The sequence below is a fragment of the Aphelocoma coerulescens genome, chromosome 11 (assembly GCF_041296385.1).
Source record: "Aphelocoma coerulescens isolate FSJ_1873_10779 chromosome 11, UR_Acoe_1.0, whole genome shotgun sequence".
NCBI classification, from domain to species: Eukaryota; Metazoa; Chordata; class Aves; order Passeriformes; family Corvidae; genus Aphelocoma; species Aphelocoma coerulescens.
The window spans coordinates 1,915,165-2,151,308 of record NC_091025.1 but is presented as its reverse complement, the minus strand read 5'-3'; the positions used below and the strand labels follow the sequence as shown (position 1 = coordinate 2,151,308).

General features: G+C 47.1%; 3 protein-coding genes across 6 annotated transcripts; 1 reads left to right on the top strand and 2 right to left on the bottom strand.

Annotated features, from left to right (window-relative positions):
• Window positions 1–19,489: 19,489 nt before the first annotated feature.
• On the bottom strand, window positions 19,490–49,089 carry SLC7A5 (solute carrier family 7 member 5). Its single transcript, XM_069026520.1, has 10 exons — window positions 48,466–49,089; window positions 36,988–37,113; window positions 27,195–27,300; window positions 26,809–26,853; window positions 25,241–25,364; window positions 23,974–24,077; window positions 23,261–23,357; window positions 22,658–22,807; window positions 21,616–21,793; window positions 19,490–19,932 (listed from the first exon to the last, which is right to left on the bottom strand). The coding sequence occupies exons 1-10, from the start codon at window positions 49,046–49,048 to the stop codon at window positions 19,877–19,879; spliced, it is 1,569 nt and encodes a 522-aa protein (XP_068882621.1). The 5' UTR covers window positions 49,049–49,089; the 3' UTR covers window positions 19,490–19,876.
• A 16,586-nt stretch (window positions 49,090–65,675) lies between these two features.
• Window positions 65,676–83,441, bottom strand: CA5A (carbonic anhydrase 5A). 4 transcript variants are annotated; one of them, XM_069026655.1, is made up of 9 exons: window positions 83,361–83,424; window positions 83,036–83,147; window positions 82,063–82,927; window positions 74,173–74,370; window positions 70,252–70,370; window positions 69,144–69,239; window positions 68,621–68,683; window positions 67,155–67,310; window positions 65,676–66,201 (listed from the first exon to the last, which is right to left on the bottom strand). In XM_069026655.1, exons 3-9 carry the CDS (start codon window positions 82,184–82,186, stop codon window positions 66,058–66,060), a joined length of 900 nt encoding a protein of 299 aa, XP_068882756.1. In that variant the 5' UTR covers window positions 82,187–82,927; window positions 83,036–83,147; window positions 83,361–83,424; the 3' UTR covers window positions 65,676–66,057. The 4 variants fall into 4 exon arrangements, with proteins under 4 accessions (XP_068882756.1, XP_068882753.1, XP_068882755.1 ...); XM_069026652.1 differs by having other exon boundaries at window positions 83,036–83,441; XM_069026654.1 differs by having other exon boundaries at window positions 82,063–82,244; window positions 83,036–83,441.
• A 5,690-nt stretch (window positions 83,442–89,131) lies between these two features.
• On the top strand, window positions 89,132–203,676 carry BANP (BTG3 associated nuclear protein). The gene is made up of 13 exons (XM_069026552.1): window positions 89,132–89,392; window positions 100,379–100,522; window positions 101,370–101,464; window positions 102,674–102,873; window positions 115,580–115,702; window positions 116,406–116,581; window positions 125,179–125,418; window positions 139,248–139,415; window positions 146,807–146,937; window positions 148,975–149,037; window positions 150,913–150,957; window positions 199,770–199,913; window positions 203,338–203,676. The coding sequence occupies exons 2-13, from the start codon at window positions 100,453–100,455 to the stop codon at window positions 203,407–203,409; spliced, it is 1,527 nt and encodes a 508-aa protein (XP_068882653.1). The 5' UTR covers window positions 89,132–89,392; window positions 100,379–100,452; the 3' UTR covers window positions 203,410–203,676.
• Window positions 203,677–236,144: the final 32,468 nt, after the last annotated feature.

The following is a 236,144-nucleotide window of genomic DNA, read 5'->3' as shown; positions in this document are numbered from 1 at the left end:
TACAGCTCAACGCCCACCGAGTTATCCCAAACATCCAGCATGTGCCGTGGAATCGCAGGATGGATCCTTTGCTGTGAACATCCACTTACTCTTGAACCTGGGATCAGGGAAACACAGCCCTGGAGCATGGAGGGAAGAGCTGGGAAAGTTATTTTGAGGTTGCAGACAATGCACACCCTGAGCAGCACTGTGTTTTTCTGTTCGTTCTGAAAACATTGTGGTTCCAGCTCAAGCTGCAGCATGTCCGTGTTTATGTGCAGGAAGGGGAACAGAAACTACGGAGGCACCGGGTCAAGTGAATGGGACAATTGCAATTCCCAGATGTGGGAGCTCTGCCGAGTTCCCTGACACTACAAATGGGCTCGGAAGTTCCCCTGCTGCTCTTGGGCTTGATCCTCAAAAAGACACCAGTGTGTGAAAACATCCCCTCCTGATGTCTACAGGTCAACAATTCCTCTGGGTCCAGATCTTCCAGCACTTTTTAGGGAAGCTTTGAAATGAAAAAAACTGCATTTTTAGGAAATTAACCCTCAAAGTCTTCACCTGCGAGAAGTATTTCACTTCCTGCGCGCCCAGCTCCACTCACCCCTTTTTGGTGCTTCATCATTCGTGGTTATTTCCATAAGTGCAGAGATTCTCCAAGCTCCGATTGCTTTCTCACCCCTTTATTTTCCATGTTTCTGGTGCAGTTTCGGACGTGCGGGGTCATTCGGAGCTGGCTCCCACATGGGGCAGGACGTTGCTGGTGTGAGTTCTCTGATCTCTTGAACTCCCCAGTCTGGTTTCTCACAGGGGATGTGAGAAAGGAGGATGGAGAGACAGCCACAGCTTTGCACTGCACTTTGAAAATGCAAAGCACGACATGAGCGTGAAACAGGGCAGGAATTCCTCAGGGATAAACACAGCCCTGCTCCACTGTTGAAGAGTTGCTGTGTCCACAATGGTGACTTAAGGGATGAGCCTGCCTCAAAAGGATGAGGGTAAAGATGAGACTAAAGACCTGAGAGCACCAACATGCCCTAAAACATCAGTTTAGGACTCCAACACTGACGTAGGTGAGTTCTTTCCACAAGCTTCCCATCACCCAGGATGGGAAAGGCCACTCCACATTCCCACAGTCCCACCAACATCTGCTCACAGCTGGCAGACAGCTGCAGCTCCGAGCTGGGGCACACACACACACACAGAGCTCCCACGCCCTGATGTCCCACACTCCTTTCTGTTGTGTCTCAGGTTTGGTCCCTGCTTTGTTTGGAGGAACATAAGCTGGACTTTGGCTGTGTTTGCACATTTCGTGCTCTGAAGTCGTCCTGTGCTGTTGTCTCTGGCAGCCCCTCTCCAGCTCTGACCTATACAAAGCCCACGTGGTTCGACTTTGTTATTTTTTTATAGTCTGGAATATGCTCATTCAACAGGATGGTAAATCCAGCTGTATCAGCAAAGTAAAGAATAACAGGCATGAAAGCCTCAGAAAAGGCTCAAAAGCTTTTTCCCACAAGTCTTCTTTGTGCTCTAACACTTGATTTATTTTTCCCTTGTTAATGCTTTCTGAAGCCAGTAGCAAGAAAGGAATTAATGCCACAGATTAAGCAGGAGGACATGCTGACAGCACAGGAACTAAATCAACCAAAAAGGCATTGCAGTGGTTGGAATTGCTGGTGTTGGAGAGTTCTGACTCTGTCTGTATGGAAGGAGGAGGATAAAGATAAGCCCTGCAAACAGAGAGAGCTGTGGGGCTGCTGATAGGGAGTGTTTCATAGAATGATGGAATGGTTTCGTTGGAAGGCATCTTAAAAACCATCTCATCCCACCCCCTGCCATGGGCAGGGACACCTTCCACTATCCCAGCTTGCTCCAAACCCCATCCAGCTTGGCCTTGGACACTGCCAGGGATGGGGAGTGTGGGACACACCACAGTGGGAATTTGGAGCACTGCCAGGGAACACAACACGGCAGTGTCAGAGAAGTTCAGCAGGGCCAGGGTCCGAGTGTCCTGGGACATGTCAGGATACCCAGGAAAAATTATTTTCTTTAACTGCTGTGTGGTAAAAAACCCAGAAAATCATGGAATTGTTAAGGTTGGAGCAGACCTTTAAAATCATCAAGTCCCAGCACCATGTTCCTCACTAACCATGTCCCCAAGTGCCACATCCACATGGCTTTTACACACTTCCAGCTATGAGGACTCCACCACTGCCCAGGGCAGCCTGTGCCAGGGCTTGACAACCCTTTCCATGAAAAAATGTCCCCAGTATCCAATCTAAACCTCCCCTGGCAAATTCTGAGGCCATTTCCTCTCGTCCTGTCACTGGAAGCAGCTTCATGCAGGAAAACCTCACATGATGAATCAAAACAACCCTTGGTCTCTGGGCTAAGGCTGCAATTTTCTCCTCCACACAGATAAAATCGAGAGAAATCCACCCAAAATGTGCCCTCCAGGCTCTGGTGACAGCCAGAGTCGTTCATCTCCAAAGGCAAATCCAGCTGAGGGACAAAGGGACAAAGGGATGTCCATAGCCAAGGCTCACTTTGAAAAAAGTTGGGAACTCTTGGTTTTTATCCTGGCTGTGCTGACAGTCCAGCAGAGGCCCCTCAGTCCCTGCTTATGCCCGGAGCACCTGGAGCTGGATCGGGAGCAGGCAGGCAGCTGCTGCTCCATTCAAGGCTCATTTATAACCAGGAGCTGATAAAATCTCCCAGCCATTAAATTGGCTTCCTGGATTTTCTGTTTGGAAATCGGTGCTTTAATATCTTGAGAACAGAGGAAGCCAAGGAAGGCAGAGGCTTCCCTTGAGGAAAATACAAAGTGTGGCTGTATCCAGAAACACGTCCCAAGGGACATCCATTTAAATCCATCAGCAATGTGCCAGGCCTGAGGCCAAAAATTCCCCATGAAGCTGTGAAAGCCCTTACTTTTGCCATTCCAGCAGGATTTCCTTGGGGTTTCTGCAGTTTTTGAGAGGAAAATTGGAGCAAATAAAGAAGAATGTCAGAGCAAAGGAGCTTGAGTCTCCCCCCTCTCTGATCTCTGGTTTTAACGGGTTATGGATTGGGAGAAATAAAGAATTTCTGATGTGTGTAAAGCTGACCCTGCCTGTGAGGGTGCTGAGGGAACGCTGACTGGGATCCACCTTCTGTGCCAGAGCTGGGAGATTGTGGAATTATTTCAGCTGTTCACCAGGAGCAGCTGCCACATGACAGGGGTCTGCTCCCACTGTTCACTGGCTTTCTAGCTTATCCCCCCCCTCAAAAGCACCAGAATCCCAAAATTCCCTTCAGGGAAACGTTCTGATGACTCAATCCCAGCACAGGTGTGTGCTCACAGCTCTGAGTAAGCACAGGACAGGGCCCTTGGGGGAATGGCTGTTTCCATGCTATTCCAGCCAGACTTCCACCCAAATTTCTCTGCAAGTGTCACTGCTCACCTTTGCTTGTCCTTTATCAGACACACCAGGATTGCAGCAGGGACTGGGCCATTGTTTCATCAGAGCAGCTTTGGTGGGGGTATTTTGGGTGTGTCAAACACACACATGTCATCACAGTGTCACTGAGCTGTGATGGGATTTACCAGCCCAGAACCGAAGCTGCTCCTGGTGGAAATGCTCCAGCAGCTGCTCCAAAAGGCTCTGTCCAGCTCTTGTCACATTTTCTGGGACACTGACCCCCATCAATCTGCTCCTGCTGTGTGCCAGCACCAAAACGGCGATGACAAAGCAGTAATCTTAGACCGTCTTTATGTCTGTCCTGGATCTTCATTAATTAGGCTGGTGAACCATTAATTAGGCTACCTAAGCTTCTTTAGAGATGCTTAATCTTCCTGGGCAAGCAGGGCTCACAGTATCAGGGATGGATCCAGCTGACACCAGCTAAAACTGCTTTTCCTTACCTGTTACCAACCTGATTTTGCTCTATTCCAAATTTGCTAATGAAGAGGTTTTGATATTTTTCCACTCATTTATGTCCCAAGCTGACCCAGAAGCACTTCAAATGCTTTGTCATTGCACAGGTCCCTGGCTCACCTGGGCTCAGGGGTTTGTAGGTCCAGGAGCACAATTTGGGCCTCAACCCCATATCTTTGAACCCACTTTGAAATTTCTAAAGAAACAACTGGATGAACCTGAGAAAAATAAAGTGAGTAAAAGGAAACCCCAGAAAATCAGGGGTGAGAGTGGGAAGCGAGTCCTGGACAGTGATGTCGTATTGCTCAGAGAGCAAAGCAGCCAAAAAATATCTTAAAATCCCCTGCTCTTACGCAAAGGAACATTTTTTTCCCCCTATTATTCAAATTCGGAGTCTGATGCAACCCGGGCTGGAGTGGAGTCAGGCTGCAGTGGCTGCGGAGCCCCACGAGGTGTCAGCGCCAGTGCAGCCCCGCTGCTGCTGCTGCTGCTGCTGCAACACCCGCCCCGGCCTTGCATCAGCTCCGAGCACAGCCCTGGATTCAGGGATGCGGATGTCCCGGCTCCGAGTGCAGCCCTGGATTCAGGGATGCGGATGTCCCGGCTCCGAGCGCAGCCCTGGATTCAGGGATGCGGATGTCCCGGCTCCGAGCACAGCCCTGGATTCAGGGATGCGGATGTCCCGGCTCCGAGCGCAGCCCTGGATTCAGGGATGCGGATGTCCCGGCTCCGAGCGCAGCCCTGGATTCAGGGATGCGGATGTCCCGGCTCCGAGCGCAGCCCTGGATTCAGGGATGCGGATGTCCCGGCTCCAGGAGGCCGGCAAGGAAGCGACACAATGTTCTCCAGTGAGCAGAGGGTGTTGAAATGTATCTGTATTGATTGTTGAAACCCTCTGTATTTCGGTTTCTCCAGCTTCAGGACATCCTCAGGAATTTGGTGCTGGAGAAAGTATTTTCACTCTTAATCCTATGTTTTTGCTGAAGAACGAGTCCCAGCATGTTCAAGGACATGTCCTCTGCCATGAGGTGCCTGCACAGCCCACGGTTGGTTTTTGGGATACACAATCTCCAGAGCAGAGCCTGTGGTGGTGCTGCAGAGGACTGGCCACAGTTCTCAGCACTGTTTGCCCTCAAAAAGCAGATACAAATTCACTTAAAAATAACCCTAAGTGCTGTATTAGCCTCCAGTTATCTTACAGCCAGTGCTCAGTTCCCAGCACAAACCGTTCCTCACAGGGCTCAGAACATTTTAGAGATGATTCCCTTTGATGGGGAAGGAAGTGCTGGGGACAGATGAAATCGGCAGTGAGATACAGCCAGGCTGTGGCAGGGCAGTGTTTAGTGTCCCGCTGGCTTTTGTTGCAATCCAGGGGACAATGCCCTCATTCAGGTGATCTCCTGCACCAATCTTCTCCTGTGACTTCCTAAGGGAGCCTTAGGAACCTGGGCTCAGTGGCTCACCTGTGTTCAGGGGGACTGATCTGGTGGCAGGGAGGGTGAGGAGGATTCCATATATATTGCCAGAAAAAGGTTGAATTGAAACATCAGAGAAAAAATGACTGAGTTCCAGAAGAGTGAGACGTGAGAAGAGACTGGCTGGGGTGGCTGTGGAATTTCCAGAGCCGTGTCTAAGCCCCTGTGAGGCCAATTTCTGTCGAAGAGAGTAGGAGGGAGTCAACCTGTTCAGTAGAAAGAGTGTATCTGAAACTTTCCTCCCTGTCCTCCCATGCCCAGCCTTCACAGACGAGGAGGTAAAGGACAGGGACTGGCCCTCAGTGTTTGATTTTTACCCACCTGAGCCCTGACAACAGTGACATTGATGACACTAATTCTGGTTTATCTCCACAAAAACCCACTGACCCTGGCCTGATAGGTGAGTAGGTTTTTCCACAGCTGACTGGCATTGCTTTTCCTGGTGGTGCTGTGACAGCCTTTGGGATCAGATTATGGATTTACTGCCCTACCTGCTGCTGTCAAGGCACTTGACAAGGCTTTACCAGTCGGAGCAAGGCACTGGGGAGGATTTGGTGTGTTCTGCTCCAGTTCAGTCTGGTTTCCTGAGCCCCTCGGCAGAGATAACTCCTTACATCTCTTATCTTGCTCAGCGTTTACCCTCAGGAAACGATGACCCTGGCAAGATTCCTTGTGATTTTGCAAAAGGAAAGAAAATATTTGTTCATTCTCGGAGGCTTGAAAAGGTACAAAGGGGTGTGTTAACCACTCTCGTGAGCAGGAATGTTCTGCTAAAGCATTGACCTGCAGCAGGAGGAGCTGCTCTGGTGGGGTCAGTGCAGGAGACATGGGAGAGTTCTGCTCTCTGTGGTTGAAATTAAATTGAATTTCCTCTTTCTCACTCTTCCCTGTGAACCCCCAAAGTCTCAGCAGACCCTTGAGGAATGGCTGGCAATTTAGGGACCATGAATTGTAAATAAAACTTTTCCTTCCAGCAGAACATGGAGTGTCATCTACAGAGCCCACCTGTGCTCCTGCATGGCTGCTTGGACGAATTCAGACTCCGGCAATTTAGATTTTAAAAGATGACCTCACATCCACTCCTGAACACGTCTCAGGGTGTTTTTACAGATGTGATGTAACAGGGGATTGTCCCATATCTCTTTATCACTGACTCAGTTTTTGAAAAGATCTAATTTTAGCCTGCAATGTCAGTTAAGTATTTCCACCCTGTCTCATGAACTGTTCTCTCTGAAAATAACCACCTTGGTTTCCTGGCGTGGGGTGTCATTTCTGTTTCCTAGAAAAGACAGAGCTACACCAGAAGGCCAACCCCAGGTGTCGGGGACACATCACAGCTGTGGTTTTCTGTGCTGCCTGAATGGAAAGCAGGAGTTTCATTGTCACCAGGTGAACAACAAGCTGACATACCACACTGCTGGTGAGGCAGGTGAGAATTAGATCCCACTGGAAAACCAATATTTACTCAGCTCCCTGCTGGGCAGCTCTGTCTGGCATTGCTTGGAGTGCAGACGGGGTTTCTATGGTGGCTCCTGGCACCTGGCACAGCTTCTCTCTTCTCACAGGATAAATTAGCACATTTTGGGGAGGAGAAGCCCAGGAGGGATTTGGATTGGAATGGTGGCCGAGTCACTGGGGCTGGTGGGCTACAAGGTGTCCACGAGGGGTTATTCCTCTTTTCCAGGCTGTCCCCACACCAGCCAGCAGGAGTGGTGGGCTATACTCCCCTGGAAGAGAGTCCCAGAATATCCTGAGTTGGAGGGAATCCATAAGGATCATTGAAATCCTGCCCCTGGATTTTATACAGTTGCTTTTCCCTGCTCCCCAGGTACAAGGTGAGAGACCAGGACAGGCCCCTGGAAGAGGAGGACACAGGGAATGTGTTTGTGCAATGCCAGCTGCCCGTTCCTCTTTGCCTTCATGGACAGGCACCTCCTGCTCACTTATGGCACTGGGGGATGCCACAAAAAAGTTTGGATATTTCAGGACACCATGAAATCAAGAAGCTGCACAGCCCACACAGGACAATGAGTCCTTCCACGTGGCACTGCTGTCATGGGACATCCATTGGAGAGTCTCCAGGAAGGTTCAATCAGTGGGAATTCGTGAGTATCACACAAATACATGAACCAGTGATGCTCTGAAGTGCAGAGCAGCTGTGAGGAGAGGCTGCAGCTGTGCCCAGGCACAGACTTGCCTGGAGGAGGGCTCATCTGGAGGCAGGCATGGGCTGGTGCTGGGCTCATTCCTCCCAAATCCTCACCTTTATCCCCTGCAGCCGGAGGGCAGCGGGGTTTGAGCAGGCCAGTGGGTATTTGCTGGGGAGAGGCAGTGAGTCAGGCACAGTCAGTGCTCTGCCTGCATCCTCACAAATTCCTTCAGCCCCAGGTAAAAACATGAGGAACTTCACCCAGGTGCTGCAGGGAGTCTGGGCTGGCCCTTGAGCAGCTGTATCTAGAGCCCTCCACTTCCCAAGGTGCTGCAATCCAAAGGTTGTGGCTGTGGCCCAGTTCCTCCCATCACCCCTTTGAGGTTCTGTGTACAGGGATTTCTTCCTCCTGCCCACCACCAAACCACACACCCAGCAGGGACTCTCCTCCTGACCTTCCTTTTCCTGTTTGTAGGATCAAGATCCCTTTTGCATTCCAGGTCAGTTTTCCTCTTTGTCTCCAATTCCCCATCTCTTCCCAAGCCCTGTTCCTGTCACACCTGGCTGGAGCCAACCACCCCAGAGATCCATTTTGTCCTTGTTGTGTTCTCAGAGAGGGGTGGAAGAGGAGTGTCCCCCCTATCCGTGGGTTGCCAGTTGCAGCCCCCTATCCCAACAGGATTTTGGGAATGAGGGTGGAGCAGATCAGCCTTCAGTGATCCTTGGAGGATCAAGCCTGGTGCCTGGGAGGCTGTGGCACACAAAGCAGGGTGTGCAGCTCCACAGAAAAGCTGGAATTCATTTAATAAGGCCAAGGAAAACCAAATGAAAGCATCCTTGCCTGCCTAATCCCCTGCATGAATCAACAGAGCTGCAGCATCCAAAGGCTCCAGGCTGAAGCCTTTTTCCCAGCGGGGAGCGGGCCACAACAGGCAGTTGGGGGAATCCAGGAGTTGCCATAAATTGTGCTCCTGAGGGAATCTCGTTCTGCAGCACAACTTCCCATTGCTGAGACACGGGCACAGCTCTGCACTCAGCAGCCTCGTGGCTCTAAGTCCCTTTCCTCCAAAAAAATAAAAAGGAAGGAAGGAGAATCTGCAATTTTGGGGGAAAACAGGGCAGAGCCAACTGATTCCTGCTGGTTTTTTTCTGATGCAACAGCCCTTGGCAGGATCTTGCATCAGTCCCTGAGGATGCTGCAAGCCCATGGCCAGAACGAGCAGGGTGTCAAAGTGCTTTTTCAGGCTGATTCTTCTGTGTGGAGGGCAGGGAAGAAATCCAGATGGTATTTGGCCCCCACAGCAAGAAGCAAATCCCAGAGAGAATATTTTGCAGGATTTATGGGTTTATCTTGTTTGCCTTGGATACAGGAGCTTCTCTCAGATTTGGTTTAATGAATAAGAGACAAAAACCTGTTTAACCTTTGCTCAGCAGTGATAACACCTGCTCAGAAATTCCAGGGGGTACTAGGAAAAAGGCTAATTTTGCTTCAATTTCTATTAATTTTAATTAAATGTGAAAGATAAAGAGAGAATGGTTTGAGGCTTGCAGGATTTCTGACTAGGTAATACCAGGATTCTGTTTTTTCTAGAAAATATTAGAGGTACATGAAGAAAACAAATATAAACAAGGGACAAAAGGATTTTTCCATCCCCAAATGTTCCTCCTCAAGAAAACACTGTGACCAGCAATAGTAATTTTGGATTATTCAGAGGGTCTGACGTACTCTGGGATTATTGTGGCTTTAAATTACTTTCTTCTGGGAGCTGGGATTTTTATTTTTGAAACCATGATTTCCTCTACCTGTGCAAGGACTCCCCAATTAACAGCCCAGACTTTTCTGTGCAGCTGCTTTCCCAGGATCCTGCTCTCCCCTGGGAATGGGCTGTCCGGAGCTGATTTCTGCAGTCATTGCACAACCTGAGCCGTCATGTGAGAGCTTAAACTCTTTACATTGTGGGAAGCCAGTGCCTCTTTGAAAAGCCTATTTCAGGAAACTTTGTCAATGTGGATTATGATTTTTTTCCCCCCTGTGCAAACCCAGTGCTGGCACAGTGATAAATCCCATTGGGCAGGAGCAAGGCTGTGGACAGACAGACAGACAGGAGGCTGCAGCCACCAGCAGGGAGCTCAGCCCAGCATTCCCAGCCCTGCCATTCCTGCAGTTCACCGGAAATATCATTTAAAGATCCAGCTGCCTCCAAACATGCAGGAAAAGGTGGCACTGCCCAGCGTGTGGGGCAGTTTCAGTCACCACAGCACATTCCTTCGTGTCCCTGGAAGATTTTTCCTTGATCCAGCTCTGCCCAGCAGTGCCCACATCCCAGAGACTTGCAGGCAGCCCCCAGTGCCTGGCAGAGGGGCTGGCAGGGTGTTGTGCCAGGCCTGGCCGTGCAGGATGTGTGGGAGCCGAGCCCTGGGCACGCCCTTGGCTGCTCGGATCCCCCATGGCCACAGCAGCGCTGCCCAGCCTCTGCTGGGACAACCCCAAAACCTTCAGCTTCATCTTCCCCGGAAAGATTCCCTGGGCTGGTGGTTTTATGGCCATGGGCAACTGCACTGCTGCCTTTGGGCTGCTGGAAGCCGGGGCCAGCAGGAATCTCACTCAGGTCCTCCCAGGCCCCAGGTGTGTTTGGAATATTCCCCATCACACGGGGCCTGGCGGGACTGAAATCCCAGAGACTGGGCGGGAGCTTCACCCCCACCCTGCTCCTGGCACAGGCACCACGTCCCCTCCAGACATTTGATTTGACTTTTAGCTGAGCCGGTGCCTTTTTGCTCCCAGATCCAACATGCAGCAGCAGCAGCTCATTGCACCACAAACCTCCCAAATTCCTGAGGTGCCCAGACCTGATTTCTGAGCTCTGTGGAGCCTAAAGGACAACGCTCCCGCCCTTGCAGCTCCCTCTGGTTACACAAGGCCAGGAGCTGCGTGTGGAGAGGGGGAGCCCCTGCTTTTCCCAGGCAAGTCAGAGCAGAAATGACCTCACTGAAATCCAAAGCCAGGCTCCTGGAGATGTTGACCAAACCAGCCAGGAAACTGATCCAAATTGGAGCACACCACACTCCTGGAATATTGCAACATCCTGAGGATTTGCTTATGGCACAGGGCTCTGTGCCTTTGATTCCTATCACTCATTTTTGGGATAATTCTGGGCTGCTCTGGAGGCTACAGGATTTATCACCAGATGCTGTTACACACAGTCCCTGGTGGTGCTCCAAGCACCTGGCAGGACGCAGACACATGGAGTGAGAGCTGCCCATGGAATTGGATGAGCTTTAACCTCCAACCCAAACAGTTCCATGATTGTGTGAGAAAAGGAAGGCAGGCAGCCACGGCCGAACGCATCCCCACCCTCCGAGGTGGCTGTGTGACCTGAGTGTGTCCCTGTGTGTGTCCCTGTGTGTGTCCCTGTGTGTGTCCCTGTCACAAGGAGGGACACAGTGACGAGTGATGCCAGCTCAGGCAGAAAAACTGGAAGAGCAGGGTAGGATCCTGGAGCTGGACATTGCAGTGTTACTGCCCTGGCTGCAGAGGGAGGCAGGGAATCGCTTCCAAAAGGAGGTGTTGGAAAGAGCTCTCCATACAAAAAAGGAATTCTTTTCCAAACATAATGTGTCACCCTGCCTGTTTCCATGTCTTGGGCACTGTCCCTCACTCCCGGTGCCTTCCCACCTCCATCCCAACTCTTTGCTGGCTGCCACGGCTCCACGTGCACACATGGATAATTGGATTCAGCTCTCCCAAATCCGGGAACAGGCCCTCCAAGGCTTGGATTGCACAGGCCTGAGGCAACAGGGACATTTTCTGCTCCAGCAAACCTTGACTGCAGACTGGTTTTGGGGACAGGGTCCTGCATGGTGGCCCCAGGCCAGCGGCTGAGGGACACATTAATTAAATCAGGAAAGAGGCTCAGGCAACAGGAATTGCCGTTTCTTGCTTCACTGGTCTCTAATTCCATGGAGGGATCCAAACGTGGATTTGTCTTTCCCGTTGTGCAGCTTGGATGAAGAGCAGGGGAATTTCCAGCACTTATTGCCCCAACTGATGGAGACAGAGCTTTAAATCTGTTCTGGGAAGATGAGCAGGACCTTTCTCAGCTGGGGAAACTGAGGCACAGCCAGGAACAACGGTGGTTTCCATGGATTTCCAGGTCCTCCCTGCCCACCCTGCTGTTTCCAGGGGTGTTTCCAGGGTATTTTTTGTTAAAGCCCAAGAGTGCCGTGGCCTTGGCTGAAGGCACAGGTACCTTCCCAGACCGAGTGGAAACATTCCCTGGGATCCCCTGCAGCCAGCTGTCCATTCCCAGCTGGGAGAATTGCAGTCCAAGACAGGCAGGAAATTTGCACCTCCAGGAATTATGCAGAGAGAAAAAAACCTTACAGGGATCTGTAAAAAATCCCTGTTACATTTCAAGGTCTGGAATTGGGGGGGTTGGAAACATCCTTTTGTTAAAGATCTTTAACACCCACTTTTCCAAAAATCCTGTGCTGCTGAGCTCTGACACCTAAAATAGATCTCCAGCAAAATCAGCTGGAGAGACACCTTTATTTCATGGCTTTTCAGGTTAAAATCAGCAACTCCTTTAAAAAAAATGACAAAAAAACCTCTTCCAGGAGGAACTTCCCTTGCCTCAATATTCAGGGAACAATTTTGTTGCTGGGTGTTATTTTGCTGCAAGGAAGTCAGTCAACATCAAGTCTCGTTTTATCCAATTTCCCTCATACCTGGAGCTCGTTTTCACTGTATTAATTTATTTCCCTCCGAGGATCCCTTTATTTGTTCCAGCCACAATTCCCTGTCAGCTCCTTCTTTTGATTTATCCGTGCACCCTTGAAGCTGCTCCAGGTCCGTGTCACACCCCACCCTTCAGTGGCTTCTTCCCAACCCAAACAGATTTAGGGCTTTTCATCTTCCACACAAATCTTCAAAGAAACAACAGTTTTATGGCTTTTGCAATTCCCTCCAGTCCTGGGACATTCCCACCTGCTGCTCCAAGGGCTCACCCTTCCTTGGTGGCATTCCCACACAGGAGGAGAAGAAAAATTTGAGGAGAAAAATGTCCTAGTTTTGGTCAGAGGGTGGGAAAATGTCAGCCTTGCTCCATGTGTGTTTTCCAGAGGGATGTGCTCCCACGCCTGCCCTCTCCCACCACCTCCAGCCCCCAGGACAAAGCCCAGCAGCCACAAGAGCGGAGCTGGGGACGTCTCTAGACAGTGCTGCGGCCACATGTGGCTCCCATTCCAGGAGTCCTTCCCAGGAAAAGCCCACCAGGAGGCTCCCTCGGCCACGGTGGCACCGTTGTGAATCGATGTCCATTCTCTGGAGGAGTTTCCCAGAGAAGATGTGGCTGCCCCATCCCTGGGAATGTTTAAGGCCAGTTTGGACGGGACTTGGAGCAACCTGGGATAGCTGGAAGGAGATGAGCTTTAAGGTCACTTCCAACCCAAAGCATTCCACGATTCTGTTGCGGGCACAGTGGCACCAAGGAAAGGTCAGCTGGGGGGGAGCCAAGAGCCAGAAGGCCCCGGCTGCAGCAGCCAACAATGGTGATCTTTAGGGAATGCATGGAACAGGAGGTGAGATCCCTTCCCAGCTTTGCCCTGGGCTCACAGAGTGTCCTCGGGGCTCCTGCAGTCAGCAACAAACCCTTTTATCTGCGCTGTTTGAACTCTAACGCACAAAGCAAAGCGGTCTGAGCCCCTCCCGTGCCCCAGCCCCTGATCAGCCCCAGGGCGTGCAGACACTTCCTGCCTTTGTTGGGTGTCCAGCTCCTCTCCTGCTTCCCTCCCAGAGCCCTGCAGGGGCCACTGGCCGGGCTGGGGCAGGCACACAGAGCAGCATTGCACAGATCCATGGGGATTTCCCTCGCTGGCTTTGTGTTCATGGGCCTGCTCTCCAGCCTTTGCCACCCCATCCAACTCCTCTTCCAGGCCCTGTGTGCTCAAGTGGCCCGAAGCAGGAGATAACGCCCAGGAGAGCTCTTCTGACCACCTCCCTGTGTCATTAACTACTTCTATCAGTGTCCTTATCACCTCCCTCTCTCCCAGACAATAAAACTGTGGCCAAAGAAGGAAACCAGGGGAAAGAATAAACTGGCAAATTAAATATAAATAAATATAAAACTTCACTAAGACAATCCATTGGGACATCGACCAGTGGGACGTGGAGGAGCAGGGCTGGGATGCTCCAGGATGCCTGGAAGGGGCACAGAGGCTGCAAACTCCAGGCAGGTAAGGCAGGAGCACAGAGATGAGTTATTCACATCCCTATGTACTCCAGGCTTGCTTGGAAAAGTTCCCATGCTGAAGCATTTCTTCCCAAGGAGAAAGCCCCAGGAATTGCTGCCACACAAAGCATCGTGTTTGGGAGCTCCAGCTGTGGGATTTGAGGCCTCCAGAAAAATAACAACCTCAGGAAAATTAACTACAATTTAAAGGAGGAGGATGGACCTGGAGGCATGGATGCCATCATTGCTCTTAAACCCAGCTGCAACAGGAATACTTGGAAACCAAAGGCCCAGGTCCTGATGGATGTGAGATCATGACAGAGAAATTTCCAAGGCAAAGACCAGCAACGAGAGTGTTGTAATTCAGCTTTCTTTGTTAAAAAAACAAAACAAAACAAAACAAAACAACCCAAAACATGGAACAACCCAAACATTGAACAGATCTGTTAAACCACAGACATAAAAGAATCGAGAAATACTACCAAAAAAAAAAAAAATACATTGCAAGAGACATCTTGTTGTCCAAGGCCATTGGATTCAGGAGCTACTGGCTGACCAGCCCTCAGTCAGTGGAATTCTGTGCTGCCAGGAACACAAACGTTGGGAATACACAGCGCTTACTGGAGAAGAATTAAGACTAAAAGGTATTTACCCCTTTCAAATAAATAGTGTAATCTACAGCAATATTTAAATTAGTAAAATAGGTTTTTTTAAAGCAACCAAATATAACAAAATTGTAACTCAGGTCTAGGTTTTCTTGTGTGTGTTAAGAGGATTTTTTTTCTGTGTTTTTAAAATAAAAAACAACAAAAATACAAAGTGAAGTGTTTCTGAAAAGTCAGATTCTTCACCAGGAGTGAAGGTCACCCTCCCTTTGTTCTGAGGGTTGGAGTGAGGTCTGGGAACCACTCAAGATCCTCCCTCTCCAAGGATTTTGGTGGGACGTGGACCTCCCCCTGTCCCCTGAACAAATAGGGAATTCTTTCCCTGTGTTTGACGTTGATCCCAGCACAGCCAGAGCCTGGCACATCCCACAGGCCGGGATGAGGGAGAGCCCCTGCGCCGGGCTGAACGTCAGCCCTCGGGAAGAACTCAGGTGTAGCTATAAAGTCTCTTTTAGGCAGTTCAGAAATTAATTCAGTGTTTAAAAAAATACTTTTGTTTTTACTCATTACCACTCCCACAGCTGGAGGAAGCAACACTCCTGCTCAGGCAAGGAATGGGGGGCGAAAAGCATGAAATTATCCTCTGGGTATCGGATCCTTTGGGATCACCAACCCCGAGCCACCATTCCTACCCTGCATCATCAAACTGGGAGCTCTTGGTTGCACCAGCAGCATCCCCCACACGTTCCCAAGCCAGCTCCAGTTCCAACTGGGAAGAACTTGAGCCCAGGCAAACCCAGCACAATCCTGGCTGTAACTCCTCAAGGAGCCACCTGGAATGAGGAGCCCCTGGAACATCCCTCAGCACTGAGCTCCCCTGGGATGTCCTGGCAGGGATGAGGGAGCAGATTCCCATCTCTGCAGGATCTCCCTGCTTGGCAGCCAAGCATGGCTGGCTCTGGCTCATCCTGGAGCCAGGGATGCTCCCAGGGCCGGCACAAGGCTGGGATTCAATCCCTGGGGTCACGGCCAGAGCTCGGCACCAGCCCGGAGCTGCCTCACCCGAGGGCTGCCCTTTCCCAAGCTCCAGGAGCTGCCTTGTTCCAGCCCTTTCCCAATCGCCCTCCCCTTTCATGTCATGAGCACTGGGGTTGCACAATGGATGCTGGAAAAGCTGGCATCCCATGGGAACAACCCCAAGCAGCCGGAGCGTTGTGCAATGACGTTTGGCAGTTTCCTTACGGATTTGGTTTGGAATTTTACTTTTTGTTAAAGCCCAAGAGTGCCGTGGCCTTGGCTGAAGGTACAGGTACCGGCCCAGACCGAGTGGAAACATTCCCTGGGATCCCCTGCAGCCAGCCCAGGACTCTGCCACTGGGCACATCTCTCCAGGGTTGGGAAGGCACAGCTCAGGGAGCAGCTCTGCTGCAACCCCACTGCTCCTGCCCAGACCCACCATGGAGCAGCCCCTGCAGAAGCCCAACTGATTCCCATGCCTGAGACACCCACTGGGAGAGGACTTGGAGAACAGCAAAGCCACTTCCCAGGAGTTTCAATCCAGCTGAAGGGCCTTCAAAGTTTGTTCAACTGTGACAGAGTCCCTTTGAACTCCGTGGCCACCGAGGGGGCTGTTCCAAACAAAAGCCTGTTTACCAGAACACGGTGTCTGAGATGGGAAACACTACAAATTCGGCAGGAAGTTAAAAAAAAAAAAACCTAAAAATCCACCAAGATGACATAGATTCCCCCTGATTTTTGCAGGGCTGAGCAGGGCTGGCTCCCCTCCCAGCTGGAGGAAGGGTTCATTTAGAAAGAGGAACCCAACGGGCACGGAAGTGCCTGGCCAGCAGCTCCTGCTCTGTTTAGCAATCCCTGCAGGATGCAACTCTGTGAACACCCCAAACAACTGCCTGCCTGGGAGCCTGAACTCGAAAACAACTGGAGAGGAGCAATAATTGAAAGCTGGGGTCAGTCAAGGAGCACGGGATCGCTGCGGCACAGCCACGGCGCCGCCCATGGGCTCTGTGACCTTCAAGGTCTTTTCCAACCTGAATTCCATGGACACAACAGCCTGAGCCATACTTGCAGGAAGCTGCCAATGCAAAAGATTCCCGTGGAACCTCGTTTAGGTCACTGTGGTTGCAGGGTCCTTGTGGGGAAGGTTCATCTCCCTCCATGGGTGCAGGAGCCGTGACCGACCACGGGCTCCAAAGACAACGGAGAAACAACAGGAAAAATCCCACCTCCAGTGCTGGGAACGATGGCAAACTCTGGGAACTCTCTGTTGCTCTCCCTGCCCTCCCTGCCACAACTCACTCCAGGGTTGAAGAAAACAAGCAGCAAGGAGATCTTTCCCAGGGATGCATTCTCCCTTTTCCATACCCAAATCCATGGGAACAGCACAAGCCGAGGGCGGATGGCTGCTGATCCAAGGGAAAGCTGCCACGCTGGACAGCAGAGGCTGTGGCAGCCGTTTCCCTGATGGCAGAAACGACTTCACTGTCTTTTCTACATTAAATGAAATTCAGTTGTACCCCCTCCCTCATCATCTCCCAAACCTCCAGGGAAAACCAACCCAAGCTCTTCCAGTCGTGTCACCAAGCTCTGGTGGAGGGCAGCTATGGAGGATCAGCGACTCCAGGGTGAAAGAAATCAGCTTTCTGGCAGATAAATTTGAGATGTGAGCTGTGGCTGACCAAACTCAGCCTTTTTGTGGCTCTGTGCTGGTACCTGGTTCAGTTTCTTCCTAAACCTCTATTGCTAAGGAGATGCTGGCGAGATCCCCACAAACATGGGATCAGTGCCAGAGCCTCAGGTTAGTACAAGAGGAAGATCTTCAGCAGCAAGTGAGGAATCATGAAAATCCACAAAAAGCAAAGCGAGCGAGTTAAGGATTTAATTCAAATCTGTTAATTGATAAAAAAATATTTTTTAGTGTGACAGCTCCTCTTTCAAACCAGCGTCAAAGGGTCACCAGGAGGACACTGTGATGGCCAGCACCTGATGGACAAAGTGGCCATTCTTTGGGAGCTCTGGCCCCAATCCTGAGCTCTCTGTGGAGGGCCCTTGGTGCCAACTGACTTTGGGTTGAGGTGGCTGAGATTCCAATGCCTTTGCTTTGCATCCCAAGGGATGCTGCTGGTGGGTTTTGGTACTGAGCCCCCACACTGAACCCAGGCCCTGCAGGAGCTACCCTGAGACCCTCACAGTCAAAAAACCTGCAGCCTGAGTGGCAGGTGACAGACTGAGGTCCCCTCTCCATGGAACAGCTCCAGCAGGAGCTGTGATTTCCCATCACTGCTCAAAACCATCTCAGCCTTCAGCTGGAAGAAGCCAAAAATCCAGTTCAGGTTTTGTGATTCATGACCTTATTTATGCCAAAGCCTCTCCATGGGCATCGGATCCGAAATGCTCCAGTTCATTGCATGTAGGTCCCTGCACAGCCAGGCACTGGCCAAAAGCTTTGGGTTCTGCCCTCTGGATATTCCCAAACCAGCTGCAAATCCTCATGGATTAACTCAGCTCCCGGAGAGCTGGATTGGGAATCTCCACGCTGTCACTGAGCTGGTTTGGGAATCTCCACCCCAGCTGCCATGGAATAAAGAGCTGATTGTCTCCCCTATTCCTGCCTCAGAGCAGGACATGGGGCTGGCAAAGCTGGAGCGTGGAGCTGCACCTGGACACGGCCACACAGCTGGGCAGGAGCTGCCCCTCCCCTGACACCCCTGGGGTGCTGCAGAACTTCCCAGGACAAGGCCTGAGCGAGTACCATGGTGTCCTTAATGCCCCTTCATCCCAAAGAACTCTACGCTGCGAGGAGAATCCAGTGGGAAGCGACAGCTCCCGGAGCATCCCGGCTTCCCAACGGCCAAGTTTACAAAAAAAAATGGGAAATAGTTCACCAAGCCACCTGCACAAAGCACGAGCACAAAGATCTGCAACACAGACAGCAAAGCAGCTCCAGTGGGGAAAAGATCAGAATTCCAAGTATTGTCGGAGCGCAGAGGCACAAGGAGCAAATGGTTCAGGAACTGCAGCTTTCCCAAAGGTGACACTTTGGACCAGAGGAAGCAACGTGTCCCTAAGGGGACAGTGCTGACTACTCGGGAACTACAGGAATTCTGGGAGTGCTCAGGGATGGGACAGCACCACCCACGACAGCAAACCAGGATTTCACATGCGGATTATGGATTGTGCTCCAGGATCGCTCCTGAACGGGAGGGTGGTGCTGGGATCTTGTCAGGCCAGACCTGATGCACGAGGGAGGATCAGGCCCAGGCCCTGCTCCTAAGAGCAGAACTCACTTTTATTTCTCACAGGTGGGCAGGCCCTGGCACAGGGTGCCCAGAGCAGCTGTGGCTGCCCCTGGATCCCTGGCAGTGTCCAAGGCCAGGTTGGATGGGGCTTGGAGCAACCTGGGATGGTGGAAGGTGTCCCTGCCCAAGAGCTTTAAGGTCCCTTTCCACCCCATTCCATGATCTCCATCAGCCCGAGGTGGCTTCAGCCAGCCAGGACATCTGCCCTTCTCCCCACTCCAGAGCGGTTGGTCCCATCTCCATGGCACATTCCAGAGGAGACACACACAGCAGGACAAAGGGAACAGTGCCAGGCAGAGACCCCAGGGAATGTGCCAGGGGAATCCCACCCTTTATTGCTCTCTGCAGATGGTTTAGGGGCAAACACAGCTCCCTGAGCAGGGCTGTGAGGAGAGCACGGGGCTGCTCATCGCACACTGGATGAAAGCCTGGCACAGAAAAGCAGGGAATGAGCAAGCCAAGGACTTGGCCTTCTGCTGAGTGCAGTTCCTGGGCTTCTCAGCAGGAACTCCCCCCTCAGTGCTCATTCCCAGGGCCATGCGATGGGCATTGTGGGGAAGAGCATCCCGGAGGACTGGCTCAGCAGCAGGGAGCTGGCTTGGATCTGGGAGAGGTGATCCAAATCCAAAGGGTGGCAGGGCTCTAGGGAGGAACACAGTGACACTCGGATGAGGCCCCCCCACATCACTGGTCCTGCTCTGCCTTGTCCTGCTGCCACGTGGGGGTTTTAGTCTGGGGGGGATGAGGCAACATCAGCCAACCTCTGCTTCCCAACCCCACCCCTGGGCCAGGCCAAGGTCCCCCCCAGGGCTCTGTGGCAGCCCCAGCCCCCCCCAGGCACTCAGAACACTCCAACCAGGCTCCAGCAGATCCCAGAGGCAAAGCAAAGGAGCCCCCCAGAGCCAAGCACAGACCTCACACACACAGAGGGCACAGGCAGCACCCCTCTGGAATTGCCCTTTGGAATTCATCCTCCTGGCTCGTGCTCGTACCAAGAACTTCTCCTCACGGGGCTGCAGGGCTGGGTGGGGCTGGAGGGGCTGCAGGAGGAGAAGCAGAGCCTTGGGGCCGTGGCGGCAGCGGGAAGCGGCTCCCATGGGGTGCTCCGGTGCCTGGGATTCGGGAGTGAGGGGTCGGACTCTTGTGTCATCTCAAAATCACGTTGTGCGTTTCCTCGAGCTCAATGTCCCTGCTTTTCCTGCCTAGGATTCCTGAGGAACCACTTCCATCAGTTTCTGGCACAGGACCGTGGCGGAGACTGCGGAGAAAGCAAAGGAAAGGTCAGGGATTACCAACAGAAATCTGGGTCCATGAGGGAAGGGCTGAGCCCTCTGCCTCCCCACCCCAAGTCCAAGTACAACTTAAGGCGTGGAATATTCCATGGATACTCCCTACTCCATTCCCAAAATGTAAACCTCACACCAGGAGCTCTGCTCCGGCAGCGAGGACTCCGCACTGCCCCACGGCTCCTGGGCACAGCTTCTCCCTGTCTGCTACGGGACCTAATTCTGGATGCTCTGAGTGTGAGCAGCCAAAACTGAGTCAGGAACAGGCATGGAAAATCCAGGGTGAAGCTTTTGCTTCTGTTTCTGAAAGCCATGTGAGCCCACAGCCTCTTCTGAAGGACAAACCCACCCAAAGCCCCCTGGCCTGCACACAGGGCAGAGGCCACTGCCTGGCCCAGGGCAGGTGGGAACCAAGGGGACATTCCAGGTGCAGACTTCCCAGGAAAAGGTGCTCAACTGAAGTCATTTTATTATCCCACCCACCCAAACCCTCCTCTGCTCCCTGCTGCTCCACTCTGGTTGGAGATCACAAAATATTCCTGCCTGGCCAAACTAATTCTAAGCACAACCAAGTGAGGCTCAGATCAGTGGGAGGTGATCAAATTATCTGCAGTAGATCAATAAATCACATTTAAAGTTCCTGTGCTTCTCAGTGGATGTTTGCAGGATTATCATTGTCTGTTCCCAGAATATTTTCAATATTCTCCTTACAATCCTTTGGTGGAAGAAAACAATGAATATGGTAATTTTCCACCCAGGCATTGCAAAAATGGCTTTTCCAGGAACTGAGCCTAAACTCAGGATAAAAAAGTGAGTGTGGGAGAGAGGGAGAGGGAGACAGGGGAGAAAGAAGAACAACGAGTGCTGAGTACTGCTGAAAGCCTTTTTCTTCCTCATGAAACACCCAGCTAAGGCTGGGCACTTCTCCTTGTCTGCTTTACTAGGTCAGCCCCTTGCAGGAGAGTGGGGAGGAGCCGCTGGGTTCAGTTGCTTGGACAGCAGGGATTGACTTTGTGGGCTCAGTGGTTGAGGCAGAGGTTCCGTGTGCCAAGCACGGCCTCTCCATCCCTCCAAACGCACCCTGGCCTTGTGGCAGCTGGTGGGAAACCTTGGAGCAGATCCCTGAAAAATAAACCTGAGAGAACACATCGAGGGACCTTCCCTTCCCTCTGCTCCACTGCCACAGGGGGATGCCAAGGCAAGCTTTGCCTGGATCCCAAAATGTTAGCACTGGCTAAGCCATGGATCGGGAGTAATTGTGGATTTTCAGCAGTCAAATGGAGGCCAGCTGTGCTCAATCCTTCCTCCACCACTGGGAAGGGATTCTCTGCTGAGCAAAGGCTTGGCCCTGGGCTTTCCCAGGAGCAGGGAATTATGCTCTGCTCCTAACAACCTGTTTGCCAGGATTAAAAACCCCAAAAAACATGGTATTGGTACCAAACTTTGCCATAATTGCAAATCAGGATGCATTTTGGGTGCTTGGTACACATGGCAATCATCAGGATAAACTTGTTACCGTAAAAGAAAAATGGATCAGAGCCAGGAGTTTGGAAGCTCCTCCACTTCCACAGGGAGGAGAGCCAGCACTGCCAGCTGCAGCACAGCACTGGGAAACTTCTTGGGAGCCAAAGCTGCTCCTCACTGCAGATACTCACAGATGCCTTGGAGAACCCACTTGGGCTTGTTCTGCCACCAGACCCCGAAGAAGTAAATGGGGATGCCACTGAGGATGATGGCAAAGCCGATCCCGCATTCCTTGGGCGTCATCCAGAAGGAAACGGCGATGAGGAACAGGCAGGCCAGGATGAAGAAGATGGGCAGGCAGATGTTCACCTGAGCAGGGAGCAAGGGACAGGTCAGGAGATGTGTCAGGGGAGCAGGGGAGGCTCTCCAGGAGTTTATCCAGCCTGGGGAGGGATGGAATGATTGTTCCACCATGGCCAAGAGCCTTTCTCAGCACCGTTTTGGACCACAGTTCCCTAATCCCGGAATTCCTTATCCAAGTCATCTGCACCAACAGCACCAAACCCCACAGAGGCACAGCACAAGTTTCCCAGGGGGCTCCAAGCAGGGCACTCACCAGAGCAGCCCAGCTTTGAGAAGAAAACCCCAAAACCTAAGGGAACACCCACCAAAGATTCCCTTTGGGATGGCGTCAGTCCTGGCCCGTGGATTTGCTTCCCTGTGGGTGCTGCCGCCTGGCACGGACCCGAGTGTGCTGTGGGATGAGGGAAAAGCAGCCTCTGGGGGAGAAGCATGGGGGGCTGCCAGGATCTTGGCCTCCCCCCAGATGGGACATGGGGCTGCCAAGCTGGCCAAGGACACCGGGGACAGAGCTTGGCACGGGGCCGGCTGCTTTAGCAGGAAACTATTTTAGGGGAATTCCACGGGGGTACAGTGTTACACTGAGAGCCACAGCCTGGGATCAGCCCTGGGGAGGGTGTTACTCATGGAGAGCGATGTCACCACAGCACCCTGGCCCTGTCACCCAGAGCTCCCTCACTGTGCTGTCCCCAAGGCAGCTCTTTGTGCTCCTGCAGGGGTTCAGCAGCAGGGACACCTCCTTTAGCGACACACAGCACTTCCCTGCAATCCCAGCCCCTTTTCCATGCAGGGCCAGCAGCTGGGCCTGCCCTGGTGCTGGGAGGGGATCTGGGGAGGACCCACCCACCCTGGCAGTGCCCACCCTGCTCTCACCTTGATGGGCCTCTCCAGCTCTGGCTTCTTGTACCGCAGCCACATCATCCCGATGATGGCCAGGGCCACGCACAGCCAGTTGAAGAAGCTGAAGAAGTTGATGACTGAGAAGATGTTGTTGGAGAAGGCATAGAGCAGGGTCATGACACACTGAATCCAGGGAAAAGGCCATTAGGAAAGGAAGCAGGCAAAACCACCTATGTTACAGCACTAAACAGGGGGATTTAGAGGAAACAGCTGCCAGGAGAGGGATCCCATTGACTTATTTTTTAGTTATTTAACTCATTTTTAATTGGTGCCTGGAACCATTTCATAGGATCATGGAATGGTTTGGGTTGGAAGGACCTCAAAGCTTAAGGGACCTCTAGTTCCAACCCCCTGCCACAGGCAGGGACACCTTCCACTATCCCAGGGTGCTCCAAGCCCCATTCAACCTGGCCTTGGACACTTCCAGGGATGGGGAGAATTCGAGATGGAAGTGGACAATGAGGGCATGAAGAGGAGGGTCCATCTCCTGCAGGCACATGCAGGAATGGCTGTGGCTCCATTCCAATGGGATCCCAGCCCTGATCCATTCCCCCCAGCCCGGCCCCAGGGCCTCACCGTGAACACGAGGGACGGGACGGGGGTGAGGAGCCGGGGGTGGATCATGGACAGGATGGAAGGCAGGTGCCCCTCTCGGGATCCCACGAAGAACAGCCTGGGAGGGGACACAGAGCAGTCACACCCCTGCAGGGCTCTGTGCAGCACAGAACAAGTGGGGCCAGCCCGAGCTCAGCCCTGGCAGCCTCGAGGCAGGACTGGAACGCCAGGACTGGAACTCTGGCCCCTGACTCACAGGGGAGGCTGGAGATGGCCAAGGAATGCAGGAAGGATGGATTTACATCCTGCTCTCCAGGGACAGCAATTCAGTGACTCTCCCCAAACGCAAGGATGTGTCAGAGCCGGAACCATCTCAGTCCTGCCCAGCCTTTCTCCCCTTCCTGAGGGATTCTCATCCCATCCCTGAAGTTTCCCAACTTTCTGCTTTTCATTAAAGCCACTTTCTCACCAGCCCCGAGCCCTGAGCCTGTGTCTGGTTCTGGTTTATTGACCTCACTAGAACTTTGCCTGAGGAACAGCAGATTAAGAGCACTGAAAGGTTGCCTTTAATCTGGTTTTAAAGCCTGACTTTGTCTTCTTGCATTCCTCACATGGCCTCCAGGCCCTCCAGACTTTGTGTCTGCCCACGGCCACTCTCTGGAGGAGAACTCCAAAGGAAGAGGAACTAAGCACAGCTCGTAAACAAAACCCACAGGATTGAGCAAGGAACCTACCGGGAAGAAGTGAAGAGAGATCCATTGACAGACCCAAAGCATGAGAGGCCAACAAAGACAGGGATGATCCAGGACATGACACCGAGGTGGTAGTTCCCAAAATCCTAAATGGGGGACAACGAGACACATTTCACACCCACAATGTCCCAAAAAACTCAGAGCTACCTACAAAGAATATCTGGAGAAATCTCAACAAATGAGATTCCAAACAGCTCAGTGCTGAAGCTGTGACAGAGTTTCCCACATTCCCATGTGCTGCTCCTCTTTCCTGAAAAAGCAGATTGTGGAATTGCTAAAACCCATCAGCAGCCAGCCCTTCCCTCGGGGCCAGGACACAACATTTGTCCAACAGCTATCAGAAAGTTCAAGACCAGACGGAAACTGTGAGGAAACTCAGACAGCAGCTGCTGCCAAGTGCTGAGTCAGGAGCTGGGACACAGCCCTGGGGACACGCAGGGACCTGGCCCTGCAGCTTTTTGTCGCAGGCTGAGCCTGTGCTGCTCCACTGCGGCGTTGCACCAACAAGATGGGATTGATTTCCAGCCTCTGCTGTTCCAGGCCAGGAGGGACAGGCCTTGGAGCAACATGGCATAGTGGAAGGTGTCCCTGCCCACAGCAGGGGATGGAATGGGATGGGCTTTCAGGTCGCTTCCCACCCAAACCATTGCAGGATTCCCTGCAGCACAGACTGAGGCTGGAGCCGGGCCTCGGTCCCAACCCAAAGGATGGAGCAGTGTCACCTGAGGGGCTCAGCTCATCCTGGGCTGGCAGATTCCCCCCGAAGCCCTGAACAATCCTGGTCAGGCTCAGTCTGCAAGGTCTGCTCCCTTCTGAAGCTATCAGGGTTCCTGACCCCACTGGCATTTTAATTAATAGAAGTATTATTTTTCTCTCTTAATTAAAACAAGGGAGACACAGAGAGAGAACAATCCAGTTCAGTGTCGACTGAGTGACCTTTCCCCATAAATATCGAGCTCTGGTAAGCGATGGGCAGTCACTGGGAAGTCACAAGGCCTGCAGCAACCTTCCCTAGCTCAGAATGAAGAGAAGCACCGAGTGCCACCCTCCCTGCTGCCCGGGATAATCCCCTCGGGATCACGCTGTTCTTCCCTGCTCCCGTCACGGCTGCTCTTTATCTCCAGCTCAGCATCAGAGTTTCTGTAACAGCCCTGACCAGTCTGGAACAAAGCAGGAGATGTGTGCAGTGATTCCAAGGCTGATTTCACCTGCCCTGGGATGAGTCAGGCTGGAGCAGCGAGGATCTTACCACGGCCACAGCCTCGGACATCAGCATCTGCTCCGTGCTCAGCGTGGTGAAGTAAGCCAAGTTGGTCAGCACATACACCAGAGTGACAACAGGCAGGGAGATGATGATAGCCAGAGGCAGGTTTCTAGGAAAAAAACATCCATTGTCCTGGAGCAGCTGGGAGCAGGGAGCTGCTGATCCCAGGGATCGCCACCCCCTGCGCTCGCTCGCTTTGTTCGAGCTGCTCTGTTCTCCGGCTTTTCCGTGTGTCCGGTGGCCCAGGCACACACTGCTCCCGTGGGAGAGGGGATATCCACACAGGAACAGGCTACCCAAGGCGTGGTGGAGTCCCCATCCCTCAGACAACACGAGGATGTGGCACCTGAGGACATGGTTCACAGTGCCCATGCTGGTGGTGCTGGTTCATGGTCTCAAGGTCTTTTCCAACCTTAACGACTCCATGATTCTCTGAACAGCCTGGAGGCTGCAGATGGAAAGGGAAGGATTAGGGCAGAAGGGACTTTTTGCATGGAGAGGTTCCATGCAGGAGCACGAATCCAGGATCCCTGCAGAGGCAATTAATTAAAATACCCAGTGGCACCAGCACAGGGATTCTCTCTGGGCAAAGGAGCTCCCTTGTGCTGGGGGGATTCCTGTGGTAGATGGGAACCTCAGGGGTGCAGGGGGCAGTTTTAGGCTCTAACTCTGTGCAGCTGGCTGGGCTGAGGAACTCAAAGAAAAGGGGTTCAGGCACAGCTGAGTGGGTCTGTGACCAGCCTGCGTTGGTACAAATTTGCCTTTTCCAACAGTTTAACTTCATTTGAGAACGGAACGTGAAAAAGGAAACCCTGCTTGGTGCCACTCTAATTGGTCCAGCAGAGCTCCAAGCTGCAGGAGCAGAGTCAAATACCACAACTGCATCCAGCAGACATGAAAATAATTGCAAAATGCAGTCCCCCTTTTGATGTTTCTCTGGGAAGGGGCAGATCCAACCCTGTGCTTCCCAGCAGGCACAAAGCACCCCCAGGGTCAGCCAGGACGGGCTCTTGCACAAGTGGCCCCAAGCCTCAGCTCTCAGCAGCTCCCAGGCACCTTCCCTGGAGCAGAAGGGATTTCTCAGCACTGTCCTGCTCTGCTGAGGGCTCCAAATAACCCTGAGAGGCACGAGCAGAGCAGGAAGCAGCTCTTACTCAACAGGATGGGAAGAGCACGGGACAAACACACGGAGAGCAGCACAAACACACGGAGAGCAGCACAAATGCTCAGTGGGAGTTTAACCAAGGCAGCAATAAAGCCCTGAGTGCTCTTTCCTGGCCCATAACTCACAGAGGTGTCAGGCCAAGGAAGCAGAGATCTCTCCCAGCGCTGATAACACGTCACGGGAGAGCAGGGAAAACAACAGCTCTGCTCCTACAGGCATTAATGTTCCCTTTCCCTGATTCCAGGGAGGTGGAAGGTCATTAATCCATCTTGTTTTCTCTTTTTCCAGATAAAGACCTTGGCTACCTCCTCTGTTAAACACACGAGGAAGGGGCTTCCCCAAAACAGCAGCTTTTCCCCAGGGAAATCATCCCAGGACTCACACCTACCTGTAGGGATTTATCATCTCTTCTGTCACAAAATTCAAGTAATTCCTGCAATTTCAAAAGGACAGGGGTTAATTCTGGTTAGTCCATAGCATAAATAAGTGCCATTCAGTTAAACTCATCTGCACAGGGATTCCAGGAGGGGCACAGGGACTGATCCTGTGGGGAAAATTAGGATGGCTGATGTCCAAGGCCAGGCTGGACAGGGCTTGGAGCAACTTGGGATAGCGGGAGGTGTCCTTGCCCATTGGACTGGATGATCCTGAAGGTCCCTTCCAACCCAAAGCATCCCGTGATTGCATGATCAGGAGCCCTTGCAGGAGCTCCAGTTTGGAATTGGAGTTGGAACTGAGTTCAGTGTGGAAGGAGGAGAGAGGGCTGTGCCTTACCATCCTCCATAGGCAAAGAGGCCGCTGTACAGAGCCAGCACGATGTTCCCAACGCCCACCTTGGTGCCCTCGAAGGATTTCTCAGGGGTCAGGTTTTCCACATCACCTGCAGAACACAAACCCTGCTCAGTGCCATGGGCTCTGAGCCCCAAAGTCATCCAGAGAAACCTGGAGGCAAGAGTTGCTTTAGGATTAATTATCTTAATTATCACCCTGCTGCTCTTCGGGTTATGCTGAGCACGGGCACGTTTTCCCTCCAGTTTTCCAGGGATCAGTCCAGCTGGGTTCATCCCCACAGGATGACCCCCAAAAACACATCTCAAGCAAGGACTGACTCCTCCAAACTTTCTCACACTGCAACGTGCTGTCACCAAGGTGATGTCCCAGAGACATCCTGGGGACCTTCCTGCTGGAAGATGCTTTGCAAACAGAGATTGTCACATTGTCCTCTCAACTCGAGGCTGCTGGCCTTCGATAAAGCCCCAGGATTTCCTGCACTTCCACCAGCCACCCAAACCCCCAGAAACCCAGGATTTCCTCCAGTCCCACCAGCCACCTGATAAAGCAGAGGCCCGTGGCAATCCCTTTGATTGAGGGAAGTCAGGTTCTGGGGGTTTGGATATCAGAAGTCACCTTCTTTAGGGCCTGATGATCAAAAGTTCCTGTTGTGGATCTGCTTTTGAAAGAAAACGCCCGAAATAGAAGATTTGATTGTGCCTCTTGTCCCAGCTCTCCCCAAGCAGCCCCAGGTTTATTTATTTTGCTTTCAAGTGCTCTGCAGTTGTTTTGTTCCCTGTCTTTGATGCAGGGGTCTGGCTGTGGGACAGGGATGGCAGAGCCACGGCTGGGAGTGCAGGGAATGTGGTGGGATGCAGAGGGGTACCTCTGCACCCAGGGAGCCCTGGGGGAGCCATGTGATTCCTCTTAGGGCACAGATCTCTCCTAATCACCCCAGCAGCTGCATCACAAGGCAGTCAGCAGGGGCTGGAGCTTAACCCTTCATCCCTCGGCACAGGGCACCCAGGAGGTGCTGCTGGAAAAGCACAGGGATGCTCCAGCAGCAGGAATTTTCCCTCTGGATGGCCTTTCTTCCCGCCTCACTCTGGAAATTCTCCCTCCCCTGTGCCACTGCTGCAGAGGCTGGGTGACAAATGTGGATGCACCGGCCCTGGAACACCTCCCACTCATCTTCCCAGTGCTGGGAAAGAGGGATTTTTCCCAGCAGCACCATCGGCCTCCCGGAGCATCTGTCACTCATGGGGCTGCTCCAGACCTCTGCCAGTGCCATGGAGCTGCCCTGTGTGTGTGGGAGAGCCCCATCTCCTCTTTCGTCCTCCTTCCCTGACCCATCCTCATCCTTTCCTTGCAGGGGGATGCTGTGGCTGTGAGCAGCAGGCCCATGGCAGCAGCACATCCACAGCCTGGGAATCCATCCAGAGTGGGAAACCCAAAGCTCCTCCTGCTCAGATCCCGATCGCAATCCCAACTGCTGTTCTCTGCTGGAGTCACCTCTTTCCCAGCAGCTCCTTGCACCAGGAAGGTCTTTCCTGCATCTCCCTTGGGATGTGCTCGATGTTTTTGATGCCCTGGAGCCCGTGATCCTCCTCAGCAAAATGCACCAATCCTTTGTAAAAACACATCCCAAAATGCACCAATCCTTTGTAAGAACACACCCGAGTGCAACAGGAGAGCCAGGAAATGCAGAGACTGATAACAGGCTGAGTTTAACCTCAATTTCTGCCTTGCAGCTTCTGCCCAGAATCCCAATTTAGCCCAGGTGAATCAAAGGGCTGAGCAGGAGGGGCATGCAGGGGATCACATTCCGCTGCATCCCTCGGGCTCAGCTTTCCCCACCTCATTCTCTGCCCTTCCTGAATAATTATCAGCCTGGTTCTTTCCAGGCCTTTTGTTCTGGGAATAAGAGACACTTTTCGTTCACAGTGCCTGTAATTAGCTACTGGAACAGCACAGTATGGGATGGACTGGGAGAGCAGGAGGCTCTCCAGGCATTTCAAACACCCCTGGGGATGTCTCTTCTCAAAGGTCTCAGGCTCTCCATGCTCCCACCCCGATCCATGGATCATCACCTTCACCACCCAGGAGGATGCTCCCATGTGGGAGTAGCACAAGCACCACTCCATTTTTTGTCCACAGCTGGACACCAGCTCTCCCAAAATCCTCCTTCCGTCTGTCACAGGCAAAATCCTCTCAAGCCAAACGTTCCTTTCCCTGAGGCAGCCAACACCTCACTGCCCTTCCCACCTCACCTTCAGAAAGTTGGATCTCCCCAAAACCTCTCAGTGAGTTGTTGAACTTCCCATTTCTGTGCCCCAGGGTAAAATGGATTTTGCAGCATGTCAGAACACAATTGAATAACCAGGAGTGTCCGTATCTCACCATCGTCATCATAAAAAAAGTCTTCCTTATATCTCATCTAAACCTACCCTCTTCCAGTTTAAAACCATTACCCCTCAAGCCATCAACAGGCCCTGCTAAAAAATCCCAGAATTATTTCGGTTTAATCCTAATTTGGATCTTTGATCCAACCCCACCTTGTCAACCAGACCAGGGTGTGCTGGACCATCTGCAAAACTTTCCAGACACTCCATCCTTCAAGCCTCAACAATTCCAGCCCCCAGGCTTTTGGATCTGCAGCCTTTGGATCTAACCAAGGGTTACAAATGTGCAGGTGAGGCTGCCAAGCACGGCCTCCGGGGCATCCCAAGCTCATCCCGAGCTCTGCCCGCCCTGGCTCCCACCCTCTCTCCCCAGGCCCTGCCCGTGCCCGGCACCCCGGAGAGCCCAAGCCTGGTTTGAACCGGCTGTTCCACCGCACTCTGCTCTACAATTAACCAAATTAAGGTAACGAGCTGTGACACAAAGCCCATTTGCTGCTCCTCCAGCTGCCAAGACTTCGGTAATTGTGCCGGGTCAGCCGGGGCCCTGCTGCGGGAGGGACCCGTGTGAGGCGCTGCGTGTTCAGGCCCTTCCTTCAAAAATGTTCATTTGCTCCCCAGTCATGCCTGGTCTGGTTTTAATAGCACAGCAATCTTCTCCTGCACAAAGCATTGCAGGGTAATTAAATATTTTCAACTTGCCCCAACAGCGAGGAGAGGGAACACAGCCATGGAGAGATGGGGCCCTCAGCACGGGGCGTCTGCACCCAGAACCCCAGAGGAGGAGATGCACTCGGCTGCTGAGCCATTTCCTGGGAAAAGCAGCGAGAATTCAGGGGGCTGAGTCAGGAAAAGAAGAGAGAGATGGGCCAGGGTTGGGAGAGCATCCATGGGGACTCGGAGCTCCTGGAAAGCACAGCTGGGCACCCACAGGAGCTGCTGGGCTCCTCCTTTCCGGCTGCTCCTCTCCGGGACCAGCCCAGCTTGGGGCAGCCCTGAGCAGCAGCCCCTGAGCAGCAGCCCCTGAGCAGCCGAGGTGTTCCTGGGCTGTAACCCTGGAGCAGGGAGGGCATCCAAGGAGCAGCCGCAGCTCCCGGGTCACGGCCCGGCTCTGAACACTGGCTGTGGACAGGCTGTATCCCTTCTCCTGTTCCATGGAAAAGATCCTCTGCTTCCAGGGGTGGGGAGCTCTGCCAGAGACATTTGTGACATTTTTCTCCTCAGGGTGACCCCAAGGCTCCTGGGCTCACCCCTCATGACTCCAATTTCACAATTGAGTTTCCAAGGCTCCCCCAGGACACTACTCAGGCCACACAACGTGCTGTCACCTTTCCCACCGTCCTCTGCATCCTGATGAGCCACCAAAAAACCTCCCAAACAAACACCTCCTGATTTTCACACCCTCTGTGCTGGCAGAACATCTACTGATGGGAAATAAGGCAGCAGAGCCAGAAGCAGCATTGGGAGCTCTGGAGTGAGGCCTCTCCAGGAGCCTCTCCAGTCACTGCAGAACCCCTGGATGGGCAAAAAGGGTCCTTTTGATCCTTGGAACAAAATGGAAAAGGCAGTTCCAAAATGCCCCCTTGTGTATCCCCATCCAGGCAGAGGAACAGCAAGGTGCAGGCCCTGAACAAAGCACCCAGGGGTTTCCAACCACTTCCATAAGTTTGTTTTTCCTTTTCAAGTCTGCACAAGAGGTTCAGTCCACATCCATAAAAACCTGTGATGGATCTGAATGAGCCACCAGAGGGGCTAATGGAGGCACCCAGCTGGATGTGCAGGAATATTTGGGGAGGGCAGATGCTCCTGCCTGTCCCTCCAGCACCACAGGCACACTAATCCCAACCCAGCAGCCAACAGCAGTGGGAAAGGGTGGATTTAAAGTGCCAGGACAAGTCCATGTGTACACAGAGCCATGGAGATAACAACTGCCTGGATCCACCTCTGGCACAACGAGTGCTCCTGCTGCCACCAGAGACTGGAAGGACACACAGAGGCAAAGGGACAAATACCAAAGCATTAACTGCTCTCCCTTAAATCTGTCTGCATTGCTGGGATAGCTGCACCCAGAAAAATGAGCAGCCAACAGAGCCTCCTGGGTCAGCTGCCTTAAAACCCACCCTGGGCAAGCAGGGTCCTCTGTGCCCCCTCACCCTGATCCAGCTCAGCACCTGGAATTTCACCCAGGATCCCCAAAATGAACACACTACAACTCACAACTCCTTGGCTTAAACAGCTTTGGGAATGTCCAGGCACATTCCCACCCTGAGGAGTTAAGGCAGAGCTGAGCCTCCATCCCCAATGTCCAACAAACAACAGCTCCCACCATCCTTAACACCGGTATTAAACAAACAACAGCTCCCACCATCCTTAACACCGGTATTAAACAAACAACAGCTCCCACTATCCTTAAAGGCCAAGCCTCCAGGTCAGAGTTATCAAAACAGGCAGTGCAGGTCACTGCCCCACAGCTTCTGTATTTTTTGGGCTGGTGTTTTTTCAGTTTGGTTCTTTGCTTGGTTTGGGGTTTTCTGTTGTTTTTTCTTTTTGGACAGCAGCTCCACACTTGTCCAAAGCAAAAGCCCAAACAGGCTCAGCTCTGCCCTTGAACCTGCAATTGCCAAAACTTTTCTGGGCAGAGAGGGAAAGGAAACAATTGTGTGAGCAGAACTGAGCTCTGCTCCCGCAGAGCTCCTCCATCCCCTCAGGCTGGAGAACTCCAGGATTAGGGAGTGAGCCCCATAAAACACAATTGTGTGGGATCAGCCCCGCAGCGTTTGACACCTGACGAATCTGCAGCAGGAGGCTGCTGTGAGTTGGAGGGGCAGGGTGTGGCAGTTGTCCCAGCTGCCCTGTCCCTTCCCTGTCCCTGCTGCCACGCTCCGGGAACGGGAGGAGGAGGAAGGAGCCTCCCTGCAAAGCTCCCCGCTGGAGAAGCACTCCCGGTGGTGGCATTTGGGATGGCAGGGGGCCAGGCAGCTGCAGGGAGTGCTGTCCCTGCAATCCCTTGTGCCTCAGGGACACACCGGCAGGGATGCTCCCTATCCGCTGGGCTGGGCTCCAGCTGCCAGGGAGGATCCAGGGTGGGAGTCAGGCATGGGCTGGGTGGGGAACACCCCCCTGCTCTGGGCTCCGGACTCCTCTCACAGCTCCAGCCCCGTGTCCCAGGCTGTGGCCAGGCCCTTGGCTGACCATGGAATCTTGGAATGGCTTGGGTGGGAAGGGACCTCCAATTTCATCCCATCCCACCCCCTGCCATGGGCAGGGACACCTTCCACCATCCCAGGGTACTCCAAGCCCCATCCAACCTGGCCTTGGACACTTCCAGGGATCCAGGGGCAGCCACAGCTTCCCTGGACACCCCTGTCCAGCGTCTGTCCCAGGGCACAACCCCAGCCAGCTCTGCCGCCCCCACCCCAACACTGTTTGTAAAAAGCTGTTTAAAGCTGATGTTGTGGCTGGAAATCCTGAACTCTGCTGGGAGGGGTCTGGAAGTACCAGAAGGAAGATTCAGACCTTCAGAGTGCAGAGTTTGGCTCTTAAAATGCCATTTTTAGAACTCCAGGTGCAAGACAACGTCTGGCACTGTGGGATTGAGACATCTGGGTGCTGCTTTCATTTATCAGATCCCTTTTGCTAGAAAGTGCCCCTTTAGCCTCTGGCTTTCTCCCTGGTGGTTATTTTGGTAGTTTCCTGTCCACATTTTTTCCCCCTGCCTTTTTTTTTTTTTTTTTTTGTGAAGAATCCCATTATTGAGAAAGAAGGAGGGAAAATTGACTCCTTCTTCCTTTCCTCCCAGGCTTGGAGCAGCCTGGAATAGTGGAAGGTGTCCCTCCCCATGGCAGGGGTGGCACTGGATGGGTTTTAAGTCCCTTCCCACCCAAACAATTTCATGATTCTATGGAAAAAAAAAATCCCAAATTAAACCCAAACCTCCTGCCCAGTCTAAGCTCTGCTCTGGAGTTAAACCTGCCTGCTCTGTCCTTAATTGACCTCACACTGCTCTGGCAGATGCAGCTCTGCATCCCTGACAGCCCAAAGGAGTCAGGGAGAAAAATGCTGCTGCCACCAGACAGCTGCTGGAGGCACCACACACCAGGAATTTCACATCAGGGATCAGCCAGGGAAAGGGACAATAAATTCAGTAAAAGCAATTCAATAAAATCAGTGTTAAATTCTATTTCTCTAAATCCCAAAGGCCCAATTGCAGGTTTTCAAGCAGAGCTGCTGGTGAGGGATCACAGCAAGGGCTGGAGCTGCACCTCCCTGCTCCAGCTGCACAAGGACAGAAACACTCCAGAAACCCCAAGGCATCATTCACAGGGGAAAAAAAAAAATACATGTAAAACACGTCTGTGATATGCTTTTTTCTAATTCTTTGGCATCAAAACCTTTCCTGAACTTCCTCACCTGTAAAAAGCATGAGGCTGTCCTTAATACCTGAATTTTTTGACCATTCCACACCTCAGTCAGTTTTTAAGGGAAGGTTTTAAGGGGCAGGTGTGGAGAGGACATACCCACAGACCTCTGTGTCACATCCAGGGCAGAAATACCCCTCAGACCTGCTGGCCAACCCTTCTCCATGATCCAGTCCCACATATCCCAGGAATATGGCCAAAAAATACCCAGTTGGACAGAAAGCAAATTGAGAGAGCTGGTAAAGTAAGAAAATCAAAATAAACTTTGTTTTTATAATACTGGAGTAAAAAATCTCTGATCCTCTCTATGTTTTAAGTTATTTCTATTATGCAAGTTATTTCTATAAGTATTTAATTAAGTTATTTATTATTTATTTAAGTTTAATTGATTTATTTCTATTATTTCCAAGCTGTTATCTGGGGGCCACATAGAAGGTTTTACACACCAACACCCAAATCCAGGACTTTTCAAACCACACATCTCCAGCCCCATAAAGGCTTTTAAAAGTTTCATTTTTGTATTAATAAAATAACTGCACCCCAAGCAGCTCAGTTCCACTGAGCCAACCTTCAAGCACTTAAAAAGGCTGAGTAGGAAAGCAGCTTCCAGCCTCCTCCTTTGGAAAGGGCATGGAAGGAGTGATGGGAAGCAGCTGCTGACAGGGAAATGCTCTTTCCTGTGGGGTGAAATTGCCACAGAGCCCTTTGGCCTTGAGAGATTCCTGCTCTTCTGCAAATCAGGAAAAGAGCCAAGGAAAGGATAAAAAGAGAAAAAGCCAAGAGCTGAAGGTGGGAGGTCAATGCAGAGGGATTTCTGTGAAATCACAGAAATTTCCCCATTTCAGCAAGAAATGTGGTGTTGCTCCTCTGGTCTGTTTATGGATACTGGGAACACAAACCAGCAGTGGGACAGGAACCAGTAAAACCAGTTCACTGTCCAGAACATCCTGGGAATATACAGCCCGATCCCCCCTGAAAGGGCAGCCCCAGACAAACCAGCTGGGCACAGATATCACCCCAAAACCAGCTGCCAGCTTGGCTGGATTCACTGTGGTGGGAAGAGTCCTCTTTGTCCAAAAACAACATTGGAATGGGCACAGCAGAACACAAGGGCATGGAAATGTGGCTCCGTGTGGGACAAAGCAGCGTTTTCCCATTGTCAACGAAAATGGAAGCTTTTGTGCTTTCCTTGAATTTAAAAAAAAAGAAGAAAAGAGACAATTTCTTGCTGTATCCCTGCTAAAAGCATGGAGTCACCTGGAATGACTGAAAGGAAAATGGAGCAAGGTGCAAACTGCAGGTGGGAGCTGAGGAAGGGCCAGGAAAGGAGCTTGCATGTTCTTAGGGACTTAGCAGAGAGCCTGGAACTTCCCTAAGGAGATTAAGGAAATCCATGTTGGAGGCCAGGCAGAATCCCAGCTGTGGCACAGGGACCCAGACAAGCAGGAATGCAACCAGGATCTGCTCTGGATCCCAAGGATCCCACTGTGATCCACTGTGGTTTGAGTGTTGGGTGCTCAGACAGGGAGAAAAGGTCTTTGCCTACAGGTGTAACTGTCCAGGAACTGTTTTCCATCTCCCTGCCAGGTGGTTCAGCAGGAAAATAAATCCCATGGAATTCCCTGCCCTGCAAGGTCTGCACAGCCACAAACACCTGAAACTGCAACAAACTTCAAGGGAAGTAAAACAACTCCTGGGACACGGGAGGGGAGGAGGGATTTTTATTGTACACGGGGCAGAAATCCCTTCTCAGTTACAGAGAGGAGTCAAGGGAAATCTTGTGGATTTCCACCTGAAGAAGCAGGGCAGAAAGAGGCTCAGCCTCCCCCAAAAAGGCCAAAAGAACAGCACATTCTGAAGATGCAAATTAAGATTATATCTGCAAACAAAGCCCAGTTGTAAAGATCTTCATGGTAAAATGTTAACCAACTAAAAGAGATTTACAGTGATTTATCCTTCTCCTGGGAGAGAATCAAAAGGTTCAGCAGAGCAGGCTGGGGAGCTGGGCAGAGGGAGGAGGTGTATTTTGTGATAAGCCTCAAACAATGTCCCTGTTGAGTGTCTGCACTGAGCTGGAAGAAAATAAAATCTCTGACAAAGCAAGAAATTCTGCAAAGACAGCACTGGCTCCCAGAGCTGGGACAGGAATTAGAGACCCACGAGCACACACAGACACACCCCCTGTGCAGGGACAGGATTCCCTGGAGATTTTATCCCCTTTTGAGCAAAAAATAAGGACTGGACTGTTCCCCAAGAAATGCTTATTTCCACAAAACTTGCATGAAAAAGCCACACTTTGGTTTAACTGTGAGTTAATCAGGTTTGGAACAGACTCAAATGGGTTTGGAACAAACCATCTCCCTGCTTTGAGAGGATTTTATGTGCTCATGAAGCAAACCAGCGGAACCACCAGAAAATCTGCTTTATCTTCCCATTTTTATCTCCTTTTCCAGGTGCCAGCGCCAGCTGAGAGCTCCAGTCTCTCTGCTCCTCGTGGGCTCTGCAGCCCTGCCTGACCCAGGTGTCCCTGGATGACCCAGAGCTGGCCTGAGCCACTCCACACCTGGAACAGGATGAAGGGAAATGTGCAGGGGGAGTTTGTGGAAGGATTAGGATGACTGGGAGGGGTTTGCACATGCAGATAATTCTCTGTGAGCAAAGAGATTTCCCAGTGCAGCAGCACCAACATTTTCACTCCCTGCAATCCCAAAGGGAGAAGCCACAGTCTCTGTGCAAGTGAGAAAGACTTTAAGTGGTTTCAGTAGCATGAAATGAAGCCTGACAGTGACAGAAATATAAAATCCCACAAATAAAATGCAAAACCTCAGCCCTTGGCAAAGCTGGAAGCATCCCCCAAGCACCTGAGAGAACAGAGGAGGTTTGCAAAGCTCTGAAACACCTGGGGTTGGATTCCTGGGCTTTGTCCCTCATCCTGCTTTACCTGCACGGTCCCAAAAGGAGAAAAGGAACAGCACTCACCCTTTGCCAGCTGCACGAAGCCCAGGATGATGATGAGAGCCAGCGCCAGCAGCTTGGCCGCAGCAAAGGCGTCCTGCACACGGGTGGCAGCCTTGACACTGTAGCAGTTCACAGCTGTGAGCAGCACTGAGGGGACACACAGGGACAACGTCAGCACCCAGGGAGACACTCCAGATGCACCAAAAATCACAAGGAATCTTTAGATGGGATATTGGGAAGGAATTCCTCCCCGTGAGGGTGGGGAGGGCCTGGCACAGGGTGCCCAGAGAAGCTGTGGCTTTCCTTTCCCCTTTCCTTTCCTGGATCCCAGGTTGGATGGGACTTGGAGCATCCTGGGCTTTGGAAGGTGTCCCTGCCCATGGCAGAGGATGGAATGAGATGATCTCCAAGGTCCCTTCCAACCCAAACCATTCTGTGATTCCTTTTTGCTAAAGCAACCAACCAGAGCCTCTTCCCAGAAGAGAAACTCATGGAAAGCTCTGCAGCCCCACACGTCTCAGTTCCACCCTTTATTTTGGCAGTAAGTGGTGGGAACAGTGCCTGCGGTCCTCGGGACATGGAATGGCACTGCTGCATTGGAAAACACTTCTGAGGGCTTGGAAATAACAGCCCTGACTGCACCCCCAGCACCAATGGCCACAGCCCCTGTCCCATCGATGCCATTTAGTGCTGCTGGTGTGTGGAAACACTCCAGGGATGTCAGACCGAGCCTCCAGGACTGATCCATGGGGATTTTTTAACAACAGCACCCCAAAGGCTCTCGAGGCCACACCACATGACCCTGCTGAAGGGAAAGGAGCCAGCCCTGCCCTGACCCCGGGCTGGACACAAGCAACACCTGCAGGTCACTGGGGCAGGGGGGAAGGGAAGGTGGAGCTGCAGAAAGCCCCATCCTCTGCTTGGCCAGCGATGCCAGGGACAGCTGTGGGGCTGTGCCAGGGCTCCTGGGGACGGAGGAGGGGATTTCCCAGCATGGCACTGCCTCCCCAGCAGTATTTGTTTGCTGAGAAGCTCCCGCTGCCCACAAGTTACCCTTTGGTTAATGCAGCTACTGGGGTTTATCTCTGACCTTTTTTTTGCCATATCCCTCCCCCTTTCTCCTCTGTATCTCTCTCCTGCCAGCATGCCATTCCTGCCAGGCAGGGCACAGCCTGAACCAGGCCTTGTCTGAAGCCCCAGAGATGCTCCTGGCTGAGCTTCACCTGCTGCAGAGCAAATAATGGCCAAGCTCTGCTGCCCTCACGAATCATTGACTATTTTGGTGCCTTGCTTCCCCCCACACCCTGCTGCTTGTTATGGACACAGGCAAATGTCACACCGAGGGTGACTGCCCACGTGCTGGATGCCCCCTCTCCAGCCCAGTGACCCCCTGGCCAGCCCCAGCCCTGAGCACTCACCAGCACCTCAGGGAGGAGTAGATCCCAAATCTCCTCCCGGAGCTGGAGGCTTTGCCCCGCAGGATTCTTTCCCCATTGGCCTCTACCCCCACACAAAGGCTGTTTCCCAGAGCCTGCAGCTCTTTTTCACAGGAGCCCAAGGCCTCGACCAGAACCAAACAGCTGCTCCCCAGAACATTCCAATCCCACTCTCCTGAGGGTGAGCTGGATGTGCACTCCCAGCTTAGAGCCCAGAGCATCTGATCCCAGAATCACAGAAGAGTTTGGGTTGGAAGGACCTTAAAGATCCAGTGCCACCCCTGCCATGGGCAGGGACACCTTCCACTATCCCAGGGTGCTCCAAGCCCCATCCAAGCAGGCCTTGGGCACTTCCAGGAATGGGGCAGCCTGCACCAGTGTCCCAGGACCCGATGGCTTTCAGGATCACTGGCTCCTTCCCCCACCCTGCCATCTCCAGGATCCACTGCCATTTCAACACGAGAGCATTTAAAGTGCGGAGAAGCGAGAGTTGGATGTGTCGGGAAGGAAAGCGCATGACCCGATCCATCCCACAAGAGCGACAGCCACAAGTAAACAAGGATTGGAGATGGATTTTGTATCGTGCCCTTGGAGCCCCTTTGGGAGTGTGCCTGAGACTGAAATGACCCTGAGCTGTTTTTGAGGAAGCAGAGCCGTGCTGGAGTTACAGGACAGCACGAGCTGGGCTCTGGCCAGCAGCAGGGGTGAGCGATTGTGGTGACAGTTGTGCCACACCACTGTCCCAGTGCCAGGGCCCTGCGCTGCTCTGGGAGATAAGGGACAGGGACAGACACACCAGGGCCAGGCCTGAGGGTTCTCAGCCCCTGGAGCAGCCCTGTGCTTGTGGGGTCACAGCTCTGTCACCACACAGGGACACATCTGCCTCCGGGGACAGGGCAAGGGACAGGGTCAGACAGCAGGGAGGAGGAAACACAGCTTAACCAAGTGACCTTACAGTGCTACAGGGGACAAGGAAACACAGGGAATGTCACCCAGCAGAACTCCCACCTCATCCCTGAAGGCACCTCCAGTGAATCCTCATGGGCAGGGAGCCTTGGGGCCAGGATTCCCTTTGACCAGCAATTATGCTAAAAATAAATCTGCCCTTGTTTACAGAGGGATATTTAAAGGATGTGCTCACACGTCTAAAACCACGCTGCTGCTGCTCCTGTGGTGAGGACAGCCCTGAGAGGTGTGACAGTGACATTCCCTGCCCCATTTAGGCATTCTGGGTCTGTGACAGTAACTGCTTCACCCCCACTTCAACACTGATTCTTAGGGGCTGTTTGCCATGTCCTGGTTCTGTACAGAGTCCCCTGGAGCGTGGCGGTGAAAATAAAAGGAAAAACTTTCTTACACTGTCCAAGTATCCATGTTCAGCCCCAAAACCCCATCAGTGCCAGCTAAACAGGCTCCCTAAAAATGAGAAAACACTTTGGGATCACAGAGTAAACAGGGCTGGAAGTTTCTGCCATGGTTGTGAGTCAGAGCCCTTGCAGTCACATTCCCTCTGCTTTGCTTTTCCCACTTTACAATAATATTTGTCTTTCCTAAAGGAGCACGGTGGAGTTACTCCACTTCAATACTTCCAACATAGGAATGGCCAAAAATCCCCCAGTGTCGCCCATCAGGAAGAATCCTGCAGACAGCAAACAGGATGAGAGCCTTCTCCATAAAACTCCAGGATAAATTCCAGTGGCTGCTGAGCTTCTCAGGAGGCTGGGATTTCTGAAAGCAGCGAGTTTGGATGCTTTGATCCCAGATGCTGCCCCACCACGCAGGGGCTGCGGGATCCTCCTGGCAGAGCTCCCTCACCTCGGCTGAACTGCTCCAGGAAAAACACGGCAAAGCTGCACAGCTCCACCATAAATCAGGGCAGTGATACAGAGATCAGGCTGTGCTGCCCTAATTCCTGCAGTGTTTTCCTAAGGCTCCAGCCCTGTCAGACAGCAGCCAGGCAGAGCTTTGGAGTAACCCATCAGGAATCATTCTAGGAACAGGGATTTCAGCATGACCTGACGTGCCATGGCCGTGCTGAGCCAGCAGCCCCTCTCCAAAGCTTTACATAATTGGGATAATAAGTGTTAGAAAGCTGAAGGGATGGCAGATAGACGGGGGGGACTTTTCATAGAATCCCAGACTGGTTTGGGTTGGAAGGAACATTAAAGCTCATCTTGTTCCAGTCCCATGGGCAGGGACACCTTCCACTCTCCCAGGGTGCTCCAAGTCCATTCCAGCCTGGCCTTGGGCACTTCCAAGGATCCAGAGGCAGCCACAGCTGCTCTGGGCACCCTGTGCCAGGGCCTGCCCACCCTCACAATAACAAATGTTTCCCTTACATCTCATCTAGCTTGACTTACTTATCACTTACCACTCTGGCAGTGGTTTTTGCTCTCCAGGGGCATCCCTTCACCCCTCCGAGGACTGCTCCAGCCCAGCCTCATTCCAAGATTAACTCAAGCCACAAGGGAAGCCAGAGGCTTTCAGAGGGAAATCTGGCTTTCTAAAGGCAACAAGCTTCAATATTTCCTCTGTCCTGCACTGGCTTCAGGCATCTCACTGAACCTGCTCCACTGGCACTCACCTGCACAGCCAGGGAATTCCCCATTCCGGACAGGAACAAGGACAAACATCAGACCCAGGACTTTACCCCCCCCAGTTCTCATTTTATGGCTGTATCCCTTTGAAGTTGCCTCCCAAGTTCCTTCCCAGACACCATTCCTAGATGACAACAGGAAAAAATGCCTGCAAAGCAGCCAGAGAAACTGCTCAATCCCACCTAGAACACATCCAAGACAAATGCATGGAACAACAGCTCCAGGGGAAAGGCAGGATGGGGGAGAGCTGAGGCTATGCCCAGAGCAAACAGTGGGAATGGAGCCGGGCACAGGAAAACCTGGGCCTGCCACTTCTGATGCAACAGCCTTGGCAAGATTCCTGTCAAACAGGCAGGGCTGCAGCCTTCCCGGGATAACCGAGGGGAGATGGAGCAAAGGTCCAATCCCAGCCCCACATGGAACTGCCTGGGGGTGACAGGAGCTTGCTCAACCCAAGATCCTCAGCAGCTCTGCAGGTGAAATGCTCCTGGAATGAGCACAGGAATTCCTGAGGTGCTGCCTGTGGGGTCACACACACTTGCACAATGTCCCCCCTGTCCTTAATTTCACCTCCTGTAGGGTTCCCTGGGCCTGACCTGTGGGGCTGCCTGTGTAATTCCACAAACACCTCTGGAACAGGGATAAATGTCTGGAAGTAGCTGCCTTTAGAGGACTAAACTCATTAACTTGCTCTGAATTCCCCAGAGACTCCTGTCTGTGGTACTACAGGACCCAGTGAAAACGCACAGCAGGTTGGGAAGTTGTGGAAAATAAAGGGAAAATGAAGGGAAACCCCCTCCATCAGCTTTCCTGCCAGGAAAACAAGGAATGTGAACTGTTCTACCATGCATAACTGTGTCTGTAACTCACATTTCCCAAGTGCCTGGCCCTTGCCACTGTAAGATGATGCTCTCCCATTTACCACCTGCCACTGGCTGATGTTGATTTTCCCTCACAATTACTCCCAGAATCCAGCTCCTTTCCCTTCCTCATCCCACAGCAAAGGCTGCTCCTTTCCCTTCCCATGAAGGGCAGGTGACAGACCAGCAGTTTTCTCTCCTACCAACCATGCTGAAAGCAGGTTTCAGGCAGAGACAGGACAAGCTGAGCCTGTGGGACCAAGGAACAAATCCCAGGGATGGCAGAGCACATGGAACAGGCACAGAACACCCCATGGCTTTTAGGGAATTGCTGCCTGAGCCCACCAGAGGTTGGAAAAGAGTTAATCCACATAGGACAAAGGAAAAATTAAGTTATACTGACTAGAGTGGGTTAAAACCATGGGAAAATCAATTCACCAAGGCAAGAAACCCATACCAATTTTATATTCCAGTGGCTGGGATGCCACAGTGCCTCCCTAAAGTCTCAGGTGTTTCCAGCTGCACAGTCCAACATGAGACAGGCAAGGTCACAGGCAGAAAATGCATCAGGAATTTCAAGCTGACAGGTATTGATTGAAGACTTTTGTGCCCTGCAAGGTGGGGAAGGGTAAAAGCAGAGGGAAAAACTTTGCAGATATTTCTGCAGGGACAAATCTCTGGAGAAACTTAACACCCAGGGCAATCAGTCAGGAAAGGCAGAGGCCTGGGGGCACACGAGGCAGTTGGAAAGCACTTGGCCCCAGAACAAACGTGTCTATATTAAAATCTCCTTATAATAATCAACACAGCTGGCAACGCTTTCCAATTCCCTTTTTGTTCCTCTTCCCAAAACAGCAATCAGGGAATGGTGCATCAACAAAGAAGAAAGCAAAGGAGAAGGCAAACTGCCCTACCAAGGAGTTTAAAAAAAGGGATCAGCTCCAAATCTACCCTGAGACCAGGAGCTCTGGATGTCCCAACAAACAACCCCAGACACCTTGAACAGGTCAAATCTGTACAACACCCCTATTCCTGCGGTACCAACATCCCATAATGAATTCTGTGGAGTTTTCCTGTGTCGGAGTATCCCACTGTCATTATGGGACAGGTGGCTCCTACCTAGAGGCAGGAGTTGCTATTTTGTCTCCTTAGGAAGAAGCTTGTGATTTCCTGCCAAGGTTTCCAGAGGACATGACACAGCAGTTCCACAAACAGGACATTTTACAACAGGAAGACAAACAAAATATAGAGAGAAAAGATATGGAAAAGCTCTTTCTCCCTATTTCTTCCATTCCCAGCAAATTACCCATCCCAAGCTAAACATCTCCTCCATGCTCACCTCACCTTCCCAACACTGAGCAGCACTTGCTGGTATTTTATGTGCACAGAATTCAGCTCTGCATCCTGGCTGGAAAAAGTGGCTTTCCCACCCCTTGGATTGGCCATCTCTGGACCTTGGGACTATGAGACTCTTGGAATACTCCAAACAAGTGATGCTGCTTTGAATGAGGCTGACCCTGGAGGGGTTTTCCACACAAACCTTCCCAATTTGTTCATGCCGGAGGAGAAAGGTTCTGAATGATCTCAGTGATAACATAAATCATCCAAACACAGGAACATTTAATGGGATAATTGTTGTGAGAGCCAGGAGAGGGGTGCTGGAATTGCAGTGGCTGCTCACTGTGTGTTTCAAGAGCCCTCCAAGCCCTCACTGATTTCTGGAGAGTCCTGCGAGTGTCAGAGCCTGTTTTCATTAATGCTGCTCTAATTAAACACAGATTAAAAAAGCAACCTCAGCCTTGCAGCCCTTGCCATCCAGCAGGGATTCCACAGACCCCTTCCTTCCACTCCACTCCAACGAGGGCAATTTGCTGATGGAGCTTTAGTCTCTTAATCCCCCCTTTCTGGAAGAGAAGCAATAAATCTTCAAAGCTTCACACCCAGCTTGTCCCGACTGATGAATTAAAAGCAGCAATGCTGCAGCATGAACCCATCTCAGACAGACAGGCCCTGGGTGTGTTTTGGCTTTGCTTTTCACCAGTTAACACCTGATGAGGTGAAAATCCACCTCCTCTGCCCTGCACACACCTGGACAAAGAGCTGAGCCTGGCAAGCCTGGAAGCAAAACCTTAATGTCAAATAAAGACATTCCTGCTTCCCACGGAATCTGTGATTCCTGGGTGGAATGCTGCCACTGGATATTCCCTTCCAGACAACTTGGCAGCTACCCTGGACTGGATTCCTTCTCCTCCCGACTCCCAGGTTCCTCAGAGGAGTGTCAGGCACTTCCACAGGACAAGGGCTCTTAGACCTGGCTCAGCTCTGCCCTGGCTGCTGCTCACTCTTCCACTCTCCAGCTGCTCAAAACAAAAGAGACAAATGAGGAATTCATCAGCATTCCCCTGGAATTCCACGCCTGCAGGAGGAGTGCCCAACAGTAGAGTTCAGAAGCAGGGAAGGAAGTTCAGATAAATTTTGAGGAAGATTAAAATTCTCTGGCTTTGGAAGTAGCAAATATTGCTGTGGTGGGGTGATTAGAGCCAGATTTGCATACCTAATTAACACGTGAGACAAGAATTCAGAAGCAAACTCAAAACTGCTGACTTGACACTGAAGAGCAAGAATAAAATGATACACAACAGAATATCCTGCTGGAAGGGATCCACAGGCATTATCGAGCCCAATCCCAGTTTTCCACTGCGGGGCAGATCTTACTGTCAGGAAATCAGGGAATTCTGGAAGCTGTGTGGGGCACTCGGGGTGTGAGGATGTGTGGGATGAACAGCTCAGGCACTTGTGCAACACCAAGAACCAGCTCAGGGCTGGGAGCAGCTTCATCCCTTGTCTCCCTGATCCAACTTACTGTGCCACAGCCCAAACAGCTGGGAAGGTGCCTCTGTGCAAGCAGGAAATCTGCAAATTACCAGGGGGAAATGAGGAATAGCCAGGGTATCTTTAATAGATCAGTTTAACCCTTTCCATCCCTGAGCCCTCTCTGGAACACACACGGTGCCTTGGTGAGTTTTAATGATTTTTGTTAGGGTTTATCAGTTTGAATTGAAGAATGTTCACATCCTGGCAGCAGGATGGGAAAGAAAGCCTGATCCCCTCACACCTGAGACAGAGCATGGAATCCATGGTTTAATGCTTTGCCACGTCCAGTACCGACACTGTAATATAGATCATCAAATATGCAAATTCAAGATCTAATAACTGTCCCTCCACCCACTATAGGAGGGGAAAACTGGTTTAGATGAGTTCAGAAGTGAGAGAATTCAAATTATTGCTGGGTTTTCACACAAATGCACAAATTCTGCTTCCCAAACTTTCAATCCTTGTGTTCCAAACACTTGGATGGATTTTGTGTTTGCTGTCCCTTGGCATTTGCTGCTCTGACTGATCAGTTTTAAAGTACCAACCATCCAATCTCACAGGTAAAAAACACGTTCCAGTTTCTGAATCACCCAAGTAACCTGCAGCCTGGAAAGCCTTCAGCCAAATCTTTGGGGAACATAAAATGAGCCAGGCTAAGGATGAACAGCCTGACCCATCCTGCTCCAGGAACACTTCCCTGTAGTGGATTCCCAGCCTTTATTTGGCAAACACCACAGGCACTCCCAGTGCCCATGAAAGAAGCCCTGCATACCAACTGTGTGTAGATTACAATCTCCAGAGCAAAAAAATACTTATTTGTAGTTAAATTCTCCTTACCACCCACCTTGTTTTCCTCAGCACCTTTCAGGGGAACTAAATTCCCTCTTCCAACCGTTTTTTCCTTTCACTCAAGCCTGTGATTTAGATTCTCTTAATGCACTAATTCCGTCTCTAAAGTTCATGGTGGCAAATACTGAACAACACATGATTTATTCAACTGTTCAACAGCAGCAAAGTGGAAACAAATAACTTGTTATTCCTCCTCTTACTACAAAAAACTGTGCAGCCAAGTGCATTTGGTGTGGAGATACAAACTGTGCAAGGAATAGAGCTGGGACTGTTCTGCAAGGCTGGATTTTGGCTACTGTATTCCAGCCCCAGGTCCCAAATTCCTCTGCTGCTTCCCAAGCTGCTCTCCCCCGTCCTGAGGTAACTCATTAATGTATGTGCTACAGCCTAGGCACAAATAGGTCATTTTTTTCTACTCTAGAGCTTTTGAAAGGAATAAAAAGTCTCTCCCTGGGCAGTTGGTGTTTGAACAAAGCTGTTTGTTAGTCCCCACAAGTGTTGTGTGACTCCCTGAGCCCTTGGAGCAGATTTACTTCATTTATTGTTCCTGGGCCACGGTGTGGTTTTGGCACCGGCGAGATGAAAAGCTGATTCCAAAAATCCAGGTTCCAAAAATCAAAGTTCCAGAGAGCTGCCTTGCTGAAGGCGCTGCAGGATGAACAAACCTCTTGGAGCAAAGGAGACAACCCCAAATTTAACCCAAAGCATAAACAAAGCAAGTGCCAGCAGTGCAGGGGGGAGCAGAGTTTAAAGGAGAAACACATGGGAATGATGCAGATCTGGAGAACTCCAAACTCTTGCCTTGGCATTTCAGGATAAAGGTTCAAGAACAAATTCTGCCACAGGCAAACTCCTAATTGCTACCAAAGGAAGGCTGGAGACACTTCTTGGAGAAGGATAAATGGGAATGAGACCTGGCTTCAAAGAGTTTCATGCTGCAAATCCCCCATCAGTGCACAGATCCCAACACGGGCAGGTCTGTTTAACCCTGCACTGGGTTTTGATCAGTAAAATGGGCACAGAGACCAGTTTTGGGAATGATCCTGCAGACAAAAAGTCACGGCTAGGAACACGTCCTCAAAGGCTTTGCCAGCTCCAATCTGTGCTTGCACAGCAAAACTTTGAAAATCCTAAATTATGCCCCAATTCCTTGGTTTTTCAGCAAGGAACACAAATGCCACATGAATCCATGCCCCTCTCCTGTGTGTCCCTGAGGAAACCACAGTGCACGCTGGCAGGAAAGCTCGAAAATCAGATTTCCAAAAGGCAAGACACCCATCAGCAGCACTATTCCCTGACCACGTTACAGCTTTCTTAGTTAAATGACCACATTTCCCTAATAAACACCCTCCACGCTGTAAGAAACTTGGATGGAAATGCACGTGCCCACCTAGGTACCTTTATATTCCTAAAAATTCAGCTGAGGACTGAGAAATTTCAATCTTTGCCTGAAGAAAGCACAACCCACTGCCCTGCCTGTTATCAATCCTATAATTAGCCATATAATTTACCTCCCAAAGCCTGGGTCAGGTCGGCTATGAGACATTTCCAGACAATATATCTTCCCATAACGACCATGTGCTGCAGCTTTGGGATGCCTGAGATCCTCAGAGAGGGAAGGAATCTCACACAATCCCCTGGGAAAGAGCAGCACGAGCGAGCAGCCTCCTCTTCATCACCCAAAATGCAAAAGTACGGAGATCACCTGGCTGTGGTTTTGCACAGTGAATAAATGCTTTATAAATCCCACACGAAATTATATCCTCTCCCAATGAACATCTTTATAAAGGCATTACATTCCAGCGGAGCAGAACGGATTGAACGGGAAACGAGGAGGGAAAGGCAGGACACAGTCCTGTATTTAAAGGATTGAGAATTTCAACGGGGTGACTTCGCAGTCACCACAGGAACGAAAAATAGGAGTTGAGTGACAAAACTGCAGAGCCCAAACTACCAGTGATAAAAACTGCAGCAGGAGAGAGAGCTGTGTGCCCTGGCAGGGCTCTGTGTGCCCAGGTTGGCACCCTTGCTCCTGAATTCATCCCACCGTGACTGAACTTGTCTGCACGGCAACGCCTCAGAGACAGAACGTTTGCTAGAGAAAAGAAACCCCACCAAAGCGAGTTTTGAGCTCGGTGTCAGTGCACACACGGCCGGGAAATATCTCCTCTCGCAAGTGGTGCTGAAAGCAGCTCAGGGGCGTGTTCAGCACCGGCTGCTGGTGAAGAGATAATTGTTCCCCTCGCCCAAACCCGCACATCAACGCCCATCCCGGCCCTGCAGAGCCTCGGCACAAGGGGCTTTTACCCTGCCCGGGCACAGTCCTGATGGAGAGCACAAGAAATCCTATCCCAGCTCCCAGGAAAAAAGCACGCTGCATTTACCACACGCTGCTCGCTGCGCTGTCGGGAATCAGAGAGCCTCACTAGCTCACAGCTGGCATTTGGGGATTTTTTTGCTCAATTTTTTACGGATGGGGCCATATTTTCTGCTGTGGCTATTCAAAACAGCCAAAAAAATGGAGGCAGCATGCAGCCACAGTATCACAGGAGAGATGGTGCATATCTGCTGGGGAGATGATGGTGAATGAGGAACCACGTGGAGCAGGGCAGCAGGAACCTGCAGAGGGTCATCAGATCACGGAATGACTTGGGCAGGAAGGGAATTTAGAGCCCATCCCGTTCCATGGGGCAGGGTCACCTTCCACCAGACCAGGATGCTCCAAGCCCTGCCCAAGCTGGACACTTCCAGGGGTGCAGGGGCAGCCACAGCTCCTCAGAGAAACATGTGCCAGGCCCTCCCCACCCTCACAGGGAGGAATTTCCTTCCAATATCCCATCTAACCCATCCCCTGTCAGCTGAAAGCCACGAGCGGCTACTTACGGACACACAGACAGGCCACCAGCTTGGCAGCCTCATCGGGCACGGGGCACGTGGGGAAGATGGGCTTGAGCAGGTACGTGGCGAACACCAGAGCCACGATGTACTGCGAGGAGGGCCGGATGATGAGCAGCTCTATCCAGAGCTTCAGGAAGGCGGGCAGGGAGCCGTACACCTCCAGCATGTAGGCGTAGTCTCCGCCGGACTTGGTGATGGTGGTGCCGAGCTCGGCGTAGCACAGCGCGCCCACGATGGAGAAGGCTCCGCACACGGCCCAGACCACGAGCGACAGCCCCGGCGAGCCGGCCTCCCGCAGCACGCCCGTGGGGGTGACGAAGATGCCGGAGCCGATGATGGTGCCCACGATGATGGCCACGCCGTTCAGCAGGGTGATGTTCCGCTGCAGGGTCACCCCCTCCGCCGAGCCGCAGGGCGACGGCGAGCGGGCACAGCCGTTTTCCTGCGCCCCTTCCAGCATCTTCTCCATCGCCTGCTTCTCATCTTCCTGCGCCAGCGAGGCGGCCGAGCCGGCGGGGCTCCGCTTCTTCACGGCGTTGCCGGGGGAGCTGCCTCCGCTGGCAGACATGGTGGCGGAGCCGAGGAGCGGCGGAGCGGCCACGCCGCCACCTTCGGCCGCCCCTTTTGTTCCGGCGGCGGTGGGCCGGGCTCCGTTCCGGGGGGAGGAGGAGGAGGAGGGCAGGAGCTCGGGGGGGATGGTGCAGCCCCCGGCTTACGCCCGGCCCCCTCCGACCGTCCCCGCGCCCCAAAAGGGGACGGCAGGAGCCCAGGGGCCGCCCCGCGGCTCTGCCCCAGCGCCGGGTGCGGCGTGCTCGCTCCCCGCCGCGGCCCTTCTGCTCCCTGCATGAGCGCTGTGCTCTCACCGGCAAGGGCGGTGTGTTCTCTGTGATCCTGTAAAGGAGAACGGATCCCTCTGCGTGTGTCCAAACCCGCAGATCCTGCCTCTCCCAGCCCCCCCCCCAGCCCCATCCTGCTGGGCTTTTCCATCCAAGTACACAAGCACAGGGCAAGGCCCCGGCGCTGCATCACCTGCACCTCTGCAGAGGTGCTGCAGGAATCAGCCCCTCCTGTCAGACACCAAAATCGCCAAAAGGGCTTGTCTGCAAAATAAATAATTCACCAATCTCAAATCTGACAGATGCCAAAGTCACCAAAAACGCTTGTTTGCAAAACGAAAATACAAAATAATTCACCAATCTGGCAGTCGTGCAGGCAAAAAGGGCAGCGCCTGCCTCGCTCAAGGCAGAGGTGCATCCACGGAGAATCACTTGGATGCTACAATAATGCCCAAGGAGCCAATCCTTCAGCAAATTCATACTCCCTCTAGGAGAGAAGCTCGGAGGCTCCAGCCTGGCAGCTCCGATTCCAAACGTTCCCTCTGAGAGTGGAAGTGGTACCTGTGAGGAGCTGCTTCCCAGCGAGTGCTGACACACGAGGAGCGGAGCCCAAGCTCCAAACCCCAAGGTTGGTGTCCCTCCTCCCGGAGCACCCTCCTCTGTGCACGTTTCAGACAGGCAGGAGGTGGGGTGGAAGGTTTTATCCAAGAGAACGCCAGGGAAACGTGAGATCGACATTCTGGGGGGAAAGGGCACATTTCAGTTACATTTCATTTCCATCACGACCGCTTCCCGCCATTCCAGGAATCCCAACCAGCCCAAGCCTCGGAGCACTAATCCGAACCTGACATCTAGTGGCTGCTCAGGGGCTCAAAAACCTGCGGCTGACTTTATGTAAACATCCAGGTTTAGGAAGAGAGCAAAGACAGAAATTCCCTTGGCACCGAGCACGTTCTTCCAGTTTTCAAGGAGAAATGGGACCTGAAGAGACTGGAAAGACTCTGACAATTAATTAAAAACAAACAACAAAACATTTATCATGGTTTTTCTGTAGCCCCAAAAGCCTTTCTTTTACCTTACCGGTTTACCATTACAGGCAATTTTTAGAACTGCGTTTCATGATTTATCCCAGGTAAAATGTTCACAGGACCACAAAGTCAGGAAAAGAAGCATGTACTTACAACATTTGGGATTATCCCTGTGTCAGCCTTGTTACATCAGGATCCAGCACACATGATTGGGATTGAAATTAAGTACTTGCTTCAGGTGTTTTCAGAGGAATGCTCAAACTCAGTTATGTATTGGGGGAATAAAATCATTCATCAAGGGATTCACTTCAGAGCTCCAGGCCAAGCTCCTCAAGGCCAATAATGACCTAGAACCAGGATCTCCCGAGTTGGAAGAGCCCCACAGGGATCAAGTCCAACTCCTGGCCCCAAGAATCCCACCATGGGCATTTCACACCTGACATGAACCCACACAGGCATTTCCATGAACTCTCACAAGCATGGGACAGACTTATCCTGTTCTTATTCTTCCAAAAGGGAATTTCTTACTGGACTCACAGCCAAGAACCCAGAAATCCCAGGCTCCAGAGGCAGTGGAACAGCAGCCACTGAACTGCCCTGTTCCAAGCCCAGCACATACTTGACTCTCTTGCAACTTAATCCATGGAAGTTAATTCTGCAATTGTTTTTCCATTTGTACTCCTGAGAAAACACCAGCCTGGCACTGGGGTGTGTTCCCAGAGTGCTTGATATCTTCAAAGCACTTCCCAAATGCCGAGTGTTGTTATCAACCCGGCCATGAACATTACCTCTCCTCAGGCCCCCAAGTTATTCCGCAGGATCTTTGAAGACTATTTGATTATCCAATCAGTTCTCCATGTGCTAACACTCAGGCACTCGGAGTTTGGCACATCAAAAAGGAGGAGGGAAGGAATGATTTGTCAGGAGGACAAACAATGAGCAGGAGCAGGAGCAAATTGGTCATTTGTGAGGAGCGATGGGGATGTTTTTAACCAGTTCTTTGGAAAAGCTGCCTTGATCCAGCCACCCTGCTGGCAGCAAATCCCCCATTTCTTCAGCAAACACCTCGGCTGTGCTGATAAAGAGCTCAGAGCTGGTTTTCCTGGGTAAATGGAAGTGGTGGCAGCTTCTAGAACCATTAAATGGTCACAAGAGCAGACCTGGCCTCACTCCTGACCTGTGCCACTCTTTCTCCAGAAGAAAATGGGCTGCCCACCCCACACCTCCCCAGAGTTGGGGAGCCTTCCGTAAACATCATCTACAATTATTTTAGGGGGATTCCTTAACCAGGAATAGAATCTCCTGGTTTTCCCTATCAAAAGAAACTTCTTTGGATTAATCCAGCTAAACAAAACCTGTCTGTGTGACAGTTGGACTCCAAGTGTGGCTCAGCTGGGAGACAGAGAAATTAATGCTTATTTCACTCAATTTTCATAGAACCATGGAATGGTTTGGGATGAAGGGACATTAAAGCTCATCCAGTTACAACCCTGACACCTTCCACTGTCCCAGGTTGCTCCAAACCCTGTCCAACCTGGCCTTGGACGCTTCCAGGGATGGGGAATCCACAGCTTCTCTGGGCACCCTGTGCCAGGACCTCCCCACCCTCACAGTGAAGGATTCCTTCCCAATATCTAAACTAAATTCACTCTTACATTAACTTTTAATTGATATCAGTAATTTAATTTATTTAAAGGGGTATTTTAGGGTTATTTGAGAGCATTTTTGTAGCCACAAGCACTGAGTCACACCACACATGGGCTCAAGGCTCAGTTTTGCCAAGGCCTTTGACAGGACAGAGGAAGGAGCTCAGCTGACAGGTCCAGTTTAGTGGGCAGTGTCCAGTGAAGGAGTTCAGCAGAGATCCTGAAACCCTGGGATCCTGCTGGAGATGGCCTGTGGCATCTAGCTGGATGTGGTCAATCATGAGATGCCCTTCAGCAGCACAGCAGCACAGAGAGCTCATTGTGCTTTCATTCTAACACAGTTCAGCAGAGTCTTTCAGAGCTTGGAAGTATCACAGAACATCTGAGAGCTGATCAGACTCCACTCCTAATGAACTGGGGCATTCCCAAAGAGGAATTTGAGTATATTCTTTGACAGGAGATCTGATTTTTTTTTTTTACTTGAAAAGCTTAATTACACAACGAGATACAGGCACGGGTTTCTCTGTTCCTTTATTGTAGTTGCACACGAATGTAACAGTGTAAAATGCAGCAGCTGAAAGGTTCTATACATCAGGGGAAAACTCGGGGAAAGGGCCTGTACCCCAGGAAAATAAAGCATTCCCTGATCCAGGTGTTGTCTGCAGAGACAGGGATTTCAGTCACTTATGATCAGGCAGGTACCAGACATTAAATACACAATGTAATAAAGGCCACAGAAACGAGATGCACCAAGGAAAAAAAGCCAAGATGTGCCAGGAAATACAAGTTAAAACATCCCAGATAAAGGCATGAAGGGAGCCTTCCTCCAAAGCTGAATTCCAGTCCTCTAAAAACCTGTGGAGATCAAAGCAAACTCCAAATCTAGAGCTTTCAAAACGAGGGGAGACCCCTCTGTGCTGACAGAAGGCAGCACAAAAGTGGTCAGGAACAGCTGAAGAGTGAAAGTTCTGGAATGTAGGAACAGGGCTCAAACATTCCAACACCAGAGGAAGTTGTCCCAACTATGAAGTCACCAAGGACAAGGTAAGAGCAGCATTTCAGAGAAACATTGAAAGGCAGCTGGAAGTCAGGCCAGCACAGACACAGCTCTGTGCTCCAAACCTTCTCCTCCCTTTCCAGGGAGTTGTCCCAGAATTATCCCTGTAACAGCCTTTCATTCCTGGGATTTGCTGCCCCAGGAACGCCTCCCAGGGCAGTATTTAGTAATAAAGTGACTCTTCTGCAAGGAAAACACAAATATATGCTTTGACCCTTTTGTATTGTGCCACTCAAAAGAGCCCAAAAATTCCTCTTTAATTTAGTTGTGCAAAATCATCACAAAAATCAGCTCTAACCCAACCATCAAATCATTTTTCCACACAGAAATTCCTGAGAATTCCTGAGAGAATAAGGCACAGGGATTCCATCCCATCTCTTGCCTTACACACATGTGCAGGCACACAATTATTTTCCCCAAGTTAACATTCACAAGGTCAATAAAATCATTGTAACAGAAAAGTTAAAACTGAAAAAAAAAACCCCACCCCAGAAAACCCTTTGTGTTCATTTCCAGATTAATTCCAAAATCTGTCCTGCAGCTGAGCTCAGCCTGCCTTAAGGAGATGCTAAACCACTACACATAAATGCAGGACTCAAGAAACAGCAAAATAAATGTAACAAAAAAACCCTGTAAACTTCTTTTTGTAGCACAGCAGTTTTTTTTTTTTTTTATCTACATTAAGCCTGTTTCCAAGTATTTGAAATGATCAGTGCTGAAACTGGAATTTATTCATTTTATGTCAGTACAAATAGGTGTGATGTGATGTAAATATGGATACAGCTTAACTGTGAGTGGATAATTCACTGTTCTCTAACAAAGCTTCCATGGCAATACTTGAACAAAGTAAATCTCTGTGAGAACTTTAAATAAAGTCTATGAGAACTTTAACTGGATTGCTGGGAAGGGAATATCCCACTTCCCTTTTGGTGGATACAGGGCGGTGAGTGTGTTCAAAAGGGATTTACATATCCAGGAACAAAATCTGATTGAATGGAGCAAAGCATGGAGAACTCAGTGGGTGTGAGACTGCTACAGAGCAGCTGAAGTTGAACAGTTACACCCTGGCAGTTCCCTAAGAAAAGCTGAATTTTGGGTTTGTTGGGAAAGCTGGATTAACTGGTGATTCTTCCCATCGCAGTGGGAATTGCAAAGGCAATTAAAAAACGGAGAAGTTACAAAAGCTTTCTTAAAGATCCATTCATAAATGATAAGGAGATTGATGCACCTACAGCCCAGTGCTGCTGAGGCAGTTCTATTTTTAATTAAAAGGCAACCTTAAGATGTCTTTGTATTACATTTTTTTTCTTTTAATGAGTAGAAAATATCTGAGCTGCTGCCGTCTTTCTCCAGGGTCCTCCTCAGAAAAGTGTCTGCAAGAACAGCACTGAACAAAAATCTCAAACTTGATGACTGGACCATTTTTATTATTATTATATATTCAAGCAAAAGGTAAAAGAATCCTTTTCCTGTTGCCAGAACTGTAGGTATTCCTTCCAGCTTTATTTTGGAATGTATCATTCTGCAGCAAAATCATCACTGATGTGTTTTTGTGGCTAGAAGTCTGTGTGATGACGGCAAAGACTGCAGAGTTCAACTGAGATCATGGAATCATAAAATCATGGAATGGTTTGGGTGGGAAAGGACCTTAAAGCTCATCCAGTCCCACCCCTGCCATGGCAGGGACACCTTCCAGTATCCCAGGCTGCTCCCAGCCCCATGCAAAGAGAGATGGCACAACCGAGATGGAAATGTTCCCCCAGGCAGGGAGGGCTTGGGGCAAATGGTGAAACCAAAGAGCTGCACTGCCACACTGAACTCCCTACAGGAAAATTATCCTACCCTGGGATAAAAGGAGATTTCCTTCCTTTTACCGCCCAGGGTCACTCCAATTAAGTGGCCACAGTTTCAGGGGACAAAGGCACAACTGTTGCACCATAACAACAGCCTGAGGTAGAGCAATTGAGGAAGGAAGGGCAGGATCTGGGCACTTAACTGGTTCAAAAAGATTATCTCAAACCCTGAAAATAATCAGGGTCACACTAAAAAGTGTTAAGGTGCTTCGAAACAGAACACTTGGACTTTAAAAAAACAAATGTACCCATTGGAAAGATCTGGATTTAGCATTGCCAAGCCAGGTCATGGCTTTATTAGTGCTGAATCCCACCAGGAATCAAACAGAGGGAGGAAAGATTCCTCAAAAGACTCCTCAAACACAACCATGGAGATCACACCAGGAGTTCAGAGCCAGAGCTGCTCCTCGTCAGAAATCTGGTGCGAGAATTTCATTTGCTAAATACAGCAGAGCATGAAGAGCCAGAGAGAAAGGGGCTTGAGAGAAAATTAGTAGCAGTAGGATGTGAGAGGCAGAATCCTCGGGGCAGCTGGAGCGTAACGCCTGGAAAAGGCTCGGAGCTGGCAGCTCACACAGCAGCTCTGCTTGGTCCACAAATCAATTCCAACCCCCCCTGGACCTCGTTACCGGGAGGTGCAATAAAAACAAACTGCTCCCCGCTTGCCCTGAAGCTGGGTGTGTCTTTTTATAGGAACGTGCAGCTCAAGGCAAAACTTCGAAGAGAGCACCCTGAGTTACTGACATAAAACTCCTTTCTGGGTGCTGCATTTTGTCCACACTCTCCTAGCACACGTTTCAGGAATTGGTTCGGATTTTTTTCTCCCCTAATCCCACTGGGAGGGTCAGGTGAGCCTTATCTAATCTTGCTTTCCTTTGACGTGATCAGTTTCCTGGGATCAATTGGACATTTTCACCTAATTTGCTGCTCTTGCCAGCCTTGAGATACTGGTGAATTCTCTTCTCCCTTCTCCTGATATATTATTAACACAGGACAACAAAAGCAGCCAAAGCCAAAAGCTTCTACATTTGTTAAAAGGTTTTAGAAGAAGCCTTCTGGCTCATGGTGTAGTTACAGTGGCACCCACATCAAACACGGAATGTGCAGCCAACAGAATGGAAAGAGATCCTGGAACTCATTTTTGTCCTCTTGTCGTCCAAGGAAAAAGGAAGAAGGTAAAATGTCTGAGACAAGCTAGTTCCCTTCCAGCTCTCTTCTCAGACATCAAACAATTCCCCAAAAGGATCTGATCAGTACGAATAGTTTTCATTTCTTCTCACTTCCTCCTTCCCATTTTTACCCGGGACTATTAATTCATGCAAGATGTTACAAATGTACTGTGGTGTTGGCTTCTCGCATGTTATGCAATTGTTATTTTTTAGATAAAAAGGCGCGCCTTTGGCTCTCTGCGAAGCCCCCGGCCGTAGCGCCCTTTGTGCTGCTGTCTCCTAATTTTATTAAGCTTTTATTAAACTGTCCCTTTTCTTCAACTTTCCTTCGAATTCTACAAAGTGCAGCGCGTTTTCGCAGCCGCGCGGGCGCGGATCCTTGCGCGTGCGCAGATCTGGGGGGCGCTGCTCAGTGCGCATGCGCGGGCGGGGACGCATCACCGGCGATCCCTCCGCGAGCGGGACCGCATCACAAATAGTCCCTCCTGGCGGATCACTCCGCGTCGGGACGCATCACCCGTGATCCCTCCGCGGGCAGGACCGCATCACAAATAGTCCCTCCAGGCGGATCACTCCGCCTGCGCATGCGCAGAACCGCTGAGCCCTCCGCGGGCGGGCCGCAGCACCGCTGATACAAGTATTTATAAATTCCAAAGAACTCGTTAACGCAGAAGAAAGCAAGTACGCTTCATGCTGGGTGGGAAACAGATTTTAAAGTTGTCCGAGACCCAAGGAAAGGAGCAAAGGGGAAACAAGAACGAGAAGGGCTGGGACCCCTGGAAGCATCGCCCCCTCCATTGCCGCCTGCCCCCCCCAAGCCCAGGCTCCTGTGGCGCCGCTCGCAGCTGCAGCGCCGCTCCTGAGCCCGAGGTCCCGCCTGTCCCGGCCCTCAGGCCCCGCCCGCGGCTCCACCGCTTGTCCCAGCGGGGCGGCTCCGCCGGTAGCGCCGGTGTTCCCGCCGCCCCCTCCAGCCCCTGCGGGTCCAGCGGTAGCCCAGCCGCCGCTTTCGGTGTCCCTGTGCCCGTGCCCAGCCCGGCTCTCCGCCCCACAGCTCCCAGCCCGCCGCTTTCGGTGTCCCTGTGCCCGTTCCTAGCCCGGCTCTCCGCCCCACAGCTCCCAGCCGCCGCTTTCGGTGTCCCTGTGCCCGTTCCTATCCCGATCCCGGCTCTCCGCCCCACAGCTCCCAGCCGCCGCTTTCGGTGTCCCTGTGCCCGTTCCTATCCCGGCTCTCCGCCCCACAGCTCCCAGCCCGCCGCTTTCGGTGTCCCTGTGCCCGTTCCTATCCCGGCTCTCCGCCCCACAGCTCCCAGCCCGCCGCTTTCGGTGTCCCTGTGCCCGTTCCTATCCCGGCTCTCCGCCCCACAGCTCCCAGCCCGCCGCTTTCGGTGTCCCTGTGCCCGTTCCTATCCCGGCTCTCCGCCCCACAGCTCCCAGCCCGCCGCTTTCGGTGTCCCTGTGCCCGTTCCTATCCCGGCTCTCCGCCCCACAGCTCCCAGCCCCGCTGGCGGCCCCAGTCCCGGCTCCGGCCCCGCTCCCGGTGTCCGCGGCCGTTCCAGCAGCCGCTGTCCCCGCTGCGTTCTCTGCCGCGGCTCCATCGAACCCGGCTTTGGGCCCGCGGGCAGCTCGGAGTCCTGCGGCCGTGGCTGCTGCGTGCCCGTGCCGAGGCTCCAGGCCGGGCTCCGGTAGCGGCCCGAAGAGCTCGTCCCCTGGGCGGCTCCGGCAGCAGCCTCCGCCTCTGCTCCCCCGCTCCTGGAGGAATCGGCCTCCGACAGGATTCCCACCTCCTACCCCCCTCCCTCCCTCGCCTGCCCCGTTCCCCTGGCAGCGACCGCTTCTGCTGCTCCTCTGGAAGGAGAAGCAAAACACCAACGTTCCATCTCGGAACGAGCCCTTTCCGAAGGAAATAATAGATGTAGTCGGTTCTTCCAGATGTGTACAAGGAAAAAGAATGTCAGGGTATGCTTTAGTTGATGGGGGGACTATGCACACTGGAATATTTAGCACACAAGAAGGGAAATAGATCTACTGATTCAAGGTATGCTTTTGGAGGGGTGCAGGCCTTTGGGAAAATGTGGGAAAGAAGGGGATTGCTTGGTTCAGAGGGAAAGGGGCTGATGCATGGGAGACTTGTTTTGGAGGTTTTAGAGGCATTGGAATTGCTGAAGAGAGAGCTGTGGTACAGATGGGGGGTCACGGGGGGGATGGCCTCAGAGATGGGAGGAGGCAGTTTGGCAGATCGGGGGGGCTGAGGATGCTGCAGAGAATGGGATAAAAAGGGTTGTGTTCATTTTGACCTCCAAGAGTGAAAAATTGGAGACTCCAAAATTCAGTGAAACAGAGGAAAAAGAATGAAGTAAGAATGGGGGGAAAGCCAGATGAATGTGGAAAATGGAAACTTCCTGACGGAACGCAGTTAACTTCATAAGTCACTCACCAGGAAAATACTAGAAAACATGCATCAAAAACTCCTTGGGGTACTAAGGCTTTGTGTGATCAGTTTCTAAGGAATTATGGGTGCATTGGAATTTATGGGTTGGCTAAACAAATAACTGAAAGATGTATGGTTTGCCAAAAAGTAAATAAGAAGGTGATGAGAAAAACAACTTCAGGAGGTCTGAGTTGGCTCTCCGACCATTTCAAAGTATCCAAGTGGACTTTACTGAACTCTCCCAAGTGCAGAGGTGGAAATTCTTGTTAGTAATAACAGACCATCTTCCCCATTGCGTGGAAGCTGTTCCCACTGTCAGAGCTACAGCCAATGCAGTATGTAAAACCCTCTTAGAACACATTATTCCTAGGTATGGAATGATTAAGAAGATAGACACACTGTACATCAAAAGTTTTACAGCAACTAACTCAAGCCTTAAGAATAAAATGAGAACGACATAGCCCATGGCACCCACAGAGCTCAGGACGGGTAGAGAGGATGAAACAAACTTTAAAGAGAACCTTAACTGCATGAATAATTGAAACTCAAATGTCATGGGTAAAATGCCAACCTCTGGCTTTATGGAGAGCTCACACACAACCAGGTCAGACCTGAGAGTGTCACCTTACGAAATGATGGTTGGTGTTGGAGATGAAAGTTTGGTAAGAAAGTTTTGCAGATGTGTGGGCTCAGCGGAGAGATCTCTGAGTGGGGAGCCTGAGCATGGGACAGAAATGAAAGCAGGTTTTGATGTAGAGTGGGAGATGTTTGCTGAAACATTGATCACTGAATGGGTGAGAGGACAAAGGGTGGAGATGGGTTGGAAGGAGAGTTTTGTGCTCAGGACTGAGGTCTGTGACTGCAGACAAGGACATGTTTTTCACCGGGTGGGTGGGTCTCAGGAAGAGCAGAAGTAAACAGAAAACGTGTTTTTGCCAGGAAGAGAGCTATGGCAGGAAGACAAGGAATGTTGATGTGGCAGGAAGCAGAGAGGTCTGAGAGTGTTCCACTGTGAGCTTGAATTGTAGCTTGCTTGCTCTTGTGAGTGCATGGTGGTGACTCCGGGGTTCTATAGGATGTGTATGCTATGGTGGTGGTAGGAGCTAAAACAGGTTACAGGCAGATGTAAAGGTGTTGTGAATGGTGCTTGTTGGTTGTTTTGTCTCGGGATGCTCAGCAAAGAAAGGTGTACAATGCTCTCTTGAACAGAAAGGTTCAGGTGTGCCTACAAGCTGTGGCTGGCAGCTGTGGGGCGGGCTCTGGATACCCCCTCCCTGAAATGCTGTGACTTGGCCTGTGCAATAAACAGCTTTCAAGAGAGCTGCCTGAAGTCCAGACATCCTTTGTGAGCCCTTTTCCTATAGCTTGGGTTACCCTTTTTGAACACCCAACATGAAACTGCTACCTATGAATTAGGGCAATGAGTGTTACAGAATATGTCAACACAATTGCAAGGAGCCTTGAAGATTTGCGGTTCCAAGGGATAATCCCTCAAACCACACCTTTAAACTTTAAAATCCATAACATCCATAATCCCTGGGTGTTAGTACAAACATGGAAAGAGCAATCTTTAGCTGCACAAGGGGAAGGTCCTGTTCAGGTGCTGCTGACGGCTGAGGCAGCGATCCGGGCCGAGGAGCCAGGGTGGATCCACGGCAGCGGAATCAAAGGGCCCGTGCAGGAACCCGAGGAGTGGACTATGGACTAGAACATCTAAGCCTGGGGATACCAAGGGAACTCTGAAGAGGGAACTGGGGGTTAATGCACTGGGAAAACCCAAATGATCCAAGGGATACACCAAGAACCACACCTGATTGGGAAATAAGGCCAAGCTTATAGCAGTGGTTTCAAGTGTTGCCTGGACAAGTCCTGAGACCCCTCTGATACCCTCCTTGGGGAGGAATCCTTCCACTGCAAACAGGAGGATCAGGACTATTTCGGGCTGAGGGTTCTCATATTCTGGCCTTAGCCTGTGATTTGTTCAAAAAGGAGGAGGAATTGCTACCTCCACCAGTGCCATACCACATACCCTGTCTGATTCATCCCAGTACTGGACATGCTGGCTGGGTTAAATGTAAATGACTGGCCTGTAAAAAATATTGGTACTGTAGTTCACTAAAACGACGCTCTCACTGCATGAAGTGTCGAACACCAAATGTATTCCCCATCCAGGAAGAACAAAGAACAGCTGAAATAGTAACCTTGCTTTGTGGATGGGAATTCCTGGTGCCTGGTGAATGGGAGATCCCTGAGGAACGGTGGGAAGCTACAATTAAGAAGTGTCCAAAGCAATTTGCCTGGAAATCAGCGAAGAGGAAGTGCCGAGGAAATAGAGGGCAAGGCCGAATGCCCACTGTAGCTGCCACCAAGAAGGTCACACACCTCTGCTGTGGGCAGCAGCCCCATAGGCACGGGGGTGGAGGTATCAGCCATATCTGTTATTCCTTTATCAGCTCTGTTATTCCTTTATCCCTCACTCCTCTTTTGTCTCTTCCCTCTGGGGATACCGACACAGCCACGCCGTGGGTGTTACCCAAAGCTGGACATGGAAAACACCCAGGCTCCTTTTTCATTGCACGTACCCATGTCAGCAGTCACAACCCATCCAAAGTAGGAAACTGTATGCAAAATGGGAAAAAGCACTGGATTGTAGAAAAGCTAGGAATGAGTGGTAGCAGGTTGGGAAGTAAATGTCCAAAAGGAGGAAGATGGGTTTGTTTCACATCTATTGTTGGGAATGAAGTCTCAAGCTTAGTAAAAGAACTAGTAGTAAATAAAGAGGCAAAGCCAGCACAACAATATAACTCTGTATCCACCCCAATTCAAGACATGTATGTGAAACTCAAACAACAATTTAAAAAATGAAATCTCAAAATTGAGGAAAAAAAATCTGCTTGTGGAATTAGGGGAACGGATAGGTAAGGAGCTGAATGCAACCAACTGCTGGGTCTGTGGAGGGCCTCTGATGGCAGAGGAATGGCCTTGGAAAGGCAGGAGCTGGAGCCCAACAGAACTCCGTAAGTGTTTTCCACACCTCCGCGGCCGAACCTCCAGCTCCAGGACACGGACAGGATCGCAGCCGCCTCTCCCACATCCCTCAACCAGATCCAGCCTGGAACACTCACCCGGCACCAGCACAGCGCCAGCCTCTTCCACGGGGTGTCCCTCAACGGAGATTTTTCGCTCACAACCGGAGACTCTTTCCTTTGACCCTCCTAAAGGCCACCAAAGGCACCGCGTGGCCCCCGGGACCCCCCCGGTCCAAGTCCCAACCCCAAAAGCGCTCCCGGACCCCAAAAGCGCTCCCGGTTCCCGCGGCTGCTCGGCCCGGACCGAGGCCCCCCTCACAGCTCCTGTGACGTCACCGCCGCGCCGCCGCCTGCAATTGGTCGCTTCCGTCCTCGCGCCTGCGCACTGCGGCGGCTGGGGGAGCGCTGCTTCCGGGTTGCGGGGGCAGCGGCTGCTGGAACGGCCGCGGACACCGGGAGCGGGGCCGGAGCCGGGACTGGGGCCGCCAGCGAGGCCGGGCCGGGCACGGGCACAGGGACACCGAAAGCGGCGGCTGGGCTACCGCTGGACCCGCAGGGGCTGGAGGGGGCGGCGGGAACACCGGCGCTACCGGCGGAGCCGCCCCGCTGGGCCAAGCGGTGGAGCCGCGGGCGGTGCCTGAGGGCCGGGACAGGCGGGACCTCGGGCTCAGGAGCGGCGCTGCAGCTGCGAGCGGCGCCACAGGAGCCTGGGCTTGGGGGGGGCAGGCGGCAATGGAGGGGGCGATGCTTCCAGGGGTCCCAGCCCTTCTCGTTCTTGTTTCCCCTTTGCTCCTTTCCTTGGGTCTCGGACAACTTTAAAATTCTTATCCCCTTAGACTCTGTTTCCCACCCAGCATGAAGCGTACTTGCTTTCTTCTGCGTTAACGAGTTCTTTGGAATTTATAAATACTTGTATCAGCGGTGCTGCGGCCCGCCCGCGGAGGGCTCAGCGGTTCTGCGCATGCGGAGTGATCCGCCTGGAGGGACTATTTGTGATGCGGTCCCGCCCGCGGAGGGATCACGGGTGATGCGTCCCGACGCGGAGTGATCCGCCAGGAGGGACTATTTGTGATGCGGCCCTGCCCGCGGAGGGATCGCCGGTGATGCGTCCCCGCCCGCGCATGCGCACTGAGCAGCGCCCCGCAGCGATCTGCGCACGCGCAAGGATCCGCGCCCGCGCGGCTGCGAAAACGCGCTGCACTTTGTAGAATTCGAAGGAAAGTTGAAGAAAAGGGACAGTTTAATAAAAGCTTAATAAAATTAGGAGACTGCAGCACAAAGGGCGCTACGGCCGGGGGCTTCGTTTTTTTTTTTTTTCCTGATAAAATTTTCCAGGAATGTGAAGAGCCCCCCCCATCCTTCCCAAACTGAGCACCCACACCGCAGCCATTCTACAGCGTTACATTACAGAACCCAGGCAAAGCTTTTCTCACATTAAGGAACAAGAAAAAAACCAACATCACAATCCATTCATAACAATTCCGGAACCTGCGAAAAGCCAACATCACAGTACCGTTCAGAAGAGGGCTCAGCGGTTCTGCGCATGCGCAGGCGGAGTGATCCGCCTGGAGGGACTATTTGTGATGCGGTCCTGCCCGCGGAGGGATCACGGGTGATGCGTCCCGACGCGGAGTGATCCGCCAGGAGGGACTATTTGTGATGCGGTCCCGCTCGCGGAGGGATCACCGGTGATGCGTCCCCTCCCGCGCATGCGCACTGAGCAGCGCCCCCCAGCGATCTGCGCACGCGCAAGGATCCGCGCCCGCGCGGCTGCGAAAACGCGCTGCACTTTGTAGAATTCGAAGGAAAGTTGAAGAAAATGGACAGTTTAATAAAAGTTTAATAAAATCAGCAGACAGCAGCACAAAGGGCGCTACGGCCGGGGGCTTCGTTTTTTTTTTTTCTTCTGATAAAATTTTCCAGGAATGTGAAGAGCCCCCCCCATCCTTCCCAAACTGAGCACCCAAACTGCAGCCATTCTACAGCGTTACATTACAGAGCCCAGGCAAAGCTTTTCTCACATTAAAAAAATTTTCCCACATGAAAAAAACCAACATCACAATCCATTCATAACAATTCTGGAACCTGCGAAAAGCCAACATCGTTCAGAACAGGGGCCCAGCGCTTCTGCGCATGCGCAGGCGGAGTGATCCGCCTAGAGGGACTATTTGTGATGCGGTCCGGCCCGCGGAGGGATCACGGGTGATGCGTCCCGACGCGGAGTGATCCGCCAGGAGGGACTATTTGTGATGCGGCCCTGCCCGCGGAGGGATCGCCGGTGATGCGTCCCCGCCCGCGCATGCGCACTGAGCAGCGCCCCGCAGCGATCTGCGCACGCGCAAGGATCCGCGCCCGCGCGGCTGCGAAAACGCGCTGCACTTTGTAGAATTCGAAGGAAAGTTGAAGAAAAGGGACAGTTTAATAAAAGCTTAATAAAATTAGGAGACAGCAGCACAAAGGGCGCTACGGCCGGGGGCTTCGCAGAGAGCCAAAGGCGCGCCTTGACAGCCAAAAGATCGGCTTTAAAAGTACAGCGCTTATTTTTCTTCATCACCATCATGCATCATTCATTCATTCTTTGGAGTTGCTCAGTATCATCTTATCAGTCTTATCTTTTTCCTTGCCTCCATTCTGTCTGGTTTCAGGTTTTTTTAATTCTTCTGATAAAATTTTCCAGGAATGCGAATAGCCCCCCCCCCCCCCATCCTTCCCAAACTGAGCACCCGAACTGCAGCCATTCTACAGCGTTACATTACAGAACCCCGGCAAAGCTTTTCTCACATTAAGGAACAAGAAAAAAACCAACATCACAATCCATTCACAACAATTCTGGAACCTGCGAAAAGCCAACATCGCAATACCGCTTGGAATAGAGGGATCCGCGGTGATCCGCCCGAGGGACTATTTGTGATGCGGACTTGGCCGCGGAGGGATCAGCGGTGATAGCCTTTCTATTTCCCCAAAATTCTGAGATGTCTGGCATCCCAAAAGAAGGATTTTTGTTTGGATCGTTACTGAAAGAGTTCGACATTATTATTGGACTTACAATTCTTTGCTTTTGTTTTTTCCTCAGTCCAATACAGAGCTGGTTTCTCGGGGACCCACCGGGTCAAAGTTCCAGACCGCCGAAGCGGTCGCTGCCAGGGGAACGGGGCAGGCGAGGGAGGGAGGGGGGGTAGGAGGTGGGAGTCCTGTCGGAGGCCGATTCCTGCAGGAGCGGGGGAGCAGAGGCGGAGGCTGCTGCCGGAGCCGCCCAGGGGACGAGCTCTTCGGGCCGCTACCGGAGCCCGGCCTGGAGCCTCGGCACGGGCACGCAGCAGCCACGGCCACAGGACTCCGAGCTGCCCGCGGGCCCAAAGCCGGGTTCGATGGAGCCGCGGCAGAGAACGCAGCGGGGACAGCGGCTGCTGGAACGGCCGCGGACACCGGGAGCGGGGCCGGGACTGGGGCCGCCAGCGGGGCTGGGAGCTGTGGGGCGGAGAGCCGGGATAGGAACGGGCACAGGGACACCGAAAGCGGCGGGCTGGGAGCTGTGGGGCGGAGAGCCGGGATAGGAACGGGCACAGGGACACCGAAAGCGGCGGGCTGGGAGCTGTGGGGCGGAGAGCCGGGATAGGAACGGGCACAGGGACACCGAAAGCGGCGGGCTGGGAGCTGTGGGGCGGAGAGCCGGGCTGGGCACGGCACAGGGACACCGAAAGCGCATCACCGCTGACCCCTCCGCCGCCAGGACCGCGGGTCCCTCTGTTACCAACGGTATTGCGATGTTGGCTTTTCGCAGGTTCCAGAATTGTTATGAATGGATTGTGATGTTGGTTTTTTTCTTGTTCCTTAATGTGAGAAAAGCTTTGCCTGGGTTCTGTAATGTAACGCTGTAGAATGGCTGCAGTTTGGGTGCTCAGTTTGGGAAGGATGGGGGGGGGCTCTTCACGTTCCTGGAAAATCTTATCAGAAGAAAAGAACCCGAATCCAGACGGAATGGAGCCAAGGAAAAAGATATGACTGATAAGATGATACTGAGCAACTCCAAAGAATTAATGAATTCTGCATGATGGTGATGAATACAAAATAAACGATGTACTTTTTAAGACGCTTTTGGATGTAGAGGTGCACCTTTGGATCTCTGCCAAACACCCGGCCATAACGCCCTTTTTGCTGTTGTCTCCTAATTGTCTCTTTTATTAAACTTTCCTTCAAATGTTACAAAAAGTGAAGCTCATTTTTCACAAAGGCACTGAAAGAGCATTTGAAGAGACACAGAACAATTCACAGAAGGGGCAGGGGAGAAACTCTCCTATCCTTATATTACCTCTAACTGTCAAAACATTTCCTTATATCAATCCCTGCCTTAGAGCAAGTCAACTTGTTACGGGTTAATATCATTTACTTCTTAAAAAAAAAAGCACAACTAAAATACCCCGCAGCTTCTCTAGCGAAGGTCAAGGGGCACTGCCTGTGAGGGGGGCTGCAGAGAAAGGACAAATCCTCCAGGCTGCCGTGCAGTGCAGCTGCACTGAGGGTGCTGGGCCATCTACGGCCCGAGGAGCTGAGCGTGGGGCCGGAAGGACGAGCGCACCGTGCGGTTCATCAGCGGCTGCAGCGGGCGGAAGTTATCCACCATCCGCTTCTCCTCCTCGCCATCCGACGTGAACAGCAGCATCCGAAAGGCCTCCAGCTGGGAACCAGAAAGGGCCACTTGAGTCACTTCCCAGTAATTCCCCAGGCTGGGAATTCATGGCAAAAGGCAAGCGTTTATTCTTGGAGAAGAAAATAGAAGCAAAGGTAGCGCTGCGTTTGTATTCGGAGGGATTTTAGCACCAACACCTTTGGCACCTGCTGGTAAAGACTATCCCATTATCCACGCCAGCATGGGAGAATTATCAGTCATCTGCCATCCTTAGGGAAATTAAACCCCAAATGTGGCACACTTGAGAGCCATTTCCATTCAAATACTTCATCCAACCTCTGTTTACACCCTCCCTGGCACCCAGAAAAGAGGGAACCCCCAAAAGCACCAATCCCCAGAGTTGTTCTCTCACTGGGATTAAAATAAAGTATGCAGCAGATCAGCTTTTAGTGCTCACAAGGCCGTGCCAATGGTAAGTCACTGCTATGTCATGAAAAAAGGAGAGTAAACAGCCAAGAAAAAAAGAAAAACTGAGAAAAGTTTCAATTTAAAAGAATGCCACACTATGCCTGCAGTTCTCTGTTAACCATCTCCATTTCACAAGTTTTTCCCTTCCCTCCACAAAAAAAAAAGCTGCATCACGCTAAGGAGAGCAAACTTAAGCAGTATTCCAGTAAATTCCTAAAACCTCCCAAGTTTGCAAGGGGCAGCTTCCAGAATTGTGTATCACAGATCAAGATAAAACTCTTGAGAATAGTCAGAAAAGTTCAATAAAGCTGCAAAAACATCTTGGAGAGGTCTTAGGTCTTTCAGTATTAGTGGCTGTTAATGCCAGGATTCCATTCCTCCCCAGATCCTGGGCTGAAGCAGTCATAAATCTCTGTGAAAACAACAGCGAATTTTTGTGTTTTCACAGAGAATTGCTGGTAAAGAACTGGGTCTGTGCATCTTCCCCTCTGTGGCAGGAAGAGGGGTGTTCTGAAAGGAAAATTGAGATTTACCTGGTCCTCATCCACCTCTATTGGCTTCTTCTTAATGATCCACGTGACTGATTCAGTGAGGGGGGGAGTGGTCAAAGAGCCGGCGTAGGTCCAGTAATCAGGGCAGGAAGGGATCAAACAGGAGGGATCAAAGACATCAAACTCGATCACAGTGTCCTAAACAGCAGGAAAAAGCATCTTTAAGGATGGTGTTTAGAGAAAAAAATGACAAAGTTGAAAAAGATCCTGACCATGAGATTAAAAACTCTGTTATGTGTGTGCATGGGAAATGAGGTGTTGGGAATATTAATAATTTTAAATCACATAAACTTGTATAAAACTGGGTTTGAGGAGTAAGGGGCAGCTGCTGAGCAGACAAAATTTAAGTATTTCTGCTGTCCCCACAAGCCATGAGGAATTCAGTGGAGGAGAAACAAGGAGTGAGAAGGATCCACGGCCTAAGGCTTTGTGGGAGCTGGATGCAGCCAGGAAAAAGAGGGAGTAAGCGGTGGAATAAGTTCAAGGTAGCTGTGCCAGATCTTTAAAAGACTGCAAAGTGTTTTACTTTTTACCACGTGATTTGGGGCAGCAGGAAGAGGACTAAAATTTTATTTAGATTAAATATTCCTGTCTCCAAAATGTTCAATCCCACAAGTGGGGTATCAGACAGAATGTAGGAGCTTCAGAACCCAGGACTTCCCACACAAACATTGCTCCTGGGGGATTTTCAGGATACACTGGCAGCTCTTGGCTTAGTTTCTTTTAAATTCACATGCTGTAAATTATTATCGTTTCATAAGAGAGGTATATTCAGATTTGGGGAGGTCTTCTGGCACTGAACTGCCGTGTTTGGTGTTTATCTGGCAGAAGTGTCACTGCTCTGACATAAAAACTCGTTCTATTTGGATTTTAAAAACTCCTTCCTGTGAGAAACAGTGGCACAGCGACTTCAGCTGGAATGTGAGTAGCAGTTGAAAAGGTAGATGTGGTTTTTTTTGTGGTTTTTTCAGAAGTGGTTTGTTCAGTCGATGTGGTTTTTCAGAAGGGAACTGGCACGGGGAGGAGCTGCTCCTGAGCACTGTCAGAGACTCAGCGCTCCCTCTCCTGGCAGGAGTCTGCTAGGAAAGATCCCATTCACCCAGCAGAAACCCAGCAGTGGTTATTAAAAAAGCAAACATCTCCTCCTCAAAGAGCAGACAAAAATCAAAACGCCTTAATCCCACAGTAAATAAACTCCCACTTCAAGCATGTCCTTGTAAGGGGAAACAATCTCAAGAGTAGCATTTCTTCAAGTGGTTTGAAAAGCTTAAAGTATCCAATTCCTCCTGAAAAATCAGCTTTCCCTCCCACTTCCCCTGTAATCAACAAGGTGTCAATCAGCCCTCCCCCGGTAAAATTTAAGGAAGAAAGCTTTTCTCGGTGTTTTGTTGTTCTCCAAGCGTTCTTTCTGTTGGGTGACAATGGGTGGCACACCTCAGAGCACTGACCTTGTGTCTGACTGCTGGCAGGGCATCCACCAGGGTCTGCAGCCCTTCGTGCCGTGCTCCCAGCTGCAGGGACAGGGAGGAGTTGGACAGTCAATAAGCTGATCAATAATCAATCCGTTCTACTTATCAGCATTAGTGTTTTTTGATAACAAGAATCACAGGATATTTAGGGTTTAGAAGGGAGCTCTGGAGATCATCTGGTCTAAGGCAGGGGACCTGGAGCACGTGACACAGGAACACATCCAGGTGGGCTTGGAGTGTCACCAGACAAGGAGACTCCAGGTCCTTCCTGGGCAGCTGTTCCACTCTCAACATAAAGTTCTTCATACTGAGGTGAAACTGGTTTTAGTTTCTGGCCACTGCTCCTCATCCTGTCACTGTCACCATCCTCTGACACCCCTTGCAGACATTTGTATGGATTGATGGGATCTCCTCCCAGCCTTCCCTTAATTGCCCTAAATTGGCTTTAACAGATTGCAAACAGAAAGGCATCATTACAGCTGGTCATGCAGAACACAATTACCTTTAAGAACACTCCAATAACAGCCAAGCCATTCCCTTCCATCACAGCGTCCTCAAAACTCGGGTACTCCACAGCATTCCAGTGCACCAAATGCAGCTGAAAACGGAATGAGGGAGAGATCAACCCCTGCTCAGAGCACAAACAGCACACCTGACTTCTAACCTTGGCTGCATTTGCTCCTTGGCACTGTGAGGCACTGCAGTGAGCTGCCTCAGAAACCACACACCACAAAAACAAGGAACAAAGTGCTGTTGGTAAATAATGGTCCTTCCCTTACTTTTTTTTCCTTGAACAATAGCTAAAGACCCATCCACTGCATTTCCCACATGTAAAAGGGATTTAGTCTGTGGGAATCTGTCTGCAGGAATGCTGGACAAAGGCACAGACAAAGCTCAGTATTGCTGGAGCTAAAGGGCTGTTCCATCTCTTCCCAGGAAGAGCAGAGCACACTGTCCTGAGGAACACCCTCCTGCATGTAGCAGTCTTCCTCTGCACTGCTGACAGCCAACTCACTAAAGAGTTTTGTGTGGTAAATAAATACCCCAGCCCAAAAACTTAGTCACAGTCTCCTGTTAATGAGGATCTTGCCAAGCTGGCAGCACCACTATGAACACACCAACAGGAGATAAACGTCTCCCTAAAAATAACGCATCATCACTTGACAAATTCTCCTCCTTTGGCAAAGAACTGTGGTCAAAGCTGTCACACTTTCACATTTCCCCCCACTGACTCCATCCTTTTCATTGACATTTTCTTCCTTAGCAGTTACCTAAGCATCAAAGTTTTGCTATTTTAGTAACTGTTCAAGAGCTGCAAACAGCAAATGAAGTGATGGTTTTTTAGAGTACTTAGTGGATGCTTTGTTTCTCTGAAAGATTTAGTAACAATAAACAAAGTGATCTTTAACTTCCAGTAATGGGGCCAATGTCCAACTTTCAGGCTGTTCTTCTCCAGAAAACACAGTGAATTTTTATAGAATAAAACAGCAGATGAGCTGCAGCAGCCACCAGGTCTGATCCTTAAAAACAAACTGCAATTCCTCAATTTGGGAGTTTTCACAGACACACCTGAGACAAGTATTTGCATTGTTCAGCATTTCATCTCATACCTCTGCTGGGTAAAATTTACTGTCAACGGTGTGCTCTGAGCCCCAGTCGTTTATAGCTCCCCAGTGGAAGTGGAACTGCTTTAGCCTGTACTGGTTTTCCAAGGGCCCTCCAATGATGACTAGAAAACAAAACAAGACACACATGTTGATAAATATGAGTTAGAATCAGCCAGACAAGTAAATCCTTGGAAAAATTTTGCCCAGGAAAAAAGTATCAGGTGGGGCAACTCAAGGTTGCCCAGGAAAAAATTATCAGGTGGAGCCCTATTGCTTGGCTACTTCTACACTTTGCCATGACCAAATTCTTCATGCAAACAACATTCCTGGTCTTCCCTGCATCAAACTGGAGATGAGCTGAAGAGTCTCCTCATCCATCTCCCCTCAAGGGAATGTTTTCCCAGTTGACACCAAGTTTGGCACGGTCATGAGTTCCACACTCTCATCCCTCTGTCAGAGCAGCAGTGTGAGGACTGCCTGACCAGGAGACACTTGGCAGGTGACACAGCAGTGACACATCCATTAAATGGGTTAAATGACATCCCTACAAGCCTCAGGATCTATGAAAAATATTGACATTTCTCATGACAAGACTTCAAAAAGCAAATTTTGCCAGACAAATCAGTATATTGAGTCAAATGTCCAACTCTCCTCCAAGCTACAAAAATCCAAACATCTAACATAGCTTTCAGACTGCACAACCAAAGGTCAGCCAGAAATATGTTTTATTGTGCCTACAAGCTGTGCATGAAGTATTTAACATCCAGTCTGCCTCTGGGCAAGTTTCTGGAAGCTTTAATGCCCTTTTTATCAACGAGTAAAGGTAAACCTCCAGTCTGTTCTCCTGGTTCCAGAAGGCCTCCCATCCTTTTGCAAACACACAAATGAAGAAGTCCATGGCCAGCTTTCTGCTTCCACTCATTCCCTCCTACCTGCACCATAAACATCCTGCAAAGTCATCCTGCTAATTATTATATCAGAGCATCTGGTAAACGAGAAGCCATAATTACTTCCCAAGGGCTAATAACACTTATGGAATCAGAGAATCATTTAGGCTGGAAAAGAGCTTTAAGATCCTCGAGTTCCACTGTTCATCCAGCACTAAACCATCAGCATCTGCTGGTTTTTACTGAACTGCAGGACATGGTGAAGTTTTACAGCAAGCCATGGTATAAAGCACCTAATCCCAACACTGCTTCTGAAAATAAGTTAATCACTTTCTTGCTAAGGAGAAAACAATGAGAGGAATTAAAAGATTTTCTTGTATTATTTTTTTTTCCTGAAAGCCAGCCAGCAGGTTTGAAATTCTAACCAGACAGGCCTGGCTGTTGATAAAGGAATAAATTAAAACAAGCTGTGCAAAGTGACATTGAATTCATTTCATCCCCTGCTGCTGAGCTCTGGGCATGAATGCAATACCAACCATCACTGGAGAATCACAATGCCCCATCCCTGGAAGTGCCCGAGGCCGGGTTGGACGGGGCTTGGAGCAAGCTGGGATAGTGGAAGGTGTCCCTGCTCATGGCAGGGGGTGGGATGAGATGGGCTTTAACGTCCCTTCCCACCCAAACCATCCTGGGATTCTGTGATGGAGAAGGGGTGGGATGAAGTTGTGGTTCACCCAGCCAAGCCTTTCAGAACTGAAGTTTCTGTGCTCCAACACGATCCACTCCTGATTATGTGATGATGCAAACCCTCAAGTGACTACATTTGTGTTAATAGCCACATCCACTTAAATATTTGCCTCACAAGTAACTTCAGGCACAGACACACATATGGAGAGACTCAGGTTCCCTTAATGGCCACCAGAAAGTGACAGAAAATAAGTAGGAACTTCAGTCCCTTTAGAAGCATTTCTTCTCCAATTACAATCTGGATAATTTCAAAACAAAATAGAAGAGGCTCTAACAACAAGAATCACTGCACTGTTTATTGCAGCCCTGGCTCTGTTTCAGCCTCGTTTCTGATGACACCACACACAGACAGACCACATGCTGTACATACCTTTCCCTCACCCTCTTCCTCCTCTCCTCCTGCTCTACCTTCAGCTTTAGCCCAAGTCTTGCAAACCCCATCTCAGGATTCAGGCCTTTTTGTCTATCCTGGGTGTCTTTCTCATCTTCTGTTTCAACTGTGGTGCTTTTGTTTGTTCCCAGGCTTTCTTCTCTGGATTTCTATGATTGTTAGACAGAAGCTGGCAGGGAGAAAAACCAGAAATAGCAAGAGTAAAGAAAGAAAGGTGGAGGAAAAAGGCAGGCACCTGAAAACTGGGTTATACAGCAACACCTCACTACCTGTTGTTCCTCTGTCATTTTTCAGCCCTGTCACTGATAGTTTGATGCCATCCCATCCCTTCATGGACTTAAATTCATTTGAGGAAGATGAGGATGATGGAAAGCCAGCAAATGCTCACAGAGAAAGATCTACCTTGAGGAAAGTCTTATAGACAAAGCAGGTAAGATCTTTCAGAGGTGAGCACCTGAGTCCTGGTGATTCCAGCCTACCCTGTCCCTGTGCAGTTAATTATTGCATATTTCTGAGCCCCCTAAAGGCAATTCCCCTTTGCTACATCAATTCTTGCAGAAAAAAATCCAGCTTTGTTATCCACTAAACACTTTTCAGCATCATATCCTCAACAGATAGTGGGGTGTGGCTTATAAAGCAAGAGACTGTTAAATTAAAAGCAAAGCCAATCTAAAGTCAGTAAATTAAAATCACTGATGAGGTAACAAGTGATGTCTCTCCTCTAACCCAACCTCACTAAAAAAACCAGAAACAGAAATGGGTCTTCCCTCTTGGAAATGGATATTCCGAGTGAACAGCTAGAAACAAGAAAAACAAAACAAGCCCCAAACATCACACAAGCTCCCTGCATTCCACCACTACCATTTCTGCTGCACTGTTTTATCAGCCTCTTTCCAAGCATCAACCAAAAATATTGGTGTTGTGAGGACAAAGTGTTTGTTTGTGTGCTGGAGGCTCCCTTCCCAAGGGCATTGCTACATCCCTCAGGAAGCTGGAGGATCTCTCAGGGTGAGCAGCCACCTTAAATATCAATGACTCCAATCCAACAGGTTCCAACTTGCTCAGGGTCCCTCAGTTTTTCCCTGCAGGAGAAGCTGGGCAATCATGTGCTTCACAACAGCCCTGACCAATTGCTACCAGCTCACCTGCCCTTATGAAGTATCTTTAAATTCTGTAATATCCTTTGGTAAAGGCAGCTTTTAGCAGGAACAATGAACAGAAAATCTGGAATTTGGGAGCAAGATCTTGATTTTAAGTCAAATTTTTTACTCTATTAAGCATTTAAAAAGGCTGAGCTGCTCAGGTCAGAGGCTCGTTCACATGAAATTGCTGGAATGGTCGGATTTTCCCTAAAACAACAGGGACACACACACAGACACACCTGCAGAGCTCAGTGCTATTTCATTCCCTAAAACCCCATGGAGATAAGCATGTGTGCCTTCCAACTGCAACTCATGTGGCTGCTGATTACTTCAAGTGCATTAAATATCTCTATTAACACCACAGAAGATAAGTGGCAGATTACTTCAGTAAAGAGCAGCCATGGAATCAGGTTTCAAATTGAGTAGGTACACATATAAATGACTGAGGATTGACTCATGTGGTCAAAGCTTATTACAAAACCTACAAGACAGGGCACCGAGGCTTGTGAAATGAGTTTCAACATCCAGCAGGGGATTTGTGCACAATGCCCATGGTAACAAAAACACTGTAAATGTGAAGTCTTTATAGAATTTCTTCTTTATGATTCCCACCACTGTAAACCCACGTTTAACTCCAGCATTTTTTTTACTGTACATTCATTTTCAACATGAGGACTTACATCACACGAGTATTTCTCCTCTCTAAGCATTAATGAGACGATAAATAGATTTTTTTTTTACCCTGAGTTTTGCTTACTTGATCTGTCAGTAGAATCATCAAACTCCACCAGGAAGGAGTAGCCATTGTTCCAGATGTGAAGACAGGTGGTTGGGTCATAGCTGATTTTCAGAGGCTTCAGGAAGGGATCATAAACACTGTCCCTCCACTGGATGTTGATGGGAGACTGCCGGGTGCCTCCAGGAATTGTCAGCGGGCTCTGCCACAGCGGATGCACTGGAAGATGAGGAGGAGAGTCAAGCTCTGAGGCAGGATACAGAACTTTCTGGCAAGGGAAGGTACTGTGTCACCAAAGGCTAATTCAAGTCAGCTGGTGCCCAGGAAAGTAGAAGAAAAATAAGACATTCCAGTTGCATGACTCAAAGCCATACAGGGAAGCACAGTAATTTGACTTAGAACCAAGTCAGTACCTTCCTACCTTTGCAGAATGCTCTGAAAAGAAGCTGTTCCCCCATTTCCCAGAAAAAGAGAGTGTTTTCCTATTATTGCCAGATTTTAAGGCGGCTTTGTTTTAGAGCTTTCATGACACACCAGTGCCATGAGCTGAGCTGGGAGCACTCCAGACATGGGATAATTCCCACTGGGAAGCAAAACATTCTCTAGAAGGCAACACAAGCACAGGGGTTACCCCACAAAGGAGGGTTCAGAGCTCCTGCAGCAGCCACACCAATCCTGACCAAAACTGCTTTGTGCAGACACGTCCTGCTGATCCCACACCTGTAAAACCCAAACCCAGCAATTTTGGGGGCAGCTTGGGCACCTCAAACTGGCACATAGTTTCCACAGAAGTTTATTCTGCTTAAAACCAGAACAGACACCTGTGTGAACCTGTTCACCTGGTGACCCACACACAGGTTTTGGTGTCCTATGCTGAATCCCAAATCGTGATGCTTCGAGCATCACCTTGAAGGCTACTTCACTAGATACGACCGTTCAGGGCCTTTTACAACGAGGAATTAAAAATAAATTAAACCTTCAAACCACTCACGTGAGGGGTGGCTGAACAACTTTTCCCCCCGTTTTCCCTCAGCGAGGAGCAAACTTTACGGAGCTCCATAAGGTCAACTCAGGCAAAGGCGCTGCAAAAACACTCCCTACATTTAAAGCACTGTCATTTCCTGCTGTTTCATCCGAGGACAAAGGCAGGCTGAGCTCGGCGTCCCTGCAGCTCTCACACAGACTTTGGCAGCGCGGGGGGCTGCAAGCGATGGCGGGACAGGGGCACGGCGGGGAGAGCCCGGGCGAGCGAGCCCCGCTCTGCTCGGGCTGAGGGGGAGCGGCACTCACGGGCGTCTCGCAGGCGGTAGGAGCAGCAGGCGCCGAGGCTGCACCGGCGGCTGCCCCGCTGTGAGGAGCAGGAGGAGGAAGAGGCGGCGGCGGCCGCCCAAGCGCGGCGGAGCAGCGGCAGCATCGCGGCGGAGATCGCGGAGCCGCCGCCGCCCACCCCGGCCCGGCCCCTTCCGGCACGGCCCTCCCCGCCATGGCCCCGCCGCAGCGGCCTCGGGGGCGGGCCGGGTGTGCCCTCATGCTGGGACATGCGGCTCCTCATGCTGTGACCGCCGTGGAGCAGCGGCAGCAGCTCTGTGCGGGTGGAAGTTCGCCATTTCCCGTGCTCAGGGTGGTCCCCTCACACCCAAAGGGATTGCTTCGTACCGAGTACCTCACCTCATAAAAGTATCGCCTCACGCAAAAAAGTGTCCCCTCACACCAAAATAGCACTTATTCCCTCACACCGAAGCGTTTCTCCTCATATCAAGTATTTTCCCCTCACATCAAGAGAGTATTTACTGCATCATGTCAAAAGGGATTCCTTCGCCTCAAGTACATCCCCTCACAACAAATGAGTGTCCCCTCACATCAAAAGTGCATCCCCTTACGCCAAAAAATGTATTCTCTCACACCAAAAGTGATTTCTTTGCACTGAATACATCCTCTGACCCCAAAAGAGTATTGCCTCACCCCAAAAAGTGTCTCCTCACACCAAAAGTGATCCCCTTGCACCAAAAAATGCACAGAGATGGGTGATCCTGGCACAGCGTGATCCCCGCTCCAAGCCACATTTGGAAAAGTTATGAAAAGTTAATATGATGTTTGCTTTTCTTGGCTATCACAAAGGCAGGAGGCCAAAATAGTCCCACCTTGGATGATTAAAGGCTCAACTCAACTCAGCTGAACTTGGTATTCACCTGCCACTGCTTGAGGTGGTGAAACCTTGATGAAACTGGTTAAAAACCTTGGTCACTCCTCACACTTTTTGCTGTTCCAGCTGCCAGTGAAGAACACAGCAAAAAAAAAAATTTTTTTAAAAAGGAAGGAAAGCCTGTAGAAAGCTGAAAGTGTCAGTGAAAGCACAGAGATAAAGCAAGATTTCTAATTTTTGCCAGTTCTCTTGGGCAGCCGGGAGAAGAACACCACCCTCAGCTCCTGACCTTCATCTTACGACCATGAACCATTAGTTACTCTCTTAAAATCCTTTTTCAAATCTGCATTTCTCTTTTGGGGATTTTTTAATCTTGTTAGGATGACTTTTGCATTTTCACAAGGAACCTGACGTAACATTGAGAATGTTTCACTGAAATGGAGACAGGAGCAGATACTCAACCAGCATCAACCAAGAAGTGTTTGTTCTGTTTTACCAACATTGTGTAAGAAGTTTCCATTGCATTCACGGTATAACATGTTTAAAGTACTCCTGAGTTGAGTTAGAGCAGGTTGAATTCTGGCAAACGATTTGCTTTGAGTGGCTACACGATCACAAGCAGATCATCAGGAGATGTTCAAACAGCTTGTGATGTGAGGATGTTAGACTGGGTTTAAATTTCATTTTACTTCATCCCTTCAGTCTTTTTTTGTGTACTGAAATTCAACTGCAAGCAAAATGAACTCTTGGTTTGACGCCCAGCATGTTTTAGGATAACTAATTTACTATTCTCAACACAATTCTTTCTGTAGCTTAAAAAGAAGAGGTGAATAATCAATGAAATTGAAAAGACCTGCTGCCCATGAACATCATGATTCAGTCAGGCTTAATCACAGTTTAACAGCCTGTTGATCATGGTTAGGCAACTCTTTAGCACAGACCTGTCTTGCTGAAGCTACTGATGAACAACAGGGAGCTCCTGGTCATCAGGACAGCCCAGACAGGCTTCAGGTGTTTTATATTCAGCATAAACAAGAGATCCTGGGGGTTATTCTCATCTACAAACAAATTACTGGCATCCCTTCACCGTTCATCCTTGTTCCATTCTTCCAGGATGTGTCCTCTAAGTACAACTGGTAACCTCGAGCAGCTTAGAAATTACACCTACACCTGGTTCTGCAATTACAGAAAATCACAGAAAATTACAACTATTTCTTTTCTGTACATTAAATGGATGAAATAAAAAGCCTCAAACTCCACTGCTTTACACAGTGGCATTAAGACAACCCAACTCCAGGAAGCTTTTTGGAGGTTTGATCCTGCAAGGTTGTGAGAAATATGAAGTTTTTTACAGAGTCACTATGCTGAACAGAGTGAGTCACTTCTTGTGGGCTGAGCAGCAAAACCCAAAGGAAAGCTTATGGCACACTCTCAGAAATGATGGGCTGGTGAGGCACAAAACTAAAGAGAAATAACTTAGACCTGCAGTACTTTCATTTCTCTCCTGAATCATTCATGGCACCTCCATCCAGTTTTTTATGTGCACATGCTACTTCTTCCTGAGCATAAAGTTCAGTAAAACTCCAGCATTTAATTCAAAAAAACCTTCAAAGAAAACCCTTCAAAATAGGAACTCAGTGGCAGGGAGATAGTTTGGTTTGGAAACTGCAGACAGAAAGACAAGAACTACCTGTACAAAAAGGAAACCTAAGCCCTAAACCTTGTTCCCAGCACTTCACCAATGTAGCCAAAATCTTCTTTTCTGGACCATTCCAGAAACAAAATTTTCTCTTGGCCACGCCCCAGCTCGGAATGGTGATTTATACAAGAGAGACGTGGCTCTCATGCAGCAAGATCCAGAGAGAACAGCAGCAGCCAGAATCACAATATCCCTGTTGTTTCCCCCAAATTGTTACATTTCTGGGCCATCAGGGAGGTTCCAGCTGGGCTCTCGCTTATTGCTGAACCCAGAGTGGTTTCCTCAACCAGAAAGAGAAAAGCCCAAGGGATGCAGAATCTGTGTGGAAAGAGAAACAGAAACCTCACCTACAAGTTTCGCAATGTCCAAAGTGAATTTTAAAAAAAAGGGTGAGCATTGAGAAATAAATGTGCAGTTTGCACCCTTGGCTCACTGAGGAAGGGCCTGGTCTGGTGTTTGCCTTTGTCACACACCCATCTCTAGTACTGTCAGAGCAGTTAAACTAAATTTTGTCATACAAAAAGCATCACCAACATGTGAATCGCCTGTGAAAAGGGATCTGCCACAAACAGCCCTAATCTGTGCCTGATTTATTTGATTTTTTTTTTTTAAAACCTCCCCGACAGACACAGTGATGCTCCATTTAATTTTGTAGTGTTTGGGGGCTTCTTACATTTGCACAATGGTTTTTTCCCCCCACTTTTCCCAGATATATACAGCCATCCAAATAGTCCAAATATTCAGAATTATTTTCTGTAATTAATTGGATCCTTTAAAGTATTTATTAAGAAGTCCATTTAGGATTGACACAAGTATCAAAATCTTCAGGGTGGGAGTTCAAGATCCAGATGAAACTACAGGTTTTAATCTTTGAAAAGAAAAAGACCTGTTGAATCAAATGCTTTGATTTCTTTACACAGGGATTTTGCAATGAGATAAACCAGGACAGACACTGTGGTGGGAAGAGCTGAGAAACCGCACCCAGGGGAAGGAAATAAGGCCCTGCTTGCCATAGCAACACATTCTGAATGAGAAAATAAAATATGCTTATTCCTGAAACTCAGTAAAAAGACGTTTTAAATTTAAAGGACCACGGCTCTGCTTCAGCCACTGGGATTGAATAGTGCAGAGGAAATCCAAGATAGGTCGATTTCCTTGAAGCTTTTTTTGTCTGAATCAAGATTTTGGGGGATAACAGTGCTGGTTGGCTCAGGCCCATAGTGACAAGGTGCTGAAAGTTGTGCTGAATTGATGTCAGATGGGGACTGTGATTTAGGCCAGTTTATTGATAAACGGCCCAGTGTTTTTTATCAAACAGATGTAGCTGACAGGGTGCTCCCAGCTCGACAGGGGAGCAGCAGCAGATTGTGAAATGCTCAGCTTTTCTCTGCCTCCACAGTGTTTGGCTGAGATAGGAGCCTGGCTGAGGAGGCAGTGGCTGAGCCCAGATAAGGGGGAGGTAATTCCAGCTGGCAAGGTAAAGCAAACACAGGCTTTATCTTCTTCTGTATGAAAACATTTGCTGAAATTATGCATGCAGGCTTAGGAACTCAGCATGGAAGGGGCTTGAATGAGAACTCCTGGACAATTTAGGGAGGCACTGCAGTTGTATGTGCAGGCCTGGAGATGGCACACCTGGATTGTGTGCCGCTGCTGGACTCATACAATTCTTTGGGAAAAAAAACCAAAAACTTGACAGATTCTGCTTTTCTTGTAACTGCTTCTAAAAGGGCAAGAAAGGAAAAAGCCATTTAGGTCCGCTCTGGTAATTAGGCTTAAAAATCCCCATGGAGAGCATTTCTAGCAATTATTCTAAAAAATTTATGTCTGAAACCTCCACCTCCATGTGTTGTCACAAGGTACCTCAGAGCTTGGCACAGACACCCCCTGGGAACTTTGACATCCATGCCACAATTCTCACCAATGTTTCTACAGTGCTTTTCCAGTGAAGTGCAGGAAAAGCCCTTTGTCCTTGCAGGGTCACAAGGGGAAGCCAAAAAGCTCTAGAAATTGTCAGCCTTTGAGTTGTTTAACCTTGGTCTGAGTAACTGTGGAGTAACCCACTGGCTGCCTCACTCAGAGCTCCTGTCCACTCCCTGCCTGCCAAAAACAGCCATTCCAAAGACAAGGTTTTCCTGATTCAGTTTGTTTTGGCATTTCCTGCATGAATGGCACAGAGAAGAGAAAGATTTAAGGAATAAACAGTATCTGTCTTAAATTGAAAAGGGGAATGTGAGTAAAAATAGATAGCAATTGTAGTTCATTTAATCAGCAGCGGTCCTTGGATGAAACTACCTGGTCTGATCTCTTCTTGGAATGGGATCCCTTCTTACCCTGGGTAACCATAAAACAATTCCTGTTCTCCATCCCACATGGAAATTCAGAGCTCAGCTCTTCTCCAGTTTAACTTCTCACTCCACTGAACAACTTCAAATCATTTTCCCAGAGTGACACCTCCTCTGATAAAACAGAAACAGAGCACTCAATTCCAACACATTCTATCCCAGAAGTTTCTGATTCTATGGACCATAAATTTTGGTGGTGCATTAACACTGAACAAGCAGAAAAATTGGGATTGCCTGGAAGGATTCTGTGCTGCTGTTCCATGGATTTCATTACTTTGTAACAACTTAGATTGTGCCTTCCAAACTGGAAGTTGTTGGACTCGCCATAAATATTCCCTTGCAATCCTGGTTCATGTTTTCAGACAGAAATTAATAAAAATACAGACTAATGGCAGAGCTTTTTAACCACAATTCCAGTGGATTCTCTGGATTTCCCCTTGGAAGCAGTAACTCCTGTCAGTGCTCACCATGAGCAGTTGGTGTGATCCCAGTGCTGCTCTTCCTGGCACAGGGTTGGGGTTTAGCTGTTCAACCTCTCCTGAGTTGCAAAAGTTTGCTGATAAAATGGAGAAAAAGGAGTGATTTAGGCAGTGCTTGGGAATAAATCCTCTCTCGTGTGCACCCACCCATCTGTGGAGTGGGTGTACACACAGTTGGACAGATTAATTAACATATCTAATTAATACAAATTCACTAGGAAAGCTACTATTACATGCACCTAATTAGTACTAATTTAATAGAAAGGCTATTATTTCATAAGGCTGAATCATTGTTTTTCTAAATGTTACGGTAGTGCTTTTCTTTGAAGTACAAGGTCTTTTTCCTTGTTTTAATGGGAAAAATGAAGTTTCTGAGAGTGCCTGTAGAGGACAAACTGGGAGCTAATGAATATTTCTTGGAGTTTCCATATAAAAGCCTTGTGCTCATCTCCACTCTGCCTTGGTTTATATCACAAAATGATCTGTTTTTCATAATTAAGTAAATACAAAATTTGCCATTTGCTAATTTAAATAGAAGGGAATCACACCTCACTGTTCATGGAAGAACCTGGCTCTGTTCTTTGGGAGAAATTATTATGCTGAAGAAATTTACAGAGGAAAAAATAGGAAACAAAAGGTTTTTCTAGCTATAAAAATTACTATTCTCCAGCTGACATTATCTGCACAGCAGTGAGTAGACAATCTCTGGCTGGACCCATCTTATCTGTAAGTAAATTAATCAGTATTTTTAATAACTAAATCTTTAACATCTTCCAGGAGTATCTTGCACCTCAAAGTGATTTATTGGAGGTGATTTATGGAGCACATTTGGAGGGGGTTGTGGCTTGTACTAGGCCTCATTTTCCAAATCAAACATTGCAGTGGCTACGAAATTCTGAGTCAGAGTCAATTTGTGCTAAATACGTTTTGAATTATGCTCATAAATGCAGTTTTTATTGAAAGCCTCCCAAGTAACGATTGCATTTTGTTACAGGTTGGAGACACAAACGACCCAGTGCCACTGGCAAAGCAGAAATAAAGAACAAGGTTGAACCCAGACATTCCACAAAGTATTTCCATTTCTTTCATTCTATTCACTCATTTCTTCAATCTCTCAGCCACCTTCTCCAGCTCCCTCATTATTTAATTTGCTAATAAATAAGAACAACACTCAACCGCACCAGCTCTCTTCCCACCTCAGCATCTCCCGTTTTCCACCTATTTGGATGAAATGAAGTGACTTACAGGCAGCATTCCTGGCTTTTTTCCGGGAGCAGGCAGCCAGGCTGCAGGGCTGTGCTGGCACAGCTCGGAGGCTTTGCAGCTGCTTGGAGAGACGCACCAGGGCTGGTACCTTCACACCATTCATCACTGCCACCCGGGCACTCCAAACCTTCACTGCCTCCCTCAGCAGAGCCTTCCACAGCCTAACAACCCATCAACGTAATGGAGAACACAAAATCCTGTGGATATAGAGCTCCACGGGAACTGAGGGGTCACCAGGCTTATTTATAAATAATTTTGAGAGCACCCTTTGCTGGTTAAGAGGTGGAGCCAACCCAGGAGTTAATTTTCAACTCGGCCCTGCTCTGTCTTCCTCATTGGCTCTCCATTCCCAACGAGGGGCTGGCTGGTTGATAATTATTCCACATGTGCTTTCCAGAGGGGTTTTTTTCCCCCCTCATCTGGCTCCAAGAACACCAAAGGTTTGCAGAAAACTCCTCTTTGGTATGCAAGGAGAGAGTTCCTATCACTCCTTTGTGCATGCACACTTTGAATTTGAAGAGTTGCATATCTGAATACTGATAGCCAAGAGGTGCTATCAGAACACTTGAATTGCCCCGAGCTGGGGCTCAAACGGAGAAATTCCCAGAAATCCAGGAGCTATGCAGGGCTGGGCGCAGGGGAACACAGAGAGAAGCATTTCAGCTCTGAGCAGTGACTTCAGCAGCATTGCAGCCTCCAGGTGGGTGAGGAACTACAGAACAAGGCATGTCAGCAACAAATTTTCTGACAAAAACATCCCCTAATTTTGTATAGGCTAAAATTAGTAACATAAGGACCATTAATTATTCCACTGCTCACACTTGGAGCCAGCTGAAGTTTTTGTCTAGGAGAAAACAGATAGAGATATTTTCCTGACCCACATTTCTCAGAGATGAAAGCAAGAATGTTACTCTCTTGCTGTTTCCAGGGGCACCTCCCATAACTTAGTTACCTTATGTGAAAATGCTGTAGAGAAATCCCACGCTTTCGTTTTCTCTGGGATGCTTGCTCTTCCTCCAGTGGGCAAAATCCACATCAATGGTACGGACACATCTGAGTCAGAGCTGCAGTGTCTCAGGCCAAGCACAGAAACACAGGAAAGGAATTACTCCTATAAATTTTTCCCAATGTTTCAGATTATTACAGGCCAAATAGGAAGGCAAATGGAAAGCCATTGAAGATGGAATTGCCCTTCCCAAGGACAAACCAGCCCAGCAGTGCCTGTACCAAAGGGTCCCCTGGCATTCCCAGCCCCTGTGAGTGACCAAGGGACAAACCAGGAGTACAGGAAGGAGCAAAAGGAGACAGGATCAAAGCCAAATAGCAGAAAAGGTCCCAAGTCCTTCCTAGAGACAAGAGTAAAGGCAAAGCTGAAAATAAGAGTGCCACCGCCAGAGCTGAGGCTTAAATGGGCTCCTGGCTCATCATGGTAGGTGGAGGCTGCAGGTGAGGATAATTTGGGGTCGTTAAAACTTAATTAAACAAATGAAAATATTTACAAAACCCACGTGATTCTTCTTCTCCATTAAATACATAAGTGGGTATATTTTGAAAACTACAGAATCCATCAATGACAGAGCAAGAAGAGATGAATGATAAAACTATTAATATTCTGCTGCTTTTCAATAGTTTTGAATTGTGTTCTCGCTGGTTTGGGGGGGGTTGGGTTTTTTTATCGTTGGGTTATTTTTTGGGTTGTTTTTTTTTGTTTTGGGTTTTTTGTTTTATTTGGTTTTTTTTTAATTTTTTGTTTTGGTTTTTTTTTAGCAATCTCTTGTTTTGAATTAGAAACTTCTTGGTCATGTTTTCATGAAACATCTGTCTGTCTGTCATCTCTTATCACACAGGGTGTCAGTGCAGGGCTCAGGCTAAGGGAATCCTCTTCAGTATCCTAAAGTGGCCAGCTTAGCTGTGCTATTTATTATTCCAGCTCCTCCTATTTAGCAGAGTCTTCCTTACTGCTTGTCATTTATTCCCTGGGCTGCCAGCTCTGGAGTGAGAGCACAGCCTGCATTGTCAGCTTGGAGTTGTGCCCAAAAAACTGAAACATCAACTGTTCACAATTGGGGAATTTGGGTGAGGAGTGTGACTGTACACAGTGAAAATGGGCTTTTTTGGCTTCACAGAAATTAAACAAGTGAAAATCTAGCAATGTCTTGCCCTCAACCATCTGACTTCTGCTGTCACATTGGGCAGAAAGGATCAATAATTGTTTGGGATTTTTACTGGAGCATTGCCTGTACCTACTTGTTTTTACATTACCATTGCTCATATTAATTGTGTTACTTGCAGAGGGAAAATCACCTCCTCCCTGCAGTGTGTCCAAGGAATCTGATTCCCCAGGCATCCTGCTTGGAAGGCTGTTCCTGCCCTAGTGCTGCCTCAGTTGCAAGTCACACCCAATAATTCAGCAAAAACAGAGTGTTACAGCTTTACTGTAATTAGATATCATGAAAGTGATTTAATAAGGAATATTTTCCTCACCTAATTATTGTCTAATTGGCAGGACAATCAGTCAAGTCGTGGGAAGCTCCCTGGGAATTTTGCTGCTGAGGAGTGGAAGCCTCTATGGAGCGGCTGAAAACGTCACTTAGGGTAGGCTCAGCTCATTCCTGGGTGCCTTTGCCCCTATTTCCCCATGGATTGGCTCTCCCTTCCCATGGCAGATTTTACTTGAGGGAAGCTTTTTTTTGATGTCCATGTTTTGCTGGGATGCTTCATCCAGCGGAGCTCAGCAGCCTGGGAACCACCTCTGCTTCTTCATTCTCTCTCTTGCATCGGGGTCCCCAAACAGGGCAGAACATTCCAGCTGTGTTCCCATGAGTGCTGAGCAGGGGGAATTCCCGAGATGTGCTGGAATGCTCTGTCTGATACAGCCCAGGGACCTTCATCCCTGCCAGGGTGCACTCCAGGACCTACTGGAGAACACCTGGAATGGGAGAGAAACTCTGTCTCCAGAGCTTTGCAGTCCCCGGGTTGGAGTGAAGCACAGGATTACACCATCCCAAGGGGTTGGAATTTGCCTCTGTTGCCCTGGGCAAGCTTCTGACTGACCTGGGATGCCCGGAGTGCCCCTAAGGGCAGCCTTGCCCTCCTGCCTCTGCCACGTGGAAACCTGCTCAGGGACATTCTGTCACCTCGGCCACAGCTGGACATCTACACTCAGTTTATTTTACCTCTCACACCTGAAACGTTTGGGTTACATTACAAATAATTTTGGACATGTCCAAATGGATAGAGGTGCAGAATTAGGAGATGGTCAAATTCTGCTTAGAATCATAGAAGGACAAAATCCTCCAAAATCTGTAGGTGGAATGAGCTCCCCTTCAGGCTTTGATAATCCCCCCAAAAATACTCAGATGATAACGGTATCTGGGAAGATCCCAGCCATGCAAAGTGCAAACACAGGGCTTGTGCCCTGTGCACATTTCTCAGAAGGGAAAGAGCCTCACATCATTTTTTTTTTTTCCATGGAAGAGTCTGTAAATAAATAAGAGAACATAGAGATCGTGCCTGACCCTTCTCACCTCATTTCTCAGACTGGCAGAAATGACCCTACAGGACCATGAACTTTGACCAGCCAGATGGCAAAACGTGTTTTCTCTCTGCTGAGGGGATTCAAGGCCTTTTCTTCCATCCCTGTTCATGAAAATTAGGAGTATTCTCATTGAATAAAATGGAGTTTGCTCAGCATAAACCATAATGAGATCAGGAGCAGTGATACAGAGGTGGCTGAAGTAGGTTCAGGAGCAAAACCCACTTGATCCTGCCTTGTTTTCTGTTACAAATCACAATTCTGAGAGGCTTGAAAATGGTTGTGGTGTCTGAAAAATAAATGATGAGTTTCTCCTCATATGCTGCTACAGCACATTTACAAATAATATTAATATTCTCTTGGTTAAAAATGTATTTTATCTAACTTTTCCTTAAGCATCACTGTCACAATATAAGACATGCTGTGTCCATAGGGCTGGGTTTGTTTCCCTCTCCAGTTACAAGAGATATTACAGAGAAAATGAATAAACCCAAACAGAAAGAAATGAATCAACAGGGGAGTTCCAAGTACTCTTTTGACTTGGATGTGATTGAGGATTTTATCCTTAGGAAACAAAATTCTTCTTCCAGACTTCTTCCAGCAAATACTCTGGAGCGACTTCTGCACCCTACTCACATCTTCCCCATCCCTTTGTCCCTGTATCCTCATGCTCAGCAGTGAGGATAATTATGAATGTCTGTCACTTGTTTAAACAAACGCTTTGTTTGGCAACCTTTGTTTTCCTGCTGCAGCTGCAAAATTGTGTGCACAGTGTGTTAATTTTTTACCTTTAATGCTATGGGAAGGTTTTTTTTCCCCTAATGAAAAAAAAAAAAAAAAAAAGGAAGCCAATGAATGAGATCCCAATCTCTCCTGATCCACACAAAGCATGTGAGAGCAGCAACTTCCTTAGAAAACAATAGTAAATGAATGCTGATACCAGGGTGAAATAAGCTGGATACTTCCTGGAAGCAAATGATTCCTCAGAAAGTGGCAAAGCACAGACATAAAATGCAGGAGAGGGGCTGAAAAAAAAAAGCGCATGAAAAGGTGAGGAAATAACAAAGAAATTCTTTGTTTATTTGGGACAACTAACAGGGCAACAGGGGGTATTTTCTTCTACAAAATTAAAAGATTAAATTGCTATATTGGCACCCTGAAGTTCTCAGTCATTTTTACATGGGGGGAGGAAATTAAGAATGGATTTGATGTAGGCACTTGAGCAAATTATCATGGTTTAAATCAGAATAAACCTTCCTGTGTATCAAGTTCTTCCTGGCATTTGCTCATAGGCAGACTCTTATCCCAGGGTAAAGCGAAGCCCTCATTCACTAATGGGGATTACACTGAATTTCATTCAATTATTGCAGAAATAGTCATGGGAGCTCAGTTTTGGCAGCTCCTGAAGCTCAGGAGACTGTGAAGCACAGGAAGCAATTACCCTTTGGTCAGTCATTCATTGGTACTGGGAATCAAAGATTGAAAGCCAAATCTGGGCCTTCAGATTTAACAGAAAGATCCTTTTCCTCCTGCTGTTTCCCACTGTTTCCAGTCAGACTTTCTGCTGCATGAAGTGTTTGTCATATCTGGCTGTGCAGTCTCAAGGGAAAATGGGATAGGCCATGATAACGGAGTCCTTCCATGATTTATTGGTGTCATTCAGAATTTTAAAAGGAAATGCCTCCTGGTTTGGGAAAAAATCCAGAATCATTGCTCTGGTAAAGAGGGAAAAGCTCTTACAAGAGGTAAGGTAATTGTGGATTCTCAGCTGCTGGATCAGAGTGGACTGGCAGGAGAAGGTGCTGCAGCCTCCCTTGGCGATAAATTGTTTTATTTGTTTATTCTGCTGTTATCTCTGATCAGACTTGCAGACATCAGTTGGATCCTGCCAGTATTTCCTGCAGTTAATTTGAGATAAATTAACTTTAGGTAAATACTGTAACTGGTTTATGACAATGACAGTTTTTGTGTTTGTGTTGTGACGTGATTTGTGGCTCTCCAGAGGAGCAGGATCTCACACCTCCAGCAAACAGGAGTTAATAGGCTTTGGGATGGGAATATTATGAAATTATGAGAAATCAGGGCAGCTTTCACACTGGGCTGCTTTAGGATGGCAAAAGCTTTTACCAGCAGCTCCCCACAGCAGGTGGAACATGGATATTTGTATCCCTATTTTTCCACCTGGGACCTGCCATTGCTTGAGTCCAGCAGAAACTCTTTAGCAAAACTGTTACAGGGCGAATCCCTACAGCAAAGTGTGAAATAATCCAGTGTGAAAAAGTCAGTTTCTAACTAGTTTAACCTTTGAACTGCCTAATCTGCTTGTGAAGGGGGAGAACACGGTAAATAAATCAACAGGCTCAGCTGAGCATTACAAACCTGGATGAGGGAGCAATTTCCAAACACACCAGGTTTGCAGGTGTCAGGACAACCAGTTCCAGCTGAGCCAGAGTGGATTCAGCTGTGTGACATGACACTGGAGAACCGCATTAAGCCTCTTATTTAAGGAATATTTTAATGCAGAAGTCTGAAAGTCGCTGCTGGCTGTGCTGAAGCTGAAAAGTGAAATGTGCTTGGTCTTTATTGGGCAATACTGTGCTAAATAAAGACAAAATCGTCTAATCTTTGTCCTCTTTCAGAGCCATTTGCATGCACTTCCTCCGTGCTGCTTTTCTGGGGCTTTTGCATATTTTTGTCATCCCCAGAAGGTTCACGGAGCGTTCCCCACCTTCACCCAGCCCTCCTGTTCTCACACCACATGCAGGAGCACAAGTGACAGCAGAGTGAGGCTGATGAACTAATTTAGCAAATTCCCACTTGCTGCCTGCTGCTCAGCTGTGCTCTGGGCACCGCGACATTTCTCTCCTTAACATGACAGCTGACATCCAGCTCATCCTAGCTCAGCGCTCGGGAGCTGACGGAGGGGGAAGGAATCTGATGGAAGGAGCAGAGAAATGAGTAGGGGATGGGAATGGTGTGAATGACTCTGGAGGTGCAGATCCCCATTTCATCTGCCGGCTGACAGCTCTGCTGGCCGAGTGCTGTGGACATTGAGAGCCTGGAGCGTGTCCAGGGAAGGGAATGGAGCTGGGGAAGGGTCTGGAGCAGCAGGAGAGGCTGAGGGAGCTGGGAAGGGGCTCAGGCTGGAGCAAAGGAGGCTCAGGGGGGACCTTGTGGCTCTGCACAAGTCCCTGACAGAAGGGGGCAGCCGGGGGGGTCGGGCTCTGCTCCCAGGGAACAGGGACAGGAGGAGAGGGAACGGCCTCAGGCTGGGCCAGGGGAGGCTCAGGGTGGACAGCAGCAAGAATTTCCCCATGGAAAGGGTGCTCAGGCCTTGGAAGTGCCCAGGGATGTTTGGAGTGCCCATCCCTGGAGGTGCCCAAGGAATGACTGAACGTGGCACTCAGCGCTCTGGGCCGGGTGACGAGGTGGGGATTGGGCACAGGTGGGACTCGATAATCCCGGAGCTCTTTTCCACCCTCCACGATCCCGGGATGCTGTGATTCCCTGACTACACTTCCCGGCACGCCCCGCGCCCCTCCCCGCGCGTACTACAGGTCCCGGCGTGCTCCTGCGCGGGCGCGCGCGCTGCCTTCTGGGAGTCGTAGTCCGGTCCTCGCTGCGGCGCCTCGGCGGGGAAGGGCGGGGGCATCGCGCGCGCGGGCGCGGCGCGTGCGCGGCGCGGGGGCCCAGGCCGGATCTCTCGCGAGGAAGGACGCCATTATCGCAGCCGCCGCACAAAACACCACGAGAACTCGGCGCCCGCCTCACACGGTAACGCGGCGCCCCGCGGGCGGGAGCCTCCGCTGCGCGGCCACCCCCGGCCGCCCGCACGGGCCCCGCACGGGGACACCGAGCACACACCGCGCACCCGCCGCGCTCCCGCCGGGCTCCCCGGGCCGCGAGCCGGCGGGGAGGGAGCGGCCGAGGCGGGGGGGCCGCGCGCCCCCCTCCGCCTCCCCCCATCACTCTCATGGGGGTCGCCCGTGATTCGATATCGGGGAGAAATTCCTCCCTGTGAGGGTGCTGAGGCCCTGGCACAGGTTGCCCAGAGAAGCTGTGGCTGCCCCCATCCCTGGAAGTGCCCAAGGCCAGGTTGGACGGGGCTTGGAGCAGCCTGGGATGGTGGAAGGTGTCCCTGCCATGGCAGGGGTGGAACGGGATGAGCTTTGATGTCCTTTCCACGCAGAGGTTTGGCTCTTCCCCACCCCGCTCCGGGGGCCATCCCCTTGCCCGGCTGCCCAGTGCTGGGCTCGGTGTCCCGCTGTCCCCCTGGGATGTGTTTGGAGCCGGGCGCTGCGGGCTCGGGCTGGGATGGGAGCGCTCCTCCATCCCCTGTCCTGGTGCAGCAGCGCCCGGGCTCGGGGCTGCTCGCGGGAGCGGGCACGGACACGGAACGTCCCCGGGATGTCTCCCAGCCCTTGGAGCTGCTGTGGTGTGCGGTCATCTAGTGCCAGACAGGGTTTTTCACATCCCTATTAGGATTGGTGTTTTCTGTCCTCTTCATACCAGTTTGACATAGGAGAGTGGGTTTAGATGGGATTTTGGGAGGGAATTCTTCCCTGTGCGGGTAGTGAGGCTCTGGCACAGGTTTCCCTGGATCTGCCCCATCCCTGGAAGTGTCCAAGGCCAGGCTGGACAGGGCTTGGAGTAAGCTGGGATAGTGGAAGGTGTCCCTGCCCATGGCAGAGGGTGGAACGAGATGAGCTTTAATGTCCCTTCCCACCCGAACCATTCCAGGATTCCATGATTCTCTGAACACGCTCGGTATCCCTATGCCCTTATTTGCAATTCAAGTGTTGCCTCCTTTTTTTTTTCCTTTTTTTTTTTTTTGTTTTATTTTTAAATCCATCTAAAGTGGCAAGTTGTGTACTTAACCAAATATAGTCATTTTATCCTGCTATGGCACGGATAGTTTATGGATCAGTTTATTTTTGGAGCTCTCCAGGGAAGACTTTTTGAAGTAAACAAGGGTTGTTAGCAACTGAGAGATTGCTTTGGTGGAAGCAGCTTTAAAATGATATTTTGGAGTGGGTTTTGGTACTTTTTTGCCTTCTGTGTGAGGTTACCTGAGGTGTGGTGCCCTCTCCATACCAAGATTTCAAGAAGTAAACCTGAAATTTGTATAGCTTTGAATACTTAAACCAAGATCTTGAAATATCAAGCAAAAAAGTGCATTTGAATTTCATAGCAGTGACTCTTGAAACAGAGGGTTTTCTCTGTTAGGAAGTATTTATATATTTTTTAAATACAGGAATTTTATAGATGTGCACCCGAATAACAAAACTTTGATTCTGAAACCTGAACACTTTTTTCCATACATAAATGACACCTCGGCTGTAGTTCCATTTTCAGTAGGAGATGTTAGGAAGAAAGATTAATTAATTTATTGAGAACATAAAAAGATGGAGGTTGGATTTAGGAAACATTGCATCTTCTCCAGAGAACGAAAACATTTTACAGCTTTGTTTTTTTAGTTTTTCATCTCTTTTACAGCCCCTGGGTTTTTTGTGTGAATCACCCAGCCATGTGAAAGTTGTGTGGTTCCAGAGCAGGTGTTAATTAAGGTTCTTTTAAAGGACTAATGATTAATAACACGCAGAGTAATTGAATAAAACCATTAAGGGCGTGGTGCTAATTAGCAATGCTCACAGCTGCACGGCTTCCAGCAGCACCTGCTCCAATAAATAAGTTTGGAAAAGGCTCCTTTCCTGCCTGTGCTGGTTTTGGGGTCCTCTTTCTGCAATTTTGGGTGTTCAGGTGAGGAAAAATGAGCTTTTAGTCGCAGCTCAGTGTCACCAGAGCTGCCGATTCGGGATTTACCTTGGCTTGCCGTGGAGCTGTGCTGTCCCATGGGATTCACACCTGTGGGAATTCCAGGAAGAGGCTCTCGTTTGCAAGGACTTGACTTTGTCTCTGGTTTTTCTCTCGAGTTTTCCCCTCAACTTATTAAGCTTTGTTGGTGCAGGAACAACACATGGCTTAATTTTGTCCAAATTCCAGGGTTTTCATCTCGTTCCTTGAAGGAACTCTGGAATTGGAATTGCTGGGATTGAGCCGCTTGTAGGAGGAGACAGAGCAAGGCCAGTGGTTGGAATTAGAACCACAAAATACCTTTGTATGTGGAACTTTGCCAATAAAATTTTAGTCACAGGTTGATTTCCTTTAGTTTGAAATTTGATATTTAGTCATTAATAATTGAAGTAATCTTATTTTCTCTTTTACCCATACTTGCTAAAAGGTTAATCAGCATCATTTTTCTTTTTTTCCCCAAGTAAAATAAAAGGAATGTTTTCACAGTCACATAAACCACTTGTTTCCTTGCAGGTTTAGGTGTTTAAAGGTGGTGTAAAATAGTGAATTTTGCAAACAGTTAGACTGAAAAATACACAAAAGGTTTAACTTCGTCACACCCTTGGTACGTGGGACTTGAAATAAAATAATTTGTGGTGTTGTCTGTTGAACAGAATCATTTTATGTTGTTTCCTGTTTGTGATCCCTGACTGAGAGAACTTAAGGGAAAAATATATTCAGTTCAAACCTCTGAAAACCCCAGTTTTATCATGGAGAAGGATGGAGGGAATTGATGGCAGCTGGGGAGTCACCCTTGACATCCCTGCTCCTCAACCTGATCCTCTCTAACGCCCTCTGAATTTATGGTTTGGGGAGTTTAAAGCTGAATTTAATTGGGGTTTTTGTTTTAACTACAGGGAGGGGAGCTGACAAGCCAGGATCAGGTGGGATAAATGAAAATTCAAAACTTGGGAGGCAAGATCTGGGGGGTCGGGCTCTGCTCCCAGGGAACAGGGACAGGAGGAGAGGGAACGGCCTCAGGCTGGGCCAGGGGAGGCTCAGGGTGGACAGCAGCAGGAATTTCCCCATGGAAAGGGAGCTCAGGCCTTGGAAGTGCCCAGGGAGGTTTGGAGTGCCCATCCCTGGAGGTGTCCCAGGAAGGCCTGGATGTGGCACTCAGCGCTCTGGGCTGGGGACAAGGTGGGGATTTGGCACAGGGTGAACTCCATGATCCCATGGCTCTTTGCCAACCTAAATAATCCTATGAAAATAATTCAGAATTGGAAGAACTGCTCACTTAATGTTTCCCTGCTGAAATGATGCTCTTCAGTTTATTTTCATTAATATTTTTGGCAAGAATTTGAAAATCCTGGTATCTCTGTGTTACAAAGCAGGGCTGAGGTCTGGTTTGCAGCTGGAATGGTTCCTTTTCCTTGATGGCTACAGCAGGAAAATCCATTAGAAGGCTTTGGAGTGAGCAGGTTACTTGTCTTTGGTGTTGGCTTTCCTGCTTTTTAGTAGTAGCTGCCTGTGCCAGCACTGGGGGCTGTCCTTGTCTCCTCTGGAATTGTTGGATCCGAAACTTTTGCCCGTGTATTGAGGCCTAGCTGTGCACGTGTTAGGAAAAATATGAAATGAGAAGAAAATAGAAATTATTAATGTTGTTATTATTATTCTCTTGTTGCTAAAGGTAAGCTGACAGGCCGAGAGGGAGTGGCCCTAAGCTGAAGGTGGGCAGGGATAAGTGGGATATTAGGAAGGAATTCCTGGCTGGGAGGGTGGGCAGGCCCTGGCACAGGGTGCCCAGAGCAGCTGTGGCTGCCCCTGGATCCCTGGCAGTGCCCAAGGCCGGGTTGGACATTGGGGCTTGGAGCAGCCTGGGATAGTGGAAGGTGGATGAAACCAATCCTGGAAGTTTGTTCTTTGAATTTCCTGGAATAATGGAATACCCTGAGTAGGAAGGGACGCACAGGCATCATCCAGTCCAGCTCCTGGTCCTGCACAGGACATTCCCAAAATCCCACTCTGGCCCTGGGAGCGGTGTCCAAAGCTCCTGGAGCTCTGGCAGCCTCGGGGCAGTGCCCAGCACCTTCTGGGGGAAGAACCTTTCCCTGATCTCCAGTCTCACCCTCCCCTGGAAGTACTTGCAGGATTTTTGGAGCTGTTCCCAATAAAAATCCTCCATCTAGTGGCTGAAAACAAGAAAACAACGGGACAGAATTTGCTGTCTGGGCAGGTCTGGTCTCACATTTGCTGCTTTTCAGCAAACTGTACAAATTGTGCCTGGTGTGAATGATCCCTGTCTGGGATAATCCCACCAGGATACAGAATCCAGCCTCTGCCTCAAGGCCTGGGATCTGCAACCACTTAGATCCCTCCGCGGGGGTGGGCTGCTGGAGTTCAAGGGGATTAAGTGTCTGCAAATTGAATTCAGGCTTCTCTGTGTGTGCAAGCACCTGAAAGCGGAGCTGTGACACGTGTGAACATATCCTTCCCAGCTCCCCCGGGAATAATTACATCCAGGCTGTGCCGGAGGGGGGTTGGCACACGGCAGCAGCGTTTGTACAAGATCCACAGGGAATTTGGGCTGGAATCCCTGGGCTGTGTGACCACCCACTGCCATTCCCTGTGCCAGAGCGCGTTCAGCGCCTGGGAGGACACTGGGAAGCGGGGAAGGCATTCCTGGATTATTTGTTGGGTGTTGTGTTAGGATTGGTGCCAGGGTTAGAAGAGTTGGGAAAAGACATCCAAGAAAAACAGCGCCTTGTACCAGGAACGAAATAAAAAAAAAACCTAAAAAGTGAATATTTCTGAAAGCAAAACAATAAACCAACAATAGTAACGGGAGCTTTCGTGGTAATGCTTGAGAATTTCTGCCTCCCTGGGAGGTTTTGTACTCCAGAAAGTTTCCTGCTCCTTTATTCCTGGAGCAACCATCTCCTTTTTTTTTTTGGTTGCTATCTGAATTTTACCACTTGCACTGGAGTCCATCACCACGTTATCTCTGTGAATGATATTTATTTGATATATCCATCTCCAGAATGTTGTGGCTGTTCTGGTTTTCCCAGATAAGGAATATTTCTGTCGTTTTTTTTGGGAGAATAGACGTTTTCCCCCGATCTTTAGCTGAACCAAAGCTGCTTGTCTATTATTACACTCATTTTTAAATAGTTAAACTGAAATGTTTGTGTGGTTTTACTATGAAATTTAATTGAAACCCCATGTTTTTCCTTGCCTTTTAAAGCAGATTGAGAATAAGGGTGACAGCCAAACAGATGCTAAGAAAAATTATTCTCCTTTGTAGTTTTGGGTAGTAAGAAGGAAGTGTAAATCTGATCTCTTCCTCCCCAAATGAGTTTTAACTCACGTTGTGATGGGCTGCAGAGAGCTGGGGCTCAAAGGAGGCTCTTGGATTTACAGTGCAGTGAGCCCTGCGTGCTCTCAAATAGTTGCTTTTTATTCTGTTACATTTGCACTGGTGTGGCTTGTTTGGGAATTGGGAATCAGTGCAGGAAGGCTCCGTTGCAGCTGCCAACCAAAGGGATTTTATCATGGAGGAGAAGCCAGGCTCAGGATTAGAAAATTGTTTTAAGTCACACAGCAAGACTGAACAGAGAATTGTTGTGTCCTGAGCTTTGTAACTCCTGGGAATAAATTCATGTACCCAATTATCCCGACATTCCCAGTTGTGTCCCTGGAGCTGCTCCCGGAGGTTGTTCCCCTGGACACTCCAGAGGGGTCACAGCTGTGCCAGGTCAGCCGGGGTTGGAGCCTCCAATGGGAGCTGGTTCTTCCTGAAGACCTTCACAGGGACAGTTCTGTGCTGTTCTTGGGGTGCTGCTTTGCTGGGATTCCATAGTTTGCTTCCCAAGTGGAGTTAAGTGTGGATTATTCCTTGCCCAGACACAGCTCAGTGCCCCTCTGGGCTGTTTCCCTGCAGGGATGAGACCTCAGGGATTTAAATAAAAACCCAATTAATGAGTATTTTGTCCTCTGCATGTTCCCCAGGGAGGGTGGCTGATGCTTATACCATAATCCCTGTACAGCTTGGGGTCATCTCTCTCCTCATGGAGATCAGCCCTGGCCTGTGCTGGATTCATTCCTATCACTGGGCTGGGCTTTGTGTTCACCTGCTTTGGAAAACCTTGAGAAGTGTCACTAAATCAGAGTTTTTGCACGATAAGGACCTTTGTCCCATTGGTTCAGGAAGAGGGGCTGCTGGGCTGTGTTCATCAGCTGAATTCATTCAAGGAGAATGGTTTTACATGGACAGAGGCAGGGAGAGGTGGGATTTTGGGAAGCAATGAGAGAGGTCAGGCCCTGGGATGGATTTCCCAGAGCAGCTGTGGCTGCCCCTGGATCCCTGGAAGTGTCCAAGCCTGGGCTGGACATTGGGGCTTGGAGCAGCCTGGGATAGTGGAAGGTGTCCCTGGGATGGAATGGGATGATCCTCAAAGTCCCTTCCCACCCAAACAATTCCATGATTCCAAACGTGGTTGTATAAAGTTTTCTGTAACAGAAATGCCATATTTGAGAATTGCCTTTAATCACTTTAAAGTGGAATGAAGAAGAGGAAGAACACTTGGGGTCTTGGGTTGGGCAGAGGGAAATGGCATTTTCCAGCTTTTCCCACACAATCAGCAGGGAATATTTGCCATGGTGCAAGCTGGAATCTGAGGGAAGTTACTTAATTTATCCATAGCACTGGGAAATGTCCAAGAGAGCTCAGCTGCTCCAGCCAGAGCAGTGCAATTCCACACTCCAAGCAGAGCTTTGGAATATGTTTTGATTTTTTTAAAGATAATGTTTACCCTCACTAATTAATATGAGAGAGAAGATTTATGTTTTGTGCATGTTTTCCTATGTTAACAAGGCGTTGGATAGGTTTGATTATCCGCTTTGGAATGCTGCCCTGTGACTCGGGAAAGCCATCAGATATTTCAGTAAATAGCTTTGTTTACAAGGGACTGCTCGGAAGAATTATTCAGAATTAATGTTTTAAAATAGATTAATTAAATTACATTAAACTTGTGTGTGGAAAAGCTAATCTGGAATTCAAGTGAATTTAATTTAGTTGCTTACAAATATTAATTTACTTAATTAAACAAAGGCTGATTGAATTCTGTGCAAAGTGTATCAATTCTGAATAAGAGTATTGGCAGAGATATTTAATGTAATTTATCTAATCAGCTTTAAATTTATATCTTTAGTTGTCTGTGATGAGTTTTTTTGAGTGTTCCAGTACTGGAGTCACTTCCAGGCAAGTGCTTACAGGGATGCTCAAGGCTTTTTGCTCCCCTTTTTGAGGGAAAATGAGATAATTTTTAGTTGCAGTTTCATTTATCCAGCAGGAGCAGGTGTCTGGTGGGATTATTGGATCAGGGGACCGAAGTGGGATCTGGTCTGGGGTGGGGAAAGGGGGCACAGTGGAAGAGCTGCTCTGGGAATGGGCTCCAAGAGCTCTGAGGAGTTAGAAATGTTTGGGGTAACTGGGATTTCACAGAATTGATCCTTGGAAAAGAGCTCCAGGATCACCAGGCTGTGCCTGATCCCCACCTTGTCCCCAGCCCAGAGCACTGAGTGCCACGTTCAGTCATTCCTTGGGCACCTCCAGGGATGGGCACTCCAAACCTCCCTGGGCACTTCCAAGGCCTGAGCTCCCTTTCCATGAGGAAATTCCTGCTGCTGTCCACCCTGAGCCTCCCCTGGCCCAGCCTGAGGCCGTTCCCTCTCCTCCTGTCCCTGTTCCCTGGGAGCAGAGCCCGACCCCCCCGGCTGCCCCCTCCTGTCAGGGACTTGTGCAGAGCCACAAGGTCCCCCCTGAGCCTCCTTTGCTCCAGCCTGAGCCCCTTTCCCAGCTCCCTCAGCCACTCCTGGGGCTCCAGACCCTTCCCCAGCTCCGTTCCCTTCCCTGGACACTCTCCAGCCCCTCAGTGTCTGTCTTGGAGGAGTCCAAACCTGACCAGAATTCCAGATGTGGCCTCAGCCGTGCCCAGCACAGGGGACAATCCCTGTCCTGGGGCTGTGGCCACGCCAGGGCTGGTGCCAGCCAGGTGCCAGTGGCCTCTTGCCCACCTGGGCACAGCTGGGCTCCTGTTCAGCTGCTGTCCCCAGCACCCCCAGTGCTTTCCCAGCTTTCCAGCCCCCGTGTCCCAAGCCTGGAGCCCCAGGGGTTGTTGTGACCCACGGACCCTGTGGAACCTCATGGATCCAGCCTGTCCCCTTTGGAGGCACCCAGGGAACTGGGAATGGAGGTGGGAGGACATCCCTGCAAGACACACCACAACCTGTTCCTCAGTGTAGGAATTGAAGGAGGCACTTCCAGCCCCTGGAATTCTCCAGGAGATCCACCAAAAGCGCTGGGCTGGAATTGGTAGGAGCCTGGCTGGCCAGGGCCTCCTTTAATGGGATATTTTCCATTGCCTGGCAGAACCTGGCTTGCCATCCCCTCCCCCAGATAGTGGCAAAGTGACTGTAAAATATTCCTGTGTTGATCCAACTTCCATGGGCTGCTTGGAGGAGGAGAAGTGGGCACGTTCCTGTGGTTTATCCCCAGCTTCCCGGCTTTCTGTTAATATTTCTTTTTTATAACTTAATATTTGTTCCTGGGAATAGTTCAGCACTGGTGGCTCAATGCCAATGTACATACACTTAATTTAGATTTAATGGGGACTAGAGTTTCAGACAGGAGGTGGAAATTAGGGGGGGGGGGGAAAGGAGGGAATGTAGAGCAAATTTCAAGAAAAAGTGTTTTACGTGAGGAAATGCTGGTAAAAATACTTCACCGAGTAAAGTACGTGGAAACTACCATGGAAAGTTATTCTGAATTTGTTGACTGAAGCTTTTGGAAGCTGATAAACTCCTCTAACTCTCATCCTGTTACATTTTATCAGGCTTTTCCCCTTGGTTCTGAAAGCAAGGTCAGCCCACCGGTAACATTTACTATTAGAAATGGAAATGGTGAATTTGGAAGAGGGACACTTTATTCAGGGTGTGATAACTGCAGTGGCTGCAGCTTCCTTGGACATTGCTTTCCTAATCCCCACACCCAGAGTTGATAAGGAATTTATTTGTTTTCTCCTTATGTTTTGATACAGGATGGCAGCAGAAGGAAAATTTTGTCCTGGCTTTGGAAAGGCAGAATTGTGGCTGATTTCTCCCAAGCTGTGTCTGACTTGGTGAAATTGGAATAAAATTAGTTTGAATGGAAATAAATAGTGATGTCATGAACACACATTTCTCTCTGTGTGTTGTAGCTGCTCTACCAGTTGTAGGTTGGTGGTTGTGCCTTTGTTTCAAGGCTCTAGGACAGAATATTTGGGTATTCCTGAGGTGAAGTTGAACACTTTGAGCCTATGGCCTGTGAGAGTGGAGAACAGGTGTTGGAAACGTGAAATTATTTTGTGTTAAAAAAAGGTTGAGTTTAGTCATGTTTTAATATTGAATTTTGAAGGCACGTGGTGAGATCGTCGGGGTGTCTGTGCAGGGCCAGGAGTTGGATGATCCATGTGGGTCCCTTCAAACTCAGGATTTTCTGTGCTAAATTTGCAAAGCATTAAAGTGCATTTATACAAAATCATTGCAATTCCTTCAGATTGCTTTAAAAATCTGGAGAAATTTGTAGCTATGAGTGGTTTCAATGCAACACATGCGGTGTCAGTGAGTCCTGTAAAGAACCAAGCGAATTACAGCGCATCCTGTCAGTGAGAAACTGTTTAACAGTTGGGTTTTGTTCTAATTTGGCCTTTTTTTAGTGCTTGGAGTGGCGGATGTCTCCTCTCAAGCTGAGGGCAGGGCCCTGCCTGTTCCAGGCAATGTGTGACACGATGGAACAGCGAGTGCAGCACAGCTGCTTTGTTCTGCTCAGCCTGGCTGGGCACCAGGACTTCTCAGAAATGGCAAATTTTGGTTGCCAAAATGGCATCCACAAGCATGGAAGGACTGCCAGGTTTTTTGGGCCTGCTGCCACAGTCTGTGATGGCCCAAGAGCCTTTCACCATGAGCAGAATTTCAAGTGACTCAGTGCTGGCAGTGCTGGTATTTTGAGTAAACAGTTTGGAGATGTGGGGAGGCCTCCTGGATGGGCTTGCTCAGAGTTCTTCTCTAAGTTGTGTTGTTCTCCTAAAAGTTTATCCTCTCCATGTCTGGCTTAATGGATTTCTTGGGCTCAAGTGGAAGAGGAAAATCATTATGCATAGCTGGATTTGATTCCATGGCAGTGTTAATGGATGAATTTTCATTTCCATCAGGAAATCTTGGTTTATCACTCCAGGTTAAAAAGGAAAAAAAATCCACTGATGTCTTGGTATTTCTTGTCCAGCCCTTGGTAAACTGGGAGAAATCACAGCTAGGAGAGATTGCAGTGATTTTAAAACACTAATAAATAACCTGGACTGAGAATTCCAGGGGAGCAAGGCTGAGAGATATTTTGACTTTAAAATCAGGACCATATCCTGAAAATGGTTTCGTCAGAGCTGAGCTGTAGAAAAACCAAGCAAGTTCATCCTGAAGAAAAAAAGTCAAGCTTTGCTTTAGTTGTAATGAGATGTGAGGAAACTCCTCTTTCTTACTGAGTTTAGGAAGATTTTAGAGGCCTGTTAAGATTCAGAATTTGCAGTTCTTGCCAATCTGGTGTGGTTTGGAGCTTTGTGAGCCTTGTGAGTCTTCTCCCTTCCATCTCTGAACCTGAATGTTCTCATTATCCATTGGGAATGTGCAAGGGAAAGCAAGGAAAGCTTGAGCTGCTGTCTCAGTCCTGGGGCAGGAAGATTTCCTCGTGGAGGTGCTGCAGGGCTCGATGAAGTGGCCAGTGAAGGAGCTGTGGATGCCACTGGATAATCCCTTTGTAGCTTGATCATTCCTCTCAGAACTGAATCTTTCTGTAGATGCAGAATGAAAAATGAAAGGCACTGTTGCTGTATGAAATGTTTCATGAATACCAACTCTGTCCTTGCTGCTGTTTTCCAGAGTTGCATGCCTTGGCCAGCCCCTGCCCTGGGGAGCTGCAGTGGTGTGTGAGGGGTTCTGCTGCCTGGTTCTGAATGATGTCAGAGCAGGATTTGGCAGATGTGGTTCAGATTGCTGTCGAGGACCTTACTCCAGATAATCCAGGTAGGAAGAGATTTACAGCAGTGCCCATTAACAAGCTGGAAATCACTGCTGAGCTTTTCTTTAGAACACAAACCAGGTTTTTGTTCCAAAAGGTGCTTTTTAAGACTATATCCCATGTTTTCCATAGCTTCACTTGTGTATCTCCAAACCCTTTAGATCGGATTATTTTATTTATTTGACTTTTCTTTTAAAAGCTTTATTGCCTGCTTGTTTTTTGTGCAGGGGTAGGGTAACCCCAAAAAACTGAATGAAATATTCCTGCACTCTTCTTTTTCTCTAGACCAAACACGTGGTTTAGGCTTTCCCTCAAATGGAAACTGTCACCCATCTGTTAGGAATGGGTTTAGGTGTAAAATAGTTTATCTCAGCCATTATTAAAATTCTTTGGACAGTAAAGTTGAAGAACACTTCTCAAAGCAAATATTGGGATATCCCTTGCTCAGAACTTGACCTCCTAAGTGAAAATATATTGAGATGTTGATCCTTTGTGGGCAGTGCAAGTCAGTGACTCAAAGAACAACGATGGAAACAAGAGACACAGACCAAAAACTGCTTTTCTGATACAAAATGAAAAAGTTACTTCAGAAATGTTCCCAAAGAGTTGGAGGAGAAGCTGGGACCTGTCAGTCCTTCATAAGTCTTTGCTCAGCTTGGTAGAGGAACTCAAAGCTGGTCCCATCCCCACTGGCAGATATTTGAGAGAAACCCCAAAGAAGTGTAAAAGAACACGTGAAATATCTTAATTAAATACATTTTACATGCTTTTGTTTTCTCCACTTGAAGTGTTTTTAATCAGAGGTTTTTCCTCTTGGGTTCTAAACTCTGGCAATGCTCTTTTCCTTTGCAGTTGTGTTGGAGAACCATGAGGTGGCAGATGATGATGTGGAACCTGCCCTGAAACGTCAGAGGATAGAAATCAACTGCCAGGATCCTTCTATTAAGGTTACTTAATGCCCTTTCCTGGTTTTATTTCTAATTCCAATGAAGTTTAGGGAAAGTTATCACAAGAATGTAAAATGAACTGTTTATACCTAATACTGGAATTATTCTTGTAAATGCTTGTGCATTTTTAGGCATAAATCTTAAAATCTGGATGATTGTCCAGATTTCCAGTGTAGAATTAGTAAAGCATTTAATATACAACATAAAACATCATCAGAATTCATTCCACTGACTCAAAACATCAATATTGGTACATTTTTTGATAAAGTAAATGAAATTGACCAAGTAAGTAAACTTGAGGAGGTATTTGTGTTACAATTTGTAGACACTTCCAGCATGTTTGAAGTTATTATTTGAAGCTATCAGCATTCTCCTGATAGATAATTCATATTTAATTCTGGCTCAGGAGCTCAGAACTCACCATGCTGTTCTCACTGCTGTGATTTAGGGTTGGTTTGTGCCCTGGAGTGTGAGTACCTGATGAATATTTTACTGCCACCTGTGTAGTTCTGTCTTTTTGAGATGATCCCAGGAGCTGGAGCTCTGTGAGGGAGGGATTTGGGGTGCTCAGTGATTGCAGGGCCACAAGATGGCACAGCTGCTGTTTGCAAAGCCCACAGGGTGGAACTCCTCCCTTTCATGGCCTGTTTTCCCAGGAGAACCCGAGTGGAATATGTTTTCTTTTCAAAAAGATTGCTTAGCAAAACAGATTTTATTTATTTGCTTTTCTTGATTTGCTGTTCAGCAGGAAGCCGAAGTGAGTGGCATTAATTGTCTCAGAGGTTTTTTTGTGTTGATACAATTTCCACTGCAATCATCTGAATTTATCTGTTTGGGCAGGGGAAAAAACTACTAAACTTTATCCAGGAGGATGCATTCAGAGATTTATAATCCTTTTGTTTTCACATATGGAGTGCAAGGCTTTGGCAAGTCATTAGAAATGATTTTGTGGTGGATGAAATCATCCTGACAAAGTGCTTAGGTGAAAATGGCTTTGGCTGGGCTGCTTTTGGCTCCCAAAAAAAGATCTGGAAGAATCTGAGCTTGCTGAAACGCTCCTGGATGTCATCAGGGTTGGATTTTGTCACTAGACAGGCTGCAAGTTCCTTTAGGATTGGTTCCCAGTCACGTTTATCTGGAGCTTCTTTAGGAGCGAGGATGAACGGGATAAACTCGGAGTGTTTAATCCCAATTCTTCTCCCTTCCCAGTCATTCCTGTATTCCATCAACCAGACCATATGCCTGAGGCTGGACAGCATCGAGGCCAAGCTGCTGGCACTGGAGGCCACCTGCAAATCCCTGGAGGAGAAGCTGGACCTCGTCATGAACAAGCAGCACAGCCCCATCCAGGTGCCCATGGTGGCCGGGTCCCCGCTGGGCGCCACCCAGACCTGCAATAAAGTCCGCTGGTAAGGGCACAGCACTCCCCACTGCTCTAAAAACCCCCCAAAGCCAGGCTTTGGGCATTTCCTTCTCTCTGCACAGCTGGCAAGAGGCTGTTGGTGGAGGTAGAATTCATTTCTCTGGAAGGTAATTTTTGTAGCAGTTTCATGATGTTACTCAGAAGCAGACACTGGTCCAGGGACACTTTGCAGCTATTCCCACATTTCATCCTGACTTAAGCCAGACTCATTCATCCATCCCCTGGAAAAGCCTCAGCAGCTCCTTCAGACAGGTTTTTGAGGCTTGCTCTGCTTTTATTCATAGCTGTTTTGACTTAATGAGTTCATCATCATTCTAATTGCTTCTCATTTTACTTTCCTTCACCAGCAATACAATAGAGTATGTTTTATGAGCTTGTTTGCTAGAGAGTCCTGCTAGAAAAATATCTCTGCTTATTTTGGAGTTAGAAGATGGAGATGGAAATGCTCTTTGCTGAAAGAGCAGGCTTGACCTGCAGTCCCTTTGTGTCTCACTTCCCTAATGTGGTTTTAAATACCTAAATCTTGATGTGTCTGTCATCTTATCATCGAGGTGAGCCCAGCCAGAGAAATCTGCTTAACAAAAGACTCTTTTCTCCAACACTTCTTCCTCTTCTTTCATATTTTTAGAGCTGGAAAACACTTCATACTTCTCTAAATAACTACTTTTTATTCTCCATTACAAAGGTGTGCAGGCATTTTAATTTTTCTTTTAAGTAGGTGCTGTGTCTACTTTTACCTCTGCTTTTGAAGGCTTCATGCCTTGAAAAGATTAATTATGGCTGAGTTGTGTAATAACAGAAACAAAGTTCATGGAATAAGTACTCGGATCACAGGGCAGGTAACCAGAGTTTTACACCAGGGTTTTTGCTAAATACTCTTTTATCAGTAATTGTTTCTTAAAGAATCTTCTTTAAATCTGGGCTGATTTTTTTGGTCGTTATTTCAGAGATCTTCAAGTTCTTGTACACGAGCTGAACTTTTTACTGTGGTTTGTGCACAAAAAGCTTCAGAAACCTTTGCAGGAACCCGTGGCCCCTTTGGGACCCTATTAATTCATGCTCAGTGAATGCTTTCCTCTGTAAATTGTACTATTTTGAGTTTCTGAAGGGATTTGTCAGACCTGAGCTGCTTGGTTCGGTTTGAAATCTCTGCAACCATCAGAAGTCTGTCTTGTGTGTTGATGCTGCTTCATCTTTTGGTTTGGGTTACAAATTTTTGCTGACAGCTTCTCAGCTAGTCTGACCATCATTTAGATAGAAGTCTTGAAGACAGCAGCATTCTCTGCCCCCAATATTTGTTGCTGTGGGTCTGAAGTTGCACATTATCAAAGGTGTGATGCCAGGAGAGCACTGAGGGCTTTTTGTTCTGGAGCACACTGGGCCTGTGGGACTTGAGAGAAAATAGGGCTGGATGTGTTTAATTTGGCATTGGGGATGCTCCAGTTGCACAGGGACAGAATGTTTCCCTGAATTCCCTGTCTCTCATCCATAAAACCCTTTATCACTTGCTGATAGTTTCCAGTTAAAGGCTGTTCCATCCTAGCAGCTCTGTGTCCTTCCCTCTCCCCTATCCATCACAGAAGGCAGAGCTTCCCAAAAGACTTTGGGATAGGGATTTTCAGATTCTCCATGGGAATGGGACTCTCCAGCCTCCTTCCCCTATTTCTACCATCAGACCAAGGCTGGGTTTGCTGCTTTAACAAAAAGTTGTGGTTATTGAAGGCTGTCAGGGAAGGTGGTGCTGCACTGCCAGGAGAGCAGCTCCTGGGAAAGAATGGGAGTAAATCCAGTAAATATCTTGGGATCCTGGCTAAGCCTGAGAATTGGGGCTGTGGGAATGCTGTGAGTTGGGGGTGCTGGGGGGGGGAGGCTGGCCATGATTCTGCCCCTCTGCCTCACTCAGGTGAGACCCCACCTGCAGAGCTGCCCCAGCCCCAGAAGGACCTGGAGCTGTGGAGAGTCCAGAGGAGGCACCAGGATGAGCAGAGGGATGGAGCAGCTCTGCTGGGAGGAAAGGCTGTGAGAGCTGGGATTGTTCAGCTTCAGGGTGATCTTATTGCAGCCTTCCAGTGCCTGAAGGAGCCAACAAGAGAGATGGAAAGGGACTTTGGACAAGGTCTGGAGGGACAGGACACAGGGAATGGCTTCCCACTGCCAGAGGGCAGGGATGGATGGGATACTGGGAAGGAATTGTTCCCTGGGAGACCCTGGAATGGATTTCCCAGAGAAGCTGTGGCTTCCCCTGGATCCCTGGCAGTGTCCAAGGCCAGGCTGGAGGTGTTCAGAGGTAAATGGAGTAAATCCAGAGGTGAATTGGAGCTCAGGTATTTTCCTTGACCCATTTTTATGATACAGGTGAAATACAGACCACAAACATCTGATTCTGTACCAGTGGCATTTGTGGCTAACTGATAACAAGTGTAGAGATAAAAACGTTTATATTTTCGTCTGTAATGAGAATGGGACAGTTAAATGGAACCATAGATTAATTGCACTCAATTAATGAGCCCAAATCCATCCCCGTGTCCTTGAACAAGACTTGTTGAGGGTTGAACATTGGCTTATTAATGTGGAGGTTCCTCAGATGCAGTTTTGTACCAGATGGGATGTTTGAATTTGCTGTATTTTTGTAGGTGTGGAGCATTAAAATGTTTATTTTACCATTCAATTGAATCACCAGAGCAATTTAATTGAATTTGCAGAACAAGACTTGTCCACCCACTTTGCAATGTGCCATTTGGCAAAACCTCCTGGCTCCAGATCCCCCAAATTCCAGAGCTGTGTTTCTGCTGTGGGATTGTTTCCTTGTTTACAAGTGGGTTTGGGGTCAAATAATGCAAAATTGAGAGTTGAGATGATTTTAAATGAGGTCGTAAAGCAGGGAATGTGGTGTGAAATGAATCGTAGGGGACTGTTCTAGAGGTAGCAAAAATATTGTTGCTCCTGCATAAAACCTTTAGGAAAACAAACAACCCTAAGAAATCTAATCAAGGTATTGGTGTGTAAAACCTAAAATAGCCAGAATTCTATTTTTTAAATTTATCAATATCTATATATTTATTTTTTCTGTGAGTTACAAACCCCTTGGCCAGCCTAATTGCATTTTTATCAGGAGGATTTTTACAGATTATAATAAACTATCCCACTATGCTAATCCAGACTTGTAGAAGGAATGATAATTCCTCAGCCCTTATCAGTGAGCAGTGGCTGCTGAGCCTTTCCCTGTGTTCAGTGCAGTTGATATTATAACTCATTAGGGGATGTAAACCACTTTCTTTCCTTTTATTTCACTCAGTGATAAATAAATTAACGCTGTGAAAACTTCAGGATTTTTGCTGGTTTTAACTTAATTCAAGAGCTAATTGTCCCTCCTTGGAATTGCTTCTGAAGACCCTGAATTTGCAGGAAGATTTGAATTGATTGGTTTGGAAACAAAGCATGGATTGAGGAGCAGAGGATCCTGCAGGCTGGAGGGTGAAGGGTTTGTTTTCAAGGTGCAGGTCTGTGAATCAGCCTGAGCTCACACACTGAATTCCAGGCCTGGAAAAACATTTCCCTGGAAGCAGATTCAGCCCTGGAGACAACTCAGCAGCGGCTGGGCCGTGTTTGGGGGTGAGAGGGGAGTCAGAGAACAGAGTCAGCAGTTTGGGGTGGAATCAGGGCGAGTTGTCAAGGTTTGATTTGGAGAAGCTTTGGAGTTCCCCAGATTCTCAGGAATTCCTGTCACTCTGCAGCGATCCAGGTTTATTTATCCTTGGGTGTATCTGAGCCTTTCCTGGGGCCTCACCCAGCAGCCAAAGTGCAGACAGTGAATTCTGGGAGGCCTGGACACAACCACAGCTGGACTTTTGTCCTTGCTTTGGATGGACTCTCTGGGATCGATGAATTCCCAACCTTTTCCTTTCTGTCAGCAGCCGCTGGCACAGGGAGCAAACGTTTATTTTGAATTCTCAGTTCCAGTTCCCACCTGGGGATTGTCCCAAGTGGAGTTCTGGGGCCTGGGCTGTTTTCCTGAAGGATTGAGGAGGAGGAAGGGGCTGCAGGAAAATGCCACAATTGTCTGGGATCTGTTCTCACCAGGTTCATTTTGGTTACGCTCCCAGCTGGGGGACAAAGTCAATATTGACCCAATGGAAAGATCATCATTAACACTTCATGAATTTCAAAAATCTGTTTAGAATCACAAGATTTTTAAAGAGCACAGAAGAAGTAGAAGCAAAATTTGGGTATTTTTGAGAAAAATAATTTGGTAAGGGGAATTTCAGTCAAGGGAGTCAGAATTTGAATGGCTGTTCATAATTTCATGGATTGGGCCCCAGAAGTGATACTTTTCAAGCCTTTTGAGGCCCCTGTTTTCAGTTCTGAGAAAGAGATCAAGGGCTTTTTACTCTGTTTTCAAGCTGAGTTTGTGAATTATGTTTCGTATGGTTTTTACATGAGGGAAGTCAGTGTCTGTCACGTCAGTGCCAGCCCTGAGCACTGCTTCAGCCTGGAGGAATCACTATGCCTTGGAATATGTGATAAAAACCCCAAATTCCTTCTTGAGGTGCAGTAGAGAAGTTTCTCTGAAAATTACAGTTCTGCCCTGCATTCAGAAATTGGGTTTATAAACAGAACTAATGAAATAAAGGCATTATTAGATTATCTGTCAGCTCCTCTTTCTTTATCCAGGGTTCTGTTGTTTCTTTGGCTGTAGTATGGAAAAAAAAAAGCCTCCCAAAACCTGACATCTTTAATTCCTTGGAAAGCATAACAATGTTTTCCAAAGTCTCCTAATTTGTCACCAAACTTGTCAGCCTCAACCTCTTGAGGTTTAATTTTATTTTGCCTTCCCGGCCACGTGGATTTCATGGAGAAGGCTCTGGATTTCTGTGATCCATTCTATTTGTGAGCAACACAAGTTGATACTGAAAATAAGGGCTGGGATTTTTATTAATTCCAAATTCTCCCAGGATTAGGAGGAAGTGGCATCTTGCATTAAACAGCTCCCACAGCAGAGTTCTTGTGGAATTTCACATTCCATGGGCGTTGCACTCGGATATGGGGGAGCCAAGCGTCCAGGAATCTGTTGGTGGGATTTGATAAATTGGGAAGCAATGTCTGACTTCCAGACAGCATTTAGGGGGAGAGAGAAAGGTCAGCTATGGAATTAAAGCAACAATTTACCAGCAGCATTTCAGCTGCGTTTTGGAGAGTTCAATAATTCCTGCATGGATGGGATGGAATTAATCTCTGAAACTTTTCAAACTGACCAAGGTTTGAACTGTGGATTCCTTCTCCCCAGTGCAGTTTTTCTACAGTTAATGGTTTCTGATGAAATATCATTTCTGAGAGTCTAATAATTCAAGGGAGAGCAGGGCAAGTAGCAGCTGATGATTTAGGGCTGAGAAAAGGATGGAAAAAGCGTGGCTTGGATCTTTGTAATTGTGGTGGTGCTGTTTCAAATGTGCCTGTCAGGCTTAAAACACTCAGATGAACTTTTAGAAAGAAGCAGTTTTGAAGTCTTAAAAGAATTTACACTGAAAATCAAACTTTAGGTAATAAAGTTTCTTCAAGTTATAGACAAAGGTTTCAGATGTGTTACAAGGTTTGGTATTTTGCTTTTTTTTGCCAGGAAATTGTACATTTTCCCTGTTAACCTAGCCCAGGATAAATGTGAAATCCTTTAATTTGGGAGGTTTGCAGGATCCCTGTTCACTCCGAGCCACGTGTGGATAAACAGTTTATTTATTCCCACTGAGCTGAAACACTTGCTTTGGGTCAGAGACCTCAGGGAATCCTTTTAGTTTCATTTAGAATCAACATCCTTTAATTGCAAGGATTTCTGGGAAGGGAAAAAAGAGGAATACATGGAATCAAACAGGATTTGAGTTTAGACACAGATTAGGGGGATATTTACTGGTCTAATTAACGTCTAAGAACATTTAAAATCAATTATAACATATTAAAATGTGGGTTAACCTCCTCCCTTGCCAAATCCCATCAATGAGATGAATTCCAGGGAGAGCAGAACATTTAATTCCATGGCTCCATGAGCACAGCCAGCTCTTGCATTCCAGGAATAAATGGAAAGGTGCATGACTTGGAATTTGGTTCAGGCCAAACACCTTCCTAGGGCTCATGCTTTGCTTTCTGCCTAAAGAAACAATTAAAAAATGATTGTATTTAATAAAAGCGGGCAGTTTTTACCTCATGGACGTTGGAAAATGGGATAATAGTTCAGTGAAACTAAACATCTCCACAGAGCAGAGCAGTGGGCTGTGAAAGCCTGTGTTACACACAATATATTTAATTTATTGAGCACACAATAAACAGAAGGGGGCAGAAAAGCCTTATTTATTCTTTTGGGTTCCAGCCCTGCAGAATTGAAATATTTTGAATGGTACAGTCTCTGGGAATTTGAAAATCCAGCAGTAAAAGCACCCCCAGGAAGCTTTTCCTGTAGGTTGGGAAGGTAATTCTGCCAGGGCAAGAAAATGAATGAAGAGGAGAGCAGGTAATGAGTCAGTGATTAAAGGGAGAAAGTTTGGGAATGACAGGGATTTAGGGGTTGTGTTCCAGAATAATCTGTGGACCAGTTAAGAGCAGATTAAAGTAGCAGCAGTTCTATTTTAGAAGTTGCAAAAACAACCAGTCTTGCTTTTGGAAAATAGCACAATAATTGAAATTTAGAGTCATTTAAAACCCTCTGGTTTGAAAAAGGAATAATTTACAGTGGATTTGGAGGGCCCCAGTTTCACTTCAAGCAGGAGGGAAAGCAGCAATAGATGGATTCTGAGCTTCCCAAGGATGAACCAGCCTAAAAGGATGGAATTGCTGATCCTGAAGGTCTTTTCCAACCTTTGTGGCTCTGTGACGTCTCCCAGGTCTGGGTGAGGTTGGAGCCCCTGTTCCCTCTGCTTCCTTTGGCAGCAGCTGCCACTTAACTGCTGCATTCCCAGCCCTAAAACCCCTCTGCTTGTACTTGGAATGTCTTTCCAAACAGCATTTTCCCCCCTTTTTTTTGGGAGCTGTACATTTTTGCATATCTTGAGCTCCATCTCTTTGTTCCATAAGCAGGAAATCTGCTCCCAATAACTCCTGAAATTGTGTTTTCCATACCAAGGGAAGAGTGGGATTTCTTTAACGTGCCCTCAGGGGATCTGGAAATTAGGGATTCAATCCCAGCTCTCCGAGAGCAGCATCCTTGGTCTGGCTGGAAAATGTCTGTGTGGTGGTGAGGGCACAGAGCTGGCTGGGGACTTGGGAAAAGCAGGAAAAGCAGAGCTACCTGGTGGAAATGATTTACAAACCCCTCAGAAAGAGCTCAGTGGTGGTTGCAGGAACCTGATGTTGTATTTCTTTGTTATCTGGTGATCACTGAGACTTCACTTCCTGTAATTACTTCCTGTAATTAATACCTTGAAAGCCAATTTATAACCCTGCCTCCTCCACCCTCAAGATTTTAGTGCTTAAATCAGACTTATGCTGATACCAGAATCTGTCAGAAAATCAGGAAAACCATCTCAAAGTAACTAATTGTGTAACGAAGGATTCTCAGTCTTTGCTCCTGTTTTGAACTGTGTTCTCTAAACATCCAGAATTTCTATTTTAATCAATAATTTCACTCCTGGAACGTGCTCAGGATCAGTGCAGCTCCCTCATTTCACACTGAGCACAATCTCCACTTGCTGCAGTGCTGCTCCTTATCTGCCTCAGGAAGTTAAGGCTCAAAGAAGGGTAATAACTGTAAATTTCTATCCAGACTGGCTGGAAACAAGATATCTTTGCTGTTGTATTTTTATGAGTACATTTATCTTCCAAAAGGGTGGTATTGACTTGGTAAGTTATGGCATGACCCAGCCTTTTCTTGGCCATAATCAAAAGTAGAAGGCTGATAATTAATGTAATTTCTAGCACTTTTCAATCCTGGTTATGTCACACGTGGCCTGGATGGGTTTTTTGCTATTATTTTCTAATTTTTTCCATTTTTTTTTCTATTTTTTAAAAAAATATTAAATTTTTTTCTTTTCTCTTTTCTGATTTTTTCTATTCTAATTTTTTCCCTCTTTTTTCAATTTTTTAAAAATATTTTTTTCTTCTTTTTTTCCTATTTTTCCCTATTATTTTGCTTTTTTTTTTGCTATTTTTGCTGGGTTTGTGTATTTTGTTAAAGGCAAAAGGTTCCTTGGACCCTGTGTCACCACACTTAATTTTTCCTGTTTCTATTGTGTTCAAAATGAGAATTTAAAAAATTTTATTGTGGGGTTTTTTTTAAAAAACCAAGATCTAAAATGGTTTTGTGTACCCACAGAGGTGCTGTAAAATCCCTGGAGGAACCAGCCTGGCTTGGGAAGGGGATGGTTTGGGGTCACCTGTGGCTCCTGGGGAGCTGATGAACTCCTGGGAAATGGGTGTTGTCATTTTGGAATGACTCCCCTTGGTTCTCCAGGTGGATTCAGCTTTCCTCAGAGCACAATAATCCCCAAAAGAGATGAAAAGCTTTTAAATTTGGTGGGTAAAATTAATCTTACAGCTGGTAATTGGTGTCCTTCTGACTCCAGCCAACCGGAGGCTCCTCTGTAGGTGAGGATGGATTTTGTTGTTTAGAAAATCTCTGATTTTACTTATTTGAGTTGAAAATTCGATGCTGACTGTTCTTAAATTGTTTGGATAAAGCCTCATGTGCTTTATCTTTATTATAAATCGATCCCAGCCCTCTCAGCTCGCAGCTCCATGAGTTTTTCCAGCCGTGGCTGGGCTACTTTGGCTTGTCTTGTCCCAGGCCCTCATCCCATGGCTGTCTCTGTGGTGTCTGCTCTGGGGGATGTTCAGAATCCAAAGAGAATTTTTACTGCCTGAACTCTCACTGAAAATGATGGATGGCACTGCTGCTTCTTTGGCAATTGCCTGTGACTGGACCATGAATTTGGGAGTTTAGATTCAATGGCTGAGGTGCCTGAGCAGCCTTGGCTGCTCACCTGCTCCGTGAACAGTGTGCTTGCTGACAGGTTTGTTCTCTGGAGGAGCTGTGTTAATTTGGGGGCATAAATCCAATGTAACTTCTTCTATTCTTTGCCAATTTGTGGTTTTGTTTCAGGGTGAGATCCTGGGTGGGTTTTCTCACTCCCTTTTGGATAGGGATCCTTAACTGTGGGAGCAGCAGGCAGAGGAAGCAGGTGGCCATCAGGAGGAAGGAGCATTTTGACATTATCTTCCTAAATAATGATGAAAAGATGCAGAGAGGGGCTGCTGTGAGGGATGAACACGAGTGTTAGTGGAAGATAAACTAGAAAAAAACTAAGGGAAACACCACATTGTAAAACAATATTTGTTATATTTAGATTTTCTCCCTGGTAGGGATAATTGTGATATTCCTCCACACATGAACTGTACATTGAAATCTTCATCCCCAGCAGTAAACTGGGAAATACCAGAGTTTAAATTCTCTTTCCCAGACTTGCTTTCCTTAAGGCTGGAGAGTTTGCCAGCAGGAATTCCAGCTCCTCTTCCCATTAATGCCTCTCCATGAACTGATCCATGTGAGCGAGGACAAGGGGAACAACCTGTCTGAAAATCTCACTCCAGGTTTGCTCTTCCATTTGGAGAAACACTTTTGGTCTCGTACCTCGTGGAAGAGACAAATGTCAGTTAATTCCTTCTGCCTGATTGTTCTGTCTCTCCAAATGGAAAGCTCAGCTGGGAAGAGGAGGAGAGGATGGTCCTGGCATTGCCAGAAGTTCTTTTCTGTCACTGGCTGCACTCTGGGTGATTGACAGGTTATTGGCAATGGGACCCCAACCGTTAAGATGAATGATCAGATCTGACTCACACATTTTCCATACTGAAAATGACCTTTGGCAGCAATTTCCTCACGCAAAATATGGACTGGCCTCTTGTATTTAAGAAAAAGAAAATAACAGAGGCTAATCACACTCACTTGAAAATCATTAGTTGGCATGTTTACTTTTCAGGAATATTTTCGCCTGTAATTTGACAGATTATTCAGTAAACTGCATTAAAAAAATTCCCCAAATATCCTAATATCTGCAGGTTGCATGCATTTCAATTTTTTTAGAGAGTTGTGTCCAAGAATAGGCAAATTGCTGCTGCAGTCTCTCCAAGTCCTGATGCTTCTGGGGAAAGGAATATGTGAGCACAAGTGGAAAGTTCTGGGGCCTGTGCAGGCACTCTGGGTCTGTGAAACTCCCCCTGAGCCCCGCAGTATTTTCCTTCCATCTTCCCCCTGAGTACTGGCAGCACTCAGGAATTGCTTCCCTCGGGATCTGAGGGAATATCCAAAGCTTTCCTCCTCCTCCTGCTTTGTGTTTCCTGTATTGTAGTACAGCAGGAATGGTTAAAGTTGTTTCAGCTTCAAAAAGAGATGGAGAAATTGAAGAAAGGAATTGGAATAATCCTGTGTGAGGAAGCACTTGGCTGTAACGAATTCTAATGGATTTTTGTCGGGGTGGCCCAATATTTTGCTTTTATCGGATCCCATTTAAAATTTCGTTTCTATTCAGCAGATTTCTAAATAAATCTGAAAACAGGGACTGGAACATCTACAGGGAAGTGAATGGGAAGCTGTGGAGCTCCCTGCCAGGTGGGAATTGGGCTCTGCTCCCGGGGAACAGGGACAGGATGAGAGGGAACAGCCTGAAGCTGCTCCAAGGGAGATTCACATTGGACATCAGGAGGAATTTCAAGCAAGTCCATAAAAATGAACATTCCTAAAACAAAGCAACCCCCCCCCCCAAATTCCTTAATGTATGCTAATTTTTAGTGCTAAAGCTTTTTTTTTTTTACACCCTCCCCCGCCCCCCCCCAAATATAAACTTAGTAAGAGCAAAATGCTAAGGACTTTCTAAATGTAGTTTTATTGCATTTATCTCTCGGGCTGAAATTAATTATTCAGAGTCTTCATTAAAAATAAGCTTCTGTAAGTGACATTTTAAATGGGCCCTCAGAAGTGACTGCAAGGGGGGTGCTGATAAAGGACAGTGTCTAAAAGGAGGTGTGAAATTCTTGGTGTGACGACTTCCAGGGGAGTTGTTTTGGACAATTTGGGAAATGTAATGAGCACACACACGGTGCTGCTGGCCTGGGAGCTGCCAGCACTGTTTTATCGAGTGTTTGGTGGGGTTTTTAAATGTTTGGTGCAGAGAAAAGAGATGGAAGTTGTCTTTTTTTAAAAATAAAAAGGTGTGAGTTTGAACAGGTGACTGTGGAAGTGCCCTAAACCCTGATTCTCCAGAGAACATCCAGGAAACCAACACATCCCCCCATTTCTTGCTTTCTTTCTAAAATCTGAGCTCCACGTGCACAGGAGGAGCTCTGGCAGAGCTTGCACTTGTCTGGGATGAGCCAGACATCTTCCAGAGCCTCCCTAGGTTTGCACTCCAGTGAGATTCCATGAGGAATCCCGTATGTTGCAAGCAGCACATGCAGTCCCTGGAAGTGGGAGGCAGGGCACTGGAGCCTGAGGCTTTTGGAGCCAAAAAATCTGGGGTCAAGCATTTTATCTGTGCCAAAATTGGGATCCATTCATTGTTAGCTCCATGACAGGGCCTTATCTTTCCCTAATGAGGGATAATTTGGCGCTTCAGCATTACCCAGACACATGAATGTTCGAGTGTGTGCTCTGCTACAGCTGTAGAAACACTCTGGTTGTCACCAGCTTGGCTTAATGTGTGTTTCAGCAATTAGCCAAGGGAAAATAAATGAGCACCAGGCACGTTTGGGATGTTGGAGCAGTGCAAACAAGAGCGAGCTGTTTTTTCCTCCCCCAAAAAACCCCTTTTTTGGGTTTTGGGAAGCAAAGGGGAACACAACCAGAATTTCTCTCCTGAAGTTCTCAGTGAGCACAGCAGGAACAGTTTAACCATCAAACACACACTTTGGAATATTGAGTGATGGTGTGGCAGTAATGTTAATGATCCCTGCAAACAGATCAAGTGCTAATCTGCATGTGCAGACAGTTGTTTACTTCATATTTACTTTTGTAGTCCAGTGTAAACTTAGCACATCTCGAGTTATTTCCTTCTCCATTGTCATCAGGAGTGATAAGAGGTTTTTCTGATTTCTCACACACTAAATGCTTTTTGGTGTTTGGTTTTAGGTTTTTTTTCATGTGTGAAATGCACACAAGAAGTAGTTGGGTCTTGTTTTTATTTAAAGTTACAGTCTGGCCCCGTTTGCTCTGATGCTTCTTGTGCTGTTCATCTGCCTGCCCTGGAGGACAACAGATGCTCTTTAACCAAACTCATCATCCACTTTTGCAATAAATCCTTTCAAATTCTTTTTTCCTGGGAATTACCTTACTGAAACTGGTGCATTACCATGTAAATTGGCCGCAGTACCTCTGCAAATGCTCCGATTCTCCCAGAAAGAATTTGGTGCAGCTGTGATTTACTGACTTCCCCCTGTGTGTCCTGAATTGATGAATTCCTTATTGCTTCCCCAGGGGTCATGGACCTTTATATAATTCCATTGGAGCCATCCATCCTCTGAAAAAGCTGGAGCACTCGAGGCGGTGCAGGTGTCAAACTCGATGGATTGCCGGCGTCAGCGCTTGATCCGCGCCCGCGATGTCGGGAGAGGGAGTGAGGCCTAGAGGCCTCCCCGAATTATTTAAACCAGAAACCTCTTCATGGATTATTTATCAGCTTTTCTCCTTTACATTGCCATTCCCTCTGTGATTTTTTTTTTTGCAGTGTTGTCCCTCAGACCACAGTGATCCTCAACAACGACCGGCAGAATTCCATCGTGGCCAAGATGGTGGGGCAGGAGGAGCCGCTGAGCAGAGCAGCGGATTCCCTGGAGAACATCCTCAGCAAGTTAGTAGCATTCCCTGGAATCCTCCCTTCATTCCCTCCTTGGGCAGGTCCAGTTTCAAAGGCAATTTGATGGGAAAAACGAGGAATGCTCGAGGTAACAATGAGGGGAAACCTTGAACCTGGGCTTGGATCGTTTCTCTTGCTTCCCTTGTGATGGGAGAGAGCATCCTGGAGGAGCTGGGATTTAAGGAAGGCTTTGCCCTCACTGTGGAGTTTTCCATGGATGCACAATCCCATGGGCACACACCAAAATCCTGTATTTAACCAGCTGAAGAAGGAATGTGCAGTCCAAGGAAAACTTGGACTATCTAAAGCAAATTTTAAGCAAGTGGTACTGCAAGTTCTGGGTAAAAAAGGGCCTTAATTAAAATGGTTTTATAAATTACTTCAATATTTCTTCTGTTCTGCACACAGGGCCTAGACTTTTCCATTGAGGCAGGTGTAGGAAGTTGATACCTAAGATCTTTTATTCCTTCTGCTGTTTTTATGTTGCTGGATAGCTCCGAGTTACACAGGAGCAGAATGGTTTAAAGGGGCTGATTTTATACAACACATTTGGTTTGTGGATTAGTGCTTTTAATTCCCTCCTAACAACGCGCAGGGCCACGAGTTGAACTCGATAAGCCTGGAATTTGGATATTCCATGCTTGCATTCCTGCTGAGGGGTTGTTTCCCCGAGGTCACCTCCGTTCCTTGCCCGCAGCGCGGTGCCCGGGCGCCGGCAGAACACCATCGTGGTGAAGGTGCCCGGCCACGACGACAGCCACAACGAGGACGGCGAGAGCGGCTCCGAGGCCAGCGACTCGGTGTCCAACAGTGGCCAGGTGGGCAGCCAGAGCATCGGCAACAACGTCACCCTCATCACCCTCAACTCCGAAGGTACGCGGGCATCGCCGGGAGGAGAAGAAATGTGGGGAGGGAATGATCTGAGGGACACCTGGAAGATTCCTGCCTCTTGGCGTGGGTCTAAGCTGGAGTTTTTAGGCAGTGATCAGGCAGGAGTGAGGATTTCTGAATCATTTGCTTGCTTTGCCTCCTGAAAATATTTTTGAAGGCATCTGAACCCAGGATTCTTCAATTTTTATAGATGTTCATACAACATAGGAGTTATTAGAAAGAGATTTTGGGTTCTGTCCTGTTTGTTTGGGGTTGTTTCCAAGGGTATTTATTTCTTCTGGGGTCACTGGGGGATTACAGCAGGCTGAGACTGTGAAATTAAATATCAAATGTACTTTTTGTGGAGTCTGTTAATGTTCCTGTATCAGAAATAGTGTGGCCAGCAGGACTCGGGAGGGGATTGTTCCCTGTGCTGGGCACGGCTGAGGCCACATCTGGAGTTCTGGGGTCAGATTTGAGCTCCTCCAAGACAGACAATGAGGGGCTGGAGCGTGTCCAGGGAAGGTAACGGAGCTGAGGAATGGTCTGGAGCACGAGGAGAGGCTGAGGGAGCTGGGAAGCTCCAGCCTGGAGCAAAGGAGGCTCAGGGGGGACCTTGTGGCTCTGCACAAGTCCCTGACAGGAGGGGGCAGCCGGGGGGGTCGGGCTCTGCTCCCAGGGAACAGGGACAGGAGGAGAGGGAACGGCCTCAGGCTGGGCCAGGGGAGGCTCAGGGTGGGCAGCAGCAGGAATTTCCCCATGGAAAGGGCGCTCAGGCCTTGGAAGTGCCCAGGGAGGTTTGGAGTGCCCATCCCTGGAGGTGTCCTAGGAAGGCCTGGATGTGGCACTCAGCGCTCTGGGCTGGGGACAAGGTGGGAACTGGGCACAGGTTGGACTCTGATCCGGAGCTCTTTTCCAACCTCAGTGATTCCAGAATTCTTGCTGCTCTGTCAGCTGTGCCAGGAGCAAAGCTGCCAACATCAGGAGGATGTTTGCTGTATAATTCCCTTTCTGCCTTGGTCTGGCACAGCTTTGCATGATGTTTTACCTGCTGCTGTGCATGTAAATTCTGAAGAAGCACCTAATCCATTAATGTCTGCAGATCTGATTTCCCTCAGACCTTTGGAACAGTCATCCATTAAAAATCTCTGAGATTGATGAATGCTTTGAGGATCAGATCAGTGATGCCCCCTCCACCTGCCCTTGCCCTTGCACGGGAGGGAATTGCTAAGTGACTTCACCTGCAGGATGGCACAAATTCAATTATTAATAAAAGAAGAGATGGAGAGTAACAGGGCTGGTGTGCAGGGAGAGGCAAAGTCACAGCAGCCCTTGGCTTTCATCAGCTGGGACAGAATTCCAGGTGACTCTGAGGGGTGCAGAGGTAAAACCTGCAGGGCTGAGGATGAGGAACCCAGCCCAGGGCTGAGGATGAGGAACCCAGCCCAGGGCTGAGACCACACACCAGGTGTTCAGCACAGCTCCAATCTGTCATCCTGGCTCTGGAAAGCAAAACTAAGCTGTGTTTATAGTTGGGTTTATCTGACTTCGTGGCACTGAGCTGTGGATGTTTTCAGGATTTAGGGAATGGATTTCTGTGGAGGCACTGTTTGCTCTCTGCTGGCTGCTTTCATGTAATCATGATAATTTAAAAATTAGTGTTATTGCCTTTCTATCCTTGAAAAATAATTGTACAGCAGCACTGAGCCCAGTTCCAGTAATGGTGTAGAACAAGGCTGGGTGTTTTGCCGACTGACCACTGTGACTTCATTCCATGTGGTTTTTTTAAAGTCCAGTTAATTTTGGCATGAATGTGTTCTTATTGTGAGTTTTGGAGTGCAGCATCTTCTCACTTCAAACACAGCAGTGCATTTTATTTAATTGTGAACATTCTAATTAGCCTTAAAACCAATGAGCTTTGTACAGTTCAGTGTCTTGTGCAGAACAAAGAGCACAGGAAGAGCTTTTTTAGTTTCACTGATACAGCTTTGGAGTGGGAGAGCCATTAAGTTTTATACACTAAACATGAGGAAGTTTATTTTTATAATGGTTTATTTTATAATGGTTTATTTTATAATGGTTTGTTTTATAATGGTTGCATGGGCTGGATGTGATGGCCCAATTTTCCTCTTCAGTTTTCACACACTGCACTTACACCTTCAGGGCAGTAAGAGAAGGAAAAGCTTGGTCTGTGCAGTTATCTTGAGACTATTTTCCTGTGCTTTCCAGAGTTCTTGTGTATTTATAAAGTTCTGAAGATTCTGAATTGGATTTCCCCACCCTAAAATGCTGCAGGTGGTCTTTAGTGTCCTTCTTGCACAGAACTTCTTTTGTGAATCAATTCTTTAGGCCTTCATAGCTCTGAAGATACTGAATCCTGGAATGGTTTGGGTGGGAAGGGACCTTAAAGCCCATCCAGTTCCAACCCTGGTACCTTCCCCCATCCCAGGCTGCTCCAAGCCCCAATGTCCAGCCTGGCCTTGGGCACTGCCAGGGATCCAGGGGCAGCCCCAGCTGCTCTGGGCACCCTGTGCCAGGGCCTGCCCACCCTCCCAGCCAGGAATTCCTTCCCAATATCCCATCTCTCCCTGCCCTCTGTTAGTTTGAAACCATTCCTTGTCCTGTTCCTCCAGTTTCTGATGCAGAGAATCTCAAGTTGGGAATGTAAACATGTATTTTTGGAGCAGATAAGGGCAGACTGCTCTGCACTGTGTGCTAATTAAAGGATGACTGATATTTTTTCCAGAGAAAACTCCTCAGTCACATTTTGTCTCTTCAACTTGGCATCTGAAGCAGTCATTTGATAATGGCAGCATTAAACATCACTTAGGATTTGCTTTCCAAATGGGAATCCAAGCAGCTCTCTGTACATGGCCCACACTTATCTGTCCACAGGATTTTCCAGTCCAGGGCAGGATCAGATCTCACATGTGGGATGAGCCCTTGGAGCACTTTCCTGCCAAGCTCCTCAGACAGGCACAGTGAGAAGGAACTGGAGCAGAGCAGGAGTGAACCTTTTGTCCCCTAAAACAAAATGATGTGGAGCTGATGTGAAGACACTGATGAGGCTTCAGGACTTGGTAAAGCCAAAGAAAATTATAAAAATTGAATTGCTGTGGGGTTTATTTTCAATTATTGGGAGCCAGCAGATGAACAAGAGTCTCTTGCAGGTGTCTGCCACAGTGATATTTGGAGTTAACACCGGCTCACCTCCACCCAAATAATACAGCGAGGCTTTCAACAAAAAAAAGGGCAAAAGCCAAACTAGAAATCTGATTTTCTGACATGAAACACATTTTCCAAGGTTTTAAAAAGCCCTCTGAGTCCATGGATTTTAATTTTCTGAATTTTATTTGGATCTTTTTTTATCTGAACTTTTAATCTGATTGCATCCTTCCATGAGTCATAAAATAAGGGAATCTCCCTTGGATTTAACCAAAACTGAGGCTTATTCTTGACAAACAAGTGACCTCACTGATGTCGTGCTGAGCCTGAAGAACCTGTGAGTGCAGGGGCTGTTTCCAGACTGTCTCCTGCTCCTGGATCCACAGGGTCCTGGGAGTGAGCTGGGATTGTGTCTCCATCAGCCACAACCTTTGTGTGCTATGGAATATTTACCTGGAGCACCAGATTCTTCTGGATTTAAACTGAAATAGGGCATGGAATCCATCCTGGAATGGATTTCCCAGAGCAGCTGTGGCTGCCCCTAGATCCCTGGAAGTGTCCAAGGCCAGGTTGGATGGGACTTGGAGCAGCCTGGGATGGTGGAAGGTGTTGGGGATTGGATCATCTCCAATGTCCTTTCCAACCCAAACTATTCCATGATTCTGTGATTTTCTTTGATATTCACAAGGAAATGAAACCTTTCTTTCCCCCCACGCAAGAACAGTCAAGTGAAAATCTCCATGTCTGTGTCCAGGCCATGTGTGTTGCTCCTTTTCCAGAATTCCCAGTGTCTGATCTGCATTTTGTGCTGGGAGGAGGTTTTGGAGAACGGCACTTTAAAGCTCTTTAACCTTTCTTTTAGCACAGCTTTCAATGCCACTGCTGCATCTGGAGCTGAATTTACAGCCTGCTTGTCCCTCCCTTCCATTGAATTAATGATTTCTAATTAATAAAGTCAGTGCTCTGGAGTCTCTGCCAATTAATCACAGCCCCTGTGAACTCTTGCTAATTGCCAGGAGCTCATTTAAAAGATCACAGAATCATGGAATAGTTTGGTTTGGAAGGGACCTTGAAGCCCATCTTGTTCCAACCCCTCACATGATGCTGATGTTGAATCTTCTATACATCAGCCAAAATATTACTTAATTTCTCTAGAAGTGGAGGTTTATTTTTGTAGGTTAGGATTTATTTTTTTGGGGTTTATTTGAATTTTTTAAAGATTAATTCATCTTTCTGCCTCTCTGCACCTACCAGCCTTTGCTGCCACTGCCAACTTTGCACCCAGCCTTGAGAGTAAAATAAACACAACTTCTTGGAGTGATGGAATGTGTTAATTCAAGTGTTTCTGTGGGCAGGTGTTTCCTTTTGTTGTCCCTAGTTTTAAAGGAATGACTGACAGCTCCTAGGGAGAGAGCAGAGCTGGCCTTTGCTTTTAGGCTCCCACGTCAGACCAGGGCAGCGTATCCCCATGGAAAAATGTAACAGCTCAGTGGCTGTCACTTCCCTGGGTGGGAGAGCACATCCAGAGCAGCCCCTGTCTGGTTTTTGTTCTCTTGACAGGGCTTTTTCTTGCTGCTGACCCCAGGCTGGCTCCTCCTGTTCCCAGAGAAATCCTCGTTTGCGTGGCAGCCCCCAGCACGTCCCCATACAGGGGGGATGGATGGTCAGCTGTGCTGAGAGATAAATGCACTTAAATGCGGTGAAAAAGGGTCAAAAGCAGCACTGAAAAGCAAACTGGGTTCAGTAGAATGGAGATACAGGCAAATTTTGTGAGGTTGAAAAAAGAACATTGAAGAGGAACTAGAAATTAGTGTGGCATGGAAAGGAGGCTGTGAGGACACAGAGGGAATCTGATAAAGCTGCCAGGACTTTCTGCACTGGAAGTAGAAATGATCAAGAGCCACTTCTGTGATCTAATGTTTGGTGTAAAAAAAGGCAAGGAAGCACCTCTCCTCTCAAAGTGCAGCAGGGTCTTCAGGAAAATTCCCAGGATCACGGAATGGCTGGGGTTGGAAGGGAGCTCTGGAGATCACCCAGCCCAGGCAGGGCACCTGGAGCAGGTGGCACAGGAACACGGCCAGGTGGGTTTGGGATGTCTCCAGACAGGGAGACTCCACACCTTCCCTGGGCAGCTGCTCCAGGGAATGAAGTTCTTCCTCAGGTAATTAAGGACAGAAAAATAGGGCAAATTGAGAAGGCGTGTGATGAACTGAGCTGCAGCTGAGTGTGTGCAGTTGTGCTTCACTGAGCTTAAGGTAAATGTGTCCCTTGACTGTGCTCTTCCTCCCCAGGTCAGATTTATGGATTTTTTGGGAAGTCTTTAAGGAACAGCAGCAGGTGGCTGTGGCTGTGCAGTGCTGGTGGGGTTGGAGTCTGGCTCTTACAGTGGATGCACTAAATAACCCACCTCCCCCAGATTCCATCCATATACCACCTATAAAGCCTGCTACTGCACCCAAAGAACCATTCCAAATACGTTAGAGGGTGTCTGAGTGCTGGGAGGCTCCAGTGATCCCTATTTAGTCTATAGTGTTTATGTATTTAATTGTTCAGAGAGAATTTCCATCCAATTGCCAATCTGCTTTCTCCTTCCTTATCCATTCTCTCTCGTCCACACCACACCAGAGCTTGGGGCATTTGTGCCTCACCCAGAACTGGCTCTGGATTTCCTCTTTTCACCAGATTTTTGGGTGCCAGTCCTGTGTTTGCTCCCTGCAAAGTACCAGATGTGTTGGCAGCCTGGCAGGAATGATTTTGATATCAAATAAGGAATAACTCAGCTTTTGTGCCCTCACTGCAGTGAGGCAGTGGATTCATGGTTAACTTCAGTCATGCTTAATGCAAAATGGTTATAAAATAAATTCCCTTTCTGTTGAAACTTTGAAAGCAGGAGGAAAATGCAAGAGATAATTTAGTGGGGGGATTGTGGTCATAGGTCAGAATAACAAGATAATGTCTTTTTTTCCAGGCTGGGAGCAATAAAAGAACAGTTGCATGTGGTGAAAACAGTATGTTCTGGACTCTGTGCCAGCAGAAAAAAAGAGAGGATTTTGCAAATTGAACAAAATCTTTGGTTCATGTAGGTTAACAACGTTTGTTAAAAAAGTCTGCAGGCAAAAGGTGTTCCATAAGGAAGAAAAATTCCTATATCCAGCAGCAATCCTGTGAGCTTTAGGGAAGTAAGGCTGTGATAGGCCGGAGGATAATTTATTCAGGCTTCCTAGAATTTCTTTGAAAAACGTACACATTGATCCAGAGATGTTTTTGCTTCACCACATCTGCCCAAAGTTTTCTAACCCAGTCCATTTATCTTGAGGAACAGCCTGTTGTTTTCCCTGATAATGGTAACCAGACTTGTGGTGAGGCCAGACACAGTGGCATGCAAAACAAGGCACAATTCATCCAAACCACTTTATTTTTCAGATGGCACCTGGTACTGGGAGCAGAAAGCAGCCAGTGTGACCTGTCCTGGCTTGGGATAAAAAAGAAAGGATCAAATTTAAAAAAAAAATATATATAAACAATTTGCAAGTGTATAAAAAATATATTCAGGACAGGGCATGAAGTTCTGATTTCAGCAGAAAAAAGCTGGAGGGATGAATTGCTACATACATCAATAATAAATATTTTTTCTTGTAATTTACTAAATATAAGAAAGAAATTCCTCCCTTTGAGAGTGGGCAGGCCCTGGCACAGGGTGCCCAGAGCAGCTGGGGCTGCCCCTGGATCCCTGGCAGTGTCCAAGGCCAGGTTGGCCATTGGGGCTTGGAGCAGCCTGGGATGGTGGAAGGTGTCCCTGCCATGGCAGGGGTGGGAGGAGATGAGTTTTAAGGTCCCTTCCAGCCCAAACCATTGCCTGGTTGTGTGTGTGGCTCTGTTGCAGCTGATAATCTGCTGTTGCAGTGATAAATCAGGATTGCACAATCCAACGTTTGCCTCATCCTGTCGTTATTCATCTCTATAAACTCACCCCTGACGTGTGGGGTGACTCAACCCAAAGGTCGTGGTGGAAAAGCAGTTTGGAGTGTTTTGAGCTGCTTTTATGTTATATTTTATTGAGTACTTCTGGCTTGTAGAGTGATAAACCCCAGTGCAGGATTTGGAAAACCAGATGGTGCTTGCTCTGGGTCCTGCTTGGTGTGAAAAGGAGATGCTGCTTGGTCTGAACTCTGTCACCTTCTTTGGGGACTGCAAGGGTAATGGAAACCAGGAACTGGTGACTTTGTCTATACCACAGAGGTCTCCTTTAAGGTCATCTAATGAAAGAAAAGTCCTGTAATTGGATGTTGTTCACGATAAATGACTGTAAAGCTCTCCATGGAAGGCTGAGTGACCCCTGAGTCAGCAAACCTTGTTTTACTCCACAGAGCTGAGTAAACATGGAAATCAAATCCAAATGGTCCGTGTCAGTGGACACTGAAATACTGCTGGAGTGCTTTCTGCCCAGTTCCTATTAGCAGTGTGAGGAATTCTGGAAGTTTGGTTTGTGTCTGGAATGAGAGTCTCATCCTCAGCCCTGTGTTCCATCCTCCACTTGAGTGGGGATTGGTCCTGAGCTCTGTTCCAGTTTCTGGTTAGTCTTGAATCCACTACTTTTGGCATTGCCTGCACAGGTTAATTGAAGTGAGGGCCTAGTATTCCTTTGAATTTAATTTATTTATTTCATTAGATCCCTAGTATTCCTTTTTTCCCCCTGACAATCTGACAAACTGGATAGAAAGAAAAAAGCTTCTTAATGTATTGAGTGTGTCTGTAGGTGGGTATAGCTGTGCTGCTGATGGTCTTATATTTGAATAAGAAGGAAGATGATTAGTGATTGATTAATTATCTTTCTGCTGGGTCTGGTCCTTGGTACAGTGTTATCTAGAAAATAATGCAGCCAGTAAATATAAGGAATAACCCCAAATTCTGATCGGGATCTCTGGCTACATCCTAAATGATTCTCATTGCTTGATGTACTCCTTTTAAATGATTAAACAAGTTCCTGTTCACTATTGATTATCATTTCTTAACTCTATAATCTTGCTTAGCCTTGTTTTAATCTCATGGTTTTGGGGTTGAGGAATAATAAGGTTCAAAGCTATTGGCTGCTTAAAATTTGCTGTGCTTTGAGAATATCCCAGAGGTGCAGTAACGTTCATTTCTAGGGGATGAGAACACTGGGCCTGGAGTGGTTTCTTAATAATAGAGATCTCTGAGGGCAAGTTGGCCATCTGGACTGGCTGCACCAGGTCCTGTGTCGGCCAGAACGCGAATGACAATAATTTTTGGTCACTGTTGGGGTGAATTTGGGTTTCTTTCTCTCAGTAGCCGATGTCGCGAGCCCGCTGTGCTCAGCTGGGAAGCAAACTGGGGGAGATCCATGCAAACTTCAGGAATGCTGGCTGTCTCCTGAGCCTGCCTCTTTGCTCAGGCTGTCCCAATCTGTGTTTCAGAGGATTACCCCAACGGGACGTGGCTGGGTGACGAGAACAACCCCGAGATGCGGGTGCGCTGCCCCATCACGCCCGCGGACATGCTGCACATCAGCACCAACTGCCGCACGGCCGAGAAGATGGCCCTGACCCTCCTGGATTACCTCTTCCACAGGGAGATCCAGGCCATCTCCAACCTCTCGGGCCAGGGGAAGCACGGCAAGAAGCAGCTGGATCCTCTCATGATCTACGGGATTCGCTGTGAGTGAAGCGTGGGAGTTGGGAGGGCGCGGATAAGGCAGAAAGTGACGCGGGAAATGATATTTGAAGAGTGTTTGATGTGTGTGGAGATGTTCTGCTGCCTTCTGCTTGTGAAGGAGGTTTAGGATTTTTAGGAAGAAATCCTAATGGGATGGTTTATTTCACTTGGTGGGTATTCACCAGAAATTCCTCAGCCTTTTATTCTGAATTCTGACTTCTTTGCAACCGCCATCTGTGAGCGCAGTAAATATTGTAGAAATAATAAGTAACACAAATTTCAGCGCTGTTCAGGTGCTCAGACCAGCATGGTCCTGAACCTTCGTTTCTGACTTCCCATTTATGTCTCTTTTTTCAAAAGGCTTGCTCAGATTGTGATGGAAAAAGTTGGCAATGTCAGGATCATAAAATCTGTGGATTCACAGCAGGAATGCACAGGATGCTGATGGATTTCTGTCTGCTCCATGTGCATGAGTCTTTGGATGATTTAAGTTGTTATGGAGCTCTGAACTGATATTACCTGTGTTAAAGGCACAATATTTGTTCATTTAAAAGGAATCAAATGTGGTTTCATATAGAATAAAGGCACAGCCACTGGTTTGAAATGAAAAGAGGAATCTGGACATGTGCATTGTGTTCTGGTGTGGCGACTTCTAGGGAACACATTGAGGACAGCCAAGTCTGTTCCCTGTGCTTTATTTCCAGGAAATCAGGATAACCAGGATTTTGGGAGAAGGTTCTTCTGCCAGGTGGTGGTTGAGCACTGGAATCAGGGAATGGGCACGGCCCAGAGCTCCAGGAGCGTTTGGACAGCGCTCCCAGGGACAGGCTGGGATTGTTGGGGTGTCTGTGCAGGGCCAGGAGCAATCCTTGAACTGGATTCTAATAAACCAGGAGGTCTTGTTGCTCTAAGATTCTTTATAGTCACATTTTGTGTAGGTCACCACTGGACCTGCAGCGGGAATAGTTTGTTCTCCTGGTGAGTTTTGTATGGAATTGGCAATTTGAAACACCAGGTAAGGCTTAAGAACGTGTCAGCAAGGGAATATTTGGGGTGGTGTTTGAAGAACTGGCTGTGTGGTAGTTACAGGGAAGGGAGTGTGTGAACGGTGTTTGATGATGGCAGGAAACATCCTGTTGACCTGCTGTTGTTCCCAGTGGTTTTCAGGCTATTTTGGGGAAACAGAAAACCAAATCTAACCTGCTCAGGTGGCTGCATTAGGGCAATTTTTGCTTCATTATTTACTTGAAGCAGAGGACCTCAGGCTTCTTTTACAAATACATTAAATATGTGTTTTTAAGAGAGATGGTAATTCAAATTAATGCTGCTCTCCAAAGCCTTTTTGTCTGCTGATCTCATCAGTGTCATGTTGTTCCTGTTCTTTTTTAAAACAGGGATTTTTTTGGGAGCTTTTAGAAACACTAAGAAATGGATCTTGCTCCAGTGTTAAAGCAGTTCCCAGGTAGTTCTTTCCCCATCCCTTAAATCTGAGAGCACAAATCACATGGGTCAGTTTGTGACTGGTTGTGGAGGAAGATGAGATGTTTGCCAGTGTGAGCATGGGGAAGGAATGTGTCCATGTGACCAAGGGCTCAAGCTGGGGATTATGTCATTGCTGTGAGGCATTCTGACCATGACGAAATTGGATTATGGAAGTGATCCCTGCAGCTGGAGAAGGTCTGGAATGGCACAGATGTGAGAGCAGGGGATCATGAGCAGCAGTCAGTGTCTGACTCGATGGCATGAGCACGGTTTGGGATCCAGGTATCTGAAACAACTTCATTCCTTCCTAACATTGGCTGGTGTGTTGCTTTCTTTTGGGAGCCAGGCCATTAAAAACCAGGGATTTCTGGCAAAAAGAGACCCTGTGTGGATCTGGCCAGAGATGACTGGTTTGGGTAGTGAAATGTTGATGCTTCTTGAGATTTGCGACTAGCAAGGACAGAGAATCCTGTGGCAACCAGTGAAGAAAACACACGAAAAGTTGATGGAGCAGCAAATTTAACAGTGAGAACAGTGCTCCAGAAATGATGATTTCACTTAATAACCTCATATGTCATCACTGGGAGTAATTAAGTGGGAGTGGAATTGGATTCCAGCAGCCTGGTGAGGAATGTGGAGGACTCAGCTCTCGAGGATGGGATGGTGCCCATGCTCAGCTCAGTGGCAAAACTCCCGCTGAGTTCACGTGTGCCATGATTCCATCCCTGCATTCCCTGACTGGGAAGAGCCCTGCCATCCCATATCCCCTTTCCCAGTCCACACACATCTGGTTTTCATCCATGAAGTGTTGTCCCAGCAAATCGACCCAAACCCGAGTTTCCCTGGCATGGGAACCCCTCAGTGCTGATCCCAACAGTGGGATTTGCTCCTGCTTTGATGCCTTAATTCAAACAGAAATGAAGAATCCAATGTCATCAGCCTGGCCTGTGCCAATCACAGCCAGAGGAGCCCAAGGAAATAGAAAGGATTTTATTTCTCCTTTAGTTTCAAGTTTCTTGCAGTTTGTCAGTGGAAAGATATTCCATCCTTTTTTTTTCTTTCTTCTGCAAGAAAACCACCAAGCAAATCTGTGTTTAATAGAGAAAGTATTTTATATAATATGCAGAAAGTATAGAAAACGAAGAGATGTGTGCTTATTAAAAATTCTTGATGCTCTGCAAAAGGCTTACCGCAAGAGGAGAGGAAAGTTTATCTTTGCAAGTCTAAATTTTCACTTGGGGTAGGAATTTGCTTGTGGGGTGGCAGTGGTATTGAGGAGAGTTTTTGGGCAAAAAACCAGAATGACTTAAACACAATCTCTGTCATTAAATAGCTCATTACCTCAGCCCTGCTAAAAATGGAGACGTTTGCTGGTGAAATCCGATACAAGAACATCCTCAGCTGTAATTTTCTCTGCCTAACAGAAAATACAGGTTTAGCTCTTTGGAGATTTTACAGCAATTTCCACGAGCGAGTTGGAAAAAAACAGATTCCCAAATTCAGAATTTTGCAGCTACAAGAAACGGTGTAATAGAAAAGATGATTTTCCTTGGCATGTTGGAAAAAAGGAAGAGGGAAGTTCTGAAGCTCAGAAAAGAATATTTTTCAGTAGTCCTTATTCTAAGTAATTAAATGAATTAATGAATTACAATCTAAGTAATTAAATGAAAGCAAAAGAACATTTCATTGAATATATTTTTGTATCTATTTTATACATATTGTTGTGTGTAACTGTGTATCATTTCTCTGCAAGCCTCTTGCTCTGCCCGTGGCTTTTTGCAGACTCTCACCAACCATTTTTCCACTTATTTGTCAGTTCTGGTTAATTATTCCAAGAGGATGGAAGAGCAGAACCTCCAAATTTAATGCAGAATTTGTGCTTGGGTGGAGGAAGGAGATCCAGATTCATGAGTGCATTAAGGGGAACCTTGTGTTATTGGACCCCAAAATTCCTGTTTTGGCTCCAGACAGCATCTGTTGCTCAGGGAATGATTTATGTACATGGAAATAAACTCTCATGTTAGGGGCAGGATCGTTGCTGAAAAAAAACTCCTCAAAAACAAAAATCCCCCACCCAAACCCTCCCGTGCTCACAGAGGGGAGGAAACCTTGGTGAAAAATTTTGGTGAATTTTCCCATCTGCTTCCAAGACTATTTCAAAGAGTGAATTTTCCCATTTTCCTTTCAATTTCATCCAGAATACACCCCTGTCTTTTAAATACCACAAGACAAAGTGTTAGCTGGGGATACCTAATGATAAAATTGAGTTTTTAACTCTGAATGGTGCATTTTCTGCTTCAAATGCCAAATAACTTCCCTTTTTAAGACACGAAAACGCAGCACAGAAAGAAATCCCTCATCAAAGCTTGGTGCTGCTGTTATATAAAACATTGCTTCCAGGAGGGATGGGAGCACTGTTCCTACTGCAGGAGTTGAAAGAGATGTTAATACACTCTGAAAGGAGTTGTGTCCTCAGCAGAGGCCAAACGGAATTAAACACTGGCTCTGCTTCCCAAAAATCCACACACCAGTGCTGGGGCTGCAGCCCACACACGGCTGCTTAATAGGAAACACATTTGGCTGTGGAATTGATGTCAGTGAGATGAGTTTATGTATGGAGAGAGAAACAGAAATAGCAATGTTGGTGCACACACCTGAGGCCCAGGCAGGTTGGGCCGGTTGAAGCCGCCGCCGGTGTCGTGGAAAACGTGTGGGGAGCTCAGCACTGCTGCTCCAGCTCTTAATGAAGAGTTTGAGCTTAATAGCAACACAGGATAAACAGCAAATCTGTCACATTTCTGTCCTTCTCGAGGATTGTCCTGCTTGGAAATACCGGAGGAAGGGCAGGAAGTTCTCATGGATGGACTGAGCTCTGTTTCTCACCAGAGGTTCTGTGTTGTGAGGCACTCCAGGCTGGTGCTGTTTTATGGGATGTTTGTCATGGAATTCTGGAGTGGTTTGGGTTGGAAGGACCTTGAAGATCCAGTCCCACCCCTGCCATGGGCAGGGACACCTTCCACTCCCCCAGGCTGCTCCAAGCCCATCCAGCCTGGCCCTGGGTGCTTCCAGGGATCCAGGGGCAGCCCCAGCTGCTCTGGGCACCCTGTGCCAGGGCCTGCCCACCCTCCCAGGGAAGGATTCCTCCCCAATATCCCATCTAACCCTCCCCCTGGCAGTGGGAAGCCATTCCCTGTGTCCTGGCACTCCAGGCCCTTGTAAATCATTTCTCTCCATCTTCTGTCTCCCTTCAGGTGCTCTAAACAAACATTGCACTTTGCACTGAAAATACAAAATGTCATCAGTATTTTCTATTTTTTTACTTTTCCACCTCCAAAAGCCTTTTTTATTACTGCATTTTTATTAACTCCACCAATTTTTCCTTGTTCCTCATTTCCTTCCTAATATTTGTACCATTTTTTTTGCGTTTTCTTTGTCTTCCTTTCATTTCCTGTTTATAATTTTGGGCTTCTCGTGTCTCATTTCTGAATATCCCACAAGTCACTGGCTGTTAGAGTATTTAATAACATCCCATGGTTTAAAAGTGTGACACCTACACGCTGCAATCCTGAAGGTCAGCAGTTGTGGATGTGCATCCAGACCTTGGATTCCATCTGGAGATGCTGGAGAGCCTCAAGGAAAATGATCCAAATTGGCATTTTGTCCCATGTCTTTAACATTTCATCAGCACCAGAAACTGATGGATTTCTGTGATTTGGATATTGGTAATTGTTGTTTCAATCCCTCCCCTTGACAGACAGGGATCAGCCATGGATAGTCTGGAGGAACAGGACAGTGGCACTGCTCAACTCAGGAATTTCCTGAGGATCCCTGAGCTGTTGAACCCATCTGCTGTTTCCTCATGATACAGGATAATAACTCCTCTTCCCAGCGATGGTAGCCTGAACAGGAGTCCTGTGGTTTGTGTCTGATGGATGAGCTAATCCTGTGGTCCCTGGATATACTTTTTGCCAACATTTTCTTCTCCCAGTGATAAATACCACAGGCTGTAGTTCTTGGGAAATAAAGACCGATTTCAGCCTGTTCCTGTGGTGTTATCACAGAACCCTGGAATTGTTTGCTTTGGAAAGGACGTAGATCAGTCCTTCCCAACACCCTGGATGGGCAGGGACATTTTGCACTGGACCAGGTTGCTCAGGTCAGATGCTGTGGGACATTTCTCCTCTTCTGGATGGCTCAGGGGCAGGACAGGTTTCATTTGAGGTTGAAGGGCTGAGTAAAAGCAGAGGAGAATTTGCCCAATTCTGCAGCATCATGCCCGTGGCAGATGAGGGGAGTTGGAGCAGGTCCTGCTGAACTTTGTGCTGGTCAGAACCTGGGCTCTGAGCCTTGCCAGGGCTCTGCTCCCCATGGCAGGGTCAGGAAAGCGGGGCTGGGCTTTGCTGGGAAGGCCACGAATGCTGGCTGTTGTCAGGGGCAGAACAGAGGAGAGGCTGCAGAGCTGTTGAACTCTCCCCTCCTCAGGAGTGAAGTCTGAGAGCTCAGCACGTCTTTAAAAAGCAAGAAGTGAAAGAAATCATTTCTGTTGGGCTTTTCTCCTCTCTGAAGAGCTTTAATTCCTGTGGGTCCAGCGCCCTGGGGAAGGACCTTGTGCTGCTGCTGCTGCTCTCACACGTTGTCTCCCTCAGAGCTGCACAAGTCTGGCTTCAGTTCCACAGAGCTGCTGCTTTGTGAATCAATTAAATGCTGCCACATGCAGGGCACTGATAACCTCTTTTGAGGCCAGGCAAGAAGATAATGGGAGAACCCACCGAGTTTATCTCAGCACCACAGTTCTCATCCATGGCATCAATGCTGGCACTTGCTTTCAGCTGGAACTCGGTGCTGCCTCGAGTTTGCTTCTTTCCTGGGCACTTCTCTTGATTTCAATTATTTTTCTGGCCAGTCCCTGTTAATAAACTGAAAAAAAAAAGGCAGCAATTTTGAGGAAATAAAAGAAATGGTGTGTTTTCTCTTCCCTCCTCACACTTCTCCTGTTGTCCTTGCATTATACAAGGGAGGAATTAAATTTTCCATTCTTGGAAAAGCAGCAGTGGAGTCTGTCAGTCCCCACTGATGTGTGTGATGTGCTGTCAGGCACTTGTGAGTCCTGGGCTCTCCAGAAAATAGAAAATGAATGTATGAGGTCACTTGGACCATCTCTTTCCACACTCCTTCCATCCCTCAGTGCTTTTTCCCTTTTGGCCAGACATAGTTCAAGTATGTGCTGAAGTGTGCAGGTCTTCACTGCTGGAGAGGCAGCTAAAAACAGTGCTGTGAGGCTGGGCATAGAAAAGCAGCTTTTTCAGGGGCTTTAAGTGTTTCAGGAGGGTATAAAGAAAAAAAGGGCAACTTGGGTAATTTGAAGATGGGCTCTTTGGGAAAGTTTCTGCTGCAGCTGCTGTAACTCAGTTAAGTGCTGGTTTTTGTAACGATAATCCAGGGAGTTTGCATGGATTTCAGAGGTCATTAGATATTAGATTATCATTATTAGATTAGATATTCCTGTATTAACAACCCCTGGTGTCAGCAAGGAGCACTGGGCTGCTCAGGACTCATGTCTTGGGTGTGATGTGCAAGGCTCCCCCTTATCAGCACTGGAGATCCATCCCAGCTCTGGAGTTCCAAGTGGAACAGAGGCTTCTTTGTGTCCCTGTTGTACCCAGGCTGTTTTCCTTGGGCTGATTCCTCCCACATGGAACTTCCCCAGTGTTTTGACTGTCTGCAGTGGAGTCACTCCAGCCCCTGCTGTCCCTTCAGGGCTGGTTCAGAGGGTGCGGGGTGTGCTCTGCTCTCCCCACGTGCACAGGAGGCTGCTGCTTCCCCACTGCCACTCAGGCAGAAATAAAACCTCCCCCTGAACTTCCAGCGGGCTCCAAACAAGAAATATTTGCTATTGAAAGCCTATAAATGGTAAAAACTGAGCTTTTGTGGGGTGGTTTGGGAAGACACCAGGAGTCCGAGGAAGTATTTGATCCCTGACATTTGGAGAGAGGAAAAGCAGCTCAGCCTGGGCATGGACTGATCAGCCCCAAACTAACCTCCATCCCTCTGGAAAAGGCACTGCTGCCTGCGGGGAGAGCTGGCACTTCTGGGACACAATTCCAGAAAGCTGCAGAGCTTTTCCTTCCCTGCCTTTGAACTTCCTGCTCTGCCTTTCCCAAGGGCTAAAACAGGGATCGAGGAGATGCCTGGAGCTGGCTGTGAGTTGATGAGCCCATCGAGATGAGCCCATCAGGATGATCCCACTGGGATGAGCCCATCAGGATGAGCACAGGATGAGCCCACTGGGATGAGCCCAGGATGATCCCACTGGGATGAGCCCATCAGGATTAGCCTGGGATGAGCCCACTGGGATGATCCTACTGGGATGAGCCAATTGGGATGGCAAGTGCCCAGCATGTGCCGCCAAGGAAAACTCCCTGCTGGATTCCCACAGCCCCTGCTGCCCTTCCCAAGCCTTTGGAAGGAGTTGGCACAGCACAATTCCATGCTGGGGGGATTTCTTTCCATTCGACTCACAGCCTCCCAGACTGGGAATTTGACACCCCACTAGATGGCAATATTTGAATGCTGATGGCTCCTTCCATAAATCGGAATAAAACGGGTTCTGCTTGTTGTAAAATAGGTAAAAATAGCCTGGCTGTGTTTCCAGAGAGGTGCTGAGGTGTGAGTGAGCGTAGAAGCTCTCCTGCTCTGGAACAGGATTCCTTGGTGGAATTTGGAAATTCTAGGTCCTAATTAACTTGAATTTTTTATTTTTGCAAGTTCTGGTAGGGTTCTTTTAATTCGAAGAACAAAGGCATTTAAAATAATTAAAACTTTCCCATCTCCTCTGAATCTATGACTTGTTGAAAATGAAAAATTCAGACAAATATTCTAAATAAATATTAATGAACAGAGTAATGACTTGGTAGCTGAATTTGCTTTTCCTCCTCCCTCTCTCCAAGCTCCCAACAGCTCCTCCTGTCTCTTTCTGGACCTGGTGGGTGAGAGCAATGTCATGGAAAGTGATTTTTGTTGACAGGGTGGATTTCCAGGCGTGTGACATTGGAGGAGCCTCCAAGGCTCTGCCATCCCTGAGTTTTCCATGAGCCCTCCCCTCCTGCATCCCAAACCTGAAACATCCCGAATTTTGGAGGGGGAAGTGCCTCCCAGCTGTGGAGATCATCGCCCCCCCCCCAGCTGTGACACGAGTAAACAATTCCTGTTTTCCAATGATTTCAATATGGGCAGGGCAAGCCCTGGATGAGGTTTGGAGAATCAAAGCCTGAAGGCTCAAGGAGGAATTCCAGAGGTGCTTCAGTTTTTCCTCTGCTCCCCCAGTGTTCAGAGCAGCAGATTTTGCTGTCATGTGCTCTTGGTTTAATCAAAACGACTCCAAATGTATGACCCTGCTGAGAAAAAATGAATTTTGGGAGCCAAAACCCCCAAAAATCAGCCCCTTCTCCTCTCCGAGCAGGCAGGAGCTGAAGCCTTTGTTTCTGGTAGTATCCATCATATTCCTGTCAATTTAAAAGGATTCTGTCCATCACATTTAAATGATTCATTGCCCATCCTGCTGTTTTTCTTTAGATTTAAAAAATCAGAGGGAATTGGAAAATGAAGGAGCAGTGACCCAAATCTGCTTGGATTCTGTATTTAATATAAATAAATCTTTATTTTATACATGTGGCTGTCAGATTCTGTGCTGCACTTTCCCAAATCTTTCCAAATGCACCAAAACCAGCAGGAATTTCTGGGCCACCTCAGGCTAACTCTGCCAAGTCCATGAAAATACTGATTTACCTTTTAATTTTCTAAGGAAATCTGGGATTTGTGGAGACTGGGAAGCAGCACAAACTCGGAGTGTGCACATGGAACTCCTGACGTGGAATTTGTTTTTTGGGAGCTGGTTCTGAGTGCAGGATCAGGATGGATATTTCATGTCTGGTTTTGATCTCACAGATGTCTTCTCTTCCTCCTCAATTTGTTCTTAATTGGATTTCTTTACAGTTTCATTGTTTTGTGGGGATTGTTTTGTCTGCTCCCTGACTTCTGACCTTTAAGAAAGAGAGGATTACTTCCTCAGGGACGTTGTTTTCCTGGGATTTCCTTAGTTTATAATTAATCCTGGTTTTTAGAAAACCCCAACCCTTTCTCTCCTTATTTTGTACATCAGATCCTCCAAAAATTTGGGAGTGTTGAATCATTTCCGACACAACCTCTGTGTTTGCACCAAACCAAATCTTTTTTTTTCCTTTGCATTTCCAAGGTTTTTTATTTCCTTTAAGAACCACTGAAAGATTTATTTCAGAACTGGTTGTGTTGCTTTTTAAATTTTCATTTAACTCCCCCAAATCTCTCCCTGTTTCTCTGATCCAGGCAGTGGAAGGCACTGCTCAGCATGCTGCACCTGTTGGCTTTTAAAGTTGACTTGAATTTCCCTGATTTTTTTCCTTCTTCCTGAGCTTTTCCTTGCTAAGATTGGAATGTTGATCCTTGCTTTCCCCCTTTTTCCCCCCTGTGTCTCCCTGAATTCTCTTTGCAGCCCTTTTTGTCTCGCAAGCTGCAGCCAGGATCTCTCTGGTCTGTAGAAATCACCCAAACTCCTGCCATTTATTAAATCACTGAATTATTTTTAAGTCTCTGGTGTGTTTTTCATGGAAAGCTTTGTTTAGGAAATGAGGCTCTTCCCCCAGAAAAGCAAATTTTGGGCCTTTAGTTTTTAAAAACAAGGACACTTTTGGTTTTTTTTAGAGACACCATCGATGAAAAGATCCCTAAAAACACACTCAGCCAGTCTTAAATCATCTAAATCTTGTACTTTTATTCTTCTTTTATCTTCCAAAATACTGTCTTTTTGTCCAAGTGCTGATTTCTATTCCTGACTGGATTTTTTATGTGTTGTTCTGGGGCTCGTGGACGCTCTGCTCTGTAAAATGTCCGTGTTTGATGCTGCTTTGGAGAGTAAGTGGTCCAAAAAAAGTCAAATCCCTTCTCCCTGAAGCATTCCTGTCTTTTCTCCTATGGCCTTCCCTAAGTGAAAGGTCTCATTTCCAATATCCTGCTTTTCTGAGCGTGTTTGGTGTCTGACATGCTGGGAATGAGGCAGCTGGGAGCTCTCCTGCCTGGAATCGTGTGTGGATAGGGAACAGAGTCAGCACGCTCCACTTCTCTGCTGTTGTGTGCACATGTTTGGGGGATTTCTCTTTCTGCTGCAGGTAAATCATCTTTTTAATGGCACTGGGAACTTTTTATCTGCTTGAAAACTCCTCCACTGCTGTTAGGCTGAGATTTTTCCTGGTAGGAAATGTCTTGCTGAGGAGCTGGTTGTGAAACAACGTTTTAGCTTGTGATAGCAGCTGCAGAGATTTGACACCTGAAGTTAATTTCACTTTTCTATCAATTATCTTTGTGCTTTAGGGTTAATTTTTCAGGCCTGCTTTGCACATGGCTGGGTCTGCAGTTGTGGTAAAAACCAGTTTGACACCTCTGACAGCAACTGGGAATTTCATGAATTAAGGGAAAGAAATGAGGATGCCTGGTTTGGTAAATCTGTGCCTGATGTTTTTGGGCTCTGCAGCCAAAATCTTCCTGTCTGCCCCTGCCCTGGTTAGGTTGTTGTCTGTTTTCCATGGTTTCCTCTGGAGCTGTGTTCTCTCCATGGAGGTGTCTCTGCCAGCATCTTCTGGCCATTCCTTATCACACTGATTAAATGATCAGTTGGATCAGGAGGGAGAGTCGTGGAATGGTTTGGGATGCAGGGATTGAAAATTTATCCAATCCCCGTCTCTGCCACAGGCAGGGACACCTTCCACTATCCCAGGTTATTCCAGCCCAGCCTTGGGCACTGCCAGGGATCCAGGGGCAGCCACAGCTGCTCTGGGCACCCTGTGCCAGGGCCTGCCCACCCTCCCAGAGAAGGATTCCTTCCCAATATCCCATCTGACCCTGCCCTCTGGCAGTTTGCAGAGGATTTTTTCCTGCCCTCCCTCGATAAAGCACTTTTGGGGATGTTCTGTGTCCCACTCTGGTGCTTGGCCTGTTCCTCACACTGCACCTGAGCCTCCTGTCCTGAATAATTGATATCGCTTTGATTTCTCTTTGAATCAAGTGGCATCCTGGAACATCCCATGGATTGAACCAAGTGACATCCTGGAATATCCCATGGATTGAACCAAGTGACATCCTGGAACATCCCATGGATTACACTGGAATAGTTAAAATTCCGAGCCAGGCAGCTTTTCCCTGGGATTTTCTCTGCCTGCAGTCCAGCCCCTGACCAGGGCAGCACACACCACGAAAGCCATTAACATGCAGTTAGGAGTGAAATTCGGGCTTTTTTCTCCAAAGGCCCCCTCAGAGCCCGTGCTGGTGTTTGAGGGACTCCCAGGTGCCGGTGTAGCTCCTGAGGATGGGGCAGGAGCTCAAACACAGCTCTGCAAACACTGCTGGGCATTTTCTCCTCTGGGATCGCACCCTGGGAGAGGCTGAGGCTGGGCAGGGTGGGCTCAGGGGTGAAATGCTGGCACCTGTGGAAAGGAAACTCCTGCACGGCAGCACATGGGAATTTCAGCCCATTTCCCTCCTTCCCCATTTTGGAGACACCACACAGGGTTGTAAAGTTCTCTGAGTTCTTGCTGTCGCTTAAAAGTGAGAAGTCTTGAGGTTTTTAAAGCACTTTTGGATTGGATTTTTGGGTTCCAGTGTCTTCCTCCTGTGTGCTCTCTCCTTTATTTCAAATTGCTCTGAAAGCATTGAAAAAATTAATTTTATTTTAAAAAACAATGCCACAAGAGATCCAGTTCTCCACTTGGCTCTGTTAAAGCCTGCAAATTTCAGGCTTTCAGGAGTCTAGGCTCATTTGTAATTCAGAGGAAACTACAGAGCTTTTAGCTTGTGCAAACCTGGAATTTTGTGGCTCCAGGCTTGAAACCATTTGTCTTGCAGGAGCAGCCCCATATCCTGTTCTTTAGATTCTGTATACAACAGCTTAAAGCAAGTCCTTCACAGGATTAGGAGCCCATCTGAGAGCGAGATGGAAAGCCCAGTAAGTGGAAAAGTGGAAAAGATTCTTTTACTTTGCAGGGTAGGGAAAGGAAAATGAGAATTTTAGAGATTCTTTAAGCTTTGTCCTGTAGAGTAAAAGCATCCATGGCAGCCTTGGCTCGTTCAGTGCTGCACATCTGAATTCAGAAGTACTGAAGGTTTAGGGACTGTTAAATGTTCAGAGAGTTCTGTTTGGATTTAGAGGGGTTGAACCTCATAGAATCAGAGAATCCTAAGATGGTTTGGGTGGGAAGGACCTTAAAGTTCATTTAATTCCACCCCTGCCATGGGCAGGGACACCTGCCATCATTCCAGGGTGCTCCAACTTGGCCTTGGACATTGCCAGGGGCAGCCACAGCTTCTCTGGGAATCTGTGCCAGGACCTCCCCACCCTCAAAGGGAACAATTCCTTCCCAATATCCCACCTAACCCATCCCCTGTCAGTTTAAAACCATCCCCCCTTGTCCTGTCCATATAAAAAATCCCTCTCCCTCTTTTTCAGATGGGCAAATCATGGATTTTTCAGGTTTTTTTTTAATTCTGCAGCCATGAGGATTAGGAGGTGTTTGCTCTCAAGTGTTGGTGCTTTAGGAAAATCCAAACCCCTCAGAAGCTCATGATGAAATGGTGAAAGTGTGGAATAATTCAAGGCCCTCAGAGCAGCTGACAGTGCACAACATTCCCAGTTAAATTCCCAGTTTTAAAGCCAGTCCTCACCGTGTTTATGGAACACTTTGGCAACTTAGCACCGAGGGCTGCAAAGGGCATCCTGTGGCTCTTAAAGTGCCTCAGTCCTGGGAGTGACTTTGCAGAGGATCCTCATTTTGTGTTGTGTTTTTACTGGATTCAGGTCAATTTTGAACTGAGCTTTAAAAGAGTTGATTTTTTTTTCCCTTTATAGGGCGTTTTATGCAGTTTCCTACTTCAGTAGGAGGCAGTTTTGTACTCCTACAATCAGACTTATTGTGGGGCACGATCAGTGAGAAATAATCCTTCATCCAGCTTTAGCTCTGGAGTGCTGGATCCTCCTGTTGCTTTGGCACAGCTTGGCTGTAACAGCGCAGCTTCCACGGATCCCAGTGCAGGTGATAAAATTCCATGGCCTGCTGGCATTTTTTACATCCAGAATTGTGCAGATGAATGGTTACTGAGTTTTGGGAGTAAATTTTGTTGAATTCATATCACTTCACAGCTTTGGGGGGTCTTTGCACAGGCTCAGAGCTGCTGGTGACCTCGTGTGTGGGACTGGCTGTATCCTGTCCGTGCTTTCTGGAAAATCCAGGTCTGTGCTGATTTTTATCCCTTTTTTCCATAATTCCAGGCCACTTGTTTTACAAATTTGGCATCACAGAGTCGGACTGGTACCGCATCAAGCAGAGCATCGACTCCAAGTGCAGGACAGCCTGGAGGAGGAAGCAGCGAGGGCAGAGCCTGGCTGTGAAAAGCTTCTCCAGGAGAACACCTTCATCCTCCTCCTACAGTGGCTCAGGTAAAAACCAAACCTTTCCCCCCAAACAATGAATCCCAGTTGGTTTCCAAGGGGCCTGAATGCTAATTTGGATGCCTGCCTTTGCTGAGGTGCTGAGAATGGGGAATCCTGGAATGGTTTGGGTGGGAAGGGGCCTCAAAGCTCATCCAGTGGGCAGGGACACCTCCCACTATCCCAGGTTATTCCAGCCTGGCCTTGGACAACTGCCAGGGATCCAGGGGCAGCCACAGCTTCTCTGAGCAACCTGTGCCAGGGCCTGCCCACCCTCCCAGCCAAGAATTCCATCCCAGTATCCCCCCTAACCCTACTTTTTTGTTCCCCCCCATGGATCCAGCTCCTTCAGCTTTGTTTGTATTTTTACCACACTCAGTTCTTTGAGCAGAAATTCCAAATATCCCTGAAATTGTTGTTCCTAAGAGGAATCAAGTGACTAAATCCTTCCCAGTGTGTTCACACCATTCAGTGGGACGTGCTAAATGCTGTTCCTGAAGTGTTTTCCTCTGCAGACGTGAAATGTGCTGTAGGTGATTCCATATTTCCATCTAGGTATGGAGGCCTGAATAATAACAACAACTGAAAAACCCTGACCTCAGGAGTGTTCTCTGAGGACATTTCTGGCTCATGCTTTTAATATAAAGCAGTGTTCTGGGACATTTGTACATTATATATTAAAACCAGGGCTTTGGAAGGCAGCCCAAAGAAAAGGAAGTCAGTTTATTTGCCTGCATAAAATTTTTGGTTGCATGTTAACACTAACCACTGTAGCTCATGCAAAGAATGACAAAATCTGCTTTCAATGGAAAATTTTATGTGCTGGAACAGGGAATCGCATCCAAAATTCTCGAATTAAAACAACTAATCAATGTAATGATAACCATAAGCCCTCTATGTTGATGGGCTTTTTACTTTCAGTCTTTTAGCAATCAGTATTTCAGGATTAAAAGGCAGCAGTAAGTGGATGTTACAGCCTGTGCTCATTAGCCTGTACTCCTCGAGTGGTGTTGAGATTTATTATTCAAATTATTCAGCTTTAATCTGTTTTGGAGGTTGGGAGACACCTGTGTAGAGATGTAAAACCCAGAGTCAGTGGGTTCCTGTCTCCTGCAGGCTGTAGGATCATAAGTTTGGGTGGGTTTCTTGTGGTTAAGGTGAGATTTTTCCCCTCAGTTCCACTTTTGGATCAGATTTTGGGTTCCAGTGTTTTCCTCCTGTGTGTTTTCTCCTTTATTTCAAATTGTTCCTATAAAAAAATTAAAGCATTGAAAAAAAATCAATTTTATTTTAAAAAATGATGCCACAAGCGATCCAGTTCTCCACTTGGCTCTGTCAGAGCCTGCAAATTTCAGGGTTTCAGGACTCTGGGCTCATTTGTAATTTAGAGGAAACTATGGAGCTTCAGATTTTCCCCATTTTCCCCCTCAGTTCCACTAAATTGATTTGTGAGTAAAATGTTCCCTGGGCACAGAGACACCTGAATTCCCTCCTGAGGAACCTGGGCTGTGCAAGGTGTCCCTGCCCATGGCATGGGATGAGCTTTAATTCCTTGCCAGCCCAAACCATCCCAAACCTTGGGGATTTCAGCAGTGCTGTGGGAGCAGGGAGGGACAGACACTCAGGGGATTCTGCAGGAGCCACCTTGGAATTTTGGGGGGTGTCCAGGCTGCCTCATTTAACCAGAGTGGAGCTGGCTGCCCCTGCTCCATCAATCCCAGGATTTCCCAGGAGTTTTTATGGCACCTGCTCATCCCACCCATCCCATGGTAGCAGGGAGGTGGCTGCCTGTCCCTGTGGAGGTGGCTTTGTCCCAGTTCAGCCAAGGCACCTTGGCCTGTCCCTGGCAGCGCTGTCTGGGCTGTGCAGCAGGAGCAGAGTCCAGGCAGGAATATTAAAAGCTGCCTTTGGTAATGTCCTGGGAACTGTTCCCGTGGATCCTGAGGCCTTTGTTAATTCTCTTTAAAATATTGCTCTTACTCAGAGTGGCTTTGGCACCGTTTTTTGGGAGGCTGGAAAGGTGGGGGAGGAATTCAGTGCTGTGAAAAACACAGACTTTGTAAAATCTGAGCACTCTGCAGAGTCAGGGGCACTTTGAGAAGCTCCTTTTCATCCCCAAACCCACCAGGAGTGGGATTTCACCTGGAGAGAGAGGAGGGCGGATGAGGAGAAACAGGAGAGCAGGTTGGGAGGCTGCATGAGTATTTAGGGAAAAGAAAGAGAAGGAAAATGTGGATTCCCACAGTTTTAACTGTGGCCTGCCAGGGCTGTAATTCCACCTCCGTGCTCAGGTAACTTCACAAACCGCTCAGACTCTGCCTCTGTGGTTGGACATCCCTGGAAGCCCTCGGTGGAATTACAGCATCACCATTCCCAGGCATCTGTTGCTGATTATCCTGTGCAGCAGAGGAGCAGAATTCCTGCTGCCAGCTCGCCGTGGCACTGCACAGCTCTGAAGGGAAGCAGCTCTGCGTGGCCGAGCTGGGACAGCAGGGCTGTCCCACGGGGCGTTGGGCAGGGTGACACCAGCCGGGTTTTAGGGCAGGTTCAGGGGGCAATTTAAGGTGAGCCTGGAAATTCAGCAGCTTGAGAAACTGCCTTTGCCACTGTCCCAGCTCCCAGTTCAGATTCCAGGTGCTCCTGGGCCGTGGTCGCTGCTGTCTGCAGCAGAAAACCTGGATCAGGTTTCCCTGGGAAGGATATGGGGATACAGCACTGGAGTTTCTTCCATAACATTCTCTGAGCTGTTCCCAGCTGCTCTGACTTTGGCTCTCCTCAGGCTCCTATTCCAAGAATCATGGAATCCCAGACTGGATTGGGTGGGAAGGACCTTAAAGCTCATCCCATTCCAGGGATGCCTTCCACCATCCCAGTGTCCTCCAAGCCCCATCCAACCTGGAACACTTCCTGAGATATTCCCAAATCCTGGTCACTGCAGTGTTGGAAACCATTCCCTATCAATGGGAGGACTGGGATTTCAGAGCTGGTTTTAGCAGCAATTAATTTACCTAATTAAAAAAGATATAAATATGGCAGCCTGAAATCACTCGGCCATGCCCTGGCTTTGGTTTCCCTGGCTCTGAGGAATTTTGAGGATGACTGAACACAGTAACATGTTGTCACCATCCCTGGAGACATCAAAATCCACCTGGATGCAGCCCAAAAGCATCACTTCTGGTTGCCCATGGTTTGAGGAAGGACATTGGATTAGGATAAAATAATCTCCAGAGGCCACTTCCAACCTCATTTATTTGGGATTTTTAATTTTTTTATGAATTATTGCCCATAGCATAAATAATTCTGAATTATTTGCATCACAGCAGGATTGTTGTTCAAATTCACTCCTCTGCACTTGTTGGAAATGTCAAAGCTTTGAGGCTTTTCCTGCTTGTTGGGATTAACAGTTCCTGGAGCACATGGCTTTGATTGGAGTGTGGTTAAAAGTGACAACAGATTCCCTCTCTGCTCGTTTTATCACGTGGAAAAATTAACTCTGGAAGTGACAGCAGAGCAGGAGGCTGAGCCCACAGACCCTCCAAGGCTTTGGGCTTGGAATTTGGTGTTCAAGGGGGATCAGCCTGCAGGGAAAATCATGTCTGGGGAGCCTGGTGGGAAAACACAAAAGGATTTTCTTTATCCTTCACCCCCAGAGATATTAATTAAGATTTTTCTGTATTTAATTGACTGTTAAATTTAGGCAGAAGTTGGTTTTCCTGATTTTCCCTGGCTCTTTGCTTGAATCCATTGCCTTTTGTTTGGAAAGGATGTGTTGATTGCCATGGTTTGCTCTGCTCTTGGAGCCAACATTTCCATATCTAAGGTGTGTTTTTCTCATGTTTTTTCCCAATCAGAGACACCCACAAGGCTGCCATGAAAATTTCACTGGATATTCCTTTGGAAAGGGTTGGAGTCTGTGCAGGGAAGGCCGTAGGAAATGAGGGGCTTGGGAGGAGGATTAATTGAAAAGTGCCTTCTTCCTTCCTTTTCATTTCTCTTCAGATTGTTCAAGCTGTTATCACCGTTTTCCATATTGGAATTTCTAATTAGTTCCCTGACTCTGGGATTTTTGTGTGGGTTTAGGCCTGTGCTGAGGTGTCACATTAAAAACGGGATGTGCAGCCAAATCCTCAGAGCTGTTCCACACAGCTGGGGGCTGAGGCAGAGGCAGGTGATGGTTTGCAGCTCACAGGTTTATTTCCATTGTCCTGGAATGTTTTTCCTGCTTTTTTGGGTTCGAGGATGGTTAATTCATCCATTAACCTTCCCTTGCTGGGAAAGGTTTACAAGGTAACCTTGCCTTGCCAGGAAAACGATTTTGAATTCCAGAATTCCTAAGCATGAATCCCTCCTGCTGTGGAATCTGTCCCTTCTCCCAGGGAACAAGTGACAGGATGAGAGCAAATGTCCTTAAAGTTGCACCAGGGGAAGCTTGGGTTGGATATCAAGAAAAATTCCTTCTTGGAAGGGGCTGTCCAGCATTGGAATGGGCTGCCCAGGGCAGGGGTGGAGTCTCCATCCCTGGAAGAGTCCAAAAATCCCATGGATGTGGCACTAGGGGATGTGATCGGTGGTGACCTTGGTGGTGGAGTTGGACTTGATGATCTTAAAGGTCTTTTCCACCCTTAACCATTCCATGATTCTGTGAAAATGAAAATGCTCAACTGATAAATAGGAAGTGGAATAGGGACAGATTAGAAAATGCCAAAGGTTTTGCCTTAAAAAGTGATTTTAACTGAGAATTGAACCCACCTGTCCTTGAAGGCTCTTTGGGAATGCCATGGATAACGTGGCACTGCACGGGCTGTTGGGTTCGTGTCCAACTTGGCCTTTGGGAACTCGTGGAAAATTTCTGAGCAGGAGTTCAGCTGTGGCTCCTCCTGCCAGGGATCCTCCAAGAATCCAAACTGGAAATGTGAGGCTCGATGGTTTCCAGGGATTTATCACTGCTGACAGCTCCTCTCCCCAAGCTGTGTGTGCTCCTCATGGTTGTGTTTGTTTGTAGTAGGGAATGTTTATAAAGATGGATAAATATTCCCTTTGTCTGCTTGGAGATGAAGAGAAAAACAAGACTCATAAAGGATGTGTTGTTTTTAGATGTGGCTGAATCCTCTCTCTTCTTCCTTCCTAAGAAGAAAAAAAACCTACAGAAATTTCCAGAAAATAAAGAAAAAACCCAATTTTGGTTGTTGCAGTGAAGCCAAATTTAAATCAATTTATAGGTTACCATGGGAGAGGTCCATGTTATTTCATCCAGGCTGTGGCTCCTCTTGCACCTCCAAAAAGCACAATAATTTCTATCCTCTGAAGCCAAAAATGACTTAAAAATCAAGACTTTGGGGCCTTACAGTTAAAAACATATTTCAATATGTGCATATCATAAACCCATATAATATATATTTACCTGCTGTGGGTTTTATTTCTTTGATGATCTTTTATTGCATAACTTAATCAGAAAATAAATATTATAAATGAAGGATTTGGTATTTGCACACTGTGGTTTGACTGAGGGCGAGTTGTAACTCAGTTCAGTTGACTTCCGTAGGGAGAGACTGGGAAACATGATGGAAAGATCAAATCCTGAGGGAATTTGTCCCTCAAAATCCTGGGGGAATTTGTCCCTTGGAATCCTGAGGGAATTTGTCCTTCAAAATCCTGGGGGAATTTGTCCCTCAGAATCCTGAGGGAATTTGTCCGTCAAAATCCTGAGGGAATTTGTCCCTCAAAATCCTGAGGGAATTTGTCCCTCAGAATCCTGAGGGAATTTGTCCCTCAAAATCCTGAGGGAATTTGTCCCTTAAAATCCTGGGGGAATTTGTCCCTCGGAATCCTGAGGGAATCCTATTGGGAGCCCTGAACTAGCAGATGAGTAGCAGTGGATTTTCTCAGTCATCCCAACTAAATGCTCTTTGTAAATTAAAAAATAGAGAAATTAATCACATCAAATATTAGGAATAAAGTAATGGAAATGGGAGAGAAAGTGAAAGATGGAGACTCAGGTAAGGATTTTTTTGGGATGTCCATTCCTTCCAGTGGCCATGACAAAGCCACTGGTATCCCAATTGGAAAAAATCCCAGTTTTATTTGGTTGATGGGGCCATTTTTATACAAGGTTCAGCACTTTTCAGCCACTTAGGATTTCTCCATGCCACCTGGAATTCTGTGCAGTAAATTCAGTGCAGGAAAAGCTGGAATTGCACAGGGAGCAAGCAGGCTGCGTTTAAGGAATTACAAACACTGCAGTTACCTGCTCAGATGTGAGGGATTAAAGATGTGAGTCCAACAGGCAGCAAACCCATGGATTTGTTGTGTTTCCCTCAGTTCCTGTGGAAGTTTGTGGCTGGAATTCTGTGTTCCAGCTTGTTAAGAGAACCAGAGCTGCCTGAATTGTTAAACAAGTCAACTTTTCAACAAATAAATAAATATTAACTTGGTGGTTTGGAGTTCTCAGTTCCTATGCTCAGACCTAAACCTCAAAATTATCTCCTTGCCCAAACATTTGCAGACGGGAGGAAAAAAAAAACCCTTAAATGGCTGATTTTATTAAAGAACATTCCCATTAAAATATTTGAGTGGATAAAACTCATTCCTGCAGAACTAACAGTGTGTTTTCAGAATAAATCTTGGAGCATTAAGTAGAGATATTAAAAATTAATGATTTCTGTCCTTTTTACTTGCCTTTTGCCTCTTCGGTTTAGAAGAATCCTTTCCCTGCAGCTGGAAAACCTCAAAATGGATCTGTGATGTGTCCAATGCAAGTTTTTACCCTCTGGAAATCCCACTGAGGATTTCCTGGTGGTTTTTGTCCCTGTTACATGAAGATAACTCCCTTTTTTTTAATGTTTAACATTCCCTTTTCAGGGGCATTTCCACTCTGCAGTCGGAGGTGTGTTTAAATTCAATAAATCAAGAAATCCACCTGTCATTTTGAGGTTTAAAAATACAATTCCAGACCTCATGTGCGTCAATATGAATTGTAGGGGATGGATCTTGGAAAACAATTGGGATTTTCCCTTAATTTATCTGATAATTTCATTTCTCAGGATAGGCAGGATGGGTTTTTAAAGGTGTCCTTGGGGTGGTGGTGGCAGAAATTGTTCTCAGCCTCTCAGGTGAACAAAAAACCATTGAATTCCTTAGGAAACCTCTGTGGTTTTGTTCTGATGTGACTTCTACAGCTGCAGAACCTGTGATTTAGATGCAAAAAGGGCTTTTTCTAAACAGGAGCTGTCCCAGCCTTTGGAATTCTGTGGGATTTGAAGCAAATACCCACTATGCACAGGGATATTAATGGATAAATCCACTGACGTGCATCCACTGACTGCATTTGTTTCCCATGGGTTTTAGGAACAGTTTGGGATATGCACAGAAAATACAGCTGGATTTTGGTCTCTTTTTTCCAGAGGGATCCCAGAGCTCGGTGTCAGCTTCCAGTGAGATGCAGCAGAACCAGCCCCAGGCCCTGCACTATGCCCTGGCCAACGCTCAGCAGGTCCAGATCCACCAGATTGGAGAGGATGGACAAGTCCAAGTAGTATGTCCTCAACTTTTCCTAAATGTCTCCTTCCCAACCAGCCAGAACTTTGCTTCAGCTGCAGTGTAATGTTTGATTTTTAAATCAGAACCTGCCATCACTTCAGGTTTCCAGAAAATAAACACTGGAGGCTTATGGGAAAGAAACCAAATTCGAGTTATTTGACAAAAAAATTCCATGCAGGATTTCCTCACACAATCAGTGCAAATTAATGCACTTTGATTATTATGTAGAGAATTATCAATCTTCTCCTGGCTGTGTTTAGTCACTGTATGATTTACACTCAGAGGGAGTTCTGGGGTGACTTCTATAGCAAAATCACGTTTATTTATTTGTTTTTCTGTAAAACTGCATTCTCAGGCACTTTTGAACATCTGGGAGCTGAGTCCTTCCCATGTGTGTTCGTTTAGCTCCATGTCTATCAGTGAAAGTTCTAAATATTGACATTTTTTAAGCCTGACACTCCCACCACAACTCAGGCCTGATGATTTTTATGTGTGGCTTTGGTGTACCCTGAAAAAAACCACCTTCATTTTAATTCTTGTGTCCCACAGGGCACTACAAGGATTATTTGAAATTCAAATTATTTTTAAAAGGTGTCCTCAGTGAAATAATTCCCATTCTGCAGGAACTGGGTGGAAATCTTCCTTTTCCATTTGGCTTTTGCCATAACTTTTCAATATTACCCTGGAATTTCTTTGTCTTTTGAATTCCATGTAGATTTTAAAAGTGTATTTTCTTCTGGATCTGTGGGTGAGATGTAATTGATGGCTGGAAAGTATTTTTCAAGTCTTGAAAGACAAGATAGAAAGGAAAATTACAAGAAATATATGACTTTAATAGAACAAATGGTTTGTTTATAGATGGAGGTGATAAAATTTTGCCTCATTAAAAGATCTGGACATACTAATTATCCTTCAAATTGTGGACTCCAGGAAAAAAACCCACTCTAAATGGATCTTCTAAACATTCCATCTTTTTCCTGGGAGCCCTGAGAGTTTGGTGTGAAGGAGGCAAAGTGATTTCAATCTCCCCCTGGGCTGGGCAGTGCTATAATTTTCTATCCAGCCCCTATTGTCAGAGGGACACTTTCAGTGTGGTTTTTCTCCCTATAAATAGCCAGTTTCCTTCCAGAGGAAATGAAACTGTTGGAAATAGAGGGATCAGTGTGTCTTTGAAAATCACAGGCAATTGTTCTTGTGTTATAAAATCAGAGGGGCCTTTGACAGAATTCCAAATGATTATCTTTAATCTCATGCAGGCATATTAAAATGAACACAAAGCTTTATAAAACCTCGAGGAGGTTATTTAGAATCCAATCTCCCCTCAGGTAAATCACAGTGGCTGGGCTGGGCAGGATGCACAAGGAATTCCAGCCACTCTTCTCCATGTTGGGAACAAATGGGACCAGGCTGGAGTGGTGGCAATGGGCAGCAATACCAAATATTACAGGATTGAAACCATCAGGGCAGATTATCACCAAAATAAATCAGGGGAATAGTTCAAATTAATGATTTCCTGCCAAATGCCAGCAGCTGAGAGCCCTTGACGTGATCTGTGCTCCACCAGAGCTGTGTGAATGAGCAAAAATAGGTGGATAATGAGATACCTTTGGAAATCTCTCTCTGGGTGGTATTAGTGTCGCTGTGTCTGTTTTAAAACTGAGTTTTCCAGGTCTTTAAATTGAATTAAAGTTTCAGTCTACAGAGGGAGTCAGCCCCGGGCTTTGTGTACCAGTCAAAAAGGCAAGAGAAAATTGCACTTCTTCAAAGTTATTTATTATTACCGTGCCTGTTTTCCTTCCCCTTAAGTGGAAATGAACCATTCTTTGGTCCAAGTCCCTCTGCTTTTATTTCCATCCAAAGCTGGGGCAGTACAGGTGCACTTTGCTTTTTGAAGCTCCCTGATTCAATGGTTTCCTTGCACATTTTGCTTCTCTCCATGAAACTCTGCTGACTCCAAGGCAGGAGCTGCTTCCTCGAGTCGTGATTTTCCTCTGATGCTCCTTGGTGTTTTCTTTTGTTGTGGATCCCACAGGGCCATCTCCACATAGCCCAGGTGCCCCAGGGAGAGCAGGTCCAGATCACGCAGGACAGTGAGGTGAGCAAAGCCTGGGGGGTCTCATTGTGGAACTGGACCCCTGAGAGCTGAGTAAAAATGAGAAAATGTGCTGGAACCAGGATTAAATGTGGTTTAGAACCTGCTACTTCTGTCTCTGGGTTTTTTGGGGGGGTTCTTTGTTAATATTATTATTTTTATTTATTTTATTTTTAGCATTTTGATTTATTTTTCTCTCCCTCACCAGCCAAGACATCTCAGTGTGTGTTAATTGTTCCATAAGATGATCTGATGATCTTTGGAAATTTAGTACTTACAGAGTACAATAGGAAACCAGTTCAGGTGCTTGCACTGCCTTGAAAATGAAATTATTCTATTTATGTTGATGAACTAAACATGGTCAGAACACTCAGGGCCTTTAATGGCTGAACAGGAGTTGGAGAAACCTTCAGCCACCATCTAATAAAGAAATATTCCAGAAGGGATTTACCCTTCATCCTGACCAACTCAGCTGGCACTGCAGTATTTGCACTTCTTAATTTTTTTCCAGAAAAACAGTTCAGTGGAATTGGATGGATAAATGGATATGGATAAGTGGAAATGGATAAATTCAATCCTAAACCCTCCAATTTTGACTCAGGCAAACCAGTTCCCAAATACAGGTGGATTTCCCTGTGTATTTGCTGCAGCTGTTGGTTATTGAGGAATACATGGATGCTCCTGACTGCTAAAACTCCTCTTGGATTTCTTGTGCACTTTGTTTAAATGAAGAAGGAATAGAAAAATCAGGTTTAACATTAATACAGGCAACAATTTGCATCTGTCCCATTTCCCTGTCAAGGTTTTTCCCTCGCTGGGAAGTGGATCTGCCTGGGTTAGTTTAATCCCTGTCCAAAGAACCCAAATCACAGCTCATAAAACCACTTTGTGAAGGAATATTGTTAACACAGGCAGCTACTGGAGAATAAATATTATCATAAAAATTCTATAAATATTATAGTTAAAGGCTTGTCCTTTGAAGGGCCTGTCAGGCCTTGAGAGAAAGAAGAAAGGATTAAAATATCCTGGCTCTAATGTGTGGGGCTGCCATAAAACTGGGGGAGTTTTTGGGTAGAGAACCACTTTAAAAACTGATGATTCAGCAGAGATTGTTGGAATGGCTCCTGAGGTTCCAGCACACCCTGGATCCTTTGGCTCTTCTTGTCTGTGGGACTTTCAAGGGCTGTGTTTGTCCCTGACAGATGAAAACATCTGGTTTTAAATTGATGACAATGTACACAAGTGAGAGAGGAGCTGCCAGCAGGAGAAACTGCACAAAAATTGGGATTTTGTCCTCCAAAATGTGCTGTTTCACTGCAAGGCTCTGCTTGGGCAGCTGCCTTCCCTTAATCCAAGTGTACTTTTGGAAAGACATCTGTGAGCATGTGAATGAAAACTTCATGTCATAAAGATTTCCTCATTGGACTTTGTAGCTTAAAATACTTTATTGAGAATGTTTTGGGTTTTTTTTTTTTGTAATAGATGCAATCCTTGTAATAGAACTGTGCTGATTTTCAGTATGGAATGAGGATAAAATAAAAAGCAAATACTAAACAGCTCTGCAACCCTGTAAAAGTGTTACATTGCTAATTTGGGTTAGGAAGGGTTGGATTTCAATTTGCAGGTTTATATAAAGAAGGAAAACCAAAAGCTTTACCTCAGAAAAATTTGCATAAAAATACATTCTCCAGTAACATCCAAAAGCAAAACGTGCTGGGTGTGAAACTTCCTTGCTTTTGAGGCTGGTTGGAGCTTGATTGCCTAAAGAACCTTCAGCAGAACCCCCTAAATGCATGGATTTCCTTCATATTGAAACAGATTTTTTGCAGCTTTTGAAATCCCAGACTTGTGCTGATTGTCCATTCTCTCCTTTTCCAGGGAAACCTGCAGATACACCAAGTCCACGTGGGTCAGGATGGGCAGGTAGGACCAGGACTGAGTTTAAGCAGCATTTTCCTTGGTCTTTGCTGTAGCATTGGTATAACCCCCCCCATTTTTAGTGCCTGTTTTAAAGAGTCAAACCTGCTCTGGGGCCTTCCTGTTGAAATAAGTAACTTGCAAAATGATAAAACGTGATGGAAACATTTGAAGCACAGAAAGCATTTGGCCCAGCTTGGTTCATCATTCCTGCAGAATATTTTCCCCCTCTGTTTTCTCCTTCCTTTGGCCTCTTGCTGTGTCCGTGGAGGAGCTCGACTGATGACAGAGTGTACGGGGTGTTCTTGTCTGCCTCAGTCCCTGTGAGCCCAGCATTTATTGCTGCCCTTGAAGCAGTTGCTCTTTTTTCCCCCATTTTTTCATTTCTCATGGCATGGCTGTCCTGGGAGAAGCAGATCTTCCCCACCTGCTTTTGTTCTCGTTGATGAGGAGGTTTTTATGAGGTGCTCACACAAATGTGAGGTGAGGAAAAGCTGCTTTTCCTTGGATGAGGAGTCACAAACGTGGAAGCGAGCAGGATTCCCAGGTCAGGTGCAGCAGCACTGCTCATGTTTGATCTCAGATGTAAAACAGAGCACAAAAATCTTCCTGCAAGAAGCCTTTGGGCCAGGCCACTGGAATCAGAGTGTGAGGAATTGTTTGGTTCCTGGTGAATATGAATAATTGGGAGACATCCAGGATGCTGCTCGGAATGGAGGCTCTGCCTTCAGCAGGGTTTGGAGCTCAGAGGAGCCCCCAGCACTCTGAGCTTTGGACCACATGCAGTATTTGGATTTCAACAAGAAAAATAAAGCCCTGGAAGTGTGCTTTGCCCAGGGCTGCACCAGAGGTGCTTTTGCAGAAGGGAATCTTGGACAGGTGATTTTTTGGAGACATCGTTTTGGTATTTATTGAGTTTTTTCCCCTCTGTGAAATATTGCTGCCCAAAGTGCACCTCTTTATAGGACTAATACTGGGTGGTTTTATGTCTCTCTGAGTGTGGCACGTAGATTAAGTTGAATTTATTTGTAATTAAAACCTCACAGCATTATTTTCCCCTTGAATTATCTATTCCTGTGTAAGTTAGTGTGTCCACGTGTCTGTGCATGCACAGGGCTATGTGAGATGGGGAAGAAAACCGTGATTAATTATCTCTTTTGGGATTTCAGTCATGTTATCTATCTGTCTGTACTATCACACAGCACACCAGATTTGGGATAATCTTGCTCCTGCCTAAGTGGCTGTTGGCTGTACACACACGTGTGGGAAATCAGTTTAACATCCAGTTTTTGTGGAATTTTTTTTTAACTAGCTGTGCTCTGAGCTGTGCTTTTAAACTTTCCTTTAAAACAAAGGATGAAGTGCTGGGATTTTGCTTTTCCTTCACTCACTCAGCTACGTTTTGGTGCAAAAGAACTTCAGTGTCCTGAGCATCCCCAGCCAGGAGCTGCCAGGAACATTCCCAGGAACCCTCAGCTCCTCCAGAAGTATTTGCTGGGAAATGGTTCTTTTTCAGTGGATTAAAAAACAGGAGCAAGCAGATATTTAAGGGATTTTTAGCTCTGTTCTGCATTAATTACTGAAAGCTTTGTCAGCAGCTGAAGCACTGGAGGGGTGAGGAGCACTCCCATGATGGGGGGAGCAGAGGGGAGCTCTGGGGCTGGGCTGTGGGGGCTGTGAGCCCCTCAAACTGCCCAGGAGAACGAGTTAAACGAGTTCAACTAAACCCTGCTCGTGGTTTAAGGCTGGGAGCTGTAACTTATCCGTTTGTCTTGGCGCCGGGAGCGGGATGAGAGCAGGGAACGTGTCCTGGGATGAGGGGCAGGGAAACACAGAACAAAGCAGCAGCTTCCAGGCAGCTGCTCCAGGAGACTCCTGGAGTTTTCCCACCTGTCCATTATTTTCCAGGCTTTTTCCTGCATGTTTTGAAGCCTAATTCACCCTGCCAAGGGACACAGGAATATGGATAATCAGGAATAACGTGGGGCTTCTGTGACTGGGTGTTTTCAGCTGAATAATAAATATATCCTCACTAAGGAACTGAATGTGAGCCTGGTTGCTGAGAATTCCCTGTGAAATCCCTGCTGGGCTGCTGTTTGCCATGATTTACTGTGCACAGAGCAGATCTTGGGGTTCCCCTTGCAGGTGAGGTTTGGTGCTGCTGCAGCTTTTCCCTCCCAATCCCGAGTGAAAGGTTCACAAAGCAGGAATTTGGGAATTTCCTGGGAACTGAGGCAGAAAACACCACAAACCTGCCATGAAATGGTAGCAGGGAAATCTCCAAGGTGCCAGAGGTGCTCAGGCACCAAATCCTGGCTTTTCTGCAGAATTTTGCTGGTTGTAACTCTTCCCCCTCCTTGCCTTGTCTGTCCTGGTAGTTGCTCTGAACTCAGATTTTGTTTTTCTGGCATCACTGTCCGTGGAATTAATGAACCCATTCCAAAAGGAGCTCTGTCTACCTCCACATGTGTTCTATTAGCTGGAAGTTTCGGATTTCAGTGCACGTTTAATAAAAACACCAAACTGCAAAAATAATTAAAGCTTCACATTAGCAAAGGCTTGAAACCCTGGAAAAGTGGGAATTGGTTTTTTTGGTCTTTGCATTTTATCCTTAGGAACTACCTGAGGTTTTCACATTTGTCTCCTCTGATTACCTGCCCTGCTTCTTCCCCACCTCCATCCTTTTCTTCCTTGGAGTTTGGATCGTCCCAGGAAATGTTCAGTGTGTCCTGTGCCTGAGGGATACACCTGGGATATAAAGAACAGGACAATTCCTTAATGCTGCTTTTTAGCCATTCCATGTTCTATACCCTCACAGGCAGTGTTCCTCCAATTTAGGGATTAATTACAGTGGCACCAGGAAAATGGTCTTTAATTAATTGCCTTGTTCTCAAATGGAAGAGTTGATGTCCTTTAAAAGAGGATTGTGTGTGTTCCAGGAGAGCCAGCAATTTGTTCTGCTCCAGGAATGAAAAATCTGGGATGATTGAAGCATTTAATTCACTGTAGGGGAGTGGGGAAAAGCAGGAGAATCTGGGATAGGTTTGGCAGGAAAAAGCAAAGTGCAAAGAGCTTTTGTAGGATCTGTCTGTGTGTGCACAGGAGATAAATCTGCAGGATTGCTTCTGCCACATTGTTTTTCCAAAAAAAAGTTGGGATTTTGTGTAATTGGGGACACAAGCATGTCCCAGGTGAGTCTGGAATCAAAGGGATGCTCTGAGACCCCTCTGGAAAGAGGGAAGGGATCCCATTCCCACACATTTTCCTGCTGTTTGATGAGGTGTTTGGATGGAGCAGGAATTGCATTTTCTTTTCCTGAACTTTTCCTCTGACAACTTCAATAATAAGATTTTAACCAAAACTCAATCTATTATCCCAAAACTCAATCTATTACCCAAAATAAGACAAGAACCATCTTATGCAATTTTAAATTAGTATATAATGCATTTAATTGGAAAATTCTAGGTTTAAATACACTGAAATCCTTTCTTTCAGTTGCTCAGGCACAGATTAATCCAAGGCTGGAAGTTTTTCCCCTATCCCTAATCCAGGAGCAGTAGAGGGCAGTAGCATTAAGATGATCCTCGTTTATTTTCTGAAGGAATGAGGAGGGAATTTGGAATAGGAGAAATGAGCTGCTCCTTGTAAAGGATCCTTTGGTGGGGACAGGGATGCTCCCAGTGGAATTTCTGTGCTGCTGGTGCTGCTTTGGGATTCCAAAAGCTTCTCCCTGTTCCAGCACATCTCCTGGAACAACACACATGGAGGAATGGTGGTTAGAAGAAAAAAAAATGAAATTAAAAACTCAGTGCAGCTCAGCTGGAGCTTAAAAACTCTTTGATTGGCTTGGAGAAAAATGAATTATTATTTGTAACTGAGATTTCTTCAGGAATTGTAGGAAATTGTCCTGAATTTGCTCCTGGTTTCAAGAGCAAAAAGGAAAAGAATAGTTTGGAAACAATTGTGCTCTGTGCAAAGTCCCTGTAAAATCCCAGAGTATTTATGGAAACACGGAGAATTTATGGAGACTCTATTTATGGATAAAATAAAAGTGTTTAACTACTTAGTTATACTTAAATGGAAGCATTTTACAGGCAAGACTTTTTGGGTTTGCTTGAGGATTTTTGTGCACAAACTTTTTAATTTGGTGTTCATAGAGCTGTTCTCAACTTTGTCCCTCAAAGTTATTAATCCAAAACACAGAACTCACCATATTTACTTCTGAAAACTTAATTTTTAGGCAAAATAGCATTTTAGCAAATGAAAATGCAGCCATTTTCTTTCAAAGCAGGCCTTAAATTCAGGATTAAAAAAGCTGGAGGGAAAATCCTGCAACTTGGTGATCAGTACCATCCAAAATATTGCTAGAAAAATTAAATTATAAGGAAAACAGGAATGTTTCTGTTAAGTCTGGCTTAAAAAGTAAGTGGAATAAAATATTTAGGTTTTATATATATGTGTGTGTGTTTGTGTAACACAGATTTCTGTGTGGCTCCAGAATTCAGGCTGGGTTTGTAGAACGTTTGCACCTAATTTGTAATTTTAAACCAGGACAGAACAGTGCCCAGGAGGATAAAAAGGGAGCTCCAGGCTCTGGGAGAGCCCTGAAACAAATTGTGCCTGGTTTTAATCCAGGTTGTTCTATTAATGATTTAATGAGAAATGATAGAATTCTTCTACCCCAGCATGAAGGACAGACCTGCAGTGACAACCAACCAACCAAGCATAAAACAGGGAAAAACCTTCAGGGATTTTGATGGGAAAAGACATTTTCTGTAGTTACAGAATTCAGATATTTAATTGAAAATGCTGGTTTTGCTCCATGACAAAATTTATCCATTTTGGGGGCAAATGAGGGATTTGGGAGCTCATTAAAGCTCCTCAGCTCCGCTCTGGGAATGAGGGAATGTTTTTGATAAACTCATTTATGGCAAATTCAGGGATTCTCTGTTGTTTCATTTGAAAATCACCAAGAAGCTCCAATTTTTATTAGGTTTGAAATTTAAAAACGTGTGAAGCCTTTTCGGTGTTATCTTTAGAGAATGGCAAACTGGAATATTTTGCTACCAGTTTGTGTTGCTTGAATTTTTTAATTCTTTTGAGATTTAAGATAAAAAGGCAAGAGTTTGTTTGGTTTTATTTTATTTTATTTTATTTTATTTTATTTTATTTTATTTTATTTTATTTTGTTTCGTTTCGTTTCGTTTAGTTTCATTTTTTTATTTCATTTCATTTCATTTTTTTATTTTATTTCGTTTCATTTTGTTTTGGTTTATTTTATTTTTATTTTATTTTTTAAAATTTTATTTTATGGGAGGATTTCCACTAACCTCATGACACCAGGAATTTTTTGTCCCTTTCAGAATTGCTGAAAATGTATTTTACTTTTTTTTCCCTCAAACTGGCATTTGTTTAAAAGGGAGCAAGGTAGGCAAATTTTGAGCAATGCACAAAAAGAATTCCAGTTGCTTCTGTTTATCCAATGTTTTCCACTCCCAGACCTGTTTAGTACCACCTTTTTATTCCAAGCTGCAGCAGGCATCCATTGGCACTCCCTTGAAGTAGTTTAAACCTCTTGAAATTGAACTTTATTTCATTTATCGGGATGGATAAATATTCTCCGAGTGTTTAGTGAGGATTTCCAGAGCCTCTTTGCCAGATTTTCTGTCAGTTCACATGGAATCAGTGGAAGAACAAAGGCAGAATGAGTCCTGGTGTGAGCAGAAGATCCCCAACTCTGCTTTTCAGGGAGTTTGGTTTGGTTTTATGGAGTGGCAGCACTTCCCAACCTTTTCCACACCAAACTCAGATCAGCTCCCTGAGTGCCCTGCTAAGACATAAAACCAGCTCAGAGAATTCCATTTGTTTCTGGTATCTCCAGCTATTGAAACAAATCTCTCCCTGGCCTGGATCTGAGCCTGGATTAAGTTGATTTCATTTAATCAACCTGGAGCAGGGGGTGATTAAAAACTGCAAAATGAGCAGAGATTTTGGCATTTTTTCCTCTCAGTTTTCGAGCAGCCTCAGTGTGAGGAGGAAAGGAAAGGCAGCATCTTGTGGGGTTGTGCTTTCGTGCCCTTAAATGTGCAAATAAACTGAAATACAAATAACAGAGGCTGGAAAAAGGAATTTTATGGGGCTTTTCAGAGAAAGGGATCCAACCGGGTTTTGCATGTGGGAAAGGAAGGAACCAGGGAGGAAAGGACCAGGCTTAACTGAGATTATCAGGAGTGGAAGAAAGGAGATCAGGCAAATATGAAGTTGTTTTATTGTGCTTAAAGGTTCAGGGTGGGGATATTTGTATGTCGTGGTCTATTAAAGGTTGTTAATTGTTGCTAATCTGCAGTTCAGGTTTAAAATGGAAATAGAGGAAATTATGGGCACTAGAGTTTATCTGCTCTGAGGTTTATAAAGGCATTTCTGCTTTACTGTGAGGTAGAAGAAGCAACATCTTCCTAAAAATGCTCAATTTAGTGTGGAATTCCTCATCAGTCAGGTGATTTTTATTTGCTTTTCATGTGGAGTCCTTGATCTTGTCTTCATTGTGAGCTGGAATTGGGATAACTTGAATTTTATTGGGATAACAACTTTATTTTTACTGGGATAACACTTTGTCTCATCCAGGAGCTCAGTACAGAGGTAACAAATAAAGAACTTTGCAGTTGCTTTTCAATTCAAGTTGAAGTTTTCCCCCCCTCTATTAATTATCATTAATTACCCCCCATTAACAGCCTTCCAGTGATTTGGTTTGGGGTTTTTTATTGTCTTTGATTACCTTTAATGCTGAAAAAACAAATCTCAGCTGCAGCAAAGTCTCCAGCAGCAAAATCTCAGTTTTTGGGCATTTTGGGGGCACTTCAGGCCTTGGCACAGGTTCTTCCTGGGAAGAACTTCCCAGGAAAAGCAGGATTCAAACCCTTCCCTGGCCAGCCTCGCTCAGAGCTGCAGGTGAGGGTTTGCTGGGGGAGCAAACAGGGAATTCCAGCAGATCCTTGGGAATGTGGTGGCTGGGCTGGAGCAGGGCTTTGCCTCGAGCTCCCCAGGATTTGGACATTATGTCAGGCAGCTGTTCCCAGCTCCCAGCTCCCATTCCCAATCCAGAGTCTCTCCTGCTGGCCCTCTCTCACCTCACAGACCTCTCGTTTTCCTTCAGCTCGCTGATGAAAAGCAGCAAAATGCACAGAGGGATGGCAAAATCAGCTTTTATATTAATATTGCTATCAAACAGGGATTTATTTTATCCCCCTAAAGGACTTTTTTTCCATTTGTAAAACGTTCTGACTGCTGGAAAGAATTAATAGAGGTGATTTGTTAATCTGTCACAGGCATTTCTTTGATAGTCCCTTAGTTCACAGAGTGATCTGTGCTGCTTGTAAAACAAGATTGTTTAATGAAGCCTTTGGAAAAGGAGAATATTCTCTGCATATTTTTTGATTTTTCTCCTAAGAAGGTGGGTTCATTCCATTAAAATTCCATTCAAGCAGACAGGAGCATTTATAATGCTCCAAAGAATATGTTCCCTATTTTGGAGTATATTATGTTCTTTATTCACCCAAATCTTGTTTTAATATTGCTGTAAACTTAATAAGAAGAGATGAGATACGACGTGATAATCTTTTAAATATAAGGAAAAATAATTTTCTCCACCTTGATAGGAGGCAGAGGTCTAAGCTGCCTCTTATTAGAGCTTTTGGTAATAAAAATCTCTGCTTGTAGACTGGCAGAGCTCACAAAGCTATCAGGGCTCATCTAGAGAAATCATTTCTTTTTTGTTTTGTTTGGTTTTTTTCAGTGCTCTTCATTTATGATTTTTCTCATCATGTGATACCAGCCCCATCTCGATGCTCCAGCTTTTCCTTATCCCATCCCTCTGTCTGTGCTCCACCCTCCCTTATTTGAAATATTAGGGATGGCTGGAGCATCCCCTGCTCGGGAATCACTGCCCCACATTGCAAATCCCAGCCGAGGGAGGATTTGGGGGATGTTCAACCCTGACAAAAGGGGGTCAGGGGAAATTCCCGCTCCCTTCCCACTCTGGGAAGCACAACAGGGAATCTTGAGGAGTTCAGACTGTTCCTGGATCTTGTGTGTCAGGGTTAAATGGGGTTTTGTGGTGGTTCACGAGGGGTGGGCAAGGCTTTGGGAATCTTTGGTGCCTAAAAATGGGAAATGTTCAAACAGTTGATTTTTTGCCAACTTCAGGCACCAAACCCATCCCTTTTAAAAATTAAACCCCAGTGGCTCAGCTGAAGGACAAATTCATCTTTTTAAAAGCAAACCTGTGTGATTTACAGAGATTTTTAACAAGACACTGTTAAATACAGTGAAATTGGACAGTTGATGGACTCCTGTTTGTGCTCCTAGATTTAATCCTTTGCGTAGTTCAACTCGATTTCCAGGCCAACTTTCCAGAATCCTTCAAATATTTCAAACTAGCTGAGCAATAAATAAATTTTATCTACAGAATTCTGATAAACTGAAGAAGGATGATCCAAGATCCTGAATTTGGGATTAGGTTTGCACATCTATTAAAATAAAACCCTGCCAGATGAGTGCTTTGTTGCTTGATTTAGACATTCAAATCCTCCCTCAGCAGCAGAGTTTTAATTCCTGCTTTCAGCTGCTGTTTTAATTAGCTGGGATATATTTCCTTTATTCAGGGAGGAACATTTGGAAAGTCTGCTTGGAAAACCATCCTCTGTAGCCATTTCTTCAGTGTTCTGTGAACAGAATTCCTCTTTGTGGAGTAGGGATTTGAAATTATTAACTTGCTCCGTTTGATTTGATGCAGTCTGCTGGGATTAATTGTCTCCTGCCTCCATCAATTATCCACTTGGAGCTATCAGTTCCTGCCTGGGCTGGAAGCAAAAGCAGAACTGCTTCACACACTTTGCCTTTAATACAAACTCTGGGCTCCCACAGGCCTGACTGTGAATGAATCTGGTTGAAAAATTGCCTTTTTTTTTTTTAATAACAACTATTTTTACTCCTGAAATATGTCACTCTGGAATGTTGCTAAATGTTTGTGTTAAGCAGCACAAGTGTCACAGAGTTCACCAGGAGGAAGTGTTGGGATTATTTCTCGTGGCAGTGGGATTTTCCAGTTGACTTGTTTTGGGAGAGGTGGCACTGGCCACGGGGGATTCATCCCACAGGAATGGCACAGGGGAGGCACCAGGGGACTTGGGTCAAGGGCTGGAGGGACAGGACACAGGGAATGGCTTCCCAGTGCCAGAGGGCAGGGATAGATGGGATATTGGGAAGGAATTGTTCCCTGTGAGGGTGGGCAGGCCCTGGCACAGGGTGCCCAGAGCAGCTGGGGCTGCCCCTGGATCCCTGGCAGTGTCCAAGGCCAGGCTGGACATTTGGGCTTGGAGCAGCCTGGGATGGTGGAAGGTGTCCCTGCCATGGCAGGGGTGGGACTGGAGGAGCTTTAAGGTCCCTTTACAACCCAAACCAGTCTGAAATTCTCTGAAATCCGGCCTGTCCTGGTCCTACATTTAGTTTGTGTTTTGTGATGCAAATTCAGCCGGAGGCAAATGCCAGTGGGTATAAGAGCAGGGAGTGAAAAAATGCTGATTAGGAATTCCCAGTGCTGGAACTTCGAGATTTTTGGTCTTCGAGTTCAGGTCAAGGCCAGGATGTTTGTGAGGCTGAAAGTGTGAACAAGGAGATGTTTGTGGAGAGAGGAGAGAGAGAGAGAAACTGAGCCACAGGCCTTGGGGAATGAAGGACATCGTTCCAGGGATGGCACAGGGACTTCAGGGTCAGCTTGGATGGGATCATGTTGTCCTTCAAGGTAAATTTGATTTATTATGGATCAGTACATAAAAAAACTGTTGTCAGACCTTAGAATAAGAGCAGAGAGAACAGAATGTGTCTGGGTGTTGCCTCAGAGCTCCACCACAAGCCAAGAGAGATAAATTTGAAGAGAGAAGATCAGTTTTTCCCTGTGATCCTCCCTCTGTGGCTGTCTCACCCAGCCCCGTGCTCCTGGGATCCCCTTGGGGTGAAGTCACCCCCAGGAATGGCCCCTGTGCCTCTTGGTGCTGTCCCAAGAACGGGACGTGATCCCCAAACCCCGCTGGCTGTGCTTGGGGTGTGTTTGTCCCTGTGGGGCTGTGCCAGGGACACAGAAACCTGGGCAAAGGAGGGATCAGGGATCATCTGTTGTGGTGGAACAAAGCACGGCTGCACTGTCCCTGGGAAGGGACTGCCAGGAACGTTGGCCTCTGGCCCTGCTCTGTTCCAGGAGATGGGAGCAGACCTGCCAGGATTTGGAGGCTGTTCAGTCCAACACGCCAAAAATCCCTCCTGAATTCCGTGATGGTGCTGCAGGACCATTTGTGCCAGCATAGAAAAGGCCCAAACTCAGGGAACTTTTCTCCTTCTTTCATGGAAACTTTCCAAATTTTAATAATTTGGGTCCCTTTACATTATTTGGTGTAGAGAAGTAGCAGCTGAGGGAATCCAGGATTCCAGGTGCTGGAAATGCAGGATTCTGAATGATTGTCCTAGAAATGAGCAGGTAGAACTGTCCAGGAGTTGCTTTCTTGTGTTCTTTTTGGAAATGTCATTATAAAGGACATTTTTGAGGTACTTCAGTTGTAAAAGTCTTCATTAGAGCTGCTCCTTTGTGAAGATTTAATTTAGAGGATTTGCTTTGAAGTCTTGGCAGAGTTATTTTATTGAATAAATAAAATCCTTTAGTTTTCCACGTGTTGAATAATGCCTTGCTCATTTTTATGGGAAGACAGTGGAATACATTTGGAGTCTGCTGTCAAACTTGATTTCTTTAAAACTCTGTCCCTGATCTTTAAAAGAGCAGAATTTGGTCTCACTGATGACAGCTGGATAATGAAAAAGGAATGACACCCTTCCAGAGTTTTCCAGAGTGAACATTGCATGTTTTTAGCAGTTTTAATCTTATTTCCTGTTCTATTAATCAGGCTGAGCCAGATTGTTTTGTAAGTATTTGTTGTTAGCTTGTTTTTTTCCCTGCCTGAAATATCAAATAGGAAAGCTTTTCCTTTCAGCCTCGTATCTCAGCTCAATAGAAATTACAAAATTCGAGCAGTGGGCTCCAACTTCCCAGACTTTGTCAATACTGAGATTTTGACATCCCTCATGTTCACTCCTTAAATTATTGACCTTGCCAGGGAAATCTGTGTTTTTATCTCTTCAAAATTTCCTAGAATGAAAAACTCAAATCCTTTTAACTGTGAATTAGTGCAGAAGCGTAAAAAAGGGAAGTAAATTCATAAAGAAAATCAATGATATTTAAATTATTCCTTCAAAGTGAATAAGATCTCTTTAAATCTGTTTTGCTTAGATGGGAAAACACAAGTGACTCTACATCCATGGCATCCAGCAGTCCTTAATCCAAACATTTCCAAGCACTAAGGATGAAGAAAAGGACTTTAAAAGTCACATTCTTGAGCCATTGCAGTTAATTGGGTTGGGCTTTATTAGCCAGACCTTGATGTCAGGACAAGAAGTGCCATATCTTATGATTTTTTTCCTGAATTCATTCAAATGCCAGATGAATTCCAAATGTTGAGTTTGTGAAGGATTGTGTTTTCCATTTCAAGGCAAACATTTTATTAAAATGATAAATGGGTTTGTCATCTGGTTGCATTGTGCCTGTAATTATGATTAAAGCAGAAATTGGTGCAAAATGTTTGAATGAACTAAAAATCACTGGGTTTTTTTCGACCCAGCAGAGTGCAAAAAGCAAAAGCTACAAAAATTCCCAGACTTCCTTTTTTTTCCTAATTTGGAAAGTTCTTTGTTTCAGGGAGAAAAGAATGCGGTATCATGGAATGGTTTGGGATAAAGGGATTTAAGGATCATCGAGTTCCACCTCTGCCATGGGCAGGAACACCTTCTATTATCCCAGGTTTTTCCAACCTGGTCATGGCCACTTCCAAGGATGGGACATCCACAGCTTCCCTGGGCAGGATTTTACTCCTCACAAGCAGTAAAAGTAGGGAAATACAGCAGCAAAACCACACAAAATAATTCATTTTCCAGTATTTAACCTCAAACAGATCAGAATTAAATATTCTATGAGGGGAAAAATTATAAAGTAAAAATTATTTTCAGCATTAAAAAATAATAAAAAATCCAGTTTTCTTCAGAATCATCCTAAAAAAGGATGAGATATAAAAAGGAGGAGATATTTGGGAGCAGCTGCCTGGGACATGGATGTGTTTGGCTCCATGCTCCATTAAGTTTTATGGCTGATCTGACATTATCTGCTCCACAGGATCCTGCTGGCAGGAATGAGCCATTCCAGGCCCATGTTCAGGACTCTGTGTTCAATTTTCCTACCAGATGGTCCTGATTCCTGTGGAATCAGGAGGAGGTGGGATGCAGGTGTGCTCAGGTGTGTGCTCTCCTCAGCTGTGTCGCAGCTGCTGTGGAGTTGGAATGAAAATCCCAGGAAAACAGCACCACTGCTGGCATTTTGTGACCTATTCCTAGAGAAAATCTCTTTAAAATTCAACTTTTTCCTTCCTCTCTGCAATTCTGGGCAGTGCAAAGGTCTGAGTGTAACAAAGAGGAGAACTGCTGTGAGAATGGCTGCTTTAAAAGGAAAAAATTGGGAGCAACACTTCCTGCTGTTTTTTCTGACCAGTAAATAGGTGCTGGAAGGAATTAAAAGGAGGATTTGAAGGAATATTTGGTATCAGGACTGTTTGTGCTGCTCCAGTTGAACAGAAATGTTTTGTTTCACTGAGCAAAGTTTCACAATTAATTAAATGAGGTTTACAATTAATTAAATGAGGTTGTAGGTTAACACAGAATGGGATCCTGGAGCATCCCATGGAATTTGCATTCCTCAGCAAGGGAGGTGATTCTGGCTGGGATATTTTGGAACACAAACAATGTTTTCTAAGCATTCAAACCATCAATATGAGAGTTCAGCCCAGCCCTTATCACTGATCAAAGAAAACTGGGCTCCCTCCATTAGGAAATCCTGGAAGTATGTAAGAGTTAAATAGATACTTAGGGTTATAAGAGAATTTGGGGGGCCAAATTCCAAAGAAGAAGCCCAGGGTTTATTTTTGGCATTGGACTCAGTGCTGACAGGCAGCAGGAGCCTTTGGGTTTGAGAGCTGAGAGAGTTTTTTGGGTTGCCAGAAGTCAGTTCTTTGGTTTTGCCCAGATTTTTTGGGACTCCAGTATTTTATTCTGTGTATCTTATTCTGTATTCCAATTTTCAAGCTGGTTTAGAATTATTTTGATGCTGGAGTTTTGTTACCTGTGGAAAACCAGGTAACAAATGGATTTTCTGCCCTCAGAATTATCTAGAACTGCCTTGAGACCCAGCTTAAATAAACCCTTCATTTGTGTCCTGTTCTTTGACCTGTCTGAGCTGCTCTTTTTAGGTCAAACCCCAGACTTTCCCTACTCCTACATTTAATTTACAGTATTCATCCATATGTTTAATCAGGGCCTGGTTTCTCCCTCAGGAGGGTCTTTGGCATCTTTTTTCTTGAGTTGCTCCAGGAAAAATTTGGCTCCTCACGGATCTTTGTGTGTTGGCCGTGCTTTGGTTCCCCTGCTCTGTGTTCTTTAGCCCATCAAAGGCTAAATGGCTTCCCTGCCATTCCTCCTGGAATTCCTCCTGCTTTTAGCTGGAAATTCCTGACCATGCTGGGTTAGTGCCTTTGGAATCTGCTCGTGCCACTTTTAGGGAACAACTCCCAAAGACCTCAGAGCTTTTCTTAACTTCACAGGGATTTGGGCAACTCTGCTCCATGGCAATTCCAGGGCAAACCTTTTATCCCAGGCAGGTTCTGGCACAGCCCCACAAATGTGATCTCAAGTGATGACCTCATGTAAAAATCACAGCTCTGGAATGAGATCAGGAAACACCAGGATGCCACTGGGATTTTTCCTTCCCATTTTCCACGCCATGGTTTGATATTCCCGTGTTGGTGGCGTTTCCACTGAATTATTTGAGGCCATTTTCTTCATCAATATCAGATTTTTCATTATAAGTCAGCCCTGTCATGTTCTGTAATCAATCCTTCCCCCACAGCTTCACTTGGGAGCAACATGAGAGCTCCAAAATCTTTATTTCAGGAAAAATCTGCATTGTGTCAGGTCATCCCTCTCCCCCACCAAGGTGCAATATTTGGGGGACAGCACCTTTAGAAGCTGAATCTTTGGGACAAAATACACAGAGTGAAGGTTATTTTGGTTTTTGGGGGTTTTTTTGTGAAGCCAACTTGGAACAGGAAATACAATTTTAAAAAAGCCCAGCCCAAATGTGCACATGTGATTTTTCAAGGATCTGATGGATGGCTGAATTCCATGTGGTCCAAGGCATACAAGGAAAATAGAGGGATATCCTCAGTGGGAGAGCAGAGGATGTAAAACATGCATTGGAATGGAATCTTGGTACATGAGGAAGTTGGAACAAGAACGGACTGAGCCCAGCTCCAGGGAATAGAGTTGGGCAGGAATTGCTGCTTTGGACACACTTGAGCCACTTAATTCTTTTAAGTCTGAAAGAAAAAGGTAACTGGGAAATGGGGTCAAAAAAATGGAGCAGTGCTGCATTCCAGGAGCATCTGAAATACCAGGAGATGCATTTTTACCCTCGAAGGCAGGAGGTGCTAAAAGTTGTTGGAATCACAGAAAACCCTGGGACTGAGCAAAATTCCAGAACCATTTTTTCAGTTGTGAAGGATTTTTTTTTACCGTTTGTGTGGTAGGAGATGAGGTTGTGATAACGAGCTCATGGAAGAGCCTCAGGAGCAAAACGCTCTTTAAAGCATTTTCCCATCAAAGCAAGACACTGGGTTGGGGGTAAAACTGTGGCTGCAGCTCCGGAATCGTGGAATGGTTTGGGCTGGAAAGGACTTCAAAGCTCATCCAGTGCCACCCCTGCCATGGGCAGGGACACCTTCCACTATCCCAGGTTGCTCCAAGCTCCAGCCTGGCCTTGGACACTGCCAGGAATCCAGGGGCAGCCACAGCTGCTCTGGGAAATCCATTCCAGGGCCTGCCCACCCTCACAGGGAAGGATTTCTTCCCAATATCCCATCTAACCCTGCATTCCTTCAGTTTAAACCCCTCATCCTGTCATTCCATGCCCTTGTCCAAGTCCCTCACCAGCTCTCTCGGAGCCCTTTAGGTGCTGGAATGCTGCTGGGCTCGAGGAGGAATTCCAAATACTCCAAGAGGAGAGACTTGGAGCCACAAAGCACGTGGATCAGAGCTGAGCAGAAATAGATTTGTGAAATATTTCATTTTGTTTAATCCAGCAGCTCTTCCTCCTCACGAGGACAGGAGGGTCACAACAACAGCCCCTGAGAAGCACAATTATATTTTCAGTTGTGTTTTAATCTCTTTAAACCAGACAGTTTTCTCAGATTCTCACTGGAGCTCAGCTCAAGCCCTGTTGAGTTGTGCAGCCTGGTTTTGCTCACACAGAGCAGCGATGGCCAAGGGACAGCCCAGGGGGACACTTTGGGCTGCCAGAAGGATTTCTGGACTGGATTCATGTTTGTTGGGATCTGTAGTGTTGGGTTAGAAAAATCTCTGTTGAGCCTGAGCAGCACTGTCACTGTTTTGGAAGTGCACTCAGATGGGAGGAGTGATTAATAATTCTCTGGAATGATGGTCAGTGGAGCTTGTGCTCTGGGAAGGGCCCCACGGATGAGGCAGGAGGTGCTGGGGGGATTCAAGCCAAGATGTCCAGGTTGGGGGCAGTTTGTGCACTGGGAGAGGTCTGGAAGCAGAAGGAGAAGGGGATTCTGGAGTAGGGTGAGCCTGGGGCAGAGGAAAGAGTGAAAGCAGGGAGGAGGAAGGAAGGAGCACTGATTTTCCACGTGTTCAAAAGAGGTGTTAAATCTTTTGAAAGAAGCTAAGTTTAAAGTTTAAAGAAGGGACAAGGAAGAAATCTCCATGGAAGGCAGCAAATCCATGAGTTGGATCTGTAACCCCTTTGGAGAAGCTCAACAGAGGGTGCAGAAAGGTCACCCTGGAGGTGTAGCTGCCACTCCTGAGCTGCCCTAGACAGGGGAGAGATGCAGAAGAGATTCCTGTGTCTGAGTCAACAGCCAAGGAATTTGAGGGATAAAGATAACTTGTGGGATAATTATAAATCCACAAATTCTTCACCCTGCTCCCCTCAAAGCAATGAAACACAGGAAGCCTCAGGACTGTGACAGGACCAGAATGGTTTCAAAATTCTGCCTTTTTGTGTTCTACCTTGGTGTAATCAGGAGCCAGAGCTCAGGAATTGGGACGTGGAGTTGGTATAAAATCAGGAACTGGGATGTGGAGTTGGTATAAAATAATTATGCACCAGTGCAGTGAAAAGGAGGAGGAGGGGTTGGCTCTGCTGAAGCTCTGGGAAAAGTTTCTGTGCTCCACTGGGAGAGTCCAGCAGAGCACTGGCCATAAACTGGTATTGCTAAGGAGAGCAAATGGGTGATATCCCAGTGGAATATGGAGATTGCTGTTTTGACTGCTGATACAGGAGTCCCAATGAAACACAGAACTGGGAGACGCTGGATGTTTGCAGACCTTGTTCCTGGAGCTTTTGCCAAGAGCTCAGTGGAACAAAGAGCAGAGTTAAATTTAGTCCATGACAACCTGATCAAAACCAACTCCACACAGGCAAAGCCTGTCCAGCTCCAGACCCAGCGTGGCCTCTGGAGCTGCCAGAGCTACCACAGAGTTGGGATCTTGTGGAAAATACTTCCACCTCTTGCAGCAGGAGGCTCAAGGCAGCTGCTCTCCAGTGTCAGTGTGAGCTCAGCAGGCCTGGGAATGCCTAAAGGTTTTATTTAAGGTAGAAAACCAGAGGGTTTGTGGGATGGTTTGGTTGGAAAGGGACCTTAAAATTCATCCCATTCCACCCCTGCCACAGGCAGGGACACCTTCCACCATCCCAGGCTGCTCCAAGCCCCAGTGTCCAACCTGGCCTTGGGCACTGCCAGGGATCCAGGGGCAGCCCCAGCTGCTCTGGGCACCCTGTGCCAGGGCCTCCTCACAGGGAGGAATTCTTTCCCAATATCCCATCTATCTCTACCCTCTGGCAGTTTAAAGCCACCCTTTCCATGCAGAAATTCCTGCTGCTGTCCACCCTGAGCCTCCCCTGGCCCAGCCTGAGGCCGTTCCCTCTCCTCCTGTCCCTGTTCCCTGGGAGCAGAGCCCGACCCCCCCCAGCTGCCCCCTCCTCTCAGGGATTTTTAGGGAGCAGAAAGACCCCCCCAGAGCCCACTTTTCCGCCTGTGGCTCCAGCAGTGGCACAGAATATTTTCCTTCTCAGACAGAAATAACGTAACCACGAGGGCCGCTGTGAATATTCTGCGTTATGTTCATGTTGGGGCTGAAATCTGCTGGAAGCGTTGCTAAGCTGTGCCTTGGAAGGGGGACACGATGTTCAGGCCTTGGAACAGCTGGGCTGGAGCCTGGGCAAGGTGCTGGGAAAGGCTCCCTGCACCACGGAGCCAGCTGGAAAGGAAGGCCCAGCCCAGCCCAGCCTTGCTCCAGCAGTGGGGAACACAAACCCACCACACGGGGCCCAACTCCTTGGATTTTCCTCTTGAGCCGATCTTTTCGTTCAGGAGGAGTCGGCTGTGCCGGCTGTGCACAAGCACCTGTGTTACCTTGTCACCCCTGAGCGCTGCCTGCCTGCCTCTGCTCAGGAGCACAAAATGACACTTCTGGAGGCCCCCCAGCTTTCATTTCTCCCTGCTAACGAGATCAGGCTGCTGATAAATGTTTCCCCTTGTTTTGTGTCAATTAACACTGGGAGGTTGCCCTCCGAGGAGCCTGGGACAGCCTTTATCTCCTGGATCTCCAGGCCCTGTTTGTACATCAGTGTTTGCAGGGAACTGTGTTCCCGACAGCACCGGGATTATCTCTGGAGCAGATTTTATTCATTAGGCCCTCGCAGCCCCAGAAGTGCTGGAAGATGAAGGATTTCACAACAGAATAAACAAAGGCGGGTTTGTGGTGGAGAGGATCTGCTGGAGAGCTGGGAAGCATTGGCTCCACGTTCCTGTCAATCCTGTGGCTTCTCATTCCCGCTGCTCGCAGCCTCGTTGGAGCGGGCAGGGTGAGGATGGAAGATACCACAAATTTCTCAGCATTGCAGCCCGGCGAGTGTGAATCATTCCTTTCTTGGAATAACTTTAATAGAAAACCAGGATCCAACCTGGTGACAAAAACGTGCAAAAAACCTTTTCTTCCTTTTTTTTTTTGCCTCGTTGAAATAGGTTTGTTTTTTTTTTCCAGACTATTTTTATGCATGAGCACTTTGAGAAAGCTTTGAAACTTCAGAGTTGTAACACTTGTGGAATTAGAGCACTCGGAGGAGGTTTTTTTAAGGAGCAGTTAAGTTCCAGCCAATTAGAAAAGAAAATTATTTATGTCTGGGATAGTTTGCTTAAGATTTTAAACAACTTCTGCAGTTTATGGAGGGTTAGGAAGTGGTTGGATTTCCTTCTGAAGAGATAGAACATCCTTTTTAATATATTTCACAGCAACATCAGATGGTAAAGGCGTAAGAGGGTTTCTATCTCAGCAATGGACTCAGTAATTCCCTGGTTTTGCATGAAGCACTGGATTATATTCCCTCAAATCTTCCTCAGTTACTCTGCCATTCTTTGGCCGTTTTCTCTTGATGATTTCAAAACCCTGAACAAGTGAAAAACACAGGTTTTTCACCAGTTCAGTGAAGAGCAATTTAGTGATTCCCATTTGTAAGAGAAATATTGACACACTTTGTTGTTTTAGGACTTGGATTTATGGTTCTGGGGGATGGAGTCCATTCCTTAATGCCATATAATCCATGGAGTGTTGGTCAGGAAGCCAAAAATTGCTGCTTCTGCACTCCTCTGCTGCCACTGCAAAGTGTAACCTGAGAAAAAGTCTCTTCACTGATGCTCTGAGGGAGAACAGCCACTAAAGGTGTTCACAAAAATAATACTGAGGCTGTTACTGCCTGGTGGAGCTTCTTAATATGTAACATTCTATCAATTTAAAAGCTGATTCCGTCCAAAAATTTACCTATAAAACATGGACCCACACAATGTGCAGCCCGTGGCAGGGAGTGAGGGTTTAGTTTGGGTATTGGGAAATATTTCCATGTGGAAAGGGTTGTAAAACAGCTTCCCTGGGCAACCCAGGGCAGTGGTGGATTCCAATCCCATCTCTGGAAGTGTGGAAAAAACATGGATGTGGCACTTGGGACACGGTTAGTGCTGCTGGGTGATGGTTGGTCTTTTCCAGTGTGAACAATTCCATGATTCTCTGATCACTGTGTCCTCGAATTCTTTCTGGCAAATTGAAGGAATTTGGGGGCAAAACTGATATTTTATAGAAAAATTGAAATTACAACATTTCCAACTCTGGAAGGGACCCTGATGCTGCTCTATCCCATATTTCTGGGCTTCCCTGGTGCTTCCAGCTTTGGTGGTGTGACCCTGTTGATAATCAGGAGATTGTTCATCTGAATTCCACTTTTGAGTGGGGTTTTTTTATCTCCTGAGTGTCCAGCAGCACTTTTTAACTCCATAGGATTATCCATGGATTTTATGCAGCAGTGAAAAGAGAGCTGGAGGTTATCCTGTGCCAGCTGAGTTCCAGGGAAGCACAGCTGCAATTTTGGCCCCTCAGGCCGTTTTTTGTGGGAATGGCTTCCCCATTTACGCCCAGGTTTTTTGGCCTGTCAGGTTGCCCAGTGCAAACCCCACTGCAGACAAACCTTGGAAGTGGCTTCTCTGCACCATCCCATTTTTAGGGCACCTCGAGCTGCGTAGAAAAAAATTGGGAAATATCCTATGTAGGAATTCATAAAGACCAAAGAAAATGGAGCAAAAATTCCCTTTGATTTACAGGTTTACAATGATTTTCCACACGATCTTTTACTCCTCCGTGTCAGGCACTCGAGACAAAATCCTGTCTTTGCTGATGAGACTTGGCCAAAAGTCAGCTGGAAAACTCTGCTATTTATCCATTGAGGAAGCAGCTTTTACAAACTTCCCTGAAGGAATTCAGCTAAGTATTTTCTTTAAATGAATATATTTCCAGAGCCACGTTGTTACAACATCTCGGGCTTCTGGAGGTGCTCAGCTGCTTGTTCCAGCTCCTTTAAGATCTTCAGCAATTAGGCTGCACTGATAAAGCCAGGGGGGCTTATCTTGTCTCTTCTTTTAGCTCAGAGGAAATAATTTGTGCATTATATCAGGGATAAGAGGTGGGAAGTGTGAAATCTGATCCCACTCCTGCCACTTGGTGACCCGGAGGAAATTGGTTCCCCACAGCATTTCAGTCCTGCCTGTGTGATAGGTGCTGCTGGGCTCATTTTCCAGGGAGTTCTGCAGCTCCTCAAGTATTTCAAACCAATCCCAAACCTTTTAATGAGCTCCTGTGTATCACTTTTATTGAAATAAATGAAAAATTAGGTTATCTGGAGCTTACAATAACTGTGAAATCTTTCTGCTGGAAATCAGTGTGTCCCACTTGTTTGGAAAGATTTTCTCTTCCATTATTCATTACAGGGGCCTTAAAATTATACTCCAGTGACAAAGCCTCTATTTATTTTTAGACAATTGGCATCCACTTCTGGCTGACCTAGAATGTTTCTTTGATGACAATGCCTGTGATCCAGCTGGGTTTGCTGAATGGTTGCATAAACAAAGGCAGATAGTAAAATGTGGGAAAGAAAAGGCTATTTTTATTATATTAGAGACTGGCCAGCCAACTCCAGGCCCAATTTTAAATGTCATATCTGCAGCACTACACTTCAACAAAATGCCCTTGTCATCTGCAGAATATCTCTGGAATTTTATCATTATTGCATTGTGAGGTTATGAGGAGGCTAAGAGGAAAAAAAGTTCAGAGTGGAGGTGACCCACAGAGAAAGACAATCAGTTTGTGATCCAGCCTCTTCCTTCCTGAGGTATGTAGGTTAAATACATGGAACTGGGAGGATGAGTCTGAGCTTGCTGTTTTCTCCAGTCCCGTTTTTTCATTTGTTGGCCAGTTCTTGTTTCCTTGCAGCAGCTTCAAAGGCAGCTTCATTTTTAATGGATAATAATGCTGCCTGTGGGCAAAGAATTCCAGGTAGGACAATAAACAGAAGTCTCATTTGAGCTCAAACCATGGAATCACACAAAATGGTTTGGGTTGGGAGGGATATTAAAGCTCATCCTATTCCATCCCGTGCCATGGGCAGGGACACTTTCCACTATCCCAGACTGCTCCAAGCCCCATCCAAAAAAATTTGAGGCTTTTACTGCATCATGGAGCTTCTTAATATGTGCTATTTTATCAATTTAGAAGCTGATTCAGTCTAGAAATTTACCTATAAAACATGAACCCATACAATGTGCAGTCTGTGGCAGGGAGTGAGGGTTTTGAACACTTCCAGGGATCCAGGGCAGGCACAGCTTCTCTATGTGCCAGGGCCTCTCTGGGCTCCCAGTACATCCAAAGGGAGTTTCACTGCACAGCATCACCATCCAAATTCCTCCCACTTGTTCAGAAGGAGGATCCTGAAACAGTTACTGCTGCAAGAAGGTGTCAGAGGGCAAAATTTGGCCACAATTCCAATTCCAGTGTAAATTTAGGGGAAATTTCTGTGTTAATGAGACTTAAGACCAGGTGGCAGAGAACTTTCTTCCACAGATTTACATTTAGGTTCTACATTACAAATAATAGTACTGGAAAGAACCTCCTGGTATTCCAGTTCTGGCTTCTCAGTTGTCAGTGTTAACCTGTGCCAGGGGAGGGATTGGTTGGATTTTAGGGAAATGTTCTTCCCTCAGGGAGACTGGAACAGGGAATGGTCACGGTACCAGAGCTCAAGGTGTGTTTAGACAACGCTCCCAGGTGCAGGGTGGGATTTTGGGATTGTCCTGTGCAGGGCCAGAGGTTGGATCAATGATCCCTGTGATTCCCTTCCAGCTCAGGGTATTATTCTATGATTCCGTGAGCAAATTCAGGTTCTCCTGGAGCTGCTGGCAGAGAAGGAGACCCAGCAAATCCCGGCCTCCTCTGGGGTGTGGCCACAGCCTGGGCCAAGAAAAACCATTGCTGCCACTGGAAAAACCAATGGCACAGCCCAGGAGTTGCAGCAGGAATATCAAAAGATTTTAGCAGGAGAATCAGTTGGTTGCACAGGTTTTTTACATGTCTGGACAAGGATGTTTTTAGGATGTGTGGATTCCCCAGAAGTGCCCCAGCTTTTAACCACGACCCATCAGCAGAGATTTATTTCTACCCCATAAAACAATTAAAGCACCCAACAATGCTCTGCAGGAGCATCCTAAAATCATAATGATCCTGTTTGTCTTGGACTGGGAGCTTTACAGGATTTATTTAGGAGCCTTTTTGTTTATCTGTTAAAAATGGCTTTTCAGTCAATGCTAAGCTCGATGGCTTCGGTGTAATTTTCCATGCTTCAGACTTGCTGAAGTAATAAATAAAATGTAATAAGAATAAATTATAAATATTTATAAGACTATTTTAGGCTTTTATGAGGTTCTTAGGATTTTGAATTTAATATCCCAGCCAAAGCTCCACTCAGAGCTCTTCTCTTTCACATCCAAATGCCTGCTCAGGGTTTTGCAGCCGGAGCTGGATGGAGTTGGCTGCCAAAGCTTCACCTGCGGGGATGCCAAGGAAAGCATCCGGTGGGACAGACCAAGCACAGGCAGCAAACCTGCCCTCCCCAGCCGGGCACGGCCTTCACATCCCCCCAGCACGTTCCAGCTCCCATCCTCGTGCCCTCGGCTCTCCATCACTCACTCCCACGGACTTGGTTGCACACCAGGTGTGTCAGATATGGTTTTCTGAAAAATACTGGGGAGAAAAAGGGAAAAAAGAGGCAAAAATAATGGTAAGGTTTTTAGAAAAGTTGTTTTTTTAGAAATGACTTTCCGTGCTTGCATTTTTATCAGGAATAATTCCACACAATTTGCTTTCACCAATATTTTTTCGGTGTTTTCCTTTTAAATTTGAACTTTAGATGGAAAAGAATGTGAGGGTTGGTGCTAAAAAAAGCAATAAACAATCTTCATTTTGGCTTTAATTGAAGGGCCCAGTCCTTGCAGCCCTTCTCTTGAAGAAGTTGATTACATTCAGTATGAATTAATAATAAGCAGATGATTTGGGGCCAGTGGTTTAAGGTCAGGAGTGGCCAAGCCCTTGATGAGACACGAGGCAGGTCCTGGTTGGAACAAGATGAGCTTTAAGGTCCCTTCCAAGCCGAACCATTCCATGATTCCATGAGATTTGGGGGATGATGGATCGCCCAGCAGAGCCCTCCACCTCTCCCTCATGTTGGGCAAAGAAAATCCTTTCCCATCAACGGAAAAAAGGGAGAAGCCTCGTGTTCTTCCAGAATTATCCTGGAAAAAGAGATCACTGGAGTTTAGTACATCATTAAACACCAAATCTAACAAACAGCTGATTTTTCATGTCAGCCTTTATTTGGGGAAAATAATATCCCACAGCCTACGTGGAAAAAAAGGAACCCTTGGCAATACCCTTATTAAAGCTGATTTTTGCAAAGCTTTAACGAATTGCTGCCAAAGAGCAGAGCAGGTTGGATGTTTTTTGTTGTTAAGAAATGGGAAAATAACGAATGTTTCTCTGATCCCTGAAGTAATTCATTCTCTGGGTAACATTCTTCATTGATAACTCCATTTTTTATTGTGAAGAATGATCCCAAACCAAGCCAGAAGTTAATAGATGAAGGGAGACTTTGCAGAAATACCCTGCTGAATACATGCTCTCTGTTAGGATTTGCCTATTTATTAATATCCTGCATAAAAATTTCTAAACCCATGTGGGTGGAAATAGGATTTCAGTGTGTTGGTAAAATCCACGGACTTACATAAAAATACTCCCTAATTTACTACCAGGGCTTTACTGCTATGTCTAAGCTGAAGGATTTTAAAAGAGAAATTTTCTTTTCTTGATGTCAAACAGATGTGTTAAAAATAAATAGGGTTTTTTTAATTTTTCATGTGGATTTTACTGATATGGGGAATTCTTTTTTCATGGATTAAACTTTGTGATTTTATCTGATATTGATACTTGTCAAACACGGGTGCTTTGAAAAAGTATTATTTGTGCAAAAATTCATAATATAAAGGAGGAATGAGATCTTTTTATTCAACTTGATTTAATTTTTCTAAACTTTTTGTACTTTAGAGAGTGATTAGAAATTAATGCTTTCCCCTGTAACCACTTTGAAAGGGGAGTCCTCTTGGTGTAACAACTTTGAAAGTTTAAGTCTTTAAAGTCTCAGTTGTGTGGGAGCTGCATTTCCAGCTGGGTCTGCTTTATTTCAGTGACAATGTTTAGCTCTGCTCAGCAATGCAGGGAGAAATATGGATTTGGAAAGAGCAGCCTGAAAATTTGAGCAGCAGATAGAGAATTGCTGTGAAGAGGGTGCTCACATTTCAGGGGGAATGTTCAGGATGAGCCATTTTAGAGTGAGGAATCCTCCTTACACTTAGTTTAGCTTCTGCATCATTCCCCGAGATAGTGGAGAGCATGAGAGGGGTAAGAATTTCTTTTCTAATATTTAATAATTGTGGTTTAGTCTCAGTTCTCCCAGTTGTTTTTTGCTGCAGGGGCAATAAATTCATCTGGCAGGCTGTGAAATCCAAATTAGCAGTTTTTAATAGCCTCAGCATTGACCAAAATGAATAATTTGGGGGTTCTTTTTGTTGGTTGATTTGGGTTTTAATGGATTAGTCATTAATATTCCTGTCAGTCTCTTCAGCTATCACCAGACATCGTGTGCTGAAGATCTCCGTGGCATCAGCATCAGGAGTTTTGTCACTTCTAAATAAAACTAAGTGCCAGTGCTTAGATGTGGGTTTCAATTCTACAACGAAACCTTTCACTTCAAAACTCATCTTCTGCTGCTTGAATTCCTCTTGGAATTCTTCTTAATTTGCAGCAGCAAAGCAGAGCAGTTGAGTGCTCCGGGAGCCCTTTCCAGTTGTTTCAATGGCTTCATTTAAAGAATATTCCACTCTTTATCCATGATTTTCCCCCTTGGCTCTCTCATCCTCTGTACCCCCAGCTGCCCCACCTTGCTCAGGTGATTCCTGATGTGGATTTTGTAGCCAGGGGAGTTTTGTAGCTCGGGATGAGCCGAAGAACAAGAGAGACACGGTGGAAACTCGGATGTGAGAGCTGGAGTGGTGGTGGGGGATACACGAGCCAGCTGTGCTGCAAGAGCTCAGAAATGTCCCCTCGCGTTGGAGAAAGACTTAAAATGCTGCACATAAAAGCAGCAAAGCTGAAAAATGTCTTAATTAAATCAGGCAAGTGTGAAGAGATGAGTTTTTTCGGCACCGCCGTGCAGCAAATGCAGCCCTGCTGTGCCTGTTTGTCCCGGGAATCCTTAAAATTCCCAACCTCTCTACCACAGAAAAGAACTTTCAGGTCTCTAACATATTTTACTGCTTTCCTCTGGGCCAATTTCTCTATTTTCTTTGGTTTGTTTCTAAAGTTGAGAAGCTAAAATTGGACAGATATTTATTTATATGCATAACACTAAATTCTGTTTTCCAAAATGGCATTTCCTTGTTTCCCAAGCCTTTCACATCGGTTTAGGCTGACATTACAAACCTGTTCTTGGTTTCTTTTGCATGAATTTACATTATTCGTTTGGAAATCGTTGTGGCATTAACTTGTGCTCGTTGGGGATGAATTTCACCTGCCTTTGTGATGCTTTTAAGTGTCTCTGCATTGGTTTGGGTTCAGTATCTCCCAGGGTGTGCTCCTTGCACCGGGATCCACTTTTCTGAGGGTTAAGGTTAAAAAAATTCCTGACAGTTTAAAAATCTTGAAGTGTTTCTCCTCATGTTTTTGATACAGAGTTTTTGACTAAGGATTTGCTCTCTCACAGATAAGCTGACTCCCATTCTCAGCAGAATTTGTAATTCTACTGCTATTAAGTTATATTTAAGAAGATAAATATGCAAGCAGTATATTTTAAGTCAAAATACTGTGAATTACTTCACCATATTCTCTTTTTCACCAGTAAATATGATACAGCTGAAACAATGACTGTTCCCCCCCCCTTTAAGTTGTTAAACAGATACACTCTGTGCCTGCTAAATTGTGTGTAAATTCTGGATTTCTGGCATTTCTCTTTTTTTGGGGAGGGAAATCACTCAAAGCACCCCATAGAAATTAATTTTGTTGACTCACTTGAGGGGAATTAGGTCCGTCTGCTCAGAGAGTTCAGCCTTTCTAAATTCACTTACACAAGAAAGAAAAAGGAGTCATTGTTTGACTCGAGAGATGTTCGTGCTGTGAGCTGGGATGTGTTTTTGTAGCACTGGCTGTGAGCTTTCGGAGGAAGAGGATTGTTTGTGGAAGTGTCTTTTATTTCCCTGCTGATAAAAATAGGTAATCAACACATTTTTTAATTACGTGTGTAAAGTAATTAGTGCAGTTATGGACAGATGATGTGCAAGCTCAGAGCTGGAGACAGAATTCCAAGTGAGGAGACACAGAATTCCAAGGAGAGAGACCTAAGTTCTGTGCACTTACTAAAACATGAATTAAAAAAGATACGGATACTCTTTGCCTAATCCAGTTCATATAAAACATAGAGTTGAACTAAAATCTGATTTGTGGGCCACAGCTGAACCCAGGGGGGTTGTTGAGACAGAATTAGGACTGAATCCCTTCAAAATGTCTTACATTGATGATTAAAAATAAGGAACATGCTAAAAAAAAATTGTGTATATTATATATATACAAAACTCTAGCTTTGCTCCAGAACCTTCAGCTTGATTTTCAACCTGTGCTTGAGCTCTGGTGAGACGGAAAGATTTGGGGAGTTAAAAGTTTTGCTGGTGAGTTTTCTCTTTCAAAATCTTGCATTTCCAACCCCAAGGAAGTTCCCAATGAAATCCCTGTTTGCCTGAACCATCAGTGCAGGGACAAAATCCAAAGTGCTCCAAAACTGCCCTGGTTTCATGTCCAGATTTCAAGGCCTAATTAAGTAATGGCTGCAGGGGGTTTCAGATCCTTTGCTTGCAGCTGGATTTCGAAGGGCAGAATAACAGTAGCAGGGTGCTAAAGAACTGCTAAAGATTTATTTTTGTGGCTTTGTGTGGCTGCTCTGCTGAACTGACAGTTCCAAACTTGGCATCAAATGAAAAGATGAACTTTGGAGTTTATCCAGAGTCACCAAGGCCTTGGCTTCAGCCTTTGAACTAGGCCTTGCTAAAAGGGCCTACGTGGGACCTAAAGGAACTTCAATTTATCCGTGGTGATTTTTTTTTTCCCTTAAATCTTTTGTTTTCAAAATTGTTCAAGTAGGTTTTTTCTTTGTAGTTTTTTTTTCCTTCTTTTTTCAAGGCCTTGGGTTCAGCCTTTGAACAAGGCCTTGCTGAAAGGGCATACGTGGGACCCAAAGGAACTTCAATTCATCTGTGGTGATTTTTTTCCCCCCTTATATCTTTTGATTTCAAAGGTGTTGAGTAGGCTTTTTTCTATGTAATTTTTTTCTCTTTTTTTTCAAAATAGTGGTTTTTCCTTTTTTTTTTTAGGCCTTGGGTTCAGCATTTGAACAAAGGCCTTGCTAAAAGGGCTCACGTGGGACCTTAGGGGACTTGAATTTATCTGCGGTGATTTTTCTTCCTTAAATCTCTAATTTTCAAAATTGCTGTATTTTTTCTACGCACGGACTTCTATACTGTTATGTCTGATTTCATTTGGGTCTTTTTATGGAAAAAAAAATCATATATGTGAAGCTTTTTTCCCTGTGAAAACACTTGCCAAGGAAATCTTTCTTGCAGTTATCCAAAGGAAAGGTCATTTTTACAGAGAGACTTCAGATCTGTATTTTCAGACAACTCACAAACACCCAGCCAACAATAGCAGGGGCATCTCTCAACTTTAACCTTGTGTTCTTTAAATTTGTTTAACCAAAAAAAAAAAAAAAAAAAGAAGAAAAAAAGAAAAAAAGAAATTGGAAGAACTTTAATCTTTTCCATGGAGTAATTCTTTGGAAAACTCGGATAACGAAGAGGGGGAGAAATAGAAATGTTCAACTTTTTATTTTGAAATAAACAATGGATTTTTGAATTTAGATAAAAACATTAAATTAAAGCCCCCATGAAATATATAACTTGCTCCTGGTTTTTTAGCCATGTGACTTTGACTGGTGTTTATTTTTGTAGATTAAGGCATTAAAAGCTTCAGCAGGTTTTATTCCAATTTCTGTTGAAACGAAACCCAAATGTTTCTTTATGAAAACCATAAAACCAATATTTCAGTGCAGTTTTTCCTGTAAATATTTTTCCATGAGTTATTTCTTGCTGCCTTTAGTTACAAGCATTTTAAACGAGAAACAGAGCTCAGGAATCTCCTTGAAAACAATTCTTCACTGGGGGCAGGCAGCAGCTTCCAGAGAGAAAAGGAAACCTGAAACACTTAATGCCTCTATTAATTAAATTTTTAGTGATTTCTCAGGCTGTTGAAAGTATGGAGATGCACATGATGGATGTTTTGGGATACTCACTACAGGAGGCTTCCAGGTGAGGGAGAGGTGGCTCCCATTTGGCTTTGGCTGCCTTTCAAAAGGGGTTTCAAGGAGATAAATGGAAAATACAACACAAAATCCACGTAGAAGCTGTGCTCGTACAGGAGCTTTGCTTTTAGCACCTGAAAAGCTGTTTTGTGCTTTAGCTGGTGGTAAATAAAGAGTGGATTTGGGATCCAGGGGCTAATTTATTGCTGTATGTTGTGCTTTTCTGTTAATGATGATTTATGGAGCAGAGGCATGATATTTGTGGTTTGTAACAATGGACGTGGCCAAATTCTGTGGTTATTGAAGGGGAACATCAGGATTTTAAGTTATCACTTGAATATAATCTTTCCAAAATACCTCCTGATTTCCCTTCTCCTTTATTAAACCTGTCACATTGGAGGTGTGAGGGATGAGGGAGGGAATCAGGATGTCCCAGCAGGATCTGGGATCGTGCTCCAGCCGCGGGATCTCAGGAACATTTTCCATTATTCCTCCCAAAGCAGAGGGTCCAGACCTGAACTTGCTTTTGGCATCAGTGCTCACATTCCAGGACCATTCTCCTGGAGTGAGGGGAATATCCAAGGAGTTTTGTTTGGATGTTGGGAATGTGCAGTGTTAATGGAGTGGGAGCTGGGACCGGCCAGCCCCCAAAATATCAGAGCCTGATATCTGTGTGCTCCCAAAGCTGGGGATGGCATGGGAGTCCTTTTCCATGGCAATTTCCATGGCAAATCCAGAGCCAAAGTGAGGATTAGAGCCAATGGACAGGGCATTGCTATACCCAGTAAATAAAGCTCCTAATTAAAAGGGGAATATCATTGAATTAGAGAGGAAAATATCTGTAGAGGATATTGATTATAATAATCTTTAGGGTTATGTTCTAGAAGGGCAGATTTGTCACAAAAAAAGGGGGGGGGTTTGTATCATTTTATGGATGTTGGGACTCCTTTGGTGACGTGGAAGAGTGAAGAGTAACAGGGGAAGAGTGGAATTGTGTGAAGAGCATTTGGGTGGATGTTACACCCAAAAAACTTAATTATCATTGCCAGCACTCAGCACAAACTGGAGCAGGTTAAAAATGCATAAAGAATGTGAATATGTTAATTTTTATGTTATGTTTTAAAAGCATCATCCAAAAATTGTAAATAATAAGAAGAATACCTTCGATAATTCTCCTAAACTCATCCCTCGGACAAAACCCAGATTCTTTTGGGCTGCTCTCTGCAAGAATATTCCCAAAAGCTCCTCTAAATTAACAAAGATCTACATCCTGTGGATTATTTTAAACCACACAACAAACCCCTGTGTGGGCACTATTTGACAGAATTCCAGAGGGTTTAATTCATAGATCTTAATTCACTTTTGAGTCTAATTAGATTGAATTTAATGAAAGTCATTTGAATTATGAGTGAGAGTGCTGAGGGATTTAATGGAGTTTATCCCTATATTTTATCCCTATATTTTTATATATATCCCTATATTTTATAGGGGCAAAAAATATATATCCCTATATGTATCCCTGTATTTTATCCCTATATATTTTTAATATATATATATTATATATATCTCCCTATGTTTTATAAGGAAAAAATATATATCCCTATATGTATTCCTGTATTTTATCCCTATATATTTTATATATCCCTATATTTTATAGGGAAAAAAAATATGTATCTCTATATTTTATCCCTCTATATATATATTTATCCCTCTATTTTTCCCGTTGTCCTGCTATGGATAGCCATCCTGAAATTTTCACTTTTCCATGGAACAGGACAATTTGTGTGGCAAGAACAGGACTTTTTTGGAGCCCTGGCTATAATTCCAACAGATCAGAAGCACCGCACCATTCTTTAGTTTGCTCAGTCCATGTAAAATCAGCAAAATATTCCATATATACTCACTCTTTGCAGGAGTGCAGCTGGAAAAGGAAATATCCAGGATTTTGTGGGGGTATTTTGTATCTGTATTTTATCTTAACTCATCTGTGGCTGCAGCTTTCCCGGTAATGTTATATGGAGTCAGGGATTGGGGAGGCAGAGCCGAGGAATTAAGGAATATGGAGTTACACACTTGCAAGGAAAAGCTGCTCAGGGCTTGGACAGGATACAACTTTCAGTGTTTGCCTTCATTCCAGAGGTTCCACCGAACTTTTGGGAAGGGCACCTTGTGTTTCCCTGCCTTATCTCATGTGCCTGTTACTCATTTTCTCAGCTGAATTTGTTTTTGGGGGTGAACATCAGTTCCTCACACTCTCCACGCTTTTGTTCCATGTTGTTGCCTTTCAAACTATCGGGAATTTTGCCATTGGGTTTGACAGGACCTGGATCAGACCTTGAAGTTTTCAGCTCCAGCTCCAAAACTCGTCACTGCGGGGATTTGAAAGCCGCGCGGATGCGGAGCTTGGGGACTTGGCAGTGCTGGGAATGTTGGACTCCGTGGCCTTGGAGGGGCTTTTCCAACCTAAACCAATTTAGGATTCAGGGATTATGTGAGTTCCTTGGCATTTTCTACTTCAGGGGCTCAGGAGTCGTCGATAGTTGAATCCAGCGTTCGTTGTGTGATGTGGAGGGAATGGGGCTGGGAAGGGTTTGGAGCACCAGGAGCAGCTGGGGGGGCTCAGCCTGGAGAAAAGGAGGCTCAGGGGACCTGAACAATTCCCTGGAAGGAGGGTGGAGCCAGGTGGGAATCGGGCTCTGCTCCCAGGGAACAGGGACGGGATGAGAGGAAACGGCTTGAACTTGTAGGGGATGTTGAGGTTGGATATTGGGGAAAATTCTTTCCTGGAAAGGGCTGTCCAGCCCTGGCACAGCTGCCCAGGACAGTGGTAGAGTGCCCATCCCTGCAGGGATTTAAAGCCATGTGGATGTGGCATTTGGGGTCATGGATCCATTCCCTTGGCAGTGCTGGGAATGCTTGGATTGATGATCTTGGAGGGCTTCTCCAACCTCTGTGTTTCCATGTCCGATCAGGGATGCATTTTCCAAGGTCCAAATCCCTGGGCTGTTCCTGTTTCACTGGAACTTTTGTCGTGCATTTGGAGCAACACAACCCTTATTTCCATGGGATTTCAATGGGATTTTCATGGGATCGCCTTCCTGTGCTTCCCTCTGGAGCTGCCAGGATCCCGCAATCCCGCTGCTGGCCGACCTCACGCTGCCTTATTGGTTCAACCCTTAAGCATTCCCAAACATTCCCTGAAAACCCTTTTGTCCATCCTCTCAGGAGCCAGAGGAATGAAATCCCTGTGAAATTCCCCGTGGGCTTTGGGAGGAGGGAGAAAACGCTTCAAATTGGCAAAATGCGCTTGTCTGACAACACCAGGGCTCCCAAATTTATTATTGTTTCCCTTCAAAAGAGAAATTAAGGAGCATCTTGAACCACTTGTCCTAATTGGCCGAGCCAGTGAAATATGTATGGATGCACATTATCCATAGAAAAAGTGGAGGATTGGAAATATTTCCCCTTTCTGGCAAATGGAAGCATTTGTTCCTCATTTTTCCCTATCTAAACAGTGCTCCCGAGGCTGGGAGAGCCCCGGGGAGGGAGAGGAGGGGATTTATTGTCACGGAAAGATCGGCTCTGCCTGGAATTTTTCCCCCTTTATTTGCTGTTCCTGCAAATCACCTCGAAAAAAAGGGAGAAAATCCCCGAGATAAATCAAGCAAAAGATAAAGCCCTTTTATTCTTACAAGGGTTTTTAGGCATAATGCTGTAGAATACATGGAAAAATGCTGGATAAACCTTCCTGTGGTGGTTCCCAGAGAGATTTTGAGGGGAAAAAAGGAGGGAAAACGGTGGAAAAATGATACAAAAAGTTAAAAAAATACAGATAATAGCAATTCTTACAGACCAGGTGGTGTGAGCAGAGCGAGGAGGATAAAAAATTAAGTTTAAACAACAATAATTTAAATTAAGCAAGGATTCCACAGGCAAAGTTGATCTTTAGGCTTTAAAAACATGGATTTTTTTTTCTTGTGGAATTAATTCCAATAAGGTAAAAGTTTTGTGCTTTTTAAGGAAGATTTTAGAAGTAATTTTAAAACTCTTGCTGTGTGCATGTGCTGATTTGTCCCATAATATTCCCAAATATACTGAATTTCAGAGCATCTGAAAGAGGAGAAAAACTTGGGGTTTGTGGTTATTTCCCTGGGTGTCACATTTTTGGTGTCAAACCCAGATTTTGGGTTGATTTACTTTTTATTCATTGCAGGTGCAAATTAAATAGTGCCCAAATAATCATAATGAGCAGATTAAAATTGATTTGCTTTCAGCTGAATGGAGAATTTACATTTAATGGAACTTTTTAATAAGAGCAAAGAACATTTTAGGTGCAGAGTAAGGAATATAAAATTGCCAGTTTTAAAGCAGAACTATTTTTGCTCAATGCTGCAGGATTTAAACTCCATAAATTTGCAATTAGACAGTAATTAAAGTGTATCCCATTAATTAGATTTTTTTATTCCATTAATGATTTTTACTCCATGAATGACTTTTGCTCCATAAATTATTTTTACTCCATTAATGATTTTAACTCCACCTCTTGCATTTTAACAACTCTAAAGGAAGAACCTCGAGGAGTTATCACAGATACTCCTCATTATTGTGAGATCCTAATATTATAATTCCAGGGGTGAAACAATTAATGAGGAATTGTTTAATTAAAGTTCCTTCCCAATGCAGTTCTTTGTAAATATGGATTTTAATGGGAATAATAATTATTGTCCCAAAAATTGGCCAAATTTGGGTGCACTCAGGTTCACAGGATCCTGCAAAAGCTGAGGGGGTGGGAAATGTTCTGGGACATAAAAACCCATCCCAGATAAAATTCCCTACAGAGGGGAACTAAGAGAAGTAATCGGGAATTCTGGGTTTCTCGTCCACATTTTTGGGTGTTTACTCTGATTTTTAATAGTTTTTCTCCTGCTTTTAGCAAGGAAGGAGCCAAAGGAGGTTTCTGCTTTTGGAGGAAACCCCTGATGCCTTCTGGCTTTGGTGAGATCCGATGTGACCCCACATTCCCTGCTGAGGAACGGGAATGGGCACAGAACCCTCCTCCTGTTTTCCCTCTCTGTCAATTAGCAGAGCGTGCTTTGCTTTGCAGGGAATGACCAGGAAAAAAACTTCCAAAATCCACAGTCCCCCGAGCTGTCTGTTACAGGGAAACCTTGGATTTTCACGTTTCCTTGGGTTTGGAGTTCTCTGCTCCCAGGGCGGCTCCTCTTCTCCCAGCTCTGTTCAAATACTTGGGATTCAAAAGGATCTTGACGTATTTGTGACAGTTTTTCCCACAAAATCTTTGGGATGGATTTGATTTCGCTGTTCCATTTCAGATGAACAGATTCTCCTTTGTGCTGGTGAAAATTAACAGGAAACTTTTAATTTCATTTTAACTTTTACTTTAATTGACACAACAAAGTGCCTTGTTTTTTGTGGTGGAAAATTTGGCATTTTACAACTTCTGTGTTTAATTTCCAAGCTGAACAATCTGAGTTTTGTGCTCTTTGTACCCTTTTAATAGATGAGGTTTTCACTATTGATTTTTGATGTGCAAATTCCTTAAAGTCTCTGCAGCAAGCTCGAACCTCCTCGAAAAAAACTCGTTCGTGATCAACCCAAGTCCAAAGATTTTGAAAAATATTTCATGGATTCTTGGCACCCCTTCTGAAGTGGGAACCAAATGTGAGCAGGGATAGCCCTAGGTCAGCTCTGGGTGTCTTTTAATGAGTTTTGGGTTTAATCTCAATATCTCAACTCGAAACATTTGCTTCTTGAAAGCAGAATATTTAATTCTCTGAGCAGTTGCTGACAGCTGCATGTAAAGCAAAAAAAACCCAAAAACCAACGGAATTTGTTTCCAGCTAAAAAAGAAATGCTTCAAAATGTTTTTATTAAAAAAAAACAACAACTCCACAACAGCTTTGGAATATCTTCATCCTCGGGTTTTATTCGCTCTGTCACAGCCGGGATTTACAGGCTCATTAAAAGGTTACAATCCCAATAAAGCGACGCGGAGCGGGGAATTACGGAGCCCGTAAAACCTTGGCAGTGTTTAGTGAGGTGTGAGGTGAGGTTAAAAAAAAACAGCGAATACGGACAGGGAACCCCTTGGAGTTTAAGGCTCAGGTGGCCAAAGGTCAGGGTTAAAGTCTCTCGGGGTTAAGCAAGCTCAGCTTTGTTGGGTCTGGGTTAAACGGAGCCGCATCCTTCCTAACGGGGAAGTGCAAGGAATGCACGGAATCGGAATGATCTGACTTCATTGGAAAGATAAATATTGGCAAAACCTGCTCTTGTCACTGCTGGGGTGGTGCAAAACAAGTGTTTAACATTGAATTTTAATTTTGAGGATTTTCCCTCTCAAAGTTTTCTCTTCATTTTTGCCTTTAAGGAATTCTGGGAATGGGCTTCAGTGTCTTTCCTTTGGAATATCTGCTCAAGGCTTTTATATTCTTCTCCTATTTTATTTGCTTTGCCTTTGTCATGGTCCTGTGCTGCTTCCCCAGCCTTCCACAAAATTCTTTATTTCCATGGGATCACTCTGGAACAAAAACCCTACCACCCCCATTTAGGTAAATGTAAAATTCCGTGTTTTCCGTAAAAAAATCAGGTGGATTCGTTACATAACGGATCTTTCATAACCTTTGAACATTCCTTGAGGTCAGCCTCTCCCAGAAGAATCCTTCCCCAAGTCCTTCCTCAGCCTCACGTCTCTGCAAACACGCGGCTCATCTGGAGCCAGCTTCCCAAATCTTGGACATTTACTGGGAACATTCCGTAACTGGGCAGTTCCTATTATTTACCTGGGATTGCAGGGATGGGAGCCATGGAATTACTCAACAATTAAGTCACTCATTAGGCAGATATTTCAGAATCCTGTAACAGTTTTCAGCACCATTTGGGGTGATTTTGCCACCCCATAAATAAAGAAATAACGGCATCAGTGTGGGATAAACTCCCTGAAATATTCCTTGCTGGAAATTCCTGGTTCTTTTTAAAAACAGCCAATAACGCTGGGCAGGGATTTGAAAACAGGACTTTCACAGTCGGAAAAAAACCCCTAAAATTGTTCACTGATGTTTTTAGCACTTAAAGTCATAAGTGACCAACAGACACAATAACTTCATAAAGAAATTCGGGAACCATTTCCTTTTGTTACCACTGAGAGAGTAAAAACTTGGAAAAACTGAGGGAATTAGCAGCTTATTGCTTGCTTTTGTTTGTGCTTTTGAGGTCTACGAGGGATTTTATCGAATTAAATTTGAAAACAAAATCACCCACCCTTCCTAAATATCCCAAATCAGGATTTTAACCCTGCCTTGGCTCTCCAGGGTGCCTGGCACTGCTCCCTTTGACTCCTTGGTGGCCAAAATCCACCCTTGCTCCGGCTTGGAGCGGGATCGGGGCCAGAAATGTTTAAAATGTGGGATAAGCGTGAGAAATGTTGGGCTGTAAAGCCGAGCTGCCTCTTTATTTCCAGGGAATTTCACATGATTTGTACCCTCAGCATCACCCAGGCTCGAGGCTCCCTCACCCTTTGGCTTGGTAGGATTTTGTTTTCCTTGGATAAAATCCTTCCCCAGTTCCCAACCAGTGAACAAACAGATTTAGACAGAAACCCCGCAATTGTTTGTTCTTTTCAGGCTCAAATCTCATTTCCAGCCGCAGGAAAAACAATGAAATTGATGTTTGCTTTCTTTTTTTGCCCCTCTGGTGATAAATATGATGTATTTCGAATTTTCTTGGGCTATCTCAGATATTCCAGTGGAAGCTTTGGAAGGAGAACGTTGCTTTCCCTGCACAATTGGCTGCTGCTCAAAGTGGTTTAAGTTTGTGCAGGAATAAAGATTTTAATTTTTAAATGAAATATTCATCTTTTTAATTTCCATTTCAAAGTCAGTGTAATTCCTCACATTTTTAATTATTTTAATTATTGTAATTGTTTCTCACTCCAGAACTTTCCCCCCTCTGTTTTAAGCCTTCATGACTCCGGCACACCAAAAATAAATTGGAATTCTCCCTCCTGCAGAATTATCTCACACTAATATTTCCTGCACATCGTGTCCGTGGGTTTTCTCAGCTGTTTATCAGGATAGAGATCCCATCCCCTGGATATAAATCCAGCCCCCCGTGCCCTGGATTTATCTCCACATGGAATGAGACGTTTTTATGCCGGGGTTTGTGTAACTGCAGGAATGGCAGCGCTTGGCAGTGCAGTCTCCAATGTTTCGTTTTCCCTGGAGTGCTCCATATTCCACTGGAATTTTTATCCTGAAGATTGCCTCGGATATATCCAGGGGGGCTTCAAACTCTTTCATTTTCTCCCTTAATCCCTTTTGTGACGTTTCTGTCCCTGCTCTCATCCTCCCCCTTGGATTCCTTACGGAGATTTAAAACGCGTGTGAGCACCGGGATCCGCTCTTCCCACGTGTTGTGTGTAAACATTTCCAGATTTATCCCTGTGCCATTATTAGAATTATTAGGGATTTATCCACGTTAAGTATTTCCACGTGCACCTTTCTCTCCTTCAGTGCTGAGACCTTCGGGCTTCTTTTTTTTTTTTTTTTTTTTTTTTTGCAGCATCCAAATAATTCCAAACTTCCCTTGGTAAAGAACATCCAGAAACTCCAGCTGTGTTTTTCTGACATCAGACTGGATTTTTATCATTTAATCCTTGCACTTCTTGGTCTGAAGAAGGAGTTTTTATCAGTATTAATGTTAATAAGCTCGTTAATTTATAGTTTTGCTAATTATTGAGGAATACAACAGGGTGCAAACCTCTGGTGGAATTTATTCCTAATTTACTCCTTCCCAACACAGGGTCAGGTACAGAAGGAGCAAAGGGACCCGTCTGTGTCTCTCTCCTGGTCTTTTACTCATTTAATAGTTCCCTTAAAATTCATAAAATAACATTTTATTGTATAATATATATTTTATATTAAATGATATATTATAATTTCTTATATAACAGGAAATAATTAATATCCTACTATATCTAATACTGTTAGCTATTATTTCTATATAAATATGTATAGAAATAAAATAAATATTATACTGTCAGGTATTAGATACAATAAATTCTAGTACAATTTTATAGATTATCTATAATAAATATCAGTGTGCTGTATATGATGTTATTACATATATCTACCATATAAAATAAATCATAAAATGAAATTATATCTAATATAAACCAATAGAATAATACTATTCTTGTATGATAGAATAATATATTCTACATATTACACAATAACCATTTCCCTGTGCCCCAACACTGCAGCTATCCCTTTGGGAATGTCAGCAGCAGCAGCTTTTTTATGGGATGGGCTCTGGAAGGGTTTATGCCATGCATTCATCCTGACAGAGCCTCGAGCTCTCAAAGGGGCTCTTTGTAAATAAAGCTGGGAATGGCCGGGGGGACTCTGGGAATGTCCCCACCAATCTGGGGAATGGCAGCACATTTTTCCAGTGGCAGAAGTGGAAAACGCTGCACGGGGTGAGGAAATGTCAGACGTTGTCAGAGGTTCACAGGAAAGCTTTCCCATTGTAAGTGGCACTGAGCTCACCCCAAAAAAGCTGATTTTCCCCTGGAATTCCCCCCTGACATTTTGGATGTGTTAATGCAACATTCAGCAAAGCGTCGGGGGTGGCCCCCAGGAGGTCACGGGCCGGAACAATGCTGGGGTTTGCTGCTGCTGAGCAGGAATTCCCGGGAAACCGGGAATGGGATTGTTCCGGAGGGGCAAACGCTCAGCTCCGTCCCCTGGGCTCGGGTCAGTCCCCAGCAGGGCAGGGAAGGGAAGTGTTGGCTCAGGGAGCCCTGACAACACAGATGTGGGGATTGCAGGTGCAGGAGGAGCAGCCCTGGGCAGTGTGGGGGTTTGCTCCTCTCAAAGCAGTGGGAATGTGGATTTGGGGGATCTGCACGAGCTCCAGGAGGGTGGCACAGGATTCCAGAGTCGGCTCCAGCTCCTGCTCCATCTCTCTGGACGCTCCAGCGCTGGAATTAACTCCTGAGCAGTCACGTTCAGGGTGAACATGGGCAGAAATTTTCATTTCCGTGGATTTGGAACATGAAATTTCTCCCAGTCGGAGACTCCCAAGCCTTTTAAAAGTTCCCCTGTTCGTTCTTTGCCTGCTCCGTCCTGGGTGCCACCATTTAAACTTTAAAAATCTCATTTAAAATCTAATTATTACCTTCTCTTGCTCTTCTTGTAACACTGCCCAACCATACTCTGGGATGTCCAGTGCTTTATTATTTATCTCCAATTTTAGGATGGATAATTCCTAAAGATTTTTTAATCTGACTGCACATAAAAAGGAGAAAAAAAAATCGAATTGATCTTTTTCAGTGCTGTTTCATGACTTATCTCCTCTGTGGCTTATTTACTGTACAGTGGCTTTCTTTGTGCTTTGTGTGATCCAATTCCTAAGTGATATATTCAGGAAAAAGCTCTAAGTAGGTAAATAAAAGGATCAGAGGGAATTCTTGGTCAGCTGAAAATCTCCTTGGAGAGTCTTTCATCCCTTTCTTTCCTGTGCTTTTATCTCCTTGTTATGACAAAAGCTTAAATAGCACTTACTGCCTTCTTCTCCTTAAATCCCATTTCTCCTTTCTCCTCAAAAAGTGTGAAACTTGGATTTAGCGGGGGTTGGGAAATGATTTTTGAGGGATAAAATTTGGAATCGTTGCACTTGGACTGTTCCATCCCGGCAGGATCCAACCCCAGATTGCTCCAGAGGAAAATGCTGATACCAGGAGGAGAACAGGCTGCAAAGAACACCTCGTGTTCAGCGAGAAATTGCAAATGAAGGGGAAATATTCCCAGAGTTTCCTTATGAACTGGGAATTCAGGGGGGAATTCGGCATGAAGGGGCTCGGTGGCACCAGGGTCATTCCGGGTGTCTCTCCACAAGCTGCTTTTGCTGAACTTTTATACTTTTTAAAGGATTTTTAAGGAAAAAAACTCCAGCATATTCTGTGTTAGCTATGAAAAACTGCTTTTTATGAGCACAGGCTCTATGGAATCTTTATATTAACGGGATCTTGGCATTTTGCACTCCCCAGGCAGCGTCTGGATCCATGCGAGGGCTGGAAATGCTCTCATTTGTATCAGCACCAGACTTGAGCAAGGCCAAGTGTGGGTGGGTTTTGATTTTTCCTTAAATGCTGAACCCATTTGCAGCCTTTCTTCATCTCCATAAACAGCCAGACAGAGTCAGGCTCAGACTGGACGATGTGTGAAGAAAAATCTACTCATCTAAGTCAAAATAATTCATCCCTTAATGGGCTGGGAGGAGGAAAAACTTTCCCTGACACTCTTGAAACTCCTTCCCCATCCCACAAATCCCTGTCAGACAGCTTGCTGTGCTCCTTGCCTCTGCACAGCTTTTGGGATAACCTTATCAGGTTATCACTTTTATTGCTGCCCAGCTCCCAATGGATGTTTGGGCCACCAAAGCTGCCAAAAAAATGATGGTTTATATAGAATTATTCCATAGATTCAGCTCCCTTTGTCCAGCACTTCCCTCTGTACTCTGACAGCTGGAGTGTCCTAAGAATTACGGATTTTCTTACCAGACTTCCCACAGATTAGACAGGAGAAAGTTTGGAGTTGTGGGGGGAGAAGATTCCCAGCAGCCCAGGGAACATTCCGTGTTCGCTGCTGGGGTCATTCCGTTCTGACACTGGGAGAAAACCGCATTTTTGCTTTCAAAGCTGAGGGCTTGATTGTACAAATAGGGCACTTTTACCTTCTAAAAGTGGATTTTCTACAGCTCTGGTGAGCTTTAGTTCCACTTCCCACTCGTGTGGCCGCACACACGCACAGGGCCCGGTTTGGAGTGGGTTTTTCCCCCCTTTTCCTTTCATTGAGACAACATTTTGGTGGGTAGAACATGAGTGAAGCTGAACTCGCTGCACACAACTATTCCTGAACACAAATATGCACTCCCAGCCTTTATTTTAGGTTCTATCCTCGTTTTACATTATCCCAGCTGGGTGTTAAAGTGAGCTCCAGAACTGGCAATGGCTTGGGGAGAAGCAGATGTGGACTCGGAGCAAACAACAGCTTTGGGTCCAGAGCTCTCCTTGATGTCTGCTTCAAACTCACACTGCAGGAAAAAAAATAAAATCAAATTGAGAGGAGTTCAAAAATGCCTTTTCAAACATGCAAATGATGCTGGGAAAGTTTAACATGTATGCAAATGTAATCTGGAGAGGGGAATTAAAGACCTTTGGCTGGCCTGGAGGCTCAGCTGGTAGCAAAATAGAAATTTATTGCTGGATGGGAGAGTGAGGTTCAAGCACAGGCCAGGGATGGCTGGGAGCTCCACAAAGGTGAAACTTGGAGCTCTACAGCAAAGTCAGGGATTCAGAGATGGGCTGGTTCCTGTAATTCCATCCCCTGGATCTGGCTGGAGTGGAAAGGGAACACAAAGGGTAAACAAAGGGGTGAGGAGAGCACAGAACCTCGGAGAGCCCCGGGAAGGGTAAAACTGCCCTGACAACTCACATATGGTTGGAGTTTAATCCACAGGGGAGAACAGGCACTCCATGCCTGTGCCAATTGTTTTCCACCCCCAAAGCAAAGAGATTTTAATGATTTGTAGCAGAACAGGGTGGATGTGTTACCTAATGGCTTTAGAATGACTCGATGCAGTTTTCGAAGCGATGCAGGAAGTGGAGTGGATAAACAAATCCCTTCTTATTCCTCTTTGTTCCCGTTTGAAATGGAGCTTTGGTTCTCTGCTAAAATGTTAATTCCTCTGGGAATGCTTTCCCATGCAAGCCGAAAAAAACCCGAAATTTTAAAAATCTCTCCCAGAAAAAGGATTTTATTTGCGGGCTCAACGTGGAATGTAATTGGCAAATCCCATTTTTTAAGGATTAGTACAATTCTTACATGTCAGGCTACTGGCTTCAACTTGAGACAAGTCCATAAAGGAGGAAATCAATTCAAGGAATCAGGAATTCATTTGCAAAATTGGGAAAGCATCATGAGCTTGTAGTACATGACTTAGTCAAACAAACTGACACTCTCTTAGGATTCATTTCCATCTTATGGCTGGAAATTAGAAAAAGAACATTTGCATCATTGCAAAGGCTTGGTGTGAAAGAAGCACCAATTCCCAAGCTGTTCTCCAGGGAGGGGATGGGAAACATTTGTCCACTTAGTGCCTTGGCTAAAGGGAAGCACATGTGGAATTCCAGCAGAAATGATGTAGCCTCAGGTGGAGAAAACTGAGATCATTCATGTCTTATCTGGGAGCCCTGCTGGGAATCAGAGGGTGCTGATTTGTGCAGCTCTGAGGTTATTAAATCTATCAAAAAGCAATATTTTAAAAATGACAGTGGCTGTGGGGAAGAACATCCACCTCCATGGAGGAAATCCATCAGCTTTCCTAATTGCTTTTCTTCAGGACAGGGTTTGGACATCAGAGATGATTTTCGGGGGTGGGAGATGATGGATCACTTTTAATATCCAGCCCATCTGCTCCTGATTCTGGTCACCACCAGAGCCACACTCACCTTGCCCAGTGCCAGTAATTGAAATAAAATAGATAAAACTTCTGTTCCTTTGGATTCCTTGGACATGAACTTTCCTAGGAGATAAAAGCCAGGATTAGAGCTGGAGTTGGGTGTTTTAATTCCTTTCCTACCAGTATCCCGTAGCCTTTTGTAGGAGTATTTGGAGAAGTGCAGGTGTTCTCTCATATGGTTTTCATTCTAAACCCCAGCCTTTCCATATGTTTATTTTTATCCTAAATCCTGGGATTCATATTCCCCTTCCACATGGAAATACCCCCTGTAATGTGGAGAACTCCTCGTGTTCAGTAGAGCTCTGCCATTCCTGTCAGGAGATTTGGGTGGAAAAGGAAAACTAAAGACAACAGACAGCTCCAGATTCTGGATTCCTTCCCTGTCCTGGAAATCAGGGAGCATCTTCCCAAAGGAGTGGGGCTGTTAAAGAGAACAGACCCTGAGGAGACTGAGTCTGCTCTTTAACGTGGGTCAAGTTACCACTTTGCCTTGTCCTTGGGAACTTTTTTCCATGAATTATGTCCAGAGCAGGTTTTTTTGGTGCATGTTTCTGTTAGAAACTCGTTAATGTAATTCAGGTAATTCTCCAGAGCACTGTTTGCTCTTTAAGTGCTCTTTAATTGACAAGGACTGGCTTAGAACTTTCTCCAGCTGCTGATTTATAGCTCGGGCTCCTCACTCTGCTTTTTCCTTGCCATCCTCCTCCTGCTTTTCCTTTGAAACCACCACAAACTTCTGATCCTGATAGATGGAACTCGAGCCAGTGACATCATTCCACAATTAAAGTGGAGGAGGGAGAAGATTCATTTGCTTAGGCCTTTTCCTGAGCTGTGCAATCCTAGAACTTCTCTGTCACTCCGTGCTTGTTTTCCCCATCCATATTTCTCCCGGTTAATGGGATCCTGCCGGGGACAGTAGGAGCAGTGTTTTGTTACTCTGGCAACAAGAGCCAAACTTTCAGATGTTATTTTGCTTCTACTAAAAAAAAAAAAACCCACTGCCAGTTATGATGTAAACATTTGCAGCTCCCCCTAAATCTCTTTTCTTTCTGGAGTTGAAGCGAAATGGCCCTTCCGAGGGCAAAGTGAGGGATTGGAGCAGACATTTCCAGCTGGGTGGGATTTGGGGAGATCCTCAGTGATCAGCTCAGACTCTTTTGAAGTGGCATATTTACTGCCAGCCTCATTGGAGGGGATGGAGCTTCTCAGCAGCACTGAGAGACCAAATCCTGTTTTGGATTTCTTTAGGAAAAGATTGGATGCTCTTCCCACTGCAATTGCCTGAAGTCTTCAGCAGAATTTCATAGGAAGTGCTGAAAATACTCCAGCGTTTCTCCTGACAGAACTAATCCCACCAGGAATTCGAGGCCAGGGTGCCACTTCAAGCCATGTTTGTAGTTTTCAGACGAGCAGGGATTTGCCACATTCTGCTGGAGAGGGAGCCATTCCTTCAGGAATGAGGGATCCTCTCCCCTTGGCTGGGTTATGGCACTCCAGCAGCTTTCCCACCCAGGCAGATGCTGTGTGGGTCACCCTCAGTATTCCCTGGAATGGCCTCTCCCAGTGCTGGTCCCTTGCAGGAGCCTGGGTCGCCCATCTGTGACTCGTTCCTTGAGCTCTTGCAGCCAGCAGCTCCAGTTTAGGAAGATTTCCCTGACACTGGAGTGTTTTTCTCTGGATTATCCAGCCATTCCTTATTCAGCTGTACATTGACTAAAACCCAGCAATAACATTCTTCTGAAAAAAAACCAACCCCAACCATTTCAGCCAAAGGCTTCTTTGGTATTGCTCAAAACAGTGAATTACTGTAGAGATCTGGAATTGCCCCCTCCTGAAAACTCTTCCTTTGGGAAGCAGTTCCATGGATTTTGCCGTGTTTGCTGCTGGCACTGAAACATTTTTTCACAAACTTTTGCAATTGTGTAGATTTGGGGACTCCTAAGGGACCTTAAAGTTCATCCAGTGCCACCCCTGCCATGGGACATCTTCCACTATCCCAGGTTGCTCCAAGCCCCGTCCAGGGGACAATTCCAGGGATGGGGCAGCCAGAAATTCTCTGGGAATTCCATTCCAGCACCTCACCACCCTCACAGGGAGGAATTTCTTCCCAATATCCCATCTCCTCCTGCCCTCTGGCAGCAGGAAGCCATTCCCTTTGTCCTGTCACTCCATCCCTTGTCCAAAGTCTCTCCCCATCTTTCTTGGAGCTCCTTCAGGCGCTGCAAGGCCACGGTTTGGTCACCCTGAAGCTTCTCCAAGTTGAACAATCCCAATTGTCCCAGCCTTTCCCTGCAGGAAGGGTGCTCCATCCCTCTGAAGCGCAGGTTGGTTTTGGGAAGTGCCATCAGGTAACTCCAGAGCTGTCCTGAGAAGTTTCCCTGGGAGGACAATTCCCTGGGAGGATCTTGGAGCAGGAGATGAGTCAGAGGAACCATCCCCATTTCCTTTCTTCCCGATATCCCCTTGAATGTGATACAGGGAGTTGAGATGAGGTAACTCCTGTTTCCATAACCAGTCATTTCTCCTGAAATTCCATCTGCACTCAAACTGCCAATTAACTGTAATTAACCTTGCACGTGTGCTGGTCTCAAGTGGATTTTCAATGGAAATGTTTGGATTTGATGCATTTGACGTCATTGTTCAGGGCCTGAACCCATCCCTGCTGGAAATCAAAGCAAAGCCATGCTTTGCCATCACTCCTCTCACTCCCCCCGACCAGGGCAGACAGGAAAAGGGACATTTGGGGATGTTTAGGTGACTCAGTGGCTGCAGGTTGTGTTCCCGCGTTTCTCCAGGACGGGAAGGGAATCTCGGATCACCGAGAAAGCAGCTGGGATGGTTTATTCTTCTTATCCAATTAAATAATGCCCCTGCTAAAAACACACTCTGGAATTCTCCTTTTGGTTTCTCCCCACTCCGTGGAGCTGAAATCAGTTTCCCTTGCCCTGCCTGTAATTTTGGGGAATTTCCAGGAGGTGCTCCCTGTTCTATGGCCCTGCAGAGGGTTCCCTAATGAAGCTTTGACAGATTTAAGGTCACTTTTTGCACGGTTCCACTCAGCACTCCCAGAAATGCACAGCAGGGACAGTTCCCCTACTCTGAGCTGCTTTTAGGAGAGCCTTTGATTTATGCTGAATTTCTTTTCACATTTCAAGTCAGAAAGAAATAACAAGTTTAGGTACAAGTTGTCGTTGGGGAAGGGAAGGTCTCCAAGTGAAGCTTTAGGAAGTAGCTCATTAAATTCCCAGTGAAACCCTCACTTTAAGAGCAGTGGATGATTTTTATTTTGTTTTCAGCTACCTTAACCCAACACACTTTTATTTTCAGAGCAATTAATTGGGACATTAATGGGAAAAAAGCACCTGCAAGCTCTTGCAGTGGGATTTTCTGCAAAGCCCTTATCCCACAACACTGCATTTCCTTTCTATTGGAATCTTTCAGGATGTGAGCCACTAACTGAATGTTTTGTTGGCACAAAATGCAGGAGATGGTTTTAGTTTAAGGCTCCAAAAGTTTCAGACTGAAAAGAATCAGGGACAGGGAGTTATCTTTTCGAAGAGGACTCTTATCAGCAGAGCTTCTTATCATTTGAAGGAGCTGTGTTTGTCATTGGAATGTGTTTGGCCATCAGTGTCCCAGGATTTTCAGCTTCCAGAAACATCCACTCGTTCTGTGATTCCAAACCTCACTTTGGTTTAAAGAAACATTCCTGCATTCCTGCTGTAGAAATGGAAAAAAAAACCATGGAAAAAAGGCACCAAGATCCCAATGTTCTTGGTTTTGAGCTTTTTATAGGTAGGCAAACACATGTGCTTGCCCAGATTAATAAAAGAGCCCAAAACAGTAGCAAGAATGGGGTTTAGAAGGTTCAAAGATGGGGTTTAGAAGGTTCAAAATGTGTTTAGAAGGTTCAAACATGGGGTTTAGAAGGTTCAAAATGTGTTTAGAAGGTTCAAACATGGGGTTTAGAAGGTTCAAAGATGGGGTTTAGAAGGTTCAAAATGTGTTTAGAAGGTTCAAACGTGGGGTTTAGAAGGTTCAAAATGTGTTTAGAAGGTTCAAAGATGGGGTTTAGAAGGTTCAAAATGTGTTTTAGAAGGTTCAAACATGGGGTTTAGAAGGTTCAAAATGTGTTTAGAAGGTTCAAACGTGGGGTTTAGAAGGTTCAAAGATGGGGTTTAGAAGGTTCAAAATGTGTTTTAGAAGGTTCAAACATGGGGTTTAGAAGGTTCAAAATGTGTTTAGAAGGTTCAAAGATGGGGTTTAGAAGGTTCAAAAGGTTTTAGAAGGTTCAAAGATGTGTTCTAGAAGGTTCAAAATTTTTTAGAAGGTTCGAAAATGGAGTATAGAAGGTTCAAAATGTGTTTTAAAGGTTCAAAATGTGTTTTAGAAGGTTCAAAGATGGGGTTTAGAAGCTTCAAAAATGGGGTTTAGAAGGTTCAAGCTGCCAAGGCCCAGCCTGAGAAATGGGTGATTTAAACAAACTTCACTATCCCCAAACCTTTACCTGTTTTTGGAGTTTAAAGTCTTAAGTGATGGACTTCCCAAAGAATAAATCTCAGGGGTAAGTAAATCAGCAGAGGATGTGATGGGAATCAAACCATGGTTGAATAATTTTGAAAGAAATTAAAAGAAAACTTCCTGTATTTTATTATTTTTTTTAAAAAATTCCCTTTCATGCCCAGGCAGTTGAATGTTAAATGGGAATTATTTATTATGGGATAAAATGGACATGGAAGGAAAGGGAACAGAGAGAGTAGCTGCTTTTCATCATTAATAATCATTTTATGATGTTTGGTGTGGGAAATAGCTCACTGAAGAAGGGTCAAAATCTAGACATTTGGGAGATCAATTGTTTTCATGTCCCAAATCATCAAGATTTGAAGAGAGAATGATGGGGGGGGGGGGGGGGGGAAGAGGGAGAGGAGACAGAAAACCCCCAAGAGAAAGGCAGAGATTCAGGTCAGTGGGATGACACAGGGGGAGAATCCCGGAATGGTTGGGTTGGAAGGGATTTTAGGGTCATCCCATCCCATCCCATCCCATCCCATCCCATCCCATCCCATCCCATCCCATCCCATCCCATCCCATCCCCTGTCATGGACAGGGACACCTTCACTCTCCCAGGTGCTCCAGCCCAAAGCATTCCAGGATTCTGTGCCCATGGGGTTGTTCAGTCACTCCCAGCCCTGCTGAATTTTACAGTTGAGAAATAAATGAGAAAAAAGTCATTTCCAACCTGCAGGTGATCAGTGGGACAGGCTGTGATCCTGACAGCATCGGGTGCTTCCAAAACTAATACTGTGGGATGAGAGAATTCTGCTTATTCCTGTAAAACCAGACTGGGACATCCTTGAGCAGCTTGGTGCTGTCTCAGAACACCCAAGATCCCAATAAAATCCTGACAACACCCTGGAGGTCATTTCTGGAGGTCACCTCCTCTTCCTCCCACACTCTCTGGGGAAATTCGGGTCCACCCCCTCATCCATGGCCACCCACCCGCAGATCAGCTGAGAAATCATTCTTTGTTCAGCAGATCCTTTGCTAACAATGTTATTTTTGCTCTTTGTTCTCTTCCCTTGGTTTGAAAGATTCCTTTTGTTCATTATGTTCGATGTTTAAAAATCCCTCATTTGTGGCTCATAAAAACTGAACCTGAGTATGGGGCTGGGTTTGAGAAATGCAAGGGGGCCTTGTTATTAATTACATACATTGATTTTATTCTGATTTTTGTTTCAAGAAGGGAATTAAAATGAGTTTATCCCAAGGCCATTTTTAAGTGCTTTGAGATGGATCAACTGTTGTGGGGTTTGAAGCCTCTGAGGGACTTGGTGTCTTCTCCAGCCAAATGCATATGGGATAAATATAAGCATTAATTAGGAATTCCTAAATCCACACCTTCCTGTTGATAGGAATACAAACATGGCTGCAACGAATGCCTTGGCTGTGGGAAGGAATGTCTTGGATTTGGGTGTTCACGCAGGAAAACCTTGCTCAGTGATTTCTGCTGGGCTGCTGATGTTATCACACTCACAGTAGGATCTGTCACTGTCCCAATTAATTTATCATAATTAACATAATTATCAATCCCACACAGCCAAATGCACTGAGCACCCAGTATGAGAAACCATATGTGCTCCATGTCCTGGGGGAAACCCTCGTGGCTGGGAGCAGCTGGGACTGAGGGACAGCTTCTCTCATGGTTCCTTTAGTGGGTTTTGGTGTTGGATCTGGATTTGTTTGGATGGTTCATGGGGTTCTGTTTGGTTGGATGCTTCAGGGGGTATTCCTGGTTCTAGCTTGGGTGGTTCATGGGGTGTTTCTGATCTGGGAGTGCATCTCTCTTAAGAGGATGGGATGAGGGAGCTGGGAAGCCTCAGGAAGAGACAGATGAGAGGGGATCTCATCCGTGTCCATCTGCAGGGAAGGGCAGAGCATGGACCAGGCACAGCTCTGAGGGCCCAGCAATGGGAGAAGAGGGAATGGTCAGGAACTGAGCATGGCAAGTTCCACCTGGACATGAGGAAACACTTTTCCTGTGTGGGAACAGCTTGTCCAGAGAGGGTGTGGAGTCTCCCTCAGGAGACATCCCAGACCTGGACACAATCCCATGCTCTGGGCTGGCCCTGCTGGGCAGGGAGCTGGGACCAGCTGCCCCTCTGTGCTCCTTGCAGCTGCCCCTGGCTGGCACTCCCTGGTTCTCAGCCTCTCTCTCCTGCCCTCCCCACAGGTGCTGCAGGGGGCTCAGCTCATCGCCGTGGCCTCGGCCGAGCCCGCGTCCGGCGGCGTGGACGGCTCCCCGCTCCAGGGCAGCGACATCCAGGTGCAGTACGTGCAGCTGACGCCCGTGACAGACCACTCTGCCACCAACCAAGTACGGAGTGAGCCCTTCCTTCTCCAGCTGTCTCCATTTCCCCCACTCAAAGTGCTTCACTTGCTTGAAACATCTGTCAGATGTGTTTTGTATCTACCCACAAATACAGGGAGCTCGTGATCCTCTTTCCAAACCATAAAAAACATTATTTATAATAAGGAACATCAATTTTTTTTTTTAAGGTAGAAATGGTCCTTGACTGCTCCTGCTTTTCTGTCCTTGCCCAGTGCCTCTGGAGAAGTTACTTTGGTCACCAATGTGTCCTTGAAGGCTGAGAGCCATCCTGAAGGACAGCACCAAAAACGTGTCTGCAATCAGCCAAAAAGCATTTTCATGCTGAGGTTTCCCTCAGAAGAGTTATTCCTGTTCTGACAGCAGCTTTCCAGTTGTTTTGATGAACAGAAATTCCTGCAGCAGTTGGAAGTGAACACTTGATCCTCTCCGTTATGGAAGAGGAATTATTGGGGAATTTTTGGTCTTTTTTAATCACTTCGAACAGTTGTGAATCTGAGACAGGAAAAGTCTGTCATCAGCTTGAAGCTTCGGTGACAGCACCACAAAATTGATTTAAAACAGTTGGAACAAGTTTTTCTGAATTTGGTCCCACGTGGTTTTGAAAATCCCACTCCCTGGGGAAGCCAAGTGCTTGTGGAATTTTTTTTGCCTCAGCACCGCCCCTGTCAATATTTTGTTTTTAATCGCTTGTAAGAGTGCTCTGGACACTGAGGGTGTTCTGCAGGGATTGTGCCTTGTGTTTTATGGATTCTCCATCACTGCTGCTCCCGTGGATTTCATAAATCCAAGAATAACGGGATACCCAGAGTTGGGAAGGACCCACAAGGATCATGACCCCAAATAAGCGAAGCAGGTGCTGAGAGGTTTTCCTCATGCTGCTGTCCCCACTCCAGGCCTGTGGAATTCCCACATTTCCCTCCCATGGGGTTTCTCCTCGTGCCTGTGCTCCCTCCTCATCCAGCACCTCCTCAGGAAAGAGTTATGGAGCAAAGTTCCCAAGAGCAGCAGCCACCCCAGGAGTTCCTCCCTCTTCAGGGACACTTTGCACCGTGTTAGATTTTAATGCTGTGGTTAACCACAGAGGTTTACAGGGAGCCCAGGGAAAGCAGGGAAGGAATGTGACAGCAAAAGGGGATGAAAGGAAAAACAGACAAGCCCCAAAACAAGTTGGCCATAAATATGGCCTCACTTTGCACCGAGTGAAAGCCGAGGATCTGGAAAGGAGTTGGAGAAACCACCTTGGTGTTTGCATTGCTCTGAGTTTATCCATAGCTCAGGAGCTTTTTGTGTGGATAAAAATACGCAATTGTCCTGTGGAGAAGGATCTCTTATCTGAAGGGAGAATTCTTATCTGAAGGAAGGGAAAACCCTCCAAGTGAGGCTGCCCTGTCACTTCCACCTGGTTCTTTGTCGAGGTGCTGAGATGTTCCCAAGGATTTTGTAGCTCTTTGTCAATCAAAGCTCATTTAAGTGAAATTTGTTTTCCACCTGGCTTGGATTCTGTGCCAATTCCCTGTTTGAAACAGCACAAATGTGGATTTATTTCATGTCTCACAACAATGTACCAGTTTTCTGCCCTTTTTTTCCTGAAATGAATCCCTGCTCTGAGTTCCACTGGAGCAGAGCAAAATCCACTTTAATTCTGTATTTTCAGTGCATTCGTGAATGATTTTTGCTTGGCTTTTTTTCATGTTTTGACAGCAGTTTGCAAAGTCTAGAAATACAGAATATTTGGATTAAAATTCTGTGCTCCAATGCAATGCTGGTGGTAAATTTTGTTAGATTTGGAAAAAACCCCACCATCATTCCAAATACAAATTCTTGTAATCCTTTCAGGTCTGAGTGTTGGATCAATATTTGGTGTTGCTCTTGTGCTGATATTTGATAATATCAAAATTCTGTTTGCTCAATACACTTTTCCTCTAAATGGGAAAGAAAACTTGGAGGATTATTTAAAAACTTTTGTGCTATCAAATTTAGCAATCTCACAGATTTTTTTCAGCACCTTGGCATGAATTCATTGAACTTCCAAACGAACACAAAATACCCTTCAAATTAAACAGGCAAAAAAAAATTTCCTGTGGCCAAATGCAATTACTGGCAACAAGGCAGAGGGAAATAAATGAATTTAGGAGCAACACTTGATGGTTTTGAACCTCTGGGATTTTAATTTGAATAATGAATAAGTTGGGACTGTGTAGCAAAACCTAAAAGCTGGGAAATCTGGTGGATTTTCCACCCTTGTGGACCTTCTGGCAGGTTCAAGGCTGGGAGCACAAAGCAGGGCCTCAAATGAGGCTTTTTTTATCACAGAAATCCTGTCAGAGAGAGAATTCTGTGTCCAGGGTGTTGCACAGAGCATCCATTCCAGGGGTTTGTGAGGGAAAATCCAGCAAGGGCAGATCTCTGGAATCAGGGGGAGTTTAGAGGGGAAAAGTGCTGAAATCCTTGCCCTTTGCTGGGAGTTTTCCCCGTGCTGTGATCCCGGCTGCTGGCAGGGGATGCTTTCCTGGGTGTGAGGGGCTCTCTCCAAGCCAGTGCAGCTGTTCTGGATGCTGCTCCTCTCACAGCTCTCGAGGTGTTTTTCCTGCCTCTCAGGGATTTGGGAGTTTGCTGTGGGATTATCCCTCCCCAGCATCGTTCCTGGTAGGCAGTGAGTTTGTTTGTGAAGAGATTTCCTTTGAAGGTTTCAATCAGTTGTGCTCACTTTTAATTCTTCCTGGTTTTCCAGTGAGGAGAAAGTGAGGAGAGTCAAGAGGAATTTTCCCTGAGGAAAAGTTGACTGTAGTTGTGCTGTTCTCACTTCACCCAAAATAGGGAAAGGCTGCAGTGGGGAAAATCAGCATTTTTAGGCATTATCCTGCTCCAACTGGGAAATTCCAAGGACAAGGCCAACAGGTGATTTCACTCCCCTTACCCCCAACAGCTCTGGCACTCCAGAACTCCCTCCTGTCTTTTCCAGGATCATCCTTGGTGGCCTTCCCTTGCAGATCCCTGCCCAGCTCCCTATTCCCAAAGTCACTCCGTTGGGATGAGCCTTCCACAGCTTCAGCACGTTTGGTGCCAGACCCTGGGTTTATTTCCTTTATTTGGAGCTGGTTCTTTTCTTGGGGAGAGAGAGGGAATAATTGCCTTGGTGCCACTCATGATTTTGTAGATCTTTATCATAATTGCATTCTTTCAGCCTCCTCGTTAGGCTTCATGGGGACTCTTGATGTTATTTTTGGTGCCTCTGTGTGTTCCCATTCCCCCTGTCACAGAGCCCACATCCATGTGGATGTTGCTCTGGAATTTTTTCCTCTGGTATACACAAGCACTTTATATTTGTATAATAAGTTCACATTCACTTGGTAACACCAATAGAAAGCACTTTTGGATTGATTTCCTGCTGTCCTGTTCCCCTTTGCAGGGCACTGATTCCCTTCAATCAGCAATCCAGCCAGAAATGCAGATAGAACACGGAGCAATCCAAATCCAGTAAGAGGATTGAGGAATGTTGGGGAGCTGGCCGTGAACTCCAGCCAGAAATGGAGTGCCAGGGGCTGGAAATTCCTCCCAGACTCGTGGCCACACCTCAGAACCTCCAGCCATGCCCTGCTTGGCCTCCTGGAATAATTCCAGCTTCAACCGGAGCTGCATCACGACACCAATCGAAGTCCTGGCCTTCAGAAAAACCCCATGGGCTGCACTTAGAGCCCCTCAGAGAGGACAAACCAAACCTTTCAGAGGCAGAGGAAGAACTCTCCTGCATCCAAACTGTGAGACTCAGTCCCTGCCCATCCCGTTGGTTCCTGCTGTGAAAGCGCCGTTGGAATGTCCGCAGGTGGTGCGGGGGTGTTGCTGCCCTGCAGCGCCTGCTTTGCCACAGAGAGAAAGCTCCAGAGCTCAGATATTTTTCACTGTTGGAACAACCCTTTTTTTTATTTGCTATGGTGTTTATAACAAAAAAAAAAAAAAAGGAAAATATTTCGAAAAAAGGAGAAATTCCTTGACAGCAAGTCTTGGCCTTTTGCTGGTGTTTTCTGTTCAGTGTCATGAAAACTGTATTTGCAGAAGACTAACAATTCTGTTTGTACTGTTGCTTAACTACTTTTATAGGGGAAAAATGCTTTAAAAATGCTGTAATTATGCATTTCTAATGAAAAATAAATGTGTATTTATGAATAGTGCAGCTCTAAGTTGCTCTGCCTGGGGAAGGAGTCCAGGTTGGCTGGGCAGGAATGTTGTCCTGGAGGAGCTGGGGATGGATCCACATCAAGCCTCTAAGGAAGAGCTTGTCTCAGACCATTTTGTTATTTAAATTCCCAATCCCAGACCATTTTGTTATCTGCATTCCCAGTGCAAGAAAAACGGGATAGTTGAGTTTTTGAGTCTGCCAAATTTGATGAATTTATGAAATAATTTTGTTTAATGTGAACAATTCTGAGCTCTCTCCCTTTCAGTTCCTCCTGCCTCCTTCGTCCAGCAGTTCCTCGGAGTGGCATTCATCCATCTGAACCCAACATCCAAGAGCCAGGTGAAATCCCCTCTCCTCTGGAAGTCCTGGGAAATGTAATATGCATTTTGACAAAGCACCATTGTCTGATTTGCTAATCATGAGTGGAAAGGAAACCTGTTTGCTGTAACCTGGTTATTTTAATGATGCATGTTTGGGAAAATAGGGTTTGGAAACTAGAGCTTGGAAAATAGGGTTTGAGAAACAGGGTTTGGAAAACAGAGTTTGGAAAATAAGAGAGGGAAGTGCTGCTTTGTATTTGATTTTCAGCTGATTTCCCATCTGATCATTCCCAAGATATGGCTCAGAATGCATTTAAGGAATAGATAAATGAGGTATAGCCACAAATCCCACGTGGCTGGATCCAGGAGAACTTGAATTTTTATTTTTTTTATTACCAAAGGAAGGGTTAAGCACCCCCAGCTTCTGGGAGTGTTGTCCCTGGTAAGTGTTACACTTTCCATAAATTCCTCCTTCTCTTTGGGATATTTCTTGACACAGAAGCACAATGCAAACAACCACAGCTTATGGAGCTCGGGGTTTGCAGCAGGCCAAGAATTTGGCTGTTTCCAGCTCCTTTTGGAGTGGTTTTTCTCAAACTGAGGGATCTTTGAAGAGCTTGGCACCCAAAGAGAGGCCTAAAAATAAAGCAAGGCCTGGACATTTTAATAATCATGGAATTATGGAACGGTTTGGGTTGGGAGGGACTTTAAGGATCATCCAGATCCACCCCTGCCATGAGCAGGGACACCTTCCATTATCCCAGGTTATTCCAGCCTGGCCTTGGACACTGCCAGGGATCCAGGGGCAGCCACAGCTTCTCTGGGAAATCCATCCCCGGGACTCCCCACCCTCCCAGGGAACAATTCCTTCCCAATATCCCATCTCTCCCTGCCCTCAGTGGGAATCCATTCCCTGGGTCCTGTCAGGCTGAGTTGGGAATTCCCCTCCATTCCTCTGGTTTGTGATGAGCTCAGGATTTTGTTCTCTTTGCATTTTCCAGCCGAGGTTCAGGAGGAGGTTGAGCTCAGGAGACTCCAGCACTGAGCCAGGGATTCTGGTGAGTATTCCCTGTCCCTGCTCCCTCTCTCTGGGTTCAATCTCCTTGTCGAGGCAGGAAATGTCTCCAGGAATGTTGGATGTGTTTTCCAGGCATCACTGGCTGTGCCACCAACAAATAAATTATTCCCAAAAAGGAATAATTCAGGGATGAATTCCCCTGGGAAGGTCTGTGAGGTTCTGTGCAATGGGAAGGCACTTTCACCTCGAGGTTGTGCCAAAACCACATCCACAAAACAGGAAGAAATCCACAAAACAGGAAGAAATCCTGCAAGTATTACAAGATTAGGAAGCAGGAGCTCCTAGGGGTCCTGAGGGTTGAGAAGGTTGGTGTTGGTTCCCCACGGATGTGGTTCCATCCTTGAAGATCATTTTCAGTAAATCAACTAGGAACACTCAAATTACATCTCCTGTAGCTCCCAGCCTCTGCCTTTTTTAGTAATAATGTTCTTTTTCCCTCAGCAAACCTTCCAACATCCTCATTTTTCACTGTTCTTTTCCTCCTCACGCTGCTTCTGTCCAAGAGAGATCGAGACCAGGTGTGTTCAGAGGACATTTCTTGCACGGTTAAACTTGGATCAGCTGCTTATTTTATTGGAATTCATCTCATGCCCTGCAGATTCCAGTTTTCCTGGGATGATTTTGGTGAGGGCAATATTTTGATGTGCAGATTTTGGGGGGGAAGAGCCTCTGGTTACCCTGCTTGGCCCTGTTGGTTATTTTTAATATTCAGTTCACTAGAACCTGGACCATTTATCCTGATTTTGGATTCAAATTCTCTTAGTGGACCATTATTAAGACCCTTCAGATCACTTAATCTTGAATCCCACCTGAAAAGAAGAATCCTTTGGGGTTTCCATGCTCCTGATTAAAATATTCTGGTTTAGTGGATTGTACAGCAAGAAACTGGCCTGAGAAAAGTGCAGGGTGTTGGGAATTCCTTTCCTGGTTTTCTTTTTCTTTCCGTCTTTCCTTGGTAGTTTTATGTATTTATGTTTGATTTAGCTTTATGTATTTGCAAAACAAATCTATAAAACCACCACCCTTCTGTGACCCAGCTAACTGGAATGTCCTCGTTAGCTGCATTTTCAGCCATTTCAGCACTGACACTTAGCCTGTAAAGCAAAGAATTCCATCCAAAAAGCTTCTCTGGTGCTTGTCTCCATCGTGGATCTCCTGCTGTGTGGAGATCCTCTGGTGGCCCTGGATTTTATTATCCAATTCTATGGCTATGGAGTTTCATGTTAGAAAAACACTGGGAGAAAACCAATCCCTACAAAAAAACCCCCAAGCCTGAATCGCTGCAGGATCTCAAACTCCTGTTAGCAATCAGTTTTCCTGCTGAATTCCCAATTATCCCAGCAGTGCAAATCTCGAGCTGTAACTGTAATTCAGCACAAACTGTTTCCCATTATCAGGGATAAGAATGTTCCTTTCATTCCTGGTGATCCCAAAGCTCTGGTGGGAGCTCCGCTGCTTCAGATGAGCCCTCGGCAGTCAGAGCTCATTTCCTGGGATGGAGCTGGGAATAAGGGAATCACTGAGCTGGGCAAACTGAGATCCCTCCTCCGTGTGCTGCTGCAGACACACAGACCCGGGGCTGCTGCCTGACACTCCTGAAGGTGGGTTTGTATCCCAAAAAATGGGAATTTCGGCAGCGAGGAGAGGCACGAGGAACCCTGCAGAGCCCACGTGCCAAGGCAGGGCTCAGCTCTCTTCTTCCTCCAGGTGATTTTTAATCAAATCTTGTTTTTATCATGGTAAATTGGATGGAAATGGATAAAAACCTATTTTTCCCCATTTATGTCTCATACAAAGTTTGATTCAACAGCAAATGTTTCCTTTGTTTAAATTTTTTTGGCCTTTTTTTAAATGGAATTCCACTTTTCAAAGTTTCCTCCTCTTCCTTTTCTATTTGATTTTTCCTTTTTTGCAAAGGAAAAAATGTCTTCTAGTGATATTTAATAAAATTTCATATTTTGGGCAGAAAATATATCTTCTCTCTTTTCTATATTTTACCTTTTTTTCTTCATCATACAGATTTTTTAATTAACCAAGAGGTTGAGAAAGTTCTGTAGATCTGGTCCCTCAAGTTAATCTGTGTTTTGGATGTTTAATTAAACTGCCCAGTTCCATCTCTCCATCTCTGTGTTATGAGATTATCTTTTATATAATTATTATAATTTATATAATTTCCCAGTAAATGCATTATTCCAGGTCTTTCCTTTGAATTAAAGTGGTGGAGAAACACAACAAAAACCTGGATGGAAAACTGAGTTTAGGCTGAGCTTGTGCTCATTGTCCTCAGTGTCCCATGATGGAACAGGGAACTGGACTTCGATGGGATTTCAGAACAGAACCATGAAAATGAGAAGTATCCCGGTGTCCCCCACTGATTCCCTGCTTTCCTTAGGGAACCTTTGGAATTTCTGTTTTCCAGATGCACTGGGCTTGCTTTGCTGAGCAGCATCTGAGGGCTGAGGCAGAGCAATCCCAGGGCCTTTGGTGGTTTCTTGTTGCCCCCTGGGAGCCCGGCTCTGCTGGGAGGTGGGCGTGATTCCAGCTGGGAATGGGGGACTCTGTATTCCATTTACCTTTGGCTTGCTGGGAAAAGCAGGAAAAAACCTGGGAGCTGCCCAGCACTGTTTGAGGAGCTGAAAGGTATATATTTTAATATATATATATATATATATATATGTGTGTGTATATATGTGTGTGTGTACATATATATGTATATAATAGAGATATATTTGATATACACTTATTTCTTTAGTTTTATTTACTTGTATAACTATACACTTATTTCTTCATACATTTATTTATATTAATATATTATTATATATAATATATAATTAAATATATTATATATAATTAATAATATAATTAATATACATGTAATATGTAATTAATACATGTATAATATATAATTATATATAAATAGATTAATATATTATCATGTTAATATAGTAATATAATAATATAATAATATAAATATTAATATATTTTATATACTCATTTATATATATACACACCACATATACAATGTGTATATTTATTGATATATGTACCATATATAAAATGTCAATTTATTGATATATTTACAATATGTACAATCTATAATATATAATGGATAATTTATAAATACACACCATATCTACAATATCTGTATTTATTTCGATATATGCACCATGGATACAATATGTATATTTATTTTTATATTTATACACCGTATATACAACATATATTTCTATTTATATATATGCACACCATATGTGTTTACGTATTTATATATAAATATATATTTTTTTGTTTATATTATTTATATTTCCATCTATATTTATTTATATTTATATTTATATTTATATTTATAATTTTTATTTTATACATTTATATTCATATTTAAATATAATTTTTATTTTATTGATATTTATATTTGTATTTATATTTATATTTAATATTTATTTTTATTTGAATTTTTATTTTATTTTTATTATTTATATTTATGTTTATATTTTATACTTATTTTAATTTTTATTATATTTATATTTATATTTATACATATATTTTTATTTTTGTTATATTTATATTTATATTTATATTTATATTTATATTTATATTTATATTTATATTTATATTTATATTTATATTTATATTTATATTTATATTTATATTGACATGTATGCTTTAATACATATTTCTATTTCTTTATATGTATGTTTTCATATATATTTATATATTTACAAACCCCTTGCTCTGCTGCATTCTGAACTCCATTAATCAGGAAAAACTAAAGCAATTTTAGCCCGAAGTGTCCTGCACAGGGAAGATGCTTTTTGCTGGGCTGATTTAACAGTTCCCAAAATCCACAGTTGGAAATTCCAGCGTTTGATGATAATTCGGAACATTTTCAGTCAATAAGGAGATTTTTTCAGTCAATAAGGAGATTTTCCCCTGCTGCTCCCCCGTGGCACTGAAGTGAAACCTCGCTCAGGAAGCGCCCAGGTGATGGCACCGGGAATTCTGTCAGTCCGCAGTTCAGGCTGAGCAGCCCCTCCCGCTCTGGTGCCCGTTCCGCGCAGAGCTGCTGCCCGCAGCCCCTCGGGGCCGGCCCCTCCCTGCCGATCCCAGCCGGGCTGGCTGCCTTTCCTCAGCCCCAGCCGCGGGCTTTGCCCAGCTCCGCTCCGTGTCCCATCCCGGGAGCGCCGCGCTCTCCTTGGGGCCATCTGCCTTGCACAATTCCTGGGATTTTACAGCCATTTCGTTACTCAATCCTCCCTCAGCTCTCTCCATCCCGCTGCTCTAATGGGCTCCCTGCTCTCCTCAGCAAAACCAGCGGAGAAATCACAAAAAAAAATAAAAATCGGAACGTTCGGAAAAGAGGAGGCGGGAGGAATCCAGGGAAAACCGAGGCAAAAAAGCGAGGAGCAGTTTGTTGGTTTGGTTGGACCCCTCCCTCCTTTTCCAAGCTCAGGTTGCCTTTCCCTCCTCTCTGCAGCCCAGGGAGGGGGTTCCTGGGAAGTTCCTCATTTTCTGTCATCAATTAGTGCCCAAATCTCCTCATTTATCCGAGGAGCAGCAGCAGCGCTGGAGGTAGGCAGGGGTGAGGCGGAGGGGAGAGGCTTGGGGGGGATTTTCCATCTTTTTTTCCTTCCCCATTTTGTTTATCCCTTGCTGGGTTTTGAAGGAGTCTGTAAATATCTGGGGGGATCACATCTGGTTTGGGTTCTGCCTGGAATTCCTGGGAGTTTCGTTCCATTGAGCGTTAGAACAAAACCAGCAGCTCCTCTGGCAGGTTCTGCCTGAGGATTTTCCAAAAATAAACCGTGCATCCCCACACTTCCCCCTCTGACACTTCCCTGGGTTTTCATGGAAGTTTTCTGGTGTGGCAAAGGGCTCAGTGAACCTTGGGGTTCAGGGATGAGAACAATTCCCTTTTTTTTGTTGTAAAAGGGGGAAGGTCTTCATTTTTCTGCCGGAAAATCAACTTTGTCGGAATATTCCCTTAAAAAACTTGGAATGTCTTTGCATGGATTGACAGTTTTCCATGCTGATCCCTGTCTTTGAGCAAATGCAGCACTCTTGGCACTGATAAAAATTCATTGATAAGAAGTGGTTGAATGTTTCAAGGTGGGGTTTTTGTGTGTGGTTTTGGTTTTATTTCGGGAGTTACCTGTGTCGTTCCTTGCTCCAATCCCACTGGAATCCCAGCTCTGTGCTGCACAAGTGTCCTCGGATTTGAGGTCCCTCAGGCTTATGGCTCCAAGTCCAGATCTTTGCAGCTTTAATCCATGTGCAGATCTGTCGAGTCGAGGGTAAATTGAAAAGCTCATGATTGGAGTTTGCTGTTGGGAAGAAAAATTGGGGAAAAGCTCTTTAGTTTGGGCAGGGAGGGAATTGCAGGAACTTCCAGCCAGGAAATCCAGGTGGGAATTGAGGCAGAGGGATTGGGAGTGTGTGTGGAGAAGGAGGAGGAGTAATGCCCAAGCAGCTCTGGAGTGCTGGATTCCTCATCTTTAGATCCCTTCTGGCACTGCCAGATGTCACCAAATGCAGCCCCACAGGGCCATGAGGTGCCTTGGGACAGGAATGGGAATGGGAATGGGAGTGGTGTGTGGCAGCCTGGGGTGGGTGTGCAAGGCTGATCCCAAGGAATGCCCCTGGCTGCCAGCGATGGAGCCGCACAGTCCACAGCCACTGGATCCAGTCCCAGTCTCGATCACAGAACGTTCCCCCTGTTCCCTCCCTGTGCCAGAAAACACCACCCAAAAATGGGGGAAATACCCTAAATTTAGAGAATCAGGATTCATTCAGGTTGGAAAGACCTTTAGGAGCATCAAGTCCAACCATCCCCCAGCACTGCCAAGGCCACCACTGACCCGTGTCCCTGTGCCTGGGCTGGACAATCCTTCTGGGGAAGAAACCTTCTCTAATACTGAGGAATTGTCTTGCTCACATGAAGTTCTCAAAGTAGGAGGGTTGAGTTGGGCTAAAAGTGCTTTTTACTGGGTTCTGACCAGAGAAACGATGGGGTTCTTGTCCCCCTTGTTTGTGGGGGACAGCAAATTTCTGGCTGGGAACCCAGGGACTGATCAACATCATAAGAGAAAGAATTCGAGATAAAAGCAATTTTAAAACGCCTTGAAACCCTTAATCCTTCAGGGCAGGTTTCTGAAGGTCCAAAATTAAACATTTTATAATTAAAAAGACCTTTCTTACAGCACAGAACATCCAAGAAAACCCTGATTTTTCTCTTAAAATTCCACCTTCCGTCTTCCTTTTGCACCTGAGATTTCAGTGGGTGCTGACCAGGCAGACCTTTCCAGCAAAAGGAGGGTTAACTCCTGGAGAAAGGGGGTGGAGAGGGAATCCCAGCTTGGAACTTGAGACTTTCCAGCTGAGAAAGAAAGATTTGGAGATGCAGACGTAATCACGGAGCTCTGCAATCAGCTCCCTGTCAAAGGAAGTCGGGAAAAGCACAGGAGTGAGTGCCCAGGCACGCTGGGTGTAGGGCAGGACACGGAGCAGCAGTGCCACCACCTCCTCCAGGGTGAGTATGGAAAAACTTCCTGTCTGAACGCTTGGGAAATGGTTGAAATGTTGGAAATGGCTCGGTGGGAAGGTCAGGAGTGGAGGTGAATTGGGATGTTTGGTACCAGATGCAAAAGGTGCTCTCTTAATTCAGGTTTTCCTGCAGAACAGGCTCCAGGAATGAGCCGGGGGGGGGGGTCTGGAACAGAATCTCTGCTCTTTCCTGCTCTAAATCCAAAAGTCCTCATGAGCTGCCAAGGACTGCAAACAAACTCATGGAGTGGGAATGCAAATTTGTGTGGATTTCATGTCAAAATGGGAGCATTTTGATTTTTGGGAGCATTTTGATTTGCATGGCTTAACTCCTTCCAGCTTGAGCTGCTCTCCTTATCTGCCTGCTCCAGCTGCAGCATTCCAGGTAATCCACGTGTTCAGGATGGGCTTTCCTGAACCTTGGAGCATCCTGGTGTAGCTCCACACTTTATTTGCTGCCTGTGTGATGCTCCACAGCTTCTGCACTGAGTGTGGGGGGTTTGTGCTTCGAGGGATCCAAGGATTTCCTGATTGATCCAGACACGATGAAGGATGGAAGAGGGAAGAGATGCTGCTGCCTTGCTTCTCCATGGGGGTTTCCAACCCTGCCAGGTGCATGGGGATGGCATGTTGCAGCTGGGGTGAGATTTATTGCATTGTTATTATTATTGTTGGTGGTGGTTTTATGGTTATATGATAATAATAATAATAGTAATAGTAATAATAATAATAATAATAATAATAATAATAATAATAATAATAATAATAACAACAATAATAACATTCCCAGGCTCTGTGGAGCAGCTCATGGTTAACGTGCTCGACTTCCTGAACCGTTTCACGCTGGGTTTTGTGGGGATGTGTTTGTGAAATGCCTGTTTTCCATTACAAAACCGGGAGATAAACGAAGATGACAGTCACATTTTCCTAACATAAATTTCTCCCTTTCCCAGTCCTCCTTGGAAACCATAAATTCCAGCAGCCTGGCTGCCTGCTCCAGACATCAAAAGGCCCCGTGGAGGCCGCTGGGTTTACAAGCCCTGCTTGCCTGGGTCAGGTCCTGTGCAGGAGAGACACAGATGATCCAAATCATCCAAACGATAACAGAAAGCTGGGATGGGAAGCAGAGTGAAAGGAGGAAGCTGGACAATGTGGGAGGGGAAGGAAAATCTCCTGAGGGGCCTTGTCTCAGCTGATACAGTTCAGGTGGTGGGGAGAGATTTTCCTTCCTTTTCTGGCCAGCCAACATCTTCCTGTTTTCCTGCTCCTGCCCTAAATGTTTTCAGCCCTAAGAACTCAACCTTTTGAGCTCAGACTCATGTCCAAGTTGTTGTCTCATCACATCTCCATGAATGCAACATCCTTTGCTCTTGGCCTTGCTGGATGCTGCCTTTTGCCCAGATCAGATCCATTCACAAACTTCCTCTCCTTGGCTTTTTCTTCCCTGTCACATCAAATACTCATCTGGGCTTTTGCTCTCCTCCCTGACCTCAGCCTGTTCCTGTTCTCATTTAAATCTGCTGCTTCCCCCTGCTGCCCCTTGCCCGTGGCAGGACCAAAATGTCAACACAAACAATGAAAATGTAAAATTTCAATGCAATTTCAATGCTTCACTTCTCACCCTTCAGTCCCTCCCTGCTCTGCATTCCCGGTTTTCATGGACCTTCTGTCCCTCTGAGCTTGGATCATCCCTCCTTGTGCAGTACCTACGACCTTTTTGTAGGATATTAAGGGTAATTCATCCATGAGTTTCAGCTGTCACCAGCTCAGGGCTCTGGATCAGTGATATTCCTCTTTTTATTATAATTATGCTAAGATTAAACATAATTACCTCAGAGTTACGACACTGAATAAACCCAGGGCTCAAGTTACACATGAGAAACCTTGTTCTGGTTTTTGCTCTGCTTTCAAAACTTCCCTGTGCCCTGAAGAGTAGCTCAAACCAACTGATCTGTTGAAATAAACCCTTTTTTCCACCTTCAACCTGCTGAGTCCTCATCAACACGGGGAAACCTTCAGTAACCAACACCCCAATGGATCAGGACAAAGAATGCTGTAGCACATAAACATTCCTAGCTCATCCATTATTATAGTTCTTAATATTTGTCATAAATAAATTCCATTTCTAAGTAATAATAATAATAGTAGTAATAATGATAAGAATGATAATAACAATAATTATAACATCAATAACAATAATAAAAATAACAATAAAAATGAGAAAAAATTAAAAAAAAAATTTAAAAATTAAAAAATGGTAGTTCTACATTGTGGGGCAATGTTTGTCCAGCAAGTCTGAGCTCTTGTCCTCATGTGGCTGGAAAATGTCTATTTATATCCAGTGTGCAGAGGCTTTTCCCAGTTTCCAGGTGGGGATTTGCTGGAGGCTGCTCTGGACTGAGTCACCCTCCTGCTACAAGCAGCTGATGCACAGAAATTGGGGTTTCTTTTGCACTTGTTTCTCCCTCTTTTCCTCCTGGGTTTGAAATTGCCTTGGTTTATGGCAGGGAGGTGAAGCCAAGAGCAGCTCCCCTCCCTGAACTCCTCCCAGAACTTGGGGCTGAGATTTCAGCTCCTTGAACCAAACTCTCACCTCATTCACTCTTCACAGGGCAAGGGATGAAGTGCAGGCCTCCAAATTCCCTGGTTTTATGATTTTTGTGTTTCTTCTCATCATTATCAGTTCCCTAAGCCCTTCTAGGTCTGGCCTAGTCCATTCTCTTATTAAAAAATCCACTTTCAATTTGGTTTGATTTCATTTCCTGCGTTCCCAGAACCGAATGTTTCCCTTCAAGCTGTGAAAGCTTCCCCTCAATTCACTGAATTCCCTTTTTATCTGCATTCCCTGCTCCTGTTTCACTCATTTAGAAACTAAAAGTGTTTCAGTTCTATCTCGGAATTCATGGACGCTGCATTTTGGGATTCCAGCTCCTGCTGGAGATCCTTTGCCATCGTGAGGGCCCTTGGTGGGAGATCAGACACACAGAACCAGCCTGTCCTATGGGGCTGTGTCATTCCCAGGGCTCCCAACACAGATATCCATGTCCATCACCTTCCCAAAACATGGAATTTCCCCCTCTCTGCCCCACCAAAAATATGGACACAACATTCTTTCAGTGTTTTTCACCAGGACAGCTGGGAAAGGGGGATGTGGCACTGTGGACACAGGTTTGTAACTGTGGTAACGGAGCTCAAGGAATGTTTGGACAACACCCTCAGGCACAGGGTGGAATTATTGGGGTGTCCTGAGCAGAGCCAGGGGTTGGGCTGGATGATCCTGATGGATCCCTTCCACCCCAGGATATTCCATGGTTCTGTAGCAGAAAGTTCCCTGCTCATGGCAGATCCTGGAACAAGATGAACTTTAAAGTCCCTTCCAACCCACACCATTCCATGGTTCCATGGCTTTGATCCATGTGGGGATAAAACACTCTGGGAGCTCTAAAGGGCTCCAGCAATGGTGGCTGAACTCTGCTCTCCCCTTTCCCCAGACAGACCTGGGGCAGGTTATGCTCAGTTTTAAACCTCTTTCTTGCCCATGAACTCTTTCCTTTGGTCTCCTCTCTGTGGAAGAACTGAGCTCCTTTTCACCCCCACTTGGATGATTTGCTTCCACACAGAAGCCAGACATAAAATCCTCTCTTCTTCCTCATCCACCTCTTTTAACCCAGACATAAAATCCTCTCTTTTTCCTCATCCACCTCTTTTAACCCAGAAATAAAATCCACTCTTCTTCCTCATCCACCTCTCTTAAGCCAGGTATAAAATCCACTCTCTTCCCTCATCCACCCCTCTTCTAACCCAGACATAAAATCCCCTCTTTTCCCTCAGCCACCCCTTTTTCATTCCCCGTGGATGTTCCCCTTCCCTCAGTGCTCAGCCCCGGGGTGTTGGGGTTTTGGCTGCTGTGCTGCTCTCAGCCCATGGCTCAGCATTCCCATGTCCTGCTCCTGCTGCTCTTCCCGAGCCTGGATTGGGACCTCTCCTGAGGAATTGTCTGGTTCCTGAGCCTGCCAAGAGCTGAGGCAGCTCCTGCCGCAGGACACGGGAGCGTGGCAGCGTCTGACCTTTGCAGTTCTCCCTTGGGAAAGGGGAGACCAAAAGGCAAGAAATAAAGCAAACAAAACAAGGAACAGCGCTGCAAGTGCCAGAAGCAAAAGGCAGTTGAGATAGCAAGTTGTTGGAGTTTATTTTTTTTCCCCTCTTCTATTTTTAATCCGCTCACTTTCATTTTTCTCTGGAACTCGTAGAAGGGACAAGCTTCTGGATAAGGAGAAGTGACTGAACTTGTGCTGAGCCAGAAATAATCTGGGTAATCAGCAGTGCAGGGAAGGGGCACACAGAACTACGTGACTACCGAGCTGAAGTTTGGGCAAATCCCTCATTGTCTGGGAGGTTTTGCCTGGTTTGTGGAGAGCTCCAGCCCCCAGTCCAATCCCAGTGCAGTGTTATTACAGGAATTCATCTTTGAAACCCCAGCAGAATTTGTTTGGATTGCTAATTTCCTCGAGGCCTCGGGATATGCTGAAGTGGAGGAAATCCATGGGTTAGCACACAAGGTATCCAGTTGCAGGGTCTCTGGGGGGTGGGAAATCACTTCCCAAATGTGCCTAATAGTGCTGGGGGGGAGAAATTATTAGTGCTGATTACACCCTGAACCAACAAACGATCAAAGCAGATCCCACCCAGGGATGTGGGTGCTGAAAGAGCAGGAAAATGGATGGGGGAGAGTGGGGAGATAAAGGCTCCCCTTCTGCTTTTGCTGGGTTTTGTCCCCAGGCAGAGCCCCATCAGTGGCTGAATTACATTTCTTTCAGCAAAGGTCTTAATGAGGACCTTGCAGTTGCCAGGATGGGGCAGTCACGTGTGACTTTCATCCAGTTCTCTGCTTTTTGGGACCCTTGGAATGATGGAAACCAGCTCGATTTTACCTTCAGACTCACCTAGGAAATCCTGACTTTCAGAACTAAAGGGACTCTGGGAGTGGCAGCTCCTGTCCTTGCTGTCCCCTCCAGATGGGACGTGGTGACACCGCTGCTCATCCACCCCTGAGGTCATGGTGAGGGGCTTCACCAGGCCTGGGACACTTCCAGGGATCCAGGGACAACCACAGCTTCTCTGGGAAATCCATTCCAGGGCCTCCCCACCCTCACAGGGAGGAATTTACAGGAATTTATGATGGCTCTTTCCTCAGGGACATCAGATTGGAAAAGGGACTCCAAATCACCACCTACAGGGTCTTAAATCTGCAAAATATTCCAGGAGAAGCAGGGAAACTCAGGGGCAGCGAGGGCTGAACTTCCTGCCTCAAACAGAGGGGTTTTCCTTGAGAATTTGAACGGAATCCCTGCAGGGACACCTGCACTGAGTCCTGTCCCTCCCCTGGGTGACCCAGAGGCTGCTCAGACACCTCCAGGAGAGCTCCAAGTCCCTTGGATCTCCCAGGTTTCTGGAGGAAGCTGCAGGGACACTCTGGGGTGTCCTTGTGGGTGACTGTCCCTGAGAACAGCAACATCTCGTGCTCCTCAGCACCCCCCAGATGGGACATTCCCGAAGGAACGGCATCTTCCCTGGAAAACCTTGTTTTTCCAAGGGTGGAGATGAAGGACAGTCATGAGTAGGTGGCACCTGTGGTTGGTCCAAGGAGGTTTTGTGCTCCCCTGTCTGGTCTCGTGAAATCCATGTCTTGTAAACAGCATTCCAGGGAAAATCCTGGAGAATTTAAGAGAAGCCAACTGTTACCACTTTTTCAAATCCCCCCCTTCATTGATTTAATGTTTGAGGTGCAGCTTTGTCCCGGACGAACCACATTAACCCAGTTCTGATCCTTCTCACCAGGCAGTCGTGCTGTCCCACTTGGAAAAAAGGGATTCCCTTCAGGAAACTCTTTCAGGAGTGAGAGATCTGCAGAGGGACCTGAGCTCCCAGCCCCCAGGGCCTCAAGGTTAGTGGATTTTATGTTGCATCCTTTCAAAAACCATTGGAACTGCAACAGGATGGGAAATTATTTCGGAGGATAAATACCTGCTGCAAGGAAGCTCACAGGGATATGGAAAAGTGTTTCCAAAGGCAAGGTAAGCAGAGGAATCTATTTTCCCTAATTTATTCTCTCTCCACCATCCTGGATGGAAGAGGAGCCTGAGTTTGTTTGGACCTTGCATGAGAAAGAATTAAATTTTTTTTCCTAATGATTGGAATTTGTATAAACTGACAATATCACAAAGGACAGGGTGAGAAGCAGGGCTAGATGTTAATTATTCTCCTGTTAAAGTTTGCTGTTGAGATCATGTTAATTGTGTTTAATCACAGGTTTAAGGACAGGTTTCAGCTCTACCAGGAACGAGGGAATTCCCTGAGTCTCTTCCCAGTGCTGGGTTTTCCTTCCTCAAGGGCTGCACTCACCAGAGTTTGGATTTTCTCTTATTTCCTATTTTATCCACACTGTTTTAGAAGATGCAGTGCAGAAAAAGGAGGATTTCATGCAAATTAGGAGGTGAGGAGGAGAAAATCCAAACTGCTTTGGCTCTGGGAACTCCCAGGGTTTCCCTCTCCAGCCTGTGGAGACAGGGAAGTGAAAAGAAGCAGGAAAGGAAAAGGCAAGGTAGTTGTCAGTGCCAGGGAAGGCACTTGAAGGCCTTTCCCATCCATCCCTCCCCTCCTGTGCAGCACCTCCCACTCCAGGCTAGGAAAAGCACAGAAAGTCAGGAAATAGTGAGAACAGAATTAGTTTTTAATTTGCTTTCCTCAGTTTTTAGTAATCCCTGATGCTGTTAATAATACATTTCTATTCCTCCAAAGAACAGAACTAATAAACTCCCTTTGTTCCAAGGTAGTGCTTGTTCAGGGGGTTCAACCTTCTCCCAGGTGCCATTCCAAAAAAGAGCAGGGATTTAAACTTCAGGAATTTCAGTCTGCAGGACAAAAAAAAAAAAAAGAAGAGACTTATTTGAAGCTTGGGAAGGTCTGGTTTTTCAGTGTCTCCAACCTTCCTCCCCCCTAAAATAACACTTGAGCCATGGCGAGGGAAACCCTGGGCCAAGTTTTACAGCTGAACCACATGCAGAAGTGCTTGTGCAACTGCTGCCTCCAAACTGAACTCAGATTTCAGGAGAAAAAGGAGAGTTTGGGGACACTGAGGGTGTCAGGCTGCTCTGGAGATGTGCTGGCACCTTTGGGGGCTTCACACCTTGGCTTCTGCACTTTGTGGTGGTGCCAAGAGGGAGCTCAGAGGGTTTCCTGTGTCTCCCTGGATGTCATTTAAGGTTGGGCAGGAGGGAACTTTAGGAGATGAGCAGCACCTCCTCGAGTTACTGTCTGCAGGTTAAAGCAACACCAGAAAAAATGGAGAGATTTAAAAAAAAGAGAAAGATATAAAAAATCCAGGCCCTTTTTCCAGCTGGTTCCATCTGTGTGGTCTGCTCTGCTGGGGAATTCCTGCTTTGGGAGATCTCCACGGCTCCCAGAGGGCTGAGGGAGATGTGTTGGAGGGGTTCATCAGCTTCTTTCTTCTGGAGACCTTGAAATTTGGTGCCTTCGAGGTTCTGGTGGCCCCGCGGCCTTTGGATGTGTCTTGGCCCTGAAAATGAGCACAGAACCAACACACAGAGCGAAAGCAGAGGCCTGGAGCTGGAGTCCTGGCTTTGCCCCAGCCTAATGGATATTCAGTGCTGGCCTGGAGCCTCTGGGATTAGCAGAGAGTTGTTTTCCTCAGGGATTGGGGAAATCTCCAGCTTGGCTTCTCCACGGCCTGTCCGTCCCCTGTCTCGTGACGGGTTCATCCTGTGAGCAAGAGCAGATGATAAATCCATCACCTCCTCAGATCCTCAGCTTCGTATTCTGGTTTTTTTTCCTTTTTCCCTTTCACACTATGGCACCAGGGCCTTCCAGAGGGAGCTGATAGCTGTGGGTTTCCAAAGGAAAGGGACAGAGTTAATGGGAGCACTGTCGGCCTCCCCTCGGCAGCAGCGGATTAGAAATCATTACTTACAATCAGTGGGAGGCTGCAGGGGCCTCTGTCCTGCCTTGTGGAGCTGGATTGGGATGGGCACAAGCTCTTCCCAATGGCCAGGACACTGGGAATGACTCCAGTGTGGGCACACTGTGGGATCTTTTGGAATAACAGGGAGGGTGTAAGCTCAGAGCTCTGCACAGGGATGGCCTTGGCTTTGGATGTTGTTTTCCTGTGGAGAGCGAGCTGGATTTGGACAACACAACCCTCAGGGGATCAGCTGCTCCCTCTGAGTGTTCTTTTTACATCGCCCTCCCCCAGCTGGGCCCAAGCAGGACAAAACAGGGGGGATTAATTTGGCTTTTCCCTGTTCCAGTTGGTTGGAGTCGCTCTGTAGTTGCCCCATTCATATAGGAAAGCCCTGGCCCATTCCAGGGCAGGAGGTGGCACAGGGAAGCTGAGGGAAGGGGCAGCTCCATCACTGCATCCAAGTAATGTGTTGGATTTGTGTTTCTCTTTTTGGGCCCATCTGGAAAATGATTTGCTCAGAGCGAGTGGAAATGCAGGGAAGGATTTATGGGATAAAACAGGGGGCACTGGGACAGCGCCGGCAGATGGATCCAGGGAAATGGATCCTGTGGAACAGCCTCGTGTGTGCCACACGCTCCTGTTGTGGCTCCTGGGAAAAGAGCCTTGGACACAAGGAAATGGATCCAAGCTTTAATGTAAAACCTCATTTTTGGTGAGTCATTGGGGTCAATTCCTTCCAAGTGCCCCCCTCTGACCTCTCCCAGCAGCCATTCCCTTCCCTTTGGGATCATGCCCAGGATGTGCCAGCTCTGCCCTCCTGGTGCCAGCACAGGCACAACCCTGAGGGATTGCTGGTGTGGAAATCCATCCTATTTCCAGCCTGGGCTTCTCAGGGAGCCTCTGGGAATGTTGCAGGCAGGGAAGGGCTGCAAGCAGGCCCTGAGGTGGTGCTGACATCACCAATAAAGCTCAGGGAGCTCCCTCCAACTCCTGAGCCTCAGTGCTGGGCTTTAATGAGCTCCAGAGCTCCAGCACAACCCCGCTGTACTCTCAGAGCTCCCAGGTCATGGAAAACGAAGGATTTCTTTCAACACCCCAGGAAAACGATGAAAAACAATCTCCAACCCATCCAGAGCCCACCCTGGCTTTCACCCTCTGTTCCTGCCTCGGAGTGTTTGCCAGGAACCTCCTGGAAGAGAAAAACCCCAGGGCTGCTGAGCAGGCTTTGCAGGAGTTTGGGATGGATGGATCTTTGATCCCCTTGGATGCTTTGGGGGCTGGAGGAGTGGCAGCTGCCAGTCCCACCAAGCCCTGCTCTCCAAGCAGAGACTCCCTGGGAATTTCTCATGGGCTCCAGGGTTTTGTCTGCGCCCCACTTTGGGGGCAAAGCTTTGCTTTGCTGCACTGCTCTGAGTTCTACTTTTGCCCTATTAATTCCTGGCAAAATAAAGCCCAACCAACTCTAAATAGGGCTGGATGACAGCGGGTGCCAGAGGTTGTTCCTGCTGCTGCCATCTGGAGCAGCACCTCCCCTTTATCTCCCCCTTACTTCCCCTTTATCTCCCCTTTTCCTCCCCTTTATCTCTTCTTCCAGGTCTCAGCCTGTTCAGTTCCTGTTCTTCCTCCCTCACACTTCTTTTATTTCCTTCTGCTCTGCTCCTGTTTCTGCCTCACCCAGGTCCCTGCAGGCCCCACAGGCCCCATTCCCACAGAAATGTTGTTAAAATGAAGCCAGGTTAATATTCCCTCACTGGGATGTGCATGAAGAATCCCTCCCACTCTGTGATGGCATTTCTGAGCTTTCAGCATTTGTAGGATGTTGTTTTTTGAGCTGCTTTCAGCTGTATCACCCAGAAATGGGGTGAAGTGAGGGTGGAAATGGTTGTGCACTGAGGCCCAGAGCTGAGGGACCTCCTCCATCCCCATTCCCTCTGCCCTCATGGCACTGGAGATGATAAAGAAGAGCTTCAGACCCACCAGCCTCCTCCCAGCCCCTTCCACCAGGGAATACTTCCCATGGATTTGTTCCCAGTGGAGCCTATTGCAGCATTTGATTTTAAAGCAATAAAACACCCCAGGGCTGCTCCATCTCAGAGCCCCCAGATCTGAGGTTATTCAGCCCAAAGTTGCCACGTCGGTGCCACTTTGAGCATTTCAAGGTCGTTGCTGCCTTCCCCAGCTGGGCAAGGCCCAGAGGTGACAGCCAGGAGTGTCTGCCATGGTGGGAAGGACATTTCCAATGGGAAAAGGCCATGCGTGGAGCCTGGACCTTTTCCCTCCCCTCCCACTTCAGTCACAGCAGATGAATGATTTGTTTGTCATCAAATTAAGGCCCAAGCTGGGCCTTTGGCTTTGCTGGTCCATTCAGCAGAGTTTTTTGCTTTGTGTCTGGCCAAAAAGTGACTCAGAGGAGCCATGAGCGAGGGGCACGAGCCTCCCTGCAGCCAGGCAGGGACTGCAATTCATCCCTTGACAAATCCAAGGAGAGAGCTTGGTTAGGAAGCAGAGGAAACCACAGGCAGGGAGATTGGAATCAAGAGTTGCTCCACAGGGAGCAAATGGTTAGGAAAGGACAGGCTGTGCTGATCCAACACCCAGCATAAGGACCTGGCTGGGGTCAGGCCTCCCTGGAGAGCTCTGGGAGCTCCCAGACAGTTTTGCAGCTGGGTGGGATCCAGATGGAGCAGCCGTGGGAGCCAGACTGTGCGTGGGATGCTGAGGATGTGTTTCCATTCCTCATCTTCCATCCCAGCAAGAGTTTTTATATGGCAATAAACTGAAGGAATTCTGCACTTTCCCAGTAGCACCGGGCTCCTGTTGGGGGTTTTGGGAGGCCTTTTGGGGGATGGGAATGTGGGGTGGGAAGTCCATACAGGTGGTCCTGAGGAGAGCTGAGCAGTGTGGGAGGGATGGGTGCTGCACTTTTGGGGAGAGCAGGATCCCACTGGGAGCCACTTTGGCTTCTGCAGCTGTGGATGGCAACTGCTGCCTTTGGTATGGAATTGTCTTGTCTTGTCCAGCTTTTATTCCAGGGCAGTAGCTCCTTTCTTCCCCCATGGAAATCCCTCCCAAAGTCCAACCCCTGGCTGCTTTGAGGGAATTTTCACGGAGTGGGATTGAAGGATTGGGATGTGACCCTTTGCTGGGAAAGTTGGGATTCATGAAAAGGTGGGAATGCGCCGAACCAAGTGAGCTGAGCTGGAAAGTGCTGCTGGAGCTTTGGCTGCTTCTGTGGAAGGGACCAAACACAGGGAAAAGTCTGTGGGATCAGGGAACAGGAACCAGGAGAGCTGAAACTAAACCTTGGCTCTGTCATGGACTCTGCATTGCACTGACAGTGTCACTTAAGGTCACCTCGAAACAAATCAGCTCCTAAGCTGGGGAGTTAAGTCAGGCTTTAGGAGTGTGGGGAACTCCCAGGACCTGGAGCTGTCCCCTTTGGAAAGGTTCCAAAAGGCAATTCCTCAGGCTGGGACTTCAGCTGCCCCTCCACTGGAAGATATCCATGGACAATTCCAATATCTTGGCTTCAAGGGGTCGGTGATGGCTGACTTGAAAGGATGGGGGAGAAGGAACCCATGTCCTGATTGCTGGAATTTCAGAGGTTGGACTCCTTGGATCGTTACTTGCCTTGACCTCAGTGAGAGGTGCTGGTGCTCGCAGCAGGGAGGAAAACATCCCTTACTGGGACAGCTGGGATTTTCCATGGAGCTTGAGCTGTTCTTGCACATAATTCCCACCGCAGTTTATGAGCCCTTGGTGTCTGCTTCTTTGCAGATCCTGGGAAAACTGCTGCCAAAACCCACCAGCCAAATGTTCTGGGAGCTGGTGCCACCCAAAATCCAGCCAGGGGTGAGGAGCAGCTGAGGAAAATCCCCATGGAGTGAATGATCCCAGAGCTCTTGGATCAGCTGTGCACACGTTCATTTAATCCCAATAAAAGTCTCTCCTCTTGCTGGGCAGGGAGCAGCTCCCGGCTGGAAGGCCCCTGGATGACTGGACTGGGAGGGAGGCTGAGCTCAGCCAAAGGCAGGAACGCTTCAGCTCTGCTGAATTCCATGTGCCAGATCTCCAGGTGCCTCTCCAGGCTCGGGTCTGGCTGGTGGGGAGGGTGATCCGTGTGTGCACCTGTCCTTGGGATAATCCCAGCCTTGGGCAGCCCCACTGGCTCCGCTCAAGGTGAAATAATGGGCTTGGAAACTTCTCCTCTAAAACCAGGGCAGGCTTGGCCGTTGTTTCCTTGAGATTGGTTCCACCAGCTCCCAGGACCTGTTTTCCATGGGGCTGGAAAGCTCTGCCTGGCCATTTGATCTTGGAATGATGGGAGCAGAGCCTGTGCTGAGCCTGTCAGCTCGGGGGAACCATAAAAAAGGAACCGAGAGTTCAAGCAAACAAAACCTGGAAGCCTGGAGAGGGGAAGGTCATGGAGACACCCCCTCCATGGCAGGACACTGTGTTTTTTGGGGCTGGGCTGCTCTGCCTGGCTGCAGATCTCTGGCACATCCCAGATGGATTCTGTGGAGCTGCAGGAAGCAGCTCAGACTCGGGATAAAGCGGGAAGATGTTTTTGAAGCAAAACCAGGTGTTAATCAAGGCTCAGGGTATTTTTCAGGTGATTCCTCCCTCCCTGTCCAGAATCCATCTCCTGCAGGACGGAGAGTTCCTTAGGAAAATGGATCCAGGCTGCAAACCCAGGATCTCCATCCCAGGCAGGGAATTTGCTTTGATTCCCTTCTGTCCCTGGAGCAGCCACCACACTTATGCCACAAATGGGGAGCTCCCAGCTCTGCCTGAATCCTGATTTGTGGTGCATTGTCCCAGCTGCTGGATGTGTCTGGAGCCTGTGGGATTCGTTTCCTTCCTGCAAACCAGTTTGGGACTGGTGCTGGCAGCTGAGGAGCTGCCACAAACCTGGTGGGAACAATTCCCAAAATCCCCCCTCGCAGGGCACAGAAGCCTGAGGCTTTAGGGAACTGCTCCATCATTCCTGTGGCATTTCCCCATCTTGACCAGGGCACAAACCCCATCCCTGGCAGTGTCCAAGGCCAGGCTGGACAGGGCTTGGAGCACCCTGGGATAGTGGAAGGTGTCAGGGTTGGAACGAGATGAGCTTTGAGGTCCCTTCCATCCCAAATCCCAGAGTGTTCTGTCCAGGTTTACCAGGTGGAAATGGGCTGGGAACCATTTCTCCAGCCTGGAATGGGGCAAAGGCTCTTTCACCTCCTTCCCAAGCCTTGGGAGACCCTCCCCACTGACCCCCCCAGTGCTCCCGCTGAGCGAATCCAAAGATTATTTCATCCCTGTCCTGCGGCCCAGCCAGCCCTGGAGCCAATGGGAACGTGGCTTCAGGAGCTGGGGAGGGCCCCCAGGATCCCAAACATCCCGAAAAGCCCCCAAGCTCTGTGCTCCCTGTGCACAGCTGGGATCTGCTCCGGCTCCCACCAGCCCTGCCGTGCTGGAACGATGCCGGAGCTCCACGTGCAGAGGGACAAGCTGGAAACAAACACTCCTCTCCAGGATTTCACCCCCAGCTGCACCAGCTCAGACCATCCATGCCCTCCTGGAGCTCGTGGCCTTTTCCTTTGTCTCCTTGTTGGGGAATCCAGCTGATTCCTGTCAGGAAGACAAATGGTGTCTCCGAAGCTCCGATAAGAAGGATGAAATCTGTCCTTCGCCGAGGGCTCTGCAGAGGTTTGGGGGGATGCAGTTGGAAAATCGGGATTAGGCTTTCCAAGAGCGTGGAGGCTGATCCAAGGGGTTGGATTTTTGGGGTGGAAGTGGATGTGAACCCTTGATTTGGAGGTCATTTGCCTGTTTTCATCCCGTTTCCATCCTGGTGGAACAGCGTTTGTGTGGGATCAGTTAAACTCAGGGACATTTGGGTGAGGAAACTCTTGGAAGCACAGGGGCACATCCCAAAAGGTCTGGTTTTCCCTGGATATGGGGAAGCTGAGCGTGCTGGCCTCCATCCCATTCCTACAGCCGGTGTCCACCTGAGGAAACCCCATCAAGATCTGTGGGGTGGAGGCTGTGGCACTTCTGCTCCCCAGTCCTGGCAGAATCCAGCCTGGATTCACCCCCTCTGCCATTTAAGCAAAGAAATTCACTGCAAGCTCGTGGTGAGCCCTTTTTAGTGAGTGTGGGTGGTGAGAAACACAAAGCTTCCCAAATAAAATCAGCAGAATGCTGGGTGGCAGCCCTGGTTCCCTTGGCTTCCTTAAAAACCCAGCTCTTAATGGATCTGCTGGAAAGTTTTTGAGATGTTCTGTTTGAAGTCTGGGCCGGTTTTATGTTTTATGCAGGAATTTGGCTGCGGGAAGTCTCGGTTCTTTCACGTATTTTGTATCAAAATCCCTTTATAGACCAAATAATTCCTTTTCCACTGCAGAGCCTCTGCCCCGTGCCCAGATTGCTCCAACCCGCTCCTGCTGCTGAGATGATTTCTGCCTAAAAGACAAATTTGTAGCTTTTTTTGTTAAATTTCCAGCCTTTTGCTGTTTTCCAGGGACTTTTTCGTGGGGTGGAATTTTGAGGGCTGGGGAAGTGGGGGTTCATGAGAAGCTGGGAATGCACTGAACACCAGTGAGCTGAGCTGCTCGGTGCTGCTGGAGCCTTGGCTTCTCTTCCAGTGGTGTGTAAGGGACCAGACACGGGGATAATAATTCCTGTGGGATCAGGGAATAGGAACAGGAGAGGGGAAAGAGGAGAGGAGACAGCTCAGCAGAGCTGGAGCATCCCTGAGTGTGGAGCGCTCGGAGCACGGAGCCGCTGACCTGGAGTCACCTCCGCTGGCACTGAAGGGAAAGCCTCGCCAAAAATTCCTGTGGTTTCCCAACCCCTGGGCTGCCGGGGGTTCGCACCATTCCCAAAGGCAGCCGTGCCTTCAGGAATTCCCCTCTGGAGCCGGCAGCTGCGGCTGCTCCATCCCGCCCCGCACACGCTGATAACGAGCTGGGCGAGGCTCTTATCAGCATCCCGCTGACATCCCCTCCGCGGCGATGAAGGCTCGGGCGCTGGAGGCACCGGGAGCCTCCTGTCTCCTCCCGGGACACGCGGGATTGATTAGGGATGTGCCGGCTGCCGGGATGCAGCGGGAATGTGACGGACACGGAGCGGCGGGCGCTGCCCTCCCGGCAGGAGCCAGGGAAACGGGAATGAGCTGCGGGAGATGGGATGACAGCGGCTGGCAGATAAGGATGTGGTTTTCATTTCAGCATCCCATTAAACGGGAGGACAGCGTTCCCATCCCGCAGCTCGTTCGCGGTTCTGCGTCGGGATGGAGCCGGCAGGGCCCCAGATGTGGCCGGGAATGAGATCCCAGGGATTGCAAATCCTGGCTGGATTTGTCTCCTGAGCCTTGCACAGGCGTTTGTGCTGCGTGGAAAGCGGGGAAGGACCCAACGTGGCTTTGCAGGGCTGGAAAATCAGGAGAAGGCAAATCCCTGACTGTGTTTTTCAGGGAGAATTTGGCTCTTCCAGCGCCGGAATCCAGGCTCTGGTGTAACACCAGGAATTTGCTGTTTCAGTGGGAGCAGGCAGAAATCAAACTCTCGGTGATGACATTTAGTGAAGGGGCAGGGAAGGCACCAGGGACACCCCTCGGCATCAGCCTGGATTTCCTGTGGGGCTGGAGGTTGGGAAAGTCTCCTGGACACCCAGCTTGGTGGGATGGGATCAGTATTCCCAGTATGTCCCAGTATAGTGCCAGGCTGGACTGGTCATCCCAAGGATCTCGTAGCCTCTGCCCAGCCACTGCAAGGCTTTCCAGGAAGAAACTCTGCATCCACGTGATCCTTTGCCCATTCCCAACTGTGTGGTTCAGTGCCAACCTCAGATTCTGGAAAAATCCCTCCGAGGCCAGCCCAGGGTGAGCCAGGTCTGCAGAGGGGAGCATCCCTGTCCTCCCAGCTTTTCCAGAGCCCTGGCTGCCAGGACACAGAAACTGCTGGACAGACTCATCCCCATTTCACAGAATCATGGGATCAGGATCACGGAGGGTGGAAAAGAGCTCCGGGATCAGAGTCCAACCTGAACTCCATCCCCACCTTGTCCCCAGCCCAGAGCGCTGAGTGCCACATCCAGGCCTTCCTGGGACACCTCCAGGGATGGGCACTCCAAACCTCCCTGGGTACTTCCAAGGCCTGAGCTCCCTTTCCATGGGGAAATTCCTGCTGCTGTCCACCCTGAGCCTCCCCTGGCCCAGCCTGAGGCCGTTCCCTCTCCTCCTGTCCCTGTTCCCTGGGAGCAGAGCCCGACCCCCCCGGCTGCCCCCTCCTGTCAGGGACTTGTGCAGAGCCACAAGGTCCCCCCTGAGCCTCCTTTGCTCCAGGCTGAGCCCCTTCCCAGCTCCCTCAGAAGTTCTCCAGCCCCTTCCCAGCTCCCTCAGCCTCTCCAGAATTCCAAATGAAGCCAAACTGAGCTTCCATCAGACCCCAAATTCTTGAGACTCCACAAACTCAATTTTATTTCACAAACAGCCCAACACTGCTGCCTTTGACCAATCCTTTGTCCCAAGGCTGGACTGAGGAGCCAGGTTCAGCTTTGCTTGAACTCTTGGAAAGGCAGCACTTGGAGCTTGGGCCTCTCCCGACTTTCCTGGAGCGCTCACATGTGCGGAGCAGAGCCGGAGCCTCGCCCGCTCCGAGTGCATCATGACCTCAGTTAAGCAAACACTTGCTGTAATCGCCTCCAGATCTGCCCTGGCTTTGATCAGCTGCAGGATCACTTTATCTTATGATATAAGTATGTAAAACATCCATTTGTTTTCGGGCAGGATGCAAATAAATCATTGCGTAAGTTCGGGCCCGAGTGAGGAAGCCGAGGGGGTGGTGCGGCCATGGCTCTACAACTGCTCAGGCTCCACCTCCTGGAAGGTCACTCCTGCAGGAACACGGCTTTTCTCTTCCCAGCAAGGCTCTACTTTGCTTTATTCCAACGCTTCCTGTCCCCCATGGACAGCTCTGGGTGTTCCCAGCAGAGCGGTGTCGCCGGCGAGGACGTGGTGTCCCATGGGAGCAGCACCCGTCCATCCCTCCCAATCCCACCCAGTGATCCCCAGTGCTCCAAAAACAGCCTCAGACTCCTCCTGGGATCACTCCGAAGGTTTGGTGGTCATCAGTGTGGTGGTCATCGCTCTGGTGGTCACCTCCCAGCCCTGCCACCCATTCCACGTTCCGCTTGTTCCCAACACCCCTTTGCCGTTTCCACAGGAGTAATTTATCAGGGAAAGGGGGTTTATTTTTAACCCTCTGGTTCTTTCCCAGCCTTTTCCCACAGCCTTTCCCCATCCCAGCCCCTGATCCCATCCCCTGTGCCTGCTCCTGGTGGGATTCCATCCCTGGATCCCGTTGGCTGCTCATGGCTGTGACCCCCCAGCCTGGAGCCCTTCCCCAGGGATGGCCATGAGTGGAGCTGCTCCCAGCTGGAGCTGATCCCCTTGGAAAGCAACGATTCCCAGTGGGAAGTTGCTGGGAGTGCTGTCAGGGTGGTTTTACAGAGGTTAAGCTGAGCCCAGAGCTCAGCAGCTCCTCTGTGGTGTCAGCCAGTGCTTGCTTGGTTGATGGGAAATCAGGATTTGGGCTTTCCCCGGCTGAGATTCCTCAAAATCAGTTTCCTCTGCTTGTTCCCAACCCAGGCACGAGCACAGCCCTTGTTTAAGATGTCAGGGAAGGGAATCTCTTGCCAAGAGATTCAGGAAAAATTATAAAAACCAACAGCTGATGGCTGGGGAATCTCATCAGCTGAGCCAGGAGAGGCAGATGAATATTCCCATTTTTCCAGAGCTAAGGAACAATCAGGGTCTCCACCAGCTGTGTTCTCCAAAGGTCTGGCAGCACCTTCCCAAGAGAGAAGGGATTTGGGGCAGTTCTGGCTTCACTCCCACTCGTGGCCTTGCATCCCACCTTCCTGCAGCTCCTGGATTTTAACTGGGTTCCCAGAAAAGCTGTGGATTCCTCATCCCTGGCAGTGTCCAAGGCCAGGCTGGATGGGCTGGGAGCACCTCGGATAGAGGAAGGTGTCCCTGCCCATGGCAGGGGTGGGATGGGGTGAGCTTTAAGGTCCCTTCCCCCCCATTCCATGATTCAATGATTTTTTCCTCATCATTAAAAGGATTTTCCAGTCCTTATCCCAAATGCTCTGCCGGCAGCTGCATTTTGGGGCAAAGCCATGCCCATGTTGCCATTCCCCTAAATAAGAATTCCAGAGAAGAACATGGATGCAACAATAAGAATCAATATTCCAGTGCTGCTCCAGGATGTCCTGGAAGGGGAGCTCAGGGAGCTTTGGGAAGATAAGATTGGGTGCATCAAACAGTGCCAGATGATTAATGAACCTTTGTCCTGGCGAGGGAGATAAAACCCCTGGAGCTGCTGCCCCCTGCTAACAGCTTTTCCATCACATTGGAAATATTCTTCCCCATTCCAGAGGTATTTCATTATCTGTCTTTATCCAAGGACAGATGGAATTGGAAATCTCCCCCAGCCCCGTTCTGCTCTCACATCACAGAGCTCCTCCCTTTCTGTTTGTTGTTTCACACCTCTGCAGGCTCCAGAGCCGCGAGAAATCCACACCAGTTACTGATATCCTGCTCCTCCTCCTTCCCAAATTTCCAGCAGGGTGTTTTCTCTCCAGGCTGCCACTGCTGATGGATTCCCTGGCTGTTCCCAGGCTGTTCCCAAGTGTGGAGGGAGAGGTGGATCCGTGCCAGAGCTCTGTCATTCCACAGAGTGATTTGCACCTGGAAAAGAGAGGGGGAATGAGGCAGAGCACCCAGGGCACTTCCCAGGAGTTTAAACTGGGATGGAGTGGGAGAAGACACCAGGATTTGGATGGGCAGAGCTCTGGAGCCTTTGGAGCTTGGAAAATCCCTGGTGCCTGAAAAAAGCCTTTTCTCCTCCTCTTCCTTCTGCTCTTCCAGCTCAACTTTCTCCTCTCTTCCTTTCAATTTTGCCACAGCTGATTCAAGGGAAACCCTCGTGACAGGAACACCAGGCTGGCACCGCTCCCTCTGGGAATTCTCCAAGGAGGCAGCCGGGCTGGCAGGTTGAGGACACTGCTGAAAAGTTGGGAGTGGGGTGGTTTGGCTGCAGAAAACCTGCCTGATTCTTGCCTTTTACCATGGAATTCCCTTGGAATTCTTGTCACACGATCAGCACAATCCGTGGCACTGTCCCTGGGAGGTGGAGCTGTTCACCCATAAACAAAAACTGTATTTCCTGTCTTTGGAATGTTTTCTCCACAGTTTCTGTTGCAGAGCAGGTTGTATTTTGGAACTTTACCCAGCAATGTTCCAGACAAACCTGTGGATACTGGAAATGCCATTTCCCTCAGTTTTAGCAGGTTTTGCAGAGTCCAGTCAGCCTCCAGCACAGAAATGATGAGCTCAAGTTCCCTGTAAGGTGAAGACTTCAGCTGGGACAATCCACGGGAACATTCCCTGCTGGAATGAGTGGTGCTACTTTTATCCCTATTAAATTCCTGGATTTCAGCGAGTTTACTCCCGATTTATTTCAAGGACAGGGCTTGGAGCAGCCTGATCTCGTGGAAGGTGTCCCTGCCCGTGCAATGGGATGAGTTTTAAGGTCCTTTCCAACCCAAACCAGTCTGGAATTCTACAATTCCATGCTGTGTGAGGTCACAGCCTGGCTGCTTGGGGAATAAAAATATCCTTAAATGTTTGCTGCCTGCTTGGATGAAAGGAATGGCAGGGCTGGAAATAAATTCCAAGTGGAAAAAAATCAGACTCTTTTTGGAGAGTTGGGAAGGACACAACAAATCCAGAGACAAAGGCGTGGTCAGCAAAGGGGAGTGAGGTGCAGAGATAGGGGGGCTGTGGGGAGAAAGACGGGGATTTGACAGCTGGAATGGCTTCCCGCTGCCAGAGGGCAGGGATGGATGGGATATTGGGAAGAAATTGTTCCCTGTGAAGGTGGTGAGGTCCTGGAATGGATTTCCCAGAGAAGCTGTGGCTTCCCCATCCCTGGAGGTGTCCAGGGCCAGGCTGGAGCCACCTGGGATCGTGGAAGGTGTCCCTGACCTGGCAGGGGGTGGGATGGGATGATCCTTTTCCCCTTATTTTGGAGAAAACCCACAGAAGCCCCTGGAAAACGGGCTAATTCCAGTGAGCACCTGTCTCCGGGGAATTCTCTGTGCAAGGCTGATCCCTGCCCAGGCTGGGCTCAGCACGAGGCAGGACCTGAGCGTCCCTGGAGCTGCTACGGCTCCCTGAGGAAGGACGAGGGAGGAATTCATCCATGGAGAGAACAGCCAAGGAGAACAGGTCCTGGAAGGACTCTGAGGAGAGGGATCCATAGGGATGGGAGCTGCCAGGCGCCCTCCAGGCCCTCAGCGCTGCCCAGGTGGGGCCATCAGTGCCCAGGAGCAGCTGAAGAGGATCAATGGGATGGGAATGCCCCGCCCATCCCATTTTCCCCACCTGGCAGCGGGACTGAACCCACCCATAGTGCCGGGGGCAGTGTGGGGTGCAGGCACTGCCCTTTATTCCTCACTTTGGAGTTTGTAGGGACAGTTAGGGAATTAAAGGATGAGCTCCCTCTTCCTGGGGGGCTGCAGAGGTCTTGGTGACCTCCCTGGATTTTGAGGATGAGGTGCCATGGAAGTTTTGTCACCTCTTTTGGAACCCTGGGCATTTCCCAGCGCTGTCCTTCCCTTCGTGAGCAGCGGCCCCGGAGCTCGGCAGGTCAGTGAGGTCTCTCTGTCCCCAAAGTTGGGGGTGTTGGAATGGAATGGATTGGGATTTCCCGGCGTGTGCGGGAGGGAGGTTGAGCTGTGCCTTGGGCTCGGTTGTGCTCCTGCTCGGAGTTAGGAGGGATTGGAGCTGTCTGGGATGCAAAGCTCGTCCTGCTCCTTCTCCTCTCCTCGGAGCAGCGTTTGGAGCCAGCCCCTCAGCCCTGGGGCTGGGATTGCTCAGGATATGGAAACCATTCCTGCTTCACGGGATGTTCCCTGCTTGGGTATGTTTTCCCCTCCATTTCTCCCCAAACCTCATCCCTGCGCTCTGCTGGCACCCCAAGGTACGGCTCTTATTTCTCCTAATCCCCTTTTTTATCAATTTTGGGTGTTGGCAGGTGGCTGTGATGGACATTTGGCTTTTATTGGGCTGGATTTTGCTGTTTTTCCTCTTTAATTTCTCTCCTTGTGCCCCGTGAGCTCAGCCTGAGCAGCGTCCCCGAAATCTGAATTTTAGGGTGTCTTTGCTATCCCTCTGCCCTCCCTTGGAAAGACTCTATTTTCTGCCACTAAAAATCCTCTTTTTTATTGTTTTTGCAATAAAAAGCCGAGTTCAAACCCTTCCTGCTCTCCGGACACGGATGGGCTTGGTTGGCTTTGGTTTGATGCCTCCCATCCACGCTGGAATTTTTGGGGGGAGCAGGAGCGGCCCCATCCCAGGCTCTACCACCGTGACCTACTCCAGCTTTCCCTGCTCCTCACATCTGGAAAAGGGGAACAAAAGGGTTTTGTGTTCCCCCCGGAGCGAAGTCCTTGTGAATTGTGGAGGAAAAGCAGCGGCTGGGGCTGAGCCAAAATCTTAGGAAGCTGCCTGCGATATTTCCGTGGATTTAACGGGCTTTGGAGGCGATGCCGGGACGGTTTTCCTCCCTTTTGTTTGCAAGTCGCTCTTTGCTTTCCTTCCCCAGCTGAGCGTCCTCTGCTCCCAGCTGGAATCACTCGGGATCATCAGCGCCCGGCCCCGCCCAGCCAATTAAGTAATTAACCCCGGGCTGCACAGGTGCCGCCACTTTGGGGCTAATTAGGGAAAAACGGCCACGTGCCTTCCCAGGGATCCTTTCCAGGCTATCCTGGACCTGGGCTTTCTGTCCCATTGTCCTAAAGGGACGGGGAGGAGGAGGGGGGTGTGGAACACCAAATCCGTGCTTGGAGTTTCCCTGTCTGCGTTTCCTCCTTGGCAGGGGGCGCAGGGAAGCCCCGATCCCACTTCCCTGGGTGTCTCCTGGATCGGGATCTGGTGGAATCTGGAAATAGGGGTCGAGCTGCAGACTTGTCCCAAATAAATCCGTCCTGCCCGACCGGAAGCGGAGTATTGGATACCTGGAGAGCCTTAAAGTTCCTTTAAGTTGTCCCCAGGGTCTGAATATTTCTAGGAATAGGGAGTAGCTGAGCTTGGGCTTCCTACATTTCTTTTTAATTTCTTTTCTTTCTTTGAGAGCCTCTGACTCGGTTGTGGGCTTGCCTTCACCTGTCGAGTGTTTGAAGAGCTTTAAAAACCTGCTTTAGGGTTCCTGGAATTTCTGGCTGCACTCTTGAACCTCTGCAGCAAGTGCTTGTAGCTGTCCTTTTCCTAGGGGGGGAAAAAAAGGGAGGGGTTTCCTAGGGGGACAAAACCCCCAAAAATCTGTGTTCTCGGGAATTGCTTTCCTGATCCTCCGGGGCTGTTGCTGGAGGAGGAGCTGGGAAGAGGGCGCTGGTTTGGGAATTAGCGCTGCAGGACACTGGGATGGGGAGCTGCTGGTTTTCGTGGGAGCCGTGGGAAGGGGGGAGGCAGGAGCTGGTGCTGCGAGGGTTGTCCGTGGTTGGAACCTGCTTCGGGAAGTGGGAATGGCTGCGTTGGTTTGTTTTCCTAACTGGAAAATTCTGCTCCTTTTTCCCGGGGCTCCCATTTCCTTCCCAACTGATACTAAAACAATCTTTTGAGGGGGGGAAAAAGTAAAAATCCCACGTTTGGTGAAGGATTTTGCTGCTGGAGAGGGTCTGGGCCTGGCTGGGGGCAGAGATTTGGGAATCCTGTCCCTGAGGGAAGGGCGATGTCCCTGCTCACGGTGGCATCCCTGGGCTGGGTGTTCTGGAGTGAAATGGAGTCCAGGATTTTACTGCATCCTTGTCTGGGAGGGTGCAGTGTCTTCACTGGCACCTGAAAAGTGAATTTATTGACACCTTGGGTGCTTGGGGATCTCAGGGAGAGGGATGGAAGTGGAGAATTAAGAGCTGGAAGGATGGGCTGGAGCAGGACCTGGCCGATCCCGTGTGGATCCAAGTCCTGGCAGCTTTTCCAAACGGCTGCTGAGCTCCACTTGTCCCTGCTGAGACCAAATTTCCCGTGGGATGTGCAGGAAGAGTCCCCAAAAACCCGGGATGGTGCTCAGGGCAGGATGGGCACTGCCAGGGGGACAGGAGCAGCACATCTGCAGCACAGCTGGCTCGGCATCCTGGGCTCAGGGAGAGGAAATGTGGAAATAAATGGGTTTTATTTGGGATCAGGTTGCAGCACAGCCCTGATAAATGACCATCCCGCTTCCCCCAAATGGGGGAACCCAGTCCTGGAGGTATCAGTGCATCTTTTAATGGCCTTGCTCTGAGAAACACAAGGATTCTGTTGAAATGGGATTTTAATGGTTCCTCCTTCTCCCCTGCTGCTCCCTGTAAAGCCTTTTGAGCTGGGAAGGAGGCAGGGGATGGTTGGAATGCTGCTCCTTTGTGGGCAGCCCAGTTAAAATCTTAATTATGCTGGTTATCAGTCTGTAAAAAGCTCTCCAAGAGAAAAGGGGGGTTTTATTTCTGGTTGTTTGACAGCAAACCTGAAATGCATCACTTGATACCATAACTGTGCTCCATTCACCCCGTTCTGCCATTCCAACAAAAAAAGGGGAGTTTGATGCTCCCTTTAATGCCCAGAACTACAGGAAAGGTCATTGGAAGTTTTACTGGCTCGTGAATTCCAGCTGTTCACTCAAAGTGCATCTTTCCCATGCCTAAAAATGTGCTTTATTTGGGTTTGGAGATAAACGGCTCATCCAGGGAGACTGAAGCTCTGGAGAAGATCCTGGATCAGAGATATGTGTAATAAATCCAGGAAAATGGGCATGGAATGATGCAAATGGGGAAAAGTTTGCTAAATACAGGATGGGAATGTGGATGCAGCCACATTCTGGGGCCGGGCTTCTCCTTCAGGATTTTTCTTGCTCACATGAGGTAAAACTTCCCAAGTTGGGCTCTTCTCCCAGCGAACAAAGGACAGGACAAGAGGAACCTGCCCCAAATTGTGCCGGGGAGAGGTTTAGGTTGGATTTTGGGATAAATCCTTGCCCAGAAGGGTTGGCCAGGCTGGCACAGCTGTCCAGGGCAGTGGTGAAGCTCCCATTCCTGG

Coding starts and splice junctions, on each gene's coding strand:
- CA5A (XM_069026652.1), bottom strand. CDS start 82,186: ATGAATGGTGTGAAGGTACCAGCCCTGGTGCGTCTCTCCAAGCAGCTG. Junction 68,684..69,143: donor TTATTGGAGTGTTCTTAAAG/GTAATTGTGTTC, acceptor CTGTCCCTGCAG/CTGGGAGCACGGCACGAAGG. Junction 66,202..67,154: donor TAGAGGTGGATGAGGACCAG/GTAAATCTCAAT, acceptor TCTGGTTCCCAG/CTGGAGGCCTTTCGGATGCT.
- BANP (XM_069026552.1), top strand. CDS start 100,453: ATGATGTCAGAGCAGGATTTGGCAGATGTGGTTCAGATTGCTGTCGAG. Junction 125,419..139,247: donor CATGATCTACGGGATTCGCT/GTGAGTGAAGCG, acceptor CCATAATTCCAG/GCCACTTGTTTTACAAATTT. Junction 149,038..150,912: donor AGATCACGCAGGACAGTGAG/GTGAGCAAAGCC, acceptor CTCCTTTTCCAG/GGAAACCTGCAGATACACCA.
- SLC7A5 (XM_069026520.1), bottom strand. CDS start 49,048: ATGTCTGCCAGCGGAGGCAGCTCCCCCGGCAACGCCGTGAAGAAGCGG. Junction 37,114..48,465: donor GGTGGCCTGTCTGTGTGTCC/GTAAGTAGCCGC, acceptor GTGTCCCCTCAG/TGCTGCTCACAGCTGTGAAC. Junction 25,365..26,808: donor GAGATGATAAATCCCTACAG/GTAGGTGTGAGT, acceptor TTTTTTTCCTAG/AAACCTGCCTCTGGCTATCA.